The 253,015-nt window shown below is 43.9% G+C and overlaps 21 protein-coding genes, 1 long non-coding RNA gene and 3 other non-coding genes across 39 annotated transcripts; 12 read left to right on the top strand and 13 right to left on the bottom strand.

Annotated features, from left to right (window-relative positions):
- The first annotated feature begins 3,698 nt into the window (after positions 1 to 3,698).
- Positions 3,699 to 9,330, top strand: csnk2b (casein kinase 2, beta polypeptide). The gene is made up of 7 exons (XM_023809634.2): positions 3,699 to 3,854; positions 4,529 to 4,622; positions 5,983 to 6,085; positions 6,353 to 6,468; positions 6,655 to 6,730; positions 7,797 to 7,986; positions 8,419 to 9,330. Exons 2-7 carry the CDS (start codon positions 4,551 to 4,553, stop codon positions 8,507 to 8,509), a joined length of 648 nt encoding a protein of 215 aa, XP_023665402.1. The 5' UTR covers positions 3,699 to 3,854; positions 4,529 to 4,550; the 3' UTR covers positions 8,510 to 9,330.
- Positions 9,331 to 16,420: 7,090 nt separating this feature from the next.
- Positions 16,421 to 23,277, top strand: LOC111842810 (sperm acrosome membrane-associated protein 4-like). Its single transcript, XM_023809823.2, has 3 exons — positions 16,421 to 16,585; positions 21,958 to 22,074; positions 22,155 to 23,277. The coding sequence occupies exons 1-3, from the start codon at positions 16,534 to 16,536 to the stop codon at positions 22,373 to 22,375; spliced, it is 390 nt and encodes a 129-aa protein (XP_023665591.1). The 5' UTR covers positions 16,421 to 16,533; the 3' UTR covers positions 22,376 to 23,277.
- A 2,803-nt stretch (positions 23,278 to 26,080) lies between these two features.
- lye (lymphocyte antigen-6, epidermis) lies at positions 26,081 to 29,095 on the top strand. Its single transcript, XM_072705900.1, has 3 exons — positions 26,081 to 26,251; positions 27,614 to 27,724; positions 28,243 to 29,095. The coding sequence occupies exons 1-3, from the start codon at positions 26,200 to 26,202 to the stop codon at positions 28,476 to 28,478; spliced, it is 399 nt and encodes a 132-aa protein (XP_072562001.1). The 5' UTR covers positions 26,081 to 26,199; the 3' UTR covers positions 28,479 to 29,095.
- Positions 29,096 to 40,591: 11,496 nt separating this feature from the next.
- Positions 40,592 to 46,519, top strand: clic1 (chloride intracellular channel 1). Its single transcript, XM_023809826.2, has 7 exons — positions 40,592 to 40,976; positions 41,107 to 41,161; positions 42,555 to 42,664; positions 43,168 to 43,293; positions 43,404 to 43,510; positions 43,651 to 43,832; positions 43,914 to 46,519. The coding sequence occupies exons 2-7, from the start codon at positions 41,120 to 41,122 to the stop codon at positions 44,073 to 44,075; spliced, it is 729 nt and encodes a 242-aa protein (XP_023665594.1). The 5' UTR covers positions 40,592 to 40,976; positions 41,107 to 41,119; the 3' UTR covers positions 44,076 to 46,519.
- LOC111842814 (protein Bouncer-like) lies at positions 46,518 to 48,524 on the bottom strand. Its single transcript, XM_023809827.2, has 3 exons — positions 47,755 to 48,524; positions 47,166 to 47,282; positions 46,518 to 46,991 (listed from the first exon to the last, which is right to left on the bottom strand). Exons 1-3 carry the CDS (start codon positions 47,804 to 47,806, stop codon positions 46,786 to 46,788), a joined length of 375 nt encoding a protein of 124 aa, XP_023665595.1. The 5' UTR covers positions 47,807 to 48,524; the 3' UTR covers positions 46,518 to 46,785.
- A 3,559-nt stretch (positions 48,525 to 52,083) lies between these two features.
- LOC111842838 (uncharacterized) lies at positions 52,084 to 57,199 on the bottom strand. Its single transcript, XR_002838004.2, has 3 exons — positions 57,003 to 57,199; positions 54,651 to 54,687; positions 52,084 to 54,347 (listed from the first exon to the last, which is right to left on the bottom strand). It is a non-coding gene; the product is annotated as an uncharacterized lncRNA (long non-coding RNA).
- A 1,050-nt stretch (positions 57,200 to 58,249) lies between these two features.
- ddah2 (DDAH family member 2, ADMA-independent) lies at positions 58,250 to 63,850 on the top strand. 4 transcript variants are annotated; one of them, XM_023809875.2, is made up of 6 exons: positions 58,250 to 58,537; positions 60,290 to 60,760; positions 61,440 to 61,616; positions 61,749 to 61,868; positions 62,336 to 62,479; positions 62,978 to 63,850. In XM_023809875.2, exons 2-6 carry the CDS (start codon positions 60,464 to 60,466, stop codon positions 63,092 to 63,094), a joined length of 855 nt encoding a protein of 284 aa, XP_023665643.1. In that variant the 5' UTR covers positions 58,250 to 58,537; positions 60,290 to 60,463; the 3' UTR covers positions 63,095 to 63,850. The 4 variants fall into 4 exon arrangements, with proteins under 4 accessions (XP_023665643.1, XP_023665642.1, XP_023665645.1 ...); XM_023809874.2 differs by lacking the exon at positions 58,250 to 58,537 and adding an exon at positions 58,635 to 58,825; XM_023809877.2 differs by lacking the exon at positions 58,250 to 58,537 and adding an exon at positions 58,934 to 59,720.
- Positions 63,851 to 65,618: 1,768 nt separating this feature from the next.
- rps5 (ribosomal protein S5) lies at positions 65,619 to 69,265 on the bottom strand. The gene is made up of 6 exons (XM_023809662.1): positions 69,148 to 69,265; positions 68,101 to 68,206; positions 67,246 to 67,455; positions 66,395 to 66,523; positions 65,812 to 65,910; positions 65,619 to 65,734 (listed from the first exon to the last, which is right to left on the bottom strand). The coding sequence occupies exons 2-6, from the start codon at positions 68,203 to 68,205 to the stop codon at positions 65,666 to 65,668; spliced, it is 612 nt and encodes a 203-aa protein (XP_023665430.1). The 5' UTR covers position 68,206; positions 69,148 to 69,265; the 3' UTR covers positions 65,619 to 65,665.
- LOC111842845 (small nucleolar RNA SNORA3/SNORA45 family) lies at positions 66,119 to 66,251 on the bottom strand. The gene has a single exon (XR_002838007.1). It is a non-coding gene; the product is annotated as a small nucleolar RNA SNORA3/SNORA45 family (small nucleolar RNA).
- LOC111842844 (small nucleolar RNA SNORA3/SNORA45 family) lies at positions 67,528 to 67,660 on the bottom strand. The gene has a single exon (XR_002838006.1). It is a non-coding gene; the product is annotated as a small nucleolar RNA SNORA3/SNORA45 family (small nucleolar RNA).
- Positions 69,266 to 71,332: 2,067 nt separating the features above from the next.
- Positions 71,333 to 79,470, bottom strand: ppt2b (palmitoyl-protein thioesterase 2b). Its single transcript, XM_023809878.2, has 8 exons — positions 78,997 to 79,470; positions 76,309 to 76,462; positions 75,896 to 75,991; positions 73,657 to 73,764; positions 73,462 to 73,545; positions 73,087 to 73,171; positions 72,747 to 72,801; positions 71,333 to 72,607 (listed from the first exon to the last, which is right to left on the bottom strand). The coding sequence occupies exons 1-8, from the start codon at positions 79,168 to 79,170 to the stop codon at positions 72,464 to 72,466; spliced, it is 900 nt and encodes a 299-aa protein (XP_023665646.1). The 5' UTR covers positions 79,171 to 79,470; the 3' UTR covers positions 71,333 to 72,463.
- Positions 79,471 to 79,606: 136 nt separating this feature from the next.
- cratb (carnitine O-acetyltransferase b) lies at positions 79,607 to 91,124 on the bottom strand. Its single transcript, XM_023809849.2, has 15 exons — positions 90,685 to 91,124; positions 90,074 to 90,295; positions 89,643 to 89,761; positions 88,511 to 88,564; positions 87,009 to 87,174; positions 86,097 to 86,271; positions 85,568 to 85,658; positions 84,622 to 84,709; positions 84,420 to 84,520; positions 83,529 to 83,648; positions 82,774 to 82,896; positions 82,205 to 82,340; positions 81,905 to 81,967; positions 81,180 to 81,317; positions 79,607 to 80,766 (listed from the first exon to the last, which is right to left on the bottom strand). Exons 1-15 carry the CDS (start codon positions 90,736 to 90,738, stop codon positions 80,563 to 80,565), a joined length of 1,854 nt encoding a protein of 617 aa, XP_023665617.1. The 5' UTR covers positions 90,739 to 91,124; the 3' UTR covers positions 79,607 to 80,562.
- A 1,841-nt stretch (positions 91,125 to 92,965) lies between these two features.
- ppp1r18 (protein phosphatase 1, regulatory subunit 18) lies at positions 92,966 to 103,069 on the bottom strand. 4 transcript variants are annotated; one of them, XM_072705628.1, is made up of 6 exons: positions 102,703 to 103,069; positions 102,373 to 102,460; positions 102,121 to 102,253; positions 97,609 to 101,549; positions 94,622 to 94,844; positions 92,966 to 94,029 (listed from the first exon to the last, which is right to left on the bottom strand). In XM_072705628.1, exons 4-6 carry the CDS (start codon positions 101,455 to 101,457, stop codon positions 94,010 to 94,012), a joined length of 4,092 nt encoding a protein of 1,363 aa, XP_072561729.1. In that variant the 5' UTR covers positions 101,458 to 101,549; positions 102,121 to 102,253; positions 102,373 to 102,460; positions 102,703 to 103,069; the 3' UTR covers positions 92,966 to 94,009. The 4 variants fall into 4 exon arrangements, with proteins under 4 accessions (XP_072561729.1, XP_023665603.1, XP_023665600.1 ...); XM_023809835.2 differs by having other exon boundaries at positions 102,121 to 102,192; XM_023809832.2 differs by having other exon boundaries at positions 102,121 to 102,460.
- Positions 103,070 to 103,245: 176 nt separating this feature from the next.
- On the bottom strand, positions 103,246 to 108,136 carry nrm (nurim). Its single transcript, XM_023809646.1, has 4 exons — positions 107,906 to 108,136; positions 106,397 to 106,590; positions 105,595 to 105,771; positions 103,246 to 105,506 (listed from the first exon to the last, which is right to left on the bottom strand). Exons 1-4 carry the CDS (start codon positions 108,111 to 108,113, stop codon positions 105,204 to 105,206), a joined length of 882 nt encoding a protein of 293 aa, XP_023665414.1. The 5' UTR covers positions 108,114 to 108,136; the 3' UTR covers positions 103,246 to 105,203.
- Positions 107,128 to 107,200, bottom strand: trnak-cuu (transfer RNA lysine (anticodon CUU)). Its single transcript has one exon. It is a non-coding gene; the product is annotated as a tRNA-Lys (tRNA).
- A 1,955-nt stretch (positions 108,137 to 110,091) lies between the features above and the next one.
- Positions 110,092 to 118,298, top strand: c23h6orf47 (chromosome 23 C6orf47 homolog). 2 transcript variants are annotated; one of them, XR_002837997.2, is made up of 6 exons: positions 110,092 to 110,179; positions 111,239 to 111,276; positions 111,622 to 111,675; positions 111,874 to 111,919; positions 112,253 to 112,308; positions 117,277 to 118,298. XR_002837997.2 is itself a non-coding variant. In XM_023809799.2 (2 exons), exon 1 carries the CDS (start codon positions 114,689 to 114,691, stop codon positions 115,574 to 115,576), a length of 888 nt encoding a protein of 295 aa, XP_023665567.1. In that variant the 5' UTR covers positions 113,141 to 114,688; the 3' UTR covers positions 115,577 to 115,597; positions 117,277 to 118,298. The 2 variants fall into 2 exon arrangements, 1 of the variants encoding a protein (XP_023665567.1); XM_023809799.2 differs by lacking the exons at positions 110,092 to 110,179; positions 111,239 to 111,276; positions 111,622 to 111,675; positions 111,874 to 111,919; positions 112,253 to 112,308 and adding an exon at positions 113,141 to 115,597.
- A 1,442-nt stretch (positions 118,299 to 119,740) lies between these two features.
- ppp1r11 (protein phosphatase 1, regulatory (inhibitor) subunit 11) lies at positions 119,741 to 124,017 on the bottom strand. Its single transcript, XM_023809667.2, has 3 exons — positions 123,691 to 124,017; positions 122,388 to 122,496; positions 119,741 to 122,066 (listed from the first exon to the last, which is right to left on the bottom strand). Exons 1-3 carry the CDS (start codon positions 123,766 to 123,768, stop codon positions 121,885 to 121,887), a joined length of 369 nt encoding a protein of 122 aa, XP_023665435.1. The 5' UTR covers positions 123,769 to 124,017; the 3' UTR covers positions 119,741 to 121,884.
- Positions 124,018 to 124,404: 387 nt separating this feature from the next.
- On the top strand, positions 124,405 to 142,725 carry vars2 (valyl-tRNA synthetase 2, mitochondrial). The gene is made up of 29 exons (XM_023809829.2): positions 124,405 to 125,137; positions 125,248 to 125,329; positions 125,734 to 125,834; positions 126,293 to 126,414; positions 127,757 to 127,823; positions 128,052 to 128,149; positions 128,572 to 128,653; positions 129,587 to 129,706; positions 130,839 to 130,947; positions 131,340 to 131,428; positions 131,604 to 131,694; positions 132,300 to 132,427; positions 132,803 to 132,906; positions 133,297 to 133,378; positions 133,753 to 133,829; positions 134,178 to 134,265; positions 134,618 to 134,711; positions 135,030 to 135,100; positions 135,190 to 135,315; positions 137,022 to 137,126; positions 137,294 to 137,362; positions 137,454 to 137,532; positions 138,012 to 138,142; positions 138,758 to 138,910; positions 138,996 to 139,217; positions 139,894 to 140,005; positions 140,105 to 140,286; positions 140,524 to 140,673; positions 141,437 to 142,725. The coding sequence occupies exons 1-29, from the start codon at positions 124,940 to 124,942 to the stop codon at positions 141,515 to 141,517; spliced, it is 3,213 nt and encodes a 1,070-aa protein (XP_023665597.1). The 5' UTR covers positions 124,405 to 124,939; the 3' UTR covers positions 141,518 to 142,725.
- Positions 142,726 to 143,411: 686 nt separating this feature from the next.
- Positions 143,412 to 152,137, top strand: mgat1b (alpha-1,3-mannosyl-glycoprotein 2-beta-N-acetylglucosaminyltransferase b). Of its 2 annotated transcripts, none has more exons than XM_023809862.2 (3): positions 143,412 to 143,800; positions 147,253 to 148,576; positions 149,390 to 152,137. In XM_023809862.2, the coding sequence occupies exons 2-3, from the start codon at positions 147,752 to 147,754 to the stop codon at positions 150,089 to 150,091; spliced, it is 1,527 nt and encodes a 508-aa protein (XP_023665630.1). In that variant the 5' UTR covers positions 143,412 to 143,800; positions 147,253 to 147,751; the 3' UTR covers positions 150,092 to 152,137. The 2 variants fall into 2 exon arrangements, with proteins under 2 accessions (XP_023665630.1, XP_023665631.1); XM_023809863.2 differs by lacking the exon at positions 143,412 to 143,800 and adding an exon at positions 144,472 to 144,701.
- Positions 152,138 to 152,826: 689 nt separating this feature from the next.
- Positions 152,827 to 165,495, bottom strand: ddx39b (DEAD (Asp-Glu-Ala-Asp) box polypeptide 39B). The gene is made up of 11 exons (XM_023809867.2): positions 165,371 to 165,495; positions 164,490 to 164,738; positions 164,210 to 164,337; positions 164,020 to 164,112; positions 163,750 to 163,933; positions 162,876 to 162,994; positions 158,280 to 158,411; positions 156,341 to 156,450; positions 155,954 to 156,098; positions 154,523 to 154,670; positions 152,827 to 153,424 (listed from the first exon to the last, which is right to left on the bottom strand). Exons 2-11 carry the CDS (start codon positions 164,725 to 164,727, stop codon positions 153,408 to 153,410), a joined length of 1,314 nt encoding a protein of 437 aa, XP_023665635.1. The 5' UTR covers positions 164,728 to 164,738; positions 165,371 to 165,495; the 3' UTR covers positions 152,827 to 153,407.
- A 22-nt stretch (positions 165,496 to 165,517) lies between these two features.
- On the top strand, positions 165,518 to 167,958 carry polr1h (RNA polymerase I subunit H). Its single transcript, XM_023809868.2, has 5 exons — positions 165,518 to 165,810; positions 166,170 to 166,289; positions 166,416 to 166,519; positions 166,948 to 167,057; positions 167,660 to 167,958. The coding sequence occupies exons 2-5, from the start codon at positions 166,172 to 166,174 to the stop codon at positions 167,682 to 167,684; spliced, it is 357 nt and encodes a 118-aa protein (XP_023665636.1). The 5' UTR covers positions 165,518 to 165,810; positions 166,170 to 166,171; the 3' UTR covers positions 167,685 to 167,958.
- Positions 167,959 to 168,502: 544 nt separating this feature from the next.
- gtf2h4 (general transcription factor IIH, polypeptide 4) lies at positions 168,503 to 177,320 on the top strand. The gene is made up of 14 exons (XM_023809866.2): positions 168,503 to 168,652; positions 168,923 to 169,040; positions 169,539 to 169,643; positions 171,074 to 171,205; positions 172,038 to 172,223; positions 172,311 to 172,419; positions 173,166 to 173,234; positions 173,750 to 173,833; positions 174,217 to 174,376; positions 175,096 to 175,226; positions 175,561 to 175,608; positions 175,699 to 175,777; positions 176,283 to 176,344; positions 176,849 to 177,320. Exons 2-14 carry the CDS (start codon positions 168,925 to 168,927, stop codon positions 176,957 to 176,959), a joined length of 1,392 nt encoding a protein of 463 aa, XP_023665634.1. The 5' UTR covers positions 168,503 to 168,652; positions 168,923 to 168,924; the 3' UTR covers positions 176,960 to 177,320.
- A 249-nt stretch (positions 177,321 to 177,569) lies between these two features.
- Positions 177,570 to 189,918, top strand: sh3bp5lb (SH3-binding domain protein 5-like, b). Its single transcript, XM_072705857.1, has 7 exons — positions 177,570 to 178,338; positions 178,772 to 178,834; positions 178,927 to 179,055; positions 179,826 to 179,987; positions 180,918 to 181,091; positions 182,799 to 183,374; positions 187,940 to 189,918. The coding sequence occupies exons 1-7, from the start codon at positions 178,048 to 178,050 to the stop codon at positions 187,982 to 187,984; spliced, it is 1,440 nt and encodes a 479-aa protein (XP_072561958.1). The 5' UTR covers positions 177,570 to 178,047; the 3' UTR covers positions 187,985 to 189,918.
- gabbr1b (gamma-aminobutyric acid (GABA) B receptor, 1b) lies at positions 187,989 to 243,024 on the top strand. Of its 7 annotated transcripts, none has more exons than XM_023809859.2 (25): positions 190,602 to 191,656; positions 198,790 to 198,876; positions 200,735 to 200,799; positions 202,028 to 202,166; positions 203,928 to 204,113; positions 204,939 to 204,956; positions 218,590 to 218,750; positions 221,708 to 221,842; positions 222,417 to 222,587; positions 222,995 to 223,096; positions 223,639 to 223,704; positions 223,995 to 224,186; positions 225,347 to 225,592; positions 225,667 to 225,730; positions 228,883 to 228,960; positions 233,450 to 233,600; positions 234,076 to 234,208; positions 235,098 to 235,214; positions 236,145 to 236,255; positions 236,533 to 236,626; positions 237,248 to 237,375; positions 238,513 to 238,641; positions 239,659 to 239,802; positions 240,295 to 240,463; positions 240,980 to 243,024. In XM_023809859.2, the coding sequence occupies exons 2-25, from the start codon at positions 198,798 to 198,800 to the stop codon at positions 241,015 to 241,017; spliced, it is 2,916 nt and encodes a 971-aa protein (XP_023665627.1). In that variant the 5' UTR covers positions 190,602 to 191,656; positions 198,790 to 198,797; the 3' UTR covers positions 241,018 to 243,024. The 7 variants fall into 7 exon arrangements, with proteins under 7 accessions (XP_023665624.1, XP_023665627.1, XP_023665622.1 ...); XM_023809855.2 differs by having other exon boundaries at positions 191,015 to 191,046; positions 191,632 to 191,656; positions 240,295 to 243,024; XM_023809856.2 differs by lacking the exon at positions 190,602 to 191,656 and adding an exon at positions 187,989 to 188,006 and having other exon boundaries at positions 240,295 to 243,024.
- Positions 243,025 to 245,401: 2,377 nt separating this feature from the next.
- tnfa (tumor necrosis factor a (TNF superfamily, member 2)) lies at positions 245,402 to 250,869 on the bottom strand. Its single transcript, XM_023809678.2, has 5 exons — positions 250,793 to 250,869; positions 247,378 to 247,701; positions 246,888 to 246,915; positions 246,706 to 246,765; positions 245,402 to 246,396 (listed from the first exon to the last, which is right to left on the bottom strand). The coding sequence occupies exons 2-5, from the start codon at positions 247,540 to 247,542 to the stop codon at positions 245,942 to 245,944; spliced, it is 708 nt and encodes a 235-aa protein (XP_023665446.1). The 5' UTR covers positions 247,543 to 247,701; positions 250,793 to 250,869; the 3' UTR covers positions 245,402 to 245,941.
- Positions 250,870 to 253,015: the final 2,146 nt, after the last annotated feature.

The raw sequence follows: 253,015 nt of genomic DNA, 5'->3' as shown, positions 1-253,015 counted from the left end.
AACTAAATTAATGTTAGATTCTCAAAACTAAACAATTATCGAAACTGATATTTCGGCATCCTTCTTGCTCATACTTAAGAAGGTATTTAACTTACATTACAGGTGCACTGTTAAAAGCACTTAACATGGTGGCAAACTATAAAATAAGACAGGGTAATATCTAAAAATGAGAATTATAAAATTATATCATCAGGATAAGTTGTTCCCCCGCTATGTTAGTGTCATGTAGGAATGGGAGACACCCGGTAATCTACCCTCCTTCAGGCTAGCATATATTACAGGACCTTTTGTCTGAGCAGTGCCAGCAGATCATCAGTGGTGGCACAAGGTTGAAAGAGGGTAGATTACTGGATTGTTCCCATTCCCACATGACACCAGAAAGGTAAATTAACAGTGGATACCAGCTGTCAGTGTGAGGGGAAATTGGATATGTATAACCCCTGAAGGCTTTAGGTACTAGCACCCAGGGTTGTTAGAAATTTTGGGCCACACTTATCATATTGGGCCCCCAACTCAGACCAATCATTGTTGTAAATTTTTAAGGCTCCTATTGCTCAGGAGCCCTAGGAATCGTCCTAATTGCTCCCTCCCCTCTTTATACAGCACCACTGCCAGCACCTATATGCTAACCTTAGTCTGTTCTCATTGACCTCTGCTAAACGGATAAAAATTAATTTAAAAAGTTTACTTTATTCCATATCAATTTCATGCGTAATAAAACCAACCAAGAAAGACTTGGTTGCGGTGTGGGTGTTCTAGGAACATCACTCTGGCAAGGCGACAACATCCTGAAAGTGCTTCGAATGCAGTCATTTGTCAGTATTGCGAGTAGGAACTTTAATGTCGTCACCGCACAGCCGCAATGCAAATACACCTTATAAGAAGACGTTCGGTTTTGACGCACTCAATCAATAATGCGAGATTAGCCATAGATATGTCTCACGGAGCAGCCTAGCCTGACTTTTTCGCCAATTTTACTTAAATTATTTTGCGTAATTTAATTTCTACAATCCCTGCATGTCAAAGTAGTCGCTGCATAAAGGAATTACTTTTTGTTAAAGTATTATGTTTTAGGACTGAAGAATACTGGGAAAAGTTCACATTGCGATATTTCAAGTTTTTGCGATATTTAGGAGTTGAAAATGAACTATATAGCCAAATGAAACTTATCTCCCAACAGAGTCTGTCAAACAAGTCGCGGTGTGACTTGTGCCAGCAGACACAAAGCAGTGCTTTTGTTCAGCATCGTCGTTATGGAATACAAAATATTTCCATAGAGGCAACGGCGAATGTCTTTCCGTGACCAGTTCTTGTGCACTTTTCTCCTTTTCACTTATTTTTATTTAATTCCTCACAAATACGCCACAAGATCTATGAGTGAGTCAAGCAAGGACGAGCATGATTATGATTGTCTCGGAGAGTGCATGCAAAAGCAGCGGCGATATTAAACTGTAGCGTGATTAAAAAAACATACTATATAATGTTGAAAAGGAACTATCATTAATTTTGTTTCCTCGGACTGAGTAAAAATGGTGTTAATCGCGGTTCTTAATTGCGATGTGACAACTGCATGAAATGCCACGTCGATATTAACTTATGCGACATAATACGAGTATACAATGAGGGCGGCACAGTCGCGCGCAGTGGATAGCGCTGTCGCGTTGTGTTTGTGGAATTTGCATATGTTCCCCCTATGTGCACATGTGCCTGGATCCTTCGATTTCCTTCCACTATCCAAAAACATGTAGCTTCAGTGAAGTGCTTAAATTGCTCGTATGTGTGACTGATATTATAATGTATATCATACTAAATTATTTTACACACACACACACACACACACCCTGGCAAAAAATATGGAATCAGTATACTCTTGGAGGATGTTCTTGGAGGAGTTGTTTTACGTTGTAGTCCGAAAATCAAATCCAAGGTATAACACTGAACTATTTTACCTGACATCTGAACATCCTGGCTTTGTAAAACATGATTCTAAAATATGACACTGTTGTAATTATTTGGCACATCGTTTTTCAGATCAAGTAGAGGAAAAAATCGTGATTATGTAAAAAAATATGGAATCACCCTGTAATTTTCATTTCTGAAACAAATACCTGCAGAAGTCTAATTATGCAAATTAGTCTGCAGTTGAAAGTGAGTGCTTGCATACTTTAACGAGCTGTTGCACCTGGCTGATTGACAGGAAATATGGCCCCAACAAGAAAGCTGTCAGTTGAAACAATGGAAAGGATTATAATTCTGTTTCGTATGCGCACGGACTGATCTAACGTGGATGGAGGGAGCATAACCAAAGTATTTCCCGGATGAGTGATGTCCTCCATGATTTGCTTAGCCTTTCTGACGCAGCAAAGCTTCTGTAAATGTTTGAGCGGCGGCAGTTCCGTGTCAACAGTGGCCTGTGCTGTGTTTATGACTCGCTGTAGGGCTTTTTTTTAGCGGCTTCGATGTCACTGCTGTACCAAGCTGTGAAGCAGTTAGGTAAAATGCTCTCTATACTGCATCTTTAAAAATTAACCATCAGCTTCTGGGAGAGGTTAGTAATCTTTAGCCTTCTCAGAGAGTAGATGTATTGTTGTGATTTGCCTCTTACCACTGAGGTATTGTCAGCCCAGGAGAGGTCCTCGGTGATGGTCACTCCCAGAAACTTGAAGCTAGATACCCTTTCACGTCCTCTGCTTTGATTGTTACTGGACTGTGATTGACCTTTTTAGTAGTCCTAAAGTCCATATTGATTTCTTTAGTCTTCTTGGTGTTTATGACCAAGTTGTTGGTGTTACACCACACTGTTAGGTTCCGAACCCCCTCATATATAGCATCATCATTGTTTGATAGGAGTCCAATGACAGTTGTATCATCTGCAAATTTAACAAAAATGTTTGAATCATGGGTGGGTTGACAGTCTTGGTTGAAGAGCGCATAGAGGAGAGGACTTAGCATACTGTACAGCCCTGTGGCCCACCAGTGCTCAGGGTGAGGGTGCATAATGTGTACTTGCACAACCTGACAGACTGGAGGCAGTTGGTGAGAAAGTGCAGTAACCAGTTGCATATGGAGGGGGTTCTGTAATACATTGAGTGTGATGATCGCCATTTTACGATGGTGTTAAACGCTGAGCTATAATCAACAAAGAGCATCCTAATATTATATAGGTGTTGGTATTTTGCAGGTGCGAGAGGGCAACATATGCAAAGCCATACAGATGGTGTCCTCAGTCGATCTGTTTGTCCGGTAGGCAATCCTGGTGTTTGTCTAGATTGGCTGGGACAGAGGCTTTAAATTAATGTGGGCAAGTACCAATCGTTCAAAACATTTTGCGATGACGGGTGAGAGCTGGTCGGTAGTCATAGTTTTTGGAAGAGGCACTATGGTCGTGGATTTCAGGCACGCAGGGGCTACAGATAAGGAAAGAGAAAGGTTGAGCTGAATTGAATAAAACGAACTGTCCCAAAAAGAGAAATTCTACCTATTCAGCCTATTGTGCTTAATAATCCACAATAAACAAGACTGAATCGCGACTGAATGGATGGGTTGTCGATACCATGCAGTAGATCGCGAAAATGGTATTTACAAAGCAGCCAGAGACACGCGAGTATCTGACAAGGATTTTACGGAAGAGGTGTAAAAAACACACACGACATTTTTTTTACAATAATTAACAGACGTTCTCGTGGAGCATGTCGGGAGAAATGTCGCAGAGTTAATGCGTCATCATGCTGTTACAGACCCAATTTCTGTGCAGTACGACAGGTCCTGTTAGCGGTCTATGCTATTTGCTGAGCTAAGCTGTGTTAAATACTTATTCTGTTGCAATTATCAGCCTATTATTTTTAAAGCGGGGGGTAAGTACATAAACTTTTGATAAGTTATGTGCACCTTCGAGTGTGACCAGCGAATTTATGCGTGAAAACAGACCCTCATTTCCATTTTATGCGACCTACGCAAAAATGCGCCATATTGAGCCATCAGAATCAAACTACATCCGTTCAAGGTTTTTTTTTTCTGTAGGAATCATTGGGTCACTTTCGAGCTGTAGTTATTTCAGAGTATTTTTTATATAGCATGGTGTTAAATCTCGATTAATGTCTGTCGTTGAAGACGAGTTAGATCTGAACAATGTGGTATCGATTGGTATCTAGCCCTGGATTCCTTTTAAATTATATGGTGTGGAAGCACGATTTTTACCTCTTTGAACGAAGTGAATAAGTTACAGATATGTAATTGGCAAAAAAAGTCGATTGCTGACTGATGTATGACCAATGTCCAAGAGATAAGTATCATTTTTGCGTGCGCGCTAGTGTGCAGATCTGAAGATAAAGGGGGAAAAAAGAGAAACTGACCTGTGTCCAGTATGGATTGTCGGTCTAAGCTCGAAACCCTCCGTCACACTGCTAAGAAGCGATAGCGTTTTGTCTAAGAGAACTTTTGAGATGCTTGTCAGGGTGTATCCTACTCTCTGTGTAGCGTTTGGTGAATAATGTATTTCTGAACGTTGTCTTTTTCTGAACATACACAGAGGGCTTTGACAGAGGTCGGACATGAGCAGTTCTGAGGAAGTATCCTGGATCTCCTGGTTCTGTGGACTCAGGGGGAATGAATTCTTTTGTGAGGTGAGACCTAGCCTTTAAATCGCAGCGATGATAATGTGGCAATTCATGCTTTTCCAGCCTTAATTTGCATGTCTTCAAGTCGCGTGACTATACAAAGCACTATGCCTTGTTAAATTTAGCATAATGAATTTAGACCTTCAGGATAGTTGATTTTACTCTACTTACTGCATACTGCAAGGGTACTCAATTTTGAAGAAATTAATGTTACTTTTATATAGTGCTTTTCAGGACACCCAAAGTACTTTACATAACCAATGAGGAGTCACTTCAACCACCACCACTGTGTAGCACCCATTTAGATGATGCGACGGCTGCCATTCTGCACCAGTACGCTCACCACACAGTAGCTATGGTGGTGAAGGGACAGGAGAGAATTCACCAGTTAGATATAGGGGATGAGTAGGAGGCCAGATTTGAAAGGGTTACAGTGGGAAGCCACTGGGCATTGGGGTGCCACTCTTACTCTTTCGAAAGACGTCCAGGGATCTTTTATCACCTCAGAAGGTCAAGACATCGATTTTGCATCTCAATTAACAGATGGCACCATTTTAAAAGTACAGTGTCCCTGTCACTGCACTGGGGCATTGGGATCCACACAGACCAAAGGATGGGCTCCCACTGCTGGCCAAAGGGTCCCTGTCACTGCACTGGGACATTGGGATCCACACAGACCACAGGATGGGCTCCCCCTGCTGGCCATAGGGTCCCTGTCACTGCACTGGAGCATTGGGATCCACACAGACCAAAGGATGGGCTCCCACTGCTGGCCAAAGGGTCCCTGTCACTGCACTGGGGCATTGGGATCCACACAGACCAAAGGATGGGCTCCCCCTGCTGGCCAAAGGGTCCCTGTCACTGCACTGGGACATTGGGATCCACACAGACCACAGGATGGGCTCCCACTGCTGGCCAACGGGTCCCTGTCACTGCACTGGGGCATTGGGATCCACACTGACCACAGGATGGACTAACCTGCTGGCCACACCAACACCTCTTCCAGCAGCAACCCAGCTTTCCTAGTTGGTTTCCCATCCAAGTACTGGCCAGGCCCAAACCTGCTTAGCTTCACATGGATTATCTATTCTGACCTGCAGGTCGAATGTCTGCTGTGTATACAGGTTTTACTGTACCTCCCTAATAAATTGCTAAATAGAGGACTGATTGGCTGAGTCCTCACACCTGGGTTTGTACAGCTGACCTAAAGGTTATCCCAATATCTTGCTCGCACACTGGCCCTTTGTGGATAACATTGCCCACCCCTGGTGTAATGCTTCAGATTCATGTTCCATTTCCCACGCATTGGCTACTGAATTATGCCAGTTGCATACAACCAATGATGTCTAGCCTACCTCTTCTCCAGGTAGATGAGGACTACATCCAGGACAAGTTCAACTTGACGGGGCTCAATGAGCAGGTTCCCCACTACCGACAGGCCCTAGACATGATCCTGGACCTTGAGCCAGGTGAGTACTATACTCACTCTGTGAGGCTAAATCCTTGAAAGTACCCTGCTATTTTGCCCTTAACAAGGTACCCTATTTTATTTGGACCAATTTATCAGCATTAAGAGATCTTGAAATGGCAGGGTTTTTTAAGGAAATGATCAACACAAGTGTGTGTAATGCATACTTGCCGAATGCGACAGTTTGTCACTGGTTGTTGTGGTCTGCTTGTGTGTGTTACCATTGGTCCAGTCCTGGATTTATTTGTTTCTTTTCCTCTGCCTTCAGATGAAGAACTGGAGGACAATCCTAATCAAAGCGACTTGATTGAGCAGGCGGCCGAGATGCTCTACGGCCTGATTCATGCGCGGTACATCCTCACCAATCGGGGCATTGCTCAGATGGTATGCCTCCCCCCCCCCCCCCACTGCAGTCATTGTGTTTTTAGCCTGTAGTTGCAAAGACACTAATGCTCTGTAAGATTAATAAGCTTTCCTGTACTTCATTTGTTTAAATCGGTTAATCAAAAGAAAGAATGTAGTGAGAAGTTGAATGTGTTGTATCAATGCAGTTTCTTGAACCTCTTTCAGCTGGAGAAGTACCAACAGGGAGACTTTGGATACTGTCCCCGGGTTTACTGTGAGAATCAGCCCATGTTGCCTATTGGTGAGTCTGGAAGGGGCTTCAGTGTATGGATGAACTTCTGTGTGAAAAGTGGTGTTGTTATTCCGAACTAGTTACTTTTTTTTGTTTTAATGAATCTAATGAATTTACAGTACAACTTCACATACAATTTATTGTGCCATTTTACTGTTTTAAAAAAACAGTGGCCCAAGTCGGCCTGTCTGGAAAAGACAAGTTCTGCCCTGATTCATTTATGTTTCACTGTAAATGTCCTCTCGTTGTTTAAACCGTAGCGCTCTGATGGCTCAGAGTGAATACCCGGCTGTAAATGTCCTCCCGTTGTTTAAACCGTAGCGCTCTGGTGGCTCAGAGTGAATACCCGGCTGTAAATGTCCTCCCGTTGTTTAAACCGTAGCGCTCTGGTGGCTCAGAGTGAATACCTGGCTGTAAATATCCTCCCGTTGTTTAAACCGTAGCGCTCTGGTGGCTCAGAGTGAATACCCGGCTGTAAATGTCCTCCCGTTGTTTAAACCGTAGCGCTCTGGTGGCTCAGAGTGAATACCCGGCTGTAAATGTCCTCCCGTTGTTTAAACTGTAGCGCTCTGGTGGCTCAGAGTGAATACCCGGCTGTAAATGTCCTCCCGTTGTTTAAACCGTAGCGCTCTGGTGGCTCAGAGTGAATACCCGGCTGTAAATGTCCTCCCGTTGTTTAAACCGTAGCGCTCTGGTGGCTCAGAGTGAATACCCGGCTGTAAATGTCCTCCCGTTGTTTAAACCGTAGCGCTCTGGTGGCTCAGAGTGAATACCCGGCTGTAAATGTCCTCCCGTTGTTTAAACCGTAGCGCTCTGGTAGCTCAGAGTGAATACCCGGCTGTAAATGTCCTCCCGTTGTTTAAACCGTAGCGCTCTGGTGGCTCAGAGTGAATACCCGGCTGTAAATGTCCTCTCGTTGTTTAAACCGTAGCGCTCTGATGGCTCAGAGTGAATACCCGGCTGTAAATGTCCTCCCGTTGTTTAAACCGTAACGCTCTGGTGGCTCAGAGTGAATACCTGGCCGGTTTGTTTTATCCACATCATACTAAACAAGTTCTCGTCAAACTCCCTCCAGGCCTGTCGGACATCCCAGGAGAAGCCATGGTGAAGCTGTATTGTCCCAAATGTATGGATGTGTACACGCCCAAGTCCTCGCGGCACCACCACACCGACGGGGCCTACTTCGGGACCGGATTCCCCCACATGCTGTTCATGGTTCACCCCGAGTATCGCCCCAAGAGGCCTGCCAACCAGTTTGTGCCCAGGTTGGTGCTGTTTCTGCTTCCTGTCCCTTTGACTCGTATCTGTAAAAGTTCCCTGTAGGTCGTCTGGTGACTCTTCAGAGAACCTGCTTGTCTGTGTCCTCCAGTGAACTGTGTTGGGAAAGATACAGTATTATTTAAAAATAATAATTCCAAAAGTTGGATGGAGTAGTTTGTCAGCCAGCCAGAGTCCTTCTGGAGGAGTAGTTGACCGAAGGCTGTCTTGTAGGTCGGCTGGAAGCAGGTGCAGAGGTCTTTTGCCTGTAAAACCTCTTTTCCTTTCTCCTTTCTGTACAGTAGAATAGAACAAAATGGAATATTTTGTTGCTTTATTGATCCCCATCTGGAAATCTCTTTTTGCCTATCCCATCTTGCTCTCTGAGAGAGATTGTGTTACTTGTGGTTGTAACCCGCTTGCCTTTTTGTCTCTCCAAGGCTTTATGGCTTTAAGATCCACCCCATGGCCTACCAGCTTCAGCTGCAGGCAGCCTCCAGCTTCAAGAGCCCCGTCAAGGCCATCCGCTAGGTCGCCATGGGAACAGGTGTCGGCAGCAGGCTCGGCATCCACGCCCGCACCGTGCAGGAAGCAGCCTTTTGTGTTTGCATAGGATTTCACATTAAAAAAGGACGATTAACATAAACGGAGAGGCGAATGCGAAGCGTGCCCTCTGTCATGCACACACACATGCACGCGGATGTTCACAATTGTGCATGTCTGGCTGTAACAGAGACCCCGTCGAGTGACCTGTACACCATCCTCCTCTTCCAGTAGCTTCCATTAAACCAAGGCGCACGGTTAGCCTGCGTTTTTTTTTTTTTGTTTTTTGTTTTTTGTTTTTTTTAACGTTGCATCTCTGATCTGAATGTTGCGCAAAGAGACGGTTATTTGAAAAGGACAGACTTAGTTTGAAATTCTTTAAAGTTCTTGCCCATATGACACCGTGGGTCTTTGGTTTAAGGACTCAGTTACTGGCATGTGACATATTCAGATTTTTAATTTTTTATTTTTTTTTAAAGGTTTGTTCTAGTAGATCCTCTGTAGCTGACTGCAGTACTATACAGACCTGAGCTAGACGGTACCACAGCCCTCCGGTACCACAGTCCCTTCCTGCCAAGAGACTCCTGGAATACTGCCGCTATGCATTTCGTGGTGGGACTGCATATTTATTTAAGTATATTTAGGAACCAGATGAGATTCCCAACAGACTTTCAACTTAAAGCGATTAAGCTTGTCTTGCAACCATAACTGTCTTGTCTTTTTTTTGTTTTGTTTTTCTCTTCCCCCTCCGGTGTGTAACTGTCAACAGGGTTCAGAATGCACAATAAAATTTTCTTTCACATTCTTGACACTAGGTGGCACCTTCTTCCTGCCAACTTTGCCTGCATACGCCCCAGTCGCAGACGCAGACTCCTGTTTGCCGGATATTAAACTTTGACGATGGTTTTGTCCTTTCACCGCATTATTAAAGCCTGGGCTGTTTCCAGCATGTTGCCCTGAATTAACTGTTGCCTCTCATATGTCCCAGGGGGTGCACTGGTTTTTCTGGTTGAAAAGTTCACAGAGCTGTGTAACTTTAAAAAATACATGGGTCAGGGTTAGGGCACCCTTGAAACTTGGGTGGAGCAGGTTTCCAAACTGCAGTTACTATCACGGCTCTGTCAAACAGGGAACATCTGTAAACTTGACATCTTGCGGCACAGCAGGGATTTGAGAGGGGCTTGCCTCTGATGGAGTGATCCGGTGCTGCTTTGTGGGCTGCTCATCTTCAGGTCATGGGATTTCTGTGGCCTTGTTTTTTGCAGCCCAGATGGCATGAGGAGACAGGAATGTTACCTAAGCCAGAGCAATGAGGTGCAGCTCACTGCATGTCTGTTAAAAGCAGAATGGTACAGCCCAAGCCAGGATGCTGTTAGCTTGACAAGTTGAACGGGCTTGTTAGCAGTTAAGACAATGGCAATGGCAACATATTGGGAGGATCCCTGGGAAGATCTCACTAAGTTAAAGTTCAGCATTTTTGCTATGTGACTACAAATTTGAGGATAATATGTAAGCATGCACTCGAAATACAGCTTCAACAGTATGAAAATCCCAGTTATTATATGTTCTATGTTCCTTTTGGATTTTATCGTTCTCCATGTAGGTCACTCTTTCAGGAATTTACATTTAGCACTTGCTTTTATCCAAAGTTACATACAAGTGAGGCAAATAGTGGAAGAGCTACACGACATCTTCCAACAAAGCATGAACCTAATGATACCATTCAAGAAGTGCAATCACTTTAGTAGAGAAATTCGTGGAACAGATGGGTCTTCAGGCGTTTTGTGAAGCTGGAGAAGGAGTCTGATGACCGGATGTTGTTCGGCAATTCATTCCACCATCACGAGAAAATTCTGGAGTGACATTTCTCCCAGTGCTGCCGCCCTTTGATGGAGATGGGCACCTGTCCGTTGATGGATCTGAAAACCAGCACCAGGGACTTGATAATGGTGTGAGCACCTATGAGGAGTCAATGAAGAGGAACAAGGACCTGTGTAACACGAAAGGATTTAGGCTGATTGAATACCAGACTTGCTGCTAGAACCATCTGCAGCAGTCAGGCTGGTAAACCTACTAGTCGAGAATCACAGTAGTATAGTCACAAATGGCTGAACTGGAAGCTGAGCTGCATTTGGCCGGATCTTCCTGATTTTAAAAGATTTTACATACTGTGTATGTCATACTACTAAGTTAAACAGGGGGGTCTGGTTGGTGTCCAATTAACCATAACATACATCCTAGCAACAGTCTTGATTGGCATAATACTGCCTCAGCAGGACCTTCTACCACCGTGGTGAATATTAATGCTGATAACGGACATTTCTGATTGGTGCATAATCCAAAGTTAATTGTATCTGAATACCAGTCAATAGTGATGACATGGGCAAAAGGAGATTTATATAACACCTGGATTTAGTGAGGTCATCTCCCTGTACTGGGCAAGCAGCTGGAAGATGGGTGGGTAAAATGGGGTCTTCAGAAACTCTGCAAGTCTAGTGAAAACCCAGCTGTGTGGTACAGAGTCTCAGGGAGAAGAGTGCAAAGCTGTTTTCTGCCGAGGGAAGGCGTACTTGGGTGTTCTTCTGTGAAAGATCTCCCCCTGTGAGTTGCTTTCTTCCAAATCCTAACGTGTTCTTCCTACTCGAGGATGTGCCTCAGCCTTTATCGACAGTCCAGCACCCATGAGAGGGTTTGTCATTATGGAGGAGCCCTTTCAGTCAGATGTATGATGATTTGTTGGACACTTTTTAGAGTGAAATGTAGTTCAATGCAGAACTTCGGCCCAGAACCATCACGCCAGCGTGTCTGTGTGTGAACACTGCATTTATGAGTATTCAGTGCAGGAGAGGCACCTCCCTGGTGTGTCATCCGTTGTTTTTAGTGTTTTTCGCCACCTTCTGTCCTTGTCTGTGTGTCCTAGTATGAACATCAGAGCCAGCCAGTGGCAAAAAAGTGTAGGGGGTAGATAATAGATTTACAATATAACGATAGTGATTTTTTTTTTCCAAAGAGAGAAATGTGTTCAAAGTAGTTACCACTGCATGTGTGGTGGTACTGCTGCTGAGTGTGGCCTGGATGGGCTATGTCAGATTCCTAAGGGAACAGTGGATGGGCTATGTCAGATTCCTAAGGGAACAGTGGATGGGCTATGTCAGATTCCTAAGGGAACAGCGGAAAAGGGACCTTGGATATGTGGAGAGGAAAGTGTGCATGACACAAAGTAGGGCGTAGGTTATGAAGACGGACAACCACACCGCTACGACCTCCCCTATCCAACCCTTGTGTGTTGACCACTGATTAGTGTGATGCTGGTTCTATGCTCTGGGTAAATCTCTCACTGCTCTTGCACTGAGGCTCAAGGTTTAAGGGGGGATTATGTAAGGAAAAGTAGTAAAGATGCCCCAATATTCTTGGTTAATCATTTGGATACAGACAGTGTTAGCAAGTTATGATCATGGGAGAAGTCTGGGAGAGAATGGGGGTTCCAGTCGGCACCACCAGGGTGCTAAGGAAGATGATTGTGGCTGAGCTACCATTTGCTCTAACAGGAAGTCTCCGTCCTGTCCTGTCCCTGTCCTGTTCCGTCCCTGTCCCTGTCCTGTCCCTGTCCCGTCCCTGTCCCGTCCCTGTCCCAGTCCCAGTCCCTGTCCCTGTCCTGTCCCATCCCATCCCTGTCCCTGTCCCTGTCCCAGTCCCTGTCCCTGTCCTGTCCCTGTCCCGTCTCTGTCTCAAGATCCTCACACTCCAGGGGGTCACTATATGTAAATTCACTAAACACCTACACACAGTACCTTGTTGGGGAGGGTCTTTTGGGGTATAAAGGGGGGTGAAGAACTGTCCTTACTTTGTATTTGAGCTGCCTTTCAGTACCCGGTGTGTGTCTACACTGTATTACATCATATTATTTTTTACTGCTCAATAAACCACCGTTTTGCCAAAACTGCGGAGACTCTGCAAGTGGATTCTAATTCTGATCTAATTACTGACAGAAGAAAACATTAGGAGCCGTTACAGACACAAGTACTAAAATCACTAAAAACAGATGGTTACACTGAGTGATCAGCTACTTTCTGTAGTGGAGGATGAGGGATTTCCTCGTCTCATATACTGCTTATAACAGGTGTCCAAGTAGCAGCTCACAACATCTTTGTCATTCATCAGTAAATCTGGCCTGTCCCTGGCCTGCAAGTGGCTCAGACATTAGGCAAAAATATACAGGCATCAGGCAACATTTCCACATTGATGCAGCACTAGTTAGCTGCGTGAAAGCCAAAGTGAATGCCAAAATTCAGTAGTTAGCTGTTTTTGACAAATTACACTGGCTTGTTCTCTTTGTTTAATAAAAATAAAAATTATGTTTCTGAGATGCTACTTTCATTGTATGCCATTAGTATTGTTTAAGTTCTCATAGTCATTTTTGAGAAATGTTTTCAGTGAAGTTTAAAAAGGTTCTCAAAATAGAATTTCTGTTAGTATTTAGTTTATCGAAATAACTGAATAATCAATTAATTAAATCGAATCATGATAGAAATGAAAAATTTCCGACACATGAAACCAAATCACTATGCAGCCAATGATTTAAGCCTCTGTTTTATATCTTTAAAGTTTTTTTTTGTTAAATCTATAGATTATAATGTCAAAAACCTTTGTACAATAATCAGGCGAACATAAATTATTTGTGCTGTTAACAGTGGCGGAGCCAGGAAATTTTCTGTGGGGTGGCCAGGATGATTATGTGATCATTTTGGGGGTGGCCACGGCCCCCCCCGGCCACCCCCTGCCTCCGCGCCTGTGCATGGATGGCTGTGGTCAGACCAGGGAGGGCCAATAGGGTGGCCGGGGTTCGGCGGGGGGTGGCCACGGCCCCCCCCGGCCACCCCCTGCCTCCGCGCCTGGCTGTTAATGGAGAAATTGAGAAACTACCAATTTTGCTGTTTTTTACCGTGTCTCATGACATATGCCAGAAGAAGCAGTGTGTCTGTGAGTCAGCCAGTCATATGAGAACATGGCACATTCTGACAACAACAGAAACAAGCATCTTCTTACAAAATTGTTTGTCAGTGCTCAAGAGCAGCGTTCAACACCCTGGTAAATTCTGTCGGACATTGTGATCAAAATTAACAGAGAACGGTAAAAATCCCTGGATGTCTTTCTTGCCCCGCCCTAAACATCAAGGATACATTGGTTGCACCCTCGCAAAGTGATTCATTGCTTCCCAAGTTCATTCTTGGGAGGCAAGTTAGCAAGACTGGTCTTGCGAAGCCCACAAGTATGATCTTTGTTTTCTCGGTACTGGGAAACACCCGTGACATTTAGAAATGCAGGCCACCTCGTTTTTTACCACAGCCACGGACGAGCTTTGCCAAGGACAGGTTGACAATCCCTGCTCCAGAGTAACAAAGGCTTCGATCTGTGTAGCAGCTCTGGGCTCGGTTCTCTACCAGCAATGGCTCAGACACTGTTGTAGCAGGGCGTGTTCACAGACGTCTGTTCTGGGGAATCTGGCAGCACCCAGTGAATGTGAAATGCTCTGAGGTAAAAGTCAAGGGAGTTACGGTGGAGGAGAAGCGGAGGTGTAGCTCTGGACAAGTCAGAGCTATGATATCGTATGACTCAACAAACAATATGAGGACAATAGACACATTGGCATTGTTTTTCACCACCTTCAATGGGCACAGAAACACTCATCCTTGGTCTGTCTTTAACTCACATCCTTCCATTCACACCCCGTCCGGGACAAATTAGCATCAATTTTTGTGTAAAAAATTAAAAACCATAGTCATGTTTTTTCCCTTCTACAAAGACTAGTGGAAACTTAGAATGACTCATTGGTATTTAATATGAAACCAGAGGAAAAATCATGTCTTTGTGTACATATGGCTGGGAAAAAGACCCGGATTTCGTCTTTATACACGTGTGTCTGTAGGTACGACTGATTATGTGCGTGTGTGACACGGAATTCACAACCACACCCTGATTCTCACCATTTTTTTTCAGTACAGATTCCATCTTGTTTCCACATTCCAGCGTTTTCATTCCCCACCCAAGCACCCAGCCTTTCTTCCACCAGGCACTCAGCACACCCAGTGGTGCTACAGTACGCTCACCCCAGTGGTGCTATGCTCACTGCTTAACTCAGTGCTCCCTTTCACTGGCTCTCCAGCTCCACAGCTGGTATTCTGAAATATCCCACTGCCAGCCAAAGTGCTGCTCTCATGTCTTCCAGGGTCAAAACTGCTAGAGGATCTGAAATCACGCATAACATCATTCGTGAGCAACGCTTCCCACTGCTCCTGTACACAACTTATTACCTAAGCTATCGTTTCCTTGATTATGATGCCTAATTCATGTGAGACAAATACATACAGTGGCAAAAAATTTATTATGACCATTACTGGTTAACAGAACGAAAAGAACAAGTTCTTTCTGTTCAAAACAAGATTGCTCTAAATGGAGAACAAGGCTGTAACCAAAGTTGTGGACGACAGGACCAGACATGCCACGCAGTTCACTCAGAGAATGCAGTTCTTTTCCCTGCCCTCTAAAACTGTGATTAAGTCCTCCCTTTGTAAGCCAGTTCTATGACCTTTGTTTACAGTTATCGGGTGTGTACACGTAATGATTCAGAATCATGTCGGTGAATTACATTATTGCTTTTTATTTTACAGTGCATCTAATATTTTCAACTGAAAATTAGTGTTTTACAATCAAGAGAAGGGCTAAGTGTCCATATTGAGTGGCTATATTTTGTACACATATAGATTTAATTCTTCAGTGCACTAAGTGTCCTGTGATACACAATAGGCACAGCTGAGCAAATCTCAACCACACCCAGGCCCATCTATTAAACATCTTATTTTCTAGGGCAGGAAAAGGGATGGCGATATTAAATGTTTTTGTTACTTTATGTTGTTTTAGTTATGTTTTGCCGTTGTGAGAAAACGTTTAAGCGACATATAAGCCAAAATAAACATGCCGGAAAGCGTTTCAGGTTCATGAATAATTTGATTTTTATTCCGGAGTCGCGCAGGCGCCCTCGCGTTGAAAGCGTACACAGAGCGTAACGTGACTTTGTTAACGATTGCAAATTTGGTAAATACACCGTTAAATACACTTAAGGTGGCAAACCAAACAAACTTCACTGTTTTTACTGTCTGTCTTAATACTAGCAGGACTCAAGGATGCTGTCCGTACTGGGGGGAGGGGGACATATTATATAAAACCTAAGGCAAAACCCTTTAAACATTCGTAAGTTTAAACTTCATAGTTTATATATACGTACTTCCCAGAGCCCACAACCAAAGCAACATTAGACTACCCAATTTAACAAGAAACAAGAACGAAACTAACGAATGCAAAATAATTTTCTTTTAAGGCAATGAAATAGTTTATTTCTTTAAACTAATTATTTTGCCCATTCAGTTTTATGCAATCTATTTTAGTAAGTTCTTAAAATGTTAAATAACGTCCGTAAACTCTCTTTGATTTTGTGTAAAGAAGAAAAGATAATTATGGATTCATAGTGCTGAACTTGGATATGAACTTCTAGGGGACACTTAAAAAGTTTTTTTAAAACGAAAAATTAGAAGAATTGAAAATGAGTGCAGTGGATTCGGGAGATGTCAACTTTATGATTTATCTTTTTATTCTTTTTGCGTTTTCTTCCGAATTTGGTGGATGTTTTCGTCTATAATTTACTTAAACATCAACAATAAGTATATTATGCCAAGAAAAAAAACTCTCAAAACAGGCTACATTAGCAGTTGCTCCCAAACAGACTGTTCTGGGTGGACCCGCGGGGTGGGTACAGGGTGCCCTCTTCCTCATTTCCACTCTGAGCTCCATTGGATAGCGGTGGCATTTTGGTTTGGGTGGGGAATCATATAAAAAAGCAGCTCCGACCTGCGCCTGTTTGTTCGAAAGCTGCAGAGTAACGGTTCTGCACGAAACAAAAGGAGTGACAGCACTTAAACCTGTTTGTTCTTTTCAGCTTTTGAAACATTTCTTCAAAAATGAACAGAATTCTTTGCGGCGTTTTTGCACTTGGACTGGTTCTCGCAGTTGGTATGTCCTGGTTGTTTTCTCGAATATATAGAAACATCAATACATCACCTATTGTGTGCATTTTAATACCTTTGTGGACAGTTAGTTACTTCGCGTTAATTAATCTGTAATCAGGATTTTATACTCTTAATATTTTATATTCTCAATATTAACGACCCGAAATTATCTTTATAGCTGTCATGTTACTGCTATGTATGTTTTAATGCAGCCAAATAGTAGTACGCTTAATATACCATATATATATATATATATATATATATATATATATATATATATATATATATATAATCCATTTCTAAAGTGTGATTTATGTGACAAACTTGTTTACTAACGGGGTCCTGGGCACACCCAGGATTACGAATATACGATTTAGTTCTTGAAGAAATAACGTTCTTAACTTTTCCACCGATACCGTTACAAATTTCGGATTAATCAAAACGTGGTTAACCTATTCCACTACCAGTTAACTGCTGTTTAATGAGCCATCCGTCCATTCATTTTCAACAATAGCATATCCAATATAGGATCGCACTTGTATACAGTACTTAGAATGTACACTCAGCTTAAGAAATCCCTTATCCCTTGTTGCCCTTTAATAAAATACAGCTGCGAGGAATCTTGGTTAATTCAACAAACGTTCAAAAGTCCCCTCAACTTCCTAAAATAGGGTAGAGAAATGTATAATAAAATAACCGAGTTATCCAACCTCCTACACATGCCTTATTTGCGTTTGCATCCGGCTCAAACTTGGAGGGGGGCTGTCGTTTTCTGTGCATTTACTGGAGAAAAATTGGAGCGTGTTTTCTCATAGTAGCCAAGTGCAGAAAGACACTGGTTACCAAGGGCGTAGATTTAGGTTAGGAACATGTCTCTACCAATATTGTGGGAGTAATGCGTGTTTAACCCTTGAGGCTGATTTGGTCCCTACCAATGACGGAACCAAACCTGCGCCCTTGATGGATACAGTGGTTTACATTGATGAATGGAAGTATTTGTTTGCTAAATATTATTTATCAGACATCCCTTTCGTTATTGCTAAAAACGTTCAAATATAGGCTGATGTATATGATAGTCATAGTTTGTAAGTTTTCTATTGTGTATGCTCTGAAGAAATTATTGGCTTGACTATTTCGCAAAAAATACTGTTACCGTTTTGGTTGGGTGCTTATGAATTACGGAACTCACTCAGGTATTTGGTAGGCCTATTTCAATAGACGGTAGACGGTATTTCAATAATCGGTTATGCAAGATGGTTGAAGGAGTAAATATGGTTTTCTGTAATATTGATGACGCGTTAAACCTGCTGTTGCTGAGAAGAGTTCATAATCGTTTTGTTAAACATTGGGATGAGTTCAATTGTGACGTTGTATTTATTCAGTATAAAACAAATATTACTCTTACAATTAATAATAGATGACAAAATTCATTCTGAAGTCAGCTATCACAGTACAAAGTTAGACACTTCTGTTATTAACTTTCAACGCTATTTAAACATGTTTACACAGTAGTTGTTCATCATACAATCATATGTACTTACTGCTATTCTGTGAAATCTATTTCATTATTTGCGTACCTGTCCGATGACATTAAAATATGACTCATTGTGTACGTTTCCTAGATCCCTCTGTTGTCCAGTGTAAACGTAAAGTGATTATTAAACATTTAATAATGTTGGCATTTATGTATTCTTTTCGAAAATTACCACCAGAGGTCAGTAATGTATTATGGTTACGTTAATTGTCACTTAATAGTTGTGTAATACAAAAACTTGTCGATATAGGCTACAACATTTTTTCCCCTGAGTAATGTCATTGAGCTACTGGTAGGCTACATTAGAATGATTTACTCTGAGCTATTAGTTAAGTTCTCCCCAAACGAGCTTGATGGGCCGAATGGCCTCCTCTCGTTTGTAAATTTCTTATGTTCTTATGTTCTTATGTACACTTCTAAAGATTCTGCGCAAAAACCTTCTATGTAAATATTATTATTCAGATATAATACTTTGACGTCATCGTTGATAGAAAGTAGCGTGCTACTACAGCGCAAGGGGGCAGTGTTGGCCCTAAAAACAGTCGAGCGGTTCTTCCATCTCCCCGACCGTGCGTTTAGACACAGTACCAAAAACAATTTCTACATAAAAAGCAGACGGTAATTAAATAGGTGGCTGGATATAAGGATATGTACAATGCACGGCTTGTCCAACATTAACCGGCGTATGCCATTCATTTATTAGTAAAATTACTTTACACCCCGCAACCAAATATCTAAAAATACCAGAATAACGTTGTTGGTTGAAATACCGTAGGCCGCCGTCGGGACGGTGTGAACCGCCAAAACCTACGATGTTAAACGTTTTCTTTGTATACGACCTACACCTAATAATAACTGTGGTATAAGCGGACACTTGTCCAAGCTGAGCAATATACATTTTTCGATGTTTAATCTGGTTTTACAGCTGCATTATGGTAAAACCGTTTATTGAAATCGGACATGGAACAGGGGTATGAAGTATGACTGGGCTACAAGTGAATCGCATGAGTAAATCATTTTGGTATTTAAACACAGTCCGCAGTTCATGGGCTAATGTCTAAAGCATTGTTGTCCAAGTGATTTAGTATCAATTAATTCGCTTTTATAGTTATCGTTATGTAACGTTTATTTGAATTAAAGTTAATGTTTAAAGTAAATCAATTGTGCATTTGTTTACTATGATTTGCACTTTGAGCTTACGGTTTTCGAAAATGAATCACCCTTCAGATTCGAAAATTGGACAGTGACGTGGTACAAGGTTTTGTAATCTTAAATGGGTGTAAGCACCTTGAATTGTCTATCGCTATTTTTGTTCTGTCCTATCAGAACACATCGCTTAATATTTGAATTAAGCGTTTTCTACCTTCAAAAAATACTCAGCAAGTAGAAGTTTCTCCGCAAAGTGGGAACCGTTCATTTGGGGTTTGTACAGTACATTTCTTAGAACAGACAACCCTGCATTCTGAAGGAGCGCCACCAGGAAGTCGACAGACGTAATTGGTTTTACCGACTAACTTGAAAATGCCGCGATGCTGCCTTGTGAAGATCTGAAATTCATTTATAACTAAATAACCGAATTGAATATTAAACCTATAGGGCCTATACAATATACAATGTTAAGCGGCCAATTTTAGACCGAAATTAGTTCACAATGTCTGTAGTGTTTTTCCGTAAACATACAAGCTGAAGAAATGGTTATTATGGAATGTGGATCCAATTCCGCAGCTGTAGCAGGGGCTCTGCTTTAATAGCCAAGATGCTTGTTTCTAGAATAATGTTCTGAATCCCCAAGTGGTTTTATGAGTCACTTTAGAGGCGTCAGCTAGGCAGGTAAATGTGAAAGGGGTTCAGTGTATAAGTATAAAGAGAGAAACTTAAATTTACCATTTATTTAGCAGAGTTTATCCAGAGTGAAGTACAACTGAAATAGCAGCGTCAGACAATTGTTGAAGCTATTGGGGGGTTAAGGGCTCAACGGTGAAATCACACTGTCAACCATGGGATTTGAACTGACAACCCTCTGATATATAAAAGAGTATATCTGCAGACTGCCTAGATGTCTTTTGGAACAGGTTTAGGATCCTAATTGGTTTTGAAAAGGGACACGAAGAGCTGTGGTATTAAACGTATGAGGTCTTATTAGTCTTTTAGCCTTAACCAGCGGTGAAAGTTCAAATCTAACGCACTGCAGCGTCGCAGCACCTGTTTGGGGGCATTCTTATGCCATAGAGGGCTGGAGCCTTAATGGGTCTTTAAAGCCGAAAAATGTTATGTGAGAGTAGATGGTCACAGGCCTGAGCTGCACCCTGCTGATGGTTACAGGCCTGAGCTGCACCCTGTTGTTTGCATCAACCCCTTTTACATCTTGGTTTTCCCCGACAGACGATTTTGGTGTTTCCTGTTTCAGCAATAGGCGGTCCCAGAAGAACCTTGTGACTATAGAATCAAGATATTTGTTTTCATATATATATATATATATATATATATATATATATATATATATATATATATATATATATAAAGCTCATCTTGCACAACGCTTTACCTTTTGTGTATGGGTTCCATGATGTTTTGGAAGAGTATTGGTCGGACTACATTCTTTTACTGGAGGGTAAACTTTTGAGGAAATTTACATGCATTATTTCTTGTAAACGGCATTTGATCCGTCTGGAAGCTTCCACTAAGATCTCAATGGCCAACGCCAACAAGGTTAACTATTTGGTAAACTTGGCCTTCACCATGATGTAATACTTTAGCCGGCTAGTTATTTGTTCAAGCGTGAAGAATTTAACTTCGAAAATGTTTTTCAGATTAATTTTTATTTATTTACTGCTATTAGTGCAGGTTGTTGCTGATGAAACAGACAGAATTGCTGCAGGGAATTATTTTCATTTGTCCCATTGTGCTAAGGCACATGACAGGTTCTTTGTTTATGGTGACAGGGTTTCCAGAGTGAAGCGTGTGACTGAAACCACGCACTTCATTAAAGGAATGTATCTGCAAAGGCGTTTTTCAGGATATGCAAAGACACATTGCTGTGTTGCCTGGGAGTTTGCTGTTTTGGCATTTGAGCTCCTGGCCTTGACATTACAACGTGTTTCTTTGTTACACTTGCTCATGCTTTTACATAACAGATTTTGGGAGCAGTATCTATTTATTTCCAGAAGAATATGTCAAAAGCAGAACGCTGTTGCATGTCTCTGTGGTCTGAAGCTTCAGTGGGCTGCACTGCAGGCTGAATACCCCTGGATTCGGGGTTTGAATTTTGTCTTATACTCCGCGTAGGGTGTGTGTGTTTGTCCACAGCACTTTTACTCCACAGTCCAACCACCTGTGATCCATTGGGTGAACTGGCATCTCTTAATAGCCCATTGTATATATATGTGTGTACTTTCAGTGGGCTAGCATTCCATTCAAGGCGTCCCCTGCCTTGTGTTATTTGGGATAGGCTCCAGCTGCAGGCCTGTACTGGTGAAGTAATTGGTCGATATGTGCTGGGTGGCTCTTGCTATGACTCACCTGTTGAGTCCTAGTGGAATGTCACCCTTCCACTTGTCTAATCAGAAGCGTCTTGCTCCCTCCATCATCCCAGGGTCTTTTGTTGACTCTTAAAGCAGAAGCGTCACATCAAGACTTCCCCAGCTTTCTAACTCTCAACATTCAAGCCATGCAAATGTATGCCAAAGTATAATATGAACAATTTAATTTTAACTGGTTAACTTGGGCAATGCAATGTTATGGAATCATCTAGAGTTTTAGAAACACAGGTGTGTTCATGTATTTGGATGAGGAAAGGTGAGACATTTCTGATTGTTGTAACATTTTGTTTTTTTCCAATTTAGCCCAAGCCCAACTGCAGTGTTACAAATGTGATATTGGATTTTTTGGTGCTTGTATTACCACTACAACCACTTGCCAAAACAACAACGAGATGTGTTTCAGCGGCGTTGGGTCAGCAGGTAAGGAAATGGGAGGGTTTGCTTTGTATGACGTCGCCTGCAACGACCTTCAATAAACATTTTCTTTTGTCTCTCTCCAGCATCATTCATAAAACTCAGCATGAAGGGGTGTCTCGCAGTGGGCAGCTGTAATCAGACGTCCGACGTGGCATTTGGTTCGAATAGTACAATATACAAGATGACTAAGACCTGCTGCTCGACGAACCTCTGCAACCTGGCTCCCCGGGGAGCATATGGCAGCTTCCTCTCCATCGCACTGGTTACGCTGACTGGAGCCATGATCACTAAGGCTTTAGTCTAAGCTTGCTCATTCCCCCCCATCCTCCCTCCACACACAAACCCACCACTCTGTCTGGCCCGTCAAATCATCCATAGGATTACACTGCCTTCTCAGTTTAACTCCCAGTAATGCACAACTGGTAATGTAACAGACACACAATAACTTAGCAGCTACATTCATTGACCATGTACACATTTAGCTTAAAAACTGACCCTTTAATGGTTAGTTTTGTGCCAAATCCAGTCATCTGAAAGTTTACAGACCAATGGTGTATATGTTCTCTTGCATTGACTGTACCTGAAAAGGTTTGTTACACTCAATATGTAAAAGACTATCAACCATCATTCTTGGTTCCGCTTCTGGTCTCTCGGAACCTAGTCAGGATCATGTAGGGTTGCATATGTAACCCTTGCAATACTGCACTGACTCTCACCACCACAAGTTAGAAAAACAAGTCCTGTGCAAACGGAAACAAAGTTTTATGGTGTTCATGTGACCACAAGAAGTGTAGGCTATGGTAGACTTATGGAAAGTGTAATTTCAGGGAACTTAATGTTAAATTTATACTACATTTAACTTAATCTTTAAATATTTAACAAAAGATTTTCAACTAAAATGTACTCATCACCATCTCTTTCTTGGCAGAAGAATACAGTACTACACCTATTCTGTCTTTGTTGAAAGTTTCTGTAAGTGTATGGGAGTGGTTGTAGATGGGTCTTCAGGAATTTAGCACATTTGGGAAGGTTTTTCTGGGGCAATTTCTACTTAAGGAGTTTGTTGAACATGGATCGATTGACTTTTCATGGAACTGCCTACTGTGTTTGACATTTTAACTGATTTTAATCAAATGGGAAGATGTATAGTTTCCTAATGTCGGTTTGCTGGATTGTCAAAATAAAGACTTGACAATGACCCAAAAATGTGTTTTTTCCATTTTTCCCTCTGCCTGTTAATCTCAACCACTAGAAATCAAGACTTGTGGAGTGTTCGTGTATTTTTATGTTTTTTTCAGGAAGTTTAATATTTAACTCTTCTTTCACTCACTTGCTCCATTCCATGTGTCTCAAAAATTCCCACCATGAGGTGCTTGCAATGGAATGTGCAAAAAAAAAAGCCTCCAGAAACACTGCAATACTCATAGTATATGTAGTTTTTGACAAACCAGTTTAGCTGCAAATCATTATTCATAAAGAGGTATTTCAGTCACCATTGAATCTACCCGTCTAGTTTCCATAATTGCAAATCTAATACAGTTGCCTGGAGAGGATGACAACATGCACATAACTGGCCATTAGCACAATGTACAAACCACCTTTTTGTTTTTTGAAATACTCCCATAATTAAGCAGTGATATTGAAGAAAAACATTTGTTATAATGAACCGAAGCGTTTTAGAAATCATAAAGATAATTTAATTAAAACAGTTTTAAAATGACCCAAAATGTGTTTTTTCCATATTTCCCTCTGCCTGTTAATCCTAACCACTAGAAATCAAGACTTGTGGAGTGTTCGTGTATTTTTATGTTTTGGTTTTTTTTTGCAGCGAGTTCAATATTTAACTCTTCTTTCACTCACTTGCTCCATTCCATGTGTCTCAAAAAATTCCCACCATGAGGTGTTTCGAATGGAATGTGCAAAAATTCCAAGCCGCCAGAAACACTGCAATACTCATAGTATATGTAGTTTTTGACAAACCAGTTTAGCTGCAAATCATTATTCATAAAGAGGTATTTCAGTCACCATTGAATCTACCCGTCTAGTTTCCATAATTGCAAATCTAATACAGTTGCCTGGAGAGGATGACAACATGCACATAACTGGCCATTAGCACAATGTACAAACCACCTTTTTGTTTTTTGAAATACTCCCATAATTAAGCAGTGATATTGAAGAAAAACATTTGTTATAATGAACCGAAGCGTTTTAGAAATCATAAAGATAATTTCATTAAAACAGTTTTAAAAAGATGCCTCGATTTATAATGTTGATGTCGACGCATTTTCAGCGTTGACGTCATCGACTACGTCGACTAATCGCGGCAGCCCTAGTACTAATATTCAAATATGTTGTTCACACTTTCACACTAGCAGGTTATATTGCATAGTGATGATTCATCTTTCGAGATTATTTTTGATTTATAGTTCTAGCTTGTCAGGAGGTGTCCGGGACAGCATGAATCAGGCACGTAGACAGGTAGTAAAATTATGTGTTTTAACTCCACCCCTGGTTGGCAAAATCCACGGAGGGATATTCCATCTCTCCCCTCAGTTCCGGCTACGGGCCAGGTATGAATCAAGGCCAGATCCATGCAAAGGCAAATTGCAGGAGGCAGCATCTTTAGATGGAACGCTGACTTAGCACGCTGCCTGCATCCTTGCTCTGACACACGTCTCTGAGACCAAGTGGAATTTGGGGGCCATTGGAATGAATTATTTTAGCTTGTTTGGTCACCCATTCAGCATCTGCATCAGAATAAACCTGATGGGCCCAAAACATTCAGTGGGGGGCACGAGTGGGTAACCATGGTAAAGCTCTACAAGTCACGTGTGTTTTAATTGCTCTTTTTTAGAATCTTTGGGTGATTATTTTTGCAGGCCATGATACCATCATTAAACCCTAAGAATAGTGGCACTTAAATGTGTCATTTAAAATCAAACTTTTAATTGACTTTTTCATATCTGTCTTGGAAACAATATGTCGTTTGTGATTCAATTCAACTCAATTCAATTTACCTTTACATAGCACCTTTCACAACAGAGCGACCCCACAGTGCATTACATGGGTGTGCTGTGATGCACTGCAGCATCATTAAGACAGAATAATACAAAATCAGGGAAAGGGGAAGACCAAGGAATAAAAGAAAGTCATATGACACTGCTGTTGTGGTTATGTGTTGTTTAATTTTTGTAACTTCTAGCAGTGTTTTAATTAATCAAATTAAAAATGTGACGGGGTCCCCTGCAGGACTGCCAGCGATTATGTATCTAGAAAAAGGTTTTGGGTTTCATTTCCTCGCCGTGGTTCTCACACGCAACTGCACGTTCCCTCGGCAGAACCGGTTTAACTAAATTGGTTATTTCCTACTTTATTCATCTCATTTAATAAAAACATAATTATAGTTACTAATTAGATTTGTGGAATGAGTGTAATAGGATTAATTGCGTTAAGGGACATATGCAATGGGCATTACACCGAATGTAAATTAAAGTGATATATTACACTTTAAGCTCCAATATGTAACATGGCCAGATGCCGTTTCTGCAAGCGTCCAAACTCAATCTAAGCTAACAGCAGGGCTGCGTAGAGACCTTTCGCGGGGAGGGGGGGGGGGTTCCCCTTGATAGATTATGCGTGATCGTGAGTGAAAAGGGGCACACAAGACCTCAAAAGGGCGATACTTTCGGTTGCGCAAAAGGGCAAGCGAAGTGCTCAGCCCCCCCCCCCCCCCGCCCCACCCCCCAGGTGCCCCTAACCCACGACGTCCCTCGGTAAAACATTAGTGTTAATCTGTTGCGTTATGTTTGATAGTACGTTAATTTTCAACCAAAAGGAACAGTGAACAGTGATAGGCTACTATTTTATTCTTGTTACATATTTTACATATCTGAACCCTCCCCATCATTGTTGCTCATTCAATCAGTTCTAAGGACTCCAACCTGTTAATCTAACCTTTACAGATGCATATTGCGCAATTTTACGCCTCCCACCTGTCCTATATAACGACGTTACACATTGAGTGTCCATCTCTCCACTTTCAGCGTTCAGCAACGTCATTTCTTTTAAATCGATCACTATTTGATTTTTATTTTTCTCTATAGAAATATTTGCCAACTCTAAACCAAGATGAACAAAATTATTTTGGGATTCTTTGCAGTGACTCTTTGCTTTATTTTTGGTAAGTTAACCTGTTCTGTTCTATTGGTGGGAATTTTACACTTGGTCATTTACGCATAGGTGCCCTTAATCACTGTTTTGACGGCTAACATGATTAAGATCCAATAATTATCCGATCCTATATTAAGAAAACCTCTCTCTAACACAGCTTCTTCTTTCAATCCGTGCTTACTTTCGTTCCTTAAAGTTCTTAGAAAGCATTGTGCTGTTAAGTAACTGTCTTTTGGGCCCGTAATCTTTTAAAATAATATTAAAGGACATAACAATTGTACACTTTTGCTAACAGCGATATGATTGCGTCTGGTAAAATGATTAAATACTCCATATGCTATGCTTTTGCAGAAACTGAAATATTTAATATTTAATACTAAATATTTTTTAAATATACTCGTGTTGGTTTGAGTGAAAGGGAGTTGGATATCAAGTGAACACGACATGCAAAATGATGGATCAGATTTATTCCCGCTTTCTACTTTACGTGGAACTGTCTGTAGTAAAGACATCGAAATACAATCACAACAATAGCAGCAGTTATTAAAAATGGTTTCCGAAGTGACTCACCGCGGGTGATTAGTTATACTAGGACAGAGATGCTCTTAAAGACTCGAGTCACTTCCAGGTAACAAGGACGTTCATCACTATACATGCACTATGCTCCGCAGGCATTAATCACGGTAGCCTACTTATTGATCGATTTTTAATTGTGAAACCTAACACTGGAACAAGCTTGTCGCTTAGAGTGATATTACGTGGTGCGCTATCGTAAGTCACAGTTAAGTCATATTTAAGCCCGAAATAGTTAAAATAGTGAATCGAATATGAAAATGCCAATGTGAAATGCCGGCTGTTGCTTATAGAATAACAGAGGATCAGTGTGAGTAGCGTCTCACGTAGGGTGAACTCGTTCTTTGAGGAATTTTAGGTGACTCGCGAAATCATGACTAAACCCTGGGAAAAACCCGTCACGTTGGGGTCGAGCTACTGACGACTGAGACGATTACACAGTAGTGTGTGTGCATTGTATGCATGGCAAAAATAGATTCCATGAAAAAATAGAGAAAGAGAGCTGATCTTTTTCATATTCATTCTTAAATTAAGGTATTATAACTATGCTTTCTTGTATAAAACAGTGAAAGACATTTGGTATTAAATTAATGTTTGTGGATATTGTATGAGTAATTTATTCCCTGCAGCATTGGATTTTCAGACAAATTCTAAACAGCCTTTACAGACTTATGGTTTATAAATTCTGCTTCCTGTTATGATTTCTATTGTCCGCAATGTTCTCGTTAAATGTTCTGTAAAGTGTTACATAAAAGCTTGAGTGCTGCAAATAATATGTCATTCTTTCTTGCTCTCTCAGCGGAGTCCCTGACATGTAACACGTGTTCACTGGGTCTTTTTGGAAAATGTCTCTTCTCTTCCACAACGTCATGCCAAGCAGGGCAACCAACATGCTACTCCGGTGTAGCAAGTAAGTCAAATTAACACCCGTCGCCTCACATTGACACGCACACCTATGCAAGTTATGTTCGTGTTGCACAAGAAGATTACATTTTGCGTCATGTAGCCTAGCATTACAGCAGTACAAGACTAAATTCACATGTACAGTATTTTATTTAGCAGAGGCGGAGCAGCACACTATTTCCGCAAAAGCAGGGTCAGACAACGCCAAGAGCAATTAGGGGTTAAGGTGAAATCACTCAGCTGGGCATCAGTGTCCTAACTCACTGAGCCCCCCCCACACCAACCACTGGAGTAATCGAAACATTTTGTCATAGGATACAACAGTAGTAATGTATACTGTCAGATGGTTCAGAGTATGTTTTTTGAATTCACTTGTGCTTCACATGTTAGTCCAAACAAAGGGTTATTTTGTTTTGTTTTGTATGTGCCATGGCTTGCAAACTCAGTACAACAAACAAAAAGAACATACATTTTCCACAGATGATCTGGTACAGATTAACTAACAGCACCGTTTTTTTTTCTCAGCATTCTCAGGTATCTCCGGCTTCAGTGGATTCAGTAGCCTTGGCTGCTCGGACACAACCAACTGCAACAGTACCACCAACTCCACCGTGTTTTTTGCCACTATCAATGTGGTGAAGACCTGCTGCAGCACAGACAGCTGCAACCAGCTGAGCGGGGCCCCCTCTGCTGAGCTCTCCCTAACTGCTGCAGTCGGCGCCGCCCTTGTGGCATCCGTGTGGAATAGCTGGTTGCACTAGATTTTGCTTCATTGTAACTCACACTGTTCAAACAAAAGATAGAACAGAGGGAGGGGCTTGAGAAATGTTGAAACTCCTCCCTGCAACCTATTCTTCCTAAACCAGTTTCTGAATCCTTTATCAAAAATATTCACCACAGCATCCCACACTAAGTTGTACTGTCACCGATTTCTCATATGATCCACTCTCAGCTGGCTTTGTATTAACATGCAGGTCTCTGGTCACTAATGACCAGAAGGAAAATCACTCCATGGAGGTCAAAATGATTCTTGTAGCACTCATCTAAGTCATATATTAATATATACAATTACAAGATGATGAGAGGTATTTAATGCAATGCTAACTCAGTGATTCCAATGTGATTGTTTTTTTTTAATATAATGTAACTACTACTATTTTCTGGGGTCTGAAATCTATAACTGTCCAGTTACACAAATCTAAATCTTCCATGGTCAATGGATATGTCTTTGCAATTATAACTGTACATTTTTGAGAAAGCCTTTTGCTTTATTATATTCAAGTGAAAGTGCAAGATCAAAGATACACACCAATAGAAACAAATGACTCCTTGAACCTTTGACAGTTTTAACAATAAAACTGAAATGTATGCATCACAATGTTTTCTGTATTTTTTCGTAGGACCATCTCTTGCTATGGTTGCTATTAGATCATTTAGGACTGAGTATTTTTGCCATTTCTCACAAGCAATCAAGGGAAACTTTACGCACATAAAAAAACATTATTTTGATGTAAAACAAAATAACATACTCCAGTTTAAAGACATTTTGTATTATTATTCACGTGAATTTGCACAGAATCAACTTCATGCATAATATTTATAGAACATTTCCATTCCAGATGTCTAAAGCTGCCTTCAAACTTATCTTTTAGTTGTTCTTTTATGCTAAAATTCTGTGCTAAAAATGACTAAAAAGTAATTACTAAATTACTAAAAATTACTAAAAACCCAAGAAACTTCCCAAGAAATTTCTGTGGTTTATTTAGAATATTTTTAATGTGTGAATACTATAATTTAATATCTCACCTTGTGTTTAACAATGATTGTCACTGTAACTGTCCTGGAGCAGGTAGCGCCTATGCTCATGCGTGTTTGCTTACGTGTGCTGAGGGTGTCGCAGTAGAAAACAAACCGTGACTGCAGGGACATTAAGGGGAGACCCTGAATTTAAGGACAGCCCCATAGCACCGGCAAATGACGACCTGTTCATTATGGCGTCCTTAAAACATTTAACAGAGAAAATCTAAAATAAAACACAAATAAAGGTATTTTTTATAATTGATGCTGGTGAAAACTCTCTTTCATTGCATGCGACATATTCATGGATCAAACAGAGCAAACACCTCGCCAGACCAACACATCAAACATCATGTGCCTTCTTCACCTAGACAATTGTACTAAAGTGTTTAACACGATATGGTATCCATGACAACATCTGGCATCATACCAGGGTTCGCTCCTCCATCATACTTTACCAGATACGATATGGTATCCATGACAACATCTGGCATCGTACCAGGGTTCGCCTCTCTGTCATACTTTACCAGATATTTGTCAGTCCATCTTGAAAGTCTTGGCTGGCAACTGGCGAGAGGAAATATGTGAGATACTGGTGCTTTGCTTGTTTCCATGCATCGCATTGCTAAAGTCGAGGGGTTGAAACACTTATCAAAGGGTTTTGAGCAGAAGCAGCTGAGAAATGTCATTTGTCCTGAATTATAAGGAAAATGCCTAAACATGCACATCATTCAACTACGGAAGAGGATTAGGCCCACCATGAAAATATTATTTGAATTCTGACTTTAATCTCAGAATTCTGACTTTTTTCTCAGAATTCTGACTTTAATCTCTGAATTCTGACTTTTTTTTCTAAACTCAGAATTCTGACATTAAAGTCAGAATTCAAATAATATTTTCATGGTGGTCCTAATCCTCTTCCGTATTCAACACATTCTTGGTCAGCACAAATAATGATAGTTCTCTGGTATTTGGAAAAACTACTGATGTTGTAGAAGTTCGGGATTTTTTAAATTTTAACTCTGCTCTGTATGGTGATGATGATTGTTGTTGTTGCTGTGGTCGTTGTACTAGAACTAGATACTAGTTTTTGCTAAAGGCATATAAATGCATGTTGAATTCACTTGGTGGGTGTAAAACATGCATGCGCCCTTAATGACATAATTTTGTTTCATTAATTAGCTCTAAATTGCTTGTGCATATGTAAGGAGTGGCATCCTGGATGTTCTCCTGACTTGGGCCTATTGCCTTCTTAGCTTAATATATCTTGATGCCCCCCCCAGTTCACACTGGCTCCTGTACCATGTTTCAGAGATGGTCGTGAGCATCGCCAGGGCACCACATGGAACAGTCCAGTTTCACACTCTCTTCACCCTGTATCTGACAGACTTCCAGGACAACACCAGCCCATGCCACCTAAATGTTCTTCAACAGCTCCTCCATTGTAGGATGCTTCGACAGTGGAGGTGAGTCAGAGTGTAGCAGGCTAGTGGAAGTGCAAAGAGGACCATCTGCAACTCAACACCAGCAAGACACAGGAGCTCCTGCTGGATTTCAGTTGCCCCAGATGCCCCTGTGAACTGTTGCCATCCGGTTCAGTGGTAATATGTACATGATAAAAATGCTGCGTTATAAATACAGTCACCCCTCTGTGTCTGCAGAGGGTCCTGGAGCCAATCCCCCATGGATACCAAGGGATGACTGTAATAGGGTTATAAATACCATGTAACGTCATCCTTTCTTGGGTTCACTGAGGAGTTCCTTTTCTGTAACATAGTACTGGGGATTCTTGAGAAATGCCTGTGGTATTTGAAAGAGGTGTGGTGAGCAGGTAAAGCAGGTTGTTATTACACCCCTGGTCTTGCATACACACACACACACACACACCCTATGCATGTGATGTTCCTGCTCAACAGGAAGGTCTCACACTCACGTCATGTAGCATTACAGTCGCACATGACTACAGGTGCAATGAAAAAACACTGCACAACAGCAGAAATGTACGTTGTTGGGTGGTTTCCAGCATGTTTTGTTTATCCACATCAAAGCAGTGCTCAGGTTTGTTATAAGCTTTATATTCAGATTCAGTACAACAAATGCTAGTGAAAGCAACAGAACTGAATCACTTATCCATCTAATTTCCCTAACCTCTTATCTAGTATATATAAGCTAATCCCCTTGTTTTTTTTTTTTACTCTTAGAGACTTTGTCTTATCAATGCTGCTCTTGGTGCCACAGCCAGAAGTGTCTGGAATCTTCCAGCTACAACGCTGCCATCAATTGTACCATCCTATACGTCACCTACAGCACACAAGGACAGCTGCATGACTCTCACTTAAGCTGTTTAAACAGAAAACAAAGGACCGATCCTGAGTTGTCATGAAACATATTGACACACTTCCCCGCAGCAAAGGCTTTTCCAAACCGGTTCTGAATTCCGGATGAAAAAAGCCCTGAGTCATAAGATCTCACCACACCCATATGTACTCTTATGTGTCTGCTTTGGTCTAGTAATCCACACCCAGGCTGCTTTGTTGTAACACGTACGTCTTCCGTCTCAAATGACCAGGAAAAAAATAAATAAAAACAAGGTAAAGCTCAGATGAAAAACCACTCCAGGAAGACCAATTTTGTAACAAAGGAACATTTACGTGGCATTAGAACAACAGTAGTCTGCCATTTACTGATATATTTACACACGTAATTCTCTATCTATGCGTTAGCAGATTTCATTAAAACTACAGACAACCACAATCCAGAAAGCTGGTCCTTTGTCATGTTATGCTGTAAATTAACATTACTTATATAGCAAAGCTCATTTAGCCAGTGGTCTTATTCAGGAGAGCTGGTCTAAATCAATCGCATTAGATTAACAGCACGGATCTAAACGTAACTAATGTTTATTAACATATACTATGAGAAACAGCTATTATTATGTATATAGTACATTCACTTAGCAGTCGCTTTTATACAAAGTGACATACAATAGAGGGAGCAGAAATAACCACTCTCTGAAGCATTCGGGGTTAAAGGCGTTCCCCAAGAGCCCAATTGTGAAATTACTTGGTCTGCCGCAGGATTTGAACTGGCAATCTTGTAATTACAGACAGAAGCCCAAGCCGCCACACCACACAGAGAGAAATGACAAAGGGCGCAATGCTAACAATATGCTAACGCTTTGATAACACGTCTAATCTGACTATTTTCTAATGCAATGATTGTTTACTGCTACTACTACTTTGGGGGTGTTGGAGGGGCTGACATTTCACAATTTCCAATCATCCATATAAACAGACTTTCCACATCCATCTATTAAATCAATGATATTTTGTGTAGAAACAACTCCTTATTGTGGCGGCAACATCCTGCATGATGTCATTGTGACTCTGTAATTCCCCCTCCCACTCAGTCTCGAATGTCTTGAATGGCAAGTAATTCTCTGAGTATGCAGGTATTTGAGGTGCCGGTAACTTGCTTGTCTCAGTTAATTGCACTGCTATTATGGGCTAAACATTCATAGAAATAAGTGAAGCAGAAGCAACTGAGAATGTGATCTGTCCTGAACTACAAGAGACAGCATGACTGTAAAAATGCATCCTATTCAACACATTCTGAGTGCTCTGGTATTTAGCTGGGAAAGGCTGCTCTCACTCCGCCGCAAGTTATCATCTATTACTTCTGTCCTTTCAAAGCATCTGTCCTGTATGTTTGACGTGTTTTTGGCATCATATTGAATCAACTTTGACTTCATCTCTGTGCAACTGTGGTCTCATGCTCCTGTTTTCTGTTTTCCCCTCTTGAAGTTCATATTTTTTGTTTAAAAAACACAGGATCCATTAGCCTGCTAACTAAGTACACCATCACACCAATATGTACACTGACCTAAAATCTCATACATTTCTGTCACTTGGAAATGATACAGAATCAACATATTTTCTACTTCACCTGTATATTGGTTTAATTTCAGAACACACCACTTAAAACCGCCTCTATTTAAATCATGAGCTCTTTTTTCCATAATCATCAAGTATTCAGTCCATTAAAAAAGTACAATACCAATTAGCACCTTTTAAAATAAAATTAACGCCCAAAAGGCCCAGAGCAGATGCTGCTTGCTGAGGAGCCGTTCTGACAGGAACTGTAATCACTAACGATGGCCAACAGGGGTGTGGCTAGGGTATTTTAGGGAAGCTACAGCCCCCTGATATGTTCTTTAGCCTTCCCAAATAAATGTACACTAGTTATTTTAAATAGTGTGTTCTCATTCGTCATTAAAATCAGATCTCCTCTAATGAATGCTGAGCTGCCCTTTTCATAAATCTGAGTTTGTAAAAGCTTCACATGACATCATAGCAAACGTGTCGGATAAGTTTAGCAGAGGATGCTGATTTTTTGGCCAACTGGAAAGAAAACCAAATGAGTTTCCCTGAACAAACACAACTTAACTGGAAATATGACGCTACACCAGGTTCTTCTGAACCCACTGAGAGAATCTGGAATTAGGAATCAGGAAATATTTTCATGCCGGAATAGTGCAATCTAAATGATCAAGGATATGAAGGTCTTTGGCTAACTTGACATAACATCACGCAATGAGTCATGTGTACTGGAACACTGCATAACTGCATTTGCCTAGCTTAACTACCAGCAAATATGCTGCTACACCAGCTTCCCTCTGCAGAGAATCTGAAGCAGGAAATATTTCCAGGCCAGAACATTGCAATCAAAATGATAAACCCTGGTGGCATAGAGGCAAGGGTGACCTGAAAGAGAAAAGTTATTGTAATACACATATTAAAACAAATAGGAGGAACTATGTGAAATAAAGTCATTATTTGTATCATGTATACTTTCTAAGAAAAAAAACTGTTAGTCAGCGAACAATAAAAAGGGTAATAATGTGACACTTGGCTGTAGGCCTACAGGAATGTGAGGTTACAGTCATAGAAATAACCATATTCCCATGCTGTCTATCTGACAAACCACAAACACTCACAAGTAAAGCTACTGCAGACTCCTCAAAAATGTTAATACACATAAGCAGATAACAAGCAAAAACAATAAAAATCTCCCTATTGTCCAAAGGTTTGAACGTGTGCATGAATCGTGCATGTGCCCTGTGAGGGGTTGACCCCCCATTCACGGTTATTTAATACCTTGTGCCCATGGCTTCCCAGATGGGCTCTGGACCCCCATGCCAATGCATAGGACAAGTAGGTATAGAAGATGGTGGGATAGATGGATAGATGGATGGATGGATTGTTGGATGGATGGATGGATGGATGGAGAAGGACTTAGAGGGCTAAACCAGAGGTAAACCAAATGTATATCGATAGAATATAGTTTCTCTTACAGTCATGTAAATATAAAGTTAATTTTACCAACTCATACATAAACTTAGCATATAATAATAATAATAATAATAATAATAATAATAATAATAATAATAATACTTCAGTTTGGTGGCCCTTAAGTCGGTCTTTACAAAGTAACCGGGGGGGGGGGGGGGGGTATTCCATGAAAGTAGCTAAAGAAAGCCAGACTTTCCCTTAATCCTGCTTCGTGGAATACCCCCCAGCCCCCAGGTCTCAGAGACCTAAGTATTATTTTACATTAAAAACATTCTCAGAATGTGTGCAGTTCCTAAGAGCGTGATCTTCTGTAGCTCCTTAGCACAAGGTGTCCTGGGGAGAAGCCCCAGGTCACTGAATCCCTTCCTTAGGGGTCCCAGGGTTCCAGTGACAACTGGCACTATGATTGTTTTTGTGGCCCACATTCGATTTGTTTCTATTGGCAGATCTCAGTATTTGCCAACCTTCTTGGTTATTTTTGTTAGAAGTTTGTTATTATTATTATTATGGTTGTTGTTTTATTTTTTGTGTTTTTATCATTTTACTATTACTATGTACTATTTTACTTATTTATTTTCTTTACATATTTGTATTTTTTTGTTGGAAGCTCTCAGGAAACTCATGTCATCACTTGCATCAGCCACTTTCTGTATCTTCTATACACACACACACACACACACACACGCACACACACACACACACACACACACATACATACATCCACACATATCCATACATACATCCACTCCTGCAGCCATGGAAAAAAATTGAGGCCACAGCACAATTTTTTGTCTCATTCATTTCTCAATTTATTGGGTCTGTGAATAATATATACACTATATTGCCAAAAGTATTGGGACACCCCTCCAAATCATTGAATTCAGGTGTTCCATTCACCTGTTCAGTACATCAATTCGTGAAATTTCCTTGCTACTAAATATTCCACATTCAACTGTTAGTGGTATTATAACAAAGTGGAAGTAATTGGGAACAACAGCAACTCAGCTACAAAGTGTCAGGGTCAGCCCCCATTGTTCCACTCTGTGCCCCTTCCCCGTTTGACCAGCAGGCGTTGCTGCTCATCCCATCCTTCATGTTAGTCTTTGTGTTTTCTCCCCTGTTCTCTGTTGGCCTCATGGCTCAACACTTTGAGCAGCCAGTTGTCTGTAAACCCCTCTGTCCTGTGTTTGAATCCCACCTCCTCTATTTTTGTATTTTGCTCCCTAGTGTTTCATTTGATTTTCTCTAGTTCTTGTGTCTGATTTTGTAGTTGGTTTTGTTTTGTTCCTTGTGCTCCTGCTTGTGTCTTTACCTGTTTCCCTAGTGTTGGTTTCTGTTTTCCTGTTTCCTTGGTTAGTTCTTAGTTTCCCTGTTTTGTTCCTTTGAGTTTATTAGTTTCACCTGTGCCCTGTTTTCCTGGTCTGTTAATTAGTCTCACCTGTCCTGTGTTAGTCTTATTACCCAGTTTTGGTTTCTGTATTTAAGTCCCTGCTTCTGTTCTGTTCCCGAGTGGTTCATTGATTGTATTAAGATGTTTGTGAGGTTAAATGTGTATTCTGCTTACCTGCCCAGTTTTTGTTAGTCTTTGTTTTTCCCCTTTAGTTTTTGACTCCTCATGGTCCTTTTTGGTTTTGTTGTGTTTGTAGTGTTTTCGGTTTTGTTTAATAAATCCCCATCTGTCTCTTTGAGCCACAAGAGGGTCGTCCACCTTTTCTGTTTGCACTGTTCCACGTTCTCGCGCCTGAGCCACCCGGATCCTTGACACAAAGTGGAGCCCCCATGTAAAATTACAGAGTGGGGACAACGCATGCTGAGGCGCACAGTGTGCAGAAGTCACCAACTGTCTGCAGATAGCTACAGGCCTCCAAACTTTGTGTGGCCTTCAGATTAGCTCAAGAACAGCGCGTAGAGATCTTCATGGAATGGGTTTCCATGGCCGAGCAGCTGCATACAAGCCTTACATCACCAAGTGCAATGCAAAGTGCCAGATGCAGTGGTGTAAAGCACACTGCCACTGGACTCTAGAGCAGTGGAGACGTGTTCTCTGGAGTGACGAATCACGCTTCTCTGTCTGGCAATCCGATGGATGAGTCTGGGTTTGCCGGTTGCCAGGAGAATGGTACTTGCCTGACTACATTGTGTGTAAAGTTTGGTGGTGGGGGATTATGGTGTGGGATTGTTTTTCAGGGGTTGGGCTGGGCCCCTTAGTTCCAGTGAAAGGAAGTATTAATGTTGCAGCATTCAAAGCTATTTTGGACAATTTCATGCTCCCAACTTTGTGGGAACAGTTTGGGGACGGCCGCTTCCTGTTCCAACGTGACTGTGAACAAAGCAAGGTCCATAAGGACATGGATGATCGAGTCTGGTGTGGAGGAACTTTACTGGCCTGCACAAAGCTCTGACCTCAACCCCTCAACACCTTTGGGATGAATTAGAGTGGAGAGTGCGAGCCAAGCCTTCTAGTCCAACATCAGTGCCTGACCACACAAATGCTCTCCTGGAAGCATGGTCAAAAATTCCCATAAACACACTCCTAAACCTTGTGGACAGCCTTCTCAGAAGAGTTGAAGCTGTCGTAGCTGCAAAGGATGGGCCAACTCCATATTAAAGCCTATGTGATTGAAACATAGATGGATGCTAGTGCCACCTACTGGATATTGTGACATACAACTTTTCTACAGATTTTGTCATTTTCCACAGTACAGTTATACCTAGAAAACAAGAACTTCAAGTGTGTTACATGGCTGTAATATATATACAGTTACACCCAATTAACTGATAAAATTCTTGTGTGATTAGAACCTTTAATGCCTTTATGAAGAATATTACAATAGGTTCTTCTGCCCCCTTCAGGATTTATGGTGTATATAGCCTTCAGCAGACAATAAATTATTACTATTCTGCTGCTCTCACGCACATTATTAAACATATTAATAAAATGCCGTGTGGGCAGAGCAGGCCTAGAAATTCTGCCCCCCCCCCCCCCACCCAGTTTCACGTAACTTTTCTTAATGAAGGGCCACTGTCAAGTGCTGCCCCCCCTGAATCTGCCAGGGTATCTATGCCCCTCCTATAGCCCCGATTTTGGAAAAATGCAGTGAAACACTAACACCAAAGGCCAAACAAACAACAATGAGCAGCTGAAACGATCTTTTCAGCTGCAAAGCACTGGAGGCCTTCTGGTTATGGACATATTAGTGACACACTCCAGCTGATGCAGTAGTTGCTTAGAAATTTACACAACAGGAGTAGATGGCTGCATCTAAGCTGCTTTTGTGCCGACCCGATACAGAGAGACATTTTCAACATTAAGCACTTGAAGTAGCTGGTGAAGGCAGTGGACTCAAAACCCTGCATTTCCTGGTACTGGATGGGTTTGCTTCCCAGCCGCAGAGCTCTCATTCTAGGTGCATTTCTTACCTGGGCACACAGGTGTAGGTGGAGTCACACTGGCGTGGGTGGGGCCATACAGATACACTGCCTCACCTCACATTGTGGACAGGTTCTAGGTTCTTCTCCCAAATGACACAAACACCTAAACACTCCGCCCTTTTGCCCAAACAAAATGCAGGTTGGTTAAACCCAGTATATTTGTATATCAGAGTAGAAATAACTTGTGAAACACACCACAACATTGCAGTGTGCCGAAGGGTCGGCGAGGAGAGCGCGAGGGACACAGTGCCGAAGGGTCGGAGAGGAGAGCGCGAGGGACACAGCGCCGAAGGGTCGGCGAGGAGAGCGCGAGGGACACAGTGCGTGTTTCTGTTCCCTGGGAGGACTGAGTCAGTAGCGGCAGTGTGCGGCATTTTTCAAATGGGGAGACATGCAGTGGATGTGCCCAGCAGCCGCCAAAGTACACACACACGCACACACTTTCCCCCCCTCTCTCTCTCACACGCAGATACACACACACACACTCATACACAAACACTCACATGTATGCCAGGGTAAAATATATAGTGTCAATTTGTCAATATAATGTTGGTTATGTTGAAAGTTTCTCTCTCACTCAGATGAACACACATTCCAAGAGCTCAGACCCTGCTTTAAAAGGAGGATCCTGGTCGCTGATAAACATTGTGAGAGTTATTCTCTGCATGACCATCTGTTTTATGGCTCTCTGAGTTTGTAGTTGATATGCTTTCCTGCACTGAGTGGGTTTTCTCACACAATTCAAAAATATGTGCCTGGTGTCTTTAAATTGCCCATTGTGTGTGACTGTGGGTGTATGCCCTGCGATGGACTGGCATCCAATCCTGGGTGGTCCCCGCATTATTCCCTGGGATGGACTCCAAAGTCTGTGTGACCCTCTACTGGACTAGTGATTTGTTTAGGCTGAAAGGACCAGACAGAGCTCAGAAACTGGATTAGTATGACTAGGCAGGGGGATGGAATAGGATTTTGGGGAATTACACATTTAGTTTAGTTGGCATTAGTTAATTCTGTAGGTGCGGTTTTGGCAGTGATATGGTGGTATCAAATTCATCCCCAAGGTCTAGGCAAAGCCTTGATATGAATCTGTATTAAAAAATGTACATTTTCCATCTAAATGATGGAGTTTACTCTACATCCCTGGAAAAATGGAGACCACAGCAACATTTGTAGTTTCACTCATTTCTCAGTTTATGGCTTTGCTTCTGTGTAAAATATACATTTTTTTTTGCAAACTCCAGCCTGGCTCTTCCCTGTTTCTCATTAATGAAGGGCTTCTTCCTCGCTTTATGGGTCTTCAGTCCTGCTTCTAGGAGCCTGATACGAACTGTCCTAGCAGTGCACTTCACACCACTTAATGTTTCCCATTTTTTATGAAGGTCACTTGAGGTCATTCTTAGATTTATGAAGCTCTGTCGGATAAGTTGACGATGATCTCTGCCATTGGAAAATCACTTCTGCCCTTTACCTGGCTGGTTTCTGGTCGTTCCCAGTGCCTCCTGTTTCACCTTGTACTGCTGTCTTAGAAATTTTGAGCCTGGAAGCAGTATAGCCTTCTGCCAGCAGAGTCAGGATTAAACCAGGATTTAATCATGCATATTTTTAAAAAATATGGAATGGTCTCCTAATTTTTTCCAGAACTGCATGTGACAACTGCTGTTAAGCTGTTATTTTAATGAGGTAAACATTATTTCTGGCATCCACCTGTTGACTATCAGGTTTTTGCTGTGGGAGTAAAGGATGTGTAGCCTAATCTGGGGCTTCTGGAAAGCGCCTTCACATGTCATCCACTTCCACAACCATATATCACCTACAAGGTCACAATGATCCTGGAACCTCTCTCAGAGACAATGGGACACCCGGCAGAGGAAATCCTGACGGAGACCCCAGCTCTCAGGGGACAGATACACACACCCATTCATAAGGGGCAGCTTACAGACTGCAACTGCTCACATATCCACCGTTTAATTTTCAATGAATTTTGGATAAAAGTTGCAGTTAAGGAACAAAATAACTAAAAACTATAAATCCCTGTATATAAATCAAAATGGATTAATTTAACTTAAATGGGGGCTCTATAAACTAAGAATTAACACATTTTTGCCACAGTTTAAACATGTACTATAAAAGAATATATAGCATATTTCAATTTATATAGTGTTTTTGCAGCGAGGCTCAACCTCACGTGCAAGAAAGTTGCATGAAGAAGTTTCCGCAGGCAGAGCACAACTTGTTGCTTAATTCCGCCTTGCAGGCATTCTCTTCAAAAGGCGAACCAAAGAACTGAATCCCCCGTTTTGCCTGTTTCAGTTAATTCTCTGTACCCTTTCCCCCAACTTGTTTGTTTGTCTTGTTTCTTTGCTTTATTTTCGCTCTCACGGACATGTTGGTCGGTCGTGGCGGAGCTTCGCCTCGCACCACCAGGAAATGGGGGGCGGACTGAGGGAGGGAGATCTTTAGGCGTGTGCTGCAAATTTCACTGTTGGGGCAACCACGAGCACTTTTCGTAAGATTGATTTAAAAGTAAACAGTTAAAGTTGTTTGATCGGTTTCACACTTATTTTGAGCCACAGACGGTGTCCTAATTGCTCGCCAAAGTTACTGGATTAAAAAAAAAATAGGCGGGTGCACGTCGACATAGCGGAAGAGCAGTTTATTTCAAGCGGTGTGTTTTTTACGGTAAGGTTCTCATTACTACTCAATTAGTAAAACCGACCAATAAATATTCCTGCAGACGTTTTTAGAGATGTATATACTTAAACTCTCTGTGCAGCCTGTGACTGACCCTATTTTTTATTATTAAAAAAAGACTTAAACTGAGGATGACTGACGAAACCCAGCCGCAAGTTGAACTTTTCGTCAAGGTAAGACCTGTGGAAATGTCACCATGTGATGTCTACCGGCGACGGAGGCCGTGAAATCCCGTCAGGCCCACATTAGCGGCCATTAATAACACTTGGTTAGTTATTAATCACGGAGTTTGCTGCCGTTAATTGAGGTCTGAGCGCCCTGATAGCTTATCGCCGGCGCGGCGGGGCTTCGCAAGGGCAGGATCCGCAAGTGCAAGCGCCGCTTTTTCTGCTCAGTTAGATCACAGAAAAGCTTAAATATCCTATAAAATGTGCGCTGCCTAATCTGATGGCGTCTACGGGAAATGAAACTGCGGCTTTCCTTGGGCACTGAAAGGCCTTCTGGCTATTTTTAGCAGCTTAGCTAGCTTAGGGCGTTGTGGGGGAAACACTGACCATTCCTATACATTCCTCAAACGGGCTTTCATAAGGACAGCTCTGTACGGGAAACTGTAACCAATTTTCCTCCTTTTTTTGCATGAAAGGTGCTGTTATTAATTTCGAAACCCCCCACCACCCCTGTTTCCTGTGTTTCAGTCTGCTTTTCTAACCACCTGCTGTCGCCTAGACTGGGGACCGTAACCGGAGCTATAGGGGCAGAGCGCTTATAAAGCAGACGAGTGCACTTTTGACATTCACCTTTCATTTAGTACGATGTTATGTAAGAGACAGACGCTGTCCCGTCCCGCCTGGCGCTGCGTGCCCCTGAGTCCCCTGCCTCCAACGGGCAGCCGGCCATTGCGCGAACCGTTATGTCGACGGCTTACGGTGTGTCTTTATAGTGCCAACTTTTATTTTTAACAAATGAAAGCTGCTTGTTGTTTTGCAGTCTCGTGTTGGGCTGTTAATTATTGTTGTTATTAAAACTGCCTTTGGAAGTACTTTTTTAATTCTCAAGTCACTGCACCAGGTTCCTAACTGTCCTGCATCTATCGCGACACGTAGGATTTCTGACTTGCGCTCACGCAAGAAATTTTACGGCAAATCTATATTATACCATTTTAAACCTAAAATTAGCAACATCAGCGTTTGGGTAGTTTGCAAACCCTACGGACTATATATATATATATAGTAATGCAAATGTTACATGTATGTGTGTGCAGACCTGTCTCAAATTGAAATTCTCACTCCGTTCAGCTGACCAAAGTTCGCAGCCACGCTGAATTTGTTCTCAATCGCTTATGTGGTTGAATATTAAATGCAGAGAACCGCCGGTGGGGACTTTAAGCAAGTTGACAAAGGTTGGTGAATGATGACTCAATAGGCAATCCAACATTCCGGTTTAAATGTAGAAAAATGAGACTCAACAGTCGGAGTGAGTGGCGTGATTTGAGGTATTAAGCAGATCCACACCGGCCTCCATGCTTACTGTGTCGTGTAACCGAGTTTCCCTGCGGTCACATTTCAGGCGGGCTGCGACGGCCAGAGCATCGGCAACTGCCCTTTTTCACAGCGGCTCTTCATGGTGCTGTGGCTGAAGGGCGTCACCTTCAACGTTACCACGGTGGACATGAAGAGGTCTGTCTCTTCTGCCTACCTAGCTTTGCAGCTTTCGGTAAAAAACAAAAAAAAAGGCAGGTGTATATGCCGCCGCGGTATTACGTATTCAGTGTGCATTGGCAGATTCTTGTGAGATGTGTCAAGCTATAAAGGCATGTAGGGTTAGTAAACACAAAGTTTGGTATTCTCAATAGACAGGCCTGCACTGAAGGATTCGATTTGATTCACTACATGAGGACCAGTGGAGGCTAATTTAGCGCAGTGTATTCTCTAATAACTTGCGGTAGGCCTATGTGCAATATATAGCTGGGTGACACTGATACAGTATTTCCTGTGACTGGTGGAGCTGCTTTTTTCTGACTTAGAGGCAGCAGTGTCATGTGTTTGTGACTTTGTTTACCTTTAACATCCCATCCACCACAACTGAAATGTTCTTTTAGAAAGTCATTAAAATCAGGTAGAAAAGTTTACCATTGAAGCGATCTGCTTATAAGAGTCTGACCTCCGTCTGTCGTTTCCAGAAAACCAGATATTTTGAAGGACCTGGCCCCTGGTGCTCAGCCCCCCTTCTTGCTGTATGGCAGCGAGGTGAAGACGGACACAAATAAGATAGAGGAGTTCCTGGAGGAGAATCTCTGCCCCCCTAAGTAATTATGTCCGTGTTTCCCCCCCCACACCTTTCCCTTTGCTGGTTCACTGTGGTGTTTGCCTTTTGTAGAATGACTGTCATGCCAATGCTGTACGAATCCACCGGCAGATACCCCCGACTGGCGGCTCGGAATCCGGAGTCCAACACGGCCGGCATGGACGTCTTCTCCAAGTTCTCAGCCTACATCAAGAACTCCAACCCACAAATGAATGACAGTGAGCCAGTGGAGGGCGTTTCCATTAACCATCTTCTCTAAATTATTGAAATGCTAGAGGAAGCCTGTCCCTGGCTTTCCTGTGGCTGCATCACTCAGCCATGGTTCTTTTTGTTTCTCTGATTGATTGTTTTCTGTCAGATTTGGAGAAGGGGCTCCTGAAGGCCCTGAAGAAGCTGGATGACTACCTTAGCTGCCCTCTGCCTGATGAGGTTGATGAGAACAGCACAGAGGAGACCTCCACCTCCAGCCGGCCCTTTCTGGATGGGCAGGAGCTCACGCTGGCTGATTGTAACCTGCTGCCCAAACTGCACATTGTCAAGGTAGTGGGCTTTGTTCACTTCGTCAAAACCTCTTTGCGAAGACATGGCTTCACTTTTCACCGCTCCCTATATCCCCTTCAGGTGGTGTGTCTGAAGTACCGGGGATTCTCCATCCCTCGTTCTCTCACGTCCCTCTGGAGGTACCTGGATGTTGCATACGCTAGGGAGGAGTTCTCTTCCACCTGTCCCAGCGACAGCGAGATCCACTCCGCATATATCTCAGTGGCTAAAGCGCTCAAATAGGTTCTGCACCAGCATATGTGTACACAACAAAAACACACACATGCAAACACAAGTACCACATAAAAAATGAAGTAGAGAATCTTAAGGGTATGATGAAAATAGTTTTGTGATTTGCTATCGCTCCACATCTATTTATTCCATGATTTCAAACTCAAGTCGCGCACAAATGCACACACATGCTGAGTAGACCCCTATGCTTTTGGTGTCCGACGCAAGCTTTTTGCCGTAGACCTGCCTTTGCTGATCCACATTCCAGGTGTCTTTGTAGTATGCATGGTCTTGTCTTTTCATGGAGACTGACCTGCCTTGGACAGGGCAGGGGGGGTGGGGGGCACGTGGTCAGGATGCATTTCAGACATGCAGCCAATGCATTGAATTTATATATGTTTTTTTTCTTAATGCCACAGAATTATGTAATGGGTTAGTAAGACGTGGTGGACTCAAGTGGATTTAAATGGACCTGCTTACTCATAGGCTGCTAGCGGCTTCCCTTCATTAGGCTTCACTTGCCATGGCTGTTCAGTCTACTGCACATAAGTGCCCTTGTTTACTTTGTTGCTTTTGGGTCCAAGAAAAGGTGATTTGGTATTTCTGGGCACAGCAGTGATTTCAAATGGGCAACCCCCTGCTGCACGCTGACACTGCGAGGTACCTGCAATGGAGCACAAGTTCTTCAAAGTAGAATTTCACAAAAGTCCAGTGTAATGCATCATGCATCATGGCACAGTCTTGAATTAGTAGGTGGGGTAATTTTTTTTCTTTTCTTTAAGCACTGATGTAAGTTTCACTTCCTGGTGAAGTTACTGAATGATTCAGCCTTGCTATTAAGGTGAGGTAATTGTGAAAATGGTGAAACTGTCCCTTTATGTGGAACTAGTGCGTGAATCCCCCGACGTGTTAACGAAAAGCACAGGTAGGATATCATATGGATTCTAATGCACAGCATGTTTCAGTTTCCACTTTTGTCAGTGCAGTAATGGATTATCCAAACTTCTTGTTGATTTGTGTTCTAACATAAGGCAGCTGGCACTCTAATTTCTCAGATATTGGTGCGATATTTGTAGTTTTTTTTTCCACTTTGGAAGTAACTTGATGGAGATGTTCTTGTGATGCATACTTAGCTTCTAATAATACTCTATCATGTCCTTTTTGAGAATTTAAAATCAGCAGTGGCCAATCTTATCCCAAAAGGGCTGTTGTGTATGCAGGTTTTACTGTAACTCCCTAATTAATTACTAATTAGAGGACTGATTGACCGAGGAGGACCTACAGATTACCCCAAAAACCTGCATACACACCGGCCCTTTGCAGATAAGATTGGCCACCCTTGGCTTAAGCTAAATTCCCCATTCTCTCCCCCCACCCCAAAAAAAAGACTTTTAATAGTGCAGAGCTATAAATGTCACCAGCAGGGGGAGCCAAAGACATGCACTTCAAAAATGTAAAGCTGTAGTGGAAGAGAGCTGGGCGGATCCCTCTTAATCGGTAATGATTATGATTGGGAAAGAGTTTTAAATATGGCAAGCACACACCAAGTAGATTGACCCTTCAAGGCCGCACAGTACCTCTGCATGCGGGAAGCTTGTTCTTGAGCTCATGGAGTTACATTTCTCACTTATGCAGAAAATCAACAGCCAAATAAGTGTTGATCTAGAAAAGTGTTTCTAAACTATTTCCAAGAAGCCTTTTTTTAATTATTTATAGATCATTAAAAACTCCTCATTATAGATAAACTCCTCATTGTCTGCCCAGTAGTTAGTCTGCTTCTGCATGTTTAGTATTTCATTTAGGCAATTCTATCCTAGAATCTCCTAGAAATTTTTGTTTTCATAAAATGGTTTAGCTACTAAGGGAGAATTTCCAAGTATATAATTTAAATGTTATTTTTAAGGTTTAGCTGTGTTTGAGCATAAACAACTTCAGGACTTTTTCTTGCCTTTTCTTGCACATGCATTTTTATTTCATTCCATGTTCTGGTCCCTTTATCTGTCCTTTTTTAACCTTCTGTTCTTTTTTTTTTCTGCCGCCCCCCCAAAAAAAAAAAAATTCAGACCCCAGTGCTCTCAGATGGTTTCTTCCTAATTTAGCTTTTTAGAGACACTTTAAAAAAATTGTAATGGTCGGTACATTTTAGGGACTTGTGTGCCAGGCTGATTTGTGTACCTGCAGACAAGGTAGACAGTGTCAGTCTGCTTCAATATTAATAATTAAATTCATTTCCTTCACCGTAACACACATTCCTTTTCTTCTACTTATGTGTTTTTGCACCTAAGAATCATTTCTTGCGCTCGCTGTCCACCTTATTTGCACATACCTTTAAAATAGCTTTGCAGTCAATGACAATTGATTTGTAATTTGATTCAAAGACTGAAATGTCATTTGCAATGTGTAACTTTGTTTAACCCTGACTAAAGTTTCTTTAACTCAATAAAACACAAAACAGATTTTTCTGAGATTTATTCATCAGCACTTCACAGCACAGCATTAAGTTAGTTGATGTTAGGTTGATGTGACTTGATTTTATCATTTTTATATATAAAGTAGCTTTTTCTTAGTTTTGTTTTGTTTATTATTTTGTAAAAAAATTTTGTTAACCATTAATGTCAACAACGTATTTTCTTCAATGGGGGAGGTTGTGGCTGTTCCCCCCCACCACCAGTAGGGTGTCCAACGCCTTTGCCTTTTCAGACTGGCAAGTGGCATTGGTATGTTAAAGGAGCACAAGGACAAGTGTGAGGAGGGGGCTGAAGAATGGGGGGCGTGGCCTGCTGCTAGTGGAGTCGGCGTTGCACAGATCTGTTTCACAGCACACGTTGCTGTAGGTGAAGTTGAGGCCCGAGGCGAACTTCTCACCAGACAGGCCGCACTGCGAGGTGATGGCACAGCCTTTCTCATACAGCACCACACGAAAGACCCCTGATGGCACATGCAACATCAACACAGTAGAGAAAAAGGCTTCACCCTAACTTCTACACGGTTCTGTCACAGGCCTGCAAGTTAACGTGACAAGTTAACGCTCGCCCTCGGTGCAGCCAGCTCTCTGGTCACCTGACTTTGGGCTGAAAGCCCCTCTGTGCCCCAGATTCTCACCTTGTGTGCCTATGGCCATGCTGGACAGGCACTGCTGTCCTTTGGCGCAGTCCTGGGTGAACAGGCAGTCAGCTGGCGTGATGGTCGGAAACATGCAGATGTAACAGCTGAGAGGGTCTGAAGATGGAATTGCACAAATATACATGCATATGTCAACCTTTAGACATGCGCATAGATGTTGATCTAGACAAATGTCAGGCACTTCAGTGTTTCTCAAACTGGTCCTTGCGGACCCCCAGACAGTCCATGTTTTTGTTCCCTCCCAGGTCCTGGTAACAAAAATGTGGACTGTATGACAGGGAGCTGGGAGGGAGCAAAAATGTGGACTATCTCAGGGTCCCTTAGGACCGGGTTGAGAAACATTGTACATGCAATCTAATCTGAACAGCTCTGCATTGAAAGACGATGTGATTGAATGGTACATACGTACGATTTTACAAAGGGAATAGTCAAATTCCGGCTTGTTCATTTTACCATCTGGTACCCAATGTGAATCTGTTATCTGTCTCATTAACACAATGTGAGCACAAAGCAATCAGAAGCACTTCACCCACTCACGGTCCCTCTCGGATGTTAACTGTGTACATACCCACAGGTGGGACATGACCCAGGAGGAGCAGGAGCATAAGCAGGTGAGACATTTCTCCCTCGGTTAGTGTAGCCTGTAGCGCTGATTGCTCTGTGGTCCAGTTGAGTCTGTTCAGTCAGATCACTGCTGCTTCTTTCTCGTCGTCTTGATAGCTGCTGACTGTGTGCCTGACTGGGTTTTTTAAAACTCCTCTTTCACTTGGTTAGCATGACGGTTCTTTTACAACAGTTGTTTCTGATTCCTTTTCTTGGTGCATTTAGCAAACCGTTAGGATATAATCTTTATTCTCAGGCGCGTTTCTCCTCCTCCATTCAGGACAGTTGTATGTTAGTTCATAGCCGTCCTATTCAGCTGACACCCTCTCCCAAATCTTCCTAACTAAATTAAGATAGTAATCATATAAGGCTGACATTGAATTCCACCCTGTAAGGACTCAGCTGTTAGTCTACTGATGTGTGCAGGTCTAGTAAACCTTGGAGACATTTCTGTAATATTGAAATAATCTTTGCCTCAGACCAAACGCTGCATATTTTTCTCTTTCTCCATGCTGTGTAAGGCGTGTTACTGACGTGTCGGGTCACACTTTTGTTGCACTTCTCAAAGCTGGACAGTACGAATTTGTGCAGTTTGCATGTTCTCCCCATGTTGTACAGCTTTTCTCCAGGCACTTTGGTTGCCTCTCGCAGTGTAAGACTTGCAGCTCAACGAATAGACATCTTGAAATTGCCCGAAGTGTGCGATTGTGTGTTCTTGCTCAGAAATGTACTCGCTTCGCACCCATTGCATTCCCCGGCCTTGTGCTGCTGATCAGTCCTGCCTGGGATAGGTTCCAACCCCGCCCCAATCCCCGCCTCCGTGATCCTGTATTTGATAAGCAGCTGGATAACAAACATTTTCAGTAAACCTTAAACTACTTCTTTTGTTCACGAAACAGTGTCAGTATTGAAACCCCCAGAGGCAACAACAGCAGACCATATTATCAGGGGGCGCATTTAAAGTCCATAAAAAAAACAGATTCCTTTGAATGGGACATGAACTACAGGAAGGACCATCACATGACCTGGAGACTTGTGATGGACGGTGGGAGCAGGGTGAGCGGTCAGCTGATGTTGTGAAGAATGCAGAGGGTAGAGGAGAAGACCCACCCATTGTGTGAAGGGCCCGGTCCCTACTTTTGACATTATATATCAATGTGGGGCATTATCAGAAAAAAGTGTATATTTTAAGATTCATTCATGTTGCCAGAGCTGTACAAAATGTTTGTTATTCATAGACTGTTGTCAGTGTCTTGCCTAAAAGTTACTGTGTTTTTGTTATGAGAGGACAACACAGGCTGCACTGTAATCCTGTCCTTCCACCTTCTCCCTCTCTCTGCTGTCACTTATTTTTTCTTTATCTGCCTTTTTATCAGAGGGCCTGTCCGTCTGTTTATGTTGATTTATTTTTCTTTTGGGTCCCCCCAGGCAGACCCCACCCCAGGCAGACCCCACCCCAGGCAGACCACCCCTCAGGCAGACTACACCTCAGGCAGACCCCGTCCCAGGCCGACTACCCCTCAGGCAGACCCGTCCCAGGCCGACTACACCTCAGGCAGACCCCGTCCCAGGCAGACTACACCTCAGGCAGACCCCGTCCCAGGCAGACTACACCTCAGGCAGACCCCGTCCCAGGCAGACTACCCCTCAGGCAGACCCCGTCCGACTACACCTCAGGCAGACCCCGTCCCAGGCAGACTACCCCTCAGGCAGACCCCGTCCCAGGCAGACTACCCCTCAGGCAGCCCCCGTCCCAGGCAGACTACACCTCAGGCAGCCCCCGTCCCAGGCAGACTACACCTCAGGCAGACTACCCCTCAGGCAGACCCCGTCCCAGGCAGACTACCCCTCAGGCAGACCCCGTCCCAGGCAGACTACACCTCAGGCAGACCCCGTCCCAGGCAGACCCCGTCCCAGGCAGACTACCCCTCAGGCAGACCCTGTCCCAGGCAGACTACACCCCACACGTCATGCTACCCTTATTTTAGGATGGAGTTTGTTTGTCTATGTTTTAAAATCTATATCAGTGTCAGAGAAAGTGCTGATCTGGTATGATGCATTAAAAGAACCAGATCATGCAGGTTGGTCCAGCCCAGAGTGGGAGAGATCAGTAGGTGGGAAAGTGGCCACTGGAGAGCCACCGCCCCAGACCAGCTCCCTCAGGGGTACAGGGCAAAAGGGAGGGAAGGCAGCGGAACAAACTAGGATCTGTGGAAGTGGTGGGATTGGGGGGCTGGTGAAGTTAACACTACAGTGAGGACTGGATTGGTTACATATATATGATGGTTGTGGGAGATGAGAGGGAAAAAATGAAAATAGGTAAATATAGCAATGAGGTGTTTGACCAAACAAACAAACAGCGATGGTAATAATAAAAGGAAGAAGAAAAAAAAGAGAATGGGGCTGTGGAAAACAAATTAAAATGATAAAATGAACTATACCGGTGATACGACTGGAGTGGCAATACTGAAATCATGGATTTGAGTTCTACCCTATATAAATATATATGCATTGCATACACACATTTCTATGTGTTATGCGATAAAGTATTATAATTAAGGACTACTGCTGCTCCCACCTGCTCCAAAAAATAATAACATTTACAGTAATAGTACCTTTTCCTCCTTGTTAATTATATGTTTTTCCCCTCTTTTCCTTCCTCCACGAACACATACTCACGTGCAGACATAACAGGGTACAACACATGTTCAGATATGAACAGATACAGAATTTGTGATGATGTGAGTGCAGTAGTCAGAAAAGGGAAGGGAGGAAGGACCAAGAGTGGATTCTGCTAGGTGATGTGGTGATAGTGGATGTGGACAGACTTTCCAAAGTGAAAAAAATCATTTAAGAGATTTTTCCAGTGGATAATGTTTGTTTTTTGGCGACAGCCCGAGCCAAAGCTAGAACTCTCTTGCATCCACTTTGACGTCTCCTAACTTCTGCATCCTCTGCATATGTGCCGTTTTTGTTTTCCACTCGAGTATGTTTAACTATGGTTAACTTGTAATACTTCATTATGCCCACTGACTGGCAGTATGCTATCACTTAAATGAATAAGACTGAAACACTCCATTTGGCAGACTTGCATTTATATACACCTGTGGAAAAATTTAAGAGACCACTCTATACAAATCCGCGTTTTAAATCCTGGTTTAATCCTGGTTCTGCTGGCAGAAGGCTACACTGAGCAGCAGGTTGCTTCCAGGTTCAAAATTTCTAATACAGCAGGACACAAGAATAAGGTGAAGCAGGAGACACTGGGAACGACAAGAAACCAGCCCAATAAAGGGTGGAAGCGACTTTCTAATGCCAGAGATGACCATTAACTTATCTGACAGTTTCTCATGAATCGGAGGATGACATCAAGTGCAGCTGTGAAGTGCACTGCTAGGACAGTTCATATAAGGCTCCTAGAAGCAGGACTTAAGTCCCACCAAGCATGGAAAAAGCCCTTTGTTAAAGAGAAACAGGGAAGAACCAGGCTGCAGTTTGCAAAAAAACACACACTATTCACAGACGCAAACCCATAAATTGGGAAATGAGTGAAACAAACAATTGTGCTGAAGTCTCTTAATTTTTTCTACCACTGTATATATGCTGAGCAATCCTTGCATGTGGGGTGGAATTTTTTCAACTAGCCAACTTGGTTCGTTCAGTAAAACAAAATGTACTATAGCCCAGATAAATTCTCACTTGCCCACAATGTAATTTTCAATCACAGAGCACAACCAAAGGCCATCACAGCTAACATTACCAAATAACCAAATAAAGAAGCAAAGTACCTCATGGTTGGTCATAGCAAAACCCTAACAGTCACCCCCCCCCCCTCCCCACACACACACCACATCCAAACACACACTGTGGGTGGGCTATATCACTGTTTTATCAATCCAATTAAGATCCAATACCAAGGCTGGTATCACCGATCCCAATGCCGATATTTGGTGCTCGCCTAAAAGTGGGTGGAGAGATGTTATGTGGTGGATCGATTGTTCCATTTCCCTAGATTCTCCTTTGTGGGCCCCTGAACGTTCTTTCCATTTCTCCCATTTTGGGCAGCACTGACTGGAGGTGCCTACTTCAGGTCCAGCTCCCACCTCATATTAGCAGGTGGGGAAAAACAAGAGATATTTTAAGGTTAGAATCAGTTCTCAATATGGACCATTTGCAACGAAGGAATCGATATCTCAGTATCGCTCTACACATCCCTACCACACACATGCATATGGCACCAACATTTTTGCTTAAATTCCTGAAGAAAAACATAAACGCTCCTTAAACCACATTTATTACGGTGAAGAGACAACAACAAAAGGGAGGCAATGGTCAGGTCTCAGTAGACAGTATTTTATTTTTACCCTTAAATTTTACCCCAGATAGCAGTAGGCAGGGGCAGTGAACTCACCAGGGCTATAAACATTCACCTGGCACTGCAGTGGAGATACAGACAGCTCTGGGCGATGGGCACCAGCATCCCAGTGACTGACGTGAGCAATTACTGCTGTAATTACCTGCATGTAAACAATCAGCAGCAATATGCCCTTGGCAGGCCAGAGATCATCCCACCCATCACATCAGACAAACAACAAATGGCGGAAAAAGGTGAAGCAGACACTGGCAATGACCAAAAACCAGCAGGACTGAAGACCCATAAAGCAAGGAAGAAGCCCTTCATTAATGAGGCACAGGGAAGAGCCAGGCTGGAGTTTACCAAGAAATGTGTATTTTGCACAGGAATGACGATCCTGCAAGCCGGATCACCCTCAGGGCATCGCTGTACAACATCACATTGCAACGTATGAGGTAATCGCAGTTATATGGCACAATCATCGCTGCATCATCACATTATCTTTATTAAGTTTGATTAGCGGAGCACTGCATGCTATTGTTTCGGTAAATCATGGGAGTGATGAGCACTGAAGCGGCCGTGAAGAAAGGGACAGATCAGCAGCCACCACATCTTTTAAAAGAGGAGATACTGTGGATAAACAAGGTAAAAGACGTCAAGAAATGTTCCACCAATGTCAAACTGTTATTTGACGTGCAAATTGCAAGGTGTCAAACCAGAAACCCAGTAAACCAGTGAAAACCGTTGGACACCAATGTAGTTACAGTTTGTTTCTACAGTAGGAAATATTTCACTTGCATATTTTTTTATGTTTTAATGAGAGAGGCAACCTTATATATTATCATCTTTTTATACAATTTTGTTATTTTTGGTAACACTTGATGGGGCACAAATACTTAGGAATAACTCAGTTACTACTGAAGAACAAACTATGACCAAATCATGAACAAATATAGTTGCTACTTCAGATAAAAGATGTCATTAATTCATTCATGATGAACAAACATGAGATCAGTATTTCACCTGTAATATTCATTACTAGTTCCTTCAATCATTCCTTCAGTAGTTCACAAAGATTTACAGAATTAACAAATATAGTAACAAATACAATATCTACTTGGGATGAAAGATGCTTCATGATTTATTACTAATGAACAAACATGAGATCAGCATTTAACTTGTGTATCCATTTCTTGTTCCTTCAGTCATTCCTTCTGCAGAAGGAAGTGTTTGTGGGTAATTAATACATAAGTAATAGTATAATACTGTATTATTTGTGCCCTGTTAAGTAAAGTGTTACAGTTATTTTAATTGTATCACATTGCATATTTCCACAAGCACAAATCACCGAAGCAGGAGGAATTGCATTTCCCCACATTAGTGCAGTGAAATAACTGTTCTTTAGTTGGACTCCCTGTCCTGCTTCCCGCAGGGACATACCGTGGTGTACGACATGACCCGCTAAAGCAGTGTCCCCAATCTGGTCCTTGGGGAACCTGAACAGTCCACCTGTATTGTCTGGCAGGGATCTTGGAGCAAAAACGTGCCGCGACTGTGGGTCCCCTAGGACCGGATCAGGAAACACTGTATCTGAATGTGGTTGGATAAATTCTGCCTCCTCCTCTCAATCTGCATGCCACTCTTCCTTTGCCATTTGCATCAATGTTCTCTGTCATTTTTGCCAATAAGAGGGGTTCACCTGTAGGGCTTTATATTTGTGTTTAACAATTTACCCACTGATTGAATCATTAAGTTCACTAGTGTTACACCTGAGCTTCTCAGGTGTGTAAGGAGGCCTTACTGTTTTACTGGCAGCTTCTAGCTTGAACACAGTGTCCCTAACTAATGTAATACATTTTATTAAAAAATTGTAAGATGTTATGAGATATTGCAGTTTGTGTGTAAACAATGCCATTGCTTACTGTTTTGAAATGTCTCATTTTATCACTTCACTTGTTGCTTTTATAATTGTTTTTATGGTATCAGTTTTATTGTGTACTGATACCTGAGAAACAACTGAGAAAATCTCTAACATACAAAGTTTCTGACATGCAAATCTGTCACACTGTATATTTCATAGAAAACCATCATCTTGCAACTTTTTATCCAGTACAGAGTCATCAGGGGGCTAAAGTTGATCATTGGAAATCCAGGGCACAAGGGAGGGGGGGCAGGGGACACCCTGGATGTAATGCCAGTCTGTCCTAGGGTGTGCACACATGCAGTCATACACTCTGGGCCATTTAGAAATGCTTATTTGCTAAAATGCATCTTACACTATGGAAACTTGTAACTTAATAGTTTTATGCACAAAGAAAGGGAAGCAGAAGCTACCAGTAGTAAGAAACCGCAGCTTTAAAAACCCAGTTTTTGGCAAAGTCTGGCACACAGTCGGCAGCTATCAAGACGCCGAGAAAGAAGCAGCAGTGATCTGACTGAACAGACTCAACTGGACCACAGAGCAATCGGCGCTACAGGCTACACTAACCGAGGGAGAAATGTCTCACCTGCTTATGCTCCTGCTCCTCCTGGGTCATGTCCCACCTGTGGGTATGTACACAGTTAACATCCGAGAGGGACCGTGAGAGGGTGAAGTGCTTCTGATTGCTTTGTGCTCACACTGTGTTCTGCCTGTGTCATCTTCCATGTATGACCTGCTGCCTGCCCTCTGGTTGCCTGGCGATTGGAGGGAACGTCGGCACCAGCTGTCATCTCCCCCCTGCTCCCCATTTGTATCTCAAATTTGACAGTATGACTTGGCACTTAGCCAGCTCTCCAATTTGACTCTCCCTGCCGGCCCCTGGAGGATGGGCTCCCCCTTTGAGTCTGGTCCCTCCCAAGGTTTCTTCCTTCTCGGGAGTTTTTCCTTGCCACTGTCGCCTATGGCTTACTCACTGGGGGCTTTGGGTGGGGACGCTGTAAAGCGCTTTGAGACGATGTAATGTTGTGATGCGCTATACAAAAATAAATTTGTTTGTTGTTTGTTTATCGGACAGATAGCTTCACACTGAGAATCAGACAGTAATAAGAGTGAGTATAAAATTAGATTATTCATTTTATATTATACAATAGTTAGTTCCGACCAAGAAATCTGATTGGACTTAAGGCGCCGTATGAGTGCGGTTATCAGAGTATAAGCGCACTCGGACATTTCACATCAGCTGTATCAGTCCGCTTTACAGGTGTATCTAAAAGCCGGTATATGTGCCTCATTTGGAGACTGGGCTGGACTGGTTCTTGCTCGGTGCATTTTGAAAACCTGCCAGCGTTTCCACCTGTTTCAAAAATGAACGTAGGCGGAAGTGAGAGTAAAATAAAGGTTCATATGTATTCCATTTTGTTGGATTTATTTTTACCTTTTTCGGATTTTACGTTTTTATAAGCTGCAGAGTTTGACTCGTTGCGCCCTGTCTCTACTGCCTTTATCCATTTTGTCTCCTTAAAGGCTCCCAGTCTGTGTGCACGTGAGTTTATCCTTTATTCTCGTTCGTTGTGTTGCCGCTGTCCTTTTAAATATCGCGCAATAAAAGTCTGCTAATAACTTTGATGTCTGCCTTCTGAACCCGTCGCCACTCGAGCGCCACAATATTTTATTAGACTTGCGACATGGTTCTAATTTACAATGTAAATTAAGTTATCCCGCTAATAAGTGTCTAGTTGTTTCACTGCTGGCACCGGCGATATTAGACTAAACTATATTGGTTACGGATATATCATGCATGTATATTTCTACAAACAAATGTAAATGAAATTGAGGATATTGATTATGAAATTTTATTAGTCTTTTACTCAATGCATTGGATATTTCAGCAGTTTTAGCCATGTTGGGAAACTGCAGGAACCCTACAAATGCTTGTGTGGAGAATGACCACCAATTAAGGCTACTTGTAGAAACTAAGGGCGCCCAATTACCTGCCTATCTGGAACACCTGCTGTTATGTGTTGTGTTATATAATCTCTATAATGACAGGCAACTGCATATTCGTTCAACTCTATGAATGGCCAGGTGTACAAATAATTAAGGCAATAAACTACATCCATTTGAAAACAATTCCAGAATATATTTTCAATAAAAGTTTTTTCTTGTTCCTTTACATAACACACATCAATGTAACATTTTAGACGGTGTTTAAAGTTTGTTCTTCAGTATCCTCAATCTCATTTCCATTGTTGACGATTTTTTCACACTGTACAAATAATTTTTGGCTACACTCAATACTCTGCGCAACCACGTCCGCTTTCGGTGCAGGACTGTTTAAATTAAATCATATATACATGTTGAACTAAAATGCCTGACATATGTCTTAATCAACATCTCTGTATGTCAAGGGTTGACATGCGCCTCTCTGTACACAATTTCTTCATCAGACCCTCTCAGATGTTACTCTTACAATGAGACCAATTCACTAATTGACTGCCTAACAGAATTAGAGGACTGTACAAAAACCAAAGGATGCTCGACTTATACTGTTAAATGCAAACAAGGGGGCACAAAGAGAGTCTTTTGACCTGAGGTCAGATGACCCGAGGCCGGCTGCGCGGGCGAACTGTATACAGAGCGAGGGGGGCACCTTTCATCGAAGACACAGAACTGTGCAAAAGTTAGTTGTTACTTTATCGCAGAGATACTTTCTGTTAGCCCATTTATACAGCTATAAGGTGCAATTCTGATTAAGTGTATTTCTCTGCTGTGTGGTGTGTTGCATGCAGAATCAGGGACAATGACGATATATGAAGAAAGCTGTACTGGAACCAGGGTGAACTTCTAAGACGAAACGATTGACAGCGTTATCCTGACAAGCTGCAGCACTGACCTGCGCGACTACGTCATCAGCGTGACACACGCCCCCTTCTCCTACCTCCCCAGAAGGTTTGTCACCCTCGTCCCATATAATATGGGGTGCAGCATGATCGTCCCGTGTCATAAGGGAAGGGTGGCAACCCTACTTCATAGCCTCCTGCTTCCGACACTTGCCCCCACGCTCCTTGGCTGACATGCCAATGCAGTCCCCCGCCGGCTAACAGGAAACAGGAAGTACAAGTGCAGGAGAGACCAATGAGGTCGTGGACTGGGAAGACGCCATATTGATAAGGGCCAGTTCTCCCCCCGTGAAAGGAAGGCTTCAATAGCAATGTTATTACACATCGCAGAGAGGAGAGCGGGAGACAGAAGGAGGTCTTGCAGCTGCTCTGTAATAAATAGCCACAAAATTAAAAAAAAAAAAAAAAGTGTACAAGTCGAAGAAATTGAAATGTGAGGAAAGAAAGAAATTAAGTAATGGGCTATTCATCAGTGTGCGTAGTATCAGAAAAATACTGCTAATTTTAAGGTGCATTTTGCGATAATCGTATAATGCGTTTTCAGTGTCTTGGTTTAAAAGTTACTATGTGTTACTTTGTCAAGAGAGGACAACAGATGTTTCATTGTAATGCGGTCTTTTCCACACTTTCCCGTCGGCTGTGTCACTTTTTCTTGTTCTCTGTCTCTTACTTACACTTACACGTTTTTAGTTTCTGCCCATTGTAAGCGTATAGTTGTAATTTTCCTTCTGCTGAGTATTGTAACTTGCAATAACTAATTATGTCCGCTAGATAGCAGTATTATGGCTCTAACTACGCCATCTGGCGCACTTGTTTATGCAATAGCAAACCAATATTTGCGTCATAAAAATAAAATAATAATCAAAGGAGGGGTTTACTTGAGTAATTTTACGTTAAACAGTGTGTTACATCACAGAAATAAAGCAATGAATTAGCCAAACAGCAATGAAATAAACTTTTACTAAGTCGTTGTTGTCTCAGACAATACAAAACATCACAAACAATATATACGATAGAATCGCGCAAGTTTAGAGAAAATTAAATGGAGCACACGTCTTATCACAAGAATAAACTGCGTGGACAGCTAAATGTATCACGACCCACATTTCGTAAAGGCAATATAGCCTTTTAGTTTAATGAGAAACCTTTCTCTCATTTTATTTGATTAAAGAAAACATTGTAAAGACACGACTGATATTTTCCGTGGTACGAAACGGAAAAGGGTACTGTTACTCCGTATAAACTAAGCAAAGGACCAAGTTTATACATCGAGGGGCGGGTACAAAGAGCAGGCGAACTTGCAGCGAGTCGGGGGTGTGGTAATATTGGAAACAATGGATGAAGACAAAAAAAGATAGTACCTCTAATATTTTGCAGTTTACACGAGAACAAGTGCCTGTTTCTTCCATTTTGTACGGCCATCGGACGGGAAATGCATTGTTTTGAAAGTGAATTTAAATAAAAGACTTACAGTAAGAACCACGCTTGAAAATACATTGCAATCTATAAGTTTGTTAGCTAGGCTATATGAACTCTACTGACACTGAATTTAGTCTCGGGCTGTATTTTCTAGGTAAGTAGAGTCATTTTTAGTATTGCTTATAGCAATAACGCTGTGATATTTCTGGGGATTAAAAATCGTTGTATAGTGGGGGATGGGGAAGGGAGGGAAGGGGATGAGAGCGTGCCGGGTGAATCAGGAGGAAAAGGCTGGGAGTGAGGGGATATAACGGCTAGTGGGTGTGCGGTGTCAGGCGCTAACGCACAAGGCAAGACGCAAGATTTATATTTTTCTATAACGCTGACGCATAAAAAGAGGACAAACGAAGAAGGAGTGATCTTATTCGGCCGGAACCACAAGGTATCTAACTCCTATAATGTCGGAGAGAATTAGGTTTCGTTGTTGGGCGTCAACTTTGGCAACAAAATTGCTCTGTACTCCATTAATAGATAGTGAGTCTGTCTTGGAAATCAGTGCTTTAATCGTACTAGATATGCCTTTAAACAAATAAATGCATACTCATGCAATAGTCTGTTTATAATTTCCCGAACGCGTGAGGAGTTTAAAGTTTAAAGCGCCCCTGTTTGTATAAATGTAACAGACAATTACTACGAAACTAACAATGACGTTGAGTTGATATACTACACGTCCTCAGCTACAAGATACAACATAATACACCCTTTGAAAATACAGCTAATAGATTAAAAGATTTAATAAAAGATTTCGAACAATTCTTTTACTAATTAGGGGCAATCGGCAAGTCTAACGTGAAATAGCAAGTCAGACGCACCATCAGTTCCCGTTAACGCTGCCGCCTGCTTACATTTTTGCAAGTCTTCCGTCTTATTGTCCGCTGCAGATGGCGGGCCGTATGTGATGGATGAATTCATTCTTCAGAGTAGCCTATGTGCTTTTCATACAGCCTACTTAAGCATCAGATTGAAACAATCCGGCACGAGTAAACTGCTGTACGAAAAGTTTTTTTTTTCTTGCAAAGTACGGTGAAGTTGGTTCAGTTATGTTTTGATTTTTTAATTGTATTTTTCGGAGCATGAACTCTTTAGCCCGGTTATGACACAGTTTGGCAATTATAGGAAATCCTTCTGCGAGTGAAGGCCCAACCTGCAAATTTCTGGGTGGTAGTACGACGATCGTGCCACTATTAGCAGTAAAATTACTTTCATTACTGCAGCAGGGGCGAAGGTCCGAACTGCGAATATATAATATTATAATAGCGACGCTGTTTTCTGTCCCGGTGAGTATGAGTGACCGGTTAATCCATGGGGGAGAGTGAGCTGTCATATGTTATAAGTAGCCTATACTATCATCTCTCCCAAATCCCCATATACTCTCACGTACAAGTCAACTATTTATGGTTTTGTTATGGTTTAAACGGCAGAAGTAACGTGGTTTTTTTTTTTGCCTTAAATATGTACAAAGATTCACTTTTTCTGTTCCGTTTTACGTGTAAAGATCATTCGTTTTGCTTTTTGAGTGTTTGAGGGACGGGAATCGCATGTTTGGGATTTCTGTTTGGTGATCTTGTGGTCGCTGCATGGTTGCAATTAGCGGTGGTTTCTGCAGCTTAAATGTGGTCTGTGTGGTTTTTGCTGTTGTACATCATCAGGGTGTATTCCACCGCTGCAGCAGAGTGTCGGTGCAGTTAATACAATTCAAGGTGTATATAATTTCTGTAATTGTGATTCTGTTTAATCTCTGCCCTCCAGGGATATTTCGTGAACTAATACTTTTTAAAATACACTCATGCAGGAGGGACATGTATAATCAAACTGCTAAAAAGAATGACTTTTTTTTTTCTCCTAGACAAAACTTCTCTGGATTTTTCCTGTTAAAGGTCCAGTTTAGCGTCCAGCTGCTACAAAAAGCAAACATTTTAAGGTTGAGCACAGGCATCCTTGGACCAGCCATATTTAAGATAAAGGTTTCACCTGTGAGAGGAGCACCACACACACTTCAGGAACAGCTGGAGTTTGCATCATGGCGGGTGTCCGTCCATACGGCTGTTTCACACACGCGGTGGTCCGCGGCGTCCCCGAGTCCTTTGGGCAGACGGCAGAGGGGGGTGACACCGGAAATGTTCAGACGGACCTGGCCAAGGCCCAGCGGCAGTTTGGGGTCCTGATGGGGGCGCTGAGGCAGAAGGTGGGGCTCCAGCTGATCGAGATCCCGCCGGATTCGCAGCTGCCTGAGAGCTGGCGCATGGAGGACATGGCTGTGATCCAGGGCGACACGGCCCTCATCGCCCGGCCCTGGAAGCAGCAGCGCTGCAGTGAGGTGAAGTTGGGCTTCGTTTCAGTAAGAATCAGTGAAGAGCAGCTGTGGTTCCATCTCGTGGGGGTTCATCAGGTTTCCATCACTTGTTCACGTGAGATTTGGAGTAGTTACCCAGAAATGCTACAGGGGAGCCGTACAAATCTCACCCGGAGTTTGGACCCCGGCTTTGCTGATAACTGTGTGTCTGTATGTGTGTGTGTCTTAAAAGGATGGGATATGTGGCAAGAAGCATTTCTATGTAGCTGTATTTACACAAATGGAAAATAAAGCATTAATTCACATTTTAGTTGCTATGACAACTTAGTAACAAGTTTTTTAGTCAAGTATGTGGTCATATTTAGTGTTGGGTATTTCAGGTCCAGAAGCTAGAAATCCAGACCAAGATTTTGTTTCTGCCAACCGGGTAAGTATTCTGTGAATGTGACTCCTTATGCTCAGCTGGTTGGTAGAAACAAAATCTTGGCCTGGATTTGTAGTTTCTGGACCTGCTATTCCCAACACTAGGCGTATTAAAATGATTTTATAGATTTTAGAGACTAATACTGTATGTTTGGGTGTTTGAGGATAAGGTTAGACTGTGATTACGCTTCACCTTTCCTGGAGTTTTATCTGAACACACCTGCTGTGTTTCCCCATGTCTATGTTGATGACACCTACCCCTCTGCGTCGCCCCCACCAGGCTGAGGCAGTGAGGCGCGTTCTGTCAGAGCTGAACCTTACTGTTGTGGAGATGGGGGAGGAAGAGGGGGCCACGCTGGAGGGCAGTGACGTGCTCTTCACGGGCAAGGAGTTTTTTGTGGGAATCTCCTCCCACACCAACCACAGAGGAGCTGAGTTCCTGGCGGACACCTTCAGAGTGAGTCTGTTCCTCAGGAACACTGTAGCTCACAGTAATTGATCACTCTAATCTGTGTAGAACCCTCTGCTTTCTGATGGCCCCAGGAATTATTTTCTATTTTCACTTGAAGCTCTTGCTCCTCGTTGGCAGGATTTTGCCGTCTCCACCGTCCCAGTGTGCGGGGGGGGGCGTCTGAAGAATCTGTGCTCTATGGGAGGTCCAGATACCATAATTATCGGCAACAGTGAAGGGGCCAAGAAGACACTCACGGTTTGTGTGTGTGTGTGTGTGTGTGTGAGAGAGAGAGAGAGAGAGAGAGAGAGAGATACAAGGGTGTTCCTAAGTATGAAGAGGATTGGATACATGGATTAGTCTATGAATAATTAGTGTTATTATAACACTTAATGACTACATTAATATTTATATACATCTATTAAGTTATAAATGGGGCCAGCTCATTGAGTTGGGACACTGCTAGAGATCAGAAGGTTGCTGGTTCACATCCTGTGGTTCACAGAGTGATTACACCTTTAGACCCTTTAGCGAGGCCCTTAACCCCCTGATTCCACCAGGGACCAGCTGACCTGCTCTCTAACTTGCACATCTTTTTTGAATAAAAGCTTCTGCTAAATAAATAAATGAATATAAATGTCCTCAAATCGTTGGCAGTCCCTGTCCCCCCTGTTTACCCACACCCACGGCATCCTCGTGAGCTGACGGAGTCTGTTGGGCTGCAGATGATGGAGCAGCTGACCGATCACCATTACGAGGTGCTGACTGTCCCCGAGGACGCTGCCGCCAGCTGCATCTATGCCAGGGGCCCCTCCCAGGTGGATTTCCTGCTGCACCCTCCCAGCGACGAGTGTCCCAACAGCATAACTGTGAGTCCCCCCCCCCCCCATCTGCTCCCGCACTGTTTTCACCGTCTTCTAAATGAGGAGGCCTGTGTATGTATCCCTATAAGCGTTTATTATTAGTCTTTGTCACACCATTCGTATGCAGGTATAGAGTGACACTAAATAGGGCTCCCCCAGGACTGTGGTGCGACATACAACAGCAGTGACAAGGGGAGGGTCTTCATAGGACACACAGGACAGTGAAAATAAACCTGGGGGCGGACACAGGGCTTCTTATAGATGTGCAATGTGTGTGTATGTAAACAAGCAATAAAGCGGCAGCATAATCGGACAGAATAAATATAGTGGTGAAAAAAAATGACAACAAATAAATAATATATTGGTGTGACCAGTAGGTATTTTTTTTTCTACAGCTGAAACAGAGAGAGGGGAAAATGGTCTTTTTTTATGAACTTGCATCCCTTTTGGCACTAAGTTATTATGTGATTTATCAGTTGATATTAATCACCTGTCCCTCCCCAGGCCTTCCAGAAGCTGACTGACTACACCCTCCTTCCAACGGCCTGCAGTGAGTTCTCCAAGCTGGGGGGGTCACTATCATCCTTCTGCCTGCTTATCAACCGCAAGCCACAGCTATAACTGCAAGCCAGCCTCTCCTCTTTCTCCTCCTCCTGTGTTTCCCTCCTACCCCGCCTAAAGGCATTCTGGGATACCGACAGCTGAGGTTTTGCTTTAAACTAAGGAGGTCAAAGGGTCCTGGCCTTCAGCATCCATGTGCTCTACTAACATTAGCAGTGTGTGTCATCAGTGAGCCCTGTACTGCCTGAACATTCAGTCTTTGTCTTATTGACTCATCTGTTCACTGCACTCCTGTGTTCAGTACCGTCACCTCCACCCTAATTTCCCTTTAATGTGTGACACGGGGGTGCAAGTGAGATGAAATGCAACTGAAGCCGCGTTTGCGTTAACTGTCATCCTGTTTCCTCGAACTGTGATTCTAGCTGTGATTTGTTTCATAGGAGTGTTTCGTGACTATTAGTGTAAATTAGCACTTTTCATACAACCTTATGGAGACTCGCATACAAACGGGATGGTAGTGAGACTCAAATATACAGGATACCGGGCAGAAAGCCAGCAGCTGCACACAGACTAGCTTAAATATAGATAGCTGGGTAACGTACTATTTTCCTTTCACACCTTGTATTCACGTTTCCATAACCTGTCTCATTACGGATCACGGTGTGTTTGATACTAGATGCTTTAGCAGAGGCTGGGAGATACACCACTATGCTCTCCAGTGTTTTTTACACTATATTTTGTAGTGAGTTTTTTGTATAAGTGATGTTTTCAGTTCCTATTTGATGTAGGCATTTTCAGATAAATGACATGCAATAACTGGCTTGTTTCTGTAACTTTCTTGTGTCATGAGTCAAATGAAATCATGTATGAATGAGCCATCACAGAATAAGGATCCCCCCCAAAACAACTTTGATGGAAACTGAGTCCTATAGAGGGGGTGGTATGGTGGTGCAGTGGTCAGTACTCTTGCCTCACACCTCTGGGTCCAGGGTTCGGGTCCCCACCATGGCTTCAATCGTATGGAGTTTGCATGTTCTCCCCATGTCATTGGGGGGTTTCCTCCAGGTACCTCAGTACCCCCCCCACAGTCCAGACATGCTGAGGTTAATTGGAGTTTCCAAATTGCCTGTGTGTGCCCTGTGATGGGTTGGCACCCCATCCTGGGTTGTTCCCTGTGATGGGTTGGCGCCCCATCCTGGGTTGTTCCCTGCCTTGTGCCCTGTGATGGGTTGGCACCCCATCCTGGGTTGTTCCCTGCCTTGTGCCCTGTGATGGGTTGGCACCCCATCCTGGGTTGTTCCCTGCCTTGTGCCCTGTTGTGATGGGTTGGCACCCCATCCTGGGTTGTTCCCTGCCTTGTGCCCTGTTGTGATGGGTTGGCACCCCATCCTGGGTTGTTCCCTGCCTTGTGCCCTGTGATGGGTTGGCAGTACTGTGGTCAGTACTGTCGCTTCCCACCTCTGGCACCGGTGTGTACATTTTCACCATGGCTCCATGTGTGTGGAGTTCCCTATGACATCATGGGTCCAGGTACTCTGGTCCTCCCCCACAGTCCAAAAACATGCTGAGGTTAATTGGAGATACCAAATTGTGACTACAGTTTCAGAAAATGTATGGATGGAGTTCTGTACGGTAGGGAGGCGCCATCTTTGTTACACCACTGACTTCAAACTTAACACAATGTGCAACATTCCACTAAATGCTATTGCTTTTCGTCCGACAGTGCAGAAGGAAAATATACTCTGCCTTATTAGAGCCACATCCAATCAGATGCACCGTCCTCCAGGAAAATCACAGTAATAGAAACAAAAGGTACATTTAGAACATACTGGTGTAAATTTTGTAGAAAGCAATGCCCTATGACAGATTCTAGTACTTGCAGCAGTAAAACTGTGTTCCATTTACCTCGGAGGTCGGAACTCGGAATGATGTCACACACAAGTTAAACATGTTCCAATACAGGTCAGAAAGCCATATAGCAATTGGCGAGACCAGTTTCAAAAAGCAAGATTTCTTGCTTAGCTGGACCACTTGTCAGATTTAAGGTATCTCCATTTAAATGGGCTTAAATCCCAGAAATAATCCAACTAAGCAGGAAATCCAGTTCTAGCTCCTGGTAGCAATCAGTTAACACATTACACGGTGGTTTGCACATAAAACTTGTCCACTAATAAGTTTGACAGTATTGTGCATGACAGATTTAATGAGACAATATGTGCTAACAAACAGCATAAAACCAACTTTTACTTCTGTCGATGAAGGGCTTGGCCATCTTGGACTCAGCTTGGGTTTGTGTCAATTCCTGAGTTCATGAGTGGAAATTCTGACTTGAGGGGGTGTTCTAGTCGAAATTTCCAACTCTGAATTCGAGTTGAAATGGAATGCAGGAGCAGGAATGAAATATGAAACCACAGCACAAAAACACTACAAATCTCGATGGTCCTGAACTTTGAAAAAGCTGATTTTCGTTTTGGTCAACCCTATTTCAGAGGTGCTTGTTTTTGGTCATCCAATTTTAATTATGCAACTCAAAACAAAAATGCTTCCCTTTTCTCTAACAGTTAATACAAACCGCAAAAACATATCTGTGGACAGGTCAATTTTATTTGAACTTATTACAAAGCAAAGTATTTAACGGTTGGATTTGGCCACTCTCTCCAACTCGTCCTTCTTCTTGATAGCATAGGAGTTGGACGATCCCTGGGAATAAGAAGATTGTAGTTAAGCATCAGGCGAGTGCCCTTCAGTCAGCAGAATCGACAGCCCCCCCACCCTACCTTGGCTGCATTGATGAGCTCATCAGCGAGGCACTCAGCAATGGTCTTAATGTTCCTGAAGGCTGCTTCCCTTGCTCCTGTGCACAGCAGCCAGATTGCCTACAACACACAAGTGCACTCGTGTTAGAGAACAGCAGACCTGCAGTCCAGGATTCCTACGATATGGATCACTCAGCAGTGACTGGTGGCTTGTTGCCATGGAGAGCGGGCAGCCATTTTGGAATGCCTCCATGGGTATTGTTCTCATGGCGACTTAAGTTGAAACCATGGAAACAAATTCTAAAGGAAAAATGGGACGTTGTGAGGATTCTGTGTCTGAGCTGGTGACTGACTGGACCACGTGAGGTTGCAGCCAATGAATAGGCAGAGAAGTTTGCTCTGCGAGGACTCTAGCACACCAGGACAATGAAGAGGTGTCAGGATGTGACTCTAGTCTCGCCCACCAAGAACATCTCATCTGCATCTAAGAACATTGAGAATCATGCAGCACGCTGATGGAGGTGCCCACACAGTGCTGAACTGTGCTTCAGGTCTGAGTGTAGCTGCGGTCAGTCTCCCCCAGCAAGGCGGAGCGGAAGCAGACCTGGTTGACCCTGCGCAGGGGCGACACATCCACAGCCTGCCTCCTGACGGTGCCGGCACGGCCGATGCGAGTGGAGTCCTCACGGGGGCCACTGTTGATGATTGCATTCACCAGCACCTGGAGTGGGTTCTGCAGGGAAACAGGGCTCAGACTGAACACAGGACACCCACACACCAGACAAAGATTCAGCTGAACCATCTAAATTCTCCTGAGAGTCAGCAATTCTCTCCGCTAACTCAAAGGATGATCTGTGGCATGATACTCAAATCATTGCACTAAACTCCTACAATAAATCAGCTCATTCCGTTGGCAATTCAAGCCAACTGCATACCGCTGATCTAGAACAGCTGGACAATGACTATACCATGGAATTATACTTTAAAACCATAACTAACTGAGCCAACCTTCACAGGAGTCTGACACGAACTGAAAGATATGGATGGCGCTCCCAGGTCTAACTGCATCTACAACTAAACTCATGTAGTAGAACTCAAGGTATGGCACTTAAAATCATCCTATTAGACGACAAAGGAGATCACAGGACCAGAAGAGGACAAAATGAGCCTGACAGGAGGAAAAGGTATATAAATGCAGATGTGATAAATGTTTGATTATTGTTCCCATACAGGTCAATAATAGCAGGGAACACAAAACGCTGATCTGTTCTATTCCAACCACTATTCTGTTAATCAGACCAATTACTGATGCTAGTATAGCCAAGGGCTTCACCAGCTGAGTAGTAACTGTTCAGAGAAACTGAGAGAAGGTGAATTATTGCAGCAGTGCAGAAGAAACAGGGTGCATGGGACCCACAATGTCAGAGACTAGGCACAAATGTTGGGTCCAATTACCTCTCCAGTGAGGAGGTGGATGATTTCAAAGGCATGCTTGACAATGCGCACAGTCATCAGCTTCTTGCCGTTGTTGCGGCCATGCATCATCATGGAGTTGGTGAGGCGCTCAACAATGGGGCATTGAGCCTTGCGGAACCGCTTGGCAGCATATCGCCCCCCAGAGTGTGGGAGGTACTTAGCGTACTTCTCCTTCACAGCAATGTAATCCTGGTGAAAGAAATGGGGATTCAGTGGAAGACAATACAAAAAAAACCCATGCTAATCAGCAACTGATTATGATATTGTATCTAAGCAGGTGATTGGCTGTAGCATGTCAGGCAGCAGCCAATGAATAAGCAGAGAAATTTGTTCTGCGAGGACTCTAGCACATCAGGACAATAATTGGGTGTCAGGATGTGACTCTAGTCTCGCTCATACAGTGGTTGCAGTTGTCCATGGACTACAGCCTAACATATGCTATGGGCCTTCAAAATCTTCATTTCGAAAGGGTCAAATTTCTCCCCACACAAACACTAACAAAGGCAACACACAATTTCTCTTAAAATGTCTCTCCTAGTTTAGGATTTCACTAAAATTTTATACTTCTAACATTAAAACTATGGTGCAATTTTAAAATGCTTACAATATTGTTACACAAAAATGCACTTTTTACTGTACTTTGCTAGTAACTGCAAATTCACATTTTCCAAGAGGAGTTCAGGTTAAGCCCCTGGGAGACCAGTAGGGAATTCCAAGAATAAAAATGCATTTAAACTGATGATAAATTCAAAATAGTCATTTATGATTTAGCTGGCCACTGAGAAGGTCCACAATGCAGGGTTACATCTGAATTTAACATCTGAGTCATATCACCTGCAGGGAGATGTCATTGATCTGGACATCGTCAGTGCTCCACTTCCCAAAGAGCTTGATCTCTGGGGTTTCAGCAACGGCTGGGGCAGTCTCCCACTCAGTCATCCTGGGGGGGGATTCATAGCAAAACCAGACGTTATATACCAACTCAACCTTAAGGGGTATCCAGGTGTATGACATTACATCATAGCTAATTATGTTAAGCAACCTTTAGAGAAATGAAAACTTTTGTGATTTAGTGTGCTAGACAAATCTAAAAAACAGGTCAAGCTGTTCAGATAACTTCAAAATGCATTTTGGCAACACAATCCTTTACTACTTCGAGCCGATCTGTAAAAATGGATGTCAGCTGCCTTTGGGGTGATGAAGTTCTTTTACTCATTAAACTATTACACTTTACTCAGTAAAGTACATGAAAAAGCCTCACACCTACAGGATTGGCATTTTAGGATTTACCAAGAGTTTAAGACTATGTATGTGCGCGCTGCGACGGATTGGCGGTCTGTCCAGGTTGTACTACATCTATGCTGCTTGGGATGGACTACTGCAACACCGGGGCTAGATAGAATTCTGCTGTAATTTGATTTATTTGTTCCTGCCGGATCGTAGGATTTGCCACGCAAAAAATCAAGGATTTGTGGAGTCGTTAGCCTAAAATGAAGATCACCTTAGGCCTGGATTAGCTTAGCTCGTCTGTCAATTAACTAGCAAACTTCCTGAGCACGTAGCTTCTTCGAATACGGTTATTTACTTAAAATGTCAGCTAACTAACGACGATCTGTGAAAACTAAATACGCTAGACACCGCCGCAACTGTACAAAGGAGAATAAAACCCCGACACTTACATGGCGACTCACATGCGGTACCGAGTTCAAAAGCCACGCGACGTAAAACCATCGTTTCGTAGCATTAAAACGGAATTTAAAGTAAAACGAGGTCAACTTCCTTTTAAGGCCAATATATGAAATGTACCAATACAACTCATATTTATAACTTTACGTTGTTGCTGAAATTTCGGCCATTATTTCACAAATTTCTGGCACTCACTTGCACAAGGAGCTCCGCTCCACACTTCTCGGCGACGGAAAAGGGCCTCAACGCGGCGCTTCGTCCGGATATCCACCCCGTCGGAAACGCTGCAATGACTTCCGCTCTCACTGCTTATAGGATTTGTAGTTTTTTTCTGTTAAAACGGACTACCCTTTGCTTTCTTCCTGTACCTGCCAAGGTATCGAGGTATTTCCTTTGTCACAAAAACTGAGTAACTGAGTCATCTACGTATAAAAATATGCACATAAAATATGTTTTATACCAAAATAATACTTATTATGGAAACTCAAACACTTCAAGATCAAACATGACATTCAAAATGATACAGACTGTGAACGTATAATCTGTTTTTGCCCCAAAATCCTTCTTGGGATAAGTCACTGGAAGATAAATAGATGGGCAAACTGTATATACTTGTTTACTGACAAAAGTGGAAGTTGATCTCGTACAAATGGTTGCCTAGGGTTACCACATAATCCATGTTAGTAAGGACACTGCAAGCTACTTCAGGTTTTAGAAATTGCTGTAAAACTGAAACACTCCTGTGCTTGGCCAAATAGTTCAGTTCTTCTTGCGTATTGACTAGTTTGTTTCCTCAACCGAAAGACTCATCCAGCTGTTCCACATTAACATTAGTGACACGTGCATGATTGTAGGAGACTGACCAATCAGCACACAGCAAGAACTCTGTGCTTAAGTGAAATCCAGGTTATTTTGATTGAAATGGTACTTTACAAATTCTGTCCTAGCTCAAAGTCTTCTTCTTGATATGGATTATGTGGTCACCCTAGATGCTGCAATCATTATTGACTATGCAGCTCGTCTGAACAGCATGTCGTCATAAATTTTTTTGATTGGCTAAAGACACAGCACATATTTTGGGTGTCTATTTCATTGGCTAAAAGGACACACTATAATCTCTATAATTATAATCACTCTCTAATACCCATTACAGATATTGAAACACATTTCAATTGTTACTTCCCATGTCCTGTTTTTAGAGCAGGAATTCCACCAAGCCAGGCAGGGTCTGCAACAGGAGCTTCAGGCGTGCACTGAAGTCAAAGACATTTCAAGAAATGTTTATTTAATGCATATTTTATTTAACCTTAATAAAAACTCTTGGTACCAACTTCTTTTTAAGCTGTCCACACACAAAATATTACTGCAGACTAAATTTTTGTATTTATTTTTTTTAACTTGGGTGGCTTAAGTATACAAGTACAGACTACTTCTTACAATACATTTTGAAAGTATTATTTTATGTAAAAACTAAATGGGTAACATATGGGGTCACAATTAAGAGAATTAGCTTTAACATCATAGAGTAAATGGTCAATTATCAAAGCTTCCAACACACTGGAGATGACACTGTGATGCAGGATTATATTTTTCCTATCAAACAGACCAAAACAAACCTTTGGAATGGTGCCACTATATGCAGGATTTTTGATCAACAACTGGGTATCCAGAAATTTTACAGGACTGATGTGGCAGCCCTACTTGTACAGTCATTGGTCAAAATCTGGAATATTCAGATCCAGCCACTACGCAGAGATGCAGAGAGGACACAAGTTCTATATGTGTAGATCTGACTTTCAAGGCAAATCCATGGCAATCTCAACCAACATGTCCATCACAGCAAATTTCAAAATCATGTCATTATATCAGGTTTGGGCAATCCTTCATTCTTCAGCAAAGTTATGACCGTTTTTCAAAGATAGACATGGAGGGGCTGTAACAACTTCAGGATTCGATTTCTTGATAGTGACTGAAAGAAGCCATTCTTGAAATGGGATCTTTTCTACTGGAGGGAAGCAGAAGCTACAAGTACGTTGGAACCCTCGGTGGCGAGCTGGAGACGGATGGAGTCGGTCCTTGGAACTTTTGCACTGTCTGTGCTAATATACCAGACTGTAATGGTTGATACAAGGATGATTTGCATGATGGATGTATAAAATCTGATAAAAAGCATCTTGATGAACCTAAACATCCCTCCTGTACAAGAGCTGATACTGAAACATGTAATCCAAATGCCTTGTGTTTAAAACGTTGTTACCACTGTAATTTGTGTTTACAAATTTAGAAAGACCAGATGTAAAAATGAGAGGAATTGTTAGTTGCCCTTTACACAAAGTGTAATAGATGCTTGTATATAAACAGCCAGGCGTAGTCCTGCACAGACATGATATTACCATTTTATTGGCTTTATATTAGACAAAGTTAACATTCCCATAACATATTGAATCACATGTACAATCAAAGGTTTACTTCGGAGTAAAAACTGTAAAGCACATTGGTAAGTGAAGTCTTCTTTCAACTTAATTTCAGAACAAATTAAGACCGAGTCCAACAGAGTTGAGGGAAGAAAGTTTGTCATTTCCCTCAGAAAATAAGTAACCAGTTGTCACAAGAAAAAGTACATGATACATTTGTTCTCAGTTCCTATAGACCCAGAACTTTTTTTGCTGAAAATCTGTTGTCAAAAATCCCTTCTCAAAGTGAAAAAACCTGGAAATAGTCCTTTTTTTAAAATACTTCTATAATACTGGAGAAGACAGTAATAGTGATACAAAAATACTATCCAATTATCCTTTATATCAAACTACAGTTCAGTAAAGTTCAGAACATTTATCAAATCTATGTGCAACAGTTGCCAAACTTATTCAAGTTATTTTCTTAAAACTGACGCTCTGTTTAATACAAGGATCTGCATCACCCTTCAAAATGAAATTTTACACAGTATCACCAATAACAATACAACTACAACTAAAATAATGCTTCTGGAAAACCGCTCCTTTTACACAAACCCACTGAAATATACGACCGTTTGCCTGAGATTGCTAATGAACGTCAAGGGAGGTATTTTACAGATGCTGCACGTCGATGGGAAAGATGCAAAATGCAAGACTGTCTCACGGTTCCCCCTCCGGGGGACCTCTGGGCCACCCCCCCCCCCATATTCCCAAACCCCCCCACCCTTAGCACCTTCACTGGAGGCAGTGTGTCATAGCACTTTGGTTTTGAAATGTCAAAAAACTGTGAAAATGCAAAGCAGGACATTAAGGCTTTTTTTTTTATATGACAGGGACCAAAAAAACCTTCATGAGACCATCTCATCCTATTGGCATGGATTGAAAATTATTAGGGTCTCACTTGGGACATTTCTTTAAGATTTAAATCATAAAGGGCATTGAAAGAGTGCAAAAATGATCAAATGAATAAAGTGGTGCGACTGGGCAGTATGTGTTTGTTTGTATGCTTCTGTTCATATGTATGGTCATGTGAGGATACGGATCAAACACGCAAGGCTCTATGCGAGCCATTTATCTATACACCTGCTGTACACAGTGTAGTTTGAGTGCCACTTGGTGTGCAGGACATCAGGGACCACACAAGTGACCAAGTCGCCTCGAGCGTCCAACGTCTTCAGCCCGAACGAGTCCCTTAAATACACCTGAAAGAGAGAGAGAGAGAGCAAGCAAGAGAGAGTAAGAGAGAGAGAGCGAGCGAGAGAGTGAAAGCGAGAGAACGAACATGAACACAGTACTCCAATATCAATGACAATGAAGCTTTCAAAAACAAACAGAACTTACATCCTGGTGCTTCATGTCAACAACCGTTTCATTGTCGTCGTAAAATTCAAACAAACTGTGAGAGACAGAGGAGGCAGCATTGAAATCTGTACACAATCTGTAATTCTTCACTTTCAATTGAATATTCATCAATAAAGTATTTTTTATCTACCCGTCCATCCATCCATCCATCCATTAAATGAATTTCAACTGAATGATCTTTATTGCTCAGCAGGTCAAAAGGCTAGATAGAGATTATTTTAAACCTGCACTATGAAATAAGTTGGGCAGACACAACTAACCTTTTTAAGGCCAAAGCAAAAGCATGTAATGAGTACAGGAAACAGCCAAAACAGCCCACCTGGACTGCCAGGGTGTGATGACTCCATCGTCCGGGCCCCCGATCAGTATCAGCTTCTTAATGCGCAGGAAGTTGTTCTTCCACACTGAGATAAAGGACATTGAAGAATTACCCTGACCAATCAGATGCCAGTACCAAAACATCAAAGGTTACTACACTCTGATTCAATGCCCACTACAATATACTCAGGAAGAATTGATTTTGATTGCTTAATTTGATTTAAATGTAGAGTGCAATAACTCCAATATTTATTAACAACATTAAATAAATACATCGTGACTGTCAAATAAAAAGAACAATGTACAAGAAAAAGACTTCAAATGGAGCAGTCTACCTCATAAGATGAGTATAGTAAATAGATTGATAAATAAAAACCTGTTGTGTTGGGGTTTGGTCTCTCACTGTTTAGAACAGCCAGGTAATCGCTACTGTTGATATACATGTCTTTGTGATGCGGGTCTATGAGAAAAACAGACACAAAATGTCTATATATACACACACCATACAGAACAGTTACAATCAATCATTCTCATTTTTAAAAGGAAGCTGCCTCCTTTTCTGAAGATTTACCATTCCAGTAGTTGCAGATAGAAACTCGTTGTCCCACTGATGTATAACACAGGTGATACAGGTTGGATTTCACAAACTGTGGGAAGAGGTACTTCAAGTAATCCGTGTCTAGAAGAGCAACCAATAGAGGTTTAGTCATGTCAAGTTTACTTATAATGCGCATTAAACAATAACAATTGTTAATCCAAATTGCTGTACTAAGAAGTGATTTAAAACCAGCAAAACGTACTAAAACGTACAACTGCCTCAACTGCTATTTAACAAAGAGAGTTTAAGGTATGATTGAAGAGTCATAATGCATAATAGGGCAAATTTAAATTAAAAATTTAGACAGTAATGAAGACAGATCAACAACGACAGAAACTAAAAACAGCTAAAACTACGAAAACATTAAAAAACAAAAAACAGACCCAAACACTAAGGAGTATAAAGCTTTAACGTAAAACCCTGTTTCCAAAAAAGTTGAGAAATTTAATTGCTTTATGACAAATATGAACTCAATATGAAATTGATGTCAGCAACACTTCAAAAAAAGGTTGGGTCAGGGCTTGTTTTCCACTGTGCTGCATCACCTCTTCTTTTAGCGACACTCTGTAAACGTTCGGGGGCTGAGGAGGCCAGTTACTGGCATTTTGAAAGTGAAATATTGTTCCATTCTTGCCTGATACAGGATTTCAGCTGCTCAGCAGTTCGGGGTCTCCTTTGGCGTACTTTTTGTTTCATGTGTGAAATGTTTTCAATGCATGACAGGTCTGGACTGCAGGCAGGCCAGTCTAGCATCCGGACTCTTCTACTACGGAGCCATGCTATTGTATTACACGCAGAATGTAGTTTGGTTTTGTCTTGCTGAAATACACAAGGCCTCCTCTGAATAAGATGTTGGCTGGATGGCAGCATTTGTTGCTCCAAAACCAGTACATATCGTTCAGCATTAATGGTGCCTTCCCAGATGTGCAGGCTACCCAAGCCATGGGCAGTAATGCACCCCCTCCCGTACCATCACGGATTCTGGCTTTTGAACTGTCTGCTGATAACAAGCTGGATGGTCCCTCTCCTCTTTAGCCAGGACAACACAGCGAGCATGATTCCCAAAAAGAATCTGAAATTTTGATTCCTCAGACCACAGGACAGTTTTCCATCTTAAATGAGCTCAGGCCCAGAGAAGTCGGTATGACAGAGTCTTTGTATTATTTGTGGATGCAGCAACAAACTGTGCACACACAGTGGCCTTTGGAAGTGCCCCTGAGCCCATGCAGTGATTTCCACTATACAATCATGTCTGTTTTTAATGCAGTGCCACCTGAGGACCTGAAGATCACAGTGTTCAGCCCTGTCCCAGGCTTACAGATTTCTCTGAATTCCCTGAGTCTTTTAATGATATTACATACCGTAGATGATGAAATTCCCAATTCATTGCAATATCACTTTGACTGAAATTATTCTTAAATTATGGCACTATTTGCCCACACAGTCTTTCCCAAGGTGGGGAACCTCTCCTCATGTTCACTGCTCAGAGACTCCGCCTCTCTGGGAGGCTCATTTCATACCCTTACAGCCCCTTTATATCTTACTGACCTGTTTCCAATTAACCTAATTAGTTGTAAGATATTCAACCAGGTGTTTTATTTTAGAATTACACAATTTTATTGTTGCCCCGTCCCAACATTTTTGAAACGTGTTGTTGCCATCAATTCAAATTGAGCATATATTTCTCATAAGACAATAACATTTCTCATTGTTCAACATCTGATATGTTGTCTTTGTTCCATTTATGATTAAATACGGGTTTATTTGATTTACAAATTATTGCATTGTGGTTCATTTACATTTTACACACCATCCCAGAATTTTTGGACACAGGGTGGCAAGCTATTCTGCAATCTTGCGCCAACAACAGAACATACGTGATCACCTTTGCTTTTTAGATTGGTCCGTGCGACTGACACACAAACACAAACTAGCCTAACCAGTAAGGAACCTTATTATAGAGAGAAAAAGAGCAGACAGCAGGTATATTTTCAGCCTGAAATTTCTTGCTCTTAGGTTTGAATGCTAGAACTCTGACTTTAATGTTGTAGATTTACCGAAATTCAGTAGAAGCGATGGCATTTTGTAATTAAGACAAGGAATATAGTTGCCTATAATTATAACCAGCAGGTCAGTGATGGAGCAGAGACTGAAGACAGAGGATCATCATTCACGATATGCTGTTTGAAATTATGGCCAAAGGAACACTGACCTCCATATTGTCCGGCCTGTGGAGCAGAGAGGGAGATGAATGAGTGAACGTTGTGGTCCGGTAGCGTGGACAGAATCCCTCTGCACACCAGTCCACCTAAGATTTTATTTTATTTATTTAAAAAAAAACAAAAAAAAAGAAAATCTTTGTTAAATCCTTATTATCATCATAAAAAATGAATAGCTCTCAAATACAGGGTTCATTTCAGGGACTGCACTGAATCACACTGAATATACAGAATAGAAGCCTCAAATTCCAGTCACCTGATGAATAACATACTAGAGCACATCATATGACTGATCCGTCACACCTTAGCATTCATTATTGATGTAGAACCATTTAAAAAATGCCTCCATTACAACTTTGCATTTTAAATACTTTGCAAAGACGGGAAAAAGCGGAGCCGCGGAGACCTTGGGAGTAGCAGATGAAGTGGACTCCATCAGCAGCGTTCTGCATGATGGGGTAGATGGCCTGTCTGAAGCCTTCTACCTGCTTCCACAGAGGCTGCAGGCTGGCGCTCCGGTCAAACAGGTCGATCACGGACACATTGGTACCTGGGTGAGACTGGGAGCAGCCGTATGGTCAATGCAGTACTCAGAACAGAGGCCGAAATACTTCAACCATGGTTAATAGTGTGGCACTATGCATAGGAGTAGCCACTTACACAACAACTATTTAAAAACCACGCCCACAATAACTAAGTGCTGCCTGAAGCTGTATCTCTGCATCCATCTCTCCTATAAATACTTGATGATGCCGCAATAAAGTGAATATTACTAAAAACCGTTAGGAGTGTTTGAAGTGACCATAGTAGTTTATCAAAGGTTACCTGTCATTTGCACATGGTCTTCGTTTTTTTTTTTTAGGGAAGAATAAGACAAAAACTTCCTTAAAGGCGATAGACGTCAACACTGCATTTGCAAATTTGGTCATTAGCCACAGGCCAAAAAATCACACAGAAATTAACCAGAGCACTCTGGACTTCTCCGTGACACACAAAGGAATTCAGATTTCGCCCGCCATTTCCTCCTCCTCATCCTAACCTTGGCACAGACTCTCAGAGCACTTGTCCTATTTATTTTGAGATGTGCACTTAAGAAAAGGAAACGTAACCAATCATGAATCCCTGTCACTGGCCTGAGCGCACATGGAAAGGCAGACATCAGTCAGAATTGATGATGCTTAAACATTAGAACCACGAGCCTGCAGTCAGAAATTAACGAGAAAAAAAAAAAAAAAAAAAAAAAAGAAATTAACGAGCCTGCAGTCAGAAAGGTTTTTACTCATATCTGAATAACCTCGTTTGCATATTTGGAGAAGAACATCGCAAGCCGATTACACCTCATCACACACCCTTAAGAAATAAGTTTTCAAGAACAGCTACTGCTGATACTTCAGTCACGACTGTGTTTAAGCACAGTCTTCCAATCTCAGCCTTGAGCCATAAAGGTCCCCACAACTACCAACGACTGATATGACACATGACACCATTTTCCACTTCAGACGCAGTAGAAGTATGCCAATATGTCACGCTCAACGAAATTTGCTTTCCAGGAACCACCTTTCTATATTACAGACGCTTAAGTAGCCTAACGAGAAAAGTAGGCTTCTTGGCCTTCTAGTCACAAGACTTGCTCCTTATCTATTATGCTACTGGATGCTAAGTTTAACAAATCGGGAAATCCAAATTATATTGTATTTAGTACCCTTTAACTATTCGATGAATGTGGCCACGATGCACCCAGTTCATTTTTTTTAACTAAACTCTATTAAAAGAGGGCTTTTAGAGAACTTGTGGTTTTAATTTCAATAAATATCTCGGACTAACTTTGAACGGAAACTTCATCCAGAAATGATTATCACTAGGTACTTATGATTATTAATAATCTACGTTCAATGTTTCCTCTTTATACTCATGAGCAGGTGTTATGCCGAAAAAGGCATCCCTGCCGTAGAATGCATGCCTGTCTCTAAATGATCTGAAACGAGTTGAGCTACTTTGTCGAGTAAGGCTACCGTAGTGCTAATCAATAGCCCCCAAAAACCCGTAAAATTCTAACCCTAACCCCCAAAAACCCCCAAAAACCTCTAAAACCCTAACCCCCAAAACCCCCCTAAAACCCTAATCCCAACCCCTAAAAAAACCCTGTCCCCCAAAAAACCCTTAAAAGTTCAACTCGTCGGAACACCGGCATGCATTCTAAGGCAGGGATGCCTTTTTCGGCATAACACCTGCAAGCACAGTCTTAACAGTTACGCAATCATGTACTTCACTAGACATTGTACTGCGTGTAACTGTGTATGCGACAAATAAAACTTTAATTTAACGATCGCAGTTATTGGAAATGTGTTTTTCGCTTCGACGAGGTTCGAAGCGGACCCCAACCTCCCGCACGTAATGATCATTATAGTGCGGCTTACATTACAATTTAATGCCGAAAAAGTGCCAGGGCTTTAATCCTTGCGCATTAAACTGCGTAAATTAGGTTATAAGACCTAAGATCAAGGGGAGATTACTTAAATAGCACCATGGAAAGCCTTTGGTAGTGTAACTATATAAAGACCGACTATGATACCGGGAGGAAATTCTAGATCTTAAAGGCATCACTTTCAATAGCGCCCAATGTGGGATGAAATATATCTTGCAATTCTACATTTAATCTAACAAATCTTGCAATCGGTTCTTATGATACACCCCTGTCAAAACCTTGAATAAACAGCCATTTGGCAGTCTCCGTTAAACCTGAGCGCGTTATCGGAGTCGAGTAAACAAAAGCACATGACCCACTATTGCAGCGGCGGTAATTTGCCGTATAAACACTAAAAATACAGATAACAGTCATACCACTTCGATTTTGATACATTTTTTTAACGTATACATGTAGCCAGCTTGATTAGAAAATACCTATAAAACCGGTGTTTAGGAAAATGTTTGCTACATTCATTTGAAAGCCCTGCTTTTGAATGCGACACATTTAGACGCACAGTAGGAGGGCAAAGTTGTAAAATCTAGTTTCCATCACAGCTAAATTTTACTCCATTGTCGTTGTTAAGTAAAATTCCAGTACGACTTACAAGGTTCCCATATTGCGACTTACAAGGTTGATGAATCGCAGCAGGTTTTCAAAGTCGCTGGAGCTGTCGAAAAGCCCGTGGACGACGATCACCGGCTTGTACCCGAGCACCGCCACCGCCATGCAGGCGCCGACAAGCGGCAAGAGCATCCTGGCGGCCGCAGCAACGCCGCTGCTTGAACACGATCCCGGCATCATGGCTCGCTTAGTCAGCCGCCACACATGTAGAGAATTACTACTGCAAAGATTTAACCATTTGTGATCAATAATAACAATCGCTGCGCACTCTACAAATAAGTACACTTCAGGCTTGTATATGGCGAATAAATCCAAGATGCGTAGTGCGCTTTCCTCCAAGCCTGAAATTATCGCCGCACATGGGACTCCTTGTAGATTAACTTTACATTCCGTCGACCCAAACTGTCCACTTTACATGACCACATATATTGTGTCATTTTCAATACTGTTTGTTCCGGTGACTGGGGGAAAAAACTTAGTATGACGTCATTTCCTGTCTTAATTGCTGCTCTCTGCCTTGGAGGTGACATGAGATTTTGTATTATTGTAAAGAAAATGTATTATTATATTGACCTAACGGGCCACCAGTCTCGTCAATACAGTCACGAGAAAATAATAGGTTTATACAAATTTATTACTTAGAAGATGTATTATTGTACGTTTGCATAGCACAGAATACACACTTTAGCGGTCAGGCTGTTGTACGAAGAAAATGTAGGACAGGGACCGATCCGGCTTGTTTAATTAAGCGAAGTATATTTCTATTATACTGCCTAACTGGCATACCCAAGCCGACAGCCAAAACGTACAGTAACGGAAATATATACAGGGTACAAATGGAAAAATTCATCGGGTATAGTTTTGTTTTTATGTTTTGCCCCTAAAGTAACAGTGTACCTACAAATTTGACTTGCATTTCCTTCGGAGATGTGGCGATACTGTTTCTACCTACTCTTCCAATTTTGCCTGCATTATTATTTTATAATACTTAAAATGTAGGCTGACGAGTTTGTTTGAAGCAAACTAGCCTTTATATGCTACTTAGTGTTTGATGTCAACTGCTTGAAAACAGTAATACAAAACACCACTTGCTTAACTTTAATCTGCTTTTCCGCAGACGGCACATCGCAGTGGCTCCGGCATATACGTTTGTGGTGGCAGCTGCTTAAAATTTCAGTTATACCGGTATGGTACCATGTCATGCTATTAGACTAAGACTTAGATTAGAACTGGTTATAGAACTGGGAAAATGTCATTGTGCATTTAAAAAAATGTGAGAAACACACTTATTTTACTCCAGAAAACAAAATCTTGGAACTACCTTAACAAGTTGCACTAAATATTGTCAGTGACTATTGACTCCGTGTTGCTTTTCTCTTCAATCCACAAGCACTTCTTGCATTAAAGAAACACTTAATGTATTTTACTTAATGCAGAAAGCATACTTTAAATCCTAAAGTAACACCCAAATGTTAGAACATTACAAAGATCACACATGTACCAGCTATTTTTTCCATGTAAGAACATTGTGCATATGAATTTTATGGATTTTGGTATGGCAGTCTTCCAGGACTACACAGCGGGATGCAGTAACTCTTGAAGGTGGCAGAGGGCGCTCTCCAAAGTGACAGCGAGTTTTTCAGCGTTCGTCTCCTCGCAGCAGTTGAATGCAGTGACAGAAAAATGGACATGGTCTGACTGCGGGTTGTAGCACACAGCATAACCGTCTGGAACAAGAGGTCCAAAGCACATCACGCTGTCCGTGTTTGACGGAACCTAGGGGTAACAAGGATCTGGGTCATTTCTGTTGAAACAATTTTTAAAGCAATTGTCATATTTCACACACCCCAGCACAGAATGGACAACAACGAAATGTATCCTGTGCATTTAACCCATATTACATTCTGACACAGCAGGGGGCAGCTAATCCAGCACCCGTGGTACCTTGGTCAGGGTACCTCGGAGCTGACTTGTGGGTTGTGATTTGAAAGGTTGTGGGTTCGAATCCCCAAGTGCGCTTCCCTAACCATTAACCCGCCATTACCCGAATTTCTGTAATGGAATCCGATAAAGACGCACTGCCAGTGTTTTATAAGCAAGTTTTCTGGACACTTTTCTGTATAGTACACTATAGGTGTCTCTATATGCAAAGCATCTGAATGACACGCCGGGAGTGGCACAGCTGTTACCTGACCAGTTCTCAGTTTCCAGTGGGTAGCCAGTCCATAGGCTGTGTCCATGAAAATCCTGGGCACACTCAGGCCCTCCTCTATGGCCTGCAGTTTGAGTCCCAGCAGGTGACGGTCGATGGCCTGCCCTTGTAGTGCCTGATCAGAAATGCAGATTTAGAAGGATCAAAACAGACATTAAAAGCCCAAAATACATCGCTTTATATATTAAAAAATCATAAGGTCATAACCACAAAAACTGAGCATATGCTTTCATTAGGGCTGTCAAACTTAATAGCACCAATTACTGCATTAACACATTAAGTTAGATTAGATTCAACTTTATTGTCATTACACATGTACAAGTACAATGCAATTACTGTGATTAATGCATTATCGCGCAGTGCATTAAGGGGCAATCATATAAATGATTGCTATTTTGTACTGTTGTCACTGATGACATACTACATTGTTATATTGGAAATATGCATCCTTTGTGATTATTCTACACAATTTTGATGACTGATTTCACATTTAAATATGCATTAACAAGCTTTCATCTTATGAAAAACAAGTTCTTAATCGCAGTTAATCACGATTAATTCACTGCAAAATGTGCAACCGATTAGTACATTTTTCAATCGATTGACAGCCCTAGCTATCATTAATGTCTACCGCATGTCCCAAGTCTGCCTAACCAGAAATACCCAGTGTTGCCACTATGAACTTTAGTTTCTCATGAATACCTGCTCAGTGAGGGCTGCGTAAGCAGCCACAGCCTCTCTCAGCAAATCCACCTTCGCCTCTCTCTGAAACACACCAAAGAAATTGCACCAGTGACAGACGTATTCGACTGACTAATCGACTTAAGTTCTCATCAGCCACACTATTTTCCTCCTTATCCTCACATCCACATCTTCCCTGGGGGAAGCTGTGTTTTAGGACAGTACGGATGCCGATTTTAGCAGCAACGTCACACTGAGGAAGCCCATGAGGCAGAGTCACGGGAACATCACAGGACGTCGGGTGGGGGGGTTGATCCTTACTGAGACAGAGGGATCGTCGAAAGCGCACACAAACTGGAGCGCCTGGCTCGTAGGCGAGCGGATGATGTCAGTGCGGCCCCCTCGGAACATCCTGAGGGAGGCGCTGTCACAGGATGCACAAATTTCACTGTGCACCCTGGAGAGAGGGAAGATGAGATGGAGGTTTGGGCTACTGGAGGGAGTTATTTCCATACGGCATGCATTACTGCAATACAGTTTTTCGTCCACAATGGAACTGTCACATACATCAATCAGTATAATAATGTGATGCATGTAATCTACATTATGTCCCAAATGAATCCTAGTTATTACCATACAAGTCAATTGTTGGGGGAAATAACTTAAAAATAAAAGGAACTCCTCACACCTAAATATTTAATTTGGATTTAAAGGTAATCTTGGTCAAATGTAAGTTGATGAAAATAATTTCTATTTAGCCCAGACTACTTTAAGTCATCCGGCTAGACAAGAAATCCTGCTTTGTGAAACAGGCCCCTGAAGGAAAATTAAACCGTGTTCCTCCTTTTTAAAATCTGCATATCTATGTATTTTTGGGGTTTGTGTGTCACCTGTAGTAGGCCAGCTGCAGGGCCACCTGTATGAAGGCATTGGGGCTCAGTCCCAGCTGCTTGGGGAAATCTTTGCCAAACCTCCGGAAAATGAAGCAGCTTATGTCCAGGTCGTTGATCAGACTGACAGGTGGGGAAAAAAAATGCATATTATTTTTATGACATTTATTAAAAAGCATATTTACATCTGAGGACAGTATGCTCTAAAAACAGACTGAAGTTTGTCGAGACTGGAGAATATAAACGCCACATATGGGCTGGAAAAAAGAGAGAGAGAGCTGTCAAGCCAGGAAAGGATTTATGGTATCACAGCGTGCTATTGTCAAGGTCAGAGACACGCACGGCAGATAACGAGGTTTGTTTACTTCCTCTGACTTATCGCTGCATGCATGTCAGCTGCCAACAGTGTAATATGGGGGGGGGGGGGGGGGGGGCTCCACCTGCTTGACAGTTTTTAATGTAATGACTAAAGGCTGATTTATATCTCTGTATCTCGCTGTAGGTAGCCATCTACCCTACACTGTAACCTGACCTGCACCTTCCCAGTAATGTAACTACAGGCGTCAAGCTCTAGTGTAAGCTACACAGCTACCTAGGCGTAAAAAATATCAGGAAGTAGACCTATGACTGAAGGACAAATTGGAAAGCACAGGACCAGAGGCGCTATTTACCCGAAGACTGAAGACCCATGCTTGCAAAAGGGTACGAGAAAAACCAGCTGAGGAACATCCATACTGGGCGACTGTACGACTCACATGTCCAGATTCTGCTTGGCCTGCTCGATGTCTCGCTTGATCTCCGGGTCGATGTAGAAATAGAGTTTCTTAGGCATCGGCAGAGGGATGAGCGGAGCTCGGACTGAATCGGGCTGTTTGCTGCGGAAAGCGGGAAGCATGAGCGAAGGGAGGACGGATTGGGGATTATACTAAAAGGACAATGCAGTTTGAGAGGGGATGTATCAACACTGACACTTCCACTGTGTGTGAATAATCAGATGAAAAATTTTACTGTTAAAATAAAAGTGTGGGTAGGTGAAACGGTGCTGGTCCAGTGGAAGAAAACACACTATGATCCATATCACACAAGAGCGTGACAAACACATGTAACCACTTGAGGGAAACCATGACATATCTTTCCTAGTACACAAAACAAATGAGAAATGGCACATTCTCATGGAAAGGTCCTGTGCGGTATGGTGTGTACGTCATTGTCAGTGTATCTACAGAGAAAGCAACCGCACAGAAAACATTGCAAAAGCAGGCTCACTGGGACCACAGTAGGCCTCCATTCTGATAAGCTGTTGGGACCTTTAATGCGATAGGAGCCACAAATCCTGGAACTGGGGCAGGGGGGCAATGACAAGTTTGGGTCAAGTTGGCCCAGGTTTTTCTCCCTCTCTGGTGGTGATTTTCTCTGACAAGAATAGCTCATTGCAACAGGAGAACAAACTGTGAACCTCCTTTTGGCACAATCTACACCCCCCCCCCTCCAATGACTTAGATTTTGTTCCAACCATCCAGTTGAGTACTGTGTGACTGTGACTCTTTATGTTGAGCGGGTTGGTTAAAACAAAATCTTGGTCAGGATTTGTACTTTCTGAACCTGAACTTCCCACCTCTGGGTTTGGTACAGAAATGTATCATTACCAGTATTCCAGAACGTGGTCCAGCAGAGTGGCAATCTGCGGGCCCTCTGCAGTGGCATGTTCGTACAGCAGACCGAAGGAGCCATCTTCACCCACCACAAACTAGGAGACACACAGAGCAACCCCCCATGACGATAAACCACAAGCAAACACATGAACAGATAACTTCTCCCTTATGATTGTCAAATGCTCAGTGCCATCACCTGCAATGTCTTATCAAACCAGCGGTTGCCACTGTTGGAATAAGTCCCTCCCCCATGGAGCATCTGTGCAGCCATTCGACTTGAATACCTGTCAATCACAGCCAGCATAAAATATGTACATTAAGTTCCACTATGCAGGTCCATAATCAATAAGCCAATCACAAATCAATAACCTTATGTAATGGTGAGTAACTGAGGGAGTGTCAGTATAATTCAGTAGTCTTCAGATTTACAACAGCTCTTCTGAAATTGAAAAAACTTGGGCAAATGTCCAAAGAACATTCTGCTTAAATTATCTTATGATTATCTTATGATTTTATGTCTGTCAAAGTGTATTGGCTTATTTCGAAACCTCTCCTCAAGTCACCCCAGTACACAAGCCCAATATACCCTTTGTATTTGTTGACTGTTGGCGCATCTTGTTTGTCTAATCAAATCAAGATGAAGTAATTAAGTAAGTGAGCTGCTGATGAAATATAACAAACACACAAAATGGTTGGGGAACCTCTTGAAGGGAGGTCCTTCAATAAGATACCAGCTTTTTGAGGAACAGAAAAAAAAAATATTACTTTATGGTATTTCTGTTTATTTGCATATATTCTGATGTGAAATATTATTTTTCTGAGGAAATATATACTTCCTGTCCAGGGAAACCGCTTTAAAAATTTTCTTTTTTCATGATGTTGTACTGCAGTTCCAGATACAAGCTGTATACAAGCACGTTAGTCCCCAAATTCAGACCCCCCCAAACCCAGAGACGCTGCACTGCACTCTGCTCCCCCCCCCCCTTTTCAGATAGACATGCAATATCATGCACTGCAATGTACCACAATTTGCTGGCAAGTTCTCACACCAAACATCTGACCACTACTCCTCATAATACACACACATGCATTTAAGTCTGTGCATCCTACAAAAACCAGAAAAGATTAGGGTGACGCCGTACTTGTCATCCGAAATCCGCATTACGGGAGAATCCAGGCACAACGTGAATATTCCTCTCTCAATCGCTCTCACAGACTCCTTATTTATCTTGTCTGAAAGAGAATTAGAGGAGTAAAATAAATACAACATCATATTTTTAAAAAAATTATTTTTACAGAGGGCAGTGGTGTCTACCTTGAAAACGGCAGTAGATGTAATGCAGTGCGAGCTCTATGTTTCAGTCTAAGGCAATACAATGTGTGTAATGCAGGATGAACTGTACCTCAATTAATGGCAGTACATGTAGTGCAGGGTAGCTCTACATCTCAGTATAAGGCAATATAATATATGAAATTAAGTACAAACACTACCTTAACTGATGATTGTACATGTATTGCAGTGGGAGCTCTACATCTCAACATAAAGCAATATAACATGAATAACACAGTGCATGCTCTACCTCTCAACTGGTAGTAGTGCATGTAATGCACTGGAAGCTCCACATCTTTGCATAAGGCAAATCAATGTATGTAGTGCAGTGCGAGCTCTACCTCTCAGCAGACGGTGGTACGCCTGGCCCCAGGTATTGCGGTGCTCACTGGTGAGAATTCCCATCGGCTCTTTGTCAGTCTTCCAGGACTGGGATCTGATCCTGCACAGCTGGGCATGAATCTGGCCCTCTGTCAAGGGCGTGCCATCACTATTGTAAACCTCCAGCTGAAAGAACTGAAGGGAGAGAACAGGTTCAGGGAAAAAATCGTCTCAGAAGCCAGCCCGTTCAGCTCTGGGAGGAAAGCCAGCAGCAAGGGCTAGATTAAGGCAAAAAGTAGCACGGGTGACGTGGAGAAACAGAAAGCATTCAAGAAACTTAAATTTAAAACTTAAAAACCTAAATGATGATGAACAGGTTCCCAAGTTGGAATAGTTCCAGATTCACTGCAGAGTTTAATCTACTGAACTCTACATGAACTGCTCTGTGTTTACCAGCTAGAGCCTCTGTGCATGCCCCAGGTGGGCTTTACGCACAAACCGTACGTTCCAGGTTCTTGCCGTAATCAGAAAATGCAGAAGGGGACCAGGAATCTGCTGAAAACCAACAAACTTGGGCAACAAGACCATCACTGTTACAAAGTGAAACGGCAGCATTGTCACTGAGCTGACCGTGTGTCCCTCACCTATACTTCCTGAATATAATTTTAATTTTCTTTCCAGGGTAGGCAAATGACTGAACAATGTAATTAAATAAACAGCAAAACCTTAAATAAATTAAAGAAATTAGGAGCCACCTGACCCTAGCAGATAGAGGACAAAGAGGGCAAGAGATACTGAAGCGAAAAGGGCCGTCAAGATATTTTATTGAGATTTTTTATATATATACATTTTAAAAAAGACAAGTAATGAGTTTATATAATATATAAAATTAAATATACACAATCACTGAGTTCTGGGGCGAGGAGGTTCACCTGGAAGTTCCTGACCACCGTGATGTGAGTTGGGGGTCGACGAGCCTGACTGTAGTGAACCACATGGTCATGTTTGGGTCCCGGGATTCGGCAGGACGAGAAGAGCAAAGGGTAGAGCTCCATGCACAGGGGCTGCCCTCTCAAATACTCAACTGGGAGAGAGCCACTGGGGGGACAAGAAAGAGAGAGAGAGAGAGATAGAGGGGATGAACTCTCAGCTTGGTCTCTTTTTACCAGAAAATTAAATTACAGAGCTTGTATTAAATAGCCTAGAATTTCAATAAACCAAGGATTACTTATGCTAACAGAGTTCCGGTGAAGGTCCTGACTGCAAGTGGAACTGAACAGCATAGGGCTGGGAAATCCGGGGGTAAATTCAGATGATCACACAGATGGAACTCAGCATGAAATCAGCCTGACGCAGGCTAAAATTGCCCTGAAATGATTTGAAGCCTGGTGCTCAATGGCTGTTCTCTCCCACCATGCTATGGGCCAAGCATCCCTGATACAGTTCAACACAGGGGCATTAAAAGGATGATTTACAGATAAAATTATGAGGTAACGAAGTCAACATGTTAAGGAGACAAGGCGCAGTGTGTAGCTCAGTGCGTGGGGAATCTGTGCCCATGTCCAGAAGGTCAGAGGTTCAAAGTAATCACATTCCCATTACCACTGGGCCTTTAAGCGAGGCTCTGAAGAAGATTTGGTTGGTCATGCTCGCTTTCTTCACTTGTGCCTCTCTTTGGCCAAAAGTGTCTGCTAAACACCAACCAAAAAATAGCCAAAATTCTGAGGTTCATCAACATCGACCGAAAAGCCAATAAGCAAAAACACCCCCCCATGACACACAGAAAGGCAGCAGTTAAGGTCACAGAGTATCGATCTGAAGAACGTGGCTGGAGTCTCGTGTTGCACCTTTAAGTGAGGGCCTTCTCCTCACCTGCTTCAGCTATATATTTAGATATGTAATGTGTAAAAATTGTAAGTACAGCCTCTCCCCAGCTTACGATGAGGTTACGTTCTGATATATCGTATATCGTGAATATCGTAAAGCGAAAATGCATTTTGCACCTAACTTAAACATAATAGCCTAGCATAGCCAACCTTAAACATGCTTAGAACTACCTATTTTAAAATAAAATGTTGAATATCTCATTTATTGACTAATGTACTGAAAATGAAAAACATTTACCCAACGCAAAGTCGAAATATCGTAACACGGACAATCGTAACCTGGGGAGCGTCTGTATTTAGGGATTATTTAAAAGGTCAACTAACCAGCTTTAATGCTAGCCATGCGAGATGAAATCTCATGTACATAAAGTTGATTAACACCCAAGCTGACGGGGAAATCCCAGGGACCGCTGGGCTTAACGCTTCTGACCGCAAAGCTTGCTGCAGAGCATCGTAGCCACATTCTGGATGCACCAGTGCATTGTGGGCAAACTCCCAAATCACAACATACAGAGTAAAAGTGCAGCACCAGTCCTTGTCCAACTGACCTGTCGACTTTGGCTTTGAAATCCAGAACCCCAGCGATCAGTTTCGACGCAAACCTAGAAGAGACGTAGCACTTAGACAGTAAGTGCCTAAGGAGAGCTGACATTCACACATCGGTACATCAGCTTAGTTTCAAGTTTCAAATATTATTGTCAAAGATGTTCCAAGGGACACGGTGAAATTCTTCTGCTACAGCTGCAGAGGAGGGGACAGATGCATTTGGGGACAGGACAAACAGCAGTGCAATACAAGACGAGACAGTACAATACAAGAATGAGTAAACAATGAGTAGTAATAAATATGTACAATGGGGATAAAAATGCAAACAGCAATATATTAAAATAAATCTGATTAAGTGCAGTGGTTCAGCATTAATAATGTGTAATACTAAGCAATATTGGCGCAGATGCAGGTCACCGGTTGTTTAGATGGATCGGGAAGGTGATGCACCTTCAGCATCTTCTCACATCTACCCATAGCTTACGTTCAGTTCTAATAGGGGTCATGATCTTGGCGAAAAACTCCTCACAAGGCCTCCTGATGGTGTCAATCCAAGACACAATACAGTCCCCACAGCGCCAACCGGCACATTCACAGAATTATTTCAGTGTTACTAATGTCAGAAATCAGAAACTTTATTGTCATTATACAAAAGCATGACGAAACTTGCGTGCAGTCCCTTGAAGTGTAAAAATGATAGAATATTAAAAGCAATAAAATAAAATAGTTTCCTTATGTACAAAGTAATATGTAACAGAGCGAGTTACTGCACATTGTAAGTTTAAGAAATATTTCACAGATTTAACTCTATAAGGTATTGCACATGTTTGTGAAAGAGATGTCACTTGAAACTGGAAACAGTTTAATATTTTTATATTTTCTCTGTCTGGATATAATAATTATTGTGTTTTTCTTATCTAGAAGTGAATCAGTTATGATCTCCCTAAAGTTTTCCTACAACTTACTGGTATATTTATTGCGGATAAACCTGAAGTGACACACATCCAGGCAGACAGCCATCTTTATGTGGCCGAGTGTGCGGTCATGCTGGTGTGCATTTCTTTTACTTCTGGAATGTTCCTTTATCTCACGAGCAGCCTGTCAGGCTTATTTCGCTTTGCCCACAGTACTCACATGAGCTGACCCCTCCAGTCCGAGTAGTCCTGCTTTGGCAGGGCAATGGCAGGGTTGGAGTGGCCTGCCAGGGGCTGTCTGCTCTCCAGGTATGCCCACTGCACCCACCAGTCTGAAATCTGGGGGGGGGGGGCAGAGCAGGACCGAACCATCACACTACTGCCCCATTGCCCACCCCAATACAGTACTCCACGGACATGTACCAACATTCTGTCTGATATACTGAGAATGTGTTTGTCTCATTGTCCAATTATTTCACCTTTACCCCTACAATCCCCTTCAGTATAATTGTTCCTACACGATTTATCGATCTTTCCAGCCTATGCTGCCGTTTAAATATTTCATAAAACGGCACAGTCTACAGTCTTATTTGCGTTAATGTAATAAAATGAAGGTCCCCAGCAGGAACGCTAAAACTTTCTCCTACTCACCCAGTTGTGAGAAAACCGGGCTCTTTTCTCCAGTCCTTGCTGCAATCTCTCTCCGAGGCCACCCTCTTGCCCAAAGAGTCGCACCATCTCACGGGTGTGTTCCAGCTCATCCGGGGGAAGCAGGGGCTCCAGGGCTCGCAGGTACCTCTGCATCGTCTGGCCCAGAGGGGGTACCGGCTGCGGGGTCACCGGAGCAAATCGGGAGTGTCGCCTGCATGCTACCTGCGACAGCGCGATTGACGGAACAGAGCAGACAGCAGAAATAAACACAATTATTCACGCTGAAGGCTATTTTATATAAAAGCGCCTTTATGTTCAAAGGAACAATTTTTAAAAAGTATAAAAGCAAATGGGGCTCATTTAGTAGATAATAACTTCAAAGACCACAACAGATTGTCAAAATACTGCAGGCGAATTAAGTTTTGAGGGCGTGTAGAGTTGTAGGGCCACACATTTAAAAACATTACAAAACAGGAAGTTATCGAATATGGAAGTGAGAACTTTAAAATCGTGCTAATTTAAGCTAAACCGTTTAAATGAATATAAACATATGCTCTGACTGGATCAGAATTCAAAACGACTCGTAATGCACAGAAGCAATAAACACCCACCTGAAAAACAAGGAGAGTTCCTTGTTTTACACTTTGTATTTTCCCCCAAATCATTATAACCGTTAGAGAGGATGACGCCGGAAAATATAGGCTGGCGAATGCGTCCAACTAAGCGGCCAAGAACTGAAAATCAACACGTCCAAAAAAACATTTACACGAAGTATCTCACTGTCACGTCTCAGTAACACGATTTGGCTCGTTTTCAGTCTGGGTGACTGCAGAACTACTTCCAGGAATAATCAGCAAAGCCACACTGATACTTTGTATAAAAAAGTAGGTAAAGCGGGCGAGTTAAGGCACCCATAGCCGAGAGAGGCTGGGCGCCGCTTACAGCAGAGTGAGTCAAAGTCTTGGAGTTCGTGATACTCAACACGCAATAACTGCGGGACAGTACGCCGAGCCCAACACGTGCCGCGTCTTTCCGTCAACCCGAGGCGTCGAGACGTAATCCTTCGGCTATACGGGTAAGTTGATTTACGGGCAATTACCGTAGCTGCTCGCAATGTGTTATAAATTATAATGATGTCTGTATAATGCCATATACTATGGGTAAGAAAAAAAGTCAGATGTTTTCTGCAGTTATATTAACCCTTATTGCTTAATGATTTGATTTCTTACCTATATAGATTTATCTAGAACAACTTCTTTGTTTTGTATAGATTTCAGGCTCCGGAGCCCGCGACCCTGAATATTATACACGGTTAAAGAAAATGGATGGATGTGTATAGGCTTGTATTTTTATTTGCCGTTAAATTACACGACTCAGTAACCGAACAAATTATACATTACAATACGTTAACGTGTATGGAAGACGAGATAGGTCATAAAATGTATTTTTTTTTGTGACATGATATATGGAAATATTTACGTTTTACGACAAAGTAACGGCAAATACACTCACTAAAGGATTATTAGGAACACCATACTAATACGGTGTTTGACCCCCTTTCGCCTTCAGAACTGCCTTAATTCTACGTGGCATTGATTCAACAAGGTGCTGAAAGCATTCTTTAGAAATGTTGGCCCATATTGATAGGATAGCATCTTGCAGTTGATGGAGATTTGTGGGATGCACATCCAGGGCACGAGGCTCCCGTTCCACCACATCCCAAAGATGCTCTATTGGGTCTAGATCTGGTGACACTGGGGGCCATTTTAGTACAATGAACTCATTGTCATGTTCAAGAAACCAATTTGAAATGATTCGAGCTTTGTGATGGGTACATGGTGCATTATCCTGCTGGAAGTAGCCATCAGAGGATGGGTACATGGTGGTCATAATGGGATGGACATGGTCAGAAACAATGCTCAGGTAGGCCGTGGCATTTAAACGATGCCCAATTGGCACTAAGGGGCCTAAAGTGTGCCAAGAAAACATCCCCCACACCATTACACCACCACCACCAGCCTGCACAGTGGTAACAAGGCATGATGGATCCATGTTCTCATTCTGTTTACGCCTAATTCTGGTCCTCTACCATTTGAATGTCTCAACAGAAATCGAGACTCATCAGACCAGGCAACATTTTTCCAGTCTTCAACTGTCCAATTTTGGTGAGCTCGTGCAAATTGTAGCCTCTTTTTCCTATTTGTAGTGGAGATGAGTGGTACCCGGTGGGGTCTTCTGCTGTTGTAGCCCATCCGCCTCAAGGTTGTGCGTGTTGTGGCTTCACAAATGCTTTGCTGCATACCTCGGTTGTAACGAGTGGTTATTTCAGTCAAAGTTGCTCTTCTATCAGCTTGAATCAGTCGGCCCATTCTACTCTGACCTCTAGCATCAACAAGGCATTTTCGCCCACAGGACTGCCGCATACTGGATGTTTTTCCCTTTGCACACCATTCTTTGTAAACCCTAGAAATGGTTGTGCGTGAAAATCCCAGTAACTGAGCAGATTGTGAAATACTCAGACCGGCCCATCTGGCACCAACAACCATGCCACGCTCAAAATTGCTTAAATCACCTTTCTTTCCCATTCTGACATTCAGTTTGGAGTTCAGGAGATTGTCTTGACCAGGACCACACCCCTAAATGCATTGAAGCAACTGCCATGTGATTGGTTGATTAGATAATTGCATTAACGAGAAATTGAACAGGTGTTCCTAATAATCCTTTAGGTGAGTGTATATCACAAAATGTAATAAATGGACTCAATTATTTGTAATGTAGTTTTCGTTTTGTATAGTGTCAAATATGCATTAAAGTATGTGTACACTAGATGTCAGGGCATACACTGTTACAGGTTTGTCTGTCTTGAAAGGCTTGACATAGAAGATCCATTGATATCGTTGAGTCAAATAATTTATTGTGCTTAATTTTTTTTAAAGCCAGCTTCTTAAAATCGCAGTATAAAACAGAAAATAAAAAAACACCGTGTTCGCATAGTAAACATAAAATACAGACATCTTAATCACATTCATCAACGTCTAATACATTTTTCAAAACACTATATAAAATCATTGCAGAGTTTCTCCTATTAAAATACTCTACAGGCACAATAAACCTATTATAACCCTTCAAGATTTAGCAGGGTACACAAACGTAAACTGTGAATCTGACCGTTATCGTTCCCTGATTGAAAGAAATGCAAGTGTCTAATCAATTAATTTTTATGGCAGTATTACCATTCTCTACTGCAATATCAATATTAATGGTCATACTGAAATTACAATTATCAGTGTAATAATATAATGCAAACCGTTAATGACATCTTCTTAGAAATGTTTGAAATTGAAATCTGATATTTGATTCAATCGTCCTAGTGCAACAGAATATATTCATGCAACACGCATGCCAATTGTCAGCATCAGCCCAAGCTAGTGCCGGGGTTACACTAAAATACTTCACGTATTTATGCAACCACTGGTTGTAGCCCAAGAGGACTTTAATGTGCAAGAGATCATCTGACATTTACACTGTCTGATTAACACTGGGCCCATCCAGATGTTGAGATCTGTGGATCTATGCAGTTTCTGTGCAATGCAACAAAATTAACAAAGAATATATCTAGATTACATTAATCATTATGTCTTCCAGTACTTCAGTAATTTCATTAATAGATTTATAATGTGCATTTAATTATTGTAGACTACTTGTTTTTTTACACACAAGTTAGAAATAGGTATGCATTTTATGATATGCCTGTTGAAAAAAATATACTGATAAAACAGAAATCACGTAATTATAAAAAACATATTCAATTAAAAAAAAAAACAAAATAAATCACCATTTACAACAAGCATGCAACATATACATATTGGCACTTAAGTCAAACTGGACATTTAAAATTTGAACCATATTTTAAGGAATTCCGTGATCGACTGGTATTTATCGTCGACATGACTCATCTGTAAAAACAAAAAGAAAAATAATCAATGAATGTTATATTTTATAATTTGCATGATTTGTGGGGGAACAACTAAAATTGCTAATAATTAAATGTCAATTATCCTTTATCATACGGTAATAGAAATTTGCGACAAAAATTCTACATATAAAGAAACATATAATTAAAATGACAAAGGGAGAAGCTGTGTGAAGCTGAGAAAGATGATGATGATGATGAAGAATTAAGATAAAGAACCAAATAATTATATCTGGTATTGCAAGGTCTGTATTCATTGGTTATGACTCAAGTGTACTTCGTACTATGAACAATGGCACTACATGTGACATAAGAAAACATGTTTTTATCTTATTTTGCCCATCATTCAATTTCTAGGAATTACACAGTATCATATCGCTTGAATTCTAGAATGTAATTTATTATGATTTAAAGCTAATCCTTAATGGTTCTTGACATCATTACTATAATATGCAGACAATCGTTATTGGTTTGATTTCCTACTGGAACCGATTTTCAGAATGTGACCCACATGTTCCTGAGAGACAGTGATCCTGACAGAATGTTCCGGTGACAGTAAACTGAATGCCACTAACCCACTCTGAGAACTCGGCTTTTTCCTACAGCCATTCTCTTGCTGCTCAGTGCAAATGCTCCCGTCTCCTCCTCCTCCTCTTCCTCCTCCTCCTGCCCCCCCATCTTCTCCTCGGCCTCTTTCTCAGAGTCTGGGGGGGGGCAGGGGAGGGAGGCCAGCATGGCACTCTCCGACGGGTACTCGCACACATGTTCTAGCTGTGCCTCATTGAAACACACTGTCACCTGGGATGAAACAACAAAAAAAACAATTGACAAATGGACGATCAACTGGGAGAGGCTGATACAGATAAGGATCACACCAAAAGGAACGACACAGATTAATGCTGAAATAAGCAGGGTTATTACAGCATAAGCTACAGCCAACTTCCAAACTGAACCCATTGTACATCAACACTGCATAGATAAAGGTCATTAAAGTATATGCACCCTGACTCATTGGACGTTACAGTGCATTAACCTTGCAACAAAGTATACTACCAGTCAAAACATTTTACACGTCACTTTTCCACTTATTTGATAAACTGCAGATTTTTTATTATTGTTAAGCATCGGAAAGTTGAGTGAACAACTATAAATGAAAATACAAAAATTTCCTTTATGAAATGGAAAGAGTACGTAACAGTGCATGTCTGATATCCTATTAACTGGTTGTGTGATAATGGCACAGTGAAATTTCAGGCTGTCCTTTAACTTTAAATGCACTAGTTCACAGACAAAATGCAATGAATGCAATATTTAGACGATTTCTGAGAATTTAACAGGGAACAGGGACACTGACCAATAAAGTCTCAGAAAGCAGAGCACTGGAGACAAAGTAACACATTAGACAAAAAGCCTCTTGGTATGATGTAAGCATGATGTAATGGTTGAGGTAAACTGCCTTAAAGGAGCATTAGGCCTGGAGCATTAGGCCTGGAGCATTAGGCCTGGAGCATTAGGCCTGGAGGTGTAACGCTCCTGACCAGGATCCGCCTTCCCAGGGCACCACAATCCTAATGATCATGTTGCTCCTTCTTACCAGTCAGTTACTGTATATGTTCCTTCAAGCACCTGCTAACCAGACGATTTGTTTAATTACCTAGTCAATTTGAAAAGTCACGCAGCTTGAAGTCAAAATGATACTGCTGAGTTCTCATGACGCCTGCCTTTAGCGGCTGGGTGTTTACCGCGGTATTCGGGCTACTGCCAACACCCAGCAAGCTCGCAGATGTAAGAAATGTCAATCATACACGAACTGAAACACCTGTTTTTCAGCAACTCGTGAATTTCAGAAAATGACACATTCACACCATTCAATTATTGCCCCCAATAAGAATTCAGAACATAAAACCATCTGAAGTTAGAAGGCAAGAGGTTAATTACATGCATTCCAATCCCAGCATCCTGCTTCTACTCTGTTCTGCCAACTGTCCCTCTCTCACAGGAAGCAGGTGGGTATGAAACAGGAAGTGGACACGTGCGTCAGCCTTCTTCCGGGGAATGACTAAATGGCTTCTGACGTAGTCCGGCTAGCAGAGGAGCCTCTTTCCTACTCCTTTCTGCAAGGCTCCCGTTTTATGAAATAAAGCACTCCATGTTGTTAAAATCTTATCTAGCTCTGACATAAAGGAACCCAGGGTTTTAGCTTGCACTACACTAACAGGAAGACTATTCCATACTCTAACTACAAGCTGTGTAAAGAAGTGCTTTCGCAAATTCATTTAAAAATGTTCTCCCGCTAATTTCCACTTATGGCCACGAGTTCTAGTATTTAAGCTAATATTGAAGTAGCCATTTGGTTGAACAGCATCCAGACCTGTTAGAATCTTATATACCTGGATCCCCTTAGTCTCCTTTGGTCGAGGATGAGTGAAGCTGAAATTGTGGTTTTGCTGTGGTCTCAATTTTTTTCCAGAGCTGTTGATAAAGTGTGGGCCTCGTCACTGGTAGCCCTGTGCTGCTCTTTCTTGTTATATTCGTGCATTTCGGCGTTTGGCCAAAAGAGAGCAACACAAAGCGAAAGAAAGGAAGAGGAAGAGGGAGGCCTTTTTTTGCTGTCGCGGTTTCCTGTCCATCGCCGGATGAAAACACTCATCTCACTAGCTGTCCCTGTGCCTTTAACGGCTGGGCCTCTGCAAGCTTGAGACGGTGGAAATATGACACATAATTATGCATGATGAACACTGTTTAGCGTGGTGCTTGGCTACATCACACTGTGACTAAATACTGTAAGTTTAAGTCTCAGTTGAGCTCTTCTGTTGCATCCTTACTGCACCTCAGCAAAAATGCTTAGTTCAACCAACCATCACGAAGGCTTCTGCAAGCGTTGCTGCTTTCTCTGGAGAAAAGCATTTTCTGAGACACTAAGCAGTACCACAGATGGCTTTGGAAATACAGGCTTTTAGCCTTAATTTAGATGCCCTCAACCACAAGAATGCAGCACTTTACAACGCAAAAACTAGAGTAAAAATATTTTTCAATACAGCTAGTTAATAACTAACTGCAAAAAGTGCAGATCTTTTAAAAAATACCTGCAGAACAATTTTGTGAAATTTGGAAAAGTAAAGACAACCAGTTTGCAAATATTTTTTATTGCTTATATCTCCTGAAAATCCTGAATGTGCTCTTGCACAACCTGGTGATTAAACCCTGCCTGTGAATTTAATGAAAAGATTTGTCATAGTGTGACATGCTACATAATAAAGAATAAAGGTTATCACAAAAAGAACTTTGCTGCCACGACTGATGAGAAATTCTTTCCTATTCTCACCCAAAGCAAAAAAAAATAAGCTTCAGAATACCAGTGACTAGTGACATAGTTTATACAATGATACACATATTTTTTGATGGCATTTCAAAAGCGGTCCCCTTAGAATTCATGAAGAGGGCAGAATAATGTGTTGGTGACTAAGAAAATTCTAGTTGTTATTTTGCTTAACGGTCATTTTTAAATGATGTCTTAAAGAATTAAAGGAAACACAGGACCTAGGAAAAATTGAGCACTCACCCCTTTGGGAGTTTTTCCATGCTTGGACAAGCAGGACTTCTCTACCTTCTTATATCCCCCAATCACGACTATTTCTTCGACTGTGGGGTATCTTTTCTTGCTGGCATCCCCGGATATGGGCGCCTGGGTCTGGGGGGCTGTCCTGTTAGCCCCCGGGTCGGTAGCAGGCTTGCCCGCTGCTGGAGGCCTCCTGGGGACGATGGTGATGGTGTTGCCTCTTTTGCCAGGGCCTGCTGAAGTGTTCCGGAGGGAGAAGAGTGGAGCATTTGGGAGGGCGGAGGGAGAAGAGGAAGAAGGGGACAGAGAAGCAGAGGGGGTGACCACATCTTTGCATTCCTGGATTTGAGGGGGATTCTCAAGGACAGGACTAGATTTAGGGTTGACGGTGAAGGATCTGGACGGTTGACACTGATTTGGTGATTGTTGCTTCAGAGGTAGTTTCTGGTTGCTTAGTTGCTGTGTAGGTTTTGTCCCGTTACTAGTTTCCTGGTCCTTTGGAAATGTCTGCTGGTTGACTTTTTGATACTGCTGCAGGAGCGGTGATGGTTTTGAGCTGTCTTTTAGTCCTAAATGGCTGCCTTTCAACAGTTCTTGCTGGTTGGAGGCCTCGCTGGAGGCTTGGGGCTCAGCTTCTAGCTTTAACAGCTTAACCTGCTGCTGCACTGTCTGCATTTGGGCCTCCTGGCCGCGGGTGTTCATCTCCTCCTTTGGCTTCCGTTGACAGGCCTGCCACCAGGTTGGTTTCAGCTCCATCCTTGGCAGGCTCTGTTGCTCCAGTATCTCTCCTTTGGGCTGGAGATTGTCTTGCGTTAGTGGTAAGCGATGGCTCTGTAACGGAGACTCCCGCCCCTGTGCCTTGAGAGTTGGAGACATGTTCTCAGTCTTCCTCTCACCAATGGACAGCGTGGACCTGGGGACCACCGGCTTCTGGTTGTAAATTCGGCTCATGTTGACGACGAAGGGCAGAGTAGGGGAAGAGGAGGATGGAGGGACGTCAATGGAGGTAGTCAGGGAAGGAGACGGACTCTGTGCGCACTCTTCCTCTTCTTTGCCTCCTTCTTCTGTGAAACGTCTCCCCTTCTGGCTGCTCTCAGAGTCTTCTACATGTTGTCTTTCTTGCTCCTGTCTTTCTTGAATGTGAGGAGAAGCGGCCGCTACAGGGGTAGCAGCAGAGGAGGCCCTGGCTTCTGCTTTTGCAGCTAGCAGTAACTGTGAGGGTGAGACATTAGCAGGAAGTGGGGGGCTGGGCTTGGGCAAGCCTACTTCCTGTATGACGCCTAGAGAGCTGGATGTGTACACGCAAGGCCCTCTCTGTATTTTCCCGACTCTCTCACTCCCTGTTGATATTACAGTCTCCTTCCCCTCTCGGCTGACTTGCTGCTGGTCAACCACTTCTCTCACTCGCAGTGCTCTCTCCAACTCCCTCCTCCCACCTTCTTCCATTTTCCTTTCCTTACCCTGCATATCCTCCTCTTCTCTTGCATACGCCTCCCACCTGCTCCCCAGACCAATCCTAGACTCTCCTTCACCCTCCATTACTTTCTCTGGCCCGCTCTGCCCAATCGCTTCTTGAAGTGACTGTCCAGCCTCCCAGTTACCCCCCCACACTGACACCTTTCCCCTTTCTTGCTTCCCCTGCATTGCGACACACAACTTAGATCCTCTCTCTCGCACATAAAAGTGAGTTCTTGGGATCAGAACTTCTCCCATGGCTGTAGCATTTCCTGCTTTACTGGAGTCCATGGTAGAAGCCACTGCTCTATCCTGGTTTCCATCTAGAATCCCCTCGGTGTTTTCTCTATCCGCATGTGACCTACTGAGGGCTCCATCCATATCTGCCTTCCCTCCCCCGTGAAAGGGCCCATGTGCCAGTGTTGTGCAGGCCCCCCCATCCCCCGACTCTGGTTTTTTCTCTCTGGACCTCCCCTCAGGCAAACAGCTGTGGTGATCCATGTCACACATTAGCCTCTTAGATGCCGTGTGGTAGGAGTCTGTGCGTTCTGTAAACAATGACTCATTTCTGAACTTCTCTTTCCCTAGAATGTCTTGCCTTTCTGGAACTGCATTAATATTCCGGTGTGGCTGCTCTTTCCTACTCACAGCTGGTACCTTCTCCTCTTCCTCACGGTGTGCCATTTCACTCTCCCTTGGCATCCTCTGTGCTGCTCCTAACCATGCTCTCTCCATCTTACCATCCTTTCTTTCTTCATTGTATCTCAGGGTCATCTCAGTGTCCCTGGTACCAAGCACTGCCAAAGCATCTATCCCTTTGACTAACCCAGATGAATCCGCCCTCTCCCTATCCCACTCTTTCTCTGGGGCTTTACCCATCCCACCAAGTTCAGAAACTCCCTCTCCCACGTCTGGGTCTTCCCCAACTCCTGTTTCCTTGGGCAGGCCTGGTTCTCTTTGCATGGATAGCTGGTAACGGCCTTGATGCACCATCTCTGAGTGCCCCCACTCATCTCCTTTGACCCTCCTCCTTTCCTGGCAGCCCTCCATCTGTGGTGCCCACCTGCCAGAGTATTTCAATTCTACCACCTTCCTTTCAATGCAGTCTTCATCATCGGCCCTGTTCTCCGTGTCAGAAACCACATGTTTGGAGAACCTAAAGGACCTCATTGGAACCCCCTTGACAGTGAAGCCTTGTACCTCCTCCCTCTCCTCTTTTCTCTGGGCCCAGCTTTCCCTCTCCCTGAGGGCAGATTCTTCCTCCATACTCCCCCTTCCTCCACCTTCATCATGAGAGGTGAAACAGTCCATGCTTTTGGATCGCAATGGACACTTGTACTGCTCTCCGAATTTGCTCAGCAGCCGGCTGACATGCCCCAAGTTCTCCGCTGAGGCCCCTGCTTCCATGTCCTCCCTAATGCTCCTGTCAGCTTTTGCTGCCTTCTCACCTGTTTTCACCTGTACATTGGGCCATATCCTGCCTACCTTCATTCTGCTCCTAGCTTTATCCCCTCCAGGCACCGCCTCCTTTTCTCCCAGTGCATTGATCACCTCCTCTTTCTCATGCCTCTCCTCATTAGCTCCTGTTCCTGACCTGCTCCCCTTTCTCTCGCCATACATTGGTTGGCATGCCTCACTCCTGTCCTTTACACTGGCAGACGGTTTCATTTCTTCCTCCCTCCTTTTATTTCCCAGCGCCTTCTTTCCTGTAGCACTGATCTCCAATTCAGCAGTGATGACATGTTCAGCTTGGATAGTCCTAAGACAAGGGACAGACAGTGAACAGACGGGATACTCAGTGCCTGGGTCCTTTTGCTCTCTGTCTCCTCCTCCTTTCCTCCTCAAGCCATCACCTCCATTCCCCATTCTCTTACACTTTACATTTTGATGTTTCTCTCCATCACAGTCTATATCTCTCTGGCAACTCCCAAATTCCTCACTCTGTTCCTCCTTCGATGGATCTCCTTCTCCTGTCCTCCTTACTCCACCTTCAGCACTGTTGTCTGGCCCAAGGTCTTCCCTGCACTCCCTTCTGTCACCCCTCCATACATTCTGTGAGAGTACGAATGGGTTGTGTTGGACCGGCCCTATGTTCTCCACTGAGACCTGGCTTTGAGGTTCTGGCCCATTTCTGAACCCTTGAGCGCAGGTGGACCAGGAGTCCTTGGGCAGCGCCGCCTCACTTGTGTTCTCCGCGATAACCCTGCCATCCACGGTCTGGGGTCCCCCATCACCCTCCTGCTTTGCTTTCCTCCGCTGGATGACCTCACGCTTCCAAGCAGGCATGTTGGCCAGTCTCTTCTCATCTTCTCGCACTTGCCTCTCCCGTGTCTCCTCTCCCTTCCTCTTTCGATCCAACAGAAGCCGTTTCCACTCTGGCAGAGAGGGGATCGACATAATGGAAGGGGAGTTTTGCGGGTGGCAATGGCAACTAGGACAATTTTTTCCCCCTTATGCTTCAAGCTGGTTGCCTATTCTTTTCCTGTTTCCTGTTGGCAAGATCAGAGAAGCTGCATGAGCTTTTGTCACAATGCTTACCCACACATTTAACCAGTAATGCAGCATCTGATACCAACAACTTTGAAGTAAATCCTGTACAGGTTTATCTGCTGTATCCCAGAAGACTTCAGTGTCTTCACACTAAACTTGTCACCGCATTTATCCTAATTAAAATCTATTAAATGTATTCTGAGATATTGTTCTCTGCATATGTGGCACAGTAAAATCTTACTTATTCCACTGATGCTGGCTTTTTGAAGACTTACACAGAATTACATGCATGATGAAATCGTTAGAATTTCACTTTGGGCAAGTAGACGGTCCACCATATAATCTATAGTATACAGTAAAATATAAATTTAAGCAACGCAGCATTGTTATTTTAAAAAGTGCAAAAAGGTAAAAAAAAAATACTTCTAGTTCATATCGGATTATTTTACGATCCCCGGTTCACAGACGAGATTAAAACATTAACAGGGCGGAGCATGTATGAAATCATAACGGTTATTTCAGCTAAATACCGTAGCCTACACCCTTAATCGACAAATTATATTATCCTACCAGTCTATATGATGTTTGCCGTTTTCTTTTTCTTAGTTGCTGGAATCACTTTCCAGGAAACTCCAGTTTTGCCTTGTTGCCAAAAAGCACGATCACACATATTCACATCGTTGATTCAAAGACAGAAAAGAAACTTAAAAGAAAAATATTAGCTGAGCGGTAAGAGCAAAACCAGATTAAAACACAAAGAAGTCCATCTTTTGTTCCAAAATCCTAAAGAAAGCGAACTCGTTCGAACGGTCGGAAACTTACTGTTTGACAGAGGAAAAAGTGGGAGGGAGAGAGGAAGAGTCACAACCACAGTTTGGATTCTTTTTTCCTCTTTCCATTTTATATGAAGCTGAAATGGACAGGGTTTGGCAGCTGTATGCATTACTCATACACCCATAACTATACTAAACTAAAACAAAGCAAAAACAGGGGGATTTAGCTTGATAAGTAGAATTTGTATGAGTCATTTAACAATTCCCTCAGGCACATTGTTAGTAGACTACTAACGGCTATGGAGATCAGCTTCTGTCACAATTAGGTTGAATATCCAAATTCTGAACTCAGCAGTTCCGTCCTATGTCTTCCACTTACCGAAGCCTTGGATGGATTAAACTCCGATTCCCTTAAGCCGCTTCGGGTGCCGGTGCCCTTTCTGTGGGGTGCCGCAGTCCCCGCGTCTAAAAGCGGCTGGAAATTGCTTTGACCTCGGATACCTCCTTCATGAGCGGCTTTACTCCTGTTAATTGATTGTCCAATAGCGTGGATTATCGAATATTATAGCTATCTACAGGCCTACAACTGTTTTACTTATCTGCCGAGAAGAAATAAGCACATCATGAGTCGTACAAAAAATGAAGTAAGTAAACCGATCTTCCTGTCATTTGTCGCTAATCCGCTAATAACATTAAGTTTCTCAGTCAGAAGTAGGCCTAAGCGCCATACTGCGAACTCCGTCGACCTAAGTAAAGACGTTTAAAGTAAATATCCGTCTGTCAGTCTCCATCACCTGCTCTCTTCCAAAAGGAAGGCCCTTACATGCCCAGACTTTTAAAAAGACGCCTAAGCCCCTCGAATATATTTTAAAATGTATGTAGTGCTACTTTTGTTAATAAATAAACAAACTAAACGACACACTTTTATCAATCTTGTTTATTAAAAAAAGAAATAAAGCTATAATGCTATCATTTTGTAATTATTTTATAGTCAAAATACTGTATTAAATGTCTCAGTGTAGCTACAAATTCATGACACGCTTAGTAAAAATTCATCATTAGCGCATAAAAACATCACTTTGGAGGTTTATGCACATTGGTATAATTTTGTGCCATTGTTCCAGCACATACATTACATATAAAACATGAAAAAGTGGCATTCGGTTTACAAACACATCAAATTCCTGGCTCCTTCTCTAAAGGAAAAAAAAGACTCTGATCAGGTAATATATTACAACAAGGAAAAAATACATCTTCTGTCAACAGGCAGGGATAAAACAGATAATAAAGAATCAGGTGAAGAATCCAGAGAAGACCAATGAAGAGTCTGGAAACAGATTAAAATAAGAAAATCCACAAAAACAAACGGGTGGTCTTAAAATACACACATGCTGATTTTTGACCCATCTACCATAGAGCCAGAAGTCTTTGTAAATCAGCCAATACAATCAATTCATCTTAATAAATTCTGGCAAAGCCACAACAATGGTGTCTACACTACATATGAATACATGCTGATGGCCTGAAATACTATTTAATAACATGCACACGCTTGCATTGTGCTTAAATTAATGGCACACAAACTCCATAAAGGCTGGTAATATCTGTTACGTCATTGAGCTGCCAGTTTGCAGACATTAAACTACACGCATACGGTACTGCTCTTGTATTTCACCTTACAATTATGACAATTGTTATTTTAAAATAACATTTTAAAAATTGTATTCATATTGAAACAACAATATAGTATAAAATGGAGTAGCAAGAGAAGAAAAGGTATGGACTTTCGTTTCAAAGGACAGGTGATTCAGGTTACAATGAATTTAAAAGATGACATTCTGTTGCATCCTAGTTCATCTTCACAATCACACTTCAAAACATAGGTGTTCATTTCCCAGTGATGTTACTGAAGTTTCAAGTTCAACTTAAAGCCCAATGTTGCATCATTGTATCAGCCATACTTCTTAATAACTCCTAAAAGATTTCAACGATGTGTCCTGCAATTCAAGTTTAATTCCTGTGTTAGATATAACATCATCCATGGAGCCAAGTACCGATGTGCCACGATATTCCCTTCCCTTGATTGGCCCTGAACATCCAGAAGGAACCCAATGAAGCCGCAGGGGGTGGAGCGACAGGATGGAGTGTAGCCAGTAATGCAGTTACTGCATTTTCTGCCTTCGAAGCCAACAGACAGACGCAAAGCAGAGTAAACAGCACAACACTTTGAGAAAAAGCCAAGTATCTTCAGTCTACTACAAATGCTGACAAGTTCAGAAATTTAACATATTAGACCTTCAACACAGAGACTATTGTCTCCAATCCAGATTGGGACACTTACACTTCCTTTAAAGGGACAGGCCCCAAATTTCTTAAATAATCAGTCATGTACATTTTTCTGCTGTACATGAGTGACTCGATGCATCAATGACCTATTAAATTTGTAGAGTGGCAGCCAATCAGCTGCCATGTTGGTGTGCAGTTAAACATTTCCTTGCCAGTTGGCGAGTCCTGCATAAACTTATCTCCAACTCATTTGATTAGCAACATTAATACATTCAGACTTTAAATATAAAATACAGTTTCAAGTAATTGGCTGGGGAACAAACTGCTTAAAATGAAGTGTAGCTCTGCATGCATGGGATGAACGCTCTGCGTTCAAAGGAATGCATCTCGTGTCCAATACTGTGAACTTCTGGGATGTGTTGTCACAGATTATACTAATTTTAGTAGAATAGATTTCTGATATTAATCACACAGCCATTACAGTATTTATAAGTTTCTTTCATATAGGAAATACCAATTATTATGCATGGCCTGAAGTTTTGACTGGTACAGTTGCTCTTGCCTCCTCTTCCCAGATCGAGAGACAGACAGACCTCAATCTTGTTTGTGATTGGTGGACCCTGCCTGGCCTTCCGGTGACATCGAGAACAGGTTCAGCTTGCTGTGAAGCTGGACGCTGAGGTATTCGCAGTCCTGTGTGTCCAGGGAGTGTGCAAGGCCCAAGTAGGTGCACAGACCCCCTGCCAGGATGAGCCGGTCCAGAGGCAGTGCAGGGAGCAGCCAAAGGACCACGGCAAGTTCCAGGCAAACGGGGTGACGAAGATGGGAATACAGGCGTTGGGCTCGAGGTGACTTCAGGGACAGTGGGTCGCCCAAGCCGAGACATTCATAATAAACCTGAAGTTTAAATAACCAGTAATGAGCAAGTGGGGAAAAGGAGAGTGAAAGTACAACAGAGATTTGGATTTCAGACACGTGCACCTACCTGTTTAATCCCCAGCAGTTCGGGATAGTCAAAAATTAACAGTATGCTGCAGATTATGGCCCAACACAAGAAATGAAGAGTGAAGCAGATCAATGGAAACCACGTGTCCCAGGGGACGGTGCTCACTGCCCAGAGACATGGGGCGTTGGTCACTGGCTGCCAGCATCGCATCAAGACCTGAGTCAGCAGGGGAAACATAGATAAAAGAATAGCATGGCATAAAGATTATGCATAACTGTGTTGCCTTCTTATTGTCTCCATCCAAATTTATTAATTTTCTTGCCTATGAGACCTGCCTGAGATGAAATTCCTATATATAATCAGCAGGTGGCAGCATTTGTGCAAAAGCACTATAACTCTGCTTAGGATGTTCCGTTACTTGGACGGTCCACAGCTGAGCTTTAGTAGGGGGGGCTCTGACCAGGTTAATGTGCCTCTGGTGGTCTGCTGCACAGCAGGTGCAACAGTGCTAAAGGACATGGGAGGGGGTGTCTGTTTTAGTTTAGACGTACACTCGAAAGGTGTTCCCTTAACAACTAAATGTATTTTTTTCCTACATACAGCAATTACTGTGCCACTATTCATTGTAACCAATTCATGTCCTGACTATCCAATGCAAATACCTAGCAGACATATATAAGACACAACAATACATAACTGTCATCCAAAGAAAAACTGCAACGCTTGATAACAACGAAGTCCATTGACAGCAAGATCCTGGTAACGGTCTAAATATTCTCAGCATATAATATTCTGGTGATCCGATCACACAGCCAACGTGCAAAAAAGGACAGGGTACTACCTGGAGTGCCAGGGCAGTGCTGGTGCAGTACACAGCTCGGTTCAGGACTCCAAAAACGGACTGGAGAGCCTGTTTGACGGGAGCCCAGGCTAGCAAGCTGTGCTGGGCGGCAAAAAGAGCCACCAGAGCCAGATCCACACCCGCAGCCCTAAGCACTGATCCATCGCGAAGGGCTGTGGACCATGACACAGAATCTAGCGGAGACAGAAAACATCAAAATAAGCAGTCCTATCATTTCAGAAATAAAACGGTTCTGCTTTAGCGCGTACTGTACCGGTTTTCGCGCTCTGCCACTAGGTGGCGCATAAATAAATACGTTCAAGTGACACCGGCATTTTATTGCGTTACGTTTTCAATCATTTTATTCGTTTCAAATAAATAAGGGAGATAGTGAGAAAAAACAGCCAAATTGAAGTCACACTGTTACTATGTGGGCTGAGCCGGTAGAGCACAAGCTAAAGAGGTACCAATAAAAGTTATGTGTATTAAAATCACAGTACAACAAAGATATACGGAAACAGCTGCAAGTTCTCCTCAACCAAGAACTAGGTTAAATAAATAGGTTTGACTTAACGACATAGTATCTCATTTATCACATAGTATTTCAGTATGCAGATACAAGTTATGAAACACTTTATAATATATTTTTGCAATATATAAAAACAATGGTTGACTTCTACGCGCATGAATGAATTTTTCTTAAGTATGAAGTGGAGGGGAAAAAAAGCTAACGCCCAACGTGGGGCTCGAACCCACGACCCTGAGATTAAGAGTCTCATGCTCTACCGACTGAGCTAGCCGGGCACTGGTAAACATTCCGCTTTGAGCGGTCATCACGTATTCACACTAAGTTCGACAACTAAAATTGTAATAATTTTAATTTTTAAATTTAAATCTAGAATTCATTTTAGCCTGTGAATCTTTTTTTATTATTATTTTATACAAGTTTAGCTGTCTTTATTAAAATTGTATTGCATCCACGCAATAAATACCGAAAACTGTTTAACGACGCATTTATTTCAAACAAAGAGAGATCCTAAACCTCAAAAGACGCAGAAACAGTGAAATAATACTAAAAGTAATAATCGTTTTGAAGGGGCAAATTTACGCTTCAGGTCATATGGTAATTAACTAACTACCTTGTTAGTTGCAAAACTGGTTGGTTAGCGTGTAGCATTTTGAAATGTTACAATTTCTACTCAATGAAGCATATAACAAAGATACAAAATCCGTAACTTGCGCGTTCGAAACTTGAAATCGTATAACAAATTAATTCGTTGAAGTGGTGAATAAAATGCTGTAATGCAAATACAGCCCTTTTGTCATTGAACATATTAGTAACACAGTCAATTAAAATTAAGATAAACTTTCATCCCTGATAGCCCTAACTATAAGTAAAATTTTATAACAAAGCCATACATCAACATTAATAAGTATATATATTGCAATTGTTTTTGCCTGCCGTCACTATGTTTTTTGCTGATAGCTGTATGTTTCCCCCAGACATACCGCGACACAGCGGAGGTCCTCCGGTAATGTTGTGATATATCGCTCGGAATGAGATAAAACGGACGAACTCGGCTCCGGTTCCGAAGACGAACAGAAAATTGAGCAGGGAGAGACCACAAAGGAGCAGACGGCGAGCTGTCACAGACGCCATTTTCGCAGATGGGAGTGAGCGAATGGAGCCGAGGACAAGCGGCCGGGCCTTCCGCATGTGGAGCCCCAACCGATAAAAACAAACCAGAGGTGTCCACGTTGTATCGTTTTAGGAACGGGACATAAAGTTTCATCTCAGTTATTTAACCATTCCAGTTTTAACTCATTCATTGTTAAAAGTTGCATGTGCCAAAACAGATGAAGATGTATGTTTATTTTTTTGGATATTAATTTACTTTTTTTGGGGGGGGGGGTAGAATAAGATCTGTAGATCAGGGTCGAGGGCTCAAGCAATACAATTTGCTAAACATACGTTTTGGTACCAAGGTTATTTTAGTTTTCTGAATTTTAAGAAACTTAAACCACATTCCCGAACCAAATACTTAGAGGCCTGAACCCATTTTCAAGTCGATCACCAAGTTGAAGAGTCTGAAAAGCACGTCTGTTGTCTCAGTGAGAACTGAAAGGCTCAGAAGGAACTTCTACCCTCAAACCATTCAGTTTCTCAATAACTGACTGACACTTTAATTCATATCCTCTATGCATGCATCTGTAGAGGTGGGCATTTCAGGTCCATAAAGTAAAAATCCAGACCAAGGTTTTGTTTCAACTGACTAGTTGAGTACTCTGTGACTCTTTATATGTGACCGGTTGGTTGAAACAAAATCTCGGTCTGGATTTGTATACTCTCTGGACCTGAAATGTCCACCGCTGACCTCACACTTTATTACGACTGTGTTGCACATCTCAGGCCTATTTGTTCTACAATAAATCTTTTTTTGTTTTAATCAGTATAACTATTTATTCCTCAGTATAACTTTCATTATTTTACATCTATTATCATCATATATATATAGGCTGACAAAATGCAGCCTTGAGTCCCCCTGTCCTTCTTACATTATATGATTTTGCAGTTTTTCCTCTTCAAGGACCCCTGTAATGTGCTGGGCTTCCTGAATCTATCAGGGTGTCCGTGCCCCCTTCGACACCCCTGTTAAGTGCCATAAGTGAGTTGAGTTTAGTTTCAAGGTATGGATAGGTCACAAAAGAGGATTTTTCCCCTGATGGTCGCCTAGACAAAGTTCTCTGTCTTGATCCAGCCCTTAGACATGATGATGACACAGAACAGTTATACTCTTGGCTTGGCAGTTGTACATTTTACTGTAGTGTGCCTTTCATTTGGATATTTTTTTAAACTTTTTCCTTTACACTAACTTTTTTTTTTGAGTTCTGAATACAGCAAACATTACATATTGCTTTATGCATAGTTCCATATAAACATCTTTGCTTAACAACATTTTTTTTACCTTAGTCTTGTGCAGTTGGTTCCAAATTTTGCAACTCAACATGCAAAAGACCATATCCACAGTAAACAGGTTTCTCTACATGTTAGGAAAAGTTTTGACTGGTAGTATTTTTGATTTTTTTTGCTGTAGTGTGCAATGAATGCTGTATTGATCGACTTTGTGCGTGACCTGAAAGCAAATTTGGGTGAAGATAAAATAGGTCTGAGAAGATTGTTTGTTTGATTGCAAGATGAGTGAGAGGTTTTGTGAATGTCGTCTGAAAATTAGATTTTGTGTTTAATGCTTTGAGATAATGCTTCAGCAATTAAGGAAAACTATAACGGTGGACACGTATGCCAAACATTTTGATATGTTTTACAACTTAAAATACAGTCGTTGGCACTGGGCGTTTTTCAGTGTATGTGTAGGTGGGGAAAACGTGTAATACCATTAAACCAAATAGCCGGTTTATAAATATTTTGCATCAGGGCATTTGTGCAGTAAAGACTGCTACAATTAGCCTATAACCATTAAATATAGGTCGTTTATATTTAGCCTGAAAAGCCTCTTCAAACCTCACGAGCAGTGCAAACCCATTACCGACGTACACTACGTATTCTTCATTTTATGTATGATATTAATGTATATATTTTCGTTAAAATTGTACATCTTTTAAAATATGTTACAGTAGTTACTAGTTGTATTTCATGCAGGCAGTGCAATTGACACCTTTTCAGCGAGCGAGGACCCGTCGTCACACGCGATAAGCATAAAACGCATCGCGCCCCTTGTTACTCCTTTTCTTTAGCGCTAACTAGCTAAGCGGCTGCATTCGAGGGTAAGCTGTTGCAGTAGCTCTTGATTGCTTATTTCACAACTTAAATCTTTGCCGTTTTAGTTTAACTTTTGTAAATAGTACTGACTAAGGTTTATATTTGGAGATTTTTTTCCTTTTTATATGCTGGGACATTCATGCTTAATTGTGTTATTGTTTGAAGTGGTCTAGCACTAACTTTGACACGTGCATTTTTAAATATGAACCCACTAATAATTGGAAATTATATTGGTTGGCTTGCTAATCGCTGATCGTTTTGTGTTACTTATTTGTCGCTAATTTCGTGTTTAGCGAGACGATGCATGGTAAAATTTTGTTTCGAGCACGTTGCGTGGCTGCTGGCCTTACAGGTTAACCGCACGACGTGTTCGACTAGAGATGAGTGAAACCGACAAATATTTGTGATTTCCCCCCCATTCGTCTACTGTAAATATAATCTCCCCTTATGTGAATATTGGTCAGCTCATGTTTTTACGCTTACATATGTTCCTTTGGTCTTTGACAAAAGGTTAGCTGACCTGGAGCTCCAACGTTGTTGGATCAACCAAATTCATACATTGACCATATTCATTTCTGCGCGTAGAGCCTGTTCAGCAGTGACGATCCCATTTTTTTCCTTTTTTATCATTCTAAAGGCTCAAGTTATGCCATTAAATAAATAAAAAAACCATTCTAGGTGGTATTTAAGAGGAGTTGAGAGTCGGTTTCAATTTGTACCAGCTAACCGTAAGATTGGTTTAATGTGTTTTAATCAATCTTCAGCTGTCAGAATCAAAGTAGCAGAGATGTTTAGAGCCTATGGTCTGTACTTCGACAGACATTTAAAGGGGATGGATAAGGCCTTTGCTGAGCTAATGAGTTCCATGTTAGGTACATATGTGCTAAACCCACCCCTGGTGTGTAAAGATGATCTAATAGACTAGAGTCTCTGATTCTATATGAAGCGCTTTTCACAGTGCACTGAACACACCCTGCTTCTGCATGTGCCCTCTCCCCAGTGGTGCTGGAGTTCCATATGCATGTTTATGCTAATTCTCCCTCCCCCTTTTTGCACGTGATCAGGATATGGAGTGGAGGCTTGGCTGTGTGATTCTGATATGGTAAGTCATCATATTTTACAGGTCTGGAATTGATTACTGAGTAGATGCTATGGTTTCTCCATTTTACAGATGGAGTTTCAGTACAGAGTAAAGTTGCTAATTTTTATATTGAATGACAGGCCCAGGTCCACATTGGATTTGTTGGCCATCCTTTATCGTGCAGTGGCTGTACAGATTCAGACCTGTAGATTATAAGGACATCTTGTGGTGTGTAATGATGAATTACTAGACTAGAGTCTCTGATTACAGCATGAAGCTCTTTTCACAGTGCACTGATCACACCTCATGGCGCAGTAAAAATGCCCTTTCTCAGTATATGTGATGCTAATTGCCTTGTCTTTTTAGGCTCCGAAAACATGGACAGTTGTAGATTTCCAGGAAGAGGAACTCTAGAATTTGGTAAGCATTAAGTTTTTCTAATGCCTAGTGGGCAATGATTCCAGTTTGACTGACCAGTGTGTGATGATGATCGATAAGACTAGAGTCTCTGACTGCAGTATGAAGCTCTTTTCACAGTGTACTGAACACACGGCATAGATGTGCATGGACACTCTGTATTTGCATGTCACACTAATGGTGTCCCCCTGCATCCCGCAGAATGTAAAATGAGGACTCGGCCTTCAGGATTGCCTACCAGCATGTGGTAAGAAATTTGATATGTTGCCGAGTCTAGTTTGTGCAGTTTGTGGCAGCTATTGTGCACTCAGTATAAAGTTCCCGTTGATCTGTGAACTTGCTGAGTAGATGTAGCCGACTAGTAGATTGGAGTGCCAGTGATGATTCAGTTTTACGGTTCACCTGACTTATGCTGATGTTCTACTCGCAGCGCACTGAGGTACTCCAAAATTGACTCCACGGGGGCAGCGTTATATTGCCGCTATATTCTTAACTGTTCCTCACCTCTGCATTTTGGCGGCATTAATGGAAGCAGGGTGTTGAGCCAATCTGAGTGGTTCTGAACTGGTTGTTCTTCCAGCGTTTCCTGGACTGATACAGAAAAGTGCTGCAGCCGTAGAATGCTGAAGGGAAAAGGTCAGTATCGGTGTACACATGGTCAGCTGAGCAGTGTTTAGAAAATTCTGTACTGCTACAGTATTTTACATTAGATTGTTACGACTACCAAATTTTACATTTGAGTAAACTAAGCTTGACTTGGATTAGTCTCTGCATTTTGTTAGGTAAATTGGTTTGTGGATATATGTTCCTTAGTCTGCTTCTGTATGCGTTCTGTCTGATTTTTCTAGAATATGTGAAAGTACTTGTGGAATAAACTTTATTCTAATTAAAACTGTTGTCAGTTGTCTTCTGTTATATACACACCCTTTCACTTCACACCTTGAACCTCAGGGAACTGATCTGTACTGTAAGTCTGGTGTAAGATGTCCACTGTTACTGGGGAAAAACAGTGGGCAGTTTCTTAAATCCTTTTAGGAAAGGGCAAAATTTCAGTTATTTATACCACCTGTTTCAGATTACTTGTACATGATATTCCTCAAATTACATAGTTGTCAAATATGATCACAAGTGTCTCAAATCCCTTCACCAAATATGGAGGGGAGCTTGTTGCAAAAAGCTGACACTAGCCTTTGGTTTACCCTAGCTGAGGGAACTACATGATTGACTCGATTTCCAAACATTCTGAGGGAACTTGGGCCTTTTTTGTATAATGAGTTACCAATTTCATTTCCCGCCTAAATTACACCATTTTACATATGACGAACCTTTCTCGCTGTATTTTCCTGCTCTTGTCTGGTAGCGGATGGTGATTGGATATATCGTGTATACTTCACATCCCCTCATTCACGAAATTGTACGTAGCACAATTAGGGTCAATTTTAAACGCCTTCATTTCCCAGGTACCCCTTGCGGTTTCCCGTTATTTGGAATTCCGTGACCGCAACTCCTTCCGGTTTCCAAGTGTTACCTAGCAGCCTTATTTAACCGTGGATGAATGTGTTCCAGTTTGAGTCATGGGTGAAACTGGCGGGCGCGACGTTCCGAAAAGGGAAAGCGAAGGTTAACTTACTCCTAAGCCGAACGGTACCGCTCAGCTGTGCGAAAAGCCAACTGGAGTTTGCGGCGTCTTTACAATATAGCTGTTCTGTCGGTACCGACGGCTAATGACAAAACGGCTTTCGCGTTAGCTAACGTCTAAGGTGTCAGAGGACGAAAAACCAGCGAAGACGAGACCTGTGATGTACTGTGAAGTATAATAATTGCCAAAAGTGTAGGTTCGTAGTTAAAACAGTAGTACTGTCTAGATAGTACCGTGACTGAGACCCCCCCGTGGAGAAGCTAACATTAGTCAGCTAGCCGAATGAAAACTTTGGCGGAAGAGGACGCCGGGACCTTCGACTCTTGCAAAGTTTGACGTGACATGAGCGGAGGATCGGACTCGGCGTGCTGAAAATCAGGGAAAATCTCTTTTTAAATAGTCTGGAGAAAAGACGCCCGATTCACGTCGGTAAAGATGATATATCCTTTAAGTTAAGGCTTCATAATGTAGCTAGTCTAGCCACCAAGTTTGGTCGGGCAACGTTTAGTATTCCAGTAGTTTCTCTATCGGTCATCCTAATTGCAATTTTTAAAGTACACACATGTTATTTGGCTGGAATTGGTAAAGGTTTTTTTCTATATGGCGTTAATTGGCTGATTTGGTGTGTTTTATTAACAGTGCTTAGCTAGTTAGCGGCGGGGCAGTAAGTCTTAATCTGAACGTTACCATGAATTAGAATTTTTTTGTGCTTAACCTTCTATTTCCCAAAACAAGAACTAGTTTGATTTCAATTGATGATAATGGTAATCTAGCAAGCGAAGTTGCATTTGATTACAAATACTACTAAAGACATCTCTGCTCTTAAAAGGGAACCGACAATCTTCCCGTCTTGTCCTGGGAAAAAATCTTTTGTCTCGTACAGCTTTTTCCACATTTTTCTTGAAATTGTAAACCAGACGTCTTTACTTTACTTTATACATTTCTGGTGTATTTTTTGCGAACAGTTGCTGTTTCGCAGACTCGTGCCATTCTAAATCATTGTAGGTGTTTCTTTTTTTTGTCTCGGTGTTGCAGTCGTTGCCACAGACAGCAAGGAGTGGATAAATAGGCCTGACGCCATTAATGTCGTGGTTGCCGGAGGGCTCAGTGATTTAACACACCTGTTGTGCCCTTCCCGCTTTAGGCGTGTCATCTGCGCACCTCGATCGCAGTTCTTCATGTTGCATTCGTGGCATCCTGTGCTCCTTGTTTTCGAATAAATATCCACGCAAAGAGAGTAGCTTTCAACACTAAATTTTAAGGATAGTCATAGACTTTTTTTAAAAAAATTCTAAATTAAGACAAATTTTGCCAAGTCTCCGTTTAAATACCATTAAATAATTTAAATTCTTTTAAAAATAGAGTGAGCAAATAAGCATGTCAGCTGTTGTAGGACGAGTCTGGGGGTGGGTTAGCCCCGCCCTGTCTTATCGTCCCTGGGGCAGCAAGCCTGTGAAAGAGGAGGAACAAACTAGAGGCAGATGGGGTGGAATGCGCACCTGGTTGTGGCCAGACAAGAAACAAGAAAGTGACCAAAAGGAGTTTGCCAAACATTGCTGGGAGGAGAGAGAGAAGGTCCAACCCATGGAAATTGAAGAGCTAAGAGCTGGAAGGCTAGAGCTGGAACCAAAATCGCAGAGCGCCCCCAGATGGTGGAGTTGGATCCTGCCTTCGACATTCTTATTCTGGCCGAGACTAACTGAAACGAGAGAGAGAGAAGTACTAAAATACGAGGAATGGAACGAGGGAGCGTGGGATCCGGACCAAGATGCGGGCGAGTCGGACTACGGGACCCCACCTCCTTCTCCCACACCTCTGTCACAGCCTCTGTCTCCCTTTCGCTACTTCGCACATTCCTGGAAGGTGGAGGTCTTGCCTGAGCACTATGAGATCTGCTTCAACTTCCTGCGGCACCTGTTTGACCTCTTCGTCGTTGGCTTCCTCTGGACTGTTTCCCCTCCGGTCAGGGTCGTCCTAGATGTTCTGGGTGTCCAGGGTGCGCTGAAGCTCTGGATACACGGCATGGCGATGTTCTTCGTCTCCACTGTGGGAATGGCTGGACTCCTGTGGCTCATCCAGGAGTACCTGCCCCAGTTTGCTCTGGTGTATGGCATACTCCAGGTACTAGTCATCTCTGTCAGCGTCCACCAGAGCACGGTATCGGGGGATGGGAAGGAGGCTGAGAGCAATGAGGAGAGGAAAGTGGATGGAGAAGGAGAACCTGTGCAAGCTATGGAGGAGTGCAACAAAAAGACTGCAGCCTAAAAATGGGCGTGGAACAGTGAGGTCAGTTTATTTCTCTTCAACCACCCATCCATCCATCCATCCATCCATCTTTTTTGTAACGCTTTTCCTATTCAGGGTTATGGGGGTCCGCAGCCTATCCTGGAGGCTATGAGCGCAAGGCAGGGAACAACCCAGGATAGGGTGCCAACCCATTGCAGATGCTCAGAATTATTTAAGGAAAATGCATGATGGATTTAAACTTCTCCATGTTTCAAGATGTCTTTATTTGTCATGTACATAGTTATACAAGTACAACATGTAGTGAAATGTAGTATCTTTATTATATGGCAAGGATTTCTTATGCTTTTTAAATTCTTTATAAAGTCTGTTTCAGGTGTAGAAAATTAATGCTGAGGATACAGTGCTACTTAATATCACTCTGAATTTAATATAATTCAGGGCTTCTGACATTTTTTATCTGGACTTGAAACAAAGATCCATTTTTTTCCAACTGCCACCAAAAAGTCTTTGTCAGCATTGTATGAAACACGCCTGTATTGTACATCTTAAAAATGATCATTTATGAGCCCTCCCTGATATTTACTACATATGGTGGAGTTCCATTGAAGGGTTTAGGAACTGCTGTGTATCAGCTCTCCTCTAGCAGAATGCCAGCTGGACTGACATGACTCTGGTGTCAACAGTGTGTTTGTGGTGCAGAATGAGTGATCCAGCAGACCATGTGACTGTGCCACCCCCCCAACCACTAAATCACACACAGCTTTGTGAGGGTCTTGGCTCAAAGCCTAGGTATGAGCTAGCAGGGAAATATCACGGCCTGAGTTGTGCCTCGTGTCACCAGGGCTGTAGCGGCGGCCTGAGTTGTGCCTCGTATCACACCAGGGCTGTAGCGGCGGCCTGAGTTGTGCCTCGTGTCACACCAGGGCTGTAGCGGCGGCCTGAGTTGTGCCTCGTGTCACACCAGGGCTGTAGCGGCGGCCTGAGTTGTGCCTCGTGTCACACCAGGGCTGTAGCGGCGGCCTGAGTTGTGCCTCGTGTCACACCAGGGCTATAGTGGCGGCCTGAGTTGTGCCTCGTGTCACACCAGGGCTGTAGCGGTGGCCTGAGTTGTGCCTCGTGTCACACCAGGGCTGTAGCGGCGGCCTGAGTTGTGCCTCGTGTCACACCAGGGCTGTAGCGGCGGCCTGAGTTGCCTGGCTACAGAGTTATAAGAAGAACAGCATCCACTCGGAGGCATTAGAAGTGCTAAGTGTCATAAAAAGCATTTGGTAGGCAAAGGGTGTTGAGTAAATCACTTGTCTTGGTAAAACAGATGGCGCTTGAGTATTTATTAAATGTTGTGGTAGGTAGGTGGAATTTTAATGAGAATATGAGTAATCAGCAAAATATCAGGTGTTAATTTCATTTTATTTCAGTTTTTTGATGGGCTTGGAGTCACCATCATCCCTTTGCTCCTCTGTCTTTTGCATCTTTCTCTTTCATTTTTCTTGATGTGGCATCGGTCCAAATATCTCACCCAGCTCAGGCCATATTTCATAAATGCAAATGACCAGCAAGGTACCGCCCCCAAGCACTGCTCCCCGGGTGCTGAATTAGCTGTCCCCTGCTATGTCACATATGGGTTAAATACAGGGAACACATTTCGTTGTTGTGTGCTGTGGTGTGTCAACACCGATCTCTAAATTTGCGTCCTCATTTTTCTGTTTGTTTTTCTTCAGGTTTTCGGTGGTTTATTCAGTTGACCTGAAGGATCATCACCGGCACTAATGAAACTTGACTTTTCACGTTTCTCCAGAAGAGAAGTACGGGGAACTGATCTTCTGAAAGAACAACTGTTTCCCCCTTGTATTTATTTCTGTCCTGTGAACAAACAGTATCCTCTTGCAGCAACAATACCACTATAGCTAAGCACAACGTATGTATACAAGACTCGACGTGTGCAGTTTGAAATGATGACACTAATAATTGGGCCTGGAGGGACTTCTGAAATCGACACTGGGCCGTGATGCTGCCTCCACCACTGAGGTTAGGATGATAGTTTGTCGTTACAGACTACATTTCAGAGAATTCTACAAACAAATTTGTTTAAAAACAACGTGAGCTTTGTTTGTGTGTATGGAAGAAAAAACTACTCCATATCATTTGACAGGTCAATGAGGTTGAGAAAAATGTCACAGACCATGCTTGTGAGAGCTCCTGTTTGCTGACTGTTTAAGTTTTTAACTCCACTCCTAGCCATCACTGTGAAACATAATGCCATGTTTTGCGTATTAACCCCCTCGGCCAGGGGGTCAGGCATGGAGCCATACCAATCCGGCTGACTGCTGTGTTGTGGTTTATAATGTTGCGAGTTTTATAACGTAATGGGGACACTGTTGCACTTGGCATCATATAGCTCTATTAAGGGGATTTTTGTGAACCAGTACCAGTAGCACCTAATGTCCGACATTATTACTCTTTGTATGTATGAAGAAATATCTCAGAATTAAGTGTTACATTTTCCGTTGGTTTGATATGACATTGAAAACCACTTGCTTTTTTTGAATGACCCCAACTTTCACTACATGTTCTTCTTAGTTTTATATCCATGTGCAAATGAACGGCATTTTTACATATCCGTTGTGTGTCTTAAGATGCCCATTCATTGCATGTTTAGATCTGCCTTCCTTTGTGTGAATTTATTCAACGATAGACTAATATGCTTCACTGTAATGCAGTATAAAATATATTATATGAAAAACTCTGTGTGTTTTCATTGTAACAACGTGATTCAGCTCCGAAAGGTGCAGTTATAGTGTTTGCTCTATCTAAGGAAGAAATGTGGAAATGATTCATGACTCAAGGTGGGTCTGTGTCTTTCCTATAGCACCTGCATCTATGTTGTGCTACGTTAGTATATTACTGGCCACTATATGTTTAAAGTGTTCTTTTGCCATTTCATTTTGGCCTGTACTATACCTATGCATGTTAGGGGAGCCCAGTATTTCAGCCTAGAGAGCGGGCTTGTGTGCTGCTTTGGGAATGCCAGTTTCACTTTAAAGAAATTCCTTAATGCTGATGTAAAATGTATATAAATTAGTGATTTACCACTATTGCCATTTAAGAGTGACAGGGCCCTTTCCTGTTTGTTTGCACAGACCTAATCTCCACATATAGCTTGCTGTAGCTTTTAACATACCCACTGGAGCTAGTTATAATACAAGGGTACTTTCATATGGTATATATTAGCAGATATGGTTTGTAAAGCTTGTAAATTCTGGATCGGTGAACCAAATGTGTTTTTACATTTTCTGTAGTTTTTTTTTTTTTTACTTATTAAAGAATGAGATGTCCTGCAATCTGCTGTTCGTACCTCAGACGTTTGACCCGTTACTGTACTTAGAGAATTAAATGGATAGTTCCACTGGAAAACTGGTGACTAGATTTTTGCCGTTTTTTTTCTGTGATGTCTTCTTGTGGTTACTGGAGAACACTGAGCATGGTTTGCATTAATAGGAGGAAATATTTAAGCAGATCCTAATCAATGAATGTATCAAAGTATATTAATAACAGATTCTCCATTTTTTAAAGCAATGCTAAAGTTTTTCTTATGAAAAAAAAAATCCTTGGGATGCAGTTATGATCATTAGATCTCAACCATCCACAAGCAAGCTGTGCTTCCTGAATGGGATTCTGGATCATTGCAGGATACAGTCACACTACAGGAAACTCCATGACACTGCATGCACAGGGCCAGGGCAAAAGTCAGACTCCCAGCTGTGCAGAGATTTGGCTACACTGGTAATCACTGGCTGCCCTTGCTATCAATCAGGTATATCTAAAAATCCTTGTGTATTTACAGATAATACAGAGTACTGCCATGCTCAATATGACAAGTACATATACTGTATAAGTTCAGAATAGTGGATCAAGCATCAGCGACTGGATCCAAGTGTAACTTCACCCCCAAGAAGACCCTCTGGTATCAGACCTTCATGAGGGAACATACAACTTCTCTTGCAAAAAGTACTTGATTTGTTAAATTATTTAATTACGTTAATTAGTGTTTCCCAATCCAGTCCTTGACGCACAGCCTGTCTAACAGGGAGCAAAAACATGGACCATCTGTGGGTCACAGTGGTTCAGGTTGAAAAGACAGTAGGAGATTAATTGTCCTCTTCCTCATTGACAAAGAACATACCCTCAGTTCAAACCTTTTTATTGGTGTTAAATTTCCATTTGTTATGTACAGATATGTGCATAAACAGTACAATAGCATATGTGTCCGTTTGTATAATAGAAAATGGTGGCATACACTGAAAATTGGTGAATCACTTCCTAAAGCACATCCAGTAGTTTGAGAACGGCACTGAGGACGACCCAGTCAAAATATGGTCGGAGCTGCAGGAAGCATTCCGATCAGTCAGACTTGAATGTGTTCATTTCAGTCTTAGTGTTGCAGGTTCAGCCAACACTGAACCTAAACTTAATATAGTTCTAACAGCACTACCCATATGTATTCCGACAACCTCCCCCAATTTCTCTTTTCAATGTCTTTATTTTGCAGGTCCCCAACAAAAATGAAAGTATAGCCTTTCAGTTGCCATGCAGGCTAAGGTTATTACTAGTACCCCTGATGGTGCACTTTTGGAATGACAGCCTGTAGAGCTCGAAGCATTTCAACAGAACATGAAAAATGGCAAGATATGATTTTTGGCAAAATGCTGACCAAATCATCCACATAACCATGTGGCATTTTTGTGATCTGCCACATTTTGTGATTTACCTTTCCCTTTCTTCAAAAAGCATTACATAACCCCATGTTTTCTTCTTTGCTGAGTTTTACTACTTTTTAATGTTTCCTCTAAAGCAATACATACAACCTGATTTTGATGTACAGGTACCCTGTGCTACACATCTGAATATTTTATTTATCTGTGACCATGACAGTGAACTTTCTTAAAAGATTGTCTGAGGAATTTATAGACTGTTAATGTACCAAGAAATGTTTAAACATCCAATCAGAACAAAACAATGTAAACAAATATATACAGCAATTTACTGAAGAGGACGAGTGCTAATCTATTCTATCCATTTTCTGTAACCACATATCCTTTCAGGGTCACGGGGTGTCTGGAGCCTATGGGTGCAAGGCAGGGAACAACCCACGATGGGGCACTAACCCATCACAGGGCACAAGGCAGGGAACAACCCACGATGGGGCACTAACCCATCACAGGGCACACTCACACACCATTCACTCACACATACACACCTATGGGCAATTTGCTAACTCCAATTAACCTCAGCATGTTTTTCAACTGTGGGGGGAAACCCAACGACGACATGGGGAGAACATGCAAACTCCACACACATGGAGCAATAGTGGAGACTCGAACCCTGGTTCCAGAGGTGTGAGGCAACAGTGCTAACCACTGCACAACTTTGAAGAATCTTAATAACATTTCAAATTTCCATAAGGTTGGTTTGAAAGTAGCATCAAAACAGCACATCGATGCCCTACAGAGTCCACCCTTCATTTGAAAGTGTTACTTAATTAAATCGATTTAACAGAACAATAACATCACATTAGAAGTATCATTAAGATCTATACTTCACAGCACTCTACCCAAAGATCTTAATGAAAAAATGTTACTAAAACATTGTATGTGGTTTATTTAAGTGATATGAAGTATACTACTTTTAAATGGCTGCTTGGTAGATTTGAACAACATGGCTTAAGATTTATACAAGTAATTACTTAATTTGGATAATTCAGAACACTGTCAGATTTCACACATCTTACCCCCTAACCCTACAAACTTCTGCACTATTTTAATATTAGTTCTAACATTAAAACTACTACATTCACTCAGTTTAGATTTACATTTTGATAAATTTATATAAAAATCTGCCTGACTGAAAACACTTTCAAATGAATGGCAAACAGCTTTTTTTAATGGTATCAATACTTTTGTTAATGACGGGGCAAATCTTACTACTATAATCTGTCAGTGCACTATTTCAAAGATACAGAATCACAATTGTGTTTTAAGAGAAATAAATAAAAATCGAAACATAAAAAAATTAATAAAATGGTGGAATTATATACAAACTACCCCTTTCCCCATTTATATAATAGATTGCCGATATCATTTTGTAAAGAAAAAATGCTCCCCATCTTTTTCAGGTACTGCATTATTCTGGTTCTATTTTGGTTTCTTATACTCCTTTATTCTCATTTCTACCATTAGAGTGACAAAATGTGAGTGGTAATAACTAGATCTGTTTGTATTATCATTATCAGAAGCCTTATCTCTTTCATATGCAGTCTTACAAGGAGACTACTAATGGGTGTTAGGTCCTCCAGAACTAGGAGGCGCTGTGGAGTCACCACCGCCACTCTGTCCATGCCTATTCCTTCCATGTCCCATAATACAGTGTGCACTACCACAGCCTTCATCATCTTCTCCCTCACTTTCTGAAGAAGACTGTCCAAATTGGCGTGGCTTTTCATATACACAGCAACCTGCAACAAAAAAAAAAGGACACCTTACAATAACCAGGATAAAACCTATACATTTTAAAAGATGGCAAATACCTGCGACGGCATATGTAGTCAATCATCAATTAACATTTAATATACACGGAATTAAAAAGCATATTACTCCTGATTTATAGAAACATGATGAGATTGCTGGGTCAAAGCGGCTAGCATAGTAAACATATCATGCGAACATAATTCACTCACTGCTTTCAATACAAAACAAGGGACAACAGAAGACATGATTTCAGAGAATTATCCAACACAAAGCTCAGGGTAAAGCAGTGAGATGGAGCTAACACTCACACTTGGAGGACCTCCTGCCAAGATGTTCATTGTCGACGGTGTCACTGGACCACTCCACCTTTTTCTCGGTCTTCCTTTTCCTTAGCTTGATAGTCAGGCTCCGTCCCTCCTAAAAGGCAGATGTACAAGTGAGCAGTTTAACCTGAAACCTACACTTACACTGCCTGTGCATTTATCTTGGATGTAATAATGATACAATCAACATAAAGTAAGCTTATGGAATATTAGTGTTCTCAATTATTAAGTTTCATTTGTAAGGGAAATACACAATGTATGCTTCTGTCCTGCTCTGCGGTTTTGCCAAGAAGCTTGGCAACTTCTGGTGCTCTCAGACCAAGAACATCATCTGTATCCCACAGAACTCTCATCTACTGACTGACGCTGTTGCCAGGTCCTCGCCTCTCCTTGGAACACACAATTTAATCAAAACTGCCTATTGCTGCTGGATACATTAGGTTTATGACCGTGCTATACATAGCAACTTCGCTGTTTTGTCTACAAACACCCTTTCACAATCCACCATCAATCCCCATCGTTGCTCATTCGCTCGTATTTCACTTCTCTAAGCATAGCAATACTACTCCGTCGTTTGTAGATGACCGGCTGTCTGCATAGTCAATAATGTGCTTCATCAGTTGATAAGGATCGAGTATTTTAAAAAGCGCGTTAAAAATATGCTTTTTGCGGTAACTCGGTAAGTCATTAGTGACGATTGATGGAAACTGATAAAGATGGGTGGCTTGCGCCCAATTTTTTTTACAGATCTAAAGTGCAGAGCACATTCAGGGTATTGCACAGGCCGATCACGTATCAGTTTGATAGATTTTACTATTTAAAAACGTGTTTCACTGCCAAATTTACAATCTGTTAAGCAGTCTATTAACAGCAGAAGAACATATTCGTAAACAGTTCGATGCTGTAAATCTTTCAATGAAGTTGGCAAGTGCGGTGAGATACGTGGAGGTAGTAGCCATTAATTTCCCCCATAGCTAATTATTTTACCACCATTTGAAATACATCCGCCACATGTAACTATATGTTCATTCATTAAAGACAATTCAGAACACGAAAATGGTCCAGTATAAAACGTATCTGCGTATAAACCGGAAATTTAGCGTACACATTGCCAAAATGACTAAGCGTACTCTAAATCACCAGTGATAGCTAGATATGCATTACCGATATATCAGTAGGGACCTCATCTGTCATTAACGGCGTAGCACATCCGATAAATCGCCTGACTAATTAAATGTTCCTTATTAGCTCTACCTACACATCACTTTTAATGCCTGTAAAATCGTACCTGCTGAGGAGGCGGCGGTGTGTCTGCCTGCACCGTCTCTGTTATCGTCTCACTCGAAGTACCTGGGACCTCCGCCATAGCTTGTCAGCTTCAGCTAGCCACCTAGCGTCGCAAACAAACCCCTACAGCAGCAAAGCGAGAACCAGCCGACACCAGACGACTCTGGTCCACGCTGTTAACGACACTAGATCACCGCCCAAATAACGTCGCTTAAGGCTGTTAATGGCAACAGGCGATTTGTTTTGGTAGCAGATGGTTAACGCAGGTGTAGGAGGGACTGAGATCGCAAGGACCACATCCGGTAAGATCACGCCCACCTTCTTATTCATTCCCCGTCTGCGGTTCCGGTTTCTTTGTTCCGCCTCCACTGTGCCCCTTTAAATCAGCCATTGATTCAAATTTATTCTCAAAGAAAATGTCATTTTACTGTAAAGTGTACATTTAAGGTAATTACTTTTTAGAACGTTTTATATATTGTTAAATTTATACATAATGTATTGTAAACTGGATTGTGTTCCTAAAGGAAACACTCGACGAAACATATCGGTTCCACTCTACCAAAACTCTAATTAAATGCATTAAAATTAAGGACTGCAATATTTAAAGAGTCGATTTAAGCATAAATATGTTTAATATATATTTTTGTATTCTTCGTGGGCAGGTTGTGGGAGAACCTCGTCAGTAGTTGACAATGAAAAAACATGGATCAGAGTTCAAAGTTCAAATCTAAAATGTCTGCGCCCAGTAAGATCCGCATCTCTTGTAACCTCCCTGTTCGGGAAGTGGTTTAACCATAGTAACGGGCAAACATTTTTTTTAAATTAAACTCTTTTACTCTTCTCATTTTGGGCCACTTTACTTGGCTACGGCTAATTAGCCAAAATATTTTTTTCGGTGTATGACTGCAATTCGCAGAAGATAGTAGTGTATCGAGGGTGCAAGGGAAGGGTGGTTGTTGGGGCGACAGTCTGTCACGCGTTCGTGATAGACATACTCTAGTTTATGTGGGGAAAGGAAACAAGCTTAAATATCCGATGATTACTTATACAAAATACCTCAACTCATAAATTAATTTAAATTATCGGGTGCCTATATGATACTTGGGTTGTTTATTAATGTCAAAACTACTTTAGGTAGCAGTATGGTATCCAGTTTTTAAAAGAAATCTTTCTGACGACTGTTTACGTGTGGCGCATTACTGTCACGTTAATGTAACGTTATAAATGGTATTGGCATTTTCTGTAAGGTGATGTGGAAGCCAGCTTGTCCCCTGTTTACCAGGAGCTGGGGGAGAGGCATGCGAAGGGTTTGGGCTATCTGGGAGCACAAACAATGTACCCAAAGTTCAGGATCTCCCTCCTCTTCTGCCCGTTCTCCCCGAACTCAAGCAGAAAAAGAGAAGAGAAGGAGAGAAAAGCAAACAGCCATTCTGAACAACCAAAGCACCGTAAGTGCGCTAGAGCCTTACCGTTTTGGGGTATTATTACCCGAGTCACATAAATGGCTGAGTGAAAGGCAGAAGTAGAAGTTGTTTATTAAACCATTTGCACTCTGCAGAAGGTTGAAGATGAAGGGATTAAGTGGAATGAGAAAGGAACAATAGTGTACCGTGGATCAACCCTCTCTGGGGAGAAGAAAGGTAGGAGCCTTCATTTGGATTTTTACAATTTTTTAACCATTTACCTTTCATCTGCATGTATAATGCTGGGTTATAGAGGAGCATGGAGTGTTCCACTTCTTGTTTTGTGAGCACACAGTTTGAGGGAATTTAGATTAAATTTAAAGTTATGCCTTCAAGGTACCTCAGTTGATATGGAGAGAGCATCAGAAAGCAAACTCTCCAGAACAGGCAACAAGTAAACTAGGGTGAAAAGTCAGGCAATGAAAGACTCAGTTTCTGCATTAGCTGATCTAAAATGACCAGTTACATACTGATTTATTTGTCAGAATATCTCTGCTGTCAGTTGTATTTCTTATGCTCCTAAAAGCCCCTTTCTTCCCAATGCCCCTCTCTCTCTCTCTCTCTCTCTCTCTCTCTCTCAGACACATCCCTGCCATTCCCAGCTTTCTACAGCCCTCAATACGTGGAGTCCTGCTGGTACCAGTGGTGGGAGAAGGAGGGGTTCTTCAGTCCTGAGGTCCATGTAAGACTAGGAACAGCAAAACTGTATGCAGCCCTATAGCCTTGTTATTCTCAGTCTGGTCCTTGGGGACCCATAGACAGTCCACGATTTTACTCCCTCCCAGCTCCTGGGAGCAAAAATGTGGAGTATCCAGGAGGGAGCAAAAACATGGACCGACTCTGGGCCCCCGAGGACTGGATTGGAAAGCACTGCTATAGCTGGATCCTATTTTTATGCATTGATTCAGATTCATTATTTCCTTTTGAAAACCAAAACCAGACTTTTGAAAATGTTTTTTATTAGATTAACTCCATTGCTATTGAGATCTAGTGAAATGCTGAGAATATTATAGAATCTTTCTGAATGTCAAGTTTTACATATTTTAAAATTCTTTATGCATGCATATTACAGTTCGACTGACAATCTCACACCTTGTGTATCTCCCTGCTGAGTCAATCTCCTGAAATGTCTCTCCTTAGAGCAGACTACCGCAGGCGGTAAATCGATGCTTCTCCATGTGCATCCCTCCTCCGAATGTGACTGGGAACTTGCACCTCGGCCACGCTCTCACGGTTGCCATAGAGGATGCTCTGGTTCGCTGGTAACGTTTTTTTAAATAATAAAATATCAATATCTTCAAACGATGAACTCTTCTAATGGAGTTGTATTTTCTTTAATTCTAAAAACAATTAAAACTTTAAGGGGTGCATTTGTGATTTTTTTTTTCGTGACAGGTTATGGGATAATGGTCTGCCACACAGTGAGCGATGAGGCACTGAACAACAGGATGATGATGAACTTTCATAGAAAGAAACTTAATGTAGAGATGACCTCTTTAAGATCAATGCAAGTGTGTAAAATGTCTGATATACAACAAATACTGAAATCTTAGAGGTTCTACTGCATATAATTCCTTACTGGTAACAAACCTTTTATTCTCCAACAACATGTTTCCAGCCAGCTGACCCTGTTTGCACCCAAATCAGGACAGACTAATCTGTGTTTGCTAGCTTTGATCAGTTGATGTACTTGCTGGTCAGTTTTATGCTGCATCCTTAATGGCAAAACTTAAATGACTGGTACAACATTACTGGTAAAAAAAATTGTGTCGTTATTGAAATTGAGACCATTATGATCCTCCATGCAGAGTTTTTGGAAATGGCTTCATTTTCCAAGCTGTTGCTTTTCTAGGCATTGGTTTTATTTATATCGATTAGCACTTTGCACCAGCAAGATCTAAATTGTGGCACTAGGCCACAAAGTGTGCTGCCCTCTACTGGCCATCTTCATTCCCATCCTGACGATGGGGTGAAGTAACGTGCCCACAACTTCCATGCTGTTACTCATTGAGAACCAAGTTGTGCTGATATATTATGCATTACTTAAAAAAGCAGTATGTCAGCCTTTGGAAACGCATTTGGCGTTAAGAAAGATTAAAGTTAAAAATGTCATCGAATTCGTTTCCATCCATTGATGGGCCGAAAGGCCTCCTTTCGTTTGTAAATTTATGTTATGTTCATGCATCTTCCGGCTGCTTTCTCAGTGCAGGGTTTTGAAGGGCCTTCGGAGTCAGGGGAGTCTGTTGAAGATTCTCGATTCTTTATTTGCCTTTTGCACATCAGTTAATAGAAATTCTTACCTTGTACTATCCAGTCAGTGACTTGTGATGTGATAGAATTGGGCTGCACAAACCAAAACCTGCCCAGAAAAGCAGTCTATCACACATGAAGTGCCTGTTCTCCTAACTGCATTCCTTTGGAGCGTGTGAAGAAACCTGCATAACGTGGAAGAACATGGAGACTCCACACGACACGGAGACAGAGGGGGGCATTCGAACCTCCAGCCCTCCAGGAGCAGGGTGGGGCGGTGCCAAGCACTTTGCCGCTCCACCGTCCTGCTTAGGTTGACCACTGTCCCTAAAATCTTCATTTTTAATTGTCTAGGAGAAGGATGCAAGGATACAAAGTTCTTTGGGTGCCCGGTTGTGACCACGCTGGCATCGCCACACAGGTAAAGCCGCTTCCCTGAAAGGAAGAGGCTGACATGCTCGCTTTGGTTAGACTTCAAAACAAATGTCACATGGCAACAATTTGTAAATAATGTATAAAAAAAAAAAAAAAGCCATAAAAATCCCTGGTTAAAAGTGAGTAATAAACTGATTAAGGAGCAGAGCAGATGCTGTAGGAGGTGTTTACAGGTACGCTGAGAGAACGTTTGCTCCTTGCCTCCCTGTGTCAGTCCGTGGTGGAGAGATGGCTGTTGAGGCAACGAGGGAAGCGCAGGAAGGATTTCAGCAGGGAGGAGTTTCTCCGGGAGGTCTGGCACTGGAAGAACGAGTGAGTCTCTCTCTAACACTCTCTGCCGCAAAAATATCATCATACCAGGTACAGGATGTTCACGACCATCAGATGATGTATTTGCTTAGCACATATGAGAAATTTTTTTAAATACGCATGAACACGAATCAGGTGATTGAGATTTAGTACCAGTCTTGAGGCCATAATGTCTATTTTCATATTGAAATTCAAGCCACAAGTTTACACCCTTAACCACTACTCCCCCTTCAGGCAAAAGCTGTACCGTGTCACGGTAATGGGATTTTAATTTGAAAACTGATTTTGCCGTTAAAGAGAGAGGTTGCCTTGACATTTTGTTAACACTAGATCCTGCTGTGGATTCAGACATTTTTCTTTTGCGGCATGGAGTCCTGTATGTTGATTATTTCTCGTTAAAGACGAGGAGTGTTTATGTTTCCTAGGAAAGGGGGAGAGATATACCATCAGCTGAGGAAATTGGGGGCGTCTCTGGACTGGAGCAGGTCTTGCTTCACCATGGACACGGTAACAGGAGCTGCGTGTGTGTGTTTGTGTTTCTGTGTCTATTTGCATGTGATTTGACTTAATCAGACAATATTTGCTTAGCTGCAAATACCCAGCAGTGTGAACATGAGACGAAGAGGCTCAACGTACCCAGACGTCGTAAATGTGATGGACTGGCTTCCTGAATGGAGAAATGAATGAAGCCTCTCTGCGGGGATGATTGGCGTCTGGCCGCTTCAGGCCGGTCGCAGTGAGCTGGGCTGCTTACTGGGGTTGCCTTGATCAGCAGTGACTCACTTATGAGGCAGTATGAACATAAAGCGTGTTAGAAATTTTTAACAGCAGCTCTAAGGCAACACTTACTGTAGTGTCCAAAAACAGTTAAGTTGTTAACCGTGATCTTGTATCTTGTATCTTTACTTTTTTACTTTTATTCAGTTTAATGAAGTCTTTTTCCTTCTTTTATTGTTCTGGGCAGTAATAGCATAATGGAGATTCACTTAAATTGGCTGCAGTTGTGCACCTATTACGGTGCCATTCCCACCGGCCTGGTGCCTGTTCCCACAGGCCCGGTGCCCGTTCCCACCGGCCTGCACACGGCCGTCACGGCCGGACGCCATGCCTTCTTTGGCCGGGGTGCCCTGCCATGGCTTTGGGCAACCTGGGGCCCTGTGTTCACTGATTGATGTGTGATAATGTCATCCACTGTGGGTTTTGAAAGCGAGCCCAGTGCTAAAGAACGTCGATGAATAGCACAAAGGTTTGAGATCCTGCAAGGTTTTTCTGTTGTACCTTTTTTAGCAAGGTGCTCAACGACTCCTGTTGTGTAAATCGGTAACAGGTGTACATTAAACAGTCAGCTATGTAATATGACATGCCGTGAATGCAGATTGCTGAAGAGCATGTGAATGTCATATCACCTGTCCCACCCCCCACCCATGTCCCCTGCCTCAGGCCTTCAGTGACGCCGTAACAGAGGCCTTCGTGCGCCTGTGTGACTCTGGCTTGGTGTACCGCTCAGAAGGGCTCGTCAACTGGAGCTGTGCGCTGGACTCCGCCATCTCTGACATAGAGGCAGGTGTTCCTGTAGTGACAATCAGAGGTGGGTAGTTCAAGTCCAGAGAGTAAAAGTCCAGACCAAGATTTTGTTTCAGCAAACCAATTGAGTATAAAAAGTCACTGTCATAGACTGATCAGGTGATTGGTTGAAACATAATCTTGGTCTGGACTTTTACTCTCTGGTCCTGAACTACCCTCCTCTTATTCCCCCACAGTTTTTCAGTCTAAGTATTTGTGTGCATATCAGCATCTTTCCTGATCTTTCTTTCCATAACAGCCAACATTCTTGTCCATTTGAGGCCTCACTGGTGTAATAAGCAGTTTGGGCTGAAGCAGCACTGCATAGCCTATGGATAGAGTGCTCAGTGGTGCCATTCCCTGCAGCACTGTCAGTCTGCTTTCTATCTCCAGCTCTGTACACGCATTTTACATCTCTGCTCCTGCTATTCCGGTTTGCCGTAGTGTGTGTCCTGTGACGGACAGGCTTCCTGTTCAGGGTGGCCGTTCCCATCTTCCTGGGATGGGCTCCAGACTCACTGCGCACTAGATAAACAGCATGAGAGACGGGTGGATGACAAAGTGGCTGCTGGTATCTGTGTCCCAAATGATTGCGTTTGTGACTCACCCATATTTCCTTATCTGTGGAAGAAATCCCGATCTGGCATGCAAGTGAGATTTCTTCTGTTTGATTAACTGAAACCCAAAGAAGAAAAAAAACAAATGAATTTCCCAGTGGCTTCACAGACAGCTTGAGAGATCATTAGCATCCCCATCACATACGCGCTAAGAACTGAAGTAGCCAGAGATGGAGTCTCGCTTTGGTTATGATTTGATGTTATGGCTGTGATGACATTTTTGTGACATTTAAAATAATCAGCTTTGCCCCGGGTGAACAGACTGGGGGGGTGGTGGGTTGGGTAATTTGTTTCGCAGTGTAATATCTGTTGGATTGGCTGTAATTTGTCCATCGTGGTTCTCTTTCAAGTACATTACTAGGGATGGCATGTTTATGTGCAGTGTTTACAGTGACATGAATCTAAGCAGGTGATGTTCAGTACCGGGATTCTTCAAAGCTCCTGCCGAACCAGGAGAAGCCTGACTGTCCCCAGAAATGGGCCAGAACTGAGGCTTTGGTTACGATTTTCAGGTGGATTCGGTGCAGCTATCTGGACGGACCCTGCTGTCTGTCCCAGGCTACGAACAGAAGGTGGAGTTTGGGACTCTGTTCACCTTTGCCTACCCCTTAGAGGGGCAGGGTGAGTGACTCCATTATCTCTCTTCCTTTTGATTGGTCCGTCTCTGTCAGATCTGCACTCCTTTTCCATGCTATTGTACATCATGTGCATCATGTACTATCTACCAACAGTGTTTAAAAGTCTCTTAATCTCATTGTTGTTACTGTTTACCTACTGGGGGATTTTTCATAGTTTTGTTGTTGTATCCAGGACCGGCCCAATGCTTTTCGTGGCCCTAAGCAAAATTTGATTAACCTAGTTGTCATTTGTCATTTTCCTTCCCATTCTGGCAGGCTGTGTCAGGTGGGGTGCCCCCTGGTGGCCACCAGGCCCTAAGCATCCCCCTTGACTGTTAATGTCTGGCTGTAGGCGTTCTAGATGTATATGCTGAGGTGTAATTCTGCCTGCCTCAGACAGAGAGGTGCTGGTGTCCACCACGCGTCCGGAGACCATGCTGGGGGACGTGGCCATCGCCGTGAACCCGGACGACGCCCGGTACCAGGCCGGTATCATCGCTCTCACGCAGATACACTGTCTTAGCTTCGGTCCCTGTCGGCTGGGGTTCCAACTGACCCAGCTCGCAGCCAGACCTTGGGCTGCCTCTCCCACAGGGCTTCGCAGAGCCACCGCAGCCTGCTATGTTGCTTTAATCTCTTCTCTGCATCCTGCCCCCCCAGGCACTCCACGGTAAATACTGCAGACACCCCTTCACTGACAGGCTGCTCCCGCTGATCACCGACCCCCTGGTGGACATGAGCCTGGGCACAGGTACCTGTATGACAGTTTAACCTTATTCATTGATCGGTGTTGGCGAAACTCTGCTTTTGAATGGGGTGGTGGGGTGGGGGCACTCTCAAGGGTTCGGGGTTCGAATCGTACCCCAGCTCTCTGTGGGTGGGGCTTTGATGTTCTCCCCAAAGGGAGAGTGTCCCCCGCCTCATTCTCAGCTTCCTGGGATAGGCACCATGCTAGAGAAGGAGATGGATGGATGGGTGGAAAGATGGTTAGATGATGGATGGATGGATGGATGGATGGATGGACGGGTGGAGAAATGGGTAGATGGATGATGGATATATAGATGGATGATATATGGATGGATGGATAAATACTTGAGAAAATCTTGCTAATGTCAGTGTTCGTCAGTAATGAATGCCGTGCATCTCTTATGCTTTATAAATGTAATGGCCTAGGTGAACAGGGTAATAGAATCTTCACCCCCCTTAACCATCTCTGAGCCTCTGTGACTTAAGTAAATATCAGCTGTTGCCTGAATAAATGTGTCCTTTAAATATAAAAGTGAAGCTGTTGCTGAGTGTATGGAGAGGTAAGGTGTCTGAAGGTCGTATTAAGAATTCCTGTTTTTTTTTTTAAAGGGGCAGTGAAGGTGACCCCTGCCCATGACCATACCGACTTCCTGCTTTCCCAGCGCCATTCACTTCCCCGCCTCACTGTGATTGGAGGAGACGGGACCATGACCTCTTCCTGCGGCCAGTGGTTGGAGGTGCACTGCTGCCTGCCTTTGTTCTCATTGGTTCTGCTTTTAAATGTGAGCCAGTCAGGCTTGTCCTGCAGTAAAATCAAGTTTGGATACGGCTCACCCCGGCTACATGGTGGGGGGGGGGGTGTTCACTAAAAGTGATAACTCATTACTTATAATCATAATAATTATAATGCATGTAATACTTATTAATTAATTGTTTGTTTTTTCTGTTAAACTATTTGGATTTAATGAGTGGAAACAGAATATAATCAGTGCTTAAATATCAAAGTCTAAAAAAATGATTGAGCCAATGATGGAGAAAATGAGTATTGTAGACATAAATTGCTGTATTTTTTTGAGTGCTCATGCCCCCCCCCCCCCCCTATCCTTCGTCAGGGTGTGAGGCGGTTCGAGGCCCGGGTTCGAGTGGTGGAAGCCCTGAAGGAGAGGCAGCTCTTCAGAGGAAGGCAGGATCATGCCATGTCCCTCCCTGTGTGCAGGTATGATGGACCCAGAGACGTCACACTCAAGCCAAGGGTGTTCATCAATATGCAAACTCGACTGTATTTGTGTTCTCGTGTACCCACTTTACGTCTTCTTCCATTGCTAAAGATCTGTCCCAACACTAAGAACAAAAATACAGTGGACACTAAAAATCCCATGGTTTCATTCATGCCTGCCCCAAATGTCAAGGACGTATCGGTTGCCTCCTCACTGAACGAGACCAGTCCCATAATTCATTGCGTCCCAAGTTCCATCTTGGAAGGCAAGTTAGCGAAACTGCAAGTCCAGGCGACAGTGTGAAACGACGCAGCTCTGATCTGACAGGGCTGAGGCAGCTTTGGACTGTCGTGGCTGTCGATCGATCCATCTGTCCATCTCTCCCCCAGCCGCTCTGGAGATGTGATCGAACCTTTGCTGAAGAGACAGTGGTTTGTGCGCTGCGAGCAGATGGCGCGGAGGGCGATACAGGTGAGTGACCACTCTCAGCATGTGCTCTGCTTTGGTGTCTGTGCTGGTTTTGTGGGGACAGATCTGCGGAAAAGAGCATGGGGACATTATCCCTACAACAAATGTCTGCTTCTTTTAATAAGGTGAAATTGAAAAGCATCATTGTGTGCTATTATCTGTATGGATTTTCTGGGGGTGATCTGGGGTGGTACAGGGATCGGTAATGCATTAGTGCACCATTGGGTGTGTGGTTTGGTACAAGGATCGGTAATGCATTGGTGTGTGTTTGCATGTGCAGGGTCTTTCAGGGATCGGTAATGTGTTAGTGTGTCATTGTATGTGCGCGGTGCGCCGGCTGGCTGTCACGTCCCTCTGTGACGCCCTCTCCTCTTCAGGCAGTGGAGGATGGGGAGTTGAGGATAATCCCTTCGATGTACAATAAGACATGGAAGACCTGGCTCTCCGACATAAGGTGGGTTCAGTCTCCTTTCTCCGGCTCAGGGATCTGCGGCCGTTCAGTCTGCATCCGGATCAGCGATTTGCACTGCTGTTGGAAGTAAAAGATGAAAGAGGAGAGGAAATTTTCACTTTTCTCTTCTTACCCTCTTCTCCTCTCTAACCCCCTGCTCTTCCTCCCATCCTGTTCTTTCTACCTCAGCATCACTGCTCACTTCCTCCATGATCATGTAGACATCGTGTACCATTTCCTCCACGATCGTGCAGACATCGTGTACCATTTCCTCCACGATCGTGCAGACATCGTGTACCATTTCCGCGTATATACTCTTTTGACTTTCTTTTTTTCTCCTTTCTATTGCAGCGATTGGTGCATCTCCAGACAGCTTTGGTGGGGTCACCAGATTCCGGCCTATCGGGTTTCGCTCTCGGGTTCCGTTGACACAGATGAGGTAGGGCCACCCAGAACGTCTTTTCTCTCTCCTGTGCAGCTGTTGCATTTTTTTTTTAGTAATTTTTTCCATCTGACACAAGCCAGAAACATTCCTCTTGGTATTACTGTCACTCCATGGGAACAGACCAGTGTTTTTGCTTACAGTTTTCTTTTAATATAATTTCTTAATTAATCCTTGAAAATAACTTTTCTGATAATGAACATTTTGAATAACACAGTGGTCTTTTTAGTTTGATGCTCAGTACATTGAATGGGGATAAATGTAGGAGGGAAGTTGATACGAGGTGTGAGGTCCCCGGGGGGGCGCTCTCTCTGCCACTCCGGGTGCATGATCCTCTCCATGTCCTCAGGAGCGGTGGGTGTGGGGGAGGAGTGAGGAGGAGGCCAGAGAGAGAGCCGCGGCCAGATTCGGAGTGACTCCTGATGCCGTGACGCTGACTCGGGGTGAATGGACCCAGCTTCACCATAGCGAGAGCAGTAGGGGGGCGGTGCCCAGGAGCAGGTAGCTGATTGGCCAGATGCCACAGGCCTTCAGCGCTGATTATCTTGGGTTTCACTTAAACCAGATCCCTTCTCTGGGCTGTAATCAGGCATTTGACACATTCTGGAATTTTGGCAACGTTTGATTAGCTTTAAGGGGCAATTTATCACTTTGACTAGGGAGAAATCCCATTCTTTTCTTAGAAAACTCTTTGTTTTCTGCAAGGTATAAATTTTTATGCTTAGCAGTGTTGACTAACTGCTCTTTTCTCCTTCCCTCAGACCCAGATGTGCTGGACACCTGGTTCTCTTCAGCCCTCTTCCCCTTTGCTATGCTTGGCTGGCCGCGACAGGTGTATAAACCTACCCTCCCCCTCCATCACCCATAATCACCCCAAACATCAATGTTACGCCCTACTCACTCCCCCACTCCCACCCACAGACTCAGGACCTGCAGCAGTTCTACCCCAACAGCCTTCTAGAGACAGGAAGTGATCTCATCTTTTTTTGGGTAGCCCGGATGGTCATGCTAGGCATGGAGCTCACCGGGCAGCTGCCCTTTAAACAGGTGAGGGGGAAGGGCTGTGGGACTCTGTGCCTTTGCCAAGTGCAACGGGTGTGGGGGCGTCTTTGCTTTCTCAGCAGCCGTGAATGTGACGTGCGGCTGAACTCCGGAACCCTGGGCACAGCTGTCATTTGGGTGCCGCCCAGCTGCCACATCATTGGCTGAGTGAGACGGTCCAGATGTCTGCTCTTTTTGCAGGAGGCTCACTGGTTATTTCTTCCAAATGCATGAAAAAGGGGCGTCTGAGTTCTTTCCGTCCCCATCTGACCTGTCACTGTCCAACAAATCAATAAAATTTAATACACTACAACAAAGACTAGTACCTACATGACAGTCTCGGCATGCTATCAACTGATTCTGTGTATGTGTTGCAAAACATGAATTTCCAAAGAACTTATCTATTAAGATATGACGAGAGCTTTATTGTCATTATACTGCAGTACAATGAACTTTTTTGTATTTGTGCAGTACTTTTTAAACAATAATAGCCTAATAACAATGGAAAACAGATTTAAGACCGTAAAATAGTTCATTCCAAAATAATGCAGACAATGGACAGAGCAGTAATAAGGTGAAAACAAATACAAAACGCAGTTGTATCGGAGGTCAGAGCTTGTAGTTGGGAATGATATGACACTCAGCTGCACTCCAGTACGAGTCGGAAAGCCATTTGGCAAAGCCAGTTCTAGCCGGGCTCGTTGCTAGCCAGCTGATAACAGCACACTGTGTGGCATTTTGTGCATACAAACACCGTGGCAACTTGTCTACAGATAGCGGTTGGGCAGTACTGTGTACGACCGATTTAATCAGACACAGATACTACATAAGTGTAACTACAGCTTTCTGTTCTGCCGATGAAGGCCGCAGCCATCTTGAATTCTGAGGCCGAGGTTGCAGAGGTTTCTCAGACTTTCCGAGTCGAAACTCCGACTTCATGGGGTGTTCCAGCTGAAATTCCCGACTTCCGAGTTCCAATGAAAGGCACCTTGTACATGCAGACTTTAAAGTGGCAGTGTGAGTGTGTACAGCGCCTGTGTTTGTGATGAGCGGCGAGAGCCTGGGGGACCCAGCTTTGTGTTCTGGATCTTAACAGTGGAATCTTACCTATGTGATGAATATACCATCATGTTCCGAAGTTGCTATAAGTGAAATATAAAAAAAATATGAAGTAAAATATATGGAATTATGCACTGGACCAAAAAAATATTAAACAAAAAATAATTATTTGTTTGGGGGGGGGGGGGGTGTCAACTTTGTGCATAGGTTACTCAGAAGGTTGCTGGTTCAGATCCCTGGGTCAGCAGAGCGATCCCACCACTGGGCCCTTGAGCAAGGCCCTTAACCTCAATTGCTCCAGGGACTGACTGACCCTACATTGTCCTCTACGCCAGTTACATGAGGCGGCCTCCTGGGATGCTTTTCCAGCTCCTGAAGGAGGTCCCACATATATGCTGACTACACATTGGCCACTTTTCCTTCACTCTCTGGTCAAACTCCTCCAAAACCATTTCTACAGGGGGTTGTTTAAGTCAGATGGCCAGGTCATGTGATGCGGCATGGTCAGGTGGCCAGGTCATGTGATGCGGCATGGTCAGGTGGCCAGGTCATGTGATGCGACACTCTCACTCTCCTTTGTAGGTGGCTGTATGTCTGCTGTTCACCTCTGTTCTCCTCCTCTGTTCTCCTCCTCTGTTCTCCTTCTCTCTCAGGTGCTCTTTCATTCTCTGGTGAGGGACAATCACGGGAGGAAGATGAGTAAATCTCTAGGCAACGTCATCGACCCGCTGGACATCATTTCTGGCGTTTCCCTGCAGGTAATGCACCTCCCACGTCTTCAGCAGGGCTTGGTGAGTTAGGAGCGGAGTGAAAGGGAAGGGCGGCTTGGAAGTGCGGAGCCAGTCAGTCCTCTGGTGAAGTGCTAGTGTATCCTGGATGGGTTAACAGGATGTCACATGACTGCCTCACTAACTGTGATCCCCAGAGGCTTCAAGACAAGATCAAGGATGGAAACCTGGAGCCCCGTGAAACCAGTATTGCCTTGAAGGCCCAGGTCAGACACTTCACCGGAAATCTCCCCCTCCTGAATTTCCGGATATGCCATCCTGTGTCACCCCGTTCCTCCTGCCTTTTCCTCTCTCCAGAAGAAGGACTACCCCAAAGGAATCCCCGAATGTGGTACTGATGCCCTCCGCTTTGCCCTCTGCACCTACAAGGCCCAGGGTGAGCCGAAACGGAATAAAACGAGGCTTTATTTGCTGTTTATACTAGTACAGCAACTTTGGAACGTGTTCAGTCTGGCATATCCCATCCTGCTCTCCTTTTTAAGACGTATACACATACAGATCTACAGCTGGGAGCGAAGCTTTGGTTAAAGCGTAGGGTCTCCTGTTTATCCAGGACTCCTGTAGCTATTCACAGCATCGATTCATCCCTCAAAAAGCTGCACTCCCTGCACAGTCCTGCCGAGGCCATTAACCAGGCTTTGGGCCGTAATACAGTTACGTATTGCCAGGTATAACAATAGTAGTGAAATAAACAAGGTTGGCCAGTGGTCACTGGAAAATCTGTGCACCTCTGGTCCGACTGTCGGCTCCGTAATTAGCTGCTGTGCATTTTCCAGTCCGTCTTTGGGCTCCTCGCTGTCCGTTTGTCCCTCTGCCCTCCGTCCCATATCTAAGATTCCCCTTTGTGCCTTGCAGGGGAGGACATCCGCTTGTCCGTGTCCCAGGTGCTGAACTGCAGACGCTTCTGTAACAAGATGTGGCAGACGGTGCGCTTCACCCTGGGGGTACTGGAGCAGGCGGGCAGGGATCCGCAAACCCTGGCAGAGGTACAGAACAGTGTCAGCTGTGCCCCCCCCAGATCAGACCAACACCCAGCCTCTATTGTATTCATGCTTCTCTTACGTAGCATGAGACGCTAATGTACTCCAAGCCCACACTGGCTCATCCCTCCTTATTCCTCTCGTTCTCTCCTCCCATCCTCTCTTCTTTCGTCCTTTCTCTCTTCCTTTTGTGCCTCTTCACCCCATTCTCGCCACACACTTCCTCTCCAGTTTCAAATTACCGTGTGAACTTTTTAAAGAATAGGTGCAGGTGCTCAAGAATAATATGGACGTTAGGCGACCTTCCCCTATGTTGTCTCCGCTTCCCCCCCCCACCAGACACTTGCCCTGATGTGATTTCTATTCAGTTTTCTATTGTTAGGAGCCTCAAATGTTTTTGGGACGAATGAGGTCAGGGCTATTTTTGTCTTTGCCAGAGGCTTTAAGTAAGGCTGGACGATACGTGCACCCCCACATTGAAAAGCAAGGGCCTGTCAGGTGATAGGCCTTCGGTGGACCTGCCAGCGTCGACTCTTGTGCCCCCAGAACGTTTTCTGTGGGTAGAGAGTGTCAGTGTGATGTCACTCGAAGGTCTTTCCCCTGTGGTGACGTCCCTCTCAGGTGTCCCCGTTCAGTAGCGAGGACCGGTGGCTGTGCTCCCGGCTCTACAGCACCGTGCTGCAATGTGAACGCGGGTTCGAGAGCTACAACCTGCAGGCCGTGACGGCAGCAGTGCAGTCCTTCTGGGTGCACAGCTTGTGTGACGTCTACCTGGTGAGGCCCGGGCCCCCCCGGTAAAGTGAAGCCCCGCTTTACATTAACAGTGCATGTCAGCATTTTGTCTTACTCCTCACCGCAGGAGTGCATCAAGCCGGTGCTGACTGGGGCGTCCACGGAAGGCTTCCAGCGGCAGGCAGCTGTGCGGGGTGTCCTGCTACACTCTGTGTCCGTTTCCCTCACCCTCCTCTCCCCCTTCATGCCCTTCCTGACCGAAGAGCTGTGGCAGAGGCTCCGCCCACACTTGGCAGGCACCGTGGCAACCAGCCTGTGCCTGCAGCCCTATCCACAGTCCAGCCAGATGGTGAGGAAACTTATTAAACCTATTAAGATGCCAATAAAACTGCATGCAGGATAATGGCCTTTGTTTGATTATTATAGTAAAGAACTCCTCCGAAAGGAAGCTATGCAGAAATGACAGAGTAAATCTTCAATGGAACTTGTCACATTTCAAACTCCAAATGTCACAAATTAGTAATAAAAATGCAAATTGGTTTTGTGGCCAGTTGACTGGATAAACATTCCCATATACTGAAATCTTTATATATGTCTGTAATTGACAGAACATCCTGCATATTCCTGGTAGAGAACAATATCACGTTTTAGTGTTGAAATAACTGAACATACTTGTAGCAGTTGTAAACCTTCCCAGGTGGTGAATCATCCGTTCCGTTGTCTTGAGAATCTTATCGCTGGTGATTTTCTCAACCTTTTGAAAAAGTCTTTTGGGAGTCGTGCATCGAAGCGAAGCATTAAGTTCTCCAGGACGTTTTGAAACGGTGTTGGTGACACATGAATGAGCATTAGATGTGTCATAAGAGGCCAATCGTGCTGCAGATCTGTGTTGAATTCCGGGCACTGTTTGTGTGCAGGGGTTTAATGAGACGTGAATGAAATATCATGGCAGGCGGTGTATGCTAATTTTTCTCTTTGCCTCCCCCCCCACCCCACACATGCAAATTCCGTCCCCTCAACTTCAGAGCCACTGGCACTTTCCCCAGGAAGAGGGAGATTTTGCTTTTGTACAGGAAGTAGTCAGAGTGGCAAGAGGATTGCGGACCCAGTGTCACATGACCAAAGAAAGACCTGACAGTAAGATTTTTTTTTTGTCTTTTGCTTCTGGGACTTATTGTGGCACAGTGCCTGTACCACAACGTGCTGATAACATACATGCATTTTGCATCCGTCCAGTGTGGGTCGTCTGTTCGCCCAACCAAGCTGAGATCCTCCTCCGCTTCAGCTCCACCATTCGAACCCTCAGCCGCGTCTCATCCCTAAACCTCCACTGCCCCCAGGGGGGTGGTGATGCACCACCTGAAGGCTGTGCAGTGGATGTAGTTGACCCCAGCTGTGAGGTGCACCTGCACACCCAGGTAATCACAGGTTACTGGGGGTTAAAAATGCTGCACTTTCAGGTCACAGTGTTCATATGGCATTAATATGTGCTACATGGTCTTAGTATGTGTACATACTGTCAGCTTTATGATGGTAGAGTGTCCTTCTATTCAGGGTTAATGTACTGTGCAAGTCCCTCTTTGTGGAGTCTTTCGTGTACTGCGAGGTGTGGACAGCCAGAACAAAATGTGTGACCTCTGACCTCTGACCTCCAGGGGACTGTGGACACAGACGCACAGGAGGCCCTGCTGTCCAGTCGCAAAGAGAAAATCCTCTCCAAGTTGCAACGGTGTCTCTCTCAAACCGAAATGCCACATTATGAAGAGAAGGTGCCGGAAAGTGTCAGACAGGAAATGCGAAGCCGGGTAAAGCACGGGCTTGGGGAGGCTTAGTCACATGATGGGGGCGCGCGGCTGGTCACATGATGGGGGCGCGCGGCTGGTCACATGATGGTGGCGCGCGGCTGGTCACATGATGGTGGCGCGCGGCTGGTCACATGATGGTGGCGCGCGGCTGGTCACATGATGGGGGCGCGCGGCTGGTCACATGATGGCGACGCGCGGCTGGTCACATGATGGGGGCACGCGGCTGGTCACATGATGGGGGCACGCGGCTGGTCACATGATGATGGACAAACATCCGTCAGCGCTCTCTCCCATCCTGCTCCCCCCTAGATCTCTCACCATGTTGCCATCTGTCTGAAACGGCTAATCCTAACTCTGCCTGAGGAACTTCCTGTGTTTACAGTACTTGACATTAGCCGTTGAGTTTCATTTGATCACGGGAAGGTCACTATTGCTTATAATGAATAAATTAAAAGATGATTAAACAATAAAGCATTGAAGTATTACAAAAATACACCAATAATAGGTCTCTTTCTCTCGATTCATTGCTTCTGACCATAAACACATTACTGTAAGTGAAGTTTGAGTGTAATTTGCTTATATTCTGAAAAATTAGCTTTTTTTTTTGTGGAAAACCATTAAAATCACTCTAGGTTAAATGTATTGAGTGTAAAGAAACAGGTGGAGTGAGGAATATGAGGAAAAATCACAATAATGTACAGAATTACGAACATTGTGGCATTAATGTTCATTTTGTAATTTTCTTTTGTATATAAATTCTCAGATTTCTGCACTTGAACAGGAGTTGAAGAACACAGAGGATCAGCTACTAAACTTGCACCAATTAAAAGGACAAGAAAGCTAAGAGACAAGGATGGAAACGTTGTTTATGCACGAATTAAGAGATGAATCCAGTGGGTGCGGGTGCAGTGGGCAGTGCGAGTCCCTGCACTGTAATCTATGGATCTCAACTTCAAACAGCAGCAAACTAGTTATGAAATATGGACATACAATCAGTCCTTAATAAATTTTTTATATACAAAGTGTTTGTATTAATTTGCATGGTTTGCAGGCTTTTCCTTGTAAAAAGATTAATTAAATGGATCTGCTAATTGTGGGATGATTTTAGATGCTATGGTGGGAGAAATTGGTTTGTCAGTCAGATCAATCAGCTTATGACATTTCAAATCAATCAGCTTGTTATGTACATACAGCTCTGGATTAAATGAAGAGATCACGGCAAAGTTTTCAGTTTGGCTGATTTATCAATTTATGGGTATGCACCTGTGTAAAAATATAGTTTTTTTTTTGCAAACTGCAGCCTGGTTCTTCCCTGTTTCTCATTAATGAAGGGCTTCTTCCTTGCTTTATGGGACTTCAGTCCTGCTTCTAGAAGCCTGTTATGAACTGTCCTAGCAGTGCACTTCACGCCTGCACTTAATGTTTCCCATTCCTTTGAAGGTCACTTGAGGTCATCGTCTGATTTATGAGGCACTGCCTGATATATTGACTGTCATCTCTGGCATTAGAAAGTCGCTTCTGCCCTCTACCTGGCTGGTTTCTGGTCGTTCCCAGTGTCTCCTGCTTCACCTTGTTCTTGTGTACGAAACTTTGAGCCTGGAAGCAGCCCGCTGAGCAGTGTAACCTCTGCCAGCAGGACCAGGATTAAACCAGGATTTTAAAAGGCAGATTTAAAAAAATATATAATGATCTCTTCATTTATTCCAGAGCTGTATGTTTTAAATTAGATCATTCCTGCATAACAAGATTATGTCACTCTCTTGTCTTCCTTCAAACTTGTCTTCCACAAAAAGTAAGGTGACCATAAAGTAAGATTACTTAACTTCGTGTTAGTTTTATGCCACGAGCAATGTTGTTTTTGAACTGTGGTGTCTCTGGGAGTCCTTTAGACTTTTCACAAACTAGTTTCTCCGGTGTTCACATTCACATGGAGCGGGTCAAACGAGTTGAACAGAGACTTTGACCACGCCTATTTTTCTGACTAGAATGCATTAATACTTTATCGTTAAACCTCCACCTCAACATTTCACGCGTTTCACTCTCTGATTTAAATTTCTGGAAATTTACATTGTTCAACTTATGTGAATTGCATGCATTGTATCATAAATTCTCTGCTTCTGCCTATTTCATTTGTACATAAATTATCATTGTTGCCTTCGATCAGGAAATGAATAATGTTGACTAGCCATATATGGGAATTTTATAGCAGTCATATTCTTTAGTGTATTAGGATATGGCGTTACGGTGTGTTCATTGTTACAAGCGCTACACAAAACGCCGGTTCAGTCGATGCAGCTCTATTTGCATTAATTTCTATTAATCTAATACAACACTACTGAATTAGTAGGTGGCGGTCATCAATAGTCGTTTTGAGAGGTGTGATATGTGAATGTCAGTATTTATGTGTGCATACTTATTTTAGCACATGTCTTTAGTCATACGATACACTTGGGAACGAAGTTTTTAATATTAATACCCGGAAAGAAGAATGTATATCTAAAAAGGATGTAATTTAGGCCAGCGTGCGAGTTATTTCATAACAGTTGGGCCTTCATGTTATTAGCGTATAACATAAGATAAAATTTATGCTTGTGTTTCATCAATGATGGTGTGACGTTGCGAAGGATTCGCCGACGCCTCGCGACGGTTGCCAAGGCACCCCTGTTGCTAGGGAAAACTGTCAGGAGGGGGAAGGGAGTCGTGGCGCTCGGGAGGTGAGCTCGAGGGGCGGGGCTTACTTAATGAGTCAATCCGGAAGTGGAGTGTGTGTGTGTGTAACGCTGCACTGGGTGTCAGATAAATAATATTGTGGCTGCCATCCGAAGAGCCGAAGCGGGCGTTGAGTGAACCTGGGGGAATTTCACCCAAGATAGCTACCGGCTAGTCGTCATTTTGCGGCGGAACTGCACGTGTATATTTTAAATAACATGTCAATGGCGGATCTGAGATAGACAGGGGTGAAAGAGGGGGGAAATGGGAAATCTGTGGATAAGAGGCGACGGCGTATTGGCGTTGGTGAAATAAGGGCACGAGAAGGGAGGGAAGAGTGAAGCGTGAAGCCGGTTTAAGCGTATTAATTGTGGATCGCCCCAGCGAAAAGCCCGGAGGCTTGTGGCAGCGGAGGAAGGTGAGATTCAAATGTAGTTGTGCGCGCGTGACTGGAAGTCAGTATGCTGTGCTGTGTGTATGATTTAGCTAGTTAGCCTTTTAGCCAGGAGCTTGTTTTGTTAGTATTAGTAAAATGAAAAAGGGAGAAAAATGCTGGAAGTCGAGATGAGAACTTTTATTGTGAAAGCGAGTGCGGTGCGGATCGCGAGCCTGCGCGAGTCAACGGGTAAAACTTAGCTAGTCCGCCGGACCCCCTGACAGGGGTAACATTAGCCAGTTATGAGTTTTATTAACTAGCTATCGAGGCTGACGTAATGCCAGGTAGTTGGCCCGACACGTTTGCTTTGCTTTAACCCGCACAAAGGCGCCTCACACGTTGGCATAATGGTAGCAAGCTGCCTATATGTTCCGTGGGAACAGGGATCAAATATATAGTGCCGGGTCATTCTGAGTTTCCAATTTTCAAACATGCGGGTCTTTCGTGTAGATCTGTCAATGCGTTTAAGAAGGAAAACGCTGTGAAGTAATGTATCGGCTTCACCGGGAGTGAAAGTCTTAGGAAATTAACAAGACTTTGGGTTGGTGATGATCGGGGAATGGGAACTCACTATCTCAGGATTTCTGCCTATTTCACCCCCCCCCCCATGCTTTTTGAAGTCAAAGTTTATCCTGCAACTTTTTATTTTTTTTTTTTTTTTATTCGCTTACTTTGGGTTTTGGGATGCACTTTGACCTTTGGTTTCCTGTGTAGGAACCTACCAGGCAATCACACGTTTTCGGGCAGAGGGAGAGGCTGGAGCAGGACTGGGAGACGGAGGGGGTTAAAACGTTTTGAGAGAATCCAGCTTTACGTTACTTAATTGTTTTTGCCCCGATGCCGCCGAAATGGGCACTGAAAGAAAGAACAATATTTGTTTAAGGTACAAGTACGAGAACTACTTCGAGTTGTCACCTCTCTACTCATTACCGTTTTATGTCTGATTTTGTACTTTTTGCGTGGTTGGTGTGTAACCTTACTTGTTTCCTGTGTTCAGATTTATTTTACAACTTGGCTTGTAAATTGTTTGTCTGTGGGTCTCCCACCCTTTAATTTTAAGTGCGGATATCATGCGTGTTTGACCCTTTGAGACCATGTGTTTTCAATGAGCGCCCTGGCTATGCTGATGTTACAAATTTGGTCTGTATTCAGTGTAAAATCACGCGCTAGTACACATTTCAACATGCCGAATAGTTCTTTACAACACGGTGAAGTAAATACTTTCTCGTATGTCTCTATCTTGAGTGGAGACTATAGTATGGTTGGAATTTGCTAAGCATAAGAAATTGTTGCACTTGCATGGGCAACATTAGGTGAAAAGCGGACTGTTTCTTTGACATGTATGATAATTACATGTATGTGCTTTTGTCCAAAACCTCATGCAAGTGAGGATTTTGTTTGGTTGTGGATAGCAGCTGGGTCACCGGTATCCCTGGGAGTTAGGATTCAGGGGCCAGATGTGATATGATTACACTGCTGGTCAAAGATTTGAATCCATTAACTTCTGGACATAGACGATGGTTTCTAACCCACTAAGCTACGCACTGCCCCAAATATGTTGATAAGGTGGTCGATTTTAATTCTATGATCATGAATGTATAGTAGTATGTAGATGATGATTTACCTTATATGGTACCTACATGTATCTCCATAACGATTAATGGTGTATCGCAGTAGAACTTAGTTCAGTGCCTTCTGTTCAGTGCCTTCTGTTCTCTGATTGTCCTCACATTGATGGCTTTAGTTTTGCTAATCAGATTAGAATGCCGCTGCTTATGACTGTTGGCGTTTGTACCCCTAATTCACTTTCTTGATGTTTTTTCCAAGTTGTGCATTTTAATTTTTTTGCAATGGCGTAATGAAAGCGAGACTCCATATTGAATTTTTTTTCACCTAATTCACTCAGCCTCACCCAACAGCAGGGCTCACCCATCGATGTTCAGTAATGCCATGCATTCTGTGTGTCTGGGAAAAGGTGTCGCACTTGCACTGATGGTTCCTAGAACTCTTTGACTTTGACTCCCCTGTATAATTTGGTGATTAGTGGCAATCTGTCAAATGCATCGGTGGGGGGTGACGGCGGTTTACTGGAGGTTTTTCTGAGCATATTGTGGAGAAGCTTAAAGCGACTGCCACTCAGGTGTGTGATTAACAGAGGCCAGCCCGAAGTACCACTGCCTGTCGGACTTACCTCCATCAAAGAAATGCTTTCACGTGGGACTTACATCTTGTGCATATGTGGATTAAGATACCTGAGCTGCCTTTTTGTGAACTCCTCAGCGCCGTAGCTGCCATTCTGTGGCATTTTATGCTTTTTTTTATTCCTTGTGCATTACTGTCCCACATATACACACTTCCTGTTAATGTCACGAAGAAGAAACTTGTAGGCAGAGAATTAACACACGTGAGGTTACTGTTACTGCTCCCGTCACTGTATTCGCAGCTAGATAATGTAGCCAGATACTTCATCCAGTAAATTATGAGTTTCCTGTGTCGGTATGAGCCTTGATTTTTGTAAGAGATTGTGTGTGAAATGCATTTAATTATTTTCGGGTTCAAGCTTAACAGTTACAGTAGAACATGCTCCCTGATATAAGGTAGTCCATTGAGATACGATAAACTCCGTTTCAAGACATCTAATCTATTGGGATTTTTTAAGTCTTGCACCATTTCCTGCTCTTTTTACTTTCACTCTGGGCCACAGTAGTTCTTTGAAGGTGTTGTGATCTGTGTATTCTTTGTTGGTTGTTTTTGACTTTCTATTTGATTTATTCACATGCAGAGTAGTGAGTGTGTACATGTAAATTTAATTTAATACGATTATTAAAACACTGCATTTCTCCTAAAGAAAATCACAGAATTACCTTGATACCCAGACATGTAAGACAATGGGTCATGGAGGTGGACACTAAGCCTCCAGAAGCTTTTCCTGCTGAGTTCTTGTAGAACATTCACTATCAGCAGTTTTTTACTCTTCCCCTTTCCTGCAAAATGAGGAAAAAAAACTTGTTTTGATGCATTGAATTTCTGGTGGTATCTAGGAGTTGGGTCATTGCCGCATTGCTTATTGTGCAACTTATCATATTTGTGCTAAAAAGAATTGTCTAGATCTTAATGATACCAATAAAATGTTTAATGCTTCAACTGCAATGCATTTTTTTTCGTGCAGAGTAGTTACTACCATAATCCTCCCTCTTCTGTATTTTATATTAGAGACATTCTTGAAGAATTAAACCATTAATGTCAGTCCTCGGCCACAGAATTGTAGAATTATTGTAAAAGGATTTTATGGCTGTTTCTGGTAACATCTTAGATCAGATTTCTCTGTTGGTGTAGATGCAGGAATGTGAGGTTTGTTCTTTGAGACAAGTCACAGGAGTGAATGTTTCTCAAACTGCCCTAACTTGTTTCCCCCTCTTCTCTCTCTCTTGCAGAGTGATGGCAGAAGGGTAACACTGCAGCATCTCACCCCCACCCCAATATTACCCCTTCCTTTTCCCAGCCCCCCTGTACTGGTGCACTTTCCCAGTATTCTGTCTCCCCTGTCCCCTGCTTTCCGTTGTCTTTTGTTTGGTGAAGAGATCTTCCAGAAATTCGTTTACACCCATGTGCCCACCATTGGTGATTGCTGTATGCTTTTCAGCAATCTATGCGTGTATATGAATGAACACAAAAAAGAAAAGCAAGACACTCAAATTCCCTGATAATAGAGTGCAATTTTCTGCCATCAACCATCCTGCTATGTGATTGGATCTTTCCATTTGAATTATGTACCTGGATTTCCGTGATTGTTCTCAATTTTTGTCTGTGATTGAAACACCTAGTCTTTCTCTAAATATTGATTAGACCCCTTGTTTTTCTTCTGTTGTAGTCTTACCTGCCCTAGTTTTTATTTTTCTGGTATTTTAATTCTTCTTGTGGTGTCATTGGGCCATGGTTCGCAAGAAAAGTTCCCTTATTTTGTGTGGTGCTTTCTTATTTGTTGCCTGGAATGCCTTGCTGCTCCTTTTTCTTTGGGGGCGGCCTCCTATTGGTCGTTTGGGGGAAGGAGGTGGAGCTGAGCCAGGTGGAAGAGAGGAATGGGGAGTCAGAGGAGCTGATCTGGCGGGGGAAGTAATTCGACTGGCAGAAGAAGTAGAGTCAGAGCTCGAGATCCAAAAACAACTGCTAAAAGAGATACAAAGTCATAGGTCACTATGGGAACGACAGAGAGAAGCTGGAAAGAGAGGGATGGATGGTCAGAAAGAGAAAAACAGCATGCCAAAGGAGACGACACGATTGCTGCAACCACAACTTAAAAACGATGGTTTGGACACAGACCATAATAGGGAGAAACATTCAGAGGGCGTTTCAGCCCTCCCCAACGCTGAACTAAACAAAGAGCCAACAAACTCCATTAAATTGGCTACCACTGTAGTACCATCTCCAGTTATCATTCCCATTTTAGTTATTGCTTGCAACCGAGTGACTGTAAAAAGGAGCCTCGATAAATTGATAGAATATCGACCATCTCCAGAACTTTACCCAATCATTGTCAGCCAGGACTGCGGACATGCCGAAACGGCCGCTGTGATAAGCTCTTACGGCAGTCAGGTGACCCACCTCAGCCAACCGGACCTCTCGGACATCGCTGTGCGCCCAGAACACAGGAAGTTCCAGGGCTACTACAAGATCTCCAGACATTATCGCTGGGCACTGAACCAGGTTTTCCGAACGCTGGGATATTCCACCGTTGTCATTGTCGAGGACGACCTGGAGGTAAATATCAAGCCTGTTCATTTGCAGATTACAAGAGTGCAGATTTTTTTTTTTTTGTTGTTTTTGCATTGTTCTTCTTAAGTGTTTATGAATGGTAGTGAAACCAGTTTATTGTATATACTGTAGATTAACAGTACAGTTCAGACTAGGTTTTGACTGAATTATGTCTAAATTTACTTTTTCTTCTGCATGCCATCAGTTGTGCTTTGCATGGTACTTCATCTACTCTTAAATCCAAAGAAAATCAACATCTGTGATTTTTCTGTAACATTGTATCTTGTGTGTTATTACAATAGGTTTTAAGGGTTGACATTAGTAGTTTTTATACATTTGTTTTCTTAGGTCTGCCTTTCGCAAAGGATTTTGGCAGCGTTAAAATTTACTCAAGTTTATATTTTATGCTCTGTTTTTAATGCTTATAATGGATGTTACGCTGAAGTTGTCCATTAAATTGCCTTATTTAATCAGTGTTTGCCGGCCTGATGGCAAATGGGTGTCAAGGGTCAGAAAATGCAGATCTGAGTAACAGGCAAAGCATTTGATCAAGGAAAAGCAGGCAGCTGCTTGTTTTCAGCCTCTTTTGCTGGAGCTGTCAGCATGGGACGCGGACGCCACTGCTTCTGTTCAGGGGCTGATTGGCTAGTATTGGTGGAAAGAGATACTGTAAACGGTTCATTCTAATTGTCAGAAAGCTGTCATACTTGATTGCTTGTTACAGTCAATGGTCTGTCTTACTGCAGGCAACTGTCACATGTTGGGTTCATTGATCACTTTTTGCGTCAGTGCTTTTAACTTCATGATGCATTCTTCCAGGTGGCTTCGGATTTCTATGAATACTTCCGGGCTCTTTATCCCATCCTTCACTCGGACCCAACTTTGTGGTGCGTTTCTGCCTGGAATGACAACGGCAGAGATGGACTTGTGGACTTGGGGAAACCGAAACTCCTGTACAGGACAGACTTCTTTCCGGGTCTGGGCTGGATGCTTCTTAAGGAATTGTGGGAAGAACTGGAGCCCAAATGGCCAGCCTCATTCTGGGACGACTGGATGCGTCAGCCGGACCAGCGCAAAGACCGATCTTGTATCCGACCAGAAATATCCAGAACCATAACTTTTGGACGCAAGGGAGTTAGTCAGGGTCAGTTTTTTGACCAGTATCTGCGTTACATTAAACTGAACACTGATCCTGTGCGCTTCACCGAACTGGATCTGACTTACTTGATTCGTGAGAAGTACGATGAAAATTTTGAGAAGGAAGTGTACAGTGCCCCCCTAGTGAAGATTGAGGATCTCCAACAAGGGGGGAGCTTGAAAGGACTGGGCCCCTTTCGGGTGCAGTACTCCAGCCGAGACAGCTTCAAGGTCTTTGCACGTAATCTTCTGGTGATGGAGGACCTGAAGTCTGGGGTCCCGAGGGCAGGGTATAGGGGTGTGGTTAGCTTTTTGTCAAAAGGCCGACGAGTCTATTTGGCGCCCCCTCCTGGGTGGATCCGCTATGACACCAGCTGGAGTTGAGGTTTGTAATTGGGGCTGGGTGGGCAAAGAGAGGGTAAGCGAGATACAGCGAGAATGGCTGCGGAACAAGAGGCGCACCCTCTCAAACCAAAGAAAATGTCAAACGAAAGGATTGCTGAAGAAATAGGGGTTGGTTGTTTTGGAATTTAGGGTGTTAATTGGAAAAGGAAAATGAATTGGAATAGATTAGAGAGAAGTGGTGAAGGGATTGGGGTGTCACTAAGCCAAGAGTACGGTGTGGGCACAACGAAAGAGTAAAACGGTTGTGATTTACACTGCAAGTAGTCAACAGCGTGTCAGCTTTTACAGTTAAACTCAGCTTCCCCGTTTTCTACATGCCTCAAAGGCTAATCTGCTGAAACACTTTTCACCTTCTTGCAGAACTAGCCTAGAGTAGCAGATGTGATTTCTTTGAGCGCGAGGATAGTGGGCAGCCTTTGAGTGCTCTGATGGAGTCCAGTCAGGAGACCATGGCAGGGATATCCAAGGAGAATTGTTTGGGAAAAGTAATGCAAATGGAGTGTTGATCTCATGTTACATTTTTTTTTCCCTGCTTGAAACTTTAATCTGATAAGCTGTGCTACTTAAATATGTATTTTTGATTATGCATATTAGTCGTGATCATTCTTCCAGTATCAGTTCCCAGCAGATGAATAAATTTTATGTAGTAAAACGGATAAAGATGCATTAAGATTCACAGTTTAAAATAATTTTGGTAGCTTCTGTGGTGTGTAAAATTCGGCGTGAAAAGCAGCTGTACATAGCACTGTACTCCTCAATGCATCTGACAGATATGCACCAAGTTGTGGCGTCTTTAAAAGTCGCCCGAGTCTCGACAGTTGAGGCTGTTATACATGTACAAATTCGTGTAGTTCTCTGTGAAGCGCAGTTTTCCCATAGTTTTTGAGGTTTCGGGCCGTAATACTTATGTGCCAAATTTGCTACATGGACGAGGGGGAATTTGTGATGATTCAGTTGCTTTTCTTGTGAACCTTAAGCTTAATATATACGTTTTCGGCCATCTATGCAAAATTTAACGACCAAACTGCTTTAGTTTGAAAGTTATTTAAGCTCACAGCTACTTATTAGTTCATTCTTAGTAACTGGGTCTATGGCTGAAGAGCGCAGCGGTGCCATTACACCTAAAACAAACAAAAAAATAAAAAATAAATCAACTTTCGTTAATTTTACTATACAGAGTATTCAGACAAAGTCTGTGGAGGCTCTTGGAGTCATTACTGTTGTTGACTTTCTTTGAGTGTAAAATAAATGTCCTGTTTGTAGTTGCACCCTGTTTATTAAATTGAAAAATGCTGAATGTTTTATGTAGAAAGGGGACCGATTCATCCATCGACTGTATCGCTTTACTCTTTGCGTTGTGCCCAGTCAAATTAAGAGGAAAGTGGGGTCTCTCCTCGCAAGGTTTAATTGCGTTTTTTTTTCTTTTTTTCTCCATTTGAACAACTTTCCTCCCCATACTTCAGTTTTCCTGCAATTTTCCAAAGTAATGGACAAGTGTGTACGACAAAGTACAGATACGTAATGCTAGTTTTGCTAGTATAATTCTAGAATTAAATTGGCATTGAGTGCTTATTGCTCCTCAATTTGATTATTCATGAAATTGTCAATTTTTGATTAATTTTTTAATTAGTCTTTTTACAGTTTGTACAGTTCATGCTGAAGTATAATCTATTCACATATGCAGAACAGTATGGTTTTTCTTCGTTGACAGCGTACTATACTGTACACTACTTGAAACGGGTAGTAGTATAGTCCCATGACATTCAAAAATGTTTCAAGGTTAGGTTTGTTCAAAAACCAATGATTATTTTACAAGTCTGTTGCAATTTAAGGTGTTGATAAATGGGATGAAGCCTAGGGAGATTATATATATATATATATAAAAATATACATTATTTCTATTCTTCTGGAGAAATTATTTTTCTTTTTGATTTTGGTTATCTTCTAATAGTGATGTGATAAACCACTGCCTGACATGTTTATAACTTTAATACATGGAGAATAAAATTGAGTATTTTAATATTTGCCTGTTTACGTGTCATTTTGCTTCTTGAGTTTCCTCTCCATATTTGCCCACTTTCCGCAGCTACAATTTTCCATTTCCATCTTATCTTTCATACATTTCCTTTACACTCATCCCACCCATATTTTCCTGTTGTGTCCAACAGTCACTGTGGGTTTCCTGCATGACCTAGCACATTGCACAAGCCAGAGAGCAGCGCTTGCTCACTCGATTCAAACCTGGACCCAATTACCTTTTTCCCCCCAAGTCGTTTCAATACTTCATTTGGTATTTAAACATGTGGGCTTCAGACAAATAGTCAGCCATCACTCGTTATGCTGTCTCATTAACCTAAGTCTCAAACAGTCACACGCGGCTGTTTGTGATTTCATTTGGGATTTGAGGAAGTTACCATGTTACTGCAGAATAATACAAAAGTGTCTCTGTTGAACAGTTTGTGTAAGCAATATTTTGCATGGAAGTACAACTATTTTTGAAAGTAACAGATGCAGGAAATGGAAGTTTTAAGGCAAAGAAAAACACAAATATAATCACTGAAACCATCCAGTTTTCTGTAAGGGTGAAGGGCAGCATCCTGAAGGCCGTGCAGTTTACCCCTCAGGAGGGGTATCTTGAATAAATACGATTATTTAATACAAAACACACGAGAGAAGTGGAAACAGAACCAGCAATTCTGAACAGACGCTATGGCTGGAGTGTAGATAAAACTTTTACTTTTTCCAATAAATGCAGAACATCGAGCTAAAACAACTGCCTGCCCCCTGTTTTATCAACACCCCCCACCTTTCGCTTCGCCAATTCTCTGTTTCAATGTTACAGAACGACCACGAGCGACTAACAAGCTACACCACAACATTACTAACTGGCTTGTTCGCTAACCAAAAACATCAGGAAGCATGTTAAGGGAAAAAAAGCTGCCTGTTCAGTTAATATTAAGAAAGGAGAGTAAAATTAAAACCAATTACACAAAAAAAAAAAATCACAAAACAAAAGTGACAATCAAAGCAAAAATTATACGTCTAGTCTTCATGCTACCTGCATGTAACGTCCACCAGCTATGGGTGGCAAAGTCAGATCAGACCTGATTTGTTCAAAAGAAAATAAGAGTTTAAGAAATCAAAGACAAACTCTTCTGCATGGGATTCACTTCTTTCAATTAAATCTTACGATCACAAATGCAGTCAGGGCTGCTGGAATCACCGGCTCTTATTTAAAGTGTCCACCCCCACCTCCCCCAGAAGACAGCGTGTTGATCTTCTTTCTTCCTCCTTTTTATCGGGTTTGCTCAACTGTGGAAAGACAAAGCAGAGTGTCTCAGACCATCAGCTGGCTGTCGAGTGACGCGGAGCTGACACACCGGGCCAGGTGAAGGACAGCTGACACACCGGGCCAGGTGAAGGACAGCTGACACACCAGGCCAGGTGAAGGACAGCTGACACAGCCACACTCGCTCTGCCAGGAGAGGGTGTTGATGTAAAACACAGGCAACTGTGTAACATGCCAACACCTCACAGGAAGTCGTTATGTTGCTGATTCAGTCCTCTACACTTTCAGCTTTTGAATGTTTATAGCAATCCTGGCCAATCTTATCTGCAAAGGGCCAGTGTGTATACAGGTTTTTGGGGTCACCTTTAGGTCAGCTGTTCAAACCCAGGTGTGAGGACTCTTCAGCCAATCAGTCCTCTAGTAATCTAATTAGGGAGTTGCAACGAAAACCCACAAACACAGCGGCCCTTTCTGGATTTCCCACCCTGGTGTACAGACACCCTCAGACGACAGGGCAGAGCTTAAGTGCTGTGTTGAGAGGCCGTTCACTGCACATTTGCACAGAACAATAGCAGGGAACTTGCTCCAACTACTATCAATTACACCATCGTAACAGGCAACAGACACACAAACAGACTGTGTCAACACTAAGCCTTTCAAGTCCAACCAGTTTTATTACGACATCAAACATTCTCACGTCTCTTATGAACATTCAGCTCTAATCCTAGCATTGGTTGGGTTATTTTTTGTGGAGAAGGGTGCTTTTTATTATTTCCACCAGTGGTCTACTGGGATTATGTAACCTGCTCAGTTACTTATTTATGCAAACTGGGCCAATGATTTGCATGCATTTCCCTACACGTTCATCATACTTAGATCTGTACACCACAGCAATATGCTGACACTTCACTAACAGTTTCTGAATTTAGATACCCATATGACTATGAGAGTTTAAATATATTTTTAATCAAATGCATTACCCCGAGGACCCACTGCTGTCCTGGTAATCTTGTTTATATTTTGCTGGTTCCTAGACAGAAGTACAGCCCCCCCGTGTTACTGAGTCAAATGGGCTGGGCTTGCACCGCCGGAATGTGGCCCGGCTGGGTGGGGTCACTCACTGTAGGAGGAGATGTCGATCTCCTCGGGGAGCTCGCTGATGTTGACCTCGAAGCGGTCCTGCACGTCGTTCAGCGTGCGCGCGTCGTTCTCATCGGACACGAACGTGATGGCCAAGCCCTTGGTCCCAAACCGGCCCGCCCTGGCCACCTGGATGGTGACATGGGATACCCTCCTGAGGTCCTCAGACTGCAGGAATCACACCCCCCCCCTATACCCTCCTGAGGTCCTCAGAGTGCAGGAATCACACACCCCCCCCCTATACCCTCCTGAGGTCCTCAGACTGCGGGAATCACACACCCTCCCTATACCCTCCTGAGGTCCTCAGACTTTGGGAATCACACACCCTCCCTATACCCTCCTGAGGTCCTCAGACTTTGGGAATCACACACCCTCCCTATACCCTCCTGAGGTCCTCAGACTTTGGGAATCACACACCCTCCCCATACCCTCCTGAGGTCCTCAGACTTTGGGAATCACACACCCTCCCTATACCCTCCTGAGGTCCTCAGACTGCGGGAATCACACACCCTCCCCATACCCTCCTGAGGTCCTCAGACTGCGGGAATCACACACCCTCCCCATACCCTCCTGAGGTCCTCAGACTTTGGGAATCACACACCCTCCCTATACCCTCCTGAGGTCCTCAGACTGCGGGAATCACACACCCTCCCCATACCCTCCTGAGGTCCTCAGACTTTGGGAATCACACACCCTCCCTATACCCTCCTGAGGTCCTCAGACTTTGGGAATCACACACCCCCCCTATACCCTCCTGAGGTCCTCAGACTGCGGGAATCACACACCCTCCCTATACCCTCCTGAGGTCCTCAGACTGCGGGAATCACACACCCTCCCCATACCCTCCTGAGGTCCTCAGACTGCAGGAATCACACACCCCCCCTATACCCTCCTGAGGTCCTCAGACTGCGGGAATCACACACCCTCCCCATACCCTCCTGAGGTCCTCAGACTTTGGGAATCACACATCCTCCCTATACCCTCCTGAGGTCCTCAGACTTTGGGAATCACACATCCTCCCTATACCCTCCTGAGGTCCTCAGACTTTGGGAATCACACACCCCCCCTATACCCTCCTGAGGTCCTCAGACTGCGGGAATCACACACCCTCCCCATACCCTCCTGAGGTCCTCAGACTGCAGGAATCACACATCCTCCCTATACCCTCCTGAGGTCCTCAGACTTTGGGAATCACACACCCTCCCTATACCCTCCTGAGGTCCTCAGACTTTGGGAATCACACACCCTCCCTATACCCTCCTGAGGTCCTCAGACTTTGGGAATCACACATCCTCCATCATTGTAAAAGCTGCCTTTAAAACTCCATTGTTTATACCGTCCATGTTCTGTTCGGTACAGATTCTGTGTGTACATTCGCAATGAGGGCCAGCTGATTGAGGCCAGCGTGTTACCCTGTGTAAGTAGGTGTCCGAGTCCTCTGGCATGTCGTAGTTGAAGGCGATGTTGACTCTCTCGATGTCCATCCCACGGCCGAACAGATTGGTGGCCACCAGAATTCGCCGCTGGAAGTCCTTGAACTGCTGGTATCGGGCCAGCCTGCAGCGGGGTGGTGGGTCGCATAAAGGGAGGAACTTGTTCACATACTGCAAAGTTAACGAGCGTCTACAGCTTCCGGGTCCAAACAACGGCTCGTTTCTTAACGCATCGACCACGTGAAGGGCGGGAGGCCGGTTTCCACGGAGACGTAAGGGGTGCAAGAGCGTACACAATGGCTCTACAGAGGAGCGCCGCGGGGACAATGCACAAAAGGGGCACGTGCAGACAGCGGCTGGCGGTACCTCTCCTCCTGGGGCATGCCGCGGTGGATGCCGATGGCCGGGAAGTTCTGCTCCACCAGCAGCTGGGCCAGAGCCACGCAGCGCTGCACCGACTTCACGAAGATCACCACCTGGCACAAGGAACCACGGTCAGAGGAACGTCCTCCTTACCCTCAACACGCACCCACGGGCTCTGCCGGTCTGCATCCTATCTGACAGCTTTGTATATCTAGCATTTCCACTCACAGTCTTATTTTTCTAGTTAGCCGCTGTGCACTGACTGCATCTGAAATGCTTGAAGCTCCAAACATCGTGAACATCTTATCCACAACTCCTACCTCATGACTGCCTGAAACCCCTGTTTCCAGGCTACCAGAGAATTATGAGCCATAAATTTCATCACATTCTCTGCCGACTTCTGGCTACGGTGCTGCTTGTGCCGTGAAAGCAGATGGTGCTTTCAGCCTAAATTACTTCCCTAACTACAGAAACTAGGTTATTTCTCTGTATATGTTCAGGGACATCAAGAAGCACAGGCAGTGTTAAGATCATTACACATATCATGGCTTATATTAATTTAACTTACACGCAGAAGCATTTCAGCATAATGATGCAGAGAAGTCATCAGTTTATGTTTTAAAGAAAACCATCAAAGCCATCTTGGTGGGTGGGGGATCTCAAGTCCAGGAGTTGAACACACAGTCTTATTAGCATACACAGCTGCTTATGGGGCATTTATATGTCTGGTCGCTTAGTAACTTGTCGGCATCATTTTTCCCCATTGTTGAACCTTTTTATGGCCTCAGCTGAAGCAGCTGGTTACAACGCCAATGCCCCAGTGCAGTGATGGGGGCACTGGCCAGGAGGGTAGCCCATCCTGTGGTCTGTGTGGACCCCAATGCCCCAGTGCAGTGATGGGGGCACTGGCCAGGAGGGTAGCCCATCCTGTGGTCTGTGTGGACCCCAATGCCCCAGTGCAGTGATGGGGCACTGGCCAGGAGGGTAGCCCATCCTGTGGTCTGTGTGGACCCCAATGCCCCAGTGCAGTGATGGGGGCACTGGCCAGGAGGGTAGCCCATCCTGTGGTCTGTGTGGACCCCAATGCCCCAGTGCAGTTATGGGGGCACTGGCCAGGAGGGTAGCCCATCCTGTGGTCTGTGTGGACCCCAATGCCCCAGTGCAGTGATGGGGGCACTGGCCAGGAGGGGAGCCCATCCTGTGGTCTGTGTGGACCCCAATGCCCCAGTGCAGTGATGGGGGCACTGGCCAGGAGGGGAGCCCATCCTGTGGTCTGTGTGGACCCCAATGCCCCAGTGCAGTGATGGGGGCACTGGCCAGGAGGGTAGCCCATCCTGTGGTCTGTGTGGACCCCAATGCCCCAGTGCAGTGATGGGGGCACTGGCCAGGAGGGGAGCCCATCCTGTGGTCTGTGTGGACCCCAATGCCCCAGTGCAGTGATGGGGGCACTGGCCAGGAGGGTAGCCCATCCTGTGGTCTGTGTGGACCCCAATGCCCCAGTGTAGTGACAGGGACATACCCTTAAGTACCACACTACATGTTGGTCTCATGCAGAGGTGGAAAGTTTAGGTCCAGAAAGTATAAGTCCAGACCAAGATTTTGTTTCAACCAACCAATTGAGTACTCTGTGAAGTGGGGTTGTTTAAGAGTCGTCAGTCTTCCCTGGGATTTCCTGAGACCAGAGGTGGAAACGTCAGGTCCAGGAAATATGAATCCAGACCAGGATTTTGTTTCAACCAACCAGTATACTGTGAATGTAACAACTTATACTCAACTGGTTGGTTGAAGTCAAATCATGGTCCAGATTTGTACTTTCTGGACCTGAACTTTCCACCTCTGGAGTCAGGAAGACTGAAGACTGTTAAACAACCCCAGTCCACTTGGTTTCAGAAATGGTGCAACAAAACATGACCTGAGGAGGAGGGTCTCCCCACCCCGTTACCTGGTTGAACTCCAACACATCCAGCAGGTCAAAGAGCTTCCTGTTCTTCTCGTTGTCCTTCAGCTTGACATAGTACTGCTGCAGCCCATGCAGGGTTAGCTTGGTCTCATCGTCCACAAAGATTTCCATTGGCTGAGGTGTGCAGGAGAGGGATTGGGGGAATATGCACAGGTATGGAAAGTGTGTGTGTGGTGTGGGTTTGCGTTAGGAAGGGTGCAATGAGAAATGATGGGAGTTATTAACCAATGAAGGGGTCGGAAGAAGAGGAGAGAATGAGAGTCATGGATCCATGGCGATGGATGTGATGGGTGGAGGAGAAGAGAGAAAGGTAGGGAGAGAGGGATGAAGGTTAGAGAACACACGCCCCTCCCTGCCTGCAAAAGGAATCTGGCGGGATTATCACACACAACTGTCAACACCAAGATAACAAACGCATCACACACATAGCATGCAGACTGAGAAACTCTACTGTACGTGTGCATGTCAACACACCACAAAAAATATCACAAACGAACATAAAAACTCACATAAGCACCAGAGCAGGTTACAGAAGCTGTGCAAGTTATGACAGCTATATCTAATCGGTTATTTTTTATTTTTTTTTACCAATCATTTATTTTTCTTCTGTGGCAATTTAGATAATCACACAAATTCACTAATTCACCACCACAGTTCCTCATTTAACAACCTGCACACCGATTCACTGCCAAGTTACTGATCAGCTCTTCATTTCTGAAACACCTCTGGGTGTTCTTTGGGGGAAAAATGAACCCAAACTACAAATGTTTATGAAACCATGATCTACCTTCCCAGCTAATCCCATAAAAAGGTTAAATAACAGGGAAATGCTCAGAGGGAATTGTGCGAGACTACAAAATACTGGCAGCTGTTCTTCTGGAAATTACACACAAGCAGTATCATTGTATTACTTTAGAAAATAAATCATGTATCATTTACTGCAGCTTACAACCATCTAACCAGGATGAACATGAAGGGATCTGCTGATATAAAATCATAACACAGCCATATGAGTTTAGACTGAGGTTGCATTTGATCAGTGTAGTGATTAGACAGATTTTTATTTCTACTCTGGTCCTGAATTCATCTTGACAGGGATAGACTGAATTATCGATTTAAAATCAGGCGAAACTGAAAGCCATCAATTCTTATTTGACTGAAGAACACACATCAAGTTAGTTAACTTTAATATCCATCCATCATATAACCAGAGGTGGAAAGTCCAGGTTCAGAAAGTAAAAATCCATACCAAGATTTTGTTTCAGCCAACCACTTGAGTATAATGGGTACTGGTTGGTTGAAATAAAATCTTGGTCTGGATTTTTACTTTCTGAACCTGGACTTTCCACCTCTACATTTAATTACTTATCCTGGTCTCAGGCAGCATATGACACTTGGCTGGTTTTGAACATTAATATACTTATGAGGTACTAGAACCATATTATTCAAATCACGGTCCTCGAGGTCCGAGCACTGCTGGTTTTCCAGCCTTCCTTTACCTGTCAGTCAGGTGTGAAGCCTCTGACCAATCAGAATCAGTAATTATTAAACAACTACCTCGGGGAACTGAAAACAAGGCCTGGATTTGGAATCGAGGTCCAGATTTGAAGAGCCCTGTACTAGAATGAAAACCTATTTATTTTTCCTCAAAAAAAAAAAAAAATCAAAATCAAAAGTCTTCTTGTTTTAAATAATAATTCTATATATTCATTCCAACACAAATTGATCGGGGCTTGTCTCAATATAAAACCCTGCATCCATTTTCTATATTTCCTACACCTGCTAATCCTATGCAGGGTGGTGGGGGTCCGGAGCCCATCCCGGAAGCTATGGGTGCAAAGCAGGAAACAACCCAGGATGGGGCGCCAACCCTTCACAGGGAATTATAAAACCAAAGGTATTTTATAAAAATTAAAATCTATTTACACATCTTTTCTGCACACAACATGAAACTGACACAAATTTTTAAAAAAACCCAGCCAAGATGTTTAGTTTAACTTAATTGTGCAGATCCGTTCAGCAAATAGCTACTGAACATTAAGTAATTAGAGCTGTTTGGACAAACACCAGCACACAAGGCCTGCAATGTCTGAGCCACAGCACAGATTATAAAATTACACTGTATTCCAGGCTTTAATTAGTTGCATTAAAGAACCATTTTGGTTTAAATGTACCTTATTAAATCACATTACATCGATATTTTGTCCATGTTTCCCTAACAGAGTCACCTTAGAGAGAGCACTGGATCAGGTCCACAGCTTTACAATGGATTTATGGTTACAAGTCATCTTGTCTTCTCCCTTAAGCCAAAGCAGTGAGGCTACACTGTTCTTTTTTCCCGCCAAAGAACAACCATGGGTGTGGCCTTCAAAATCATGGCCAAATGCCAGGGTTAGCCCCATCCACGGGGGCCTGAAGTCATGTGATCTCCTTAGAACTTAAACAAGGAACATTCACTTACCTACTGCAAAAAATCAGTCAAGAAATGTCCTAGGCACTCACTGTGCGTCTCACTGTCTGAAAGTGCCTCTGGAGGTCTGTCCCATCCTCCTGTCCGTCATCTAAACTTCAGTCTGGCATCATATCAAGTTCCTCCAAGTCAAAGTCCTCATTCCAGCCTAACTACTCTTCACAGCCCTCTTTTCTGAACTGTATTCAGGTAATCCTCATCCTGCCACAAACTGATCCAAGATCAGTCGTGCAGGAGGCTCAGGCTTCACTGAGATTCTTCCCGCTAATGTGAATCTGGCAGTTGGTGAGGGCAGTCCAGAGTACGATTTTCATCTCCTATAATGTCTGTACAGGAATGTGTCCACCTATGCAGTGAGGAGCATCTAGTCTGTGTCTGGGGTATGGAGTTACGCTCTGGAGTTAAGTCTGATGTAAGGCAGGCATACACAAGAATTTGTTTTAAACCATAATAAGCATGTGAAGAGTCGCTAACTTAGCTAGTGGCTGTCCGCTAAGTGTTTCCATGAACCTCTCCTCTGTGTGTGTGTCCAGCAGAATCAAACATGTAAAAATGCATGATATAGCAGTGGGTAAACTTGATTTCTGTGTACTTGTCAGAAAATAACTTTAGCAGTATTTCACCTAATCTAAAGAGTTATGTGACTGAGTACTAATTTAAATGGGCTGGCTTGCATCATGATGCATTATTGAGGGAAAGGATGAGTGCTGTGCATCTGCCAATGATTTCCTGAAACTTCAAGACTTCCTTTATACAGCGAACTGGCTTTTGGGTACAGATCTGCAAAGAGGGAACTTGTTTTTGGATGATTTTCTCGGAGGGCTTCGTTTCAACCCTATCTGCACCCGCGCCTCTCCTCTCCATTCTCTCGTGTCTTTTGCTTCTCTTTTTCCGTCATCTCGTCCCTCCCGCTCAGGTCTTCCGCAGCTCAGCCCTCCCTGCCATGCTGGGAGTGGTTCCCTGAACCCGCGCGCGTCTTGTCTACGTCTGCAGACCGAGAACTCGCTCCAATCACAGGCGCTCATTCTCGGTGGGGCATGTTGGGTCTGTGGGGTGACTGGCCTTGGCAGCCATGTAAGATACCTCAGATATGCAGCTAAACGTGTCTGTACCCCCCCCTCTCACTTGTTTGCCCTTTTCTTTTTTTGGTAACATTTTGTTTTTCATACACAGACCTCCGAGTCATCAGGCTCCCATATTTGCCTCCAAAATATAAAACTTTCTATGCCTATTAACCAAGAGCTTGCTGTAATGTTACGGGTTTCATATTCAGACAGCGAATTGCCTTCTTGCATTACGGTCATTTTCTGTCAGCAGAAATAACAGGATGGAAGGAATGTTATTGCTATACTCAGATAACTGTGTGTGACAAGAGGTCTATTTTAAAAATCAAGTGTGTCTCGGGTCGCTTTGCAGAGGCCTTTCAAAAACCCTCCAAAAAAATCTCTGTATGACTGCTTCTGGCTTAGAGCCCGACTCTGAGCAGCTGGTGAGGATCGCGGTACGAGTGAAGTTTTACGCTAAAGTAGCACTGTGTATCTGAGCCTGCCATCTAATCCATTTTGGTGTTAAGCTGGTTCAGTATTATAAGCACTGTGTTCACCATCTTTAGGGAGTGGATAGTTTTTACATTGTTGCAGTAAGTGCCAATTTAGCCTGGGGATTGGGGAAGGCGAAGCTAAAGGCCAGACGTCACCCTTCAGCCTTTTGGGGTCATGTTTGACAGAGTGGGGCTGTGTGTGTCTATCAGCTCCGTAAGGCATCTGCCAATGAGCAGTTCATGCAGCATCAGCCAGTGTGCAGTGCCCAGTATGTCGACCCCCCAACACGCATGCGACTTCACGGCATGCAGAGTGTGTCATTAGTGTGTGTGTGGGGGGGGGGCATAAATGTGTTCTGATCCTGGCTTCTGAACGCTCGGATTTTGATGTCCGAAAATAAGACTGCACCCCGCTCTCAGAGTGGTCTGCTCCCTCACAGCTACTCTGTGACCTCATAGACCTCTCTCCCCTCCTCCTTTTCTATGAGGCGGGTGTAGGGGGGGGGGGGGGTACGAGGACGGTAGTGGGAGGAGCAGTAGGTAGGGAGGGGAGACGAGGTCTAATTACATCTTGCATGAACTTTCTGCAGACGGGTCGGATCTCTTTGCTCAGGGTGGCGCTGAACATCATGACTTGTTTCTCGTGGGGAGTCATGCGGAAAATCTCCTGGACGTCTCGGCGCATGTCTACGGGGGTGAGCGTGCAGAAGGGGAGGGAGAGAGCGTTAAAATGTGGCTGAGACGGGGGCAGGCTGCCGCCAATACCGAGGGCACACAGGAGCATGAAGGCCAGCTCTCTGAAATCAACACAAGTGTAAAACAGGCAGTAAAGGAGATAAAGGGGTTAATGAAAGTTGCAGTAAGAATTAATGCAAATTTCTAAACTGTAACGTTTCTCTTCCTCTCAGGTCATCCCATTTTAATTCAATAAATAGCCCTTGCATCACAGCTGAAGATTTTGATTAAATTTGGCATCTGAATGCGAAATGGCATACCTTACAGAGCTGAGAAATGTTTATTATTGAAAAAAATGCCTGAGATACGAATGCCTTTTCTACACTGCAGGTAGCAAAAATAAAATAAGATATTTTTTGCTACCTGCAGTGTAGAAAAGATGCTATATATCAAGGAGATTTTTGTTCTTCAAATAAACAGAAAACATTGGAGCTCTGGAAGTTATGTGTACGCCAAAATAAAAAAAATGCACTGCAAAAACACTCTTTTGGAAATTGGGTAAATGACCTTCTCCACCAATCACAAAGGCATGGAGGTCACATGACCATCACAGGTGGATCACTGTAATATTGATGCAGCAGCCTCACAATGGCATGCAAATGTGGGTGCAAGGAACATTTGAGTCAACTGCACAGGAATAACTTTACTAATTCCAGTAAAGCGCGGGGGGATGGGTGCCGATCTGTGCACAGGAGCAGAATCCTCACCCAGCTGCTCCAGCATCTTGTCGCATTCGTCCAGGATGAAGTGCTTGATGTGACGCAGGTTAAGGCTTTTATTGCGGGACAGAGCCAGAATTCGGCCTGGGGTGCCCACGACCACGTGGGGACTCTCTCTCTTCAGCACTTCCTCATCTTTCTTGATGGACAGGCCCCCGAAAAAGACCCCCACCTGGTAGAGCGGGTGATGGGCAGTGAAATGAGTGTCTGAGAGGGGCACTGGGCCAAAAAGAAGGGAGAGGGGGGCCATCCCAGTACCTTAACTGCAGGCATGTATTTGGAGAAGCGCTCGTACTCCTTGCTGATCTGAAAAGCTAGCTCCCGGGTGTGACACATCACCAACACGGACACCTGCGAGACACAACACAAAAGAATGAAACAAAGAGCCAAAGTGGCATCTTACAGGTTCCAGCGCCACTGGATATTATTAAATCCCAAGGCTGTTTACCTGACCAGTGACAGGCTCCAGCTGCTGGAGGGTGGCCAGAACAAACACTGCAGTCTTTCCCATGCCAGATTTTGCCTGGCACAGAACATCCATTCCAAGTATGGCTTGAGGGATGCACTCATGCTGAACTGGGAAAGAAAGCCAAACACCAGATAAACTTTCTTTAAATACTACTACACAGTAGTTTTCTGCAGGATTTGTTTTTTGGTATTGGTATATCTCACTACAGAATACAGCGACCCCTGTAGGTGCAACAGAGCAGTACTTTTTTTGCGCTTACCTTCAGAGGGATGCTCAAACCCACAGTCCACGATGGCTCTCAAGAGCTCTGGCTTTAACAGGAAGTCCCGGAATCCCGAGGAGTGGATGGAAACATAGGAGCCTTTAAGCCCTTCTTTGCGGAGTGAGAGAGCGTCCCCACCAGTTCCCCCGATGCCCCCATCTCCGACCCCGCCTCCTCCGTCCACTTCATCTTCCTCATAATCCAAGAGCTCATTTTCCACGTCATTCTCAGTCATTGTCAAAGTAGCTGGTGTAATTAATAAACGATTACATGAAAATTACATCACGGTAATTGTAACAATAAAAACTATCTAAATAACCTTCATTGTATTGTCGTTAGTTCTCTTTTCTATAGACACCGTCGTTAGAAATATGGATGCTACGATGTTTTGAACAATATAGAAACCCAATGGAAATTTTGACTTTCGTCTAATTTCTTTATTGAAAGCAACTCACACAGCATAAAATCTGTAAAATGTAACTTTAACGTATAAGTTTTTGTCTAGTCAACCCATGCCGTAATTTGGACCATAAGTACTAGCCAGAGCTACACATTTAAGACCAAATTAAATGTAGCTCAGCTAGCGTCGTCGATAACATTTGGGGGAGAAAAAAATCTATCAGCTGGTTATCACTGAGAAAGCAACTAACTAACAAATCCAAAAAACGACACTGACTCTCTTTAATGGGACAAATGATTGGCGGTGTTTTTGCTATTTTTGTCATTTTATGCCCCCTGCCCGCTGGCGTGTTCGGTTGCAGTGGAGACAGCAAATAACATTCACATAAATACTACGCGCGCACACGCGGATGCAAAAGTTCTGAAATTAAAAATGATAAATCCATTCACTTGCTTATGTGCAGTAAGTGATTATTTACCTTAGTCCTGAAACACTAACGCAGAAATACACACGAAGCTCAGCTCGAATTGGGTTCCTAGTTTCGTCATCAACATGCGCCATAAAGCCTTGGACGATGGACCCATGGAAGTTGTACGTAAATGTTGCCTAAGAATAATAACCCGAACAGACAGTAGTTAAAGACACATTGGAAACGACGCGTGATGATAAGCGTGTGAAACAGTTTTGAATTTTAATTAGCTTGATACGGGCTTGGCTTTCCATCACTCAATTTTTGAGACTTTTAACGATTCTTGGGGTAGGGGGCGCCACAGACACTCTGGATACACCGATATTTTTAGTAGACAACGCGTGCTCGAAAAACGTGTTACTGTCGTCACGGATACGATTCATGCTAATAGCTGTAATCTTTTCTAAAACTACGTTTTCGCATTGATTGAAACGAGAAAGTTGGCTTTGGTAAGTAACATATGCTTCTTCGGTGTAGACGACACTATTAATTTGCCAAAAATTGCAGACAGATAAGTTGTTTTTGACGGTTGTTTGTATTTCACTCACAGGAAAAAGTTTGGCTTATGGGTATTTTTGCTATTTCTTCTACGTCCTTATGATGATTAATTGCATTTTGATATTCATAATGAGTTCAGGTAGCCAGAAAAATGTAAAATATAAATATGGCTTTGTGTGTCCAATCATTTCTTTGGAAAAGACTTGCTGTAGGCTAATTCATACTGTAACCAATACAACATGTGTATGATTTGTTAAACTATTTGGTTATAATAATATTTGGAATATATTCATGTTCTTTTTTCTGTCAGTGATGTCTTGTTTTAGTGGAGACTACAATTTCTGCAGCGAGTGCGGAAATGTTCTCCCTCTGCCTGGACTATCAGACACAGTAACCTGCCCCCGCTGTCAATTCACAATACCAATAAATGGTGAGAAACGTCTGAAGATAAATAAATGATCAGCACCTGTATATTCACTAATTCATTAGTGTGTACAACAAGTGTTATATATAATCTTTTATCCATGGACATAATATAGCCTGTTTTTTATTTAAGAATTTGCAGGTAAAGTGATTACATCCACAGTGGTGTTCAATAGTTTAGAAAAATCGTCAGTCAAGGAAGAATCTGAGCAGGATTCGGAACTGAAGGGCCCAGTGGTAAGTCATTATCCAGGGGGGTTATTTTGTGTGGAAATATAGGAAATATTGGTTGCAGGGTGGCTCAGTGGGGGCTCCAGTATTCTCAAGCTTCTGGGGGTGGGGGTTCAATATAGGATGTTCTCGTTTTTCTGGGCTTCTTCCAATTTTCCCACTAACCAAACATAGCTGTGAATTGCCTGTTGTGTGTTATTTTGTGTGAATGTACAACCTGTGATGAACTAGAGCAGGGGTGGACTATCTTATCCAGAAAGTCTTTGGGTGTGCGGATTTTTGCTGCAACTCTCCAGTTAGATTACTAATTAAATGGCTGATTTGCTGAAGAGTTCTTGCACCTGGGTTTGAACAGCTGACCAAAAGGTCTTTTTTTGACCTGCTCTCCTTTCCATTAATCTGTAGCCTAATCAGTTCTGAAACTTCTCTTTCAGATTGACAGGCGCTGCTCGCGCTGCAGTAAAGAGGGGATGGTGTATCACACCCGGCAGATGAGGTCTGCAGATGAAGGACAGACTGTCTTCTACACATGTACACATTGCAGGTACTGAAAGGCACCTATGCCATGCACATGCCCTCTCAGTACCAGGCAAAGCCCATGTGGTGCTCTGGGCAGGCATCACCACCGGTGCCCCCTATCTGAGACAAAGTGAAATCTGCATCTACACAATAGATGGCGCCCTAAGCATCCTCCTATATCACTTGATGGTTTGACTGGCCCAGCTCCCTCTACTGATGCACGGAATAAACATGTTATTCACACGTGTATGGGGGGGGGTTCACTCCTCCAATAGCAAAGCACCTATTATATAGACCAGAATATGCTATATTATAAATGCTAGTTGTGTAACTGAAGTTCGTTGTCAGGCTGTTGGTGAATAACTGATTCAAGTAATATCGCAGTGGTTCAAATCCAGCTATTCATGATGTAGATGGCAAGGGGGAAGATGATGTTCTTGAATCGGATAGTGTTCTTATCATGCAAGACCACCCATGAACCCACTAACCTCGAAATGTGAGAGCAGTTTGCAGCAACGGTGACTTGGGTGCAGTAAAGTGTTTTGTATACAAATGAGATGGTGCAGAGTTTCCATTCCATTGACTATGTGTGTGATGCTGCTGCTGATATTTTTGTTTTTACTCCAGATATCAAGAAAAAGAAGATTCCTGAGGAGATCTTGGGAAGACTTCAAAGATTTTTTTTTTCCATTTTCTGCATGTTCCTTTTTTTATTGTGATTTATGTTTTTTTCAGATGATAGTCAAGGTGTAAAATTATTGTAAAGCAAGACTTACCAGCAAGAAATGGGTAATGCAGGGAGTGCTCTGTCATTTATGAATATATAGCTAAATGATTATGTAATTAAAATTCCATTGTGTAAATTTTGTATAATAGGTGTATGAAAAATGAATAATTCAGTTGTCAAAATAAAAATTTTAAAGTTATGAATCTATGATAATTTTATTCATTATCCTTGTTAAACGATTAACTGAAGGAGAGCTTAATCTTTTTAAATGATTAATCATCAGTGTATGAATAAATCATATACTGAGTGTCTGAACTGAATTTTTTGATGATGGGGTGCTTGTTGGGAAGTAAACTTAGGGAATTAGAATGAATTAATATCGTTGCAAAAACTAGTTCATCATACAATATTTGCAATGTCAACCACTACTACGCATTAAAAATAGGTAAACATGATTTTGGAAAAGCAGATAGTTTGAATATTTCTAGAGATGAAGATAAACCTAGAGAAGCTGAATTATTTGTACGAGTATTTCCACAGAGATCGCTTTGCCGTATTTCAACTAGCTAATGGATAAATATGAAGCATTACTTGCATGACAATTTAAGTACATTAGAAAATTAAAATGTCAATTAAAAAATAAAAAGACGTTAAACAGCTTCAACTGGATTTCTCATGTACTTACAAATAACTGTAAAACAGATTCATTTGAACTTAATATATGCACCAGAGAACCGCCTGGAAGCTGCACGTGCGCAAACGCTGGTCACGTGACTGTCCAACATGGCTTCCTCGCAGCTGTACGCTTGAACGATGAAAAGCGCGATTATAACTTCTGATGTCTGTTTTTCGACACGATTGATTTCCTTGCTGTTCACACACCAATGGTTACGGTAAATCAATTGCTCTGAGCAGTCCCTACGTGTCCTATGCTAAAAATATTTAAGGAGTTTATTGTTGATACCGGCTTAGCCAGCAACTCACTGTAATTAGTGATTATCAGTATTACTTTGTTTTAAAAATGTAACATGTAAATCAGCGTGTAATAGCAATACTCAAGATTTTGCAGGTCTCCGATGGTCTTTGGTTAAGAATTTACCATAAAGTGCGTATCCTTTATTAGGATTAGTGAAGACACTTCTAAACTTCTGTCTTGTTTTTAGAGATGAAGTTGCGGGTGCAATTGCAGTGTAAGAACCTTCATGAGTACCTGAGGGAGCTGAGTCCGGACATCCTGGACCGGCTGTACAATCATCCGGCCACATGCCTGGCGGTGTACAGGTACTGTACACAGACACCGCGCTCTTTGTAGCAGTAACAGCATCTTGCCGGTATTACAGACGTGTATACCTTCGTAAGGACATGTATGATAATACCAGGACACGTTCACCATTAAAAACCACAGAAAATGCCATAAACCTCGTAGCAGTATGTCAGTGGATGTTTATACAGCCTTTTACATATTGGTGCATGTAATGTGATCAAAGACGTGAAGGATTTTTTTAAAAAGTGGGCTTGCCTAGTTTGTACTGTGTGTGGAGTTTGCTGGGTACTTTTTTCTTCATGCAGACCAACTAAAGGTCTCTCTGAATTGCCTATAGTGTGTGTGTGTGTGTGTCTGCCCGCCCTGAGATGGTCTAGCATCATATCCAAGGGGCACCTCTTCCTTGTGTCCAGTGCTTCCTTTGTTGGATAAGCGGATATGAAAATCGATTAAACAGTTACAGTTTGAGAGTGAACTTGATCCTTTGTCTCCGCTTGCCTCCCGCTGTGTGACAGGGAACTCCCCCCACTGGCGAAGAACTATGTGATGCGGATGCTTTTTCTGGACCAGCCCCTCCCTCAGGCCGCCATTGCCCTCTGGGTAAAGAAGGACAGTCAGAAGTGAGTGCTGCCCCCACCTTGGAAATCCGAACGTGATCTTTAGGGTGGTGGGCCATTTAAGTTTTTTTTTGTGTAGAGTTGAGAGGAAAGTAAAATTGATATGAACATCAATAATGTCAAAGTGAACTTTGTCATCTTTCCATATACAAGTAAACGGAAAAAAATGAGATGGCAAAGCTCAGAATCCACAGATATACATATGATTGAATTTTACACAGAGTGTAAGTAAGAGATACTGAGACAAAAAGAGTGCAAATGAGCTGAGAAGCATTTTAAGTAAAGTGCAGTAAACGCTCAGAGCTTTCTGGTGCGAAAGCAAAGTGCAAAAGTGCAATATGATTTTTTTGTGCAAATACAGTATGATATGTGTGAAAATACAGTATAACTACGTGTGATATAAGTATGATATCAGAGGACATATATGTATCAGCAGAATCAGTTTAAAATGTAAAAAAAAATAGGAAAATAGTGTAGGTTCAGTGTAGGTGAGTTAGGAGAGGGGATGAGTTAGGAGAGGGTTGAGTTAGGAGAGGGTTGAGTTAGATGAGGGTTGAGGTAGATTGGAGGGCCCTGGGGGGCAGCATGGTGTTGAGAAGCCTGACAGCCTGGGGATGAAAACTGTCGTGCAGCCTGGCCGATCTGGCTGTGATGCTGCAGTATCTCCTCCTGGATGGCAGCAGGGTAAACAGTTCATGTGAGGGTGTGAGGGGTCCTGCACAATGCTGCAGGCTTTTCAAACACTCCTTGTGCTGAATGTGTCTTGTAGTGATGGCAGAGGCACCCCGATGATATTCTCGGCTGTCCTAACTATCCTCTGCAGGCGCTTGCGATCGGAAACGGGAAACGCTGCTGTTTCCGTACCAGACGGTGGTGCAGCTGGTTAGAACGCTCTCAATGGTGCCTCTGTAGAACGTGGTGAGGATGGGAGAGGGACGGCTCGCTGGGCTTTCTTGGTGCGGGAGGTGCTGTTGGTCGTCCATGTCAGTTCCTCGGTGATGTGCACCCCAAGGAGCTTGGTGCTCTCCACAATCTCCACAACTGAGCCTCTGATCTTGAGTGGAGAATGTGCAGGACATGCCTTCCTAATGTGCAGGTGTTGTGGGTTGTCCACGGTAAAGCTTACTGTCTGGGGGGGCAGTGACATCAGTAAAATCTGCAGATTGGGGGAGGGTGTATAATGCCAGTGGATTGACAATCCAATACTAAAATATTATAGATTATATTAACCCAAATTGCTATATGAATGGATTGGAGTGGATGTTTGATCTGTGTGGTTTGTTACTAAAAAATGAAAAAAAAAAAATAGTCCAGATCAGTAGGGTCCCCTGGACTTCTGGGGCCCAGGGCTGTTTGCCCCTTTGCCCCGCCCAGTTCTGCCCCTGCCTTTAGTGTTTGAAAGCTCCACCTGATCCCCCCCCACCCTGTCACAGGGAGCATGACCAGTGCGTGTCGGTGCTGTCCGGACTCCGACTCTGGCACGGCCAGCAGCTGCAGGGGGGGCTGCAGGGGAACATCCTCAATCCCATCTTCAAGGACAACCTGCGGGTGGCGCTGCTGGGGGGGTGAGTTACCTCTCAGTGCCTCCTGTCTCCTCCCCCACCTGGGAATCCTTTAATCCTTTTATAAAGAGATATATTCAGCATGTGGTTATTAATAAATGATATGCTGTACTTGAGGGATGTCCAGTCAGGCCAGCTTTCATCTCGCTTACAGCAGGAATATCTATATCCTAGATCTTACACACCTTACAGCTGTGTTAGTGTTCAGTTCTAGATATTCAGGTGTTGAGTCCTCTACTAACCTGCTCCCTGAATGTTCTAATGTTGCATTTCTGTCTCTTGTATAGTTCTAATAGGTTCTTGATTTATAAGACGTGGCTGTGTAGCTCCTGCTTGTACACTTGTTCCTGGGTATTCATTGGAAGCTCAGCCTAGCTGCACTTAGTTGAATCCTTGACAGCCCTATGTATCTATCCATCCATCCATCCATTTTCCAAACCGCTTATCCTTCTGGGTCGCGGGGGGGGGGGGCCCAGAGGTGTGACCACTGCACCACCATGCCACCCCCAGCCCATATTTATATTTGCCTCACTTCTATGTCGTTTTGGACAAAATCATCTGCTAAACATACCAATGTGAATGTATAGACAGATAGGTGGATATTTTCCTTTCCTCTCAGTGATTAATATATGTTACGGTGTGAACAGGGGCAGCGTTAATCATCCAATAGCGTAGTTACAAGAAGAATCCAGCGATTACCGAATGAAAGCAGTACAGTGTCTGAAGGGGAAACTGTAGATATCAGAATGTGGAATGCTGCAGGTTATAGATAATTGTCCCCTTTCTGAGTGTGGTAGGAGCTGGGGAGGTGTATAATGGTGGCCTCTCTGCTCAGGGGCAAGGCGTGGGCAGACGAGGGCAGCAGCCTGGGCCCTGACCGGCACGCGCGGGATGTGGACAGCCTGGATCGCTACGCCCTGGAGCGCTGGGAGGTCATCCTGCACTTCATGGTGGGCTCGCCGAGCGCGGCCGTCAGCCAGGACCTGGCCCAGCTCCTCATACAGGCTGGGCTCATGCGCAGGTACCGCCCCCCACCCGGACCCTAACGGGGCCCAGGCTCCTGATGCGTAATCCTGCTGTAATCCCTCGCTCCCTCCCTCCCTGACAGCGAGGCCGGAGAAGCCCCGTGCATCACCTCGGCGGGGTTTCAGTTTCTGCTTCTGGATACTGCATCCCAGCTGTGGTACTTCACCTTGCAGTACCTGAAAACGGCGCAGGTCTGTCCTCAATCCCTCACATACATAATAGAAATAATGTAGTGCAACTGAGCATTTTTCAGCATTTACGATAGGGTGACCAGATAATCCAATGCCAGGAAGCTACTTCATGTTTACAAATGACTTTATAACTGACAGGCTTCTGTGCTTGGCTAAATAGTTCAGTTCTTCTTATGCTTTTACTGGTTTGTTTCCTCGATTGAAAGACTCAACCAGCTGTTCCACATTAACATTAGTGACACGTGCATGATTATAGAAGACTGACCAATCGGCACACAGCAAGAACTCTGTGCTAAAGTGAAATCCAGGTCCTTTTAATTCAAATGGTAGTTTATGAATCCTGTCCTAAATCTAAGAGTCCTCCCTGACATGGATTATCTGGTCACCCGAGTTTATGGGGTAGGTGGGAGTTGACAGGTCTGGTGGTGCTGGTGGGCAGGATGCTCTGGGACCTTTTCCTGGATGTAAGGGGGTGAACAGGCCGTTTGACAGGTTATGAGTGATGGACTGGGTTCTGTCGATGCCACTTTTGTTATATATGTCTATGAGGTTCCGGTGATGGTCTCTGCCTACGGTTAATCATGACCAGAGCAGGCTGGCATTTATGTGCTGTATTTAAGTACATCGCCAGCCAGCCAGTCATGCATGCATGTACTTGTATACTTGATAATCTATAATTCATGTATGACCAGGTTTATATGAATGTAAAACAGCTTAACCTATGTCTGTCTTTCTCTCTTTCTCAGTCCAGAGGGATGGACTTGGTGGAAATTCTGTCCTTTTTGTTCCAGCTCAGCTTCTCTACTCTTGGAAGGGTAAATATAACCCGACATTATAGTAATAAATAACGAATGTTATTACCATGTGTTTCGCTCCTGCCACTGAGAGCGGAGCCTTCAGCGCAGAGGCCTCTGATTGGTCGGTAGGGTCATATGACTCATTTGGCTGGAGCTGATTTGCTGCTGCTTGGGCAAGATTTATGTGATTTTATTTTTAATGAAACACTAATCCCAGTCAGGAATCACGAGTGAGCCTGCTTTTGTGCACAAAGAATGACGCACCAAATACATTGCTTATGTTTTTTTTTTGGCAGGGATGGGTATGCATTTTTTTGTGGGTAATTTATGGGCTGGATTACAGAAAATGGGATAAGTTGTCTTTATTGACTGTCACATTTTTTATTGTGACAGTTTTGGTTGTATAAGGAAGATATGAGAACCTTCACTTTCCTCCATAGTGTGCGAGTGCCTCTTTCCTGTCTCCCTCCTTCCTTCCTTCCATCCATCCTTCATTCTCTCTCTCTCTCTCTCTCTCTCTGTCTCTGTACCAGGATTACTCAGTGGAGGGGATGAGCGAGTCCCTGCTGACCTTCCTGCAGCACCTGCGCGAGTTTGGGCTCGTCTTCCAGAGGAAGGTGGGGGTGGGGAGGGCTGGAGACTCACCTTAGTTTTATGGAAAGTACTTTCCTATTTAGGAGCTGAGCTTGTTTACACTTTGTGTCCCAGCATGTTCAGCACACCTGAGCGTCAATGAGCTTGGCACGTTTAATTGCCCACAAAGCTGGGAGGGGGGGTTGAATGAATGGGGGGGGGGTTGGCTGTTCTCAGTCTCTCTTCTGAGTTTGTTCCCCCCACTGACTGAAAGTAGAACTTGGGTTTTTATTTAGCTAACCTCTGTGCGCAGTATGCAAATGAAATTAACGAACGGATGTTGAATAAAGAAGGGCGAGCAGGAGCCGGGGAGAGAGAGGGCAGGAAAGGTGGAGCTTAAACAAACGCTCTCCTGTCTCTCCATCAGAGGAAGTCCCGGCGGTACTATCCCACGCGGCTGGCCATCACCCTGGCAGCGGGGGTCACGGCCAACACCGCCTCCGCCCCCACCACGAGCCTCACACCCGGGACCGGCGACTCCGGTTTTATCGTCGTGGAAACCAATTACCGCATTTACGCTTACACAAGTGCGTGCTCGTTATCTGTGTCATGTGACCGCACTGCGTTTCCTCTCCCCCTGTGTGGTGTTTATATTTAGAGAAGCCTCGAGTCATTCAGAGGACGTTCCTTACATTAAAACCCCTTCCGGGGCCTTCTGAATGCGCTGTGATGTGCGCGGCCCTGCAGTGTGCCTGCCGTGGCATTCACGCCTTCAGCTTTGGAGTTGTGGCTAGACAATATGAAGAGTATTATGTCTTCACCCAGGGAAAAAAATCAAATGGGCTTCATTGTCATACCAAGACAAACTGATGTTCTCCCAGGACTATGGTGCAAGATGCAACAGCATTGACAGGGGGAAGGTTTTCACAATACTTAAAGTGCAGAATCACATGACTGTGCAAAAAAACACAGTGTGGCTAGACACAAGGACGTATCCAGCCAGTGTGTGTTCATTAATGTCAGTGACACCAAAAATGTTCTGAGGGCAGAAGGAAAAATGATTGGTTGGAGACAGAACCAATCAGATTATAGCGGAGGTGGGTCCAAGCAACTAGAGGAGACGGGACCAACCAATCAGATATCTTGGTTGCTTGGACCCCCCCCCCCCCCCCCCCACAATCTGAATGGTTATCTCCCTGAATCAATCATTTTTCCTTCTACCCTCAACATTTTTGTGTAAGTAAAACTGGCATGAGCCACTAGCTCATGCTAACAGCCCTCCACGCTTCATATGCCCTCTCCGCAGACTCGGAGCTGCAGATTGCCCTGGTGGCCCTGTTCAGCGAGATGCTCTACCGCTTCCCCAATGTGGTGGTGGCCCACATCACCAGGGAATCTGTACAGCAGGCCATAGCCAACGGCATCACTGCGCAGCAGGTAACACGTGTGCTGGGATGGGGGCAGGTGTCCACAAAGCAAACTGATCACATGTAATCTGTCAGCGTCAGAAGCAGTACTAATCAGTGCTGCTGACTGACCCCTAACCTAAAAGTAAACAATTCTGGGACGAGAAGGTGATCTGCGTACATATTTCAGCCAGAATGCAGCATTTGTCATTCAGTGTGCGGTCATGTATTACTTACAATGCTAAAAATAATACCTGATCATGAATATGAGCCTCTTCCATGGGTATAAGGCTGAAAGCAGATACTTACTGTACTCCCGTGTTCTCGTATTGATTATGATTGTTTCTGCTCTCTGTGGCTTTCAGATTATCCACTTTCTGAGGACGCGAGCTCACCCCGTCATGCTAAAACAGGTGTCTGATTTTTGTTATCGTCCTTCACATGCCTCCACTGTGTAAGGACCTAAACTGAGTCCCCTGTCCCTTTCCTCTTGCCTCTGTCAGACCCCAGTTCTCCCACCCACCATCACAGACCAGATCAGACTCTGGGAGCTGGAACGTGACCGGCTGTCATTCACGGAAGGTAAGGGTGTCTGTGTGACGGCCACGTTCCTCACACACGTGTAGTTGAAGTTTCCAGCACAGGGGCTGTGTGTGTGTTTTTTCCCATGTTCTTATGCCTGTGCTGTTTAATGCAGAGTTTCTTCTGCAAGGTGTGATATTTTACAGTGTGAGGTCATGTCCTTTTCACTGTGGTAACTCGCCGTTCTTCAGTGCTTGCCTAAGTCAGCAGATGTGTCCTTTACCCAGATCCTAATGAAGGGGCATCAGCACGAAAGTGAAAATATTGTCTGTGGTTGTACTTCTGCCCTGAACAGTATCCATCACACCAGAAACAAAATATAATTTCCAAACACTCCTCTGTAGTATGTATAGGTATTAGTCTTCTTTGATATTGTCTTCTGGTACCTTTTCAGAATTTTCCTTATTGTGTGTAAAATTGTAATGCATGCTTTTGGAACTGTATGAGATGTCTGTGGTCTGCAGAACAGATCCCTCCAGCTTGATGCTACATTCTCCCCTCCTAGGTGTGCTGTATAATCAGTTCCTCTCCCAAGCTGACTTTGAGGTACTGAGGGATAGAGCTCAGGTGAGCACCTCTATCTGTTCAGTATATTTCTGCGGCTCTGCCTGTCTAGCCAGCCTGTGGTGACCCTGCAGTTCGCTTCGGAAATCGGGAATAAAGAGAGCCACAAAAGATGGAGGGCCACTCCGACATTCCCTGAACATCTTTGGAAAGTTTCGGGTATTAGCAGTTTTTAAGGGAAGGACAACATTTACTAATTTAAGCAAAAGCACAGAAAGGTTTGCTTTGAGACCAAGGAAGGTACATTTGTATTGATTTTTTTCTGACCTGTTTCAGTCCCTTTCACTGTTTTTCACAAGTAAAAAAATCAGAATAGAATATAGTATTTATAATTTTATATAGTGAATAGTTAAGGGACTCCTAAGTGTGACACTATAAACATTATTGTTAGTTCTAGTGTCAGTCCAATTTATGAGGAGTTTACTTAGTATGGAATTTCCCTGTTTCAGTACTTGGCTGGAATGAGTCAGTGTGGTTTGACCGAAGTGCTTTTCTCTCTCTCTGCAGGGCCTCGGTGTGCTGGTTTGGCAGAATGCCCCCCACAGGGTGATGGTCGTGACACCGCATGGACACAGTGAGGTGAAAAGGTTCTGGAAACGGCAGAAAAGCCATACGTAGGATTCATGGAAGCCAGTGCTGACCATAGCTGTATGTGGGATGGACAAAGAAGAAACATCCAATGGGATATTCAGACTGAAGGCGAAGGACATTTTGACTAAATACAGATATCTGAGAACAAAAAAAATCCCTTTTAAATTTATGAGGGATGTTAAACTGGTGGCAAAATAAAAATGGTTTTGAATGTATGGTGTATTCCTGTAGAATAAGTAGAGTATTTTATTGAATTACATAACATTTTTGGCTGTACAAAATAAAATAATAAAAGGATGATATTTGGCTGAGAAATACAAATATTAACTGAAATGTGACCAGCTAAATTACTATTAAAACATAAAGCAATAAAACCGAAAATTTTGTACATTCTGGGTTATGTTTATAGTTATGCATGCATTGTTGATGTTTAATTAAATATCATCGACAACTGTAAATCATATGCTAAAAGTTGAGCTTTTGAATCTAGTATTTTATGTCCATTTGAATTTTGTAACATTGCATACGTCCACTATCTTCACCATTATCCTACATTTCACAGTGAATGACAACATACTTTTGATGTGTGACGTATTGCGACTACGGCGTATGCGGAGGGGAAAAATTGATCTCGCGTTTTCTATTTACTTCGGTTCGGCTTCGCGTTGACCGAATTGACAAGGCAGTAATGTAACGAGTAAGGAGGCTGAGGAGAATGAGAGAAGTGGCAATGTCTTGATAGAGCAACATGGAAATACGGCGCTAGAAAAAACAGTATAATTTGCTGTGCGATTAAACGCCTTTTTTTTTTATGAAAGACTATTGATTAAGAAATTCAGCCATTTAATCATTCAGGAAAATACCAAGAAGATGACTGTAAAAAATGGTAGCGAGCTAGCTAGCTAGCAAACCGGCTAGCTGGCCATAATGCTCTCTAAATAGTTAGCTACTTAGTAGTCGTTAGTTGGCTAGGTAGATTACATATATTTTTTTTAAAAAATCAAGAAACATCAATGAAACATTTTTATATTCTGAAACGCCGGGTACATATATGCACATATCGCAATACTCCAAGGTGAATTCGGTCAGCTTCTTCTTGAATTTCGAGGGCCCCGATGGAGCCCGACGGTTTGCGTGAAAGTCCGGCGGGTTCCGGAGGCCCGGAACCGGGCGATTGGCGGGAGGAGACGCCTGGCGAGGAGGCGGAGGAGAAAGACCGGGGGCAGAAAGGGAGAGCAGGGAATGGTGGAAACGCCCAAAATTTGGAAACGACAGGGGGCGAATTTGAGAAGGATGTGATAAAGCTGAAGGAGAATACAGAAAATGAAAACGGTAATGAAAATAATATTGATTACAACGGAGAAGAGGACAAAAAATATGAAGAAGAATTAGATCCAAGAATTCAGGTAAGAAACAATAGCTGACATTATGGGAAATATAAAAAATCTTTTTAGAGCTTTATTCCGGGTCTATATTGTATATATTAGAGAGCATATGTAATACATTTCCACAACTAATGCAGTACTATCCTGGACTCAATCCAACTCATTTAGGAGTTTGTCAAATAATTTTTACGATTAATCTGGGGTTTAATTATTAATACCATGTCATGTGCTTTATACTTATTAGCCTGATAAGTAGCCATAGTACATGGATTTGAATCTAATTTGAATTGTTAAAAAACTTTTAGTGCATGATACATTGATCAATTTTTAATTGGAGGCTGATAATCGGCGGCTAGCGGTGGTGCTGCTCTCGTCATGTATGATTATATACAGGGTACGCTGAAAGTGGGTTTTGTCTCCCAGGCTGTGCCTGACTTTGGACCCTGTCTTACAGGAGGAGCTGGAGCAGTTGAACCAAGCGAGTGCAGAAATCAACCAGCTGGAGCTGCAGCTGGATGTGCGTGAGCCCGGCGACGTCTGTCGCAAGCCTGTTGCTCACGGTGTTTGTAGCTGTCCCACAGAAGCGCTCTGACGGTCTGCCGTCTGCAGGAGGCGCGCTCCAGTTACAGGAAGATCCTCACCGACTCGGCCCGGAAGCTGAACACTCAGGGCTCCCAGCTGGGCATGTGCATCGAGAAGGCCCGGCCATACTACGAAGCTCGGCGACAGGCCAAGGAGGTACTCTCCCTGCCCCCCCCACCCCGGCGTGGGGAGATGTGGCACTTTCTGTCAGATGCCCGTCCTTCAGCATCCTGTCCGTTTTGAAGCTCGTCGCTTGTGAGGAAGCGTGGGCGGGTAATGTCTGGAGGGACCCTGAGGCGTTGCTGTGACATCGCCGTCGGCCACAATGTTTGTTTCAAAGACTGCGTTCTCCGGAGCGTAACCCCCGCACCTCATTTCCTCTTTTCCTGTCAGTATTTTATCAGATTTGCTCCAGTTTCTCCCCCCTTCAGCTGAGCCATCCCTCCTCTGTGTCTTATCTCACATGGAGCCCAGGATCGGCCCTAGTGCTGGTTTATTTTAGCTGATGTATATCACTTCCCTTATGGGTCTCACATCTCCTAAGATAAATGGGCCCACTGTCACTTCCTGTTGTCAATGAACGGTGAAGCGCAGAAACCAAAACAAACTGCAATTTCAAAATATGCAGTACAAGATAGTGAATGTGATTTATTGTACTTCTTGTCTTAGGAGGAGAACATTGGGAAGATTTGGTTCCTTGACAAAATGAAAAAGCTATAAATAGTGGAATGGTTGATGTTTCTCAACAGAGCGACCTAGTTTTGTCCAGTTGGATCTCTCCATCTTGGTTAGGTGTTATTGTCATTTACTACTAATGTTTAGTATACCTTTCTCAGTATTCACTGATAGGTTGCAGTCTCTACCTTGCTCCACTCTAATTGGTTCTGATTTCCTCCAGTGCGATCTGATTGGTCCCGTCTACACAGGCTCAGCAGGAGACTCAGAGGGCGGCGCTGAGATACGAGAGGGCCGTTTCCATGCATACAGCAGCCAGGGAGATGGTGTACGTGGCGGAGCAGGGGCTGCTTGCTGACCGGAACACACTAGACCCCACTTGGCAGGAAATGCTGAACCATGCCACTGCTAAGGTGAGTCGGGCCAGTTGGTGAGAATTTTAAGCATCCTGAACATTGATAAAATGGAATAGTATGGAGTCCTGTTGGCTGTTGGTCAATATTAGCATCTCTGGTTTGGTTACTTTTGCAGCTTGATGTGTTGAATAAATCCTTGTATTCCTGGTTTAAGAAATTGATGGATGCCAGTTGCGCCGTATAGCCACATTTGCTGAGTGTAAGAGGTCCATGTGGTTTTGTGAACTAGTGCCTCTGGATTGTCCCTAGTGTGTGTTTGTCCTCTGTTAGCGATCATCCCCTTTAGGGTGTTCTGCTGCCTTGAACTGTGTGCATCCTGGATTAGTTTTAATGCTCACTCCACTGGATATGCACTGTGGAAGATAGATTGCTGTGTGTATATATATGTAAGAAAGACTTATTAGTTCACATTTCCCTACTGTGCATTTTGACAAACCACAGCTGAACATAATTAAATGGACAGAACCATTTTTCAGTAGCTTCCGGCACTCAGCAAGTCAGCTCAGAGCCACGTGAAGGTTTGCGCTTTCATGCCGATGAGTTGGCGTCATGTCTCTGTGGAGCTGGCAGTGGAATCCCCCGTCGCGTCGACGCTATCGCTTTAACCTCGGATGCCTTTAGTAGGTATGCTAGCTGGCAGAGTGTCAGAGACACACTAGCTTCCGTGAAGTTCACATAGTGACACTAATGAATGGCGAGACATTATAATTTCATCATTAAGGGAAGTGTGTCTCGATGGCAAATGGTAGATAAGCTGAGCAACATTAAGTACGTTTGAGGGGCAAGGAAGATACTGTTTTTTTGGTGTTGAGCTTTTTTCATAGATAGACCGCAGGGTTTTAAACTTGGTTAGAAATGTGTCATCAAAGGTACACCTGCAGTAGCCAGCTCTCAACCTCTGCGGGGGGTGGGGCTTGTGCTTGCCAGGTAAACGAGGCGGAGGAAGAACGGCTGCGGAGCGAGCGGGAGCACCAGCGCGTCACGCAGCTGTGCCAGGAGGCCGAGGCACGGGTGCAGACCCTGCAGAAGAACCTCAAGAGGGTCATCGTCAAGTCCAAGCCCTACTTCGAGCTCAAGGCCCAGCTCAACCACATCCTGGAGGTACGTTTAGGTTCATTTCTGGAACGCAATTGCTAGGAGACAGCACTCTAACTATGGGCTTAAATTATGGGGGGATGGGGGGGGTTGTACCCCCCACGTTAATAAAAACCATCCAATGCAACCCCCTGGACCCCCTTAAATGGGCGGAGACCTCAACCCCAATGCTCAACCTAAAATTATGCCCTTGACTCTAACTGTTGTCGTATGCTGTTTTCTAACATTGATACTGCTGAAGTTACCATGAAAAGAATCAAAAGTCCCCCCACCAGTTTAACAGTGATCGCAGCAAAGTTCAGTGTGTGTTTGAGCTCCATTGTATTTGGGACATGACCGTTGGCTTGGGGGTTGGAGTTCTTCTCTGCTGACTTTTCTACAGTGACATCTACTGACAGCTGGGAGCTGGGAGCGGAATTGGGCCAATAGCGCTCTCCTCAAAGTGGTTTATGTCACTCGACGTGCCCTGTAGAATCATGGCTGAGTGAGCATGCGTCAAAGGACGGGTGTGGTAGGCTTCACCTCTCCCAAGCTGGGACCGGGATTGTTTATTCAGCAGGTGATTCAGGATGGGGTTAAATTGCCTCTCCTGACTGTGGGGAAAGAGAGACATAATAGATTAGGAATGTGGGTAGAAATCACATAAAGAAAGGAGTTAATGCTGATCGATCTCTTTGCCACTCTTGATGTGTAAAAACAATGATGTTGGATTTAAATGTTGGAGAATAAGCCTGAGAAGTGAATATTGAGCATGTAGAGATTTTCTGCGGGTGTGGAGACTCAGTTCCTGTGATATAGTGTTTAAGAACCAGCACTTATGCAGCCATGGAAAAAATTAAGAGACCACATCAGAGTTTTTTGTTTCACTGATTTCTCAATTTATGGGTGTGTGAATGTGCACTTCACACCTACACTTAATGTTTCCCGTTCCTTTTGAAGGTCACTTAATGTCATCCTACGATTCATGAGAAACTCTTGGATACATTACCGGTCATCTCTGCCATCACTCAGTTCTGGCCTTTACTCTGCTTGTTTTTTGGTCGTTCCCAGTGTCTCCTGCTTCACCTTGTTCAGCCTGGTGCTCAGCGTAGCCTCTGCCAGCAGAAACAGGATTAAACCAGGATTTAAAAATGCAGATTTGTTTTAAAAATATAGTGGTCTCTTAATTTTTTCTGTATATTGGCTACGGCAAGCAGATATGCTGCCCAAGCTAGCCTAGATAATGTACGGATTATGTATCTAGTTGATATGTTAGCAGTTTTGCGTGGTGTCGAAGCAGGAATGTTGCGCATATTACAAAAAAATGCCTGTAACTAGCATAGGGATGTGTTTCACGCCCCGCTTTGTGGGGACCCTCAGACGGTCCACGTTTTTGCTCCTTCCCAGCTCCCTGCCAGACAGTCCGCATGGGAGCAAGAGCATGGACTGTCTGAGGATCCCCGAGGACTGGATTGGGAAACACTGGCATAGGGAGAGATGGACTGGCATCCTGTCGGGGATGTCCTCTGCCTGCTGCACTTTGCTTCCTGGGATAGGCTCCAAGAATACTGCAACCCTGCTTTAAAATGCAGTGTATGGAAATGGATGGATGGGCCAGCAGTTTGAACACTGTTGGTAGATGATTCTTGGAAACACTGAGCAAGGTTACGGCCCTTTTTGCTTTAGCTGACATTTAAGGGCAGTTCCCTCTTGTGTGCTTTCTTGTTTTCGCAGGAGCATAAATCTAAAGTAGTCCGGCTGGAGGAACGTGTGTCCAAGGTGAAGACCCGTTACTCGGTGGCCCTGCGCAACCTCGAGCAAATCAGCGAGCAGATCCATGCCCAGAGGGGGCGCCGACGAGCTGCAAGGAGGACGCGCTGCACCTACGAGGGGCGGACCTCTCCCATTGGGGCGGAGTCGGAGGGAGGGGCTTCCGGAGGAGAGGTGGAGAGCGACTGGGTGCTCAGTGAGAAAACCAGACAGTGGGTGGAGAGGCACTCGGAGAGCGGCTGGGGGGTGAGGGAGCGGGCCGAGATGGACCGGGCCGGGTCCGACACCATGTCCGTGTTTAGCCTGAGGACCATCGCGTCCGACCTGGAGAAGTGCGACTCCGTGGAGCACTTGGGCAACCTGAGCGATGTTGTCAGTTTGGTGGGGGACGAGGGCGAGAAAGACAGGGGCAAGACTGATGCTCTGGATGCAGTGAGACGGGGCCAGGAGGCCTGGGACAGGGAGGCGGAGGCGACGGTGGTGGCAGCGACGGAAGGAAGCGAGAAGCAGAAGAGTTTCCTCAAACAGCATCACAGGAGTGTGAGTCTGTGATCTCTGCTCATGTCACAGGAGTGTGAGTCTGTGATCTCTGCTCATGTCACAGGAGTGTGAGTCTGTGATATCTGCTCATGTCACAGGAGTGTGAGTCTGATCTCTGCTCATGTCACAGGAGTGTGAGTCTGTGATCTCTGCTCATGTCACAGGAGTGTGAGTCTGTGATCTCTGCTCATGTCACAGGAGTGTGAGTCTGTGATCTCTGCTCATGTATGGAGCAGAGTGACTTATAGATGATCAGACAGGGATGGGAATTAGTCATAATTGCAGAAAAAAATGCTAGAAGGGTTAGCTAGAGATAAAAATGGAAAATAAGTGAAACACTAACATGGCATTCGAGAGCTAGCTTTAATACACCATGGGCGTACTAATCGATGGCGGCCATAGATGAAGAGATCCTTCGTCTCTTCAGGACCACCATCAGCAAGTGAAATACTGGCACTGTGCACCGAGGGATGATATTGATTGACTCGCACGGAAGCGGAGCTTATCGGTTTCCATACCGCTGTACTTGTAGCTCAGAGGAAGTCGAGTGAAAACACTTCAATTTGTGCTATATTGGTTAAACTCTGTGTCGTGCATTTTTCTAGAAATGTTTTCATTTGTTGTAGATCCTCTTGGCTGACTGGAGTATTAACTTATTACTTAAGTCACTTTATGAAAACAAAATAATCATAGTAGTAACTTTGAATTGAGTGGTAAAGGGTTTTTAGTTACTGGCTGGGAAATCAAGCCCAGTTCCTGGATAATACTGTTACTATAGGCTAAAAGGAAGACTACTGAAGTACTGGGGAAAAAAAAGCCACACAATTGAAAGCGGGGTCCTTTGGTGCCCAGTTCCGGACCTCAGCGGGCTTTCCTCTTCCTCCGTCCGCGCTTAGTTTGGACGAGGGAAGTCCTCTCCGTCCGCGTCTTACCGCGCTATGGCCTTAACGAGAAACCAGCCGTTTTCTGTAGTCGACAATGACTCGCCGAGTTGTGGCGTCTTTGCAAAATCTTGGGAACGGTCAGTATTCTGGACTTGCGTCAACTTTACTGTCAGAGGGAGTCTTAAGTGCCTTTTAGCTGTGAAGGAAGGCGAGGTCTTACAGCAGGGCATAGAGGAGTCAACACAGAAATAGCGCATAAGATCTGTGGTTTCACCCGATCCAACTTACCCGCTGGTCACTTTAACAGATGTTCTCTCTTGCTCACACAAGAGGCCACATGTGCGTCACCTCTAGTTCTGAAACCCTCACCTGCTTCTCATGCTAGAGAAGCATTATAAGCTGCCTGAAGTTGGCACCTTCTTGGTATTTCCCCCCCCCTCCCCCCCAAGAAAGTATAATCCGAACTTCCAAAGGGTCCTCTGAGGTTGGTGCCGGATTCTTTAATGAAACATGACAAGCTCCTCGCGCCACAGAAACTCTGCCGCTGCTCGGCTACAGCACAAGCCCGTTACGGATTGCAGTCACGTCCTATCAAAGGGCAGAGTCTCACTCTGAAAACAAAGAATTTCAATGAATTAAATATCTTCTTGACAGGCATGCCTAAACTAATGCTTTGGCATGGCATGATGTTCTAGCACGCACTGATTTATTTTCCCTTGTTTGATTTTTTTTTGTTTGTTCTTAAATATGTCATAATTAGTTTTGGTTTCTCAGCAGGTACTTATAATCAGTAGAGCACTTTTATAAGGTGCCTTTGCCATATGAACATGTAGGATTATAAAGAAAATTGAATTCAGGAGAGCATGCACGGTAATCCTGTTCCTTGGGCTTTAATGAGATGCCCCTCGCCGTTACTTTGCAGCTGATTGGTTTATCATCCTTCTGCTGGTCCTTGGTCCTTCCACAGGCTTCCTCTTGGGGCTCAGTCGATGCGAAGGCTCCTGTTCAGTAATTTAGAGTCGAAGCTTCTCTGACTCTGTGCCGCTCCCTCCTGGGCAGAGATGGGACCGGTTGAGCACAAGGCCACACCTTGTATAAGCTGTAGATATTTCGATGTTTCTTTGTAGCGATAACCTTGCGCGGCTGCTTTCAGTGTTACAGGCACACTGGCGATCCTTAACGATCTCAGCTCAAACTGGACCTCGAGCATCACGTCTCCTCTGCCTCTCTCCTGCCCCGCCTCGCCTCCCCCGACGGTTTCTCGTGACTCCCCTCACCCCTACGCTCCCCCCTCCTTCCCATCTATTCTTTTGCTCCTGCTCCCTCTGCCCTTCCCCTGACACTGATCTGTGACACTCTGGGTGAGTGAGCTGGCGAGGGACGTCCCCAGCGAGCCTCGCTCCCGGATAGGAGATCAGCGCTTCCCAGCAGAGCCTCAGCAGAATGCCTCACCCCACAGCCCTGTCTGCTGTACATTTTCCTGAGCTTTTTCCTGTTTTCTTTTTTTTTTAAAGCTTTCTCCAAGTGTGATGTCTTTTGAAAAGTGAAGTAGACGTCTAATAATTCAGATGATGTGCTTGATGATGTCATTAACGATGTAAATGGTAACTTATGCAACCCTAAATCAAATAAAACTTTTATTTAATATCTCTTCTGAGCTCTGGGCTGTTCCTCCCACTCTGCTCGTGTCTGTCGCTTTCTTGTCCTCCTGGTGTCCAGCGCTGGAAAGATGAAGGTATGAAAGAGGCGGGGAGGGTAAATAAAAGCAAATATGCCGTCCTTTTCAACTCAATAAGTCCATTTACCCGGAGAAGGTTTTTTTTCCCCGTCCAAGGTTTTAATGTATCCGCTCCTCCATTACGTGCTAATTGTGCGGCACGTAACCACGTTAGGCGCTAATCGCCCAGTTCCTTCCGGAAAAGGAAGTTTTCAGGTTTCCCCACTCCACTTGTCCTCCTGCATGGGTTAACCTGGCAGCAAGGAAATTCATTTGAAGAAAAAAGTTTTTGTCTTTGGTTCGCAATGGTGGACGATGCTGAAGGACCATCATCCCCCCCTCCACCTCCCCGCCTCCCACAAGCTTCCTACCACATTCTTTTCCTGGCAAATCTAACACAAATCCATCCAAATCACTTTCACTGCTTCCCTGACGAAAGCGCTTGGTGTAGAGTTAGCCTGCAGACCGTTGGCTTGCCGCTTATCTAAGAGTGGTGGTGCTGTACCCCGCAGATTTCCGCCCTGGTCCTCATCCTTGCCTCTCCCTCCCCTTCCTGCTCTGCTCTCTGCCGTATGGGTAGCGGCTGGTTGCAGGCAGTCTTGATCGCTGGAGGCAACACTCATAAAGGGGTTTAGTCGTCGCATCCGAAATACACTAATACAAGAACAAATGTGTTTATTTTTGGGAAGGATAGGATCCATAGATAATGGCGAGGCTGCTCTGAGAGGCTTTGAAAGCGATTAATTGAAGTGCGGATGGAACGAGGGATTGCTCGCCAGTGCGGATGGAGCGAGGGATTGTTCGCCAGTACTTGTTTCTCTCAGTGTCTGGCTTCTCTGTGTGCCGTCCAAGCTCAGCTCTCAAGACGGAGCAGCTGAGCCCCAAACAAAGTTTGGGTAATAAAGGCGTGCTTGTTTATGTTAAGGCTGAAGCTAATGATGGATTCAGCTACGAATCAGGACGTCTGAATCTGCCCCTGTTTGAAGCCTGTTGGATCTTCAGCTGTACATTTCATCATATTTCTTATGTATTGTTTTTCTCTTCCAGTCTTTTGCTCTCTGCATATGTTTCCCTCCAACGGAAATGAGCGACTCAGTTCACACTCATCTGGCCACAACATCGATTCGATAAAAATCAATGAGTTCATCCACAGTCGAGTGTCCAGACCTGTCGCCTCCCCCCATCTGATCGTAAATCACGACTGTAACCAGCTGCCCATGAATATTAACGTCTGTATTATTACAGTATTTTTTATTACAGCTGCCATGTCCCACCCAGCTCTGTGTGAGTGACCCCCCCCCCACTGCTGCTGCAGATCAATACCCATGACACAGTCCTAGATTAAACAGGAACGAGCTCTCCCACCTGTCCACTCGCTAACGCCCCCCCCCACCCCCAAACACCCCCATCACCACTGGGACTTGTATGCAGTCTCTGGCAGTTTAAAATTCCCCAATGACATCATAAAAGCCGACCAGTCAGAAGCCCTCAAATAAAACCGCACCATGTCACGGTGGGTCCCTTTTCCCTTCTCCTTTATCGTTCTGTCTTTTTTCTTCCTCTGGTTCAGTCATCTTTTCCCCTCTTTTTCTCTTAATGGCGCTGCATTTCCCGGACTCTTTCCTAAATTGGGCTTTCATTGTTTTCCATCTAAATTCAAAGGGCTTCTCACACTTTCTTTTCATTCTTTTTTTTGTCCTTCCATTTGTGTCTTTTCATCCCATTAAACTTCTTCAAAACTCCTGCTGGAGAACTCGTCGTCGATGCTGCTATTATCGCCCGCTGTTTTCTTTATTTTTTATGTAAAGAGACTCTTTGTGTGCCTTTTGAATGTGTTTGTGTACCGGCTGCGCATGGGGGTGCATGTTCATTGCATCACCTGAGATGTTTGCCGAATGGGTAATTCATTTCTTTTTCATACGGTGTCATTGTGTGATGCCACATGTTGTGTTTTCAATCAAAAGGAAATGATTGCCTTCCTGCTTCTGGCCGTCGTGAGCGTGGTCTGACGCCTGTGCCGTTTCTTACCGGGTGAGTCTCTGTGGTGGCCAATGGCAATCTGCCAGCTGCTTTGCCCAGATCTCCTCTGTGTTCTGCCCACGGCGCTTGATTTGATATGCGGCCATGTTTGTGTCACCTAGTGGGGCCTGTGGCTCCGGCCTGCCGACGATCTCATCAACGCTGGGGGGTGGGGTGTGGTTTAATCTCCTATGTGGAGGCTCTATGGCATTCAGTTGCACAAGGGCATAACTTTAGATTTAGCACTGAGGGTTGGGGGGGGGTGATGTCGCCACCCATTTGAGGGGGCCCAGTGGGTTGTATTGGCTGGTTTTGATTATTCGGGGGTTACGACCCCCCCCCCCCACACACACAATTTATGCCCATGCAGTTGCACACAAGCATGCATTACCGTTTTAAAGGGGGGTGGGTTACAATACAGACTGTACATGAAAATTCAGTGAGTAAGTGGGGTGAAGGGGTGGTGCATGGCTGAGTGAGTTAGTACTCTGTCATCAGAAGGTTGCTGGTTCAAATCCCAGAGTCTGCAGAGTGATTTCACCATTGGGCCTCTGAACAAGGTCCTTAATGCCCAATTGATCCAAGGACTATCTGTCTCTGCTTTCTCAATTTTACATCACTTTTTACAAAAAATGTCTGTTAGTAAAAATAAAAAAATTAATTATTTAAAAACTGCAAAAATGGTAAGGGATTGGAGCAGTAAAGTATGTGAGGGCAGCTGGGGTTACAGGCTAGAGCTTTGAACTGGAGAGGTCACAGCCTCTATCTCATTTATGTAGATCTACCTTTTTGCTTTTTCAAGGCAGCATGTGTTTAATACTAATGCAGAGCTGAGCAAGTAAATAGATGTTTTACAGCGGCATCTGGAGAGAGTCAGGTGTCCTTTTCAGAGAGGGGATGCTGACAGGGTGACAGGATTGGGAGAACTGGCCAAAGTATTTAACGATGCAGAAGGGGATGGTGGGATAGGACAGAGGGTGAAATGGGGAAACCGTCAGAATATCACCGACGTTAATGGCTAATGAGAAGACATTCAGGAAAAGAAAGATTATCCCCCCGTCTCTGCGCTTTAATTATTCAGCTGCGATATAAATATAGAAAAGAATGCACTTAGAGTTGGTCGCCGGGGGAGATGGAGGGAAGAAGAGAAGGAGAGGGGGAAAGCAAGTGGGGGGAAAAATGGGAAAAGGCGATAATTGACTGATGGCATACAAGAGAGGAAAAAAAAGGTCGGAGACGGGACTGAGGCGAGGAAATCGGTGATGGGCTTTAATTCTGTAGGACAGAGGAAAAGTGAGATAAGATGTGTGAGGAAAGATGATGACAGACAGTGATCCGCGAGTGCAAGCGCGCAAGGGCAGGGTGCCGGAGCTGGGGCAGATTGAGAGGGGAGCAATTTTACCGAGGAAAACAAATTGTGCTTCGACATGACAGAAACACGTATAAAAATCAATTGAATGAAAAAAAAAAACAAACTGCGTGATGTAAGTATTTCTAGCTGAGTTTCCTAGATATTAGAAATCGCTTTCTGCAATTTCAAAGCAGCATATAAGAGTCTATATCTCAAATTTCTCCTTATTTCAATCCCCTCTATTTTAAAGCAAAGAAAAGCTCTCTTTGTGTCCTTAAGTAGATTTATATTTCCTGCCTGACCTCATAGTACTAGTCCAGGCGACATATCGTCACCAATGGGTTTTACTCCAGAGATAAACCAGCGGCATTAAAAAGGCTCACGCCATGAATATAATGTCACCAAAGGTTGGAAACTAACACAGATTGGACATTGTGCCGTTTCCGATTGGATTTAAGGGAGACATAAAGGTGACATGAGCAACAATTGTATGCTAAACTCAGAGATCACCATTTATTTTTATTTAAGTAAAGCGCAGAGAATGAAACAGGGAATAAATGGAACGTTTATGTGCCCATTGCGTTTATCAAGTCTGTCTTTGCGTGTGCTTGCGTGTGTCCTCGCGTGTCAGCCGAGGGGAAGTTTTCCACTGAATTCGCAACTTGTCCAGGAAGGAACATGCCATTAAACACGCATAGGGAGGAAAAACCCGCTAGACTAGCAGACAAGCATGCCCCAAGGCAGGAAGAGACACATGCAGCTGGAACGCCCTGGGTGGGACCGCCTGAATCTGGACTGTGGCAGAGGGCCACACCTGGTTCGCGGACCCCCGCGTCTGCTTTACAAGGACAGAACAATAGTGGAGTGGAGTTTCCGATAGGTACGAATATCCCACGTAATAATCACAATTTCCCTTTATAATATTAACCAATTATCTTATCTGTACTGAGACTGTTGGCAAAAAAATGCGCTTAACCGGATCTTGGCAAGAAAGGAATAAAGTGGCAATTGACGTCACCCGAACGAAAAAACAAGCCCAAAATCGCCAGACACTTTCTGATTGGCATGCAGTTCGTACTAACACCTAGAGCAACCAGCTCCGCGCAGGATCAGGCGGAAGCAAATATTTATCGACCGTGTGCATACATCATATTGACACTAGGCATGGAGCAGGGAGGGGTAATTGGCCGGCGACTGATGTACATCAACAGAGCACGGCGTTTGGGGGTGGGGGGGAGTGCACTATTTATCTGGGACGCGTGCACATCATCTGTCTTCCCATTAGCCAATAAGAGCTGAAATAGTGCTCATTATGCTGCACCGTGCACTTGCGGTGAGTCTGCCCGGTGTACTGCGGACCGGAGCGGACCGGAGCGGGGTTCGGCGCTACGTCTCACCCTGTGACGCTGCTAGTGACTGAGGGGCAGCACTGGCAGGGGAGGAGGGACGCGGCTACCGCTCCGTCGCCCGTGTTTACACTGTCCTTTTATTTTATTTTTATTATCTACTAATCTAAATGTAATAATAATCGCGCTGCATCATGCCGATTTGCAGTTTAAAGGCCTCCGAGCTTAATTTTTACATATGTACTGTGTGAGAGCGTTCGCGTGGAATGACACTTTTTTCCCCCCACTGATGTATAACGACATCCGCAGATAATTTTCGACGGCTGGCGTTTGACAGGAATATGGCATTTTGAACGTGAGTCTAGCGCTTCTAAGTGCGATCGCTGTAGTAGCGACGGTCGATAGCCTTATCGGGACGCGGGGCTTCGTATCAGATATTGAATTCAAGTTGTGGGATCTTATATATGAACTGGATTTGTTTCCAAAAAACGTGATATATATTTTTTGCGATCGCTTGTGTATTCTCTCCACCGGTAAACACTAGCAATATTAAAGAATGAATCACAGATGTAGCTAGAGGATTGCGTTACTGTAATTTATTGTATAAATAAGATACAGTTATTCTGTATTTTGATAACAGATTTTTTGATTTCAGGGTATCGTTGCTGAATTTGTGCTTAGCTGACAAGCGTATCGCGTATGATTAGCACATTTACTGTTAATTTGTTTCTGTAATATTTCGTTATAGTCCGGTAGTCCCGTTTGATTTGTCTTAATTTGCAGTCGCATTTATTTCGCTTACAATGTGGCAAATATTCCTTTAGCTGTTAAATACACAGTTGTCGCTGTCAAATATTTACATACACAAACTGACAGGAGATTATCCTCAGTCGATTGCAAATAACTTCCCGTTTTTGAAACTAATCGTTTATGTACTCAGCACTGAAGACCGACTGAGAAATCTTGTAAGTTAAATCTTTCGATGCTATTCCCTTTAAGTTTTTCGGTGTTTTAAATACTGTATGACAGTGTTGATTTTATGTTTTGTTTTAAATGTCTGATTGCACCTGTATGCAAGTGAAATGTAAAATCACGTAAATGTGACCTTGTATTTTTTTGCAGTTGTAAATATCCCCCCTATTTTGTTGTGTTCCAAAGTGCCTATTGTCTTACTAGTTTTTTTTTTAATGTAATGAATTTTAATTGTATTTATTTATTTTATTTTTTTACTATGATGTTGGTCTTAATCGTGCTTTTGCATTGAAATAATACCCATCCTTGATAGCGCATATGAATCAGACGTCTTCGTATCACTTTGATACCCTCCGCACTGCAGTTGTACCGGCTATATTATCGCGTGCACACACTGTGAAAACTTTTCCACTTGCTAGGTTTTTTTTCTACTCTGAACCTTGGTGGGGTCAGCGTTTGTATTTGTGGTTCATCTCAAAGTTTGGCAGCTTACCAGCTATCCCCACAGCAACACTAGGAACCCGTGTCATCATTTGTCGTTTTGGTACCGAGCTGCAGTTTTTGTTTTCCTGTTCACCCCTCCCCGAAGTTAGCGCGAGATGGGAGTTGTCCTCCCATCTCGTCCGCTGTCCGCGGTGCTGAAAATTGTACTTCTCTTGCTAAGTGCTGAGACTTGGGACAGATGGCGGAGAGACAGGGAGAGAGAGAGAGGGAGAGAGGGCGGGAGAGAGAGAGAGAGAGGGAGGGAGATGTGCTAGTATGGACGGGTGAGGGAGACAGCAGTGGAGAGAGGAAAGTGAGAGACAAGTCATGGCTCATCGGCCTGCTGTCCGAGGCACACAGCATGTTCTTCGTCCTGGTCATGTGTACTTTTTGCAGAGGTGCTTCTGGCCTGTACGAGTGGACCCACATGAGTGTGAACAGACTTAATTGGTGTTCCTGTTGGGGATGTGAGGTGTTTAATCACCAGTTAGAATAAGCCCTCGGGACAGCAGAGCAAGTTAACGAACTCCCTAAATGAGGGAAATAATGAAATGTTCCGTCGAGCTGCCACTTTCCATCCCTGCGTGGTTATTGACAGTGTCTTACAGTTTGACTCTTTATTGACTGGCATCCTACACACACTAGAGACCCAAGCCTGCTAACATTTCACCCAGGGAGAGTTTAATAGCTTCTATCCACCTACTGACTGAACTGCGAGCCACAGTATATTAACACTGCCAACAGGCCTGGAAACTGGCCGCAGGGCGTAACGGGCGCCGACGCAGTGCCGAAGGAGGCGTCAGCCAGGTGTCGAAGCGACACACACGTGGCCTGACGGGATGGTTCAGTCCCCCCGTAATGGGGTGACGCTCCCAGTCACACGCCGTCCGCAGGAGGCTAAACTGATGGACACTTGGGTATGAAAGACTGCGGACAAGATGGCACGACAGATGGGCCGTTTGCGCTAAACCGCCCTTGATTGACAGGCCGACCGCTTCTCCCGTCTACGGCCAATTAACATGCTGACATCCTGGGCTCTCTGGTCTTGCCGCTGGCTTGCTGCACCATTGACAGACTGGCACACATTCATATATACTATTTATATACATACATTCTGTTTTTTGGCCCAGTCTTCTTGTCAAGTTGGCGCTTGATTCTGTCTTTTTCTGTCTTTCCTGTCTGATGGTTTCCGATTAAATCTAACACGTTGTTTCCAAGGATTTTTAAGAAACCAGCCTAATATTTCCTAAAGGGTTCAGTGAGAGAATTATACAGATGTGTGTGTGTGTGTGTGTGAGTGTCTGTGTGTGTGTGTGTGTGTGTGAGACTGAGATCTCTATTAGGAGACTGTCCCTTTGAGTGGACCTTAGTAGATGTAGCATCAAGATAAGTCTGGTCAAATTTTAGCAGTGAAGCTGTTCTGGTACCCTTGAGTTAGTTACTGAACGTGAATTATTTCAAAATAAAGAGAAATTCAGAAATCTGTGTCTTGTAATATTAAAAAGCTCAGACTTTTCTTTAGATGACCCTGATCACAGGGTGAATGTGTGCATGTAATAGAGGTTTCACTGAACCTTCATTCCAGGCCACTTGGCATCTTGATTGCCGTTATCTGACTGACTTTTCTGATGCTTATTTTTTGGGCCTGTTTAAAATGATCCAGTTCTGACAGCACCATCCCACTGAGAGCGTGGTTACTGCTCGTAAAGCCAGTGGCTTCCATGTCATTGCTGTAAGCACCCCCAGAATGTCACGCACCCCCAGAATGTCACACATATTTTCGATGGGAACAGGGTTTATCATTTAAATTTCCTGGTGGTCCTGCCTCATATGACCAAATCCATGTGCTTATACTGTAATTTTTTCCTAAATTTCGCTCTGTTATTAGCTCAGTTGAATTATAGCACAGATCTTCTGTCTCCTTTCTTGCATTCTCTCCATTCGTCCTTCTAGATTGGCTGTCACAGTTTTTCCAATCTCCTCTCTCTGCCCCTTTATCTGATTTCTGCTATATAATATGTCATTATATCATTCTGCTTTTTTCTTTGTCTCTCCTTTGATCTCTACTAAGCTGTATTACACTGTGTCCCAGTCGTCTTCTCTCTTTCCTTGCCACTCCTTGTCTTTCCATATCACTGCAAGGCTGTATCGCAGTGTTTCCCAGTATCTCCCTGTCCCTCCTTGTCACTGCAGGGCTGTATCGCAGTGTTTCCCAGTATCTCCCTGTCCCTCCTTGTCACTGCAGGGCTGTATCGCAGTGTTTCCCAGTATCTCCCTGTCCCTCCTTGTCACTGCAGGGCTGTATCGCAGTGTTTCCCAGTATCTCCCTGTCCCTCCTTGTCACTGCAGGGCTGTATCGCAGTGTTTCCCAGTATCTCCCTGTCCCTCCTTGTCACTGCAGGGCTGTATCGCAGTGTTTCCCAGTATCTCCCTGTCCCTCCTTGTCACTGCAGGGCTGTATCGCAGTGTTTTCCAGTATCTCCCTGTCCCTCCTTGTCACTGCAGGGCTGTATCCCATTGTTCCCCACTATCTCCCTGTCCCTCCTTGTCACTGCAGGGCTGTATCGCAGTGTTCCCCACTATCTCCCTGTCCCTCCTTGTCACTGCAGGGCTGTATCCCATTGTTCCCCACTATCTCCCTGTCCCTCCTTGTCACTGCAGGGCTGTATCACAGTGTTCCCCACTATCTCCCTGTCCCTCCTTGTCTCTCCATATCTCTTCTGGGCTGCATCCCAGTGTTTCTCAGTGTGTGTCTGTCTCCCTGCCCCCGGACGCCACTGGTCTCTGATCTCTGCTGGTCTCCCAGTATGTGCCCACATGTGTCTCCCAGCATGTGGCTTGTGCTCTCTGTCTTCTGCTTAACTGCCTAATAAGGAATTACTGTAATTTTAATGAGCCTCCTCACCTTCTGCTTCCCTCTAAGCCAGGGCTGTCAGACTTAGTTCATAGTAAATCATGTATATTTGCGTTTTACCTTAAAGACACTCTCATAATTATAAATATTTTGATATTTTGGGGAGTTCATTTGAAGATTGCATCTTTTCAGTGTTTATTAAGCAAATGTATGTTGAAAACTTTGTTTTTGTGGAGTCTCTTAAGTATAATTTTTACTGATAATAAGCTCTTAAGAGAAGAGAAGCTTACAAAGTAATGGATTGGAGAGACTACCGGCCATCACAAGGTCTGCCAGGCTCTGGGTTTTTCAGCCCTGCCTTAACTGAGCATGTGATCCCATATAGTCCTTTTCCTGTTACTTGTTATTTTCTGACAGTGGGGGATGGAGAGATATTGTGTTGAATTAGAATCTATATTGACATGGCTGAGAATGACCATCGAGTGTTTAGGGTACGATATGCAGGCAGCTTTTGTTGGCAGTACGATATCTGAATTGCTGGCCTCACTGTGTGCTGACAGACATTGCCTGGTTTAACCAATCAGAAGCAGCTAATATCATAGATTTTTGGTATTTTAAAAATGATAACTGACCGGTTTAGTGCATCTGCTATTCCGGGTGTTAACTATTGGCCATTTTGATAATGGGATGGGTGTTAATTATTGGCCATATTGATAATGGGATGGGTGTTAATTATTGGCCATATTGATAATGGGGTGACGTTGTTTGGAATCTGGTTGCCAAAATGCCTTTCAGAATGTTTAGATTCATCAAGGAGCATGAAATTATTAAACAGGACTTAATGCCAGAGAAATATATTTGAGGAATTATGTATGACAGAATCAGTGTCTGTAAATAATCAGTGTAACGAATCAGTGTCATTGTGAATAATTAGCCGTATTGATTATGGACAGGGACGGTTTCAGTGGGTAAAATGCCATAAAACATTTGAATTATAAATGATAAAGCCAGCATGTGCTCGTCCTGTGATGTTCTCAGAGCAGCGCTGGGGACCGACTGGACGTTGAGGGTGACAGGCATATCAGAATATTCTCCTGTAGAAGCAGGATTGGTCAGACCTGCAGGAGGTTCAAGCTGGGTGATGCTCCTCTCTCAGGTCATCGTCGTCGCGTTTGAAGGCAGCCCTCTGAGATCAGGCACCGTCGGCTGCGATTCTAGGTCACCAAGAGCCTCCCAAAGCAGCTTAAACCCGGAATGGTTCTGGGCCCAGAAGCCCATTGTGGCTCAGGGCCTATTGAGGGATTTACGCCTCGGACCGGGCAGATAGGAATGGCTGTGTGTGACGGGCCGGATGCACTGGGGAGAGATGAGGCAGAAACACGTGTGGTGGACGGTCCGTTTTTGGTGGAGATGCGATGTCTACTCATTCGCGGCTCTGAGATCTGCCCATTTCGGGAGGAGAGCCAGGGGAACTTGGGGGTGGAGGAGCCCATTTGAGGAGCCCATAGGAGAAGTCTATAGGAGGAGCTAATATGAGGAGAACATAGGAGGAGCCCTCAGGAGGAGCCTATATGAGGAGCCCATAGGAGGAGCCCACAGGAGGAGCCTATATGAGGAGCCCATAGGAGGAGAACATAGGAGGAGCCCTCAGGAGGAGCCCACAGGAGGAGCCTATATGAGGAGCCCATAGGAGGAGCCTATATGAGGAGCCCATAGGAGAAGTCTATATGAGGAGCCCTCAGGAGGAGCCCACAGGAGGAGCCTATATGAGGAGCCCATAGGAGGAGTCCACCTTCCGCCCCAGTTTGCCTCTTTATGCAGGGAGCTGGGGGTTAAGTGTCAGCTGGGGGGGCAGGACTCTGCACCTACATCTAGGAGAAGGAACTAGAGGATCATGGAGAGTGTGGCTCTGTTCCTGTTTAGAGAGAATAATCCTCCGTTTGCAGAGGAAAGTCTTGAGTTTCAGCCCCAGGATGTGAGCCTTAGTGATGCCCTGGTTATCGCACTGAGCCTCTTAACTGTCCACTGGACTGGAAAAATGGTTCAAAGTCAGAAAGTCAAAGGCAGGTGTGTTACAGTCTTGTTTGGTTTTCTATATTCAGCTTTATAATGAATAAAAAAGACATCTTAAATAGACATTACGGTAATCAACATCCTTATTTTCTTCACTGATATATTCCTCTGTGTGCTTGGAACGACACTATTAGCAAATAAACTGAACTTAATAACTGATATAAATAAATAACAAACCGGGTTTCATTGTTTCTTTTTCCTTATAATTCCAGAGTACAATGAACATGAAAATATATCTTTTCCTTGGCTCCGTTAAAGAGTCGGTTCTGGCTGGGTAATTCATGCTCCGGGGTTTATTGTTTTTTGTGACGGCATGCAGTAAAGCCTGCATCTCGTCAGCCAGTCGGGCATAAATTAGCTTTTTGTTGCTGCGGACCGTGAAAGAGTTACTGTCATGGCAGACGTGTGTAAACAACAGATTTCATCCATAAGGAATAAAAGTCTGTTTTTTTTTGATGAATTTGCTGTGGTGTGAGCAGGTTAAGCTAAGTATATAAAACTAGTACATTTAAATGTGTATATAAAACAGGTAAATTGCATAAGAATGTAACAGCTGCAGTGTGAAGTTAATAGTGACATAACATAATGGTAAAAGTTCTAATAATGATTTTTTAAAAAGGCTTGGAACGTTATTTAGCTTCTATCCATAGCAATGTACCTTTTTTGGGCCATTTTCAAGGGGAGATCAACGGCAAAATCACCTGCTGACCCTTGGATTTGAACTGACGACCTTCTGATGAGAGGGACAAAGTCGTGCACCTGTCCTTTGCTATAAAATATTTGTTAGCATGGCATTAAGGAATAACGCCGTGGGACAGCGAGGCCTGGGGGAGGGCCGCCGGCCCGGGGCTGTCAGCGGCTGTTTATCTCGCCTGTTTTAATCGCCGTCACGGCAGCGAACGGAGGTCGCCGGGTGAAGCCAGCCGCTCACATTCCTTATGTTTATTGCCTCTGCCGCAGTTCCTCATTCCTGTCCCGCATGGCCGACGTGCCCCACGGCAGCTTCTCAGAGCTGATTTTGGGATCTCCTCTGGTTCCCTCTAAGCCCTTTAGACCTCCTGCTGTCCTGTTACGCCCCCCCCCCCCCTCCCCGTTATGACCCCCCACACCCTGTGGGTGTCACTGTCTCTCATGTGGCCTCTGCCCTGTTGCAGCTAACCCTCAAGTGTTTCATGACAGCCCTCCTCCCAGTAAGCCCTTTCAGCCTCCTCTTCCTCAGCATCTCCTCCTCTCCTCCCCCTTTCCTCCTTCCTCAGCCCTGCTGCTGCTCTGCATCTCAGGAACCAGCCGTGTCGCTTGTCATCTGCGGGAATCGGCATCCACGGAGCCGCCCGTGTGTCTGTGTTCCTGTGTGTGTGCGTTTAATGTAAACCCGTGTGTCCCTGGGTGGAGGCCATTCTATCAGGCTTTATGGGCCTGCGCTGTAGGATGGATAAATTTAGAGTGCAGACAGATTGGGATATACAGCCAAAGTCACCCCATCCGGTATCATAGCGCTATTGTATTTCTGATAGGAAATGAAAATCTTCCCGTGCTGCTGGCTGCCTTTCCCCTGCTATTTACCTGTCAAATTTTTAGTGGTAATTACGTGTTATTACGTGTAATTACGTGATTAGTGCCTCACGTTTTAAAGCAGCTCCTTGCACAGATATTCTAATTATTAAGCTTCTCTCTTTCTCTTTCTCTCTCTCTCTTTCTCTCTCTCTCTCTCTGCAGGTAAGAGAATGGCACCGTTCCTCTTTCCTTTCGCTCTCTCCATCCTCCCCTTTCTCACTGTGGCTGCGCATAACACATCCACCGGAGGTAATCCGTGACGGCGTCTATGTGTTTGCGTGTCTGCACACGTGTGTCTCCGTGTCTGCTGGCATGTTCTGCCAGCACTCCGTCTCGTACATGTGTCTTATGCCCATGGTTATCTGACCGCTCCGCACCGTCAGTCGCTCTCGTTACTATAATCAGGGCTGCCGCATATAATTCCCGAAATGACTTCAGCCGAGGCCCCTGTGGTGCACGCCCCCTCCCACTTGGCCCAGCCCCCCTCCCCCGAGTTCCCCGGTTGTTCCCCTGAGACAGCAACCCTGGCTGTAATAACCGTCACAGCTTCAGGACCAAGATTCAGATTAACACAGGAACATAATAAGGCCGACAATGTAGAAATAATAAAAAAAAACTGAATGAGTGAATTCGCAGTGATAAAATTCTAAGGCCCATCTATTGTGAGGAATACCGTATTCAGCATTCCCACAGTGACAACCTAAGGGCTCCCTAGAACCAGACTAAGGGACAGTGCTAGAGATTTTGGGCCCCCAACTCTTCCCCCTACCCTTTATGATGACCCTGCTGGAGGGGTGGGGTGGGAGTACCAGAGAGCAAATGGGGAGAATGTGAAGGATCCATACTCACATCGAGCTGGGGAAGATTTGAACTGTTAACCCAGGGGGCGTGAATTGACATTGTGAGACAGCAATATACTCTGTATATGAATGCAATAATATTGCGCTCATGGGAGTTTTACATATACAAAAATGTATCCGATTGGTTGGTCCTACCTCCTCTAGTTGCTTGGACCCACCTCCTCTATAATCTGATTGGTTATCTCTCTGAATCAATAATTTTTCATTCTGTCCTCAGAACATTTTTGTGTAAAAATGTAAAACTCAAACGAGCTAATGATGGTGGCTGTGGAGCAGGCCAGCCTCTGATTAAACAGGCCCCGCCCCTACGATGGTGGCTATGGGGCAGGCCAGCCTCTGATTAAACAGGGCCCCGCCCCTACGATGGTGGCTATGGGGCAGGCCAGCCTCTGATTAAACAGGCCCCGCCCCTACGATGGTGGCTATGGGGCAGGCCAGCCTCTGATTAAACAGGCCCCGCGCCTACGATGGTGGCTATGGGGCAGGCCAGCCTCTGATTAAACAGGCCCCGCCCCTATGATGGTAGCTATGGGGCAGGCCAGCCTCTTATTAAACAGGCCCCGCCCCTACAATGGTAGCTATGGGGCAGGCCAGCCTCTTATTAAACAGGCCCCGCCCCTACGATGGTGGCTATGGGGCAGGCCAGCCTCTGATTAAACAGGCCCCGCCCCTACGATGGTGGCTATGGGGCAGGCCAGCCTCTGATTAAACAGGCCCCGCCCCTACGATGGTGGCTATGGGGCAGGCCAGCCTCTGATTAAACAGGCCCCGCCCCTACGATGGTGGCTATGGGGCAGGCCAGCCTCTGATTAAACAGGCCCCGCCCCTACGATGGTAGCTATGGGGCAGGCCAGCCTCTGATTAAACAGGCCCCGCCCCTACGATGGTGGCTATGGCTGTTGTATGAAAGCTTCTGCCTCCGTTTATCAGCTAACAGTTTGTCCAGATAGGACCAAAGGAGTCTGATGTCTGGTGCCAACATGTCACAGGACAGTAATTTCCCCTCCAGACTAAAAATCTCCCAATTTCAGATAACGTGGTCCCAGGGGGTGGGGGTGCTGAGGAGCTTTTAATTTAAGGCTGGTATGGTTAAGCGTCTGTAAAGTCGCTTGCGTTCTAGCTTAGATCAGGGAGAATAGCGCCCCCTACGGAGTGATAAAATGATTCCTCTTCATTGTTAAAGGACACAGAGCGGTGATGTGCTTCGGTGTGTGAATTGAGGTGTTCGGTGTGTTTTTCCCTCTTAGGTTGTGCTATTATCCGCCCCCCCAGAGATGGAGGGATAAGGTACAGGGGGCTTACGCAGGAACAGGTGAGTGCAAACAGTGCGAGTAGCTTCCTATTTGCAAAATATTACAGAGAACGTGAGTACCTTTTAAATGAAGGTTTTACAGGAACCAATGGGAAGAGAGCTGATGAGCATTTTAAAAAAGAGCACTTTTAGAATGTAAAGAGACGTTAAGAAGGCAGACATCCATGGATGGTCCTGCCATTGTTGGAGGATAGATTTTTATGCAGCTGAGTAGCTGTTGTATGTTTTAAGCTGCTCTATGCTATTGGTACAGGCAATTAATACCAGAGCAATTAACAGGGGAGGAAACAGCAGCTCATTCCACATTCATGAATGCAGACCGTCGGTTTTGATGCTGAATTATCAAACAGCTTGAGCTGGTTAAAATAAGGCCATCTTTGCTGCCTCATGCTAAATCGGGATCTTGGCAGGACACTGTTATTGTCAGAGATGTGGATGTAAATACACCACAGGGGGGTTTCAGGCCAGAAGAACTGCACAGGGTGAGCAAAGAGGCACACTCACAGAAACACACTCACACTCACAGAAACACACTCACTCACAGAAACTCACACATACACTCACAGAAACACATATACTCACAGAAACACACACACTCACAGAAACTCACTTGCACTCACAGAAACACATTCACTCACAGAAACACATATACTCACAGAAACACACACACTCACAGAAACACATATACTCATAGAAACACACACACACACTCACACAGACACACACACACACACAATAAACACACACAGGCAGTAAATGGACACACACATGTCTTTGTGTGGACCATCCATTCATTTCTATGGGCAAAACCCTAATCCCAGTATTGGCAACTTTAACCCCTACCCAGTCCTAACCTTAACCATAAGTACACAAACAAAATATAAGTATTTTGGCATTTTTAGTTTTTTTTTTTTTATATAAAATTGAGTTTCCCCTTTTGGGAGCACTACTCTGTCACCTGCATGTGCACGAGTATGTGTGTTAGTGTTTGCATGTAAACACATCAATAATAGGGTTACCATCTCCATCTGACATCAAAATAACAGGTTTTTTATCACATTGTGAGGAACATTTGGTCCCCAGAATGTAATGTATATCTGACACCCCCTCCACACACACAATGTACACACACAGACAGTAAACAGACACACATATACACACACACACATACACAGTAAACACACAGAGACAGCAAACACAGACAGTAAACAGAGTGCCCTGTGTGCAGATCCGCAGCATCCAGATCCTGCCCGTCGACTATGAGATCGAGTACATCTGCCGGGGGAACCGCGTCATCGTGGGGCCCAAGGTCAGGAAGTGTCTCCCCAACGGCAGCTGGACGGAGCTCACGCAGCGCAGCAGATGCTGTGAGTGCGGCCCCCGCCTGCCGGCCAGCCACCCCGCTGCCATCCTTCACCTGCCTCCAGCCGCTTTTAGAGAGCTATCTATGCGCTATATCTGTGTTTTTTTAATTGTATAACAGCTGTGTGGCAGTTTCAGGTATACACTATCATTCTTGTCCACCATTTATATATACCATGTACTATTTATATAATCGGTGATGAACAAGCCTTCTTATCTTTAAATATAGTTTTGTTGTCCTCTGCAGGGTGGTGCAGTGGTTAGCACTGTTACCTACTGCCTCTGAAGATCAAGGTTCAATTATCTGCCCAGTAGTGATGCCCGAATGACGCTTCATGAACCATTTGCTATATTTTTTGACCCCACTAGATGGTGCTCTTGGTTTGCTTTGAGCCCTTTTTTTTGAACAGAGAGCACCATCTAGTGGGGTCAGAAAATAATGCAAATGGTTCATGAAGTTTCATTTGGCCGTCACTACTGCCCTGGCTTTATGTGCGTGGATGCTGCATGTTCTTCCCAGATTGTTCTGTGGTTTTATTCTTGTTTTATGGTTTGAAAACATGCTAAAATTGCCTCTGTGTGTGTGAATGTTGTGTTCCCTGTAATCGGTTGCCGTCCTGTCTTGGGTTATTGCCTGCCTTCTGGGATAGTCTCCAGATCTCTGTGACCCTGCCGATACCTAAAGATCCCAGCTCCTTCTCTACTCCTGCTTATAATATAACTCCAGTCATCCAGATAAAGGACTCCATGCATTAGAGGTGCCTGTGGGTTAGATCCCTCCATCATAAACTGCTGTGACATCTTCCATATTCCTTATTTAGGGAAAAAGCCCCAAGAAACGATTTACCTCACAGTCATTTGAGTATTGGGAAGAATCCCAGTGTGAATGATGGATGAAGACCTGACTAGTCCTTTCTGTCTGACAGAAAGTAAAACAGGCATTCAAAACTTGCAGTGGGTAGAATAGTTGTGTCCTGTCAATCAATGGTCTAGCCCAATCAAATTGCAGTAGAAACAAATAAAGTAACCAATTGGAAGCTGGTTTGTGAATGACAACGCAAAAGTGCCCGTCTGTTTGAAGCCAAACATCTCCTGTCAGTATCTCTATCCATCACAGCTGTCTTCCTCTCTGCATGAAGGCAGGGCAACAGTCTGGATCAGCAGTAGGAAGCTGTAAACATGTCAGAACAAATGTTCTACTTCAAACCAAAGATAGAAACTTAGAGGCTTTCGGTTTAGGTCATAGGAAAGGCCTTGTAAGAAGATACTTGTGAAAAGTCCTTAAGATGAACTGCTAATGTGAAACGCTGAGCTCTATAAATGGATGAGGAGGTGAGATGGATACAGGAGTCAGCAGTGGGTAGCATGGTATGCAAGAATATAGATTTATGCAATAGATATTGAGGGAAGAAAGGTGTATAATCTGAATTACTGCAAATGATTCCTCCTTAATTTGTATTTGTCATTTGTGTTTAATCTGAGTTTGCCGGTGCCTGATAAGACATGCAGAGTAAGATTTTCATTGACTAGTGCAACTGACTGTTTACTGTTTGTATTACAATAAACTCTCTAGAATTAATCTTGATCTGTACAAATGAATAAGAGTATAAAATTCTCTTAGGATCAAGGCTGCAGTGAAGCAGCAGATAAGCGTGCTTCACCACCCTGAACTGTGTGAGTTGCTCTTTGCTACACAGATGTAGCATCTCCCTGCTTGTGTTGGGTAGTGTTGCTTGTGACGCTGCCCCCCTCCCTGCCTCTCGCAGTGCTGATGTGCCCGCGTGTGTGGACCTCCTTGGAGAATGGCCAGGTGACGATGTGGCCCGCGGGGCTCCCGGTGGAGGGGACGGTGCTACAATACAGCTGCTTGGCTGGTTTCAGGCTGGTGGGCCGGAACTCCACCCTCTGTTCCAAACTTGGCAAATGGGACTCGCCCAAACCCGTCTGCCATTGTGAGCGAGCACTACTCTGTCACCTGCATGTGCACGAGTGTGTGTGTTAGTGTTTGCATGTAAACACATCAATAATAGGGTTACCATCTCCATCTGACAGTATTCCTTGAGGGAGGAGAGCACCTCTGACACTAATTCGAGACTAAACATCTCCTACATTGAAGCCTTGAAATTCCAGGAGGCCTCATCCATTCTTTGAATCTCCTGGCAAATCCGACAGTTGACAACCTTAATCGATGTGTCTCAGGATTTTCTGCGTGTGTGTTCTGCTGTATAAAATATATATTTTTTTAAATAAAATCTCTATTTTCAAATACCTGTTCAGAGCATCAGAGTAACTATGATGGAAACACTAATGCTGGAAGTAGGGACGCTGAGAGTACTTTAGCACCCTCTCTGGTTGTTGGTGGTAGTACAATGTCAGAATACTGCAAGGCAGTATGGGAATGCTTATAATTTAAAGCCAAAAAAAATACATCTAATTTTTTTCATTCTTATAATTTAAGTTGTAGATAGCTACTAATGATACAAAATCACTTCAGAATAATTTAAAGATCGTTATGACTGGAGAATATGGAACTATATGAAAATAAACTGAATTTGAACTAAATTGAAAAAATACGGACATGAACTTATCCACTTATCCACGTATCCAGCAGTTTGGCTTTGACAGCTATGGCATTTGTGTGCATGTGTGCGTGCGTGTGTGTCTTCTGCCTGGTCATGACTCGCGTGCATCACCCCAGAGAAGCAGTGTCTGTAACGCTCTTGCTAAAAGCCCCCAATGTTTCCTCTCCTCCTCTTTCCTCCCGCTCCCCCTACAAGATGACAGACATTACTCAGGTAAGAACGGAAGCTAAGTTTGTCCCTCTGCCATGTGTCTTACAGCCAGTTATATATATAGCTCAGCTGATTTTTTCTGCTTGCGTACTTGTGAGGGCACTGTGGAATTTGTCAGAGTATCTGTGTCCTTCATGGGACGTCCGATGGTCTCTGTCGGTTTATTAGGTGGATCAGCCTGTCAGTGATGCCGCTGATATCGGCGCATGCGCGCTGACACAGCGTACTGTCGCGCCGTATCGATTTGCATGTGGGCCACGTTGTGCACCTTGATGTTCTGTGTTCTTCTGTGTTATCAGGGTGTGTCTCGTCTTGCTATAATCCCTATTTTAGGGTTTAGTGGGGAAATAATTGGCCCTTGTGAGGACTGGAAATTGAGAGTATTCATCTGCAGAATGTGTGGATTCCGGCTAAGTTTCCAAAAGGGAATGGCCATCTCTTCTCATTCTAAATGCTGAGTCCCTCTTGGGTGTATTTAAGTGTTTCTCAAGAGCGCAGGGTCATCTGTCTTCCAACTTCTTGCACAGACCAGGGTCATGCAGTCTATTCCAGGATACATTGGGCATTCGTCCATCTCACTGTATGTCTTTAGATTATGGGTAGAAACCCAAATACAGCTAGTGAGCGTGCAAACTCCACTAAATGTAATTTTAATTCTTAACACAAGGTGGCAGTATGTTCATATTAGACAGATATAGGTACCACTGAATCAAGGCGCAGAAAATTAGAGATTAGAAAATAGTTAACAAAGAACTTAATTACATTTTACAATATAATTAATTTACACCATAGTTGTCTGAATAACCTCAACTGGTTTAGTTTGGAAATTAACAGAATAAATGGCACATTAAAAATATGTTTTTTGCTATTTAATAAAATGTACATATTTAGGCACAATGGGCAGCAAAGTGAAATAAATACAATTGTTATAAAGCAAAAATTCTTAGAATGATTCATCTTCCACCTCCTTCTCCAGTAGAGCATCATGGGAGAGTGGCCTGGAGCCTATCCCCGGAAGCACAGGGCACGAGGCAGGGGACACCCTGGACAGGCCTGCAGTTCATAATGAGGCGCACACTCTCACACACCTATACTCATATCTTTGCGTCGACTCTCCATTAATTTTTATGGGCATAACCCTAATCCCAACTATGACAACCTTAAACTCTACCTAGCCCTAACCTTAATCATACGTTACCAAACAAAGTACAAGTCTTTTGGTTTTTCTTTTGGATTGCATTCACAATTTTTTTTAAATAAAAATGGGTTTCCCTTTGTAGGAACCGAAAAAATGTCTCCACAAGGTCAAAATAACGTTTTTCTTTTAATCACATTTTGGTCCCTACGATGTAATTCATGCATGATCAAACACGTGCACATTTTCCCACACAATGGTACAAGAAGCCAACTCACCTAATTGCATGTGTTCGGACTGTGGGAAGAAACACGCAGGACACGGAGAAAACATGCAATCTCTGCACACACACGCACTGCAGGATTCAAACCTCCAAGCCACGTGCCGCACGCTAACAGTGACACCCATCCAGCCGCCAAGCTTACTGTGAGCTTTATTATGATGTATAACATGTTCTTACCTCATGGGGGCAGTGCCGCACTATAACGAAAATAGTTGTTAAAACTATGTCGAACACTAGATGTCAGTAGAACATTTTGTTTGGGGGGGGGGGGCAATTTCTAGCTACCCACCTGTCTGGTTAGTTTAAATGTCACAAACTGCTGTATGTTTATGTATACTATGCTAAATAGCTAAATCGGGTAAAGTTCCTTAAAATATAATTTGTTTTCCTGTGTGTGCAACCTGAAGTTGTTATAATTTATTTTTGTTCAGATCCAAGATGACCTTAACTTTGCACATCTTGTCACACTAATCTGCATGATGTTTGTCATAAATCCTAGAAACTTGACTGAACAGGAGAAAAGCATGAAAATAAACATTCTTTTAGCTGCTGGTCCCCTGTAACATACATTGTAAGCAGGCAGTACGAGGAGAGTGAAAACAGTGGAAGATTAATTTCAAAGTTAAGTTAGTTTCTGTCACTTCCCCCCTCCCTTCTGTTGTAGGGCCAACAAAAACTTGGCACATAATGTATGTATGAAAGAAAGTTGTGACAGAAATTTGGAATAGAAAGTATTTACTGATACAGCATTTATTGGTGCCACTGGTGCTGAACTAATTACTTCTTTGTCTTGCGTGACGGAGGCTGGAGACGTGGACCCCTTTGATTCAGCTTCCTCTGCATTTTTGAGCGGTAATTGTTTGTTTGGTGCCCTAGGCTGCCTGGGGGGGAGGGGGGGCTCACCAGGCATCAGGGATGGACAATCAGAGGCCAACCTCTCTTTTTAAAACAAAAGTGTGTCACAAATGGTATGAAATGAGCAGTCAGTCACTTAAGTGGGAGAAGATTGATTCGACTCGCCGAGCGTTCAGTCCCACCTCTGGTGCATCAATCAATTTCTTTTTCCTCATCAGGCTCGCACACGTTCTGTTTATACTGTGACTAACAGTTCCTTAAGAGGCTGGCAGAGGGAACATTCTCAGTGTTTAGCAGTGAAAGCACATATAACCACTCAGCTTGCCCGGTGTTTTATAATCCTTGACTTGGTTGGCATTCAGATTACAGAGCAGGGAGAAGCTTGATGGCAGGAGTGAGGGAGATTGGCATTTAGATTTGAGGTGTATTCTGCTGATTAGCCAACAGGGGGAGTAGTGATGAATGAATGCAATTTTAGCAATGACTATAGTTCTTGCAGAAAGTTGCCTGACCTAAATTAAATAAATATGTTGTGCTTTACATTTATGATATATATATATATATATAATAATTTATATATTATTAGCAGATGCTTATGTCCATTGCAGCTTACAAATGAGGAAAGCTTGGGTTGAAAGAGCAATCAGTCAGCATCTAATACCCCTGGAGCAATGTATTGATATCATATAAATCCAGAATTATAAGTTGCATTAGTTAAGGAATGTGCCAGGTAAATATTTAATGATACAGAATTGGTCAGAGTTACAGTTAATCAACCTAAAGCACTAATTCAGTTAACCCAAATCCTTTTACTGAACCTCCTTTGTGTAGTGTGAGTATAATTGTTTGCAGACTGACGTTCATTTTCCACGATAATATTTCTGAACAAGTGTTGCCTGAAGTTAGGCAGCTTCCCATTGGCCATCGCTGACTAATGTACCCGTGCAGTGTCCAATGACGTGTTAAACCCCTGACTGAGGGCTCAGTCTCTCTTCACAGCACTGCCTGCAGTGCACCAATAAGCTGTAGCTACTTTGCTGCACAGGAGAGGGAGAGCCCATTCAACACACTACTAATATGCTAAATATGTAGCTAAGGTTGAAGATTACGCTGTCCAAGGCATTAAGTTTCTGGATGATGGTTTGTACATAAGCCGAGCGAATATTGCTTTCGTTTCCGCTCCCTTAGCTGCCAGCGTTAATTGGGATGGTGAGATGTTCATGGGAGCCTGTCTCCCCCCTCTTCCGCACACAGCAGGGGAAAGGTTAATATGCGGCCTCCACCTGTGCGGGGCTCTCTGCGCTGGGAAGGAGGGGAATTTGCCCCCCTTTGAAGATTTGGTGCCCAGATGGTATTCATTTCACATTCTGGGTTAGTTGGCTCGTTATTTTCACCTGCCGGATTCCTAGCATCTGAGGCGGTGGTGAACGGGCCGGTATGTGTTGGTGTGTTTATGCGTAGTGCTGTCCTCTTTATAGATTAGCCTTTAATTACACACCCTGGGCGGCGGGAGGAAGAGGCTGGGTGTAGCCAAAGCGGTTAAATGTCATGGAAATGACGGACTGTCTTCCCTCTCGAAATTCGCGGTGCACACAACTTTAGCAGAATATGACTGACTGAAAGGAGAAAAAATGTATAATCTGTGCTGCTCCTGCTGTGAGAAAAATCCTTTTTCTCCACGGGGTGCTAAATGACGCAGTACACACGCTGCGTGTCTCCCTCCTCGAATAGCGCACGTTCATGTTTGTCTCCATGGCCATGACCGTTATGATGACATTAAATGACTTAAACCGCGATGGAACTGTTTGGGTAACACAGCAAGACTCAAATCACCAATGCCGATGGCAGCAGCATAACATGTATGCTTGCGCCGCTTTCCCATTGGTTGATGATAATGCAGCTCCCCCCCCCCGAACATGTGCTGTGTCTGAAAGAGCTTGTTTCTAGGCACCGGGTTGCATATTCATGCCTCGTAGCGATGACCTCATGGCCAAGGAGCGGAGTCTTCTCCCCAGCACTGCGGGTCACTGCTGTGTGGCCAGTGCAGCAAAGCACGCTGGTCTTATCCCCTTGTTCATGATTAATTTAACGCTGTGCAGAATTGATTCAAGTCTGACATTTCTGAGGTGAGAATAAACCACTCTGTGCAGGCAAGGCGGCCTTTCATTAACAGCACGCCAGCTGAAGCAGTGAAATCAAACCCGGCACTGGGGCAATTCACCCCTGGCTGCCTCTTTAGATTCCACACATCCTGTTCTAAGTCAGGATGAATGAGTATATGTAGGATATCGGCAAGAAGACGTTGATTGTTCTGGCATTGATTTAAGGTCTCGTTTGGTACGTTGGCGATGGCTTGAAGGATCATTTTTTGGTGTCGTGGTTTTCTGATATTTCGGGAACTGCATGTGGAAATTCAGACATCGGTTCTAAGAGGCGTTTAGGTAATTGTAACTGGCATACAGCTGTTAATAATGTACCTTTTGCTGTCCCATTGGATTACTGGTATAAAAAGACTTCTTTGGTATTAAAATATAACATATATACCCTGAGGTAGGATCCTTCTCTTCATCACAGAACTTCACGAGACCTCAAACTCCATCAGGATCTGTTCTGAGTGCATCTTCAGTACCTGTAATCTCTGAAGGGTTAGAAATCATTTTGTCTACTTTCCACCCTTCGTTGGTGGAGCGATCAGATCAGTCAGAACACAATTCCATCCACTCTTCAAAAAAATGAAAGGATCCAAAATCTGTTTGCCCCCGCAATGTTTTAAACCCCCAAATGGTGAACTGGTGCCCAACCAGATAAATCTGTGGGGAGCGTACATGGATCTAGACCCGCTGTTTTCATCACTCAGACTTGTAACATCTGCCACTTTGTTAGCATGTTATAATGTAATACTGTTTGATGTACAGTAAAGTTGCACAGATGTTCCCTGGGTTACAATCGTCCGTGTTACGATATTTCGAGTTTACGATAGGTAAATGTATTTGTGTTAATGATTTTGCCCAACTGTAGGCTAATGTAAGAGATCTAAGCATGTTTAAGGTAGGTTAAGCTAGGCTATGATGTTTGATAGGACAGCTGTGCTGTAAATAAATGCATTTTCACCTTGTGATATTTCCGCCTTACGTTAGGTTTATCGGAACGTAACTCCGTGGTAAGCTTGGGAAAGGCTGTACTCAGTTCATTGTACTTACAAGCCTTGTTACTGTATTTTGGAGCACTACTTGCTCATAGCGTGCAAATCAGAAATAAAGTGAAAATCAAAATACAGCAAAAGAGAGTGACTGTGGGATTCAAGGCAGCTGTATGTGGGGAAGAGGCCCCCTGTTTGGACTCTGATGGCTTATTCTAGGGAAGAGAGAAAAAAATAAAACAGCATATTATGGGAATGAGTCACTTCGCAGAGTTAAATGGATTATTGTCCACTGAAGTATTGCTGTTTATTCGGCGGTTGTTAAGATAACCTTCCACAAGCAATCAGTTTTCCCAGTGAAAATCCCAGTGTTTCTGTTCTGCGAGCTTTGTCGGCAACAGAGAATTGCTGATCTATACCGCTCGTACTCCTGGAGCAGAAAGATACATCGTGCGGCGTCCCTTTTCATTTAGACAAACGGATGAATTGGCTTTACAAACTCCGAGTCTGAGGAGTAATATTCTTTCTGCGTTTTTGTAATCACCCCCTTAAATAACATGAGGACAGCAGTCTCCCCTGTTTATTGGCAGGGAAGCGCCAAAATAAGCGCTTTTCTTAAGACGTATTGCCCCAAAATGCATCCTTTTGCATTCGCCATGGTAATGAAGGAAGCTGATGAAAAGATGCGGAGAATGAGGCACATCCCCCTCCCCCTCGCTAAATGGGTGGCGTGAATATTTCCTTCCTAATTTAGGGATTTTGGAAGCCTAACGGCCTGTTACGATGTAGCCTAGCACATTGGACGCGAGCGCTGTCAGATCACTCAACAGCTGTGTTACTCAGATGATCTGTCATCTCCATGAACCGGCAACAAACAACTCGCTTCCTGAGTGATATTTGCCACCTCCTGGGGAATCGGTGTTGCTGGCTCAACAAAGGCTGAAGGGGGCCTTTTTCATATTTGACTTCTTTACCTCTGTGCCCATAAAATAATCTCTTTACAAGAATTTAAAAAGGCTGCTGGCTTTCCCAGTCTGACTTCCCTTACATTTAACCTTACTGCTGGCACGTGGAAGCACCTCAGCCCGTCTATAATCCGTCCATCAAATGTTGCTCGTTAAGTGTTAATTAGGATGCCGGGCGACCCACTCGGTCCCTTATAAGAGCCACCGCATGTATTGTTATCTGTCTCACTTTCATTTCACCAAGGCGCTGTGGAAAGTCACGGAAACTTTCCACCGTTCGCGCTGAACAGTATTTTCAGCCTGGACTGAGAAGCTCCGCAATATGCAGCCAGAATAAATACACATGACGAAGATAATCCTTAATGAGAAAAAGCTTATCTGAAAAATGCAAAAAATAAATAAATAAAAAATTAAAGAAATCATAAATAACAGTCAAACTGCATCCAAAAACGACAGCCTGACAGATTAGAATGTATTACGGACGTACGGTGGACACTACATTAACATTATTACACGAGTGAGCGAACGAGAGAGAGAGTGTGTGATTAGGAGAAAACAGGATGGATAGCATATTGGGGGTGAGAAAAAGGCATCGCGAGAGGGACCGCGAGGGAGGAAGAGAAAAACGGAGAGAGGGAAAAAAGAGAGAAGGGGTGGGAAGAGAGAGAGGGAGTGAAGTTGGGGGAGATTTGGATGGACATAGTAAATCACTGGTCTGTACTATTCCCAAATGGGTGCTGCAGCAGGAAGAGCTGGTCTCATGCAGACAGAGCCCCCCACCCTCCCCCCCACTGCCAGTGCAGGAATGGAGACTCTGCATTTACAGGGACAGATGGTACAGAAACAGCAGCTATGTTATTAAACAGCTTGGACACATTTCACAGCCAGGCAGAGGGAAACGAGCGCAGAGCTGGAAGGGGAGCCGACCGCGGGATCCGTGCGCGTTACAGGTCTGCCGCGCTGACAGTGTCCTGACAGGGAGCTAAAAAAACAAACAAATGACCTCACTAGCCATCACGCGAAATACCCAAATCTGTCGTGACAGTAACGGTATTACAGTCCATTTGCGCACATGCGTGGCATCAGAATAATCTCTTTTAAATTAACTTTGAAGATGAAGCGGTGAGAAAAGGCGCATGACCTTGGGGTGACTGTATCCCGGCCGGCTGGCCCCGTCAACGCTGATGTGCATGATGAATTACTGCGGATGCGGCGCACTCCGGTATATATGCTCCGGCTCTCGACGTCCCCGCATGCTCACGCGTCTCTCTGCGCCTCTGTCCAGGACGCTGCCTGGAAGCTGGTCTGCCCAGTCGCTCCGGCGAGACGCCCGCGGCCTGCCAGTGAAGTGAGAACCCCGCAGACAGTGACACCGGGTGCCCCATATTCAGAGCCACCTGTCGCCGGCCCCTCCCCCCACAGATGCCACTGCTGTCCGGCTGGGGTGGGGTGGGGGATGCGGGGGGGGCACTGTGGAACTTCAACAAGTCTCTTACTTTCAGACCTCTCCATACGTGATTTCATGCTTAACCCTGCCGGCAGGGGGCAGGATCCCCAAGGGAACTTCAAAAGCAGTCAGTTGCCTCTCAAATCTGGTAAAACAAGAGTCTATCATAACATTATAAAAGATAACGTGGGGACTATGTTGCTTAAAAATGTATTATTAGGTTAATGAGAAAAATTTAGTGTTGGAATGATTTGAACAATGGACAGGCCAGGATGTCTTCTGGTTCCAGATATAGGCTCCAGGCTTTTCCATAATCCTGTATTGAATCAGACGTGTGGATGGATAGATCTATAGATGGATGGAATTCTGGTCACCTGAAAGATACCTTAGGGTGTTGTTCAGCTTTTGTTGATGTTGAGTTTTTAATCGTGATGTATATACCTTCTTTGCCAGGCATGTTTGTTTTGATATTTTACAATGGGTTCATTCTTAAAAATTCCAGTACGGCAATATTGCAACCGGCCAGTAGTGTTAAGGAGTTATAAAGTCTGGTAGGATGTTCCTCATCTGTCACAGGTCCCACACTACTTAGTAAACTCTTGCTTGTTATTTTGTAATAAGTTTACATAATAGCGAAATATGAAGCCGAACGGGAACATTTATGACCTCTCAGTCTCAGAGGCTTTTAAGTAATGAGAAAGCAGTGTCACAGTGCATTAGTTAATTGACTATCTGGCAGATAGGAATAAAAGTATGAAAGCATAAATACACTGTATATCCTCTCAATAATTTACCCCTGGAAATATTTTGGAAAAACAAAGTTATTCCATCTCTATTTCTTAATCTTGGCAAGACAATGACATCCACTAAAACAGTGTGATTTTACTTAAACATAATGAAATATACTCACTGTTGCGAGATTACATCATCCTGCTGTGTAACTGACATATATCTAAAAAAGACATCCTGTAACTATTCCACAAATATGTCTATGAGTGTGTGTGTGTGTGTGTGTGTGTGAACTGACGCATTGCAGTTCATGGTGACCATCTTTCTTCAAGGATTTAGGGACACTCACTGTGGCTGTGGTTATTTACCTGGTGTAAATTCCTGAAACATTTCCTACATTTCAATTGCAGTATCGACGAGGTAAAGAACCCTCATAATTTTTCCTTTGTTCGCATGATGGACTGGTGCTGTACGGTCAGGTCTGTCTATTAAGACAAAGGCTGATAGGGGTATAGATTACAGGAGAATGGTTAAGTGAATTCCAGCATTCCTGCCTTTGAATGAACCAAACCGATAAGAAACCTCTGCATGATAAAGCAAACTGGATATTAGTGGGATGCCTGTCGATAATGAGTCACATTTTAGAGGAGGGATCTGCCCATTGAGCTGCCTGCGTGTCTGTGAGGGGCATTTTCAGGCTGATGTGCTCAGATTTTGGGAATGACGGTTTCCTCTTCCGGCTAGAAGACATGGAAAGCAAATACATTTTCTCAGCAAGTTGAGCTTAATTGTCATGGTGCAGCTCGTTATCTGTGCAGTGGGTTCTCCACGAATATCACGCCGAAGACTGATTTAGTTACAAAAATGAGTTTTTGGGCAACAAGAATCTTTGCCAACAGACCTTCTGCTTCAGTACTCCTCATACTACCCAGCATTCAGGAGAAACCGAGAGTGAGGAACAAAAAAGGGTTGCGGAGGTCTCCTGACTATTCAAATCAAGTCACATCAAGTGGACCTTTTTAATCATATCATCCACATACAGGTACACGGTGACAGGAAATAGCGTCCCCCAGGACCACGGTACAACATAGAACAGTGACAGGTTTGCATGATCTTTAAAGTGCAAAACACGGGCAGGACATAAGGGTCGATACACATGTGAAATGTGTAAACTGGCACTGACTGTTGTTTAATATATAACATATTATGTTGCTTGGATATGCTACTCAGTGCCTGTAAGTCTGAATTCTCTGCCATGTATTTAACACTCGTGCGAGTCACCCTAAGTCGTGACCTTGGGGACACAACGCCCTTTGAAGAGGTTCTCTGCTACAGCGTTGCAGACTTCCAATCAAGGTCATTATTCACCGCAAACCCAAACGGGGCGTTTCTGTAGATTGATCACATTAAATGAAGTGATACTCTCCCCCCTCCCCGTCCTGACCGTCCTGAGCCTCAGAAAGTCACGCAGAGCTGATTCTTATCGCACCACGTTAACACGAGTGCTGCTCGTCGTCACTTTGAAGGCTCCAGCTCGCTCGCCACGCCTCTCAGGGGCCGTCGTGATTAATGACATCACCACGCCAGCTGCTTGGCTGCTTTTTAATCACATGATCGCAGTCTCCACAGTCCAGCTCGCAGTTGACAAACCTCTCCTTTCTTTACCGGGAAGTGTCTGGCTTGGTGGGGGGGGGGGGCGTTTTTTGCTTGTAGCTGTAAGATCCAAAGTGCGTCGTTGTCGTGTTTCCTGCACGGTGGTTTGAGAGACTGCCGTTGGCTTAGAGATCCCAAACCTAAGGAGCTCATTACATTTCAGCTTGGGGAAGATGGCCTTTTGTAGCATTTCTACGACAACAGCCGGCAGTTTTCGAAATCCCCAGACGTGTTAAATGTGCATGGCTCCCCGACTTTATTGAATTCCGTAATGTCACATTTGGGTGACCGACAGATTCCCCTGAACCTCCAGCGAGGTCAGGATGGCAGAGACTCTTTAGGGAACAGGAAGGCGGGACGTGTTGCAGATTCAAGGTTCAGTTGTGTCGATGTCTTCAGGGCCTCTTGACCCCTCGTCAGCTTGAAGGCTGCCCACAGGGGCAACTTCAGAGGCGGAGCCACAGGAGCAATGGCCCTAGCCGAGAGCTGATTGGTCCCCAGAGTGCATCCTCCCCCGTCACTCACCAACTCAAACATATCATTGGCTAACGATAAGGCTGATCCCACTCTTTGAATTATAGCCTCTCTTATGCCCCCCACTTAAAAAAAAATCCTAGAATCTCCCCTCCCCTCAAATGACACACATGTGCTCATGCATATGCCCAACATGCCTTTTCCTTGTTAAAAGGGGTATCATGTGCATCAAGGCTGCATTGCCTGCAGTGTTTAAAGATGACATAACCAAGTCAGGCATCAATAAAATTTCACCTCATAAGGGCTCTATAAACTGATTAACAATCATCACCAAAAGAGCAGGGATGTCCCTGGTGATGCTTATTGTGCCTCCTGGGCCTCCATAGACCTTAAAACCTACTAAGCAGGAGACAAGCACTATTTCTCTGTTAGATATTGACAGGAAGCTGGAAAGAAATGGTCACTATTAGCTTGGAAAGGAGAGTAAAAAGGCAGTGAGAATTAAGGAGTCGAACAAACAGAGGAGAGGGTGGGGGCTGGTCGGGAGCGCTGTCAGGCCGTCACACTGCTAATTAATTATTTACCACCACACTTAGACACTTGCTGCTTCATCTGCTCACACAGGTTCCCCAAGACACCGACACAGAAATACACACAGCACCTATAGACACATATGTAGAGAGATGTAACATACCATCTCCCACGAACGCCATTTAACCTGCCTGAGTGCATCTGCACACATGAGTGCGTGCATAATTAAGCAGTGCCATTTCTGTCAGACATAAAGACCTGTTAGAGGGGAGGTGGCCTGACGCCTTGGGGCCGGCAGGGTTGATTTAACACCCCCACTCTGTGCATGTGGAGCTGGCAGGTTGATGTTGCACAGGTGATCCTGTTTATGCTCTGATTCCAAACGCACATGGTCATGGCTAATCAGCATCTCTAAATTGCACATTACGTATGAGACTCCATGTGACTGTGTGCTAGTTTGTGCCATAAAATCTAGGGCTCCCAGCCTCAAGCCCTGCGCTCCCTATGATTGGCTGCAGGTTTCCAATAACTCAGAACTGGGTAAGCTCTTGGAAGATGGATGAATAGAAGGATTGTGGGGAAGACTTGGAAATTTTCAGTAACTGAGTTTGCGTGAGGGGCAAAATAAAAAGATCCGTTGGTACTGATTTTGAGTAACAGTTTCTGAATGTCTTGTGTTGCTATAAGTTGGGGAATTTTTGATTGGGGAATTTTTTGTCAAAGGGTAGATATGGTAAAATGGAGGGCAAGGAGAGCAAAAGACATTAAAAGGTGAAATAGATTAGAGAGAATCGGTTGAAGTCCCTTAAAACAACAGCAGTCTACCTCATTAATTAGGTGTCTGACTTTCATGTGACAGGCAAAGAGTGCTTATGTAGGGTTGTATTTGAGAGCTATAGTCAGAGGTTAACAAAACGTGGGACTGTTGGTCGGGATGAAAAAGGTGAAGTGGGGAGGGGGGATAAAACGAAAGAGGTTGTATTAAGGATTGAATATTCATAGTGGTTTCTGTAACATAGAAGGACAGAACGACCCCCCCCTCGCGCGCCATCTCTCTCCCTTCCTCCGTCTCTCTCTCTCTCCCTCTCGCTTCCTCTCATACTGCCACACTCTTACTCGCTCTCACACACACTCACTGCTGCAGTCAACGAGCAAAAATAATCAGGGCTGTCGTTTAATATTTTTCCACGTCGTTTCTTTTGTCCTTTTCTCGTCAATGAACGGATACATACCTACAGCAAGGCGACCCTTCGTCCTAAACAAACCGTCGACCATATAGCGGACTGACACCGAGAAAATTCAGTACATATTAGAAGTAATTCCTTATGTCGGCAGCTGTATCTATTGCGGTTATTATACAGTTTATACAGCACGATTACATTTTTAGTTAATGTCTCAAGCGCGTTTGGGAACCGATCGTGACTGTGTAGCTACATGTACTGACTGACAGACTAATTTCAGTGTTATATAAAAAACGTTGTTTTAGTTTCATACGCTTTTTATTGCTTTCTTGTTATTTTATTGGAGAGAGGGAGTTATTTTCTTCCCTCCCCCTTTTCCAGTTTCCTCACCTCATTTTCGCCTGTTATGCTGTAAGTTAACACATACTTTAAGTAAGTAGCGCTATTTCGGCTGTGCCGCACGCTTTGTTTCAAACCCAGGACCGACTTTCACCGCTTTAAATTACGGACGTAAAACTTCAGCCTAACAAAAACAACTTAACGCGACGCTCTTTAGATTTACCTTTATTTATATTTTAATTAATTTCGCGCGAGAAAAAACAATTAATTGAGTCTATAATCCACTTTTATGGTTAATTGGCTTTATTAACCTGCGCGAATATTTTGAAGTTTCTTCTACTTACTAAGCAAATCGGTATTCTTCGCTAGATATACATGATTTCCCGGGATCTGATTTTTGAGTTACTATTATAATTATATTATTTGTGGCGTTGTCTCTACAAAGCGCACACGTGTCAGGAAATGCGCGGTACTTTGCTGTTTATTCGTCCGCAAATGAGTATTACTATTAAAACAATTTTGCTGTACACTCCGTTAATGTAAACTAGATAGAAATTATTTTTTTATTACTGTGTATCTTTTGCATTTTGTAATATTTGATACACCAATATTTTACCATACCCCGCTGTGAATACAAAATTTTACTTTAAAATGTAATTACATGAATTGTACTTTTGTACTTGATTTTTGACCTTCAAGTCGTTTAATTTAAAGTCCACTGGAGCATTTGAGACTGATTCATCGTCAGCCGAGCGCTTAGAGGGACTTCATCAGCCCCGCCGCCCCTGCTGGAATGATGGTGCTGCCTCGGCGCTCCGGGAGCCGCGCTCCGCACCTCCCGAGAAGCCGCAAGCTGCTCCTCGCCTGGCTCACCTTATTTCTCTCTTGGTCCTGCCCGGCCGTAGGCAAGAAGAAGCTGTACATTGGCGCCCTATTCCCGATGAGCGGGGGCTGGCCTGGGGGGCAGGCATGTCTGCCCTCTGCTCAAATGGCCTTAGATCTGGTCAACAAGAGAACTGACATCCTGCCCGATTACGAACTGGAACTGATATACTATGACAGTATGGTAAGTAACGCGTCACCAACTTTGTCATGTGAATAAAGGCGGACGCCTGGATTTGTCACCACGGCTTAATTTCTATGAGAGCTGCTTGAGGAAGTCACTCAGCCCCGCGATGCTAACATCTGCTTGTCTGCATGTTCATTTCTGTGTATTACTGTCATTTTAATCTTTTTTTACAGTGTGTTCGTCTTCAGCTCCGTGTACTTGAACTGTAACTTTGTTCTTATCAATTAGTTTTTTTTACTGTCATTTTTTGGACCTCTTTGATGTATTTAACCTGCTTTTATAAGTTGTCACCCATGCCAAACACCTGAAATTGTTTTCATGGTATTCAGGTCAGGTTAGGGGGCTGGTTTATGTTTACATAAATGCATATGCATTTGCTGTGTGTGTCTGTTACAGCGATGTCACACCTGGGATTTTCAAAAAGATGTAGCATCGTTCTGACATCAGCTCGGAAGTTCCTTGTTAGCAGTATGTCAGAATAAACTCTTAAGTAAACACAATATATTTTGTTTACCTAGTACAGTTGCATCTCCTTCCCACCTTTTTTCTTTTATTGTGTATTTTTCACCCTTGCATGGCCAGTCTTTCAATGTTTCCCTTTCTTTTGAAAATGTTCTGTTTTCCTTCAGCTGAGTTCCCCCTGTCACACACTGTACTGTAGATGGTCATGCAACTGCAGCCAACAAACAGTTAACTCTGCTGTGAATGGCTGGCTTTTCTAAGAGCCTCGCCACGATTGGCCAGAATCACTCTGCATTGGAACCTCACTTCTGAGCCTAGGAGGGAGGGGAGCCAGAGCGAGGGGTTGGCATGGCAATAGTTACTGAGGAAACTGCAGTTGAAACAAACGCATATTTTTGCAGGGATGGTGCTGTACATGCAGTGGTTTCAGATACCCCCCCTCAGCATCATATCGATGTGCCACTTTTTTTGTGCTTATAGAAAACAGGAAGTGTTAGCAGTTCTCTGGGTCACAGAGAGGGTAACAGCCAGCCCACGACTTGCTTCTTATCAGGGACGTTGGTGGGTCATGTGGTGCCGACTTCATGGCAGAGTGTTAATGAACAGCGGTGACTCCTTTATTAGGTTTGTTTTGAATCACTACGGTTCAGCACCGAGGACAGCGGAAGCGCTCAGAAAAGGCTGGGTCATTCTGTGTCTGGTCCAGCTGTCTTTAAGCACGTTCGCCTGCTTCCCAAACATTACGTGGGAGAAGGGCGGACACCCCCTGGGGTGATTTCCTGAGCTCTGTCAAACGTGGAGGATGCAGGCGGGTGCTGGGGGTGACTGCGTTGTCACAGGTCTTTTCATCTCCCTTTAGGTGGTTTGAAGGATTTATAAATGATTCCTATACTGCCAGTTTCCCAGTGAGTCTCTGGCTTGACATCGATTGCATGAAATTTACCTGTTTTGCTTCAGTATCGATTTATTGAGTTGAGTCACAATAGATTCAGGTTCTTGAGTTCTCATGCCCCTAAATGTGAGAACGAAATGCTTTGAGCTGATAAATGTATGGGTCTCAGGCCAGTATAGCATAGATTTGCCAGTTAAGTTTAGTATTTAATCACAAAAATAGATGTCTCCTTCAGGGTTGGAGAATGTTTCATGTGGAATTATTACTTTTGTGTCACCATTAAACTGTTGCTAATTGCGTGGCTAATTGCATAGACCGTGGTCCTTAGAGGGTTTGTTTGATGTCTGTGACCCACTTGCCCACTTGTAGCTGAGGACCTATTGAAGCATCTCTTAAAAAAGAAAACCCTCCTTCTCGACTACAATTAGTCCTTATATTGATGATATAATTTCTCTCAAAGGTCGACCTTTCTCTGTGGGGCTGTGAAATGCATGAAAACATCTCAGTGAAACAGGAATTCACAGAAGGGAGAGGGATGCCTCAGTGAGACAGGAATTCACAGAGGGGAGAGGGATGCCTCAGTGAAGCAGGAATTCACAGAAGAGAGAGGGGTGCCTCAGTGAGACAGTAATTCACAGAAGGGAGAGGGGTGCCTCAGTGAAACAGGAATTCACAGAAGGGAGAGGGATGCCTCAGTGAAACAGGAATTCACAGAAGGGAGAGGGATGCCTCAGTGAGACAGGAATTCACAGAAGGGAGAGAGATGCCTCAGTGAAACAGGAATTCACAGAAGAGAGAGGGGTGCCTCAGTGAGACAGGAATTCACAGAAGGGAGAGGGATGCCTCAGTGAGACAGGAATTCACAGAAGGGAGAGGGATGCACAAGCGATGCTACATTCTGAGAGAAGTGTCATTAATAAGAGATATAGATGAGTTGGAGAACGCTCTTCTCCTGGAAAGCATTGTTCAGCACTGATCGTGAATATTTACAGTGGTTGCTTGAGAAAAGACATTTGTCTCGCATTGCCCGAAGTTTATTGGCACGGAGCGAAGCTGCTGTTTTCCGGGTACAGTGAGATCATGCCAGGTTTCCCCCTGGGTTTTTCAAGAAAGCGCACACTGAGCTTGGAGTAGAGAATAAATAAGACTGCCAAACTCCAGGGAGTCTGGAGAGGATCTGTCTTAAAAAAGAGGAGATCACCTCTCTCTTGTTGTCTGATGAAAAGGTCCAGGGCCAGGCATAAGCTCCTTACTTTACAGTTATGAATCTTCACCTTCATCTCTTTTTCTTTATCCCAGAAAGGCATCTGTAGAGCTGCCTTTGCTGAGCTTTCTCACCAGTATTTGGCGCACGATTTCTTGCTAAAACCTGCAAGACTGAAACTACATGTTAGGTTGTATGTCTCGAACCTGATAGAAGATCAAAGCACCTTCTTCAGGTTTGTGGGCTTTTGGGAAAATGGCCGCAGATGTCCGTATACGAGAGACACGCAAGACATTTTAGCCTTAGCTGCTGGTCACATTGGTGTCCTGTCTCTCATCAGGCAGGTCTTCTTCTGAGATAGGCGTGTGAGCGTGACCCTGTCTCTCCCTGTGCCAGTGTGACCCCGGCGAGGCCACCAAGTTGCTGTACGACCTGCTATACACGGAGCCCATCAAGATCGTGCTGATGCCTGGCTGTAGCTCTGTCTCCACGCTGGTGGCTGAGGCGGCCCGCATGTGGAACCTCATCGTGGTATGCCCAGGCTGTCACCTTTCTGCTACACCTCCGCACTCCTAATGCACTTCACTTCAACATGTTGGGATGTTTCACAGTGGACCGCTGGCTGGTGATGCAGGGTACCTCACTAACATCAAGAATTATAAAAACTGTGTGCTGGTGAGGTCATTGCCTGCATCTTGATTTTGGTCCAAGCTGACACATTTTTGGTCCAAATTGCTATATTTTTTGATGGCAACCTGCAGTGGTTGTCCCAAGTAGCAGGACCATTGGAGGGACTTAGATACCCTGGCTGATATAGGGGGGGGGGGGGGCAGCACCTGATAGGGGCCCTGGGATAAGTAAAATTATATATGTAAAAATTAGATTGGGGGGGGGGGGCTCAAGGTCACATTTTACCAGGGGGCCCAGAATTTCTAGGTATATGCCTGCTGAGTAGTACTGCTTTTGTTGACATGGATATTTGATTGAAAAATGAATAGATCTTTATCTTCTTCAGAGTGTTCAGTGCGTGGAAGATCCTGATCATGAGTGTATGTAGACTAGCTCCGTCTCTCCTTCTCACCTCTCCCTCCTCCACCCCCTCCAGCTGTCCTACGGCTCCAGCTCCCCCGCCCTCTCCAACCGCCAGCGCTTCCCCACCTTCTTCCGCACGCACCCCTCCGCCACGCTCCACAACCCCACCCGCGTGCAGCTTTTCCAGAAGTGGAAGTGGACCAAGATCGCCACCATCCAGCAGACCACGGAGGTCTTTACATCGGTCGGTGGCAGTCTCCTGCACTTCCTCAGTTTAAGATTCAAAACCAGCTTTGTTTGAAAGAGAAAATCCAGTCTTCATAGTTCTAGAACATTATATATAAATTCCTTGAATGATCAGATAGAACAAGACAAAGAACAAGTACAATAGTGAATAACACAACACATTCTTTCCTCCTCTGCTTAGTATTTTAGCCTCTCCTCTGTACATTTTTCCTTTATCTGATTTAATCTAAGGCTATTTGAAATATGAGGAAGAACTATTATTTTTCTCTGCTCTCTGGGACTTGAACCCACAGCCTTTGTGTTGTTAACACAGAGCACTACTTGCTAACCTATAATAGCCCACTCATCTTTGCCTTCCCTTGCTCTCACTGCTTCTGTCCATCCTTCTACATTTTCCTCTTGCAGACCCTGGATGATCTGGAGCAGCGAGTGAAAGAGGCCGGTATCGAGATCAGCGTCCGTCAGAGCTTCCTGACTGACCCGGCGGTGGCAGTCAAGAACCTCAAGGTGCCTCCCTCTGTTCGCCGACTGCCCCCACCCTCTGGCTGCCCCCACCCTCTGGCTGCCCCTACCCGGCCCCCCGCCAGCGCAGCAACTGTCAGACCATGTAGCACGGGGCAGGAGCTTGCTGGCAGCAGACAGACAACCTTGCCACCTCTAACATGGCCTGATAGCCCGGCGAGCCAAACATGTCTGACCCATAGACAAAAAAACAGCAAAATCACATCAAAGTTTGCCAAAAATAGTATCCTCTCAAGAACGCCAAACTCAAGTGCTGTTCTCTGATGCTTCTCAGTCTTCCAGACTATCACCAGCTTCGCTTATTCTGTATATTGGCCTACATTTCATTCCTGAGATATATGGGCTAATTAGCAATGAGCCATGAATTTTCGAGGCATAGGCCCCACCCCCAAGGACCGCAGCAGCTCCCTGTTAAGAGCCAGTCTTGCCAGGGAATTGAGATCCAGGCCTCAGTAGAGACACGATTCCCCGGCGTCTGCTGTCTCGTTCTGCTCTCTGAATGTGTGCCTGTTACTTCTGGGCCGTAGCGCCAGGACGCCAGGATAATCGTGGGGCTCTTCTACGAAACTGAAGCTCGCAAAGTCTTCTGTGAGGTAAATCCCTTCTCATTAAGACTGTATCTCTACATCTCTTGTGACTTTTGTCATATTGTCACCAATGTTAAAATGCTGCTAGCAAAAAGTTGATCATTATGTTACACTGCAGCAATGTTTTGTACCGTCCTAGAATTGTTTCTTATGTCTTTTCGCTATGTCCTGTTATGATGCCTCATCACGAAGAAGGTTGCGAAAGCATCGTAGAGAGCTAGCCTATGTCTAAGACTGAGGTAAGCTTCCTTTGGCGATCCCTTAGCATTGTGCTGCTATTTCTCATCACATGCCAGGTGTTCAAGGAGAAGCTTTATGGGAAGAAATACGTGTGGTTCCTCATCGGATGGTATGCGGACAACTGGTTCAAGATCAAGGACCCGTCCATCAACTGCACGGTGGAGAACATGACGGAGGCCGTGGAAGGGCATGTCACCACGGAGATCGTCATGCTGAACCCGGAGACGGTCCGGGGGGCCTCCAACCTGGTGAGCACTAACACTTCTCCTGCTCCCAGTGTTCCTGCCATGTGACTTTGTTCCCGTCACATGACCTTGTCATCATCCTGTTGACTTTTTCTCCCGCCTTGATTCGTCCTGGCTGCCGTGGGAATGCTGCGTCTAATACCTCATTAAGTCAAAACGTTGAAGGACGCCGACGTGTTTTTGATACTTACTCAAAGTCACCGTCGAGTGGAGGATGTGAAACCCAACCTGGCATGATTTCATTATTTTTCAAAGGAACCGAGTGGCTATTTTATCAGTTTTATTACATCTAGGTAATTAAACAGTGCCCTTATCTAGATTCAGTTAAATTCTGACAGATGGCGCTGATGCAATCTGAATATAAATACAGCTTTAAAAAGAAGGGTTCATCAAAACGAATAGTAATTATTTTAATAACAAAAATGCCTATGTGATTATGTACTACAGCATAAAAATAGGAATATACTTGCCTATGAGATTCATGATATGGGCACACAAAGGTCACAATGCTGTTTCAAAAAAGTGCTGCAGGAAGAAAAGGTGGTGAATGGGGGGGTGATTTGTATGTATCCAGCATCCTGCCACCACTGTCAGGCAGCTGATTTATTGACCTTGTCAAGTAATAACTGTCAGGCATTACAGCAGCAATGATTCGGCCGCGGGAATCATCACCGCGCTAATGAATGGAGTTTGGGATCCCGTTATGCTGCTTTTAGTGAAACGGGCCGTTCTGAGCTCGGACATGGTTTATTTCGCCTTGTGCACATCGATCGAAGGGTCACTTGCCAAATTTACGCTGACGGGAGTTTTATTTACACAAAAATGTTCTGAGGGAAGAAAGAAAAATTATTTGTTCAAAGAGATAACCAATCAGATTGTAGAGGAGGTGGGTCCAAGCAACTAGAGGAGGTGGGACCAACCAATCAGATGTCTTGGTCTCCCTGAACCAATCATTTAACATTCTGCCCCCTGAACATTTTTGTGTAAGTAAAACTCCCATGAGCAGAATCTACCCTCCTTGTGCTGGGAGCCAAGTAAGGACTCATGGGACAGACATTATGTCGAGTCTGCTGCCACTCAGAGGGGGCGTATACCTCTCGACTCAAGACACCCTTTCGGGTCTTGTTCCGATTGGTCGTTTGCTTGTCACCGCCCCCATTCAGACATCTCAGGAGTTTCTGGAGCAGCTGATGTCCAAGCTAGGGGGCAAGAACCCAGAGGAGACGGGGGGCTTCCAGGAGGCCCCGCTGGCCTATGACGCCGTGTGGGCGCTGGCTCTGGCCCTTAACAAGACTGTGGCGCCCCTGAAGGCTAAGGGCTGGAGGTTGGAGGACTTCAACTACAACAATCGCGAGATCACGGCTGAGATCTACCGGGCCCTCAACACCAGCTTCTTCGAGGGCGTGTCGGTGAGCAGCCGGGGATCCATCAGCTATATGACAGATGACCGCAAACCCGTACTAATGGCGTCTTCCTCTTCCAGGGCCACGTGGTCTTTGATGCCCAGGGTTCGAGAATGGCTTGGACTCTTATCGAGCAGCTGCAAGGTACTGTTTCCTGAAACATCCGCTTTACTGACATCTGCGTACCCATCCGCCATGTGTTCACACCCATGGTAGTTTTACTTGCACAGAAATGTTCTGAGTGCAGAAAGAAAAATTATTGGATTAGAGAGACCAAACAATTAGAGGAGGTGGGACCTACCAATCAGATGTCTTGGTCCCACCCCTCTAGTTGCTTGGACCCACCTCCTCTACAGTCTGATTGGTTATCTCTCTGAACCCATCATTTTTTGTTTTGCCCTCAGTCTCTCTTTTTTATGTAAGTAAAACTCCTACAAGCTGTATTCAGGTTTACATCACAATAAGTTGTGACACCACTGGAAGCACTGGTGGCTATTATTTGCAGGGACTCCCTGTACCCTTGAAAGGGTGTGCCTTATTAGCCTCTGCTCTATTTGATTTTGAATGGTGCCTGAACTGGGTCTTACCCCACATGGAGCTGTGGACAGAAGCGCTACCGCTAACCTGCTAATGAGCTGGATCACCATCAAAGTGGAAGGGTGATATTTATTTGCTCCTTGTAGCCTGAGTTACCCCATAGAGACTGGAGACCGCAGTCATAAGTGACACTTGGCTCTTCTTTCAAACAGGGAGATCCATCCATCCATCCATCCATCCATTTTACAGCTGCTTATCTGCTACTGGCTTGCAGTAAAAACTTGGATCCCAGAAGAGGGCAACAAGGCAGGGGACATCCTGAACATTATGAATAACTAAATACTGACACATTCATAAATACTGACACATACATAAGCATTAATCCATAATTTTTGTTCATGATGTAAAGTCATTAATTCTCTCTCTCTCACTGGGTTATTGCAGTAGCGATATTGGGCAGCTTTACAATCTTGGCTGAAAATGGAAGCTGAACTTCCTCATTGTCACAGAAAAGTTGTGTCCCCACACTAATAGTCATTAAATGATTCACTGCACATTTAAGCAGTTTGAAAATATTTAGCCAGATGTAGCGGGTTTGGCCACAGGTTCATAAAGACCCTTTATGTTTCTGCTAAATCAGATTTATTTTCAAGTGGGCAATTTCATTGTTTTTTTTTGGTTTTGTTAAATCTGAATGCCGCCAAAACTCACTTTTCTCTAGTCGTTCGGCTCGTGATCAGTCATGTTAATTATTCGTGGATTGCTGAATTACCAGCTAAATGACCCAGACTGAATTGTGAGCATCCTGAATGCACTCATCCTCTGAAATTCACTTTTGCTCTCTCTGCTTTTATTAGGAAAGATGCTTTCTCTTCTTTTTTAAAAACTTTTTTATCGTTTTTCCACGTTTCAATTAAATATCATGTTCGCACTGCTTGCGATAGTAAAAGCAATTCATGAACTGAATGAAGCAATTTATATCGCTTAAACGATTAGAAATCGCTCCGTTTTGTTTGAATTCAGGGACCAGTATAGCATCTGGCAGCTGTATTAATGAAATGAATTTAAAGTAAGTGATCAAATTAATTATTTGAAAGTTCTCAGATGCTGAAACTAAAGTTTGGGAAACTGTAGCTCTGAGTTGGACATTAAATCGATGTGCGGCTCCCATCCGTATAGGACTGTCACTGCAAATTCCTCACTTAGTGTCAGTCTAATGGTCTGCTTGTCCCGCTGATCCCAGTCGCCGTCGTCCCAAAGCTACCTTCCTCGTCAGCCTTTTCAGGAACTGGCTACGTTGACGTGTTTCTCCGCTGAAGCCCTTTCAGCTTTTCTCCCTCTTTCAGCTCTTCTCCCTCTTTCAGCTCTTCTCCCCCTTTCAGCTCTTCTCCCTCTTTCAGCTCTTCTCCCCCTTTCAGCTCTTCTCCTTCTTTCAGCTCTTCTCCCCTTTCACCTCTTCTCCCTCTTTCACCTCTTCTCCCTCTGTCAGCTCTTCTCCCCCTTTCAGCTCTTCTCCCTCTTTCAGCTCTTCTCCCCCTTTCAGCTCTTCTCCCTCTTTCACCTCTTCTCCCTCTTTCACCTCTTCTCCCTCTTTCAGCTTTTCTCCCTCTCCGTTTCCTGCTCTCCCTTCACCTCTTCAGTGCCGTCTTGCTGTATAAACCGAAGCCTTTGGCTCGCACCTAGACAGCAGGGGGGCCACACCCCAGGGGGCTCTGGCTGTGTACCATTACTACCCCATTTCCTCCCCTAATTAATCTTCAAGCCAGGCATCTTGAAAGTTTTATTTTTCCTATAATAATGAGGAGTGCTGAAGGTTTCTACGTCCTGTTCTGAGGAATTACCGTGATTTACTGTGGTGCACTGGGTGAACTGCATATATTTAAACAGTACAGGGATTTGGCCAATGGGACCAATTAAATAGGCAAATCATCCAGAATGAATACAAAAGGCCTACCAGGGCTTTACTATGACACCCTTGATACAGAGGCAAGTTGGTTTGTCTTTTAATGCCTCAGTCCCAGGATCGCAGGGGAAGAACAGGTGTCACTGCACACTATGATTGCAGTGGTGTGGATTTTAACCGCAGTGGTGGCTGCCAGAGGGACTGAGCTCCCTACGGTGGCTCCGGTGACTTTCACAGCTGCTTAGTGTTTACTGGGAACGAGGGTTTTCGCACAGGAGCAGGGCAGACGCCCACTGGAAGCCCAAGACTTGTTAGGTGGATTCTGACTTCCTGCACGGTGAGTTTCAGAGTTGGTGCCCTGGAGGGTTTGGCAAATAGCATCACAACCCTGGCTGGTTTGCAGTCAGTTTTGGACAGCAAATTGTGGAGGCTGTGAAGTTCACTCTTCGTTATTATGTGAATAATTTCTCTTATGATTTAATTGTCATTGTGCTGACATGTTTTTTTCATGCTCTATTGAACCGGAATGGTAGGTTTTCATGTGGTTTTTGGTGGGTATTTTAACACCACCCTCTCTCTCTCTCTCTCTCCCTCTCTCTCTCTGCCCCCCTCTCTCCATCTGTCTCTCTCCCTTTCTATCTCTGTCCCCCTCTTCCCCTCTGTCTGTCTCTCCCTCTCTATCTCTGTCTCCCTCTTCCCTTCCCTTCTCTCCCTCTCTCTCTCTGTCCCCCTCTGCCCTTCCCTTCTCTCTCTCTCTCTCTCTCTCACTCTCTCTCTCTCCCCTTTCTCTTTCTCTTGCTCTCCCTCTCCCCCCCTCTCTCTCCCTCTCTCGTTCTCTCTCTCTCCCCTTGTGTAGGTGGGAGCTACAAGAAGATTGGGTATTACGACAGCACCAAAGGAAATCTCTCCTGGTACGGCAATGACAGGTGGATAGGTGAGCCTGACCGATCTCTGATCTGCTCCCGCTTCCCTCATTAGTACTTGTCCTCCCCTCTTAGTATCGACATCCGTTCATTCGTCTATCCATCTTTCTCACAGAAATGAGGTTTGCTGTTCAGGTTAATCAAGGTAACAGTCACTTTTGTTTGCCCTCTTGTCTGTAACAGTGATACGAGCTGCAAACAATGTGAGCAGATGATGAATGAAGTAGAAAATAAGGGAAAAAGACACTTATGCATTATTAATAATAATAACAAAATCGGGGGGTTGTGGATATTTTTTGCTGAACTTTAAATACCAAATAACTCATTGTAATGTAACTTACATTCGTCCCCCGCCAAAAAAAAAAAGCTTTGCATTAAATTTAAATTGTGTCCCCCTAATATCAAACAACAACAACAAACAAATTTATTTTTGTATAGCGCATCACAACATTACATCGTCTCAAAGCGCTTTACAGCATCCCCACCCAAAGCCCCCAGTGAGTAAGCCATAGGCGACAGTGGCAAGGAAAAACACCCGAGAAGGAAGAAACCTTGGGAGGGACCAGACTCAAAGGGGGAGCCCATATCAAAATCTCCTATACCCTTAGACAGATAGATAGATTTATTACAGATAGATAGATGGATGGATGGATGGCCGTCATTATTCCCCATCTGAACACTGAGTACAGACAATGCAGCATGACCATCCAGAAATTGCGCCCCTAAGCCCCAGAGTGGCATTTCTTGGGGGGGGGGGGGGCTGCCTTTTGAAGACACTATTATGAGCAAATTTAAAGAGCAGCCTCATTGTGGTACAAGTAGTCAGTCAAGAAAATGCCCAGGAAGTCATTAAGCAGACTGCCCCTATCGCACGCCTCTACCCCATGCTCCATGCCCAGGAAGTCATTAAGCAGACTGCCCCTATCGCACGCCTCTACCCCGTGCTCCATGCCCAGGAAGTCATTAAGCAGACTGCCCCTATCGCACGCCTCTACCCCGTGCTCCATGCCCAGGAAGTCATTAAGCAGACTGCCCCTATCGCACGCCTCTACCCCGTGCTCCATGCTCAGGAAGTCATTAAGCAGACTGGCCCTATCGCACGCCTCTACCCCGTGCTCCATGCCCAGGAAGTCATTAAGCAGACTGCCCCTATCGCACGCCTCTACCCCGTGCTCCATGCCCAGGAAGTCATTAAGCAGACTGCCCCTATCGCACGCCTCTACCCCGTGCTCCATGCCCAGGAAGTCATTAAGCAGACTGCCCCTATCGCACGCCTCTACCCCGTGCTTCATTTCGCCACTGCCTCTTCTTCCTCTCCATCCCCTGGGCAGCTGCTCCATGTCCGATACTCTCAGTGTCTCGGGTCTCATTCCCGTGTCCCATTCTGTTGACTGTGTGAATGTGAGGCCTTGAAGGTTTTCAGAGCTTGACGCTGCCATCCGAATAAGTACAAGACAGAATTCCTGTCGACTGCCACGTCGCCGTTATACATTTTTCACCACGGGCCCGACTTCTTCTGTCTTGCGTATAATTGCATAGGGCTGCTCGTCCCATTTTTGTAGGATTTTGGGCTGGTTTCTGAAACTCTCTCCGGCCTGCCCGGACGTTGACCTGTTTCGGAGGGCAGGGGTGTTGATAATAGAGGCTACACTCAGCATCTCGCCCCCGCCCTGACGCCTCACTTCGGTTCTGCTGTGGAAGCTGAGCGTGGGCTTGTACAGGTGTGCTGTGTGGAGTCAGCATCCTGAGCATGCTGCGCACCCACAGCCCTACTTACTGACGGGGCTGAGAGGGATTCGGGGCTGACCCGTTCACTGCCTGTTTTTTTCACCAGAACCTGCTGCCATTTATTGCGCTCTTCCCAGAGACAGGCACGCCTCACGGAGCCCGCGGAGGTCCTAAAAAAGCGTCTCCCTCCGTGGCCCTCCCGAAGGGGGAGTGGCTCGGCCTAAATTTGGGAGGGGGAGGTCATGTGACCATGGTGTTCCATTTGGCTGGGCGCTCGCACAGCTCATCTCCCAGGACTGGATTCCTCCCTCTACTTTGAAGCAAAGTCATTGCAGGACACCCCCCCCCCCAGCCCACCGGCCTCCTTTGCTTTCCATTCTAAAAAAAAATTCAGGTCAAAGCCAAGCATAAAGAGGCCAAATGGTGGGGAACCAGCTTCCCAAAGCAAAAAAGCTCTCCCTCCTCATCCAATCTTGTCTCTTTCACTTTCATTCGCGCCGTCCCCTCTCCCCTGCTCTCTCGGTCTCTTTCCGGTCGCCCCTGACAACCACCGCGGCGCTGCTCTCCTCCTTGTATCACCGTGGCAACCGTGGAGCTCGGTCTCCTTGGTAACGCTCTGTCCTGATTGTTTCATCAAGGGCAGGGTGAGATTGTTAAACAGCGCTGGCTGGCTGACAGGAGGCCCTGCACGTGGCCGCATGGACACACATAAACAGGAAAACAAGCGCACACGCAAGCAGGAAGTGCCCTGATTACAGTATGGCAGCTTTTTATTATAATGTATACTTGGTGACTTCCTTTCTGAAGTGGCTTCCTGCAGGCAGCTTGCCTGTAGTGACTCCTTTTATGCACGTGTACATTTATACTCCTGAGAAGCCAATAATAGTAATCTCTGTTTTAAAGGACTGTCATTCTGTCCAGGGTGTCCCCTGCCTTGCACCGTATGCTGCCTGGGATAGACTCCAGGCCCAAGATGACCCTACACTGGGTAAATATTCTGAATAAATGATGCAGGAATGCATCACAACACACTTTGGGGCAACTCTTCTGTGAAAGGCGCTATATAAAAATGAACTGGATTGAATAAGGGGTATGGAAGATGGATGTAGGTGAAAAGGCTAATACATTATCTTGTGTAAAGAGGGTAATTATATTATTGTATTTCTGAGTAATATCTATGACCATATCCATGAAATTTGTACATTTTGTGGGTCATGGTGTGCAGGCATGCAACCATGTAAAATAATGGGTTTCATGCCTGGCAAAAAGCCCAAGGGGGACTGCCCCCCCACCCCACTGTGCGAGAGGGATCTATCGATAGGGTTACCAGACTCCCTGTGAAATTTCTGGTAGTTTGCTGTCATCGCAGGCTGGGAGTATCGTCCCTCACCCCCCCCCCCCCATCTCCCCTTCACTCCCCCACAACGGCACCAATCACAGTTTCTCCCTGAATTTGCCCAGCGTCCTGGGCAATGACTGGAGCCTCATTATTATCCTGTTAGCCTGTCATTAGCGGCCTTCTTGACGCCTTTCATGGTCACGGAGTCCGCATGGGTCATCAGCCCGGGACAAGGCTGCGGTAGATCGAGAATGAAATTCCCTCCCCCAGTCACATGAAAAACGACAACAGTGCGGCCGGGGCCCGGCAGACGCGGATGCCGAATACGGAGGTAACGCTGGCGCTCGCACCGTTTGCCTTCCTCCTGCACCGCGCGCCATGTCCTGCTGGGCTGCCGTCTCGACGCGTGTCGTCTCCGGTCGACGCAATCCGGCTGCAACGCAGGCACATGATAACAGCTATATTTAAACCGCCCCGTCAAGCAGGAACAGTCATGAGAGCCGGAACGGAAAGCGTTAGCATCGTTAGCGCGCGTGGAGCTCCTCTTCTCAGCGGTCATCCGTGGGTCGCGACGCATTTGGTTGCCAAGTTTGGCCATACTCCCCCCCCCCTTGTCTCGAAGAACGGTTGCCAATTTTGTTTATTGTTTCTCAGATGGATATTACAGCTTGTCATTTTCCTAAAATAGATTTACTATATTTATTAGAGTGGAAAAGTGTCTTTTTCTCTCAGCTATGAAGGTGCTATATTGGCATGAACAGAAAAGAAACAATTTAGATTAATTATTTAAACAATAGAGGAGTGTTCATATTAGGAAAAAGATATTAGTTATGATTGAACATAAACAGAGAGATAGCTCTTCTTCTGTCTCTCTCTGCATCTACCTTTCTATCTTTTTTCTCTCTCTGTCTCACATTTGCAGTCTTTTTCTCCCTCTTTCTGTCTCGCAGTCTCAGTCCATCACTCTCACTTTCTGTCTGTCTCCATTTTTCTGTCTCCCACTGTCTACCTCTCTCTCTTTCTGTCTCTCCTTCTCTTTTTTGTCTCACTCTCAGTCCATCGCTCTCTTGCTTTCTTGTTTCTGTTTTCCTGTCTCCCACTCTGTCTCCATCTCTCTCTCTCTCTGTCACACAGTCTCAGTCCATCGCACTCTTGATTTCTGTCTCTCTTTCTTTCTGTCTCACACTCTCAGTCCATCGCTCTCTTGCTTTCTGTTTCTGTTCTTCTGTCTCCCACTGTCAGTCTCCATCTCTCTCTCTGTCACGCAGTCTCAGTCCATCGCACTCTTGATTTCTCTCTCCCTCTCTTTCTGTCTCACAGTTTCAGTCCATCGCTCTCTCTCTTTCTTCCTGTCCCTGACATTCCGCCTCCCGTTTTCAGTTCTTCTCACTGTAGTGCTTCCTGTCACCCGCCTTCCCCCTGTCCCTCCACAGGCCTGGGCCCCCCCGCAGACCAGACCGTGGTCATCGAGGAGTTCCGCTTCCTGTCCCAGAAGCTTTTCGTGTCCGTGTCAGTTTTCGCCGGCCTCGGTATCCTGCTGGGCATCGTGTGCCTCACGTTCAACATCTACAACAGCAATGTCAGGTGGGTGTCCGCCACCCTCGCAGTCACCTGCATTCCGTGCGGCGGTTGTCGTGGTGAGGCGCGTCATCCGGGGAGTCTGCCCTCGCGTCTGTGTGGCAGCCACCTGTGATGCATCTCCAGCCAAAGGCAAGCGTGCGTGCATGTGTGTGTGCGCGTGCATGTGTGTGTGCGCGTGCATGTGTGTGTGCCACTGTGTGTCTAAATGCAGCTGATTGTCAATTTTGTCTCTAATTGCATGAAAAATATAGGAATTATCTTTCAGAAATGTCAATAAAACGTGCTTTATTAGTGTGCAAAGTATTAGTATCAGACTCAGTTTGTATAGCTCACATAACCACGTTCTTGCACCCCTGGGCAGTACTGGCCTGTTTCCTGCGGAGTGTGTGTGGCCCTTTGTGTGGCCGTGGCAGGCAGTTACGTCCGTGAGACATGTGGCCTTGTGGCTCGTAGCTCACTGGAGATGCTCGTGTGGCAGGTACATCCAGAACTCCCAGCCCTACCTGAACAACATGACGGCCGTGGGCTGCATGCTGGCCCTGGCAGCCATTTTTCCCCTGGGCATCGACGGGCTCCACGTGCACCGGGCTCAGTTCCCCGTCGTCTGCCAGGTATGGAGGGGGCGGGGCCTGCCGCTGTGATGTCACTCCCCAGCTGAGCCCAGCTTGTCTTAGCCCTTTAGTGTAGGAAGTGTAATGTTTCACTGGGGAATATCAGAGTCTGCATTCTGCTGTTATCTCCACTTTAACTAGGTCCGGTTTGGTTTAACAATATATTTTATTAAATCAAGCTGAAATAATTATTAGTTAATTATGCATTAAGTCTGCAGGACTTACACACTTACACTTGTTACTGGTCACTCATTGGAAGCTTAGCCAACCTGAACTTATGCCTGGTTGGCTCCTTGTGTGTTTGTGACATACTGTTTGCTTCACTTATATATGTCAAAGAGTGAAATGGCAGCAAAGACTGCAGGAAAGTCCGGTTTGGAGTTAAAAGCGAAGGAATCACTGCAGGCAAATGTTTATACTGTCATTACAGAGGGGGGTCATCATCGCTAAAAATAGAAAGTAGAACGAAATCACTTTAAAAAAGCACTTAACTCTGAGAAATGGAAAAAAAGGCTAAACTAAATTATAGCCTTAAAATAACATTTGGGAAAAGAAGATTCGTTTAGTATTTATTTTCTTTCCCTTTCGGGGTCACCAGTGATGGAGCTGTGTCTGGGTGCAGAACGTGGGTTTGCGTAGATGCGTCAATGTTTCTGTAACGTCTGAAAAGTCCCATTATCCTCTATGGTGGAAGGACAGCAACGTATAACGGTGTCCTTGACTGTATGGACGGATTAAAACCAAAAAAAACTACAACTGGCCCTAAACCAAAAGTGTGGAAAGGGGAAAAAAAGATAGAAAGCAGGCTGGAGTGGAAGAGCGAAGCGGAGAAGGAGCTGGAGGGGGTGTTTGGGGTTTGGCACTCATCCCAGCCCCTCTCCCTCCACAGTTTCGCTTGTGGCTGCTGGGACTGGGATTCAGCTTGGCCTACGGCAGCATGTTCACTAAGATCTGGTGGGTTCACACGGTCTTCACCAAGAAGGACGAGAAGAAGGACAAGAGGAAGGTAACTGCAGCAGTGGGGGCGCCCGGGGGGGGGGGGGGGGGGTACCATCCACGCCCTTTTGCTGCAGAGGGCCAGGCTGCCTGTTTGGTGCTGGTGCCCTTCAGTGGTGATGGCTGTCCTGCCTTTGATAACGATGCAAATATTAACTCCAGGATAATGGCTCCACACTTGCTGCACACATGCTTACAGTTTCATAGAAAAAACAAAGTTTGATGTTTTGTGTACCATGGACATTTCACTGGACTCGGCTTAAGAATGTTAGTCTCTAACACCGATACTCTGGTCCCTCGCCTGGTGCCCCATGTGTCATTAGATAGGCACCGGTCTTCTTGCTGTCCTCTTCAGGATATGTGGTTGAAAGATGAAGTGATGGATGCCAGCTTGTAAAAATAAGTGCAATTGCAGGACCCTTGAGAAAAGAGCCGCTCCTGCCCCCCGGATGGATATCAGAAGCCTTTTGCGACTAAAACACCGAGTTGCCGACTTACTTGCCGCTTCCTGGCTGAATCCTCAGAGGCTGCCTTGAGTCCCAGCTTCAGTTTTTTTGTCCACTGCACAGCATTAGTACTTTGATGTCTAAAAGATTTGCTAGAGCGCCCTCTACTGCTCATCCAGTGCCACTTCTACTGAGCACGCAGAGGTGACCTCCCAACCAGGTTATAATTGTCAGGTTTCCACTTTCCCATAAATGCAGCTTAGCAATATAGGATTTTTTTTAATAGACTTTTTAACTTAGACCTAAGGAAATCACTTATTGCACCAGCTTGTGATTGTTCCTTGGACTCTAATCATTTGATTCTATTTAGAATATTTACTAAATACTACCTTTTACTTCTAGAGACTCCCTACTATACTCACTAACAGACATACTCAAAACCAAAGCTATGTACCTGTCCACTGATATGACGCTTGGTCCTTCCTGTATCCCAGCAGCACCTGGAACCTTGGAAGCTGTATGCCACAGTGGGGGTGCTCCTACTCATCGACATCGTGTCCCTCATGATATGGCAGATTGTGGACCCCTTGCACATCACTGTAGAGGTGCCCACAAGTCTTTTCTTTTCTCAGTGCACAGACGGATACTCGGGGTGTTTTTGTGTCCAGTCCGGTTTATTGTGTATTATCCTACTCTAACAAATGACTGTGATCTTTGATCACACCTGGAGCTCCTCCAGCTGCTACAGTGCTGAATAACTGGAATATGAAAGGGTATAAGAGCAGAGGCTGCTGTCAGTGAGGAGCTGGGACGAGCTATTTTCGCGACTCCCGCCGGTGCTGTGAATTTCACTGTGCTGTTTTCCGCTCTCTGTCTGAGTAGAAGTTCACCAAAGAAGCTCCCAAGGAGGACCTGGATGTGCTCATTCAGCCCCTTCTGGAGCACTGCAGCTCGGAGAAGATGAACACGTGGCTGGGTAATGTCAGGTCCACCTGTCTGTCTGCCTGCCTGCATCTGTCTGTCTGCCTGCCTGCCTGCCTGCCTGCATCTGTCTGTCTGCCTGCCTGCATCTGTCTGCCTACTGGCAGCCATCTGTCTATCTGCCTGCCTGCATCTGTCTGTCTGTCTGCCTGCCTGCATCTGTCTGCATACTGGCAGCCATCTGTCTGTCTGCCAGCCTTCATCTGTTTGTCTGCCTGCCTGCATCTGTCTGTCCGTCTGCATCTGCTTGTCTGTCTGTTTGTCTGTCTGCCTCCCTGCATCTGCCTGTCTATCTGTCTGTCTGTCCACATCTGCATCTGTCCTTCTGAGTCTGTTTGTGTTTCATTCTGTCTGTTGTCTCTATAGAAGTCGGTCTGTCTGTCCTGGTGTCTTTGAATATCTCACTTTACCAGTCTGTCTGTCTGTTTCTAAATCTGTCAGTCTCAGCTTCTGAGTACAGTATGTGTCTGCATGTTCAGTGCTTTGTGTGCCTGCCTGTCCATCTGCAGTCATGTCTTTCAGTCTGCCTTCTTGCTGTCTGTCATCTTCCCTGTCTGTCTATACCAGTCTATTTACCTGCCTTTCCTGTCTGCCCCGGCTGCACTCTGCCCTTTAGGGGTGGTGTACGGCTACAAGGGACTCCTGCTGTTACTGGGGATATTTCTGGCCTATGAGACAAAGTCCATTTCCACGGAGAAAATCAATGACCATCGGGCCGTGGGAATGGCGATCTATAACGTGTCGGTAAGTCCCCTGTATCTCAGGCCCTGCCTGCCTCTCCCCTGCGTCACCCGCACCGATTTCCACTCTCGTCTGCTCTTGCAGAACTTCTGATTTCAGGCCACATCCCTATAAGAGTCACTAATGGGTTTTTTTTTTTTTTGAATCGCCCTGCCAATATCAGTTTTAATGCGGAGTAGGAGATGATGAGAGCTGGAACGCCTTGAAATGGTCGTCCCACTTAAAAGAAGCCTTAGAAAAACATACTTTAAAAAGATGTGAAGCAGAGAAGCCTTTTTCCACGTCGGCGGTAATAACTGGTGGATTTCAATTCTGCCCCCCCCCCCCAGCTCCGCCAGCAAGTAGACTTTAGCAAAACTGGAACCGTCTTACATGAATGGATCTTCAGGAATTCTGTCTTGTGATTTCCTGCCTGAGTTCTGTTCCCCTCCCCTTACGGCTTCTGACCCTTCCTTGGTTAGTAGTATGATTGGCTGAAGTTTTTGAAGAGGAGAAATGTATCTTTTGAAGTGTCCTTTTCCAACAAAGGAAGGCCTGTGAGTCCCTTGAGTTTGGTGTAGAAATTGGAAAACGATTTCTCTGTTGGAAGCCCTCTGACTTTGAAATACGGCACATTGATTTGACGGCGATAGCTATTAGCAGACACCGGCTTGCGTAAGAATCAAAATCTGGAGATCAAAACCACCCCAACAAGTGGCTGTTAATCTGTTTAGTGAAACGCTAAATGTGAAACGGTAAACAAGCCAAATTGACACATTTCGTAAAGGGACTGAAGGTCGAGCGGGGCTTCTCTTTGGGTCATTGTGTGCTGATGTGTCGCGTGAGGCTATATCACGGTTCAGTGGAGCTTCGCAAATTCCGATGTGGTGGAAAAAAGGGGGAATTCAGTCAAATGAATTATTCATAATCAGCAGCAAGCCACCAAGATGGAGGATCTAATTAGGCACTGGCACTTCCTGCCGGCATCCCTGATGTTCTCCTAACAAGAAGCTTTTAAAGATAATGATGTATCTGATATGTGCTGGGCTGAAATGATGTTTTTGAAGGTAATGATGCAGCTCTTGAAGATTATGGGTGAGAAATTCTGACTAAACATCCCGGTCTGGTGCCCCCCTCTCCCCCCCCACCGTGTCCCTGCAGGTGCTGTGCATGATCACAGCCCCCGTCACCATGATCCTGTCCTCCCAACAGGACGCGTCCTTTGCCTTTGCATCTCTGGCCATCGTCTTCTCTGTCTACATCACTCTGGTCGTGCTCTTCATCCCCAAGGTACGCTGCATGAAGTCGCGTCTTTATAATCTTCTAAGTGACCCAGCATGATTTCTTTATATGTTTGCATGCTTGGGTCCAACAGCAGCTTTGCAGTGCAGATGGTTGCCTGGGAAAGATTCCATCTGCAATGCCTTGTTCAGGGTATAGCCGTCTTTTCCTTCTCCAGGATTTGAAGATGTAACCTTATGGAGATCATAGTCATGAATGCAACACTACCTGTTACCCTGTGTTTCCTGGTTCCCAGTGTTAGCACAAATACACAGGTGCTGCATGCTGAATTGATGCTGGTTTTGGTGACAGGTAAATCTAAGTGAATCAGGCTGGTCTAGGTTGGAATATGATTACCGATACAGTCACACAGTGCTTACTGTATGAAAACAGTTGCTTTCTGTGGAATATGTCCTCTTAGATCCTACAGATGCGTAACTTGGATTTCGCGCCTCCGGTGAATTCATCCGTGGGTTTGCGTATATTAATGCGTCTGTGGATTAGAACATCTGTGGTACTTTAAAGGGGACCTTTTATGCTCATTTTCACTGTTCTTAATTTTTTGGGGGGATCTACTGGAATAGATTTACATGCTTCGCTGTTTCAAAAACACATTTTTTTTCTCATTCTGTACATCTCTATTCACACTGTCTGAAACGCTCTGTTAGACCTTTAAGCCACATTCCTGATGAGCCAAGTGTGCTCTGATTGGTCAGCTTGCTCAATTGGTCAGTTTGTCCTACACATTTTGCCTCTGTCTTGCAGTCTACAGACAGATCCTTTCTGGTGGGTAGCCAATAAGGATTGTGTTACAAGGTGACCTCACGGAAGTAAGGGGTGGAACTCTAACTCCCTTTGGCGTATACTTTGGGCCTTAAGACTTTTGGAGGACTTGGAGATACAGAGATGCAGACCGTTTACATGCACATAAAGCTGTATAATACACTAAAATAAATGGAAAAACTGTAAAAGCACAATAGGACCCCTTTAAATGCACCCCTGCATCACATATCTATGGTACCGTAGATGCGGCGATTGATCACTCGTGGGGAGTGGCAGTCGGAGCAGCAGGAGACCATGAAGACAGGCTCCTCTACCAACAACAATGACGAGGAGAAGTCACGGCAACTGGAGAGGGAGAACAAGGAGCTGCAGAAGATCATTCAGGAGGTATCCCAGCTCTCCCTGGATCTCCTCTTGACTTTTCCTTCTGACCTCCATCCTTCACTCTTCCCTTGTTCTCCATCTTCCTCCTCCGCTTTCCCTGTTGTGAATCACTCCGTATTCAGCAGCTCTAATTGAAGGGTGACTGACACTTTTCATGTCGCTGATTTATGGGAAATGTAATCCATCAAAGACACTTTTCAATCTTTCATTAGTCAGTCAATGAATAACATTGTTTGGAACCTGTTCCGCCTTTTCACGTAGAAGGCCCCCCCACAGTGGCAATGTGGAGAGTTGCACATCTACTTAGTCTTTATCATTTGTTATTTCTCTATTAGCTGTGTGTGTGTAGCTGTGGTTTGCACTAGGTGTGAATGGTTGAGAATTTTGATGCGCTTGTTGCACATGGCCAGCAAGCCATCTCGGACCTTGAATCTTGTAGAAGATGCTTATGCTACAGTGAATGATGTGAAGGTTCCACCTTCGTCATGCTCGCAGAAAGAAGAAAGGGTGTCGGAGCTGAGGAACCAGTTGACCGAACGGCAGGCTCTCCGCTCTAGAAGACGTTCCTCCACCCAGAACCAGAACCACAGCTCTTCCCTGCCTCCTTCCGCCCAGAATGACCCCAAATCCATGTTGCCCCCGCCCGGCTACCCCCTACCTTCTGGTAACCACCCCATCTCTGCCTCCTTCTCCAACTCCTCCAATCTCTACCAGCCCGATGGCAAGATAGGCCGTAACAACTGTCACACTAGCCGCCTGCAGCTACTCTATAAGTAATGGAGGGAAGAGGAAGGAGGGAAGGAGGGAGGGAAAAGAAGGAGCGTCTTTGTTACAAGCCAAAGCATGAGCAATAGCTTATAATGAGCAGCTGGATGGTTTGTGTCAGCAGGTGAGATTTTAATGGGAATTAACGATTAACCCCAACACTCTCTCTCCCTCTCTCTCTCTCTCTCTCTCTCTCTTTCTCACCCTCTTTCTCCTTCTCATTCACTTTCTGTCCACTTGAGTGAAAGCATAAGGGTTGGCCTCCTGTCTACAGTAATCCATGCCATCGTTTTTAAACATATTTGCTGCTGGTGCATGAGATATATGTTTCCTGGAATCAGTAGGTGTGTGTGTGTGTGTGTGTGTATGTATGTGTGTGTGTGTGACGCGGTTAATGGGAATCGTCACCGTACAGGGCGGGTCGCTGAGAATCTCCCAAGAATCCTTCCCTGAGGCGACAGAGGTGAGGTGAAATGCTGCTGTTGGCCCAGCCGCTCCCAGTCCTGTAGCCCTGCATCTTTTAAAGTCACTTTACAATGAGATACTCCTCGCTCAGCAGGGGCGTTATTCACTATTATACTGCTGAAGGCTCAGTCTACTGCCCCCCCCCCCCCACCCCCAAGGAGCAGATTTGCTCATTCCCAACCTCATGTTGTGGAATGAGGTGCCTCTTTTAGGTAGCTGCTGTTTTTCAAGCTCTTCTTTAACAGGGGGGGGGGGTGTGTGTTTTGGATAATCGCCTTAATGAAAGGTCTGGCTGTCAGAGGCCGGTGCTTACAGTCTGAAGTTGCTCTCTTGAGATTATCTGTGAAGGCTCATTTGGGACCGAAGGTAACATTTATGTTCGAAAACACCGTTTTTGGAATGTTTGGAGACACACTGCTCTTAGGTGTGAATCGGCAGAGTGGAGGCGGCCACAGGAGTCTGCAGTGTCCCTGCTGTTTGTGGGAGTCCGTCTGCTGGGTGGATGTGGGGCTGCATTTGGGTGGAATGTAAGCAAAGACCTCCTCTCCTTGTAGCTAATGGCCTCTCGCCCTTCCTCCCTGACAAGAATAGGCATGGTGACCCTGCTTGCACATAGACCTGTAAGCAGAGGGTGTTCAGGTAGAAACCCCCCCCCATCCCACAGAACCAATTCGGGATGACCAAAAGCATGGGACTTCATGTAATAACATTACTAGGATTGTGTCCATGTATTAGACCAGTATTTTCCAATCTGTTTCTTGGGGACCCACAGACAGTCCACATTTTTGCTCCCTCCCAGCTCTTGTTATGGAGCAAAAAGGTGGACTGGCTGCTGGTCCTTGAGGACTGGATTGGAAAACACTGTATTAGACTATAGCAGGCCAATGGACCAGTGTTTAGCTGTTTATCAGTTTAGACTTGCTGTTATATAACATTAATGAGTTTTCTGGTACCAGTCCAGTGTCCAAAAGCTTGAATCCATATCTTTTCATGTATCGTGCGGCTGGTTCTGTTGGGTCTGTACTGTGTCACTACCAAAGTGGGCCAATTTTTGGCATCTCATAGCATACGATGTACGTAAACAGCCTATTCTGTCCCCGTGATAAAGGTTCTCGCGTGACAAAAGCAATTAATATGTAAGAGGAAATAAAATGACTTTCCTCATTAAACTGGACTAATATCTGATGCTGCTGTATGATTTTGTTTTCTGTATCACATCAGTTGGGCTCAGTCCACACAAGCTGTGTGACTGCAGCTTATTATCGGGACTGATTTTCTGTACCTATAAATAGTTAAAGGAAGCGTTATGTAGCGAGTTTCACAGTGTCAGAGGCCGGCTGAATGCTGTGTATGTTAGCCTACCTCCTCGACAGGCTGTTTAACGTTGTTTGACACCTAAGCACAAAGCAGGGGCCCTGGGGTCTGTTTAAAGTTGTTTTCTGTTATATTTTTCCTAGAGCAGTGTTTCTCAATCCGGTCCTCAGGGACCCACAGCCGGACCATGTTTTTGCTCCCTCCCAGCTCCCTGCCAGACAGCCAGTTGGGAGGGAGCAAAAACATGGACTGTCTGTGGGGCCCTGAGGACCGGACTAGGAAACATTTTCCCAGTCCAGTCCCATTAGTGTTTTCTATCAGCAACAGTTCCTACCCTGAAAGTCTTTAATAACAGTCCCACCCCTCATAATATGTCTAATTTTTGTCTTTTTCTGTTTTTTTTTTTTTAAATCAGTCAAACCCTCTGCGTTCCTGTGCATTAGAACAATAATGTTAGCGATGATGTGTGTCACGGTGCCGATATGCATAAGTATAGCGAAAATGGACCAGGATATCCGAATCATTTAATGTCATCAGTGTGTTCTTTTGCACATTTAAAATCGTACTACTCGGTGGTATTGGAATTATATTTATATTTAAAATTGCTATTGTTATGATGTTACCTGTTATGCGATAAAAGGAATGGTTATTACAGTTAAATAAAGTGACTGTTTTTCATTATGTGTTGCTAATGAGTGAGTGTGTTCAGTCCACCTGGTGTCATGAATATTTCAGTACCTCACAGCTTTTGGTTGGCGAGTGCAGTTTCTTTGTCACTCTGCCCCCTGCTGTCTGGCAGCTGTTCTGTCATCTCTGGCCTGACCAGCTAATCCCTATCTTTGTGGTAACACTAGATGGCGCCAAGGCTCACTAATCGACAGTCTATGGCACATTTAATAAAGATCAGATATCTTTATTATCACTGTACATATGCAAGATGTTGTTTGGAGCAAACCTGTGGATACCTAATAAAAAAATGAAAACATATGTTAAACAAACAAATAAACAAACGAACAAATAGATAGAATAAAACGTTAGTACTGGAAGCAAAGACCCACACTTACCCACAATTACCTTGCTGCACCTGTGATTATTAATTTCTTCTTTGTTTGCACTCCTTAGTTTTGAACTCTACTTTTCTTCCCTGCACAACACGCCAAGTAACTTTACTGTCCAATAATTTCAGCATGTGTAAAAAAAAATCCAACAAAAGTATTCAATTGTCTTTCCAGCCACCGTCTTGATTTCTTTTTAACAGCAAACCATAAGGTGTAATTTCCCTGTGATCCATGAAGACATTCGGGTATTTAGTCAAGGCCAAAGATCGGCTCCCACACACAAGGTGACAACCGCATAACTGGCCTCCGCTGGGGGTGGATTAGGGGAAGACCCACGTTTGCCGTACAGCCTCAATGCAAGACAATGTTTGAAAAAAAACTCCCCTTTCGACTTTTTTTTTATGAAACCCCAAATGATACATAGAACTCAGTTACGAATCTATGTGCTCTGTCCTATACAATAAAAAGCATTGCAGGGTAGAAATTGTAAAAGAAAAAAAACAATTCTTTGAAAGGTGCATTGGTTTTCTATAACGGATTTACTGTTGTTTAATGCCCTTCTGTCTTACTAAGTGGAAAAAAACACTTCAGAGATGTAATTAGTGAAGATTATTGAGTAGTTAGTCAAGGCCATATATAAACACATTTAGAAGCGGGTATTTGGTCTTATAAGCATATAAAAATGAAGACTGTTATAAAATGGAGGAAGTGATTTGTATTTCAGAGTCAACTGAAAATCCGCAGTAGCGTCTGCGCAATCGGCCCTCACCAAACCTGCCCCTACACACTTGTCATATGTCACCATTACTTTCCCAAATGATGGTCATGCTAATCACTTTGTTTCATTTCATTTGCATGAGGCTGAGGAGTATTTTCAGCCTTTCTTAGACACCGGGTGTCATTCTTGTTGCCCTTGACTTTTTCTTTAGCATTTCCTAATTTGGAAGAAGTCTTCGCCCCTTCACACCCACAGTCTCCTTCCATGGACCTTTATTTGTCTAAGATTTTCCTGCCCCCGATTGACCTGTTTGGTTTTTCCCTCTCTGTAGCATGTGCTGTCACACCAGTTCCCCCTGAGCATGACGACGTGTTTCCCAGATACAGATTCCCTGCCAAACCCTCTGGTTACTTGTTTCGATCAACCATCCAAACCAAACATCTCTTCACACTGCCACTGGGTAGGTGGACATTTCAGGTCCAGAACCCACCAGTTAAGTATAAGGAGTCACAGTCACAGTCACACTCTGCTACTCTGCTAGTGGGTTGAAACAAAAACGTGGTCTGAATTTTTACCTTCTGGACCTGAAACGTCCACCTCTGCTACTGGGAGGTGGCCTTCTGGTGGACAAACACAAGGTTCGGTCTTTCCAGTTCGCTGTTCAGCTTCAGCACTCTGCACAAACCCCATGAGTACATAAGCTGTAATCTGCTTCATCCCAGTGCAGATTTGCGGATCTCTACATGAACGAAAGCAGCCGTTTCCCTGGAGAATCACTGCACATACGCACTGACTGAATGTGCAGAGTGTCTGCTTATGTGCATGTAGACGACCTTGGACTCCGGCTGCCTTTCATATAGAACTCTCCACAAGCCTATAAAACATTTATTTTTGTCATATGATAAGTAATTTCCCCATTTTGTTTATTCAACAAATATGTGTGCTGTGAACAGGATGCAAGCCAATTTATGTTTGACTGATATTTATTTTTACTGACCAAGGAGTCGCAGAACACTTTAGAGCTTGAGCTTTTAAAAAAATATTAGAATAACTGGATAGAAAAATAAGTCAGAATGTCTAAAATACAGAAACACAAAACGAAGGAAAAGATTTCTGAGAACTTCTTTATTAAATATTAGACTGTTACAGAAGAAATCATTATAGAACTAAAGAACAAAATATAAATAACAGAAAGCAAACAAATACTTAATAGATATAAATAAAAATAAATTCCTAATCAGACTTTATCATGTGACACATCAAATAAATAAATAAATAAATAAATAAATAAATAGATGCAGTCATCAATAAATATACATTCAATAGCACAGAACACTTAGAACAAGTTTGAAAATACAAGTTTGAAAATAATAACAATAAAAAAAAAACGCTGAAATAAATTTATGATGTTAGCTCTATGGGACTTTTGCAACTGCTGGTGACGTGCAATTTTTTTTTGCTTAGTCATAATATTTCACATTCAAATATGGTGATCATGGAACAGTACGAACACGAGGTTTTAGTGCATCACAGAAGTAGTCAGTCATAGTACTAAATGTAATCTGCATGACCATAAACTACAATGATATTACATTTATACATGAGTATAGTATCATGGCAAGAAATCGTGTTTTAATATAAAACAACATTGGCAGGTATGGAACTACCATGAGGGATTCTGTTGATCTCCCTCAGCTTCTGTCCTTTCACCTTTGGCCGCATATCTTGGTCCCTTCCTTGTTTTTGATACCTTTCCATACGCACACCTGTATGTCCCCTTATTTCAGTGCTGTGTCCTCATCGCCGCCCACATCCACATGCCTCACAGCGCAAAGACCCCAAAAAAGGTCTTCCCATCCTCTCCCTCCAGGTTCGCCAGCAGCTTCTCGTTACTCATCGTGTTCAGCTTGTCGCCCCGGTTGAGGCTGAATACGGCACCCAGGTAGATGCTGTTGAACCAGTGCTCGCCGGTGTCGTGCCCCGTCTCCACCTTCTTGCACGCCGAACGCACAGAGCTGAGCAGCGGTTTCCAGACGCCGCCATACGAGTCGGACCAGCGCATCACCATGTGGCTCAGGTGCAGGAACTGCTCGCTACTGTCCCTGCTTGCCTTGTGGCAGTTGATCCTGAAGGACGCCTGGCTGTAGACGAAGTACAGTCCCCCCTGGGAGACCGTGATCTCGTTGTTTTCCAGCTTTAACCCACCCTGGGTGAATGCCTGGCCTACATCAGAATGCCACTCTGCCGAATCGTTGGAGAACTTGGAGTTGAATTCACCTGGAGGGGGGACAAGGTGTGTAAAGGGTCAGAAAGCCAGTGGATCCTGTCCTGAGCTGTTCCTGAACAGCAGTGACTCAAGCTTAAAGTTCCTGCAGCTCAACAAGTAGAGTATTGTGAGTAGTGCAAAGGTTGTGGGTTCAGATCCCAGAGGGCAAATGTAAATTGTAACCCTGTGCTATAAGGTGCCTGGGATTAAAGCATCAGATTAATGAAAAATTCATATGGTAACAGTCTAAGGAATCATCTGTGTTTTCTGACTGAACCCTCAACTGTGGGGATGCTTGAGAGTGTAAATGTGTTGTTTACCTTCTAAATGAATCGCAGCTTTGGCTTTTAGGGAAATTTGCCTCAGCGTGTGTCGCAGATCTGAAACAGAAGGCAAGATAAACGTTAATATTCACGTCATTCAGCATCTGCACAAAATCCACTTCGGGGCTGACGGTGTGCCGTCGAGCTGGGATTATGAAACAACGAGAAGGGTTTCTCACCTTCGTCTTGTTCTCCTTCGTGCGACACCTGAGGGGAGAACGAAAGAGGTCAGTCCGGCTGACACTCGGCGAGCAGGACGGGGACAGAAAAAGCCACTGTGTATCACCACCGAGAGGCGAACCCTCAATCTCACACTCGCTTCGCGGTGAAACTACCAACACTGATCAGATATACATTAGCCAATAACACATTAACACTGACAAATCACCTTACAATAATACAACTAAAATATTATTGTTAATACATCAACCTTGTGCTGTATAATGGAAGATGTATAGATTATTATCATAAAAAAAGAAAACACTTTTCAACATACAATCATAAATATTTAAAGAAATATCACCAGGATCCTCTACAGGATAAGGAGTAATGAAGGATGGATGATACATAAAATGTGTTATTTTTAGTATAAAATATCATTAGTATTAATATACTGCATTACTATGCTGGTAAGTGTGACAAGTGTCAAGCGTGCGACCGTATTCCTACCTGCCCATGCATGGTGAAGAGCACAGCGCTGGCGACGCACAGGGCCACGATGGCCGCCAGGCCCCCCAACCTCCAGTGGCCCCTCTTTTTCTGCAGCAGCACCACCTGCGGCGTCTCCTGAGCCCCGGGCTCCATATCCAAGGCGACAGTGCAGTTGGACTCCATGGTAGGATAGTAAAACTCGCGTCGCTAATCGAGCTGCGTAGCTGAGGTGGCTGAGTGTGGCCCATGAGTTTCTCGGGTCCCCCTCCAGATATATATGCACTGAGCTGGTCTCAGGGAAACTCCAGTGATGTCACTCCACACAAATGGTAACTTCGGCTCCTGTGTGTAGGGGAGGGTGCAGTGAGGGACGGGGGTGGGGGGGGGGATTGACTGTGGTTTGATTTTGACAAGAAAGAAGTGTCGCTATTTTTTTCTAGTAGACACACACACAGACACACACACACACACACACACACAGACACACACACACACACAGAGTGTACGCCTCTGCTGCAACCCCTACTTGGGGCTTAGGAATCGGCCTTGTCATCTGCTTTCCTTTCCCTTCAGCATGGAAAAAAAAGCCATTCATCACAGAAGATGCGCGTTTCACTGCCTCCCGTGGTTTATCGTTCCTCTGCCTGCTTCCCCTGTGGCCTGGGTGTCTTCATGGGATTTCCTGATTGCCTGCTGGCTTATGGCTGCCTTATGGCTTGCACGAGGAGTGTGAGTGGACGTGGTGCAGCCAGCAGCGGACAGATCTTTTGTCATAACCTTCAGATGGGCAATCAGCTGCTTTCAAAGAAAAGTTTGTTCACATAGTTAGTGATACAGGGCCTGTCAGGCAGATTAACATGTAAAATGTCTGATATCTTACTTTCTGTCTCCATTGCTTCCTTCCTCTAAACATATATAGGTCAACCACAGAATATGCTAGGAAAAAAAAAACATTCTCCGCTTTGGTTTCAGCACCTTGCTCTCTTGCTCGCACTTCTGTCGAGCATTTCGGCGCCTCTCTCAGCCCAGCCGAAACGTACCTTTCCCCTTTCTCAGCCTAGCCAAAACGTACCTTTCCCTAACCCTAACCCTAACCTTTCCCCTCTCTCCCCTTTTCTACTCTCTCCATATTTGCATGATTATTAATGCTGATGTTCCCAGCAGAAACGCTCATCTGACTCAAGTCGATCAATGTACCATTTAGACATTTGTGCTGTTGGATATTTGACTGATGATTATTCATTTTAAATAGCTTCTCAAAACAATAAGAGCAGCTGCTCTGCTGGGAATTGAACTTTCCCACATATTCTTACCCACTTCCTGTATCATCTGCCAGGCATTATACATGCAGTTTTCACAGAAAGTCTTGGGATGTTTGCTTAACTCAATAAAAATGTTGCAGATTCATTGACGCATAACAACTGCAGGTTTTTGTCTGTGTTCAGCTCTTTCATTGATTAGTCGTGACTGGCCGTGTCACTTAAATGCATCTGATTTAATTTGATTTGAATCTGATGATCAATTCAGCAGCCTTGCTTTGTACTGGCATCTTAGTCTCCACTGTCAGACTGTATTTTCTAGCATATGGATAAAATAAATAAAGTTGGATGGACAGATGGCTATATAGATGGACGAATTCAGCTAATCAAGGCTGCTCTAGTCTCTCTTGACGTTGTTTTTTTTTCAGAGATTTGGGGGCATTTCTAATTAATACCTCAACTGTCTCTCTGAATGAGAGTCTCTGATTTACCAAACATTAATGCTCTCATATTAGATAGCTTATGGCCTGATGGCGGCCTGGACAGACAGGACTGAATATTTCACTGTACTATAATGTGGGAAGGCTGAGGGGCCTGGTGCCGGTTATAATCCCAAAGGACCTTTTTTCACAAAAGGCTGTGGTCACAGTAACACCGTCATACTTCCTGTGGTTAGGCAGAAAGGACTACAGGAAACATTCAAACAGAAAATTCAGTCAGCCATGGGAACACAAGGAGAGGAAGCTACGTGTGATAAAGAACAATGTAATCATCATTCTTCTGATCTCTATGATGCATTTTGACAAATTTAGGCTGCAGTTTAGTTAGGGAGACCATATGTCCTCTTTTTCTCCATACCTCTCCTCTATTTGGGAAAGGAAATTTTAGTGCACAAAATTGCGTTAAATGTCCAAGCTCTCTCTTTGTTTCACATTGACATTTGCTGTTTACAGTCGGAATACTTTGCATGTGCAGATTTACTTTCGATACCTCTCTTTACGTCATGCCCTCAGTGGCCTGTTTTTTGAAAACCAAAATATGGTCACTCTAGTTTAGGTCCCTGTAGAAGATACCTAAAATAGCTTTCTGAACTTGGCAGTCGTTCTGGAGCAAGCATGACATAATCACATGAATGATGAAGACGGGCAAATCGATACTCGTTGTGTTTACAGTGTGAGCTGGATCTGGAAGAAAGGGAAGTTAAAAGTCGAGTTTCAATGAACATAATAGGTGCCATTGAGTGCTTCATGAATGAATGTCCCACCTGGGAAAAACCTTGCAGCTCCCCACCCCCCCCCCCCAAAAAAAAAAACCAATGAAAAATGCCGCAAAACTATTATGTCATTTCCATCTAGATCAACTCATCAGCTGCTTGGATTCACATATAAGATTTCTCTTGCCTTGAGCATACCTAAAAATTCTGGGCCCTCTGACAAAATGTCATCCCCTGCCAGGGGGGGTTCCCCATGATAAAATCAACGTGACAATATGGGACAAGTCATATCCTGTATTGGGAATTTTGTTTTGTAATGCAGGGCGATTTGTAATATGGTAACTCTACCCACCCCAGCACTTAATTTTACATATAATTTTGCATATTCAAGGGCCCCTGTAAAGTGCTGGGCCCCCTGTATCTGCCGGGGCATCCATGCCCCTCCCACACCCCTTCCTATCCGGGGTTCACTTGGAATTTTTGTTAACCATCAACACAAAACCACATCTTGTGTCTTTGGGCAAAGGTGACAGGTGGCAAGCATGAGCTGATACTGGTGCTGGGATGGGAAATACCAGGTCAACATGGCTGCTTTTCTGTCAAAAGTACATGCGAGATACAGGGAATAGGAGCAGACTGCCACCTTAATTAGGCTGCCTTAGAATTCACAGCTATGTACGCCCTGTCATACGCATTCAGTTCCGGTTCCGTTCACGTCTTTTCTTTTCTTTCTCTCAGTTTGTCCGTCTCCTTCTCTCTTTCTCTCTCACTCTTGGTTTCCTACCTACGTTCTGCTCTGTTCCACAATCTGGGGCAAAGCCGAGATCTCTGCTCTGTGAGTGCAGTGGTTAAGGGATTCCTGCAGCGGCAGGCCAGTGTGGCTTCTGCGGTGCTGCCATGGCTGATCCGGGACTCTGCCATTGTGTAACACAGAATTTGTGCGGTTAAAGAGAAAACTCACTTTTCCCATCCGGTGTCCCGGCTGCCGTCCCACACGGGTGCAGGTGGGGGCGGCTGAGAGATACGTCACCGCTCAGGTGCAGAAGGTAGGCGAATGGTTTAATGGTTAGCCTCTTCCCCAGATGCAGGGGGGATCACACCCATCAGATTTAAAAGGGGAAGCCCCTGCAGACCTCCCCTCCCTCGTGTGTGGCTGTTTCACTGCACGTTAAGTGGAAGAAGAAAGCACAAAAATGCTAATCATCTTCCAATACTAAATTTCACTTTGTAATACTGGAAGCATTATTAAAATGGTTGCAAATAGATTCCACAGTTGAAGATGGAACTGAATATGAGAAGTGAAGCGCATCATCTGAATTTCTAGGCATGCCCAATATGCATGGCCTTCGACCCGAATCGACCTGGGAAGTACTGTGTTTCTACAGCATAGAAAATTACATGTGTAAATATATGTAATTATAATTAAATGCGTCTCTTCGAAAAATGTTCCTCAAAAATGCAAAAATGGACAGTCAGAAAAAGAGTGTGTAGCGCAACATGGAGAATGCCATTTTAGTTGTTGTCATACTCATGTGTTAAGGCATAGCGACCCTCCTTCTCAATACTGGTATTTTTCCCTTGACTGAGTTTCATGCAAATCCAGTTAGAGAAGGACATATATAAGCTTGAAGAGACCCCACCCTACATGGCAAGGAAGTGAGACTGTATGTGTGAAAATGTTGAAGTGAAAGAAACTCTACAGTCCGGTTCGGGTCACATGCTAGAAACCTTGTGGAGAAAAATGCCCTCAATTTAAAAATCAAATTATCACTCAAAAAAAATAATGGCAGTTCGGAATAAGTGGGGGCTGCAGGTGACTTTGTGGTGCGACTTTGGTGGGCTTATAAGAAAGAGAGACAGTGTGAGTGAAAGAGGTAACCACGAAATGCATGGGCTGAAAAAGAGGAGGAGGATGAAAAGGATGAGGGGAATTTGACACTGACTAAACTGGAATCCATGTTACGGCTTCCTGTTTGTAATGGTTTGGCCATGTTGGTGGCTGCGTCTTTTCTGCGGTTTTGTGTCTCTGTTTACCTGGGATTTATTCTTTAAAAAAACCCCTATTTGTAAGAAACTAAGGTGTGGGGAAAGGAAATGTGATTGACATTTGTGAGTTTAAATGATCTGACTAATGTTAGCCTGCATAGTAGTTAGCTAATTGAATTAGCAGCCCAGTAATGTTGCAGTGTATGTGAGGCAATAGCAGTAATTATAGCATTTTCCACACTGCTGACCACAATTTCGACATTGCTACTAAGCCAGCTGATTTTTGGGCTGTAGTAGCTCCCCCCTGTGGCAAGTCACATATACATATTCTATACTATGACTTAGATACGACCTAAGGCTTTACCAAATGCTGAGATGAATTAGAATTTGTGTAGGATTCTCTTGAAATCAGATACATAAAATAGTTCTGCAACGTTCAGTGCTTAGAGATACAATTGCTAAAACATATATAAGAACTAAACAAAAATATATATTTAAAATATAAACACATAAAACCACACAGAATACCAATTAAAACTGAACTGGATGAAAATAGGAAACTAAATTTAAAAATAAGTTATAATAACACTGGTACAAATACAAGATGGACAACTCCACCCTTGATCACAAAACAAGGACTGCTTAGATAAATAAATCAATAACCATCAATAAAAGGAGCAAGGAACAAAACTGGAAAAAAACTAAAGGAAACAGTATGTCAATACTGAGACTTTATATTGGGATTAATCACAATTCAAAAGGTGTTTTTCTTTAAGTATAAATGTAGAGTGCATAGTTTTCTCAGTATACATCACTTTGATACCTCCAACCATTGCCCCCACACAATTCAAAGAAATCATCTGACAGGAATGAAGAGAAGAGGGGAATTCTCACCTTATCACCCTGCACCAGTTTAATAACACTGATGAGACTCATTCAGGCATGACATGACTTTGGAAACCCTTGGTTTCATAACATCCTTTGAAGCTAGCTGCAGCTTGCCTTCCTTTGCTCTTCTCAGTTCCATAAAATGCATTGTTTTATAGCATTAAGACCCAATTTAACCTTCCAGGAAAATGTATTGTTTTTGATGTCATTATTTTCTTGGTCTGCTGGTGCTTCAGTCCACAGAGAGCTTAATGCAGCAGTTATCTATTGGTATGCTGCAGATAATTTATCTAGATTCCAAATAGCCAGA

Source organism: Paramormyrops kingsleyae, chromosome 23 (assembly GCF_048594095.1).
Source record: "Paramormyrops kingsleyae isolate MSU_618 chromosome 23, PKINGS_0.4, whole genome shotgun sequence".
NCBI lineage: Eukaryota > Metazoa > Chordata > Actinopteri > Osteoglossiformes > Mormyridae > Paramormyrops > Paramormyrops kingsleyae.
This window is presented reverse-complemented; position numbering and strand designations above follow the sequence as displayed.

Bases quoted from the DNA above. Each gene is read 5' to 3' on its own strand.
- sh3bp5lb (XM_072705857.1), top strand. From the start codon at position 178,048: ATGGAGCCCGACGGTTTGCGTGAAAGTCCGGCGGGTTCCGGAGGCCCG. The intron at 178,339-178,771 runs GTAAGAAACAAT...CCTGTCTTACAG, and splicing joins AATTAGATCCAAGAATTCAG to GAGGAGCTGGAGCAGTTGAA. The intron at 181,092-182,798 runs GTACGTTTAGGT...TTGTTTTCGCAG, and splicing joins AGCTCAACCACATCCTGGAG to GAGCATAAATCTAAAGTAGT.
- ppt2b (XM_023809878.2), bottom strand. From the start codon at position 79,170: ATGATGCCGGGATCGTGTTCAAGCAGCGGCGTTGCTGCGGCCGCCAGG. The intron at 73,172-73,461 runs GTTTTTATTTAT...CCTTTATCTCAG, and splicing joins ACCAAACCCCAACACAACAG to TGTGGAAGAACAACTTCCTG. The intron at 72,608-72,746 runs GTAAGTTCTGTT...TCTCTCTTTCAG, and splicing joins TTGACATGAAGCACCAGGAT to GTGTATTTAAGGGACTCGTT.
- vars2 (XM_023809829.2), top strand. From the start codon at position 124,940: ATGTGGAAGCCAGCTTGTCCCCTGTTTACCAGGAGCTGGGGGAGAGGC. The intron at 132,428-132,802 runs GTGCACTGCTGC...ATCCTTCGTCAG, and splicing joins CCTGCGGCCAGTGGTTGGAG to GGTGTGAGGCGGTTCGAGGC. The intron at 134,266-134,617 runs GTAGGGCCACCC...CCATGTCCTCAG, and splicing joins GTTCCGTTGACACAGATGAG to GAGCGGTGGGTGTGGGGGAG.
- clic1 (XM_023809826.2), top strand. From the start codon at position 41,120: ATGACTGACGAAACCCAGCCGCAAGTTGAACTTTTCGTCAAG. The intron at 42,665-43,167 runs GTCTGTCTCTTC...TGTCGTTTCCAG, and splicing joins ACCACGGTGGACATGAAGAG to AAAACCAGATATTTTGAAGG. The intron at 43,294-43,403 runs GTAATTATGTCC...ATCCACCGGCAG, and splicing joins GAGAATCTCTGCCCCCCTAA to ATACCCCCGACTGGCGGCTC.
- rps5 (XM_023809662.1), bottom strand. From the start codon at position 68,205: ATGACTGAGTGGGAGACTGCCCCAGCCGTTGCTGAAACCCCAGAGATC. The intron at 65,911-66,394 runs GTCTGCTTCCGC...TGTGTGTTGTAG, and splicing joins CCCTGCGCAGGGTCAACCAG to GCAATCTGGCTGCTGTGCAC. The intron at 65,735-65,811 runs GTAGGGTGGGGG...TCTTATTCCCAG, and splicing joins AGCTCATCAATGCAGCCAAG to GGATCGTCCAACTCCTATGC.
- nrm (XM_023809646.1), bottom strand. From the start codon at position 108,113: ATGCGGAAGGCCCGGCCGCTTGTCCTCGGCTCCATTCGCTCACTCCCA. The intron at 105,772-106,396 runs GTAGTACCCTGT...CTGCTGACTCAG, and splicing joins GCACTGCCCTGGCACTCCAG to GTCTTGATGCGATGCTGGCA. The intron at 105,507-105,594 runs GTAGGTGCACGT...TTTAAACTTCAG, and splicing joins AACTGCTGGGGATTAAACAG to GTTTATTATGAATGTCTCGG.
- csnk2b (XM_023809634.2), top strand. From the start codon at position 4,551: ATGAGCAGTTCTGAGGAAGTATCCTGGATCTCCTGGTTCTGTGGACTC. The intron at 6,731-7,796 runs GTGAGTCTGGAA...AACTCCCTCCAG, and splicing joins TCAGCCCATGTTGCCTATTG to GCCTGTCGGACATCCCAGGA. The intron at 7,987-8,418 runs GTTGGTGCTGTT...TGTCTCTCCAAG, and splicing joins GCCAACCAGTTTGTGCCCAG to GCTTTATGGCTTTAAGATCC.
- cratb (XM_023809849.2), bottom strand. From the start codon at position 90,738: ATGATTTGGGGGAAAATACAAAGTGTAAAACAAGGAACTCTCCTTGTT. The intron at 88,565-89,642 runs GTGAGTACTGTG...CGTCTCTTCTAG, and splicing joins GACTGGAGGGGTCAGCTCAT to GTTTGCGTCGAAACTGATCG. The intron at 80,767-81,179 runs GTAACAGCTGTG...TGTTACCCCTAG, and splicing joins GGAAACTGAGAACTGGTCAG to GTTCCGTCAAACACGGACAG.
- tnfa (XM_023809678.2), bottom strand. From the start codon at position 247,542: ATGGAGTCCAACTGCACTGTCGCCTTGGATATGGAGCCCGGGGCTCAG. The intron at 246,916-247,377 runs GTAGGAATACGG...TTCTCCCCTCAG, and splicing joins TCTTCACCATGCATGGGCAG to GTGTCGCACGAAGGAGAACA. The intron at 246,766-246,887 runs GTGAGAAACCCT...CTTCTGTTTCAG, and splicing joins CGAAGGAGAACAAGACGAAG to ATCTGCGACACACGCTGAGG.
- ddx39b (XM_023809867.2), bottom strand. From the start codon at position 164,727: ATGACTGAGAATGACGTGGAAAATGAGCTCTTGGATTATGAGGAAGAT. The intron at 156,099-156,340 runs GTACCGCCAGCC...ACCCCGCTGCAG, and splicing joins GGCATGCCCCAGGAGGAGAG to GCTGGCCCGATACCAGCAGT. The intron at 154,671-155,953 runs GTAACACGCTGG...GTCACCATCCAG, and splicing joins CGGACACCTACTTACACAGG to GTGGCCAGGGCGGGCCGGTT.
- c23h6orf47 (XM_023809799.2), top strand. From the start codon at position 114,689: ATGTCAGCTGTTGTAGGACGAGTCTGGGGGTGGGTTAGCCCCGCCCTG.
- gtf2h4 (XM_023809866.2), top strand. From the start codon at position 168,925: ATGAAGTTGCGGGTGCAATTGCAGTGTAAGAACCTTCATGAGTACCTG. The intron at 175,778-176,282 runs GTAAGGGTGTCT...CTCCCCTCCTAG, and splicing joins CCGGCTGTCATTCACGGAAG to GTGTGCTGTATAATCAGTTC. The intron at 176,345-176,848 runs GTGAGCACCTCT...CTCTCTCTGCAG, and splicing joins TACTGAGGGATAGAGCTCAG to GGCCTCGGTGTGCTGGTTTG.
- ddah2 (XM_023809875.2), top strand. From the start codon at position 60,464: ATGGCGGGTGTCCGTCCATACGGCTGTTTCACACACGCGGTGGTCCGC. The intron at 61,617-61,748 runs GTGAGTCTGTTC...CCTCGTTGGCAG, and splicing joins TCCTGGCGGACACCTTCAGA to GATTTTGCCGTCTCCACCGT. The intron at 61,869-62,335 runs GTTTGTGTGTGT...GTTGGGCTGCAG, and splicing joins GGGCCAAGAAGACACTCACG to ATGATGGAGCAGCTGACCGA.
- LOC111842810 (XM_023809823.2), top strand. From the start codon at position 16,534: ATGAACAGAATTCTTTGCGGCGTTTTTGCACTTGGACTGGTTCTCGCA. The intron at 16,586-21,957 runs GTATGTCCTGGT...TTTCCAATTTAG, and splicing joins TGGACTGGTTCTCGCAGTTG to CCCAAGCCCAACTGCAGTGT. The intron at 22,075-22,154 runs GTAAGGAAATGG...GTCTCTCTCCAG, and splicing joins CAGCGGCGTTGGGTCAGCAG to CATCATTCATAAAACTCAGC.
- lye (XM_072705900.1), top strand. From the start codon at position 26,200: ATGAACAAAATTATTTTGGGATTCTTTGCAGTGACTCTTTGCTTTATT. The intron at 26,252-27,613 runs GTAAGTTAACCT...TTGCTCTCTCAG, and splicing joins GACTCTTTGCTTTATTTTTG to CGGAGTCCCTGACATGTAAC. The intron at 27,725-28,242 runs GTAAGTCAAATT...TTTTTTTCTCAG, and splicing joins ATGCTACTCCGGTGTAGCAA to CATTCTCAGGTATCTCCGGC.
- ppp1r11 (XM_023809667.2), bottom strand. From the start codon at position 123,768: ATGGCGGAGGTCCCAGGTACTTCGAGTGAGACGATAACAGAGACGGTG. The intron at 122,497-123,690 runs GTACGATTTTAC...TCTGCCTTTTAG, and splicing joins CACCGCCGCCTCCTCAGCAG to GAGGGACGGAGCCTGACTAT. The intron at 122,067-122,387 runs GTGAGTGTTAGC...TTTTTGTTGCAG, and splicing joins TGGCAGGAGGTCCTCCAAGT to GTTGCTGTGTATATGAAAAG.
- gabbr1b (XM_023809856.2), top strand. From the start codon at position 198,798: ATGGCACCGTTCCTCTTTCCTTTCGCTCTCTCCATCCTCCCCTTTCTC. The intron at 202,167-203,927 runs GTGAGTGCGGCC...TGCCTCTCGCAG, and splicing joins CACGCAGCGCAGCAGATGCT to TGCTGATGTGCCCGCGTGTG. The intron at 238,642-239,658 runs GTACGCTGCATG...ATGGTACCGTAG, and splicing joins TCGTGCTCTTCATCCCCAAG to ATGCGGCGATTGATCACTCG.
- LOC111842814 (XM_023809827.2), bottom strand. From the start codon at position 47,806: ATGTCTCACCTGCTTATGCTCCTGCTCCTCCTGGGTCATGTCCCACCT. The intron at 47,283-47,754 runs GTATGTACACAG...TTCCATCTTCAG, and splicing joins GGGTCATGTCCCACCTGTGG to ACCCTCTCAGCTGTTACATC. The intron at 46,992-47,165 runs GTGAGAATCTGG...ATGTGCCATCAG, and splicing joins CATGGCCATAGGCACACAAG to GGGTCTTTCGTGTGGTGCTG.
- polr1h (XM_023809868.2), top strand. From the start codon at position 166,172: ATGTCTTGTTTTAGTGGAGACTACAATTTCTGCAGCGAGTGCGGAAAT. The intron at 166,290-166,415 runs GTGAGAAACGTC...TTTTTATTTAAG, and splicing joins ATTCACAATACCAATAAATG to AATTTGCAGGTAAAGTGATT. The intron at 167,058-167,659 runs GTACTGAAAGGC...TTTTTACTCCAG, and splicing joins TACACATGTACACATTGCAG to ATATCAAGAAAAAGAAGATT.
- mgat1b (XM_023809862.2), top strand. From the start codon at position 147,752: ATGGTTCGCAAGAAAAGTTCCCTTATTTTGTGTGGTGCTTTCTTATTT. The intron at 148,577-149,389 runs GTAAATATCAAG...GCATTCTTCCAG, and splicing joins TTGTCGAGGACGACCTGGAG to GTGGCTTCGGATTTCTATGA.
- ppp1r18 (XM_023809832.2), bottom strand. From the start codon at position 101,457: ATGTCGATCCCCTCTCTGCCAGAGTGGAAACGGCTTCTGTTGGATCGA. The intron at 94,845-97,608 runs GTGAGTGCTCAA...GTTTCATCCCAG, and splicing joins ATGGAAAAACTCCCAAAGGG to GTGACAGTGTGTTTCAATGA. The intron at 94,030-94,621 runs GTTAGTGGCATT...TTGTTTTTACAG, and splicing joins AAGCCGAGTTCTCAGAGTGG to ATGAGTCATGTCGACGATAA.